This window comes from Arvicola amphibius, chromosome 4 (assembly GCF_903992535.2).
Source record: "Arvicola amphibius chromosome 4, mArvAmp1.2, whole genome shotgun sequence".
NCBI classification, from domain to species: domain Eukaryota; kingdom Metazoa; phylum Chordata; class Mammalia; order Rodentia; family Cricetidae; genus Arvicola; species Arvicola amphibius.
In genome coordinates this window covers 14,962,675-15,222,563 of record NC_052050.1, presented here as the reverse complement: position 1 = coordinate 15,222,563, position 259,889 = coordinate 14,962,675, and the positions used below count along the sequence as shown (strand labels likewise).

The 259,889-nt window shown below is 45.3% G+C and overlaps 4 protein-coding genes, 2 non-coding genes and 1 pseudogene across 8 annotated transcripts; 4 read left to right on the top strand and 3 right to left on the bottom strand.

The window, feature by feature from the left end:
* Positions 1 to 18,784: 18,784 nt before the first annotated feature.
* Prr29 (proline rich 29) lies at positions 18,785 to 21,007 on the top strand. Its single transcript, XM_038327606.1, has 6 exons — positions 18,785 to 18,844; positions 19,101 to 19,176; positions 19,331 to 19,437; positions 20,400 to 20,590; positions 20,732 to 20,802; positions 20,979 to 21,007. The coding sequence occupies exons 1-6, from the start codon at positions 18,785 to 18,787 to the stop codon at positions 21,005 to 21,007; spliced, it is 534 nt and encodes a 177-aa protein (XP_038183534.1).
* A 721-nt stretch (positions 21,008 to 21,728) lies between these two features.
* Icam2 (intercellular adhesion molecule 2) lies at positions 21,729 to 30,743 on the bottom strand. The gene is made up of 5 exons (XM_038327605.1): positions 30,616 to 30,743; positions 27,017 to 27,121; positions 25,035 to 25,307; positions 23,404 to 23,712; positions 21,729 to 22,069 (listed from the first exon to the last, which is right to left on the bottom strand). Exons 2-5 carry the CDS (start codon positions 27,075 to 27,077, stop codon positions 21,882 to 21,884), a joined length of 831 nt encoding a protein of 276 aa, XP_038183533.1. The 5' UTR covers positions 27,078 to 27,121; positions 30,616 to 30,743; the 3' UTR covers positions 21,729 to 21,881.
* An 8,826-nt stretch (positions 30,744 to 39,569) lies between these two features.
* On the bottom strand, positions 39,570 to 132,995 carry Ern1 (endoplasmic reticulum to nucleus signaling 1). Its single transcript, XM_038326332.1, has 22 exons — positions 132,787 to 132,995; positions 97,870 to 97,990; positions 79,641 to 79,674; positions 77,605 to 77,677; positions 72,266 to 72,338; positions 69,817 to 69,939; positions 66,244 to 66,345; positions 64,324 to 64,585; positions 62,631 to 62,709; positions 61,050 to 61,215; positions 58,016 to 58,134; positions 55,543 to 55,734; positions 53,359 to 53,605; positions 52,510 to 52,600; positions 51,617 to 51,806; positions 50,649 to 50,748; positions 50,200 to 50,399; positions 48,815 to 48,962; positions 46,364 to 46,491; positions 45,241 to 45,364; positions 44,848 to 44,915; positions 39,570 to 43,791 (listed from the first exon to the last, which is right to left on the bottom strand). Exons 1-22 carry the CDS (start codon positions 132,844 to 132,846, stop codon positions 43,579 to 43,581), a joined length of 2,913 nt encoding a protein of 970 aa, XP_038182260.1. The 5' UTR covers positions 132,847 to 132,995; the 3' UTR covers positions 39,570 to 43,578.
* Positions 132,996 to 144,316: 11,321 nt separating this feature from the next.
* Positions 144,317 to 144,386, top strand: LOC119813836. The gene has a single exon (XR_005285282.1). It is a non-coding gene; the product is annotated as a small nucleolar RNA SNORD104 (small nucleolar RNA).
* Positions 144,387 to 144,580: 194 nt separating this feature from the next.
* On the top strand, positions 144,581 to 144,711 carry LOC119813861. Its single transcript, XR_005285304.1, has one exon. It is a non-coding gene; the product is annotated as a small nucleolar RNA SNORA76 (small nucleolar RNA).
* Positions 144,712 to 145,807: 1,096 nt separating this feature from the next.
* Positions 145,808 to 256,394, bottom strand: Tex2 (testis expressed 2). 3 transcript variants are annotated; one of them, XM_038325558.1, is made up of 12 exons: positions 256,264 to 256,394; positions 210,392 to 212,060; positions 193,226 to 193,426; positions 191,681 to 192,020; positions 189,396 to 189,643; positions 178,058 to 178,204; positions 172,772 to 172,871; positions 163,572 to 163,704; positions 156,788 to 156,913; positions 155,053 to 155,262; positions 150,248 to 150,368; positions 145,808 to 147,458 (listed from the first exon to the last, which is right to left on the bottom strand). In XM_038325558.1, the coding sequence occupies exons 2-12, from the start codon at positions 212,033 to 212,035 to the stop codon at positions 147,336 to 147,338; spliced, it is 3,393 nt and encodes a 1,130-aa protein (XP_038181486.1). In that variant the 5' UTR covers positions 212,036 to 212,060; positions 256,264 to 256,394; the 3' UTR covers positions 145,808 to 147,335. The 3 variants fall into 3 exon arrangements, with proteins under 3 accessions (XP_038181486.1, XP_038181488.1, XP_038181487.1); XM_038325560.1 differs by having other exon boundaries at positions 156,788 to 156,907; XM_038325559.1 differs by lacking the exon at positions 256,264 to 256,394 and adding an exon at positions 256,108 to 256,126.
* On the top strand, positions 151,669 to 152,300 carry LOC119813495 (annotated as a pseudogene).
* Positions 256,395 to 259,889: the final 3,495 nt, after the last annotated feature.

Genomic DNA, 259,889 nt, shown 5'->3' with positions numbered 1-259,889 from the left:
AGAAATACAGCTGTCCTTGTTGACAGATGACATGGTCGTCTGTGTCCAAAGTCAGAACTGATCGAAAGACTCTTGAGACTGGAAACAATCGCAGAAGAGTTGCTGTGTACCAGCTGAGGTGTGGAACTTTATAAAGACCTTGCTCAGCTGCCCGCCCATGCCTCCTTCTCTGTATCTGGACATCTCCAGTCTTTTGAAAGAGTGCTGATTTCTTCTGAGACCAACACCATCTACCTGTAAGTACCTATGAATACCAATGTCCCAAACTATTGGCCAAACAAAGTTCAGGATAGTCTCCAAACCACAGATGTTTTTGTACACTTCCAGAATCTTCCCTTCTGGAAAAGTGAATTTTTTTTTGGTGGGGTGGAGGTCTTCAAATATCCAGAAATTCATTCCGCTGCACCATCCTGAAATCTCTCAAGTGGTCTCAGCTGTGCCCCTGCCACTCTGTGATATAAATGCTACCGTAAGGCACTGTCTTAGAAGGGTGACCATGGGTGGGTGCAACCTGTCCTGCACACCCTTCCCATTCCCTTTAGAGCACACCTCCCTGGGTACGAAGGTGCCAGGCAGCTAGCTGGCATTGTTCAGGGTCCAACTACCACTCCTCTTACCAACAAGCCAGTCCTTTATCTCTCACAAGACTACCCAAAGCTAGCTACCCAAAGCTGATAATCTGAGACCTGTCCCCAGAACACAGGGACAAGACGTAAGGAGAGAACTGACTCTGGCCCCTACATGCCTGATGTGGCTACATGATACCCTGTCTATACAAATCACATACACAATAATAATAAATATAATAGCTAGACATGGTGACAAATACCTTCAATCCCAGCAAATGGATCTCTGGGAGTTTGGAAGCCAGCCTGGTCTACATAGGGAATTCTAGGACAACCAGGACTACATAGTGAGACTTGGACTATGACATAAAATGAGCAAAATTATCTAAAGCAATCTGGGTGTGGCAGTTCATGTCTTTAATCTTAGTAATTGGAAGGCTGAGGCGGAAGGATTGCTATGAGTTTAGGCCACTCTGGGCTACATAGTGAATTCCAGGTTAGCCTGTGCTACGGAGTAAATCTGTCTCAGACACAAACCACAGACAGACAGACAGACAGACAAACAAACATTACCGAAAGCTATATGTGCTGGTGGAGAACTGTTTTAAGGGCCCCCTGCAGTGGAGGTACAAATACAAAACTTCTGGGAGACTCAACCACACCAAACTTCCGTTCTGGTCAATGACAACACTGGACATCCATATGGACAGTTCTCCAAATATCCCAGGTTCCCACTGTGGCCCAGCTCCAAGAGTGAGGGCATGGGAAGGGGGGTGGCTGTGTTTACTTTTCTGCCACACTTAGCTTGGAGAGGAGGGAGAAAAAATGGCCTTGTCCTTGGCAAGTCAGAGCACAAAGGAAGTCACCGTAGGTGGCCCTCCCCTCCCCGCCTAACACTGTCTGTTGAAGAAACTCTGTGGCAAGGGTTAGAGCTGGGAGCCTACAGCAGACCCCCTGGGCATTGATTGGCTAGCACCCAGAATTCAGGAAACCAACTGGAGTCATAGCGGAGGCTCACGAAGGCCACAGAGGATTAGGATAAACCTTCTCTCCTCGGAGTCCCCACTCAACCAGCCGACCAGTGGTCTCACCAAGGACAAATGACAATGATAGACACACTATTTTGCACTGTGTGCCATGGGTGTCTGTCCTCACCTGAAGGCTCTTTTTCTACAGTCGGTCCTGTGGCCTGCCAGGCTCTAAAGACCCTCCCCAAAATGAAGGGTCGTTCTCTACCAATCTTAGACCTCTTGGCTTGAGCTTTTTTTTTCTACCCGGAGTGCTTTCTGTTGGCTCAAAGCCAATAAAATAAGAGCCCAGTAAGAATGGGGTGACGGAGAGATGGTTCACAGGTTAAGAGCACTGATTGCTTCTTCCAGAGGTCCTGAGTTCAAATCCCAGCACCCACAACCATCTGTAATGAGATCTAGTGCCTCTTCTGGCCTGCAGGGGCACATGCAGACAGAACACTGTATACATACTAAATAAATAAATCTTAAAAAAAAAGACCCTATGAATATGCTCTGTTCAGCTTTTGTCTCAGACCCTTCCTCTCCAGTCTCCTCACAGCTCTCTTATCCCTAGGAACATGGCCCCAGGGAAGAGTTCCCAGGCCTAAACCTTTAAGACAGAAAATGTATATCAAGATACAACATTCCAGTATTCTCCAACATGAGAAAAACGCCCCAGGAGTTGAAGGACTGGTTCCTCTGGCCCTAAGTCTTGGGGCACTTGCCTGCACGGCTGACTTGCTTAGTGTCAGGAGGCAGCTAAAGAAGAGTCTTTTTTTTTTTCTTTTCTTCATAGGTCTCACAAAATTCAGCAACCCAGACTAGGCTAGAACTCCCTACCTAGTCCAGAATGACCTTTAACCTCTGATCCTTGTGCCTCCACCTCCCAAATGCTGAGATTACAGGCCTATGTTACCATGCCTAGCTCAGTGCATGCTGGGAATTGAACCCCCAGCTTTATGCATGTGCATACTAGGCAGGTATGCTACCAGTAGAGCTACACCCCCAGCCCTGAGCTATAAACCCTTCATTTCCCTTCCCTTCCTCCTCCATCCGCCTCCCCACTTTTGCCTCCCTCATTTCTTTCTGTCTTCTTTTTTTTTTTTTAAAAAAAAAAAAAAAGATTTATTTACTTATTAAGCATACAATGTACTGCTGGCAAGGAAGGCACCAGATCTCATTACAGATGGTTGTGAGCCACCATGTGGTTGCTGGGAATTGAACTCAGGACCTCTGGAAGAGCAGCCAGTGCTCTTACCCTCTGAGCCATCTCTCCAGTCCCCCACCCCCATTTCTTTCTTTTTCTTTATGTTTGAGGCTGGCCTTGAACTTGTTATGTAGCCGAGGATGGCCGTGAACTTCTGATCCTCTTGCCTCCACCTTAAAAGTACTAGGATTACAGATCTGCATTATGCCTGGTGTATGTGCTGCTGGGACTGAACAGGACCCAGTGCCTGCTAGGAGAGGCGTGGAACCAGCCGAGTCACGCCCCCAGACCCCCAGGTCCTTTGATGGACAGACAGCAGAGACTCACTCATCTGTACACCGTGAGCCAGGTCCGGTCTCACGTGCACCAGTTTTACTGTCCCAGCTAAGGATCTGAACACAACTTTCTTTTATGCCAACCCCATGCTCCCGTCCCTATAAAAATGGCCTCCCTCCAGCCCTTTGGGGCACTGGCCTGGGCATAGTTGCCCTGTACAGCACAGTGGCTCCCTACACTGGCCTGGCTCTTCCTCCAAGGGCAGGCTAGGGGTCTCGCTCGAAGCCCCTCATGGCTGTGGTGGACACCTGGCAGGCCTGGAAGGATTGCTGGCTTCTTGGGGCATTGTGTTTTGGGTGCGGTGGGCTGGGAGCATGCCGTCAACAGTCTGACAAAGAACCTCTTGCATACTTGCTTCTTTTCTTTCTTTTTTTTACAGACAGGGTCTCTATAAGTGACTTGGACTGACTTTGAACTCACTACAGGATTGTACCACAATCCCTAACTGAAGTTTATTTTTACTGGAACCAATTTATTATCATATATACACAATCTCCACTATAGCTTATTTGTATGATCCATTCTCCATTCTCCGTCTCTCTTATCAACTCTATGACTCATTTCCCAGTTCCCACTATGACCTATTTACACACACACACACACACACACACACACACACACACACACACACGCACACACATACACACTCAACTCGGACTCATTTTCCAGTTCCCACTATGACACACACACACACACACACGCACGCACGCACACACACGCACATACACACTCAACTTTGACTCATTTCCCAGTTCCCACTATGACCTATTCACACACACACACACACACACACACACACACACACACACACAAACACACACACCTCTGACTCATTTCCCAGCTGCTCAAAGGGTGGTAAGATTGATTCGTTCTATCCAAGCCCAGGGCTTCCTGCCTTCTGTTAGCTCAAATCACTCTGAGAAACAATGCCTAGCACACAGTGGTGGCCCCTCCCCAAACTGCCTTTTGCACACACTATAGTCATGTGCGAGCCCCTCACCTGCTCTGGACATGTCTGTGTGTGTGTGGTGCTGCCTCCACCAGCATGGCACCTCCTCCTGGGTAATTCCTTTCAGGAATTCTCCTGCCTCTGTTGCTCTCTCTTCAGCCTCTCTATACTGTACCTTGCTCCTTCTGTCCCTCCTAGAACCCAGAGAATTCCAGAGCCAACCTAGTGCTATAACTCCTGCTATCAGCCCCTGTCACATGGAAAGCACGAGCTGACAGGCCTTGCAGAAGCCCTGGGAGCAGACACTGTGGCCGGCCGGCAACACCTGAGATCAGCAAGGAAGGCTGACAGGCTCTGCTCTGGCAACTGCCCCTGTCCTCAGGCAGCTTGTGTTGCCTCTAGCTCCTGCTCTTCGGGACATTCCCAAGAAGTTATGTCGGGAAAGTCTTCTTTTCTCCCCTCTTTGGGGTCCTTTTTCCAAAGTTGGACCGACTGAACCCTGCCAATCTCAACAGCAGACCTTTCTACAAAGGACTCTGATGGATCACTCTCGGCCTTGTTTATTTAAGCCCTCACAGAAACCTAGGTGGAGGTCTACGCAGCCCATGCTATAGAGGCTCCCAACTCTCGGGAGACCAGATAGATGAAAAACATCCCTCCTTTTCCCCGCCCTCAGTGTGTGTGTGTGTGTGTAGTGTATGCGTGTGTAGTGTATGCATACATGCATGTGCATACGTATGCACATGTATGTGGATTAAGGTCAGAGGTCACTATTTGGTGTCCTGGTTTTGGGGGTCTGAAGTTCACTGATTTAGCCGGATTAGCTGACCAGAAAGCCCCAGGGATTCCCTAGTGCTGGAATAACAGGCACAGCTGACTTTCTACACGGGGCGTTGGGGATCCGAATTCAGGTCCTCATGCTTGCATAACAAACGCTTTAGGGGCCAGGCGGTGGTGGCACACGCCTTTAATCCCAGCACTTGGGAGGCAGAGGCAGGCAGATCTCTGTGAGTTCGAGGCCAGACTGGTCTTCAAGAGCTAGTTCTAGGACAGGCTACAAAGCTACAGAGAAACCCTGTCTCGAAAAAACAAAATAATAATAATAATAATAATAATAATAATAATAATAATAATAATAATAAATGCTTTATGGACTGAGCCATCTCCTCAGGCCCCAAATCTTGGTTTTGAAGGGTTCCCTGAGGCTGTAGTTTCTTTCCTTCTCCCACTCCTGTGGTGAGGAGACGTTGCTCTGGGCACAAAGTGCCCGTGAACTCGCTGAATCCTCTCTATGATTTTTTTCGGCATCACTTTGTTGATAGTTGAGGCATGGGAAGGGTAAGTGACCCACCAGGTGCTCATTATATAGTAACTGGGATTGACAACTGGGCCTTCAGCTTGTTCTAACCACCAGGCTAAACTGCTACCCACAGGCTATAACCTGCTAGTCCCCATCAGGGCTGAGTCCAGTGACTCCTGGACCTTACCCTTCCCTCCTAGGCCAGGACTCTAGGCAGAGGCCCTGAGACAAGGATGCTGCCCCATCTGCCTCCCACCTTGCCCACTCTATGGCCTTTAGGACTCCTGGAGCCCCCTCCCTCTGCCACCACCCTCCCCACCCTCAACACAGGGTGTTGACTCAAGACAGCAGGGAATAAAAATAGCCAGTGCTGATGCTGCAGAACGGGACGCAGACATGAAGGCCAGGAGTGAGGGTAAAGGTGAAAGAAACTCAGGTCCCCCAGCACCTTCAGAGGGAACCACAGCGAGACCTGCCCTGTCCCTGCCACAGTGGGAACCCTGAAAGAGCCACCGGATTGACCCAGAGCCCCAGAACCGGCCCGGACCACACTCATGGTATCCACAGTCCCAGGAAGCTCTGTGCAGACTCAGTCCCACCCAAGTTCCTCCCCAGAGAGCAGGGGCCTTGACCACTGTGCACTGAGCCCTGGCCATTCCCTTACAGTGTGCCCCAGGCAAGCGCTATGATCCGTGTGTCCAAGTGTCTGATGAAAAGGTGTTGGAAAAACCTACTGTACAACCCATGAAGTGCCAAGCTGTCACCGGCACATCTGCCTCTGTCCCCTCATGTCTCACCCCTGCTCTCCAGACATGTCTTTCAAGGGACAGTTGCTTCTGGGATCTCCAGCCCCTTCTCTCTTCTCCATTCTGCCTCTTCCCGGAGGCTTTTGTGAACGCTGCTGGCCTCAGCAGCTCTACCCCCTCACTTCCTTGCCGACCCATGTTTCCTTGCTATTCTGATGGCCAGAATTCTCTGGCCCCCAAGGCAGAGAGCTTGCATCAGGACCGACTGCTCGCAGCTCACCAGGAGACCCAGTGCCTCTAGTGCAAGCTGGGCTGCGTTTGAGTCAGGTCCTGGTCTGGGGTGTACAGACCCTCTCAAGAGAAGTTACTGGAGCAGACTTCTCATCTGCCCATCTTTGAACAAGGGAGGTGATCCCCAGTCCTGAGTTCCCAAGCGTATGTATTTCCAAACCAGAAATGACAAGCAGGGCTAGGCTGGGCCACCAAAGATCCCTCATCCACCTTCTCCTAACTCCCTAAATCCTTACATATAATCCTTTGGGGTGCCTGAACTATAGATGGAGGTGGGCTTCTGAGATCTGGAGGCAAGGCCTGTGGTTTCTGTTCCCTGTGACCTGGACACTGTGGGGACTCAGGCCTGGCTTCCTATCTCTGCCTGGATGCCCTGCCTGACGTGGCAGGTTCAAAGGTCCTGAGATATTTAGCTTTCACCTTGTCTGCATCTCTACCACAGAGGGCAGTGCCTCCTGCTATAGGCAGAGGACTTGGGGGTGATCCCAGAAGTATCTGGAAGGGTCCTTGAAGAAACAGCCTACCTACCGCTATCCCCAAGCCCACCACACGCAATGTCACACAGCCTCTGCCACTGTTAGGGTCCTCCTGACACAGCCATAGCTATGGTGGCAGATGATGGACGACATCCCCAAAGTTCAGCCCCTTCTCTCCCCAAAATTCCCAACCTTCTCACTGGCAGGACCTCATCAAAGGCTGCCCAGGCCTCCAGCCTCCCCGGGCTCTGCTGAGTGACTTGTGCTTGTGCAGACTTCAGCAGGAAAGGGTGAAGAGGGAGCAGGTGGAAGCCCCCCTCCTGGTGGGGGAGTGGGGCAGCCTCCCTGACAGTAGATGCTCTAAGCCTGGGACATAGCCTAGCCCCACACTGCTCTGACCTGGAGATCTCAGTCTCTACCTATGTGAAGTCATATGTGGCCCAAGCTGGCCTTGAATTCGTGGCAATCCTCCTGCCTCGGCCTTCCAAGTGCTGGGATTACAGGTGTATAATGCCCAGGTAAGATCAGGATCCCTTCATAACTTTCAGTAAATTGACCCTTCTGATAAACAACACCTGGACATCCAATTAGCTCTAGCCTCTCCAAGCGGTGTCAAACTTCTCCTCTACCAGCCGCTACTGCCCACCCTGTCCTGGGGTCTGTCCTGAGGGCAGAGAGGGCTGGGGTCTGCTGGACACTGCTTCCCTGGCCTACATTGGGAATCCATGTGTCCTCAAGTCTCCTCAGGACTCTCTCCGTTCCCCTGAGTTCCCTAAGTGCTGAGACCCCATCTTCCCTCTCAAGGCCCACCTTCTGGCTCCACATCCCACATCCCTCTTAATAACTATACAGGGCTGCTCCCCTTGGGCCCCCTCTGCTATGTGGGGCTACACCTCTTGCCTACCCCCACCTCCCCAATTTGCCAGGAAAAGAGGCCTGAGGCTGGCAGAGAGGGCTGGAGGAGGGCGGGACAGGGGGCAGAGCCTAGACTGGTGGCAGCCGGGATGTGTCCTCCGCTGGCATCTCAAGGATTCCTCTTTCAATAGAGCAAAGAGGCCGCCACCACCCCCACCAGGCCTCCAGCCGCTCTTCTCCGCCGGGTTCTCCAGCAAACAGGCCTGCCGACTCTCTGTTTAGGATCCCCCTCATGTCCCTTCCTGAAGAAACCCCAGCCTGGACCCTGTCCTTTGGGTCACCCTATTCCTGCCTGCAGCTAACCTTTAGTCACATGCTATTTGTGACCAGAATGAAGACCCTTGATCAGGGAAAGGACAGCTAGGCAGGGGCAGAGAGAACCCGACAGAGAAGGCAAGTCTGGGGACATACAGGGTTAGGGCACAAGGAGGGTTGACAGGGCAGATAGGCAGCGTGGGGTCCAGGCATAGACAGCAGAGCGGGTGTGGAGAGGTCAGCGGTGCCAGGGCAAAGTGGCGACTTCCTTGGAACCATGCTGGGGTTGAGACCAGGGTCACTGTCTCTTGGGGTGACCCACCCTTGGGGTACCATGCTGGGGTGGCACAGACAGGCATAGTACTCACCGTTGGTCAGAAGCAGAGCAGAGTGGTGGCAGACAAGCCCTGGGTGCCGTGCCCACCTCAGGCTGGGGCTGGAGCTCTGGGGGACTTGGCTGGGGGGCCGGGCCGGCGAGGACAGCTGCTGCCGCTGATGTCACAGGGTCATGAGTGAAACCTGAGGACTGGGCCAATCTTCAGGTGGGTGCCTCAGCCACACTTCCCTCTTGGCAAGCTCCAGGCACACCCTGACAGTGCCTGGGTTCTGGGACCACAGTGACCCAGGGTCCAGACCAAGACACACCCATGCACACATGGGGCACACACACACACACACACACACACACACACACACATACACCCCTCCCCCATGCAGGATCTCTCCCAACCTTAGTAAACATAACACAGGCTCATTTTTGTACCCGATCTCCCTTGGAGTCACTTCTGCAAGCACGCCCAGGGAATAGGCTACTTCACACACCCACACTTACACACTCAGCCTGGTGCACACTCACGTGTGAACTCTTCACACACTAATGCTTCATGTCCGTGCTCTCAGCAACACATACAAATCACTTTTCATTCACACACACACACACACACACACACACACACACACTCCCAGGCTCACCCCATAGGCTTCTGCAAATCTTCAGGTTACACCTCCCCCCCAAACCCTATATTTTCAGCCACATCCATGCCAGATAACACAAATGCCTCATGTACAGACACAGTTTTTTATGGAGGGTATGTTTGTGTTTCTGTCCGTGCGTTCTTGTGTTTTCACTGACGTGACTTGTCCGTGCCAACTCATTCCTGTGCCCAGGAACAGGGACTGCTAGTGCAACCAACAGATTTTTATCCAGTATTTGCCCACATCCCCCACATCACACACACACACACACACACACACACACACACACACACACACAGAGTGTGCACATTCACACCCAACTGTTTAAGAGGACCACACAGAGGTCTCAAGTGGCATTTGTCTGCCTCCTCCCCCACCCCCCAGCTGGCAAGACATCTGTCCTTTCAAGCCTAGGGAGGGGTTGTGGTTGGGAAAAATAAGATTGTCTTAGCTCCCCTGGTCACTCTGTAGCTGTGGTGCCCCCTAGAGGCGCTGTTATGAAGTGCTCCGTCTCACCATCTCCAGCCTACAGTTGTGGATTTCTGCTCCCTCCTCCCTTTCCAGACCCTTCCAAAGCAGCCTGTCTTGGCCATGTTGCGTCCATTCCTCCTGCCCCTGGCAGCTGTTTCTAGCCCTCAGCAGACTGAGCTCTGGAGTGGCGTGTGCTGTGGTAGGCTCAGGGAGGCCTGGCCAGTAGCCACCCTCATCTCCCTTCTAGTACCTCTGTGGAGAGAGCCTCGGATGTCACTGGGCCCCTCCTCGGGGACCAGGCCCGACTGTGGTTAGAGCATTTCTGGGACTCCTCACCTCTCAGCTCCCATGGTGTGGCTGCCACAGTGATCAGGGGAAGTCACTGACATTCTGAGCATCTTGTAAGCCAGGTGTGCGCATTGGTGCCCTCTACCAACATCGTCTCCTCTACAGATGCCTCCCTGGCTGGGGTGGGGTGCATTTCTGAGGAGCACTCTTGCCGGCATCTATCACTCATGAAACCTGGGCTTCCTCACAAGGGGCAGTTTGTAGGCGGATCACAAGAGTCCGCTCAAATGGGCATCAAGGATTTGTTAGAGAACACTCATGGAAATACAACAAAGTCGTCCATTCTGCCCAGGGGTGAATGGAACCAGCAGGCCGACCTCTGACCACCACATGAGAGAGTAAACGACCGCCCCCCTCTTTCCTTTATAGGGGTCGCATTTGTAGACAAGAAACACAACCTCTACCGGGTCAGGTAGCCCAAGGTCATGGGCGAAGCGAATACCCCACTAGAGCTGCTTCCAACATGTGGGGGCAAAGTACAGTTTTTTCTCAGACCCTTCACAGATGGTCTCCCCAAAGTCTCCCCTAAGGGTCCCTCTCATCACTCCCAGCCTGGCGGTGGCTTCAGTTCACTGGTCACCATCCCCTTGACAGGGCATGGCTCCTTGTCTGCAGATAATGGATGGGTGAATAAGAATGGTCTCCATATATAAGAATATATAAGCATATTCTAATGCTTAGTCACCAGTGAGTGGAACTCTTTGATAGGGTTAGAAGGATTAGGAGGTGTGGCCTTGTTGGAGGAAGTGTGTGACTGGGGTTGAGTTTTGATGCCAAGCCCAGAGTCTCTTCCTGTTGCCTGCAGGTCTGGATGTAGAACTCTCAGTTACTTCTCCAGCACCATGTCTGCCTGTATGACGCCATGCTCCCTACCATGATGACAATGGACTGAACCTCTGAAACTGTAAGCCAGCCCCAATTAAATCTTTTCCTTTATAGGGGTTGCCATGGTCATGGTGTCCCTTCACAGCAATGGGACACTGACTAAGACAGGGGATAATGGGCGCCATCTGTCCCTTCTACTGTCCAGCCCTACTCCTTTGGTCTCTGCCTTTTTCTGCTCAAAGCTCCATGGGGTTGAATGTTCTCTAACGAGGGACTGGACGGGGCAAGGCTGTGATAGTCAATTGTTTGAGCTGTGTAGGGCACAGCTCTGGGCGCCGGTCACATTTGCAGTATAAAGGCTGGTAGATTTAGCATGATTATTTTGCTGCGGATGGCAGTAAAATGTCGAGGTGATGAAGCTAAGGTTTTTATTTTGTATCCAGTATCATTTGGGTCACTTAGATCAGGAGGCAAAAGCCCAATTGGAACCACATCTCCTTCCCTTAGTAAGAGGATTGTTTCCTCCTTCAGGCAACTGCCCCTGCCCCAAACACATGATCTGAAGGGCTGGTGATGTCATGACAGCCACTCCACTCTACCACAGGGATGGCAATGACATTTCTGCTTGGCCAGTCCCTGTAGCTGCAGTTCCTTCTCTGAGACTATGCGTACCCGGAGGAGGCTCTAAGTCTGTGAGACATAACAAGGTAAACCTGAAGATACCCAGGGAGGAAACCTGTGTGTAGGAAGAGGAAACAAGAACCCCAAGTAGACGAGAGGTGCAGAAGAGGGAGTAGGAAGTGAAGGGTCACTACAGACCGCATTGGTTAGCCTTTGTCACTGTGCCCAAACACCTGACAAGGGCAGCTTACGACAGGACAGATTATACTGGCTCACTGTTGCAGGTACTTCAGGGTGAGGAGGGTGTGGTGAAACAGAACAGCTCACTTCGCAGTGGCTACAGAAAAAGGGGGCATACAGGAAGTGTACCCCAAGGATACACCCCCCCAATAACCTACTTCCTCCACTAGGCCCACCCTCCTGCTTTTTACCACCCCTACCCCCCAAATACCATCATATTGCAAATTCATCAAGGAATGAATCCATCTATGAGCTCGGATTCCTCATGATCAAATCCTCCCCAGAACAAATGCCCTCAGAACAAATGCAGAGCTGAGATGCATTGGTCTCCTAAGCATTTCTTATTTCTTTATTTATATTTTAATATTCTTTGGTGTTTTGCCTGCATATGTATCTTGTGTGATGGTGTCAGAATTTCTGGAACTGGAGTTACAGACAGTTGTAAACTGCCATGTAGGTGCTGGGAATAGAACCCAGGTCCTCTGGAAGAACGGTCGGTGCTCTTAACCTCTGAGCCATCCCTCCAGCCCCAACCCTGAGTGTTTCTTATTCCAATCAAGTTACAGTATAAAAGTCATCACAGACCCTGAACCAAGCAGAGTGTACACCTGTTTCAACCCCATCCTATCACAGGAGCAAACCAAAGACAAACAAAACCCCCTTTTCCCTTGTGCTAATTTACAACTTACAGTCACCCACACACAAGTGAATTCTAGAAAGTCCCACTCTGACCCACAGTGAGCAAGCATGCCATGGCCACTCTGAGTCTGGGCACTCGGTTTCTTCCCTGGGTCCTTGGTCAGGTTGATTTCCTAGAACCTTCATTAGATGCTCATCGTGGCTGGTGGCACCTCAATCCCAGAGGTCCTGGGTGGAGTGGGGAAGGCTCTGAAACTCCACTTTGTAGTTCCCATGGGTGGGACACTGGAAAGATGTCCCCATCCCACGGCATCCCCTCAGCACAATCCTTACATGCCCCCAAAGTACCACCAGCTATACGCTGAACAAAACCACACCCCCACAAACCATTCAAGGACAGTTGCAATTGGTGGAAATGTGCAATGAGACTGGGTATGCAGGACAAACTCCCAATGCTGGTATGGTTCCCAGACTCCTTCTTGCTCAGATACTGCCAGTCACAGAATTCTGCAGACCAACATTTAATTTCCTTTAATCCTCATATTCCAGCTCCTTGCTTCTTTGGGAATTGGACCCTCCAAAAGGGCCCATTGCCGTCAGTTGCTCTCTCCTTGGTTCTTCCTCACAGTTGCTAGTCATTGAGATGTCCCTGGAATTTTCACAAAGGGTCTTTTCTGGTCCGTTTTCCACACGAAAGCAAGAGGAAGAGGTTCATCCTTCCAGCTGCAGGCTTGTTTGTTTGTTTGTTTGTTTGTTTTGTTTTCTGAGACAGGGCCTCTTTTGTGTAGCCTGACTGTCCTGGAACTTGCTCTACAGACCAGGCTGGCCTCAAACTCAGAGCCCGCCTGCCTCTGCCTCCCAGCATACTAGGATTAAAGGCGTGCACCACCATTGCCTGGCCTTTTTATTATCTTTGGACATTGAGTAATGTTCAAATCTTTCAATAAAGCACTATGGGAACTAGAGAATTGGCTCATGGGTAAGGAGCACTGACTGTTCTTGCAGGGGACCCAGTTCTATTCCCAGAACCCACTTGGTGACTCACAACCATCTGTAACTGTAGTTCCAGGGGATCCAATGATCTCTTCTGGCCTCTTCAGGCGACAGGTCCACATTTGATGCACCGACACACATGCAGACTAAACACCCGCATGTATAAAAACCAAGTAAATAAGTAATTAAAAAATAACACTGTAGCATGGCAATGGTGGCGAATGCCTTTAATCCTAGAATTTTGGAGGCAAAGGCAGGTGGATCTCTGTGAGTCTGAGGCTAACCTGGTCTACAGAGTGAGTTCCAGGGCAGTCAGGCCTACACAGAGAAACCCTGTCTCGAAAGAACAACAACAACAACAACAAAAACAACAACAAAATAACATTGTGAAGGAAGGATATGTTTTAGTATGAATCTTTCCCTGTGTTTACTTATTTCTAGAAATGGGTTTATTAGGGCAACAGAGAGGACAAACTGTCTTGGAAATGCCCTGAGAGGACCCACAGATGTGAGTCCTGTTCCGCCTCAACTAAAGGCCAGAGAGCCTGAGCTTATTTTTGCTCTTTCAAAGTTGTTGACAACAGGTGTGGCTACAAACAGGAGATCCTGACCGAGGGTGTGGTTACTTGGTGTTTTGGACCTAGAGGTGGATTCGCTCAACCCTGACCAAAGGTCAGAGAATTCAAGCCTATCCCTGCCCCTTCATTTTAAAACAGGAGGTTTGAGCCAGCTAGTGGCTGCCTACAAGATACTTGGTCTAGGGTGTATTTGTCTAAACATTGTATCTAAACATGTATCTGCCTAAAACATCAGAATGCTTAACTCAGGAAATAGTGGCTTGATGTCTTTTTTTTTTTTTTTTTTTGGTTTTTCGAGACAGGGTTTCTCTGTGGCTTTGGAGCCTGTCCTGGAACTAGCTCTTGTAGACCAGGCTGGTCTCGAACTCACAGAGATCCGCCTGCCTCTGCCTCCCGAGTGCTGGGATTAAAGGCGTGCGCCACCACCGCCCGGCTTGTGGCTTGATGTCTTAAGTATTGAGGCAAATAACTCTTCTGGTTGTCTTTTGCCTTCTTCCTCCCCTCCTTCTTTTTGTATTGGGGTATGGAAAATAAACACAGAGAGATTCAGTATTTACTGAGCTGCCCTCCCGGTACTATCCTATGTCTCTGTTTTGTTTTGTTTTGTTTTGTTTTGTTTGTATCTCTGTCTCTTCTGCCTAACATTTCTCATCCACACGCCCCTACCCTGGAACATACGGATTCGTCGAGGCTGGACCCCGACAATGCCCCCATCCCCAGGGAACAAACAGGCTGGGGAAGTGGGCTGTGCAAACATGAGGACCTGAGTTCCGATCCCCAGCACCTGTGTGACAGCTTCGTAGGGAGGTGTGCTCAGTGGTGGGAGGTGGGAACAGATGGAGTCCCACCAGTCTAGCTGAAACAAGGAGCAACGAGTTTAGGGAGAGACCCTGTCTGAAAAAACAAGGTGGGACTAGAGAGATGGTTCAGAGGTTAGGTGCATCTGCTCTTGCCGAGGACCTGAGTTTGGGTCTCAGTACTCATACGGTGACTCACAACCGTCCATAAGTGCAGTTTAAGGGACTTGATGTCACACACACACACACACACACCTACATACATACATACATACATACATATATGCATGCAAGCAGGACACTCACATACATATATAATAAATTTAAGTCTTTTAAATTGTTTAAAAAAATAAGGTGAAGGCCAGGTGATTGCTGTGAACTAATCCTTTGGTACACTGTGAAAATGTGTGGATTTCATTGCTAATAAAAAGCTGATTGGCCTATAGCTAGGCAAGGTAATACTAGGTGAGAGAACCAGACTAACAGAAAGAAGGAGTCTGAGGAGACGCCATGAGACGCAGAGCGAGGATGATGGGAAGTACATACACGAGGTAAATGAGTCTCAGAGCAGTAGATTAATAGAAATGGGTTAGGTTATAAGAGCTAAAAATCAGCTGAAGCTAAGGCGGGCATTTATAAGAAAGAGTAAGTCTCCCTGAGGTTATCTGGGAACTTCCTGGTGGGACAGAAACTTCTGCCTACAGGTGATGGTGGCACATGCCTTTAATCCTAGCACTCAGGAGACAGAGGAAGGCAGATCTCTGAGTTTGAGGCCAGCCTGGTCAACAGAGTGAGTTCCAGGACAGCCAGGGCTACACAAAGAAATCCTATCTTGAAAAACAAAAATAAATAAGTGAAGAAGTGTTTGAGAAGACATGCCAATGTCAACCTCTGGCCTCCATATGAACACACAGTATGTTTGCCGCCACACAAATGTACACACACACACACACACACACACACACACACACAAACGTGCATGCATGCACACTCCACAAATAAACAAGCATATACCTATGACTGAATCCAGGGCCTCACTGATCCATGGAGCTACTTCCTAGCCCTGGACATGTGATTTAAAAAAATAAGTAAATAAAAGATCTTATCATTCATAGTTCTCTGTAGGAAGAACTGACCAGGGATGGAGTCTGTGGTGAGGAATCCAAGCACAAAAGGTCACCAAAGGAAATCATTAAAAACAAACACAAAGGGGCTAGAGAGATGGCTCAGTGGTTCAGAGCTGGCTTCAACTCCAAACACCCACAATGTGGCTCACAACCATCTGTAACTCTAATCCAGGGGGCACAATACCCTCTTCTGTCCTCCAGGGACACTAGGTACACATGTAGTATACAAACACACATGCAGGCAAAACACCAACTAAAAATTAAGAACAAACACAGTAGGATCTTACTGTTTTTTTTTCATCGACTCTGACATCTTTCCACATCAATACAGATAAGCTGTGGTTGAGCAGTAGTGTATTGAGAGGCTCGTGTGCACACAGAAGCTTTGCTATTTGGAATTAGGGTGGTTGGGATTGTGGTTCTGATTCAAGTGATTGATAGAATGTTTGCATTCCTGAAACCCTACCCAGCACCACATATGAGACATACCTGTGATACCAGCGTTTGAGAAACACAGGCAGAGGGTCAGGAGTTCAAGGGCAACCTGGGCTACCTGAGACCCCATCTCAAATGTGCATGTGTGTGTATAGGATTGGGGTTGACATAAAGATATGAGGAACAAAATGATTCCTAATCGTGGGTGTGCTCGTCACCCCTTCTCTCACCCCTGCTGGCACCTGCCCATCATCCCCCATCACTCACTAGGTGATACCTACATTCTCTACCTTGGAATTGCAGCCTTTATCAAGTGGTTCTAATCCCATGGGTCATGGACCCTTTGGAGGCTGGACAACCCCTTCACAGGGCTGAAATAGCAATGAAAACAGTTTTATAGTTGGGGGGGTCACCACAACATGAGGAACTATATTATAGGGTCACAGCATTAGGAAGGTTGAGAACCACTGCTTTTTCGGGTCTGACCTGTGCCTGCTGGTTTTGTATGGTCCCCGGGATGACCTACGATAGTCACACTTTCAGTTTTGGATGAGTTTGTGATGTATATAGCAAGTCAAAGGGGATGACATCAGCAAGCTGGGGGCTGACAAACACCCAGTAGAAACTGAGAAAGCCCCTTGAGGAACCCAGCTGGAGTCCCCAATAGAGTCACAGGCAGAGCAGAGTGTCCCCTCTGGTGAGGCTGCCAAGTCAAAGAACAACAGCTACTGAAGAGATGACATCATAAATTGGACACAACATCTAGCAGAAACCAACTGGGGAAGTTGAGGCAGGCAGCTGAGTTCCCGATCGAGTTTTCTCTCCATAGACAAACTTCCAGCTTCTTGCGCTGTCTAGTTTTATGTCAACTTGACATAGGCTAGAGTCATCAGAGGAGGGGACCTCAATTAAGAAAATGCCCCCAGAGCCGGGCGGTGGTGGCACACGCCTTTAATCCCAGCACTCAGGAGGCAAAGGCAGGCGGATCTCTGTGAGTTCGAGGCCAGCCTGGTCTCGAACAAGAGCTAGTTCCAGGACAGCTAGGGCTGTTACACAGAGAAACCCTGTCTCGAAAAACAAAACAAAACAAAATCAGGCTGTAGGCAAGCCTGCGGGGAATTTTTAAAATTAGTGATTGATGGGGAGGGCCCAACCCATTTTGGGCTGGGGCTGTCCGTGGGTTCTGTAAGGAAGAAGACTGAGCAAGCCATGGGGATCAAGCCAGTAAGCAGCACCCCTCCCTGGCTTCTGTATTAGCTCCTTCTCCAGGCTCCTGCCCTGACTTCCTCCAGGGATGGACACCGATGTGGAGGTGTAAGCCAAATAAAACCTCTCCTCACCAGGTTGCTTTGGTCATGGTGCTTCATCGCAGCAACATAAGCCTAAGGCCCCACTTCTCTTCCACTTGGGCACTTCCTTCTACAGCCTGGGGTGAACAGTAGCAGCCTCTGTGGGAATGGCTTCCTTCTAGCTGATTTCCGGGGCACAGTGCCGTCTCTCTTGGCCTATTTTTCTGTTCTCTCCCCTAACCCTCAAGCCAGGCCCCTGAGGACAGATGGGATGGTGCGGTTGTCACTGGATCCCTTTGTCCTCTCCTAATGTGGCCGCATTGAATGAATCTCCTTTTCCCACATTTTTACTATTAATTATTATTATTATTATTTATTTTTCTCTGTGTCGCCCTGGCTGTCCTGGAACTCACTCTGTAGACCGGCCTGCTCCTGCCTCTGGGAACGCTGGGATTAAAGGTGAGCTCTACCACCGCCTGGCTAATTTGTCTTTTTAATAGGTTTATTGAAGGTGACTTTCTAGGGCTGAGAGGGCAGAGGCTCTGACCCTGGAAAATCCAGTGAAAGGATCACCAGCAGACAGGGACAAAGGAGGAGCTGGGAGCGTTCCTTCTGGCTCTACACTCCAGGACTGCGGAAAGGGGAACAGAAGTGGGGAAAGGGTGAGTCTCTGGTGCTAATCCCAGCTTCCTGTCGGGATTGTCCTGACTGCTGCTGAGGCCCGTCTTCGGATGTCACAGCTGCGGAAATAGATCTCCCCTCCTCACCTGTTCTTAAGCATGGCCTCTTCTCTAGCTTCCTGTCAGAGGAATGCCATAGAGCTGGGGCCTCAAAGGACTGAACACCCGCCCACCTTCCCACCTCTGAGGGCACAGGGAGCGGTTTGAGGAATTGAGCCAAATTGCAGGGGAGACATATAGAGCCCCCGGCATCCTGGGCCAGAGCCACAGCCTGTTCTGTGAATTTGCCTAGTGTCTGCCTGGTCCCCCCTCCAGAAACCTCTGGGTCCTTAGGACTCCCCTCTCCTAAGAGTGATTGACAGAATGGTAGTGAGTGGCTCCTCTGCCCTCCTAACCCGCCTCACACACCTGTCCTATAAAATCTTCTATTCCTGTGGGACCAGGGAACCGGGTCACCCTAGCTTATCACTCAACAAACGTGGGTTCTCCCAGGGTTAGCATCAGCGTCAGGAGGAGCAGAACCTAACCCTGGGGAACCCGAAGGTGGATCTCCAGAAGAGAGGGACCCCACACTGTGGAAGAAGAGGAGGGCCGGGGAAGAGGCTTGGGCTGTTTCCCAGGCACCGGGCATCCTGGGCTGGGCGGGTCAGTGTACTCTTGGGAGGAGCCTTCCCAGGCGTCCCCAGAGCTACCAAGGTAACTGACCTGCTAAGCCATGTCCTCCCTCAGGAGCGGGAGCTGGAGTGGCGCCCCAACACAGAGTGCAGCCCCTACGGTGAGACCTGAGCCCAGGAGCACAGACTGTTTGGAATGGGCGCCGGGGTGGGGACTGCGGAGCTGGGATGGGGTAAACTCTAGGGGAGGTCCCAAACCAAGAGGAAGAGACTGGACTGGGAGGAAGAAGGCCATGAGGTGCAAAGACACTGAGCGGGGAGTGGGGAGGCTCCCGACTTGCCTCACCCCTCTTCTGCCTGGTTGGGCTGTCACCCCTCTTCTGCCTGGTTGGGCTGAATCCCCGCCCATGTCCCCAGCCCTGGGTGACCATCTTGCAGCCGATTCCTTGGACGGTCCCATCTCCTCTGCCTCAACCGAGCCGTGTTAAGGAAGGTAACTTCCCTGGGTCACTCCCTCGACACCCCGCTGCCACACATTCCTGGGGCCTCCTTTCTGTTGGTTCCTGTATAAATGCTGTACGGGCGAAGGGGATGGGTCTGTGTGGCTGGCGGCCGGCCGGGTGGGCCTGCTGAAACCTGTTCCGCAGATCTGCTGGAGCTCATGATGCTGCAGAATGCGCAGCTGCACCAGCTGCTGTTGAGTCAAATGGTGGCGGGAGCCCTGAACCCGGGGCCAGAGGGGCCCAGCCCACAGGTGTGTGAAAGTGGGGCCCAGGGTGGGCTCTATGTGGGGGACCCCCCCACCTGGAGTAAAAAGACCGAGCATAGAGTAGCAGCAGAAAGCTAGCCCACACCCTGCCTGGCTCAGTCCCTTTGGCATCTACTGTGTGCCAAGGCCTGGTGTCAGCTTCTAGTAGGAAGAGAGTTTCCAAATCTCCACTACCACCCTGACGTTGTTTCCAAGGTTTTCCTTCCATGTATTCCTCTGTGTACCTCAAGTCCCAGGAGCCTGTTACAGAACTCTTTTTAAGGGCTCAACTGCTATTTGTCGAACAAAAGAATGGATAAGGGACTGGCTTGGTAGGCTGTGACAGGCAGGTGCAGAGATGTGGTATTACTGCACACCTGGAGAGGGAGGGAGGGAGGGAAGAAGACAGATTCCTTGGAGGACTGCAGGAGGCCTTAGGGCAGGCTCTTGAGGACCAGGTAGGATTTGAACCCGGGATGGAGGGAGTAAGGGGTGTGGGGTCTGAGAAAGGAAGACCCAATGGAAAGGGGACTCTGGGAGACCTGGAGGGATTCAAGGAGGGGTTAGTTGGGGAGTTTAGGGAGGTGGAGATCCTGAATTAGGGCTGCTAACTCACACCCCTAGGTCCTCTAAGGCCCTGAGGTAAGCATCCCCCTTCCTTGAGGGAAGCACAGAGATGCAGGAACAAAGGCAGACTGTTCTCTTGGATGAGTTAGGCTCTTGAATGAGGAGTCGTTTCACCTCCTAGAGACTCAGCTCTCCCCTCTGCAGAGGAATGGGGTGAGCATTTCCAAAGTGCCTTGGCTGCACGCAAGCGCAGCTCACTAAACAGTGTAGCCTTTACGCCGGTGACGGTGATAGAGGTGCAGGAAATAATGTAGCAGGTGGAGGAGGCGGGGCAGTGGGAGCAGGGAGGGCGGAGCCTGCGCCCATCACCACCCCCTCCACTTTACACCCCGCCCCCCCAGGTCTATACAGATAGCCAACAGGAACAGGTGGAGGAAGAGATAGAGGCGCAGGAGCAAGAAGAGCCTGTGGTGTTCCACCATCACTATGTGCCTTGCCCCATGGCACTCTGGCCAGTCTCTTTCCTCCCTGTTCCCTGGCAGGGTGCACCCAGGATTCAGCACCAGCCGCCTGCCTCCCGGCAAGGGGAGGTGTAAGTGAGACTGGGGGGGGGGGGTGTTGGGTATGATCAGGTCCCTGATGTAGGCTGAAAGAGCAGACTGGGGGTGGGGTAAAGCCTCAAAAGCCACCCTGGGCCTCTGACAGGGTCTTTCTTCTCTCTCTCCCATCTCAGGAGAGATGTGCCCCCACCCCCACCCCCCAGTGCCACAGGGACTGTTGGTGCGGATGTACTCCCAGCTTCAGGTAGAGGATGGGTAGATGGGCCGTGGGACCTGACCTGGGGCAGACTGAGATGTCAGAAGGACCATGTACCCTTGTGGATGGGGGCTCCTGCCAACCGCTGCCTCGTCCTGTTCTATGTTCCTCCTTGGGGGTCCACCAAGGCAGGAAGGAGCAAGCTGAGGGTTCTGTCTCCCTAGAGTACTATGATGCTGAGAGCCTGCCATGAAGACGGATCATCATCAGGCCTTACCCGCTTCAGCACAGGGCTGCCAGTATGCTGGAGTGACTCTGCATCCATGCTGAAGCCCTTCCTACCCACCCTGTCCCAGTCAAGCCATCTACCCTGGGGCAGTAGGCTCTCTGCTCCACTGCTGTCTCGAGCTGCCTGTTGGGGAGTGAAAGCTCTGTAAAACTCCTCGCTGACCCGATTGATCCTGTTCCCTGTCTGGACCAGAGCAAGGCCCTAATACCAGAGCCCCAGCTGGGCTTTGCCCCTCTTTCCCCTCTGTGGAGTCTCCTTGGGCCTGAAATAGGGCATAAGAGAAGAGGATGTCTCCTGTCTCCAAATGCCTGAAAGCCCCTGGAAGGCAGCATGGTTGAGGAAGAAGGCCGGCTCAGGAGGCCTCTGCGGTGGACTCAGCTTCCTTGGGCCTCCTTTCCCTGGATTCTGTTGGCAGAAAGGAGAGCCAGGGCCGAGTCTTGATTCAACCAGGAACAGCCTGAGGTCCCCAGGGCCATGTGCATACAGAAATTCCTTCCCTTCATGGGACCTCAGTAGGAAATCAGTTGCTAATGGTGTGGGTAGATGTCTGGGGTCTGGGCTGCAGAGGAAAGAGCAGGGAGATGGGAAGGGCGGAGGAGACAACAGGGTGAGCAGGTCACAGTTAGTACCATCCTTGTCACAGGTGCTGTCTGTTATCCCAGGAGCAGACATGGAGAGCACAGGGTGAAATCCAGGTATTTGTATTGAGGTTTAAAAAAAAAAAGGAAATGTCCCCAGTGTCTTGTGCCACTGCTAGAGTCCTTCAGCCAGTGCTGGACCACACCCCGAAGGCACCATGTTGAGTTCCAGCAGCCACCAGAGGACTGGGAGCATTTGTTCACCCAGGACGTTGCCGAAAGGCTCGGGGCAGCCTCATCCAGGCAGCCAGCACCCCATAGGTGCCCGTCCGCCTCCTGTGCCAGTGCTGGCCGAGGATAAAGCAGAGTAGGACCGATGTCACAAATAAGAACAGCAGTATTGACACCATTATGATTATGATGTCTATCGGGGTGCCATTCGTATGCTCTGGGGAGGGAAGAGGCAATGCATTTAGAGATTTTCAGGTGCCAGGCACCCCAGGGAGTCCACCCATCACGCCTTGGCCACTTATGCATTCCACAGCCAGCCTGGCAGCAGAGAGATGTGGCATAAGGTGTCTGCCCCCCATGTGACATAGAAGAGGAAGGTGGTCTGCATTCCAGGCCAGTATCAGGCAGAGCAGTTACCCCTCCTCAGCAGCTCCCGAGACCAGTATGTAAAGCCTGGACACCAGGGCGTTGTGGAATATTAGTTGAAGATGTGTTACATTTGTTTACTCTATGGAACATTTGTTTAATGATGCAAAGGTGTGTTGCATTCTTTTCTGTTGCATTTGTTTAACTCTGTGAAGCTGTGTTACTTTGCCTGCCTAAAACACCTGATTGGTCTAATAAAGAACTGAATGGCTAATAGCTAAGCCGGAGAAAGGACAGGCAGGGTTAGCAGCATTTTGAGAATAAATAGGAGAAGGAAGAGGAGAGGAGGATGCAGGGGACCAGCCACCCAGTCACACAGCCAGACACAGAATAAGAAGGAAAGGAAAAGCCCGGTGGTGGTAGCACATGCCTTTAATCCCAGCATTCAGGAGGCAGAGGCAGGCGGATCTCTGAGCTTGACGCCAGTCTGGTCTACAGAATGAGTTCCAAGAAAAGCTCCAAAGCTACACAGAAAACCCTGTCTCGAAAAACAAAGCAAAACAACAACAACAAAAGGAAATAAAAGGTATATAGAAATAGAAAAAGGTAAACGCCCAGGGGCAGAAGGTAGACAAGATAATTTAAGAAAAGCTGGCTAGAAATAAGCCAAGCTAAGACCAGGCATTCAAAGAATGCTTTGTGGGAGCTGGGTGGCGGACCCCCAAAGACAAAAGAGAAAAAAAAAACCAACAAGAACGCCATGGCCTGGAGGATGTCGTGGTCAGGTTTATACCATGCCCCTCGTCAGGCAGAGCTGAGTGAGCTACAAGCAAGCTCATTTACAACAGGCCTTGGCCACCACGAGTCACAGACTAGCAGTGCTCCGGGGAAGCTGTGGGTCAGGCCAGCAAGCCTTCGCACTGTAGAAAGGGGCCATAGCTAGAGAGAGCTCACGACCACGGTCAAGGCGACACACGCAGCCACTAGTTGAGCTCTCCTGGCTTCTGGAAAAGTTCGGGTTCAGCTTGGAACTTGGAGAGAGACCCAGTAAATCAGGAAGTAAGAGGGAGCCCTCGGGATTCTACATACGCATCAAGCTACCTAGGAGTGGGGCTCATGGTTTTCTTTTCCCACGATGCCAAGAGGGATGCCATCTCTCCCCCTCTGGGCCCAGCATCTCCTTACCGAAGACTTCGAGGACCTGGGACTCTGAGGTGCTGCGGATGATGTACCCACCGTGGGGCCGTAGGTCCAGCTCAGCCTGGCAGGAGAAGTTGAGGTTATCCTTTGTTAGAGCTGTCCTGTTGAATATGGCTGTGACGTTACTTTCGGCTCCCCCAAAGGTCTGGTTCTGTAGGGTCTCTCTGTCATGGAGCAGGCTGAGGGTGAGGTTCTCAAGGGGCTTCACGGCTTCTGCCGTACACTCAATGGTGAAGGTTCCTCCCACAGACACCCGCGTGGGCTGCAGCTTTAGTGTGACCTTAGCCGGAGGCTCTGTAGGAGACAAAGGAGGAAGACCACTCAGGATGGAACTGTGGCGCTGCAGGCTCAACCTGGCCAGGGCCCATCTCCTGGTATCCCAGGTCCCTAGCTGGACTTGAGAGAGAGGGAGTGGGCTGGGTGTTGGCCTACTCACTGGAAGAAGAAAGAGGAGGAAGAAGGATATGGTGGAGGATGATCTCGGTGATAGTTCTGTGATCGTGATTCGGAAAACAGAGAAGGGGTCTACAGAGAGGAGATCCAGATTGCAGAGCCAGCTAGAAGGATATATAAAAATATCCGGGGGCTGGAGAGATGGCTCAGAGGTTAAGAGCGCCGACTGCTCTTCCAGAGGTCCTGAGTTCAATTCCCAGCAACCACATGGTGGCTCACAGCTACCTATAATGAGATCTGGAGCCCTCTTCTGGCATGCAAGCATACATGGAAGGAATGTTGTTGTATACATAATAAATAAATAAATCTTTAAAAAAAAAAAAAAAATATCCGGGCCTGTCTCCATCCCTTCCAGATACCAAACACAAATGTTTGAATTAAACAGCTGGGTGGTTATCCTGAGAGCACAGGAAGGGAGCTCCTCTATGTGTGGACCCTTGAGGAGCTGACTGTGAGCCTCCTCCTGAACCCCGGGCAGGAGTCGCGTTTGCCTCACTTCTCCAGCTGGTTTCGTGACCAGTGTCATTGCGGATCCACTGAGTAAGGACTACAGCGGTACCCTGGTTTCCGCTTAAACTACTCCACCCATCCTCACCCCACCTAGGACTCAGAACATCTTTCCAGCTTTTGATCCATCAATGTCGTTAACCGGTATCAGGGAAACACCTGGAGCTAAGATTGAGCAAATCCTGGCTCATGCTGGCAGGTGTGTACACAACGCGCACACGTTTGCCACGGGTCCTTGGGAGGGATGATGAAATGCTCCACTTTCTCCCACTTTCCTGGTATTCTCCAGTAGCTCCTCCATCTCACGATGCTTCCCTGATTCCCCCAGTGCTTGTGATGCTTATGGAGTGTTCTGGCGACAGAACCGGGGTGGGAACTGACTTCCAGATCCGTGCAAACCCTGGCTAGACTGACATTCTTGGAGAAAGATTCAAAACCTGTGCGGTCTGCTTCCGAGGTATAGGAGGACTTGTGGAGCCCAACCAAGGGTGTAAGCGGATCCTGAGCCCACAGACCTGACCAGCTTGTGGTTCAGGAGCCCGGAGGAGATGAGGACCATGATGGGAAGCCCGGGAGCAGTCACTGAGCAGATGTGGGAGTGTATAGTGGACGTGGGCCCTACCCTGAAGAGTGGAGACCCAAGCATAGACACTCACTGTATACTCTGACGTTGAGATGCTCTGAATGCTGCTTCTCCGCACAGGTGAAGTGGCAGAGGAGGCTCGTGTCTTGGGAGATATTTAAGACTAAGAACTGTTTCCACTTTCCTCGAGGGTGCTCCTCCAACACTCTCTTACTCAAGGTGGTCTCCAGACCACCCACTTGCGGATCCTCACAGCTTGTGCTGCAGTTGACTTTCAAAGAGCCTGTGGCTTCTACAATCTGCTTCTCGGACGATACGTGGACCTCGAACGCCTTCTCACCAGACCCTGGAAGAGCAAAAGCACCAGGCAGCAGATGTCTCCAATGCCTGCCCTCAGGGATCTCTATTACTTCACACCATTCCCCAATCAGACCTACAGCGGCTGCCACTCAGGGACTTCCTGCGTTCTTTCCTCCAGTCCCTCTGTCCATCAGCACTAGGTCTGTCTTCCTCGAGCCTCTCTCTCGCTGTGTTAAGCTCCAGTTTAAAGTCCTCTTTGTCATGAAGACACCTCTGAGAATGGAGGTAAGCTTTGAACTCACACAAACACAGAGAACTGCCAGGATGCCCTTCGGGTACTGGTGAGCTCCGGGGAAAGGCATGGGGCAGGTGGTGGAGGGACTCTTATTTTTTTCTCCCTGAGACAAGGTATCTCTGTGTAACAGTCCTGGCTGTCCGGAACTCACTTTGTAGACCAGGCTGGCCTCGAACTCTCAGAGATTAACCCACTTCTGTCTCCCGAGTGCTGGGATTAAAGGAGTGTGCCATCACTGTCCGGAGGGACTCCACTTTTAATAACATGGTTAAGAAAGGATCATGATAATGACATTGGGGCAAATATGGAAGGAGGCTGTGAACCTTGTGTGTGCTGCGGGAGCAAGTTCCAGATACTGGGAACTGCTGGCTCCCAGACCTGCCCACTGGGAACTGCTGGCTCCCAGACCTGCCCGTGGGAACTTGCTCTCCTGAAGCAATGGACAGCCAGAATGGCAGGAGCTTAGCTAGGAAGAGGAATGTTAGAGACAAGGCCAGAGAAGCAACAGGCTACCATGAGAAGGAGCTGCTGCTCTCACGGCTCATAACTTATGCTGATGCTCTGTAAACATTTTGAAGCTTCTAGAAGGCTGGGCATGAGTTTTGTCTGTTTCTCTTTACGCTGACCACACAGCCCAGTGCATGACAGATACTTGGGAAGTATCTGGTATACAAAGATGAGACCCTTGGTGCTCACTGCCACCCTGTGAGGACCATGAAGGTCCTAGGTCCCAGCCAGCAGGGCCCCTACACATGGCCTGTTTTCTCTACCTCCCACAGCCCACTCAGCCATCAGCTAGCGGTATGTAAATAACCGGCAAAAGGGGGGCTTTCCATGTAGACAGTACTGGGTTTGAACTCAGCATCTACCAATGTACTATCAGGGCAGCCTAGGGTTAGATGCATCCTCTCTCTGAGCCCCAGTTTCTTCGTCCGTTAAGAGGGCTAATGTGCCGTCCCCTGGGTCCTGAGTGCAAGCAAGCTTGAAAGCACTTGGCAGGTTGACTAAGGCACAAGGCACTCAGCACGTAAGTGGCAGTGTCCTTCCAGAGCTTCCTGTCCCACTGAAAAAAGTTTCATTTTCAGTTTGTTGTCCCAGTGAGCACAGCGTCCCCTGCTGCCCTCTGCTGTTCACTAGGCCCCTTTGGCACACTCTCATCTCTTTGCTTAGACCCTGGCACCCCTTCTTACCCACTCACTGCTCGCCACGCAACCTTGGCAGCCTATCGCATCAACATTCTCAGAGCCTTGGGCTTGCTCCATCCAGTAACCAAGAGGCCATGATCCTAGCCACTGCCTGAGGCCATGGGCAACCCAAGCCAAGCTGTCACCGTCTTCTGGATCCATGGTGGAGAGGCCCCTGTAGCCAGGATGCCCTCCTCCCCAACCTGAAGCTCAAGGAATAGTGCGGAACTCCCTACTCTAAGATGCCACGTGCTGGGAACCCTGGGGACCGCTTACCTGAGCAGCAAAGCAGGGTAAGAAGGGTTATAGGCAGGCTCCAGCAAACAAAAGAAGACATCTCAGGTGGGGTCTATCGGCTCCAGGGGCTCCGCTGCTGGCTGCCTGGAGGGAGACGGAGAGATGAACACCACAGATTGGGGAGTGAAGGCTGGAGCTTGGGATTGAAATCCGTAGTTTTCTCTGCATGAGTGATCTCATTTCCTCTCATTATCTGAGATCAGGAAGCCCATGCACAGGACAGCTCCCAAGCCTTCAGACCCTCAAGAATTCAGGCAGAGGAAGCTGGGAGGCAGTTGATAAGCAGGGGTGTAACATGGCCCTCCCACGTGGCTTGCTCCCTGTGTAGGGTTAGGAGAGCAAGGGGAGCTCATATTCAGGGAAGTGGGTGTGGTGCAAGAGCATGCGTGCACGCCCTTACATGTGTGTGTATGTGTGTGGAATTTCTGTCTGCGTGGGGCAGAATGGGGCCCCCAAGGCTCAGATCTGGGGACCTCTGAATCCCACCGGGCCTCTGTTTTAGTCCTCTCTGGTAAGAGAATATCCAAAGTTAGAAGAACACAGTCACACAGCTATCTCCGGCTAAGGCCCTGCATATGTCTGCACACATTAATGTCTCGTTTAGCTTCCAGGAGAAGCCTAGCCCTAACTCAGACAATGCAGGGCCCACATGGGGCTCAGAGATTGCAGAAGGGCAGCCCACAGTGGTCTGCAGTGGCCCAGGTCAGGAGGTCAGGGAACAGACTGGCTACAGCCTATTTCCAAATCCTAGGCCCTTTTCCAGGTTTGTTAGCCGGTGCCTTCTTGCCCATCTACCATCCAAGCAGGGCCTTGGTCTGGCAAAGCTAGAACCTAATGCTTTCCAGGTAGGTTCTTCCCACAGGCAGTGAGTTTTTATGGGAGAGAAGACCTTCCTGGGATGTTGTGTTCACCATATAACCAACCTTGCTCTCTCAGTCCTTAGATCCTCTGGGACAAGTGGGGCAATCTCAGAAAGGGCCTATCTGAAAGGAGTCCCAGGGTTTGGGGGGCTCATTATCTGAGGTCAAGTAGCCACACACAAGGCCAGTTCCCAGACCATTGCAGCCTCCAGATGTCAAGCAAAGGAAGCTTCGATGGCTCGACCAGTGACCTGGGTTCCTGGGCTGGAGAGTACTGTGGCATCCTACCATTCTCCCAACACTGTGCACAGCTGTCCCGTGCTGATGTTAACAGCTGGATCCAGGGAAGTCCCTGTGTGAGGCTGCTGAGCTTTGGAATCATGCCAGAAGGAAGGGGAAGACAGGGTAAGCAGAGAGAAGTGGGGAGAAGTGGAATGGGGGTCGGGGGTCGGGGGTCGGGGGTCTCTGATCTCACGAGGGTAACAGAGTGCTGAGGACAGGGGACAGGACAGCTGGAAGGGACTGACCTCCTGTGGGTAGTAATAGTAATAAAATAATAATAATAATAATAATAGTGGTGATAGTAATATAGCAACACAGACACTACATATAGGGGGGAACAAGTCCTTTTTCATTTTGGGGGTGCTGATGACTGAGATGCTGTGGCTTCCTACATGCTAGGCGAGTGCTCAGAGCTGCACCCCTAGGCTCTCTTTGTGATTTTCATTATGAGACAGGGCCTCACTAAAGGGTCCATCCTGGCCTCGAGCTCACTTTGTAGTTCAAGTTCAGAGAAGCTCGTCATCAGGCAATGTGTGGTTGCGTGAGCATCGTAGTGTGTCCACACACGCCTAGATGGTACAGGAGATTACATGCTTGGTGTACATAGCTGTGCATGCTATACTTGAATACAACTGCAGTACAGTAGGTTGGCACTAATGTCACCAGGGGCCTGGGAGCAATGCGCTGAGTTACCGCGTTAGAATGGCTATGGTGTCTCTAGGTGGTATGAATCTTTTCCAGCTTCAGTGTAATTTTCTGGGACCCCTGTTGTAGACGTGGCTTGTCACTGATTGAAATGTCTTGGGGCATGCAGCCGTGCCCACTTCCTGCTGGTCACTGTCAAAGCACTCTGTAATTATTAACTAATTACTCCTAAATGCTACAAGCTCAAGTACTTTTACTTCTCATCTCCTAGAAGGAGAAACTGAGGCACAGAGAGGCCAAGTGGCTTGATCAAGGTCACATACCTAGGAGAGAGTGAAGTCCCTATGAGTGACAGGCAGCCATGGGTAGCTGATGAAGCCCACCAGAGCAGGGGCAAAGGAAGTCATTGTGAGGGTCAGATTCCCTGGAGACCCTTGGGAGGGACACGCCAGGCAGCAGAAGGCCAGAGGAAACTTCCAGTCAAGGCTCAAAAAGAAAGCAAACAGCCATTACCAGAACAACCGTGGAAACACAGCAGGGCTATAAAAAGAGCTCACACAACAGAAGGGAGAAGGGAGGCTGCCAGGGGCTGGAAAGGGAAGCGGGAGTTTTCCTAGGAGTAGGTTTCATTTTGTAAGATTGGTTCTGAAGATTAATCTCGGAACAATGTGAACGCGCTTGGTTGAAAATAAATAAACAAATGGGTACACAGCACATTTTGTATGTATAGTACCACAATTAAAAAAAAAAAAAAAAACGAGCTGGGTGGTGGTGACCCATGCCTTTAATCCCAGCATTTGGGAGGCAGAGGTAGGTGGATCTCTGAGTTCGAGCCTGTGATCTACGGAGTGAGTTCCAGGACAGCCAGGGCCACACAGAGAAACCCTGTCTCGAAAAACAAGCAAACAAAAGCCAGGTGCGCTGGCATCACTTAGCTGCTGAGACAGCTGGATGGTGAATCTGAAGGCCATCTCAACCCTCTCACCCATCAATAAAAATAAAGGAGACTACAAAATAATGCATGCCATAAAATATGGAACAAATTAAACCAAATCTCAGAAAAATTAACTTTTCAGTCTTAATTTGAGAAGAAATAAAAAAATCTGAGTGGGGGCTGCTGAGGTGGCTGACTCAGAAGGTATAAGCTCTTGTCACCAAGCCTGATGACCTGAGTGTGCCCCCTGGGACCCATGTGGTGGAAAGAGAGAACTGACTCCCACAAGCTGTGCTCTGACTTCTGTATATGTGCTGTGGCACTGTGATAAAATAGGAAAAGAAAGATAATTTCTTTCCCAACTGATATGCAGAGTCAACGTAATCCCAGTTAATCCCAATAAGGATGGAACTTGAAAGTGTTTATGGGAAGAATAAGATGATCCAGTTACATGGGAAGGATAAGAGACAATCCAGACACATGGGAAGGATAAGACAATCCAGACACATGGGAAGGATAAGACAAGCAATTTCTTCTTGGAATATTGAGATTTAATACAAAAGATCAATATGGGGGTAGGGAGATTAGTTAGTGGGCCCCGGTTTTTAGAGCCTAGACACACACCCAACACCTGGCAGTAGCGACATTGCAGACGGCTGGGTAAAAGAAAGTTCTACTACGTGAGGCTGGATCCACTGATCAACCAGACGGGGAGGGGAGCGGTATCCCCACATCACATTAACCAGACAGGGAGGGGAGCGGTATCCCCACATCACATTAACCAGACGGGGAGGGGGAACGGTATCCTCACATCACATCAACTGGAAAACTCAATTCCATTCACAGTGAGTACTTACGTGTGAAGGGAAACTTTAGAAATACTGACAAAATATAGAAGAGTGTTGTCATTGGAGTGAGGTAAGACTTCAACTGTCAATCATAAACAGTAGAGGCTAGGGCTGTGGCTCAATGGGTAGAGCACTTCCCTGGCACATACAGGTCCTGGGTTCCATTCCCAGCACTGAAAAAATAGACAAATCATTGATAACTTGAGTGCACAAAGCAATGTCAAAGGAAAGAGGACATTACTTTTAGCTCAACAGTAAATCAAGATGAAAACCACATCTACCACGTTGGCAGAGGTTAAGAAGTCTAAAGGTCGATTTTTGGAGAAGTTCTAGGGTCAATAATAACCTTTACAGTTACCGATGGGAGAGTACATTGGTTCCCTGGGGAACAGCAAATATTATCTTGTAAAGCTGAGATAAAAACCAACTTGTTTTATTTTGTATTTTTATGTGTCTGTGACCAGAAGAGGGTGGTGGATGTCCTAGAGTTAAGGTGGTTGTGAGCCACCATCAGAGTGCTGGGAACAGAACTCCCATCTTCTGCAAAGCAACAAGCACTCTTAGCCCCTGAGCCATCGCTCCAGGCCCGAGCTAAGTAGCTTCCTCCCCAGTGCACAATTCTCCTCTTAGATATGTACAACCCTGGAAGACCTTTTGTGCCAAGACTGTTTTGTGTGGCTTTAGTCAAATCATCCAATCTCTTTATGCTTTCAGGTCTGAAAGACGAGATTCATGCTAATATCGCCTTCGTAGACTTTTTTTTTTTTTGGTTTTTGGAGACAGGGTTTCTCTGCGGCTTTGGAGCCTGTCCTGGAACTAGCTCTTATAGACTAGACTGGCATCAAACTCACAGAGATCTGCTTGCCTCTGCCTCCCGAGTGCTGAGATTAAAGGCTTGCACCACCACCGCCCAGCTTATTTTTTTTAATTTATTTACTTTTTTCAATTTTATGTGCATTAGTGTTTTGCCATGGGTGTCAGGTCTCCTGGAACTGGAGTTACAGACCAGTTGTGAGCTGTCATGTGTGCTTCGTAGACTTCTTTTTTTTTTAAAGATTTATTTTATTTATTATGTATACAACATTTCTTCCATGTATGCTTGCATGCCAGAGAGGGCACCAGATCTCATTACAGATGGCGGTGAGCCACCATGTGGTTGCTGGGAATTGAACTCAGGACCTCTGGAAGAGCAGTCAGTGCTCTTAACCTCTGAGCCATCTCTCCAGCCCTCATAGACTTCTTGTGTGAATTAAATGGATTAATTTTTTTCCCCTTGAGAAAGAGTCTTCGGTAGTCCAGGCTGACCTCAAATCCGATACAGAGCTGAGGCTAGCCTTGAACTCCTGATCCTTCTTCATCACCTACGCACTAGGATTTCAGGCAGCTGTTACTGCATCTGGCTTTTTAAGATATCTGGAATCCTAGGTGCCATGTAACCATCTCACAAAATAAAAATAAGCTTGTTTGTGTGACTGAATACTTCAGAGAAGAAACTAAGACAAAATTCTAGCAAGTGGGTGGAAAGAGTGATCTCTGAGGAGATAAGTTCATGAAAGCGCTAGTGACAGTCTCACCCACAGCCATGACACTGCTGTGCACTATGGTGACAGACGACACCTTCTTACACTGCTGTGCACTATGGTGACAGACAGACACCTTCTTACACTGCTATGCACTATGGTGACAGACAGACACCTTCTTACACTGCTGTGCACTATCGTGACAGACAGACAGACACCTTCTTACCTTGCTATGCACTATGGTAACAGACAGACACCTTCTTACACTGCTGTGCACTATGGTGACAGACAGACAGACAGACACCTTCTTACACTGCTGTGCACTATGGTGACAGACACCTTCTTACCTTGCTGTGCACTATGGTGACAGACACCTTCTTACCTTGCTGTGCACTATGGTGACAGACAGACAGACAGACACCTTCTTACACTGCTGTGCACTATGGTGACAGACACCTTCTCACACATTACATGTTCAGTTTTACAGAAAGAATACAAAGGGGAAAGGGAAATTCCTGAATGTCTACAAGGAAGAGGAGGCTTGGTGGGAATGTGGGCGGTAGCATTGATATCTCCTGTTACTGACTGACTTGGTTGGTTCTCAGGAACCAAACCACGTGCTCACCTGAGAGACAGGGACTGGATGGCGGTGGAGGCACCCAGGAGGCAGAGATAGGCAGATCTCTCTGATTTGGAGGCCAGCCTGGTATATATATAGAGAGTGTGAGTTCCAGGACAGCCAGGGCTACGCAGAGAAATCGTGTCTCAAAAAACAGGAGGGGGGAGAGAGAGAGAGAGAGAGAGAGAGAGAGAGAGAGAGAGAGAGAGAGAGAGAGAGAGAGAGAGAGAGAGAGAGAGAGAGAGAGAGAGGGAGAGAGGGAGGGAGGGAGGGAGGGAGGGAGGCTGTCCCTTTCCAGGTCTCAGCCCCTGCGGACCTGGGGTAAGAAAGCAGTGGCCCTGTTGGGTATGGTGGCCCATGACTTTAATCCCAACACTCGGGAAATAGAATTAGGTGGAGCTCTGGGAGATCCAGGCTAGCCAGGGCTATGTTTCTAAATCTGTCACCTACATGGATGTCACCCAGAGGGGGAAGGAGAGGAAGAAAGCAAAAAAACAGGAAACGGTCACTAAGGCGGGGCCAGGGTTGGGGTTTGGAGACAAAGAAAATGAGAGCTTCAGAAGCTTTGAAGGAGGTACTCCCTCTGGGGATCCCACTTACCAGAGAGGGGGGAGCTGAGGCCAGGAGAGAGGAAGAGATCAGAATTCAGGCCTGACACTTAAGAGGCCAAAGGTTCCATGCTGCCTGCTCGTTGGAGGGGAAGTGGGAGAAGCCAGAGGCTGTGACTTACCTTGCAGGGCTCAGATGCTGGTATGTGGTATGTGTGTTAAGTTTCTACCCGTTAAACGTTAGACTCTCTCAGGGGTCACGTGTTTCCTGTGCCCTGGTTTCTTCACCAAATTAACATGGTTTTAACACTACTACTGGCTTCCCCCCAACGTTGTCCTAAAATATACCTAATGAAATTTATTATTTTTTTTTGGCAGGGTCTCACTATATAGATCAGGCTAGCCTCAAATTCAAAGTCTTCCAGCCTCAGCCTCTTGAACAAGCCACCATGCCCTCAACAGTTGGTGAATGCAGTTGGGTGGTTCCTAGAACATTCACTGTGAGCCATCTCCAGAACTCTCCAGAACTTTCCACCTTTCCATCGCGGTGATTCTCCCTTCTTCCCCAACCCTGGCAACTCCCATTCTTTCTGTCTCTGTTTGACTTCTCTGGGTCCTTTTGTAATGGCTTCATGTCATTGGATGTGACTTCCCCGGGTTCATCTGTGTGACGGCACGTGGTAGAACCCCCCTCTCCTAAGGCTGCAGACTGTAACTCTGTAATATCACACACACATGTTCATCACTCACCCGCCCACAGCTGGACACTGTTCCTTCCATATTCTTGCAGTTTTAAATAAAGTTGTTATGAACGTGTGTGAAAATTCCCACTGTATTTAATTTATTTTGTCTTATTTTGTTTTTTGAGACAGGATTTCTCTGTGTAGTCCTGGCTGTCCTGGACCAGGCTGGTTTTAAGAGATTTGCTTGCCTCTGCCTCCTGAGTGCTGGGATTAAAGGTGTGCGCCGCCACCACCATCACCTGCCCTCACTGTCTTTTTAAAAAGCATTACTGCATTTATTTATTTAGTGTGTGCAAGTTCATGAATGCAGATGTGCATGCCACACAGTGGAGGTCAGAGAACAATTTGTGGGAGTCAGCTTTTTCCTACCACATGGGTCTTGGGGACCGGACTCAGGTATCAGGTACGGCATACACCTTTACCTGTTGAGCCACTTCATCGGCTCAAATTCCTATTTTGATTTTCTCTTTTTTCCCTGCTCCCTGGCCACCATAAAGTGAGCATATCAAATCTTCCTCATGCTCCCTATTACAATGTTCTGCCTCCCCATTGCCCGGGAAGGAACAACAGAGCCAAGTGTCCACTGACTCCGAAATCTTGACTTGAAACAGAATCTTTTCAAAGAGAGCAAGGACCTTGTGGGACATCCTTAGGTCACTTGGAGACCATCCTTGAAAGACATTGGGGACTATGTTCTTTCCTCTAAGCTTCTCAGCTAGAAATGTGGCTGCCCCATACATATGCCAGCTGCTGCAGAAAGGTATGAGTAGATAATGTTGCAGAACTCTACCCTTGAGAATGGTTAAAGGGCTGGGCAGTCTCGGCTCGCAGTTCTTTGGGAACATACCCAAAGTGGAACTGCTGTATCAGACGGCCACTCTGTGCAAGTTACAGAAGAACTGCAGTCTTATTTACTCCCCTTGCTGTGCAGGTTCTTGAGTCCCTCACTGTGCCTGTCCAGTCAGTAGCACAGAATGCCATCTTCTCTGGCCTCTCTCTGGATGCTCTCCACAAAAACCCGCTCGTGACTGGGAGCATCATCTCAGATCGCCTCCTGTCTGTAGCCTCAACTAGCAAGTATTACTCTAGCAGGTGGCTTTGTTTTAATGAGCAGGAAGTATGAAAGTTGGGCATGGGGGTGGGTACTGGACACACCAAGGATCTTCTTCCCACAGGCCAGTTTCACAATCCATAGTGGTTAGAGCTCTAGTTCGGCAAAGTCACAGAATAGATCTTATCAGGACTCCACAGAACCTTCCAGACCACGGACGAATGCCGACCGTGGACGCTGACTGATGGTCTGCTGGCTGTACAGTTTTTCTCAGTGCATTTGTGCCTCAGTTTCTTCAAAGCATTCCTCTCCTTACCCGCTGGAGACAGGATTTCTCTGTGTAGTCCTAGCTACCCTGGAACTTATTCTGTAGACCAGGTTAGCCTGAACTCAGAGATCTACCTGTCTCTTTCTCTTGGGTGCTGGGTTTAGAGGCGTGCACCATAAAACCTGGCTTCAAAGTAATTTTTTTTCTAAGACAGCAAGCATTTCTCTGTGGCTTCAGAGCCTGTCTTGAAACTAGCTCTTATAGACCAGGCTGGCCTTGAACTCACAGAGGTCTGCCTGCCTCTGCCTCCTGAGTGTTGAGATTAAAGGCATGTGCCACCACTGCCTGGCTCAAAGTAATTTTGAAATGTCCTGCCACACTGCTGACAAGCCAAGGCCTGCTGTGACCAGTGTTTTAGCAGTATCTGTTGTAGACACAAACTGGGGTAGACATCTGTACCAGTCAGCATCATACTGTGAACAACAAAACCTCTGAGGTAACAATTTATTTCTGTGTTATTTTATGTGTATAGATCTGTGTAGAGTATGCATGCCTGGTGCCCATGGAGGCCAGAAGGCGGCATCGGATCCCCTAGAATCAGAGTTTCAGGTAGTTGTGAGCCGCCACGTGGGTGGTAGGAATTGAGCCTTGGTCCTCTGGAAGAGCAGGCAATTGCTCTTAACCAGTGAGGTAGGTCTTTAGCCCTGGTAATCAGACTTAGAAAAAAAAAATATTTAGTTCGGTTTTAGAGGTCTAAGGTCCCGGATGGGGGCCACTGGTTTGGCGGTGTATAGCAATGGTGGTAACATATATTGGGTGAGGCAATCATAGCTCAAGCCAGTAAGCAAGGGGACGGAAGGACAGAGGGGACACTTTCACATATTCTATACTGCAAAACACACTTGTACTCCACACTGTAAAGAGCAATTGGGACCTGCATGTCACTGTTGGCTTAGCAAAGGCACATTGTTAATGGTCTGGTTATTCTGAGTTGACCCCTTTTCTCCCTTGGGTGTGGAAGGGTGTATACATTGTTTCAGCAGAATGAGGAAGGGCTGTCAATTTCAGTAACCGCCAACTAACCACCGGCAGAAAGAAGAGCAAAGTGTTGGCCAGGGCGAAGAAGGCCAGAGTCTCATGGTGGACTGAGAGCCCAAATAAGAGGCTGTGGGCCAGTCTGGAATCATGGGTTTGCACAGGTAATTTGTAAACATTGATCAAGGGCCTGTAAACAATAGGTACACAGGAAGTTTGTTTGTTACAGTTGGTATTTGTTCACGTGCTTATCTGTGTCTCTGTAGATTGTTTCCAAGGACACTGTGGTACCTGGATTATTGCAGGGGTGCAGAGAAAATGCCCAGCTCCACGATCACCCTCCCTCTACAAGGGACAGGGCAGCGTATATTCTGGTCCATGTTAACTCACAATGAGAAGAGCGTGTGGCTGTGAGCTACTTAGAGAACTACCAGCTAACGAAGGGGTTGGCTTTAGAAAGCCAGGTCCCTGGGAGAGACAGCTCAGCAGCTAAGATCACTGGCTATTCTTCCAAAGGACCCTGGTTCAATCCAGCACTCACTGGCTTACACAACGGTTAAAGCCAGTCCCAGGGGATCTGATGCTCTGTTCTGGTCTCCATGGCCACTGCATGTGTGTGGTATACAAACATACATGCAGGCAAAACGCCCATGCACACATGGTCTTTGGGCTAGACCCTAGCCTCATTTCAGGGGAGTCCCACACACAGAGTGTGGAGTCAGATCAGCACGCAGGCTGGTCATCCTAGTGGCCATACTGAACAGGCCACCGCAGCAGGAATTAGGGTGCACAGTCCACGAGCGCCCTCTAGTGGTGGAGAGAGTAAGCTTCCTGCCACCTATTCTAATGAGGCAAGAGAATTACATCTCTGGGCAGGGTGGCTGCACCAAACATTTCATGTTTGAAGGTAAATTTGGATGCAAATGGGTCCCTGAGAAACTCTGTTTTGAGACAGAATTTCACTCTGTAGCCCAGGCTGGCCTGAAATTTACTGAATAGCCTAGGTTGGTCTAGACCTTGTGACAATCCTGCCTCAGCCCCCCAAAGGCTTGGGTTACAGGTGAGTCACCAGGCAGTTTGATGAACTATTTTGTTTTTAATTGTACGTGTATTTGTTTTGTCTGCATGCAGGCATGTGCATATGAGTCCAGGTGCTCATAGAGGTCAGAAGAGAGCATTAGGTCCTCGGGAGCTGGAGTCATAAGTGATTGTGAGACAGCCCACATGGATACTGGGAACAGAACTGGGATCCTCTGCAAGAGCATCGAACACTCTTGATCAGTATGCTATCTCTCCAGTTCCCCGAGGGACTCTTTTTTAAGACACCCAGGACTGAAGGGCTGAGGGAAGGACATGCAGGAGGTGCCTAGGAGGACCAAGCTAGATCTGAAATCCTTGTAATCCTTCTGGGTTGTAGACCAGGCTGGCCTCAAACTCACAGAGATCCGCCTGCCTCTGCCTCCTGAGTGCTGGGATTAAAGGAGAGTACGACCACACCCAGTCCCTGTCCCTCTTAACTTCTATTTCATGGGTTAATAAAACCAGTGCGCTCAGCTGGGGACCAGAAGGGGGAACGTACTGTTTCTTAGGAAGAGGCCAGGGGTGGCTGTTCAAAAATGGAGAAATCCAACAAGCACTGGGTTTACAAAGTCTGTCTGCTTTTTTTTTAATTAGTGAGTAGTACCTGACTAAATAACTGCAAATAACACAGCCATTAGTATGTGGTTGTGCCTGGCAGTGACCCTCTTCTTGTGGTGGGAGAATCTCCCACCTTGGGAAGGTTATGAGAACTGTGATCTCCCACGGTGGAGGTGGACAGTGCTGGACACTGGCTTTCCCAGCCTCCTTTGCTCTTTCTGGAGAACTCATGCCCGACTCTTACTCTGGGATGCAGTGGAGACCAGGATGGTGTTTCTGGAGGTAGGAGCAGAGTGACTATAATGAGATCATAGAGTTCTGGAGGACAGACCTACCTATCTCACCCATCACACCAGTCAGCTGCTCTCTACCCACCCTGAGGCCAACAGAGAGAATGACTCACTTTGTGACCTGAAAGAGAGAAAGAGGAGGAACCCAGATCCCTTAAGGGCACACTCCCAATGACCTAATTGTACCCCCATGTACCTCCTAAGGCTTTACCTCTTGAGGCCCCTACTACCTCTCAGTAGTGTCATTGTGGGGACCAAATTTCAGTAGGCTTTTATGGACCATGGAAGAGGCTGGTCTCAGTCTCCTATAGCACAAATAATAAAAACCCAAAGACAGATAATTGGGATTCAAGCTGAAAGATCAATGAAGCAAAGCAGCCAGCCACTAGAGAGCACTTACCTTTACAAAACCTTCAGACTAAAGAGAAAGCAAGTTCCTGTCTCATCCCACCTTATATTCCTTCCCAGTGCTGGGGTTAAAGGTGTGCACCACCACTGTCCGGCAGTGAATAGCGTGGCTGGCTTTGCACTCTGATTTTCAGGCAAGCTTTATTTATTAAAACACAAATAAAATATCACTATAGTCTTCTGGAGATATGGCTGGGTCCTTCTGAAGTACCAAATGATCACAAGTCTCAGGACCCTCCTAGGCTCCTAAGGCATGATGTTGGAGGGGACGGTTGGTTAGCATCCACACAGTACTTGTGGGATCCTGGGGTCAGTACTGTGTGAACAGTCCTGCCTTGGGGCAGATAGGACGAGAAAGCACATGGTGAGACTAAACTGACCTTAGGCTGCGGGAGTACATCTCTGGGGCACAGCTGTCTGGTGAGGAGCTGCTAACATGTGCCAGGTCAGACTGTCCCAGTTCCCCAGTGCTGTTAGTGGAGTCAATCACAAGTTCCCTCTTCCCAGGTATCTTGGTCCAGAATCCTACTCACCACACACATAACCCCAGACTGACTGGGAGTCTAATTCCCAATACGTGGCAGGTCACTTCCAACGGGCCACCCTCCTGAAATTTAGGTAAATAACACTCCAGGAAATCTCCCGCAACATTCCGAGGCAGTCTTTTCATCAACAGCCCCGATGGATGTTCGAGCTCCGGAACCAAGCCATAGATACCAGGGATCCATTTTCTCACAGTTTAACTAGCTGCTCAGGCCACTTGGATGCTGCACCCCTGGAAGAAGATGGTGGGCCCGGCTCCCTGCTTCACGCAGGACTCTAGTCTTTAAGAAGCAAAGCAACTCCCAAATCTAAAACTACCTTTATTTGTGGTTGGCTCAGCATAAGTCACCTTCATCAATGAGCAGAATTATAAAACTGTACAGGAGGTACAAAAATAACCGTTTAACTTAGATAACGGCCCTCGTAATACGAGCTTTAAAAATACACAGAATAGATGTACAATCTGGCAGTTTATAAAATATAAAGCTAAAAAGAATATTTTAGTTTCCATAAAGAGGAGTGAATCATACAATCAGCACACACCAATTAAACAATTAACTGTCTACAGAAGACACATGGCACAAGATTTTTTAAAAAATCATCTAAAAATTAACATTTTACCCAGACCAAATTATTCACCCTTTAAAGACAAGGTTATCATAAGGTGGCAGGATACAGTGTAACTTTTCTTTTCCAGTTTTAAAATGGTCAGGGGTATTGTCCACAACAGATCTTATGTGCTTTAAGCAAGTGCAATTGTAACCGGATATACTTCAGAGTAAAAATTAAATAAATATAAATAGATTCAATAAATAGGTCATTGCAAAATGAACTACACAAGGTCTTTGTGTGGGGAAGCCACATAGCTGGCTGGTAATGCTTAGTGAGTGGGGACTCCACCGTCACAGTTTCAGGGACAACTGGGAAGGAATACTATACCCACCAAACATATGGGGAACAGAGAGCTGAGGCGACAGGACTCTGGCAAACAGTGTGGCTAAGGCTGCTCCAGAGGGAAGCTCAACATAGATGTGCCCCTGCGGCTTCCTAACAAGTACAGAAGAGACCTAAGTGCCCAAAGCAACCCAAATTACACATGGAAAATCACTAGTCCATAATGAAAACCAAGAATGGGGAGAGAGCAGGCACTTTGGCTTAAAAGAACTCAGACCTCAGTTGGAAGTCTGATAACCTTCAGGAGGAGAAGCTGATGAAAGGCCCCTGGTGGCCAACACAGTGGCTTCCAGGTGTGAGTGATGGGCAAGGATAGCACTGTTGGAAAACCAATCACAGAGAAGGGCAGCGGGGAATTTCAAGAGGCTCTTTCCAGGGCAGCTGCGCTGCTCTTCCAGCTTTTCCTGCACCTCTGGACTGTGGCAATGAAGACAATGAACCCAGAGCAGACCCAGGGGCAGTTGGAAAAATCCTGGCACAGCTGGAGAGTGGGACCTACAGGAAGCCATGCAGGACCAAAGCCCTGCAGATGACAAGCAGGTGGCCAGCACAGGAGAGTCTGCAGCCAGGGGTGACTCTGCAGGTCACAGCAGCAGCTAGTCAATTAGCCTTTCGTTTTGGGGGAAAGAGCTGCAGCAGCTAACTAAATCACATGTACACAAAACCTCCAGAAAGTAAAGGCTCTGAGGAGAGTCTCATGCCTATCTTCAAAGTCAGTGGAAAGCACTTGGCTTTATCTGCTGACCTCAGACCTCCACCTTCTCTGTAGTGCATCATGGGAAGGGCCTACAGCTACTGCTGTATTGAGAGCAGGAGACATCTCTGCTGGGGTTCACCTTCAGTCTCTAGATGGCCTTGTGATTTACCAAGTGACACCTATGTTCCCAAAAGTGCAAGTGCTTTGGTACTAATGACACAGTATAGTTTCTAAACTTAAAGTTCAACACAAGACAAAGTTTAAACAAAGGTAACATCCCAGACATAACTCAATTCCATCCTAAAGCTGAAGATGCTGTACCTGGAGACAACTGGGCGTCTTCCAGGGATCCTAGCAGCCTCTGAAGATGTGACAATGCTACAGAGCTGGCCTGGCCTGAAGGCAGGCAGTGTCTCTTGCTGAGCATCCCAGATGCCCACAGTGTTTTCATGACACACCTGGAGAACTAACAACTGCCTGGTTTCTAGAGGACACACAGAGGTGGGCTTACCACAGCTGATTGATTTTGAGATGGGACAGTTTTAAGGCACAAGTGGGGCAAACCCCAAATATACACCCTTCCTACCCACTTGAGTTTTCTTTCTGCACTGACACTGTGTGCTGATGACTCTCATGAGGCTTTAAAAGGCACAAGTCTTTCTGTACTCTCTTATCCGTGTCCCAAGTGTCTCATATCCTATCTAGCTCTACAGAAAGTTTCTACAAATAAGTACGATGAATAGAGGACTTTGGAACTTTGATTGGTTAGAAACTGATCTGATAAATGGCAAGAACATTTGAAAAGCTAACCCAAGGCAGACTGGGAGGTAACACCACGCTGGGCCTTTATAAAAGACTTCAGCACTTCCCAAAGGGAAACTCAGCCAGGAGGAACAAGGTAGGCAGCAGTCTCAGAGACAAGCCTGTTAGACCACACTGGTTGCACCTCCTGCCATTGGTCTTAGGCTGTCCCCTCTTGGGCCCACTGGCAAAGTGCTATGGTAAGAGATGAGCAGGAAGTCAACCACGGGGGCTGAAATTCCAAGGTCTAAACAGAGTTACCCATGAGGTTCAAAGATGCAGGAGATTAAGAAAGAGTTCACTTGGCCACCATGAAAGTAAGGAAATCAAATTCTACAGCAGCAGAGAAGCTTTGGGTAAGTGGCCCTTTACCAGCACACCAGAAGACCTCTCAGGGGATGCAGCAGCCATGACTACAGTCAGTGCAGTGCATAGAGTTGCCGAGGCTACTCTTAGCACAGAACAGAACAAGCCTCAGCTCACCAGGACTACATGTCAGAGGCCACACTGGCTCAAGGAGTCTACACAGAATCCAACCCCCTGGACCCTGACTACATACTAACCTCAAAGGCTCTTGGGAGGGAGAAGACAGTAAATTCTGACTAGACCTAAAGTTAAAAATTAATTTTAGAGGAAAAACGGTAATAATAGAATCACTTTGATATCAATACATTTACACAGTGTTGCAAGATGTCTTACTCTTCAGCATTAGAGAATGTTATACATTCTTGAGGGAATGGTGATTTTTGGTACTACACAAAACAGAAGATATTATATCTTACATTTCTTCTTCACAAGCATCAAGCTATATTTAACTTACTTATGCAAATGCAGCATTCTGCAATATGACCAAAACACACTCATTAATACCTGCCAGAAATGTAAAAGCTGGCCTAAAAAGCCTATGGTGGCTCTGGCCTTGGCTCTCTATCCCCAGGGCTTTGGCTTACAATCTGTGTGCTCATCTGCTGGGCTCTGGGGCAGAGGGTCCATATCACTCACCTCCTGGTTCTGAGCCTCTCCATGTGCTGGGAGGTTCCCTCTCGTTGCTCCCCTCTGGCCCTGACGACCTGTCTCTGTCCCTGTCTGGTCTTAGCTGCCTTCTTGATGGCCAGGGAATTCTTCGTCTCTGGCTCACATGGCCAGGATTCAATCTATCAGGAGCTACTGTTTAGTACACTTGTGCTGGGCCAGCACTGCAACTAGAACTGAATGTCCTCTTCATCTTCCATTCCCAGACACAGCTCAGCTGTCCACACGCACTGCTAACCAGTCTCTAACTCCATGCCCCACACTTACAACTTGGTGCACGAGGCAACACAGGCTACCAGTAACCTGGAGGTGCCTCCTATATCAAGAAGAATACCTCTGAACGTTCTCTTCCTTAGCACCCTGAATCTCTCAAACCATTTGCAGCAGAGGGTACACTTGCTGCACCCCAACCAGGCTGCTCCTAGCATGTAGGCAAAACAGGATTCCTCTACTCCCTCGCTAAAAGGCCCCAAACTGCCTTTCCCCACAGGAAATTCTAGAAAGAAGTATACGTGGAAGAGAGTTCATCCAGTGAGAGGCTGACGCTGCTCTTCTTGCAGCCTCTGGGACAGGCCCACCTTTGTAGATAGCCCTGACTACAAGACTTCAGGGCCACGTTGTTTCAGCTTTCTGTAGTCATGAGGGGCCACCTCTCCTGCTTCCTAGGATCAGCATTGTCTTCTTCTAGCTGCAGGGCAGCAGCTCAAGGCACTTGGTTTGAGAAGCTTAGTCTTCCTGCTAATCCCAGAGGCAGCAAGCTATGGACTGCAGAGATCAGGCCCACAGTCACCGTGGGGGCCACCACACTAGAGGGGCTGCCCTAGCTCAGAGGGCATCTGGAGTCACTGGGGGCTGGGGTTCTGTGGGCTCGTGCAAGTAGTAGGTCTGGAAGAGTCTCTCGTGACTGCACAGCTCCATGGCTCGGTAGGTGTGAGAGAGGAGGTAGGGAAAGCGTGATGTGAAATAGCGCACAAAGTCATCAGGGATGGAGCCCAGCGTCTCCTGAACCTCCACAGGGAGCTCTCGGTAGTGGTGTTTCTGTGAATAAGCAGAGAGACACAGCTTTAGCAGCTGGATGACAGTGCTAAGGGCTTCTCTGTAAGGAAAGATTCATGGACCAACAACACATCTCTGCTGTCTTGTAGGCTTTCCTCCTTCACAAGTAGAGCTCAAAGTGGGTGAGGCTCAGCCTCAGGAAAGCAGCTGTAGCTTCACTATGAGGCTGGCCACTTGGAAGGGAGCACAGGCCTCCCATGAAGGTCATGGAATTGTAGTATTTGTCCTAACAGGACTGAAGGCTGCTTCTGCACCTGGGGTCAGCCCTAAGTGAAGGTTGTTCAGTGGCTCACAGGTCAAGAGCATCCCCAGGACTCCAAGAGGACACAGAGAAACCCTTCCCCCAAATCGCTGAAGATTTGACCTTGTATAGGAAAGTGACCAGATGGTCCCTGTTAGACAGTGCTTATAAGGTGTCTGTTAAGCAGCCTGAGGATACCATAAATCAGCAGAGATCATGAAACACCTATGTCCCAAGAGACTGGTCCCTAGAGCTTAGCCCTGCATTCTAAAGTCTCTAGAAGTTCGAGCAGAGACATGGCATTGACTTGTTGTGGTTACTAGAATGAGAACGGTCCTTATAGGCTCATATATTTGAAAGTGTGGACTTTTTAGGATTAGGAGGTGTGGCTTTGTTGGAGAAGGTGTGTCACTGGGGTTTGAGGTTTCAAAAGCCCATGCCAGGTCCAGTTTTTCCTCTATCTCCAACTTGTGGATCAGGATGCAGCTCTCAGCCCCTGCTCCAGCACTATGCCTGCCTGCCTGCTGCCACGGTCCCAGCCATGACGGTCAGGGACTCACCCTCTTGAACTGTAAGCAAGCCCCCAGTTAATGTTTCCTTTTATCAGCTGCCTTGGTCATGGTGTCTCTTCACAGTGACAGAAAAGTAACTAAGACACTTGTCAAATCCAGCTGAAGCTTCCCAGCCTCTACAAGGTGAAATCCATTATGGAAAAAAAAAAAAAATACCTAGACATGAGTAGAGGAGGAGATTACCTGCTGTGGCCACCTCCCCCAAAGCACTCATAAGCCCTTTACCTTATTTCTCATGGCTCGGAGGAGATCTCTGACAGAGCCACCTTTGTAGGTTCTGAATTTTCGCAGATCTAGAAAAACATTAAGGGATGTAATGTAAATTTTAAAAGAAAATTCCTGGGGTCCTGAAGTTGGATTAGAGTGAATCTCAGTCACTGCAAAAAAAGGTGGTGTTCATCTGAAGTTCATCCTGATCAGAAATGGCACCTTAGAGCATGACACTATCATTAACCTGTCACTCTAAGGGACAAACATAAATGTGTATCCACGTAACCAAGTCCACAAGGACATGCTCAAATAAGTCTCAAACGTGAGAAGTGGGATTTGGAACTCCAACAGCTGGAACTGCCTTGTCTATATCAAGTTCTCGAAATGGAACAGAAATAGCACGGTCACCTGTCTGCAGGGGGACAGTGATGTTCTCCCGCCAGTCCATCTTCACCACTGCTCTCCCGCCTCTCTCCAACTGCCTTACTATCGGGCCATCCAAGGACTCCTTTTCTATTCGGTCACTCACATCCTGTGAGGGAGAACAGGCAACAGGTACTGGGTCAGAGTCAGGAACACTAGCACTGGGGTTGGTCCACACTAAATTAGAGGTCAGCCACTGCGTGTGGACTGTAAGCAAACTGGCATTCCTCTTAGGCTCAGGCCACAGCATCCTCAAAGCGAGGCTGCAGATATCTGCAGCTCACTACGCTGATCCACTGACTTTCCCTGTGAGCAGATACATCTGTCACTCATTGGGACAAACTTGCAAAGATCCCTCCCATAACAAAAGAAAGATGAAAAAACTCAAAATGTGCTGGTTAATTTTAGTTATCAACTTGATCATATTTAGAATCAACTAAAACATATGCTTAGGGGTGTCTGTGAGGGAAGCTCCAGAAAGGACCTTCTCCCAGCATGGACAGCACCCTTTGACAGGTGGGTAGATAAAGAGGTCTGAGGGAAAGCAGTCTAGCCTGCTGGCCTTTGCTTCTTGCTATAACAATACCTATCCCGTTCTGATGCTGCTGCCATCCTTCACTGACATCAGCACCCTCTTCTTCACCTTTCCACTGTGGACTAACACCAGGAGCTCTCTAGGAAATCTTTCATGTCTTCAGCACAGAATATAACTACTGACTTCTCAGTCTCTCCAGCATTCAGATGGCCACTGCTGGACTACCCATTCTGTATCATATGATTCTAACACATCCTCTTAATGATAGGTAAACTGAATTTACTAACACAAATGCCAAACACGTTTGTCTTGGTTGTACTCTGTATGTCATTTGTTTTGCTCTTTGTTCTTTCTACCTTTTCAGAATCTGGAAGGAATTAAGAATTTGATGGAAGGCTGGGCAGTGGTAATGCATGCCTTTAATCCCAGCACTTGGGACGCAGAGGCAAGTGGATCTTAGTGAATTCAAAGCCAGCCTGGTCTACAGAGTAGGTTCCAGGATAGTCATAACTGTTATACAGAGAAACCCTGTCTTGGGAAAAAAAAAATTGTTGGAGAAACAGACACAGGTACCTGAAAGAACTGGAGCTGCTTTTCCAGGCTCCAGAAGAATGGGTGTTTTAGCACATGCTTTGCAGAGGGTCGCTGCTGGGGATCCATTGCAATCATTTTCTCTATCAATTCACGAGCAATGACATCCTCTAAAGAAGAAGAAAACAAACAACCCATTATTTCCAACCTATAGCTAAATGAAGTATCAGAAACCTTGAAGATCTGCATGTCCCCCACATTTGTATGTATCTGTTGTACATATGTGTATATATGTGTACATGTTTGTATGTGTGTGCATGCTGGAGGTCAGAGGTTTATGTCAAATCTCTTCCTCAGTTGCTCTCCACCTAATGTTTTCTAAGAGTCTCTCACTGAACTTGGGGCATACCAATTTAGCTAAACTGGCTGCCTAAGAATCCTCCTGTTTCTGCCTGGGGTTACAGATGCATGACAGAAGGCTTTTTTTTTGTTGTTGTTGTTTTTAAATCTGGGTGCTGAGGATCCAAATGCAAGTTAAGTTCTTATGTTTTTGTGGTAAACATTATACCAACTGCCCTTGTATGCCTTTTGATACAAGATTCTGCTACAGGAATAAATTCTAATAAAATAATGAATTCACACCAAACAGTTGATAAGAGATTTTTCACTATGTGGTTTGTAAAAAGTAGTGACTAAAAATATTCCAAACTAGATGGTGAGCTGTTAAAATGATGCCAGGGCTGAATACAGATGGATTTATTTTTTTTTTTTTTTTTGGTTTTTCGAGACAGGGTTTCTCTGCGGCTTTGGAGCCTGTCCTGGAACTAGCTCTTGTAGAGCAGGCTGGTCTCGAACTCACAGAGATCCGCCTGCCTCTGCCTCCCGAGTGCTGGGATTAAAGGCGTGCGCCACCACCGCCCGGCTTACAGATGGATTTAGAATGACATTCAAGGTAAGGCATGATGGGCTTGTAATCCCAGCACTCAGGAAGCTGGGGCGGGAAGATGATGATTTGAGAGCGGTATGAGTTATGGAAGAAGACTGAAGCCTGGGCTATGCAAAGAGACCCAGACTCATTAAACAAACAAACAACGAACCAAAAAGATGAATTTGAAAAATGAGCTGGTTGCAAGTGAATGATTTAACCCCATCCGCATTCCCTCCAGGAGCCTATCAGCTCAAGCTCACCTGAACTCCCTGTGTATCCTAGGCTGGTGTCAAGTTTAGGGTTGTCCTAACTCAGTGTCCTAACTGCTAGGACTACAAGTATGTTCCATAACCTCTAGCCTTAAACTTCCCATTTTTTACATTTACTTTTTTGTGTATAGAGGAAGGGCATGTATGTGTGACACAGCACACGTATGGAGGTCAGAGGACAACTTGTAAGAAGTTGGTTCTCTCCTTTTACTACGGAGGTGGATTCCCAGGGATTGAACTTGGGTCATCAGGCTTACAGGCGAGTGCCTTTCCCTGCTGAGCCATCTTGCCAACCCATTAACACCATCTTTAGGTTGCTGTTTTGAGACAGGGTCTTACTATGTAGCCTTGGCTGTCCTGGAACTCACTCTGTATCCTCCTGCCTCTGCCTCCCATGTACTGGGATTAAAGGTGTATGCCACCACTCCTGGACCCATTTTTTAAAAAGTAAGTATACATATCTAGATAATCAATTATAATAATATATACAAAGGCACTGATAGCAGATATCCATCCCTGTATAATGAAAATATGGGGTTTTCAAGATCTCCTGAGTAAATTGGGAGTGTGGAAGTCATGGAAATAGGTGGAAGGAGAGAGGGGAGAGGACAAAAATGCATAGTTCAATAAAAACAATAAAAAAGTTAAAAAATATGGATCTTCATGCTAATGTGTTTTTTTCTACAAATAAGGGAAAAAACCTCATAAGTAAAACAAGTATTACTTTTTTGTTTGTTTGTTTATTTTTTGAGACAGGATTTCTCTGTTTAACAGTCCTGGCTGTCCTGGAACTTACTTTGTAGACAAGGTTGGCCTCAAACTCACAAAGATCTGCCTATCTATGGCTCCTGAGTGCTGGGATTAAAGGCATGTGTCACCATCGCCTGGTGCAAAAAATTACTTTGTTTTAATCTTTTCACATAGCAGTGCTGGGTTGCGATGATCTAATATAATCTAGTAAACTTCCCAGTCAGAAAGAAGCACATGTTGTGTGTCCAAGTCAGATCAAGAACAGAACCTGTTACCCTACAGGACATGGACTGTGTCTTGCAACCGTGGTCCTCACACAACAGAGTCCACTTTACAGAGCACAGATCCTCCCACATGCCAGTAAGGCTCTCTGTCACAAGTTAAGAAAGAACAGCCTCCAGAGGGCGCCATCCCCAGGTCAGCGTCTCAGTACTCCAAGGATGATCTTAGCCAGCCTCCAGCAACTCTTGTATGTTTCAGCATTTCTTAAGGTCCAATGCGAAGTACAGCCAGCAGAAGGTGTAACCACCCAGACCACCTGCTCACCATGCTTGTCTGAGTGGAAGCAGTCAAGGCTACAGGCGCCCAGGAGGATGTTGGCCTGCCGCTGTAAGGACTTGCCGAAAGGATGGCTGCCCTCAGAGATGACATAGTAAAAGACACAGCCTGCAGAGAAGATGTCCACTGTGTAGGTCTGAAAGAAAGAGTGGGAAGCCTCAGACAGCCATCACTTTGCTCACAGCCCTGATTTCATTCCAGCCCCTTCTGAAAGGAATCTGGTAAGCAGATGATGAACATGAACTGCTCAGAACAGCATGGGACACTGTAGTGCTGCCTCAGGGTCCTGACTAATGTCAAGGTCATGGGCTTGGGGCTAATAGCCTAGGACGCTGGCTCTGCCAGGTGCCCCGAGTTAGCATCACCGATCAGAGCACAATCCAACATCACATTCCTCCTCGACCCGTGATCTATTCACCTGAAACATTTCTCTTGAATCTAATCAAGCCTCTAGACTTAACTTCTAGCTTATAGGAAATATAAAGAACAATCAGAGAGAGTTGTGAAGCACAGTCATGATGAAACAAGCAAAGTAGCCTAAAATGGGGTATTCAAGAACTTCTTAAGAATAAGCACCAATGGGCTGGAGAGATGGCTCAGTGGTTAAGAACACTGGCTGCTCTTCCAGAGGACCCTGGTTCAATTCCCAGTACCCACATGGCAGCTCACAACTGTCTGTAGTTATAGACACCTTCATACCAATGAACATAAATAAGTTAAGTAAATTCTAAAAAAAAAATTAAAAAAAAGAATAAGAAACAAAGAACAAAACAGGTAGGGAGGCTGCATAGATACAGTCAAATTCAACGGAGTCCTGGAATACAAAACTAGCTGTGAAGGACTTGAGGGCTAGCTGGGGAGTGAGCATGGACTGTGTGAGGAGACAGGATGGGAAGAGTGATGATGCACAGCTGTAACAGATGTGGGAGAAGGCTCTGCTCTTAGAAACAAGCGCTGCAACATTCAGGGGCAAAGGCTCCCTATGTGCAAATGGCCCAGCCACAGGTAAATACAGGAAGAGAGAGCAAATCCACATTATGTAGTAACAATGACTCTGGATGAAAGCACATAGGTCCTAACTTTCTTTCAATTTTCTGCAGGACTACAAATTCTTAAAACAAAACTCTAGGGACACAAAACAAATGAAAACTGGAGGTCTCTCATCTGAGGCAAGTCTGGAGAGCTGGGTAAGACACAGCTGCTCACATCTGTCTTCTCACACATCTATCAGGACCTGAAACAACAGGGAAGCTCACAGAAAAGTCCTTTGTTAGAGGGGTGTCATTCTGTAGCCATGTGTGCCTGGGCCATCACAGCTTGAGAACTAATAAGCTAATACTGTGATTTTCTTAAAAATATTCCCATTTACTTACAGGGTTCTCCTTGCAGTCTTCACTCAACATCTCTGGGGCAATCCAGCCTTCAGTGCCAGGCACCCCTGAACGGCGGCTGAAACTGTGCCTGCCCACTGCCAGCTTCTTGCAGAGGCCAAAGTCAGAGATCATGGCCTTGATCCTGCCATGTGCATTGGGCATGGAGAGGAGAATGTTGTGGGGTTTCAGGTCTCTGTGAACTAGAAGAGAACTTCAGCGTCATTCAGAGCTTACCACGAGTAACCCCAGCTTCCTACAAGGGGTTGTGGGTCCTTGTCAGACTCCTAAGTATCTGCTGCAATCTTCAAAACGTTCGGTTTTCAGTTACCTAAGGTTCTCCCTCAAATTCCTACACAACCTGTCAAGAGACTTACACACTCCTTTCTCCTATGAAGGCCAGCTAGCTGCCCCCACCTGGGACTTTAATCTGGCAAAGAGAATTCTCTTACCTATGTTGAGAGAGTGCAGGTGTGCCAGGCCTGAGGCAGTCTGCTGAAGCAAGGTGATGGGCTCTAGGCCAAGGTGGGCAAAGTCCTTCTGCTCTACATACTGCAAGAGGCACAATGGCAAGGTCACAGCACCTTCAGGACTTCTAGGTCTATATAATTTCTTTCAATTTCATTTTACTGATAACATTCTCAATTCAACTCATATTGTTCAACAGACCCCCTAAAGTCATAGGCTGACTTAAACTCATAAACAAAGCTCCAGTTTATTAATTTACAATGAAGATAATAAGACAGGTTCATTTCCTGGCATAGGGAAGCCTACAGGAGAACCCAAATGATACTGGAATGTTCTGAATGAGTCTGATATGGAGCAAAAGGATTTTGTGGGATGCTCTGACAACTTGAAGTTATCAACCAGCAACCTCTAAACCTGTACCAGCAAATGACCACAGATGGGAAGAACCTACTAGGTTCCCTAGAGGAGAGGGAGCAAGAGACTTGCCAACTGCAACCAAACTGGCCAGGAATGCTGAGTGGGCTACTTCACAAAGACTGTATTTGTGTTGGTGTTAAGTGGACATAGATATACACCAACTATGCATTTAAGATGAGCAGAAGTTGCTGTACAGTAACTTCAATAAAGTTAATAAAGCAGGGGCTGGAGAGATAGCTTAGAGGTTAAGAGCATTGCCTGCTCTTCCAAAGGTCCTGAGTTCAATTCCCAGCAACGACATGGTGGCTCACAACCATCTGTAACGGGGTCTGGTGCCCTCTTCTGGCCTGCGGTCATATACACAGACAGAATATTGTATACATAATAAATAAATAAATATTTAAAAAAATAAAAGTCAATAAAGCAAAGTTTAAAAATAGTAAGTAGATACTTCCTGAACAAATCCCAGTTGGTGGAAGAGAGGCTGCAGTGGCTGTGGCAAAGCTGTCACTGACCCCAGGCCACCCAGACCCACCTCTTGCAAGGTGGCTGCACACAATTCAATGGCAATGTACTGGAACTGCCGGTCCTTCTCTGTGCAAAAGTAGCGGATCACATTCGGATGCTCATCTGATTCTCGAAGCAGCTGGACCTCACGGTCTGCAAAACTAAAGCACTCAGGGAGGATCCTCTTCACAGCCACATCGCGGTTGTCAAACATGCCTCTGTAGGACAAGAAGTAACTGAGTTTGGTTAGTGCACATTGGACTGTAGACATGAGATCAGCCCTGTAAGTCACCAATGCTGCTTCTTCTAGTGTCAGGCACCCCACCGTCAAGACCCAGAGGCCCTGGCCAACCACTAGCAACCATAGTGACTACGTACATCTCTTTTACCATCTGGCCTGAATAGCTTTAAGTCAACTTGACACAAACTAGAGTCATTAGGTGGAGGGATTCTCAACTGAGAAAATGCCTCCATAAGATTTGCCTATAGGCACTTCTGAAGTACATTTTCAGAACTGGTGACTGATGTGTGAAGGCCCAGCCCACTGTCAATGGTATCATCCCTGGGCAGGTGGTCCTGGGGTACATAAGAGGCAGGCTAAGCAAGCCATGAGGAACAAGCCAGTAAGCAGCACTCCTCCGTGGCTTCTACTTCAAATCCTGCCTTGAGTTCCTATCCTGACTTTCTTCAATGAACTGTGATGTGGAAGTGGAAGTAAAACAAGCCCCTTCCTCCCGAGGTGCTTTTGGTCTGGTGTTTACCACAGCAACAGAAATTCTAAGACTCTGTAGGAGCTCACTGGAGGCAAGGCTCACTTGCCTTGGTCACCACTTTGACCCTGCTATGTCCTAGGAGCCTGGCACTTAAAACTTCAATCCTATAAGCACTCACAAAGTTGGGGGACCGGATGACACCACTTACTTGTATACAATTGTGCCTTCAGCTCCATGGCCCAGGACATCCTTGGGACAGAATGAAATTTTCCCAACAACCACCATTCTAGTTTCCTCATCTGGAACAAAATGGGAAAAAGAAGCAGTCATTTTAAACAGACATCAACTAAAGAACTTTGAAGCTTCCTGATTTCTGAGTAAGACTTGGGATTTAAGAGGGCCTAAATACCCAGATTCCTGGTGGGCAAGAGCTAGTTAGACCCACTGTTCAATTATGCCCAGGGTCACTGCCTCCTCCCCAGCATTTTGCCCCCTATTCCTACATTCTGTTTCTGCCCTTATATAACTCAGGAGTCTTAAGCTTTCCCAAAGAAAAGGATTCTCCGTAGAGTCTAATATTTAGTTAATGGTGAGCAAAAATGATAAAAGGTCTACCTCAAAGATCCGTATCTAAAATGTCTCAGTATGGTGAGAGAGGTAAAAGAAAGAGACTGCTTAGAACTAGGGGTTCTGAGGCCCCTTCACAATCTCTGTGGCAATCTTCCCAGAATATGGGCCCTAACCATTGGCTAAGCCCATTCCCCAGAAGAAAGTAGGTCACTGCTTCACTTCTGAACTTGGCCAGTGGCTGGTCTCAGGAATTCACTTAAGCCAGATGGAAAACTTCCCTCTGGTTAACAGCAGTTCATAGCCCTGTAGAGGAAAGATGGAGGAAGAAGACCCTCAAACAGAAGATACCATGAATGGGACAGAAGCCCCCTATCACAGAGATCTATAGGTGGGAGGAAGCCAGGGAAGAACATGGAGAGCCCTCAGGAATGACCTGGTGTTCTGTGTTCCAGGTGATGTTCAAAGATACTATGGGAACTATCTTTACCCTCGTCATCCTGCTCCAGGGAGGGGTTGGCGCTGGAGTGGAGTGAGTGGTTGGAGGCTCTGGGGGATGGGCTGGAGCTGTTGGTGCCTGAGCTCTCTGAGAAGAGGCCAGATGAGTCCAGGAACTCAGGGTCCTGAGTAAGGTCTCCATGTGGGTGGAAGGGCAGCTGCTGCTGCTGCAGGAGCTGGATTTTCTCCAGCTCCTTCTGGAACTGCTGGTGCTGGAGTCGGCGCTGCTGATGCATGCTCTGTGAAGAGAAACCCACAGCCAGGCTAGTGTAGCTGGGAAACAAGTCACAGGGAGAGGTATTCCGTGTGGCCAAGGAGGCAGGCAGACTTTACTTGAACCCTAAGGCACAAGGCCAGATGATGTGGGATTCCCCTCTCTATGCTGTGAATATGTTTTATTACCATTGGTTAATAAAGAAGCTGCTTTGGCCCATGGCAGGGCAGAATATAGCAAGGCAGGAAATCCAAGCAGAGATAGAGGAGGAAAGAAGGTGGAATCAAGCAGATGCTATGTAACTGCCAAAGGAGAAAGATGCCAGAACCTTATCGGTAAGCCACAGCTTCATGGCAATACATAGATTAATAAAAATGCGTTAATATAAGATGTAAGAGCTAGCTACCAATACGCCTGAACCATTGGCCAAACAGTATTGTAATTAATATAGTTTTTGTGTGATTATTTGGGTCTGGGTGGCCGGAAAATAAAATAACAGTCTCCGCTTACAGTCAGAGAGAAGCCATAGTAAGACAGAATTGCTTCAGTAATTTTACTCTTCTGTAGTGCCCACAGTCTACCTCTGGAGGGTGATGGTGAGATTAAGTGGCCACTAGGAGGAGCACCTGAAGGGATCTTGCGCTAGAAAGAGGACTAGTGGAGAAATTTCTACTTAATCTTAGAAATTAGTGACTTTTAAGAAAACCTGGAGTTACAGTAGAAGTGAAGCCAAATGGGAAGAATGGTTAGAGGTGCACGGAGTATGGTGGGCAGGGGGCAAGTCCTGGTCCACAATCCTGTGCCTGAATAGAGGTTAAAGCAGGATGGCCCCAACTAGAAGGCAGGCTGGAAGCTGGGTCCAGAATGAGGTAGTGTGGGGCTGAATGATGGTACCTGGCTAAGGTCCTGCTCCTAAGGACTTGGTTTTATCATGCTGCCACACAGAACCCTCTTCTCCAATACTCTGGAAGCTTTGCTTCATCATGAGAAGCATCAGTGGCTGGCAATTATTCTTGCTTGTGCATGGGAAGTGGACTAGAGGGAAATTTTCTAGCTCTTTTTGAACCCAGGGTCCAAGTTCTAGGTGTGCCGCCTACTAGCTTAGTACCCAAGGAAGGCACATAGGCTCCCTGAGCTTAGTTTCTTCTTCTGTGGACAGAGAATAAATAATAATGACCTCATAGGACTGTATGAGGTTTTAAAAAAATAGGTAACTGTACTTTGCCATGGGAAACAGAGCTTACAAAGTCTCTGTCTTCCCTACTTGATAGAGATGTGAGCTGCCTGTGCACTGGTGTTTTCAGGAGACAGTACTGTACGCTTGAACAACTTGCTGCAGGGACTATGGTCTTACCTACTCAAATACACTCTCATTTTTGCTGACTTATCTGCAGCTAGGGAGGAAAGGACTCAACACACCACCCTTTACACTTCAGCTGATCTCACAGTGTAACTGCTATCCTTCCTTTTAAAAAACAAGATACAATTAACTGTTTAAATGACCTTAGGCAGGATTATACATTAGCTTTTATAGACCTTTCTTGAAAAACACTAAGATTTAGTTACAAAACTGTCCTTTTATGAGAAGCTAGTATGGCTAATGTTTTTGAAGATAAGCAAAGATATTTCTTTTTCCCTTTTTTTTTAAAGCAGGGTTTCACTATATAGCCTTGGTTGGTTTTGAACTTGCTATGTAGTTCCTCAAACTTCTAAGTGGTATAATTAAAGGAGTGCAACATGATTCTTAGCTCAAATATCAACTTTTTTTTTCTTTTTTCTTTGTTTGGTTTTTCAAGACAGGGTTTCTCTGCAGCTTTTTTAGAGCCTGTCCTGGAACTAGCTCTTGTAGTCAACTTTTAATTATGAAACATGTTGACTGATTTTTGTGTGGCCCCCACTGACACCTAGTGACTGACAGAGAGGTACCAGAATACAGAGGCATCGAGAAGGGTCAAGCCTTACCAGGGGGTAAGTGATGATGAAGGCCACCCATCCAACAAGCAGAAAGGTGCTCAGGATAATAGTAGCCATGTCCTTAAGCATGGAGTCCACAGGGGCCTCAGGCTTGGCGGGTGCATGGGCCAGCTTCTCTTCCACATCCTGAGACACAGTGGTTGGTGTATTTTCTGAAGTCTGGTCAACCAGGTTGATAACCTTGTATGAAAGAGATTTACTAAATGTCTAGCTTTATAGATGAAGTCAGCACTCAAGAGAAGCTATGTCTACTTAAAATGTAGGAGTATACTCAATGTTTTGTTCTAGTTCATCAAAAGTCTGATGGCCCAGATAACCGTTGCTTCTTTCTAAGCAGCTGCTCTGAGAAGCCATACAGTTCTGCAGTGGTGCTGCCATTGTTCACAGAGATTTAATAAAAATATATTTGGAAATACCTTTAGACCTTGACATTCTTTAAAAATTTTCAATGACAAATATCTTATTCCTTTGATAGTAGATTTGCTATTTAAGGAAAACTGTAAAATCACCTAAATCAACTATAGAAAAAAATCCTAGTGAAAATTTGGTCATCAATTTGATAGTTTTTCACATTGAAAAATGAAGCTAACTGGGACATCAAGAAAATCTTGGGTTTAATCCCAACACTACAAACAAACAAACCACAAATAAAGCAAGACTATACAAGTATGAAGATCTGAGTTCAAATCCCAAGAACACACACCAGAAGTCAAATACAGTGGTATGTGCACCAGTAACCCCATCAGTGGGTGAAGTGGAGACAGGAAGATCACCAGGGCCTGTTGGTCACCGTTTAGCTCCAGATTCAGTAAGAGACTGCCTCAAGGGAACATGGTGCTAAGTGACAGAGCAGGCACCCAATGTCTTCTGGTCTCCTTATACATAATGTACAACCCTATACTGAAACACACACACACCAAAATACCAAGAAAGCTGTATATATGTGTATATATATGTGTGTGTATGTATGTATATGTATATATACACACACATATATACATACACACACATGTAGCTAGTATAGCTAACAAGGCAATAAAGCCACTTCCTTAGGTTGCTTTAAATTTTAAGAAACTCCCAAAAAACTAAAATAATTTATTCAAGAATCTATTATTTTTCCAAAGTTAGGGAAAAGAATCAGATGCCTTTATTAAAGAAATGCTAGCTGGGCAGTGATGGCACATGCCCAACACTTGGAAGGCAGGAGGATCTCTGTGAGTTCAAGGCCAACCTGGTCTTCAGAGATAGTTCCAGGATAGCCAGAGCTACACAAAGAAACTCTGTCTCAAAACAACAACAACCAACAAAAACAAACAAACAAACAAACAAACAGACAAAAATAGGGAAAGAAATGCTTGTTTAGAAGTTCTAAATCAAATCAGATAAGCATGTAGCTTGTAGCTTCCCTCCAAGTTCCTCAGAATCTTAGAGATTTCCTGGAACAGTTTAGAAAAACCATTGATTTGTATTCAAAAAGCTAGTGTTCCTGTTTGCCCAACAAAGCTAACACACAGCTTCCTAGCCTTGCACATTGGTTCTCCACATGCTATGTCACTACACTCTCTCCTGCAAGACATCAGCCTTTGATGCCATTCTCTCCCCTTCCAGTCGCTACCTGAGTCCATTCAGATACATACCTCTTTTGTTCATGCCTCCCTTATAGTGTATCCCACAGTGCATGGGGAGTATGGCTTGTTTAGTATGTAGCAAGTGACTGAGAAATGTGTGCTGAGCATGTGACAGAGGACACTTATTTAGATAGTAACTGCTCAAGAGTGTTTAAAAAGACAGTTGTGGACTGGAGAGATGGTCAGTGGTTAAATTCATGCACTGCTGCTGCAGAGGATCTGGGTTTGGTTCCCAGCACCCACATCAGGCAGCTCACAACCACCTGTAACTCCAAGAGTATTATATAATAAGACCTTGTCTTGAAAACCACAGATAAATAAATAATAAATTACGTCTCTCAAGTGATTTGTTAAGACTACAGATGGCCCATGTCAATAGCTCTTGTTCTTCAAAGCCTCCCCTGGTCTGGGCCATTTCTCTATCACCCCTCTCCACCTAGTGGAGCTGCAAGAGGTCCAGGAATGAATAGCTAGCTCACCAACACCTTCACAAACTTCCAAATCCCCTTTGCTGGCCATAGAGGCCAGGAAAAAAGTCTTCCCAACCCTCTAATATCTGACCAGGAACAGCCAGTAGAAAGTACTAGCAGAGGGGATAGAGGAGAATTAACAAAGTTGAGTGCTTAGGGACTTCAACTGAAGCTCCCAGCTTCTGCTCAGAGGCCTTTTCCACCCTGCCCTCTCAGGCTGCAGGACAAGGTATGCTGTGAGAACATCTGTGTGGATAGTTCTACTGCAGCTCCTTCATGCTGGGATGGACCAGACGAGGCCCTAATCTAGCCCCCTTCCACCTGAGAGGAAAGCTAGAGCCATTAGTCCACTTCCTCACTCACTTCCTCAAAGCTCCTTTTTTCTGAATCAGCAGGAATCACATTTTCCCGATGTTTGGGCAGGTTGTTGGGGAATCTCTCCAGCATCTTGGTAGATGCAGACAGAGGAGTTTCATGGTGTCCTACAAGAGGAAAGAAATCTTTAATGAGAACAGTTCCCAGGCAGTGGTAGTTCTCAACACAAGATTTCTGTAATTGTCTCTATGTGCCGAGGGGGCATTTCCTGCAATGCAATCCCATATCTACACAGTGAGAAAAGGAGAAAGCCAGCTACTAGAGAATTGCACAGAAACAGAAATTGTACAGGGTGTGGTAGCACACACCTTTAATCCTAGCACTTGGGAGGCAGAGGTGGTGGATCTCTGTGCCTTTAAGACCAGCTTGGTTCACACAGTGAGTTCCAGGCTAGCCTGAACTTCACAATGAAACCCAAACAAACAAAAACCAAAACCACCACCCCCCATAGAAATTTTATGACTGGAAGGTCAGTTCAGTCAGTAAAGTTGCTTATGAAAGCATGAGGACCCAAGTTTGATCCCCAGAACTCATGTAAGTAAAGCTGGTGACACACTTGTAATCCAATGGAGAGATGGAGACAGGTTGACCCCTGGAGCTTGCTGGCTAGTTAGCCTAGCCTAGTCAGTGAATTTCAGGCCACTGGGAGACTCTGTCTCAAAGTTTTATCAGTTGACGGCAGGATATGGAAAACAATCTTCAGCTTTTTTGTTTGTCTGTTTTGTATTTTCGAGACCAGGTTTCTCTGTAGCCCTGGCTGTGCTGGAACTCATTCTGTAGACCAGGCTGGTCTCAAACACAGAGATAGGTCTGCCTCTGCCTCCCAAGTGTTGGGATTAAAGATATGCATCACCACATCTTCCTCAGTTGTTTCTATACCTTGCTATTATTTATTTATTTTTTTAAGACAGGGTATCTCACTGAAACTGGAGCTTTTATGTTTCAACTAGATTGGCAGGCCAGTGAATCCCAGGATTCACCTGTCTCTATTTTTTATATGTGTTTTTATATATACCTGGACTTTTAAATGTGTTCCTATCCTCACATTCACAAAGTAAGCACTTTACCCACTGACTCATTTCCTCAGCCCCCTTTCTGTGATCTCTCCAACACAGTCTGAAACCTATTAGAGACTGTCTGCCATGTGTACAAGGTAAAATGTGACAGGAACTAGACAGAGCTTGCATTTCTTGATCTGGGAAGTCCCTCTTTAATCTCTCATCTGACCTCAATCTTTTCAGGTCTCTCTAGCTACAGTATGACATGGTTTTTTAAGGGAAACATACTTTGGCTCTGAACCATCACAAAGTTTCTCTTGTCTACTGTCACATGCTGAGGCACGCTCTGTTCTACAGAAGGTTTCCCACATGTGACTGACTGCCTGTGTCACAACTCTGAGTCAGAGTTGGTGGTGGACACAGGAATCTGAATGTGGGTAATCACAGGTCACCAAGGTCAACCAACAAGAGATCACTGACCAAGAGAAATGAGGTTGTCCTTCCATAGACCATCCTGTATTTCAATAACCTATCTACCCATCCCCTGTTGGTAGGCCCAATCCTACTGTTCAGAGCCCTGTTTATCTGCAAAGCCCCCTACCAATAGACAGCTAGAGAAGTCACTGAAACTCTTATAACAGGCTCCTGATGAAGAAGGGTGTTTAGTAATACCCTGGTGTGCACTCAGAACCAACCATTTTGCAAACTTATCACAAGGTTCTTAAACATTTTTATATAAATAATACCCAGTCTTTGTGAACTATCTGTCTTTGAGCAAACAGGTTCAGACTCTGAAGCAAAAGGCACAGGACCAGCTTCCGTCTGGAATTCCTGCACTGGTCTGCAGGGGCAGCTCATGCCTCTTTCACAAAGCACTAGGTGATGCTGAACACCAGGTCAAAGTCACTGCTGCATTGGGAAACAAAGCAACCACAGACCACACCTTTTGGTTTAGTGAGGTCCATTTTATCTTCAAGATGAATGTGCAGGTGGGCTATCTTAGAACCAAAGGCCATATCTTGACATTAACAGATACAACTCGCAGCCCTGGTCTATGAGAAGATTGATACATATCCCTGTTGTCTTATTTTAAGATGATCAGCTATAGAGTTTCTCAAAGGGACCCTCAGAATTGTGAGATCCTTACTTAGCTAACTCTTGGAACTTTATCGGGCTTCCCAGTCAGCCTATTCTGATAATGTAAAGGGTTTCAAAGGGATCTCACTTTGTAACTCTGCCATGGAGAATTCTCTTGCAATGTTTAGTGCTTTCATACACATTTCCTTTGTGTCACTTCTTAACCACTGCCAGGCAGTTTATGGACCCTTAATTGGTACATAAAACTCAGTAGCCTTGTAACTTTAATGACCTCAGCTCAATTAGCTTTCCCCTCCCTTCAACATGGGTCCATTCATGCATGCTTTCCCAAACTACTTCTGTAAAGAAAGGAAAAGAATTCTTGTGCCATTTTCTTTTCCCTATTTGGTTACTAAAATAATTAAATTAACTAATAAATAAGAATAACAATATAAAATCAGCTATAAAGAATCAAAAGGAAAAAAACAGGTCTTCCAAAAGACCTGCAAGCACAACCAGCTTTCTCTCTGCAGCTCCTTACTCCTCATATTCTGGCTCTGACATCTTCGGTCTTCCAACTTGTCCTGTCCAGCCTCTTACCCACATTCATTCATATTCCATATGATCAATCTTGGCCTGGCCTTCTTACTTATAGAGTGGAAATAATAAGAGCAAATACCTTACATGGTCACTGTGAGGAACAGGCAGCAGACATTCTGGGCCTGAAAATTACACCAAGTATTTGAATCTTGGAACATTAGAGAAACTGCTTTTGAGACAATAATAAGGTAACCTGGAACTCTAATTCCTTGGAAGTAAAAATATTCCCAGATCTTGAAATGGACAGGGCGCACACAGCATTTAGAATGAAGGGTAGCAGTAAGCCAGCAGGGTTGACTTTTGCCCACCAGGAGGCAGCATGTTACTCAGCAAAGAACAACTCTTACCTATAAGAAGCCAGTAATTCCTCAAGTAGTTCAGCTTGCTTTTCCCTTTGATTCCAGGGTCAAACTTGAGGTCTGTGCTGGGGGTGATCACACACTCTCCTTTGTCTCCAATGGTGACACCATCTGTCTGGGGACCTTCCAGCAAAGGAAGAGTGCTGCCTCGAGGCTGAGGAGATGGGATATGGTAAGTTGGAGGGCTTGCAGGAGAGTTTCATTAGGTGCTGCAGTACATCCCGTCAGCCACTGTTCCCCTAAAGGGACTGTCATGGCTCTGGCTCAATAAGCAAAGCATGACTCAAAGGTCCTGGGACAAGGGAAGCTCCTCCCTCAGGTTACAACAGTGCTCCATTGACACCTTTTCAGCTTTTTGTTTGAGATAGCACTCAAGCAGCCCAGGCTGGACTTGAACTCTAGATCCTCCTTTCTCCATCTCATAAGAGTTGGGATTACAGGCATGTACTCTAATGTTTGGCCCTTTTCAGATTCCTTATTTTTGGGGAAGGGGAGTTTGAGATAGGATTTCACTGTAGTTTTGAAGCCTGTCCTGGAACTCACTCTGTAGACCGACCATGCTGGCCTCAAACTGACAGAGATCTGCCTACGTTTGCCTCCCGAGGGTTGGGATTAAAGGCATGCACCACCACTTCCTGGCCGTTTTCAGATTCTTATGCTTGGGTACTAAGGACAAGGAAGAATATGCATATAGAATGCCAAGAAGTTATTAACAGAAATTATATAAAACTATATGAGAATCTATATGGAAGAAAATGGGGGATATGTACCAGTCACAAATGATGTAATTGACAATGTGGAATAAACCAGCCACTGATGAGCTTACAGAGGCAGGAGTGACCCTAGTAGCCAACCAACTTCTGGGCAGACAATGTACAAACAACCAGCCCAGACACTTGTCCAGATCAGGACAAGCGGCCAGGAGTGTAATGTCCCAGACGCGCAGTGAAAGCTCAAAGTAGGCTGGTAGCCTGAAGAGGTATGGAGAGGACACAAAGAATGGAAGAAGGGAATGAGTAGAGAAAAGGAAGTGAGAGACCAGCAACACGCTCAGAAGAAAGAACAGGGAAGTTTGGGGATTGTGGAGAAGATGTGTTTGTCTGGACTATGTAACTCCCTAGAACCAACAGAGTGGTAGAAAGATATGGTAGGACTAGCTTGAATAAAGTCTAAGGAGTTTAGATCTGAACACAAAAGCCGCAGGGGTATAACAGCATTTCCTGGCTTTAGGAATCTGTTTCTGTCAACTATTTTGCTTTCAAAGTAGAATGTGGATGTACAGTTGTTCATGAGTCTTTCAGCTCTGTGCTTCCTCTCTCTCTCTGGTTTGTGTTTTGAGACAGTGTTTCTTTGTGGAGCTCTGGTTGTCTTGGAACTCTGTCTGTAGACCAAGCTGGCCTCAAACTCAGATCTGCCTGCCTCCTGAGTCTTGGCACTAAAGGCATGCGCCCCTACCACCCAGCTCATTTCTTCTTAACCAGGTGTTCACAGAAAACTCAAGCCACTTTTTGCCCAAAAGAATAAAAGCAGCTGAGAGATAGCATCTTTGGGGTCCCACAGTTTACTCACCACTACAGCAACCCCCTCGTGTACCATTGAGGGAGAGGCATAGAGGCTGGTGGAGTACTTCCCGACATACAGGGTAGGCCTGGGAAAAAAAGAGAAACACATTTTGAAATCATTTCACATCCAAAACCCACAAAATGTGGCTTCTAAGAGATGAGAATTATAGACTCAAGTATTACCCCACCTCCCACATAACCCATGCAACTCCCACAGAAACTAGCAAGGTGGCAGGGGTACTGCAGGGTGACAGGACAGCAGAACTTCAGGTCCCAGCTTCACCAGTCACCTTACAATGGCAAGTCTCACTTTCCTTAGCTGCAAAATGCCAGGGCTGGACTACACTGAGCCCAGTACAGCCTGAGGAAAGGGCAGTATCATGACCAGCAGAAGACTGAAGACTCAGCACCCACTGCCAGATTCTCAGGTGACCCTGAGCCAGCAGCCTTTCAGAACCACCACCTTCAGCATCACCATACTGCCGAGGGCTTCCTGAGGATACCCAGGGTGAGCAGAGGGATGGGCAACTGCTCCATTCCAGATGCTGAGAGCAATGGGAATGCAGAGATGCATAAAGCAGGAGGGTGGTGCACACCTGTAATCCTAGTATACATAGTATGTTTGGGGCCAGCTTAGGCTCATGAGACCCTGTCTCAAAGAAAACAAACAAAACAAAAAGAAAAAAGAATGAAAACTCCAATCCAAATTGAGTGATATTTCCTGGTAATCTGCTCAGGTAACCTACCTCAGACATCACAGGGGACTGTCTAGTAGCAGCATGAAAACAGTGGGAGCCGTACCTACAGATCCTTACGATTGCTACTGTCAGGAGCCTTGGTGGATCTGTCATCTAAGAAATTATCCAAACTTCTTTTAACAAATACCTTCCACCTAAATGGTGCTTCACTATAGTCAACACTTTCACATACATGATCCTATTTTAACTTCCCCACAAATCTATAAAGTATGAAGGTGAAGCCTAGTCTGCTAAGTGACTGCCAGGCTTTTCCCAGGTGGGGACAAAGAATACAAGCCTGCTGAGTGTAGGTCACATACATCCTAACACTTTTTTCTCCCTGATTTTTAAAATAAGTATGATGTACAATAAAAAATTTAAAATATACTACAGTCTCCCACACATATTTTATAGTTAATGTTAAAAAATTCCAGGTAGGTATACGCCTGTAATCCCATCATTCTGGAGGCTAAGGTAGAAAGATGGATAAATTTGAGGCCAGCCTGGGTTACATAATGGGACTTTCAAAATCCATAAACATAATGCAGACTCAGAGAAAGAGATAAAGAGACAGTGAAAGACAAAGTTTGAAGCATAAAGGAGTACCCCATGATTCGCATTCTGAGGTTCCCAAATGAGTCAGTGTTTTTTGTTTGTTTGTTTGTTTTTCAAGACAGGATTTTTTCTGTGTAGCCCTGAATGCCCTGAAACTCACTTTGTAGACCTGGTTGGCATCAAACTCAGAGATCCACCTGCCTCTGCCTCCCTGCTGGGATTAAAGGTGTGCACCACTGAGCCAGGATCAAAAGCAAGCCAGTGTTGACTCTTGATGATCTTATGTGACCTCAGAGATGTCTGCCCACCCCTGGACCTCCTCCAGTATAGGATACACTACACTGCAGCAGTTCCAGAAGGTAATGGCTGTCCTTTGCTGCCTGATCTGTCCCAACTCCTCCAACTCACGTCAGCTTGCTCTTGGCCTCTGTCTCCTTGGGGAACGGATACTTCCATTTAGTGATGCGTCCCACTTCCCCAGACATGAAGGTCAAGTAGCGTAGAGTCTCCACAGCGACGTTGATGTGCATCACCTTTCTCAGCCCCTCCCGCTGCCAGACGTAGAAGGCCACCACAGGAGAGGCATAGTTTTGGATCCATAAGACATCCCCAGATTCACTGTCCACAGTTACCACCAGCCCATCGCCATTGGACACAAAGTGGGACATCTCTGTAAAGATCAAACAAAGCATGTCAACCACATCCTCAACTGTATCTTCTACTCTCTTAGCAAGTTGCAGTCATTTCATTGAAGAGAAGAGTTCTGGAATATTCCCAGGTCACAAGAGTCCACTGATTTTCCAGTGAGCTCTTCAGTATCAAGACACTGAGAGATGCCTGGCTTTTAAAGTAAAATAGGCTTATTTTCCCACCTCCCTGCTATTTTCTTTTAAACTATTCTATCTAATAAGCAGGGGTAAATGTTGAGGGGAAAGGAGTCGATGCGGGTGCCTACAAAGCTGACATTTTATAGCAATCATTTAAAACCTGTGACTCCAACTGAAATTCAGACCTGTGTGCATCTGACCCCACAAAGAGCCACACAGAGACAAAGTGTGTGAGGTCCTGAGCCAGAAAGAATAGTCAAACTTTCAGATACCAATGTTAAGATAAAAAAACTTAGGTTGCACAGTTATCATCTTGAGTTGCAGAATGCTAAAACTAGAGAAGTAATTAAGAGTATGAACCATATTTAAAAATGGCCTTCTTTGGGCTGGAGAGATGGCTCAGCAGTTAAGAGCCCTGACTGTTCTTCCAGAGGTCCTGAGTTCAATTCCCAGCAACAACATGGTGGCTCACAACCATCTGTAATGAGATCTGGTGCCTTCTTCGGGCCTGCAGGCAGGATACTGTATATGTAAATAAATAAATCTTTTAAAAAATGGCCTTTTTTTTCTTACTGTGGTTACTAGGGATTGAATGCAGGTACTTATGATTGCTAGACAAAACTGGGGTTTTTTTTGTTTTGGTTTGATTTTTTTTTTTTTTTTTTTTGTGACAAGGTTTCTCTGTGTAGCCCTAGCCGTCCAGGAACTAGCTCTGTAGACCAGGCTGGCCTCAAACTCACAGAGATGCACCTGCCTCTGTCTCTCAAGTGCTGGGATTAAAAGTGTGTGCTACTACTGCCTGGCTTGTTTTGTTCCCAGCTTGTTTTGTTTTTGAGACAATCTCTCTATATATCGTTGGCTTCCCTGGAATTCACTATGTAGACTAGGGTGGCCTTGAACTCAGAGATCTGCCTGCCTCTGCCTCCCTGGTACTGAGACTAAGTATGTGTACCACCATGCCTAGTCTGGCAAGATTTTTAAGATTTATTTATTTTATGAGTACAAGTGAATACCTGCATGAATGTACCTATGTGTAAAACACACACACACAGACACACACAGACACACACACAGATATATAAAACATGTATGTCTGGTGTCCATGGAAGCTAGAAGAAGGCATTTGATCTCTTGGAACTGAAGTTACAGGCAGTTATGAGCCACCATATATTGGGAACTGAATTCAGGTCCTCTGGAAGAGCAACGAGTGCTCTTTTCAGTCTCCTAGAGTGGCCTTCTTGATGGGGTTATGGATAACACATGCTAATGTTTAATTCTATTGTCCATGGGCTGGTAGTAAATTCCTTCTGTGATATATAGGGACTCAAAATGTGTGCCTTCCCTTTTCTCTAGCTAAAGTTATCACCACTTTAAGCCTATAAAAAAAAATCCAGAACTTGATGATGATGAATTAAAAAAAAATCCTGCTTTCTGGAGATCATTCTATATGCGGAAGGTGCCAGCCCAACTTTGAGAGTGTCCTTTCATCGGGTACACTTACTGTAGTCCACGTCATCCTCGGGCAGTGAGGCTGCATAGTCAAAATAGGTGGCATTCCAACGGAGCTCTCGGGTCTTGGTGTCATACATGGTGATGGTGTATTCTGGAAAATACAGATCAATGGTACCATGAAGGGGCTGTACAACTTACTAAGATGTTATACAGTTACGACAAGAAAGTTTTCACTAAAATGCACCAAGATTATTCATGTGGAAGGGAAAGACCATGTGGAGGATTGAAGTACCAAACACAAGAGTGAACCTGGCTATGCTTTGAAACCCACAGTTCACAGACTCCTTAGCCGTGCAATGGCTGTTTTAGCCACTAAGTTTCAGGGTTCTTTATTGTGGAGTAATACATAGGTGAAATTAGAAATAGGTACCTAGAAGTGGGATGGCACCATAACAGAAACCTAAGACACCTGGCACCGACTTTGGGACCAGGTGATGGGAGGTGAAGGGTGACAAGAGGAGTGTTAGACACTCCAGAGAGCAATGAGAAAACCACTGCAAGAAGGTAAAAGGGGTAGCCTGGTCATGAGCTTACAGAGTAGACAAATTATAAGGCTACTGCTTGCAGTAACTTAGAAGACAGAGAAAGTCACCACCACCCAGAAGGGGAAAGACTCGTATTTTAAAAAAAAAAAAATGGTGGTGGTGGTGCACGCCTTTAATTCCAGCAATCAGGAGGAAGAGGCAGGTGGATCTCTGTGAGTTTGAGGCTAGCCTGGTCTATAGAGCTAGTTTCAGGACAGGCTCCAAAGCTACAGTAGAAGCCCTGTCTCAAAAAAATAAAGGCTGGAAAGGAAGTTCAGAGTCCCCAGCACTTAGGAAGCAGAGGCAGGTGGATCTCTGTGAGTTCAAGGCCAGGATGGTCTACAAAATTAGTTCTAGGACAGCCAGGGCTACACAGAGAAACCCTGTCTCCAAAAAACAAACACCAAAAGAAACAAATAAGTAAAATAAAAGGAAGTTCAGAGTTACCAGCAGGGGGGAAAAAGGTCCCAGGTCAAGGTTAAAATCAAACTCAGGTGAACCCATAAAACCCTTCTTAGAGACCTAAGAAAGATTTAAGATGATACCTTGGAAACCCTTCTACTAGCTAGTCATATGAATGCTGGCCAGGGCACTCCCACAATCTCAAGTGGACAGTTGTGACAGGGCCTTTAGCTAAGGGACTAACTACAATTTGACACATGGGAAACCCACCAAATTTTTAAAGGAGTAATATTAGTGCAATAATCAGATAATAGAAGGGGGTGGACTCCAGACTCCCCACTTTCAATAAAAAGCAGATTGAGAAAACTGTAAAAGGCATTTCTTTTTCTTTTAAAATTAAAAATATACATGTTTATTCATTTTTCTTCTAGGTGCATGTGTTCTTGACTATACATCTATAACTTATATCGTGCAGTACCAAGGAAGACAAAAAAAGACATTTGGTCTGCTAGGACTAATGCGACAGTTGTAAGCCACCATATGGATGCTGGGAACTGAAGCAAGGTCCTCTGGAGGAACATCCAGTGTTCCTAACTGCTGAGCCATCCTCTCCAGCCCCTAAACTAGCCATTTCTGATGAAAAATGAAGCACTTCTTTCAAAGGATAGAATCAAGAGCCACTGAGAACAATACAGTAAGGAACCAATGTCTGGGAGTAAAACTTGGCTCCACAAGGAATGTTTTCTGCACCTCAGGGTAGGAGAACCTGAAAACAAATGCCTGGTTGGATTTCAGAATTACTAAGGATCAGCACCCTTCCTTTTTTTTTTTTTTTTGGCTAGTTTTCCCCTCAGAGTTCAGGCTTAAACCCAGAACCCTACACATGCTAGGCAATCTCTCTGCCACTGAGTTGCATCCTCTACCTTTGTTCACCTCTTTTAGAATGGGAATGTTTATTACAGCCACCTTGTCTCATCACTGTACATCACGTAGATAGAGGGAAAGGCACAAGAGCGAGAACCCTTCCTCCCCGATGCCCTCATTAGTTTGTTAAGATAGGGTTTCATTCAGCTCAGGCTGACCTTACACTCACATGCAGCCAAGGCTAGCACTGCATTCCTGATCCTCCTGCCTTTACCTCCCACATGTTAGGATTACAGGTGTGAGTCACCATGCTCAGTCTTTTTAATTCATGGGTCTCCAGATCAGAGATCCTCATCTGCCATCATGCCTGATGCAGATCCCCAAACACTAGATTTTGAGACCAATGCTATAATAGGATTTTGGGGATCTTGGTAGGGGGTGAATGTATTTTGTATGTGGAAGAGTTCCACTACTGTAGCCAGAGGGAAGGCTATGTATGCTGAACAGAGGATAATCATCACGTCTTTCCTGTGATATGCAAGCCACTTTTTCTTCAAGAGGGTGAGTCTTTGTCTTCACCCTGGGCTCTGGACCTGCCTAATAACCTACTTTGACTGACGACTGAAGTAAGGCCGTGGGAGTTCCGAGTTTAGATCTTATGAGGCAATCTAACATTCACATTTGCCCAAGAAGCAACCATGTCAGGAAGTCCAGGCTTTCCATATGGATGTGTGGGGGAAGTTTACATGGAGCTGACCCAAGATTCCAGACATGAGTCATCCCAGAATGAAGAACAGAGATGGATTTCTGTGTGGAGCCCTTCCTAATTCCTTAGTCAAAGAATTAGGAACAATAAAATGGCCATACTTTAAGACACTAGGCGGCTTATTACATGGCAATAGATAATGGAAGCAGTGGCTTTATGGACTAAGAACACACATTCCGGGGCTGGAGAGATGGCTCAGAGGTTAAGAGCACTGCCTGCTCTTCCAAAGGTCCTGAGTTCAATTCCCAGCAACCACATGGTGGCTCACAACCATCTGTAGTGGGGTCTGGTGCCCTCTTCTGGCCTGCAGGTATACACACAGACAGAATATTGTATACATAATAAATAAATAAATATTAAAAAAAAAAAGAACACACATTCCATTTAAAGCCAAAGCATGTCCAAACTCTCTCCATTACCCCAATTCTACTGGAGACCCATAGTGTTTACACCTGCATGAAGCTAGGCTTTACTTGATAAAAAGTAGTCCCAACAGCTGGAAATGAGGACACTTGATTTTTCAGGGGAGGATGGCTGCTGTAACAGGCCTGTCGGCTGAGAATAGGAGAGTAAAATGGAATATTCCTGAACAAGGTGGGAGCTTGAAGGCTGGGAAAATAGCTTTGCAAAGGAGGGAACTTTTGAGCAGTGCTGTGGAAAAAGAAGGGACATTTATGTGCCATAAGGGCAAAACCAGGCGCACACCTGGTAGCGAAAGCCATTCCATTTTGAGTCCTTAAAAACAGCACTGCTATTCTGAGAGCAGTAGGTAGCATACCCAGTTGAAAACATTTCAAGTGGGGAAGCATAGCAGCTACATGACGGGGCTCAGGGTAGTCTAGACTACATTCCCTGGGGTCTGAAGAGTCTGAGAAATCTGGCTGCTTGGAGAGGGCAACTCTGGCCACTTTTTGGAGAACAAATCCAGTACCAGAGGTTGGTGGAAGAGTTTTGTCCTACTCACTCTAGAAACAGGCAGGTTGTTTAACAAAGACTCATTTCTTACCTGTCCGTCCAAGATACAGCAGGGAGGTTGATGGGCAGAGACTATCTGCAAAGGCAGATGACAAGGTCTGCTGCTTTTCTCCAGTCAGAAGATCGATGACATACCAAATATCCTGCTTTTTACCTGGAATGTTAGTGAACACACTGTTAATACCCTTCCCAAGCAGAAATAAACAGCATCAATAAGGTAGCAGTTTTAACTATTCAAGATCCTCTCTGTGCTGGGAAATAGGCCTGAAATCCCTAGGAAATTAGAGATGTTTCTATAGTGCTTTGTACGTGACAAAATAAATGGCAATGTAAACTTTTTTTAAATTAATTTAATTTACATATATTGGTGTGAAGGTATCAGATCCTCTAGAACTGGAGTTACAGACAGTTGTTAGCTGTCATGTGGGTGCTAGGAATTGAACCTGGGTCCTCTGGAAGTGCAGTTAGTGCTCTTAACCACTGAGCCATCTCTCCAGCCCGGCAATGTGAACTCAATAACTCTTTGGGCCACTGAGTTCTAGACTAATTTAATAACCTAAACCCAACATAAACATTTCTCTAAGATTTATAATCTAATTATAATATCAACAAGTTCTCTTAACTTTCAAGTTGGGTTTTATTGCTTTGACAACTATCTTAAATATAAAAAATCTTGGTGCATGCCTTTAGTCCCAGCACTTGGGAGGCAGAGGCAGGCAGATTTCTATGAGTTTGAAGCCAGCCTGGTTCTACAAGAACTAGTTCTACAAGAACAGTACAGGTCCCAAAGTTACAGAGAAACCCTGTTCTAAAAAACCCAAAATAAATAAATAAATAAATAAATAAATAAATAAATAAATAAATAAGCAAGCTTTAAAAAAAATTGAAAAATCTTGCTTGTCCTTTTCCCGCAAATGAAGATCTATATAAATATAAGCACACCTAGGGGTTCTTTTCCTGGTAACTATAATACATATTCCTCAACATCCCTACCAATTACCAATTGGCGCACATGTGAAGTAGCACATAACTATAATTAGCAAGTACCTGTGACTAGCCAGCAGAGTTACTGTAACCTGATGCTAAAGAGGCTAAAGTTATTTCAACCTTTGTTTCTACCAGTAAACTATTCCCAGGTCACAAGTTATACCCCTTGCCTTGGTCAGCTGATTATGAACACACAGACAGCACAGCCACATAAACACTTTTAAGAAAACATTTAGTATATGTATCTAAAATACAGATGGTATGGTGTATTTGAAGGCCAACACAGTCAACTATAATGTGTGCATTTCTATTCTGCAAGCCATGCCTCTGGACATTTATGTTTTCCTACTTTAACAGACGTTTCCTACATTAAAGTTCCCATGGAAGCAGAACACAGAGATGCCAGAGAAGGGCACAGGGTACGAGGATTTGTTAAGGCTATACTTAGCTGTAACAGATGTAACACACTAGATTCCACACAGGTACAACTTGTTTGTGGATTCTAACCATTCTCAACAATAAAGTCTTAAAATGAAAAAGATCTGAATATAGAGAATAAATTATATACAAATAACCATGACCATTAATACCTACCATCTATGTGACGTACATCTGGTTACTTCAAGGACCACTGCAGTCTGTATAATCTACCTATCGCTATGAGGGATGGATTGAGTAACTATCATGCTCATAAATATACTCAGTGAACTTACTTAAGACATGGCACAAAGATGGTGGAAACACAATATCCTAATTTACCACATATGATGAATTGCTGGAAGACCAACAGAGAACAATGACATAATCAGAAGATGGTCATATGGGCCCAGGGCACGGCCCAGCGGAAGGAAGGTTTGTTGGTCATTTCCTATGAATCTATTCCTCATTCTGAAAGGCTCATACAAGGATGAAGGAGTGTCCCTAGCAAAACTTAAAAACCTGGCCTGCATTTGAGACTTGAAAATGTACATAGATCTCCTGAGGCATGAATAGGCAATAAGCACTTTCAGTTCCTCAAAAAGAAAGCTGCTATATAAACACAGGCCATTATTGCTACTAGAATTGCAAGATAAATACAGTTCTCCTTTGTGCTACAAATGCATCTTTATTGACATTTTGGCAGCAATGTGCTAAAGAAAAGCAAGTGAGCTGATGATTTGAAAGCTGTGACCCCACAGGTATGAAGACAGCTTATCTAGTAAAGCTGCTAAGTGCTGCTTCTACCAAATATTCTGATAGCAGGAAATACTAGGAAAGCCCTATAATTAATAGGCAGGACCTGGCTTCCCTTCCTTAGCTCAGACTATTGTACTCAATTTAATTTTATTCATTTGCAGCTAGGTATGTTGCAATCATGAAATAACAGCAGTAGGCCAACCCAGCAGCTAAAAGCTTATTAAATGAGTAACCATATTAATGATGTCAATTCTCCCTCAGAAGGGGAGAGCTCTTTCTTAAAAAAAAAAAAGAAAATAGAAAATGGGAACTCTTACCCATGTAGAGGATTCCATCTGAACTTCGGCATGGAGATGCCTGAACCAATTCTGGGATGGTAAAGGGAAGTTTCTTTAAAAAAAAAAAATGTAAAAAAAATAAGTTAACCAAGTCTTGTGAAATTGCTGTAATTCTACCGAGCAAGCTGTTTCTGTTACCCAGTTCTTCTAAAAACAGAGAAGCACACTGCAGATGGAGCCTAAGGAGGAGGTCCTGGGCTCTCACATCTACGTCCAACAGCCTCTAGGCTGCCTGGTCTCTGAACTCTGTCTTGTGAAATTGCTGTAATTCTACCGAGCAAGCTGTTTCTGTTACCCAGTTCTTCTAAAAACAGAGAAGCACACTGCAGATGGAGCCTAAGGAGGAGGTCCTGGGCTCTCACATCTACGTCCAACAGCCTCTAGGCTGCCTGGTCTCTGAACTCTGTACACCAACTCATTGATTTGACACAGGATGCACAGGTCCCTCGGGTTTCCTGTCTAGGTATTCCCTGAGGGTTCCACAAACCTTTTCTAGAAGATTACAAAAATGTGGAGAGTAGCTGGGCGGTGGTGGCGCACGCCTTTAATCCCAGCACTCGGGAGGCAGAGGCAGGCGGATCTCTGAGTTCGAGGCCAGCCTGGTCTACAAGAGCTAGTTCCAGGACAGGCTTCAAAGCTACAGAGAAACCCTGTCTCAAACAAACAAACAAACAAACAAACAAAATCTGTCTTCAAAAACTGACCCAAAGATATCCAAGTTAGGTAGAATGACAGTGACTTTTATCATGACATTAATGCTGAAAAGAAGCAACTTAGAAGAAAGTCAAGGCTCAAGGAAAGGAGAATGGTTACATGGACAACACAAAGGGCTTGGTTTTAGTGTTTCATTTAGTAAGTAATTCTCTACTGAAAACAGAGCTTTTGGGTTATAAAAAGGAAGTTATGGTAGGTGCCAGGAAAAGAAACTCTAAGAACTCCCAACGTTTCAACACATTTCATCATAAAACTGCCTCTTCTGAGCCCACAGCTGACCTCTGAGCGGTCCTTTTGGCCACTGTTTGTTTCGGTGAACTTTATTTTTGGAACGGGCCCTGAAACTGCAGGTACCTGCTGTTAGGCTTCTACTACATTGTCACCTTTTCTCCAAGGAATAAAAAGATTTTTTAGTAGTGTTGATAAACAAAGCTGGCCCGGCATGGTGGCACAAGCCTTTAATTCCAGCACTCAGGAGGCAGAGGCATGTAGATCTTGAGTTCAAAGCCAGCCTAGTCTACAAAGCAAGCTCTAGGACAGCCAAGGCTACACAGAGAAACTCCGTCTTGAAAAACAAAAACAAAAAATAAACAGAGACATAGCTACTAATTAATTATTTGGATTTTCTCATCATTCAAAAATTCAAACTAAATCTTAGAAAAAGGAAAATGACAGCAAGAGGGAGTAATATCTACTAGAGTTTTGCCAGATGCTTTTGGAATCACTCTGGAGTCGTGTGCTCCAAGACAGATGCTATCACAGCTGAGAATGCAACCTTGAAAAAGCACAGCTCTTTAAGTACAAACACCAATCCTGGAGCTTTGGCCTTTGTACATTCTTTGTCTTGTCCAGGTTCAGTTTCTATACCTCTAACGTGGGGACAACAGTCATAGATAGGTTAACAAGAAGTTCAAATGAAATGATTTATCCCAATCACTCTACAATACATCTAGCAAACAAAATGCTTAAAACACAAGATAAGTTTTACGTGATGTGGAGAGTGAAGTGCATGCAGCTCCACCCTCTTGCCTTCTCTGTCTTTATCTGCCCCAGGTGCTCGAAATCTAATTTTAAAATATATGTTTGAGAGCCCACAAGAGTCCACTCAAGGGTCTAGACCAGGGGTTTTCATCCTTGGCTGCACCTTAGAATCACATGAAGGCTTTCAAAACTTCCTTGTAAAGTATAACATACAACCAGAATGGCACACATAAGCATAGCTCAGTAATGTGCATCAAGTAAACATATCTTCTAATAACATCCATATCATTCTAGCTCTCTAGAAGCCCCTCTGGGCCTTCTGTCATTATTAACTCTCTTGGGTAACTATTATGTTTACTCCAAAATCAACAGAATGTAGTTTTTCCTGGTTTTGAGATTTCTATAAATGAATCCTTCAGTACGTGGCCTGTTCTGTCATATTTTACTTAGTGTTATATTTGAGAGACAGATCCATGCTGAATGCACTTGTAGACTGTTGGCTCTTGCAGCTGAACATTCAACTGAACAACTATCTCATAATTTATTTATCCATTCTACTATTGATGTATTTAGCTAGATTCTATATTTTGCATATAATAAGCAGTATGATTGAATAAACAATTGTCCTGGTTGTTTTTTGTCAACCTGACATGGGCTGTAGTCATTTCAGAAGGGAAACTCAACTGAGAAAATACCCCCACCAGATTGTCCTATAGGCAAAGTCTGTGGGACATTTTCTTGGTTGATGATTAATATGAAAGGGTCCTGCCCACTGTGGGTGGTGCCATCCCTGAACATGTGGTCCTGAAGTGTACAGGAAAGCAAACAGCAAGCCAGGAGGTACAAACCAGTAAGCTACATTCCTGCATGATTTCTGCTTCAGTTCCCACACCTGGAACTCCTGCTGTGACTTTCCTTAGTTACAGAGTGTGACCTGAGAGTTGTTGAGATGAAACAAACACTGCCCTCCCCGAGTTGTTTTTGGTCCTGGTCTTTGCACAGAAGTAGAGACATGCTACACAACGTCTTTTGGCTTTTGGGAGAACATACTCATGCCCTTCTCTTGGGCCCATTCCTGGGAGGGATTACTGGGTTGTAGGTTCTGCCACATATGCTGCTAAGACAGTTATACTGCCTGCATCTCCCAGTGGACAGAGCTCTGGTTACTGGCATCTCCACAAACACAAGGTTTCTCTTTCTTTGGCTTGATAGTCCAGTCATCATATGTACACTGGGTAGGAGTGGTATTTGTGATTTCAATTGTATTTCCCTAATGACACCTTTCATGCATTTATTCACCATTTGAACACATTCTTCTATCTTTCTACTGGCTCATCTTTTTCTTCTTTTATTTATTTTTTTAAAACAATATTTTCTCATTTTACATACCAATCCCAGTTCCCTTTTTCTCCGGTCTTTTTCTTTTTTGGTGTTTTGAGAGTCTGGCTGGTCTGCAACCCACTATGTAGACCATATTGGCATCAAACTTACAGAGACCTGCCTGCCTCTGCCTCTGTGCTGGGATGAAAGGTATACACCACTATGCCTGTCTTTTTCTAATGACACACAGGAATTCTTCTGGTTGGTTATTTGAGACAGTCTCATGTAATTCAGACTGTTCTCAAACTCACTATGTAGCTGAGGATGACCTTCAACTTCTGATCCTCCAGTCTTCACCTCTTAAGTGCTGGGATTAGAGACATGTGTCCCCACACCCAGTTTTTGCTGGGGATTGAACTTGGCCCCTATAGGAGCTGTTTTTCTTTTCTAAATGTGGATTTTTTTTTTCTGTTTTCCAAATGTTGGGTGTGTGGACTACAAATATTTTGTGGCCTCCTTTCTTCAGGAAAAAAAGCTCTCAATTATATCATAACCACAATGTATCAACCTTTACCTAAATTTATAGCTGGTATATTTAAAAGTATCCTATTTAAGAAATCATTATGGGCTGGTGAAATGGCATCCTCCTCTGATCTTTACTTATACACTCACTGTGGAATGAGTGGGTATACACACACACACACACACACACACACACACACACACACACAAATAAGTGTAATAAAAATGTTTTAAAATTATGACATATTCTAAGACCATGAAGTTCTTCTACTACTTACTTCTAAAGCTTTATTATCTCGCATTTATTAATACATGATTTGTCTCAAACTGATTTTTATGTGAATGGATTTAATCAAGATCTCTTATTTCCCACTGATTTATTTGTATTTTCACTCCCTTGTCCTGAGGAGCAAACCCAGAGGCCTACTGTATCAGGCAAGTGTTTTACTACTGAATCACATTCCTACCCCAAGACTCACACTATTTATTAAGAAGAGGCTCAGAATGTCTTTTAAAACATTTTAAAGCCGGTTGTGGTGGCACACGCCGGTAGGATTTGCTGAAGGAGGCAGAGGCAGGCGGATCTCTGAGTTCGAGGCCAGCCTGGTCTACAAGAGCTAGTTCCAGGACAGGCTCTAGAAACTACAGGGAAACCCTGTCTCAAAAAACAAAAAACAAAACAAAGAAAAACATTTTAAAAATATATTTCATTTATTTTTATGTGTATAAGGATTTGCCTGAATTGTGTCTGTGTATCACATGTGTGCAGAACCCAAGGTGGGCAGAAAAAGGTGTCAGATGCCCTGGAACTGGAGTAACAGGTGGTTGTGAGCTGATGTGTAGGTGCTGGGAACTGAACCTAGGTCTCCTGGAAGAGACCTTATAGCTGAGTCATCTCTTTAGCCCCATAGGCTCAATATTTTTTTTTCAGCATGCCTCAGGTTATTACAATGTGTAGAAAAAGTTGAGAACTACTGATCTAGAATCCCAAGTGGAGATGGCAGTAAACTATCACATGCTTCTGCTAAAAAGAAAGCCTATCTCTCTGAAATGAGAGGGGTGGAGAAATCTTTTAATATTTTTATGAATTTATTCATCTATGTGTACTGTAAGGGGGACTGAATGCATGCCACAACACATATGTGGAGGCCAGAGAACTTATAAGAGTCAGTTCTCTCCTTCTACCGTGTGGGCCCTGGGGATCCACCCTGGACCATCAGGAGTGGCAGGAAGTGCCCTTACCCAGAGTCACCTCACTAGCCCAGTAAACAGCATTTCAAAGTACATTCCTTTTTTGTTGTTGTCTTTGAGACAAGCTTTCTCTGTGCAACAGTCCTGGCTGTCCTGAAACTCAATGAGATCTGCCTGCCTCTACCTCTCAAGTACTGGAATTAGAGACATGCGCCAACACCACCTGGCTCAATTTTGTTTTGTTTTTGTTTTTTTTGAGACAGGGTTTCTCTGTGTAACAGTCCTGGATGTCCTGGAACTAACTTTGTAGATCAGGCTGACCTTGAACTCACTGAGATCTTCCTGCCTCAGCCTCCCAAAGTGTTGGGATTAAAGGCATGTGCCACCACTGCCTGGCCTCAAAAAAAAAGTTTTTTTTAAAAGCTCATTTAGAAAGCTCTAAAAAGGCACTGATGCCCATGCCCCATACCAGATGATCTGAATCAGAATCCCCAGCAATTTGTATGAAGCTCCTAGGTGGTCTCACCTGCACGTGTACATAAGGACTTAGTTAAGAATCCAGAGTATACAAAGAAGCTAAATATTCTCACCGTAAGACCTTCGTTGTTCTTGCCTCCAAGTGTGTACAGACTGCCATCATTGGGATCTGGGAGGAAAGCAGGCCTAGAAATTAAATAATAACCATCAATGATAAACAATAGCCCAGGACATAGAACAAAAGACCATAATGATCAAATTCATGTAAAGTCATGACATGGGGAGAGAGAGGAGAGAGAGAGAGGAGAGAGAGAGAGAGAGAGAGAGAGAGAGAGAGAGAGAGAGAGAGAGAGAGAGAGAGAGAGAATAAGACAATTGTACCCACTCTTTTTTAAACTTCAGCCACATAAAAATAAAACAATCCATGGAGGCACGTATTCTACTTAAGTGGAGAAAAATAACCTGAGAAAGAAAAGTCACATGAAGCCACAGAAGTAAACTCTTTTGGTCAGAGCACTGTGGATGACAATGAAATAAATGAAAAGAGCTTAGCAAGTCTGTTTTCAACTTCTATGTCTACTGTATGTGAACATCAACAATTAATATTTAGCAGCAACAGTTTCGTGTATAAACAGGCCAAATCTGTAGTTTTATTTATTCTTTGAATTTCATAAATACATATGTAACGTTTTGATCATATCCATTTTCCACACTCCCTTCTAACTACCCCTACGCTTCCCCTGCTATGTATATGTACCACATATATGCCCTTTGGCTCTCCTGGAACCAGGGTTAGGGATGGTTGTGAGCTACCATGTGGGTGCTGGGAACTGAACCAAATTCTCTGTAGAAGCAACAAGTGCTCTTAAACTGCTGAACTCTCTCTCTAGCTCCTCTTTTTAATTTTTAAAAAACAGTCTACGAAATCTAATTAGTGTTGCTCATATCCACTTGTCATTTTCTTTTTTTTTCTTTTTTTGGTTTTTCAAGACAGTGTTTCCCTGTAGTTTCTAGAGCCTGTCCTGGAACTAGCTCTTGTAGACCAGGCTGGCCTCGAACTCAGAGATCCGCCTGCCTCTGCCTCCCGAGTGCTGGGATTAAAGGCGTCCACCACCACCGCCCGGCTCCACTTGTCATTTTCAACACACTTTTATTTCTTAAATTATAGCAATAAAAACAAACTCTGAAAGCCTAACATCAGAGAACCTGTCAGGGATACAGAGGAAGGTATGTCAGTAACATTCCACAAGAAGACTCAAGTTGATCCTCTGCCAGGTGAATGTGTTAAAGATGGAACTATGATTAGTGCCATGAAGAATTCTTTATCAAATCTCTTTTCAACTTAGGTTGTTCCATCATTTCAGGCTCTTACAGGCAACAATGTTCCCTTGAACACCACACACTCTAAGAGCAGGTTACATTCCCCTTTCCTCTCTGTGATGTGATACAGTGAACAGAAAGAGAGCCAGGGAGGAAATGGTTCAGCAGTTAAGAGCTGTCTACTCTTCTAGAGGACCCAGGCTCAATTCTCAGCACCCACATAGTGTCTCACAATTATCTGTAACTCAAGTCATAGGAGATCTGAGGCCCTTTTCTGGCCTCCATGGGCACCAGGCAACACACTTGATACCCAGACATGCATGCAAGCAAAACAACCATATATATAAATAAATAAATGAACAAATAAATAAATGTATGTATATTTAAGATAATGAATGAATAAATAAATAAATAAATAATTTTAAAAAGAGAAATTCTGACTTTGGAATTTAGTTCAAAACTCAATTTAAGTTCCATCTCAAGTTGCCAGGCATAGTGGTGCATGCCTTTAAACACAGCATTCAGGAGGCAGAGGCAGACAGATCTCAGTGAGTTTGAGGACAGCCTGGTCTACACAGCAAGATCTGGGGCAATCAGAAGAACTACATAGTGAGACCTTGTCCCAGAAAAAAAAAAAAATTCCACTTCAAACAACATTTTAATATTACTTGCCCGCCCAAGGACCAGACATTTCTAACAATCACCCATCTAGAAAATTTTTATGTCTCAAAAATTCTTGCTACACTTTAAACTTGTGCATGTATTTGTGCCTGGCAACTAGATAAGGTGATAAATTAAAAGGAAATACTAAAGAGATGAGGAAACTTACTCTTCCACGTGTGTTGGAACCTGCAGGACTGGATCTGTGCAAAAGAACAAGAAGCGTCATCAGCTGGGCTCTGAAATGTCAGGCCCTGGAGGCATCCCAGGACCAACTTTCAAGCTGTACCAACAACTAAGGCTAGCCTGCATTAGCTAAGTCATGAGAGGGCACTTCAGGAAACACACAGGGGCACAAAGGTTAAGTGCTTACAATTCTTACTAGGACTAGGTAGTGGGGGCTGGAGAGATGGCACAGAGGTTAAAAGCATTTGTTCTTGCAGAGGAGTCAAGTTGGACTCCTAGCACCCACATGGTGGTTCACAGCCATCCATAATTCCAATTCCAGGGGATCTGATGCTCTCTTCTGGCCTCTGAGGACACCAAGCATGCATGGTACATATACATACACAGGCAAAACATTCACATACAAAATAAAATAATAAATAAGTCTAATAAAATGTTTATTTTTTTATATGTATGAGTGGTTTGCCTTCATGTATGTCTCTGTGCCACATGCATAAAAAGTACCTGCAGAGGCCAGAAGAGGGCACTGGAGCCCTGGCAGTGGAGTTACAGATAGTTGTGGATCGCCATATGTATGTTGGGTATTGAAGCCAGGTCCTTGGGAAGAGTAGTCAATGCTCTTAACTCCTGAGCCATCTCTCCACCCACCAGAGCAACTTCTAAAATCTGAAATTAATAGTCTGTTGTCAGAGACCTAGATATTTCCAATAGGAAATGCCATATTTTGGATTCATAACTGATGCTAACTGGATAGTAAACACCCCATAGTAGCTTGTGGCAATCCTATAGACTTCAAGTGTTGATTCCCTTTGATCCACTAACTATTTCTGTAAAATCTAGCTTAAAATAGTATAAAATACAGGAAGAGCTATTTGCACAAAGATGTTCACAGTAGCGTTGTAAATGAAGAAACTATTTTTTGATATGGTTAAATTATCTGTTTTGCAGAAAATTAAGGCCTCTTAAAAAGTCCTAATAAAAAAAATTGTTAATTTTGTTCTGAGACAGGGTTTGACTGTGCAGCTCTGGCTGGCCTTGAACACGCAGAGATGCTGCTCAATGAGACAATACTGCGAGCAAATCCCCAAAGCTACCATCAAGTTGTACATTCCAGGGCAAAAAGGAGGGAATCGTTCAAACAAGATTTTGTATGCAGAGTTCTAGACTCTAGAGGCACACGATGACAGACAGCTGTCTGATCTTTCTGTCACTTGGGATTCTCCTGTGAAGTAAAGTTTTTTGAGCCTTATGGTATGTTGACTCTGCTTTAAGAGCAGCCGATGCTCACAACAGAGACATACACCAGATGTGGTCTGCAGGCAGCAAACAAACAACTCACTAAACCAAAGACACCACAGGAAACGGTGAACTTTCAGCCCATAAGCACGTGTTTATCTTTCCCATTAATCACCTCTCAGTACACTCTCACAAACAGACTGATGCAAGAGACAGGAAATAAAGGCACACGACACTCGCTCAACTGAAACAAACCAGGCAAGGTGCAATTAGGGTCCAGAAACTCCAACTCAGCCCCAAAGCTATGCAGCCAGCAAAAGCAAGAATGTCATATTCCAAAGAGAACACAGCAATATAAAAATCATTTGTCTTTTTTGCTTACTTCAGTCATTTAATGGTGTCACATATAAAACAGAAGGAGACACTGCTAAAAAATCTAGCAATAATAAAAATAAGACATGGATGTTAAAGCATTTGAATTCCTGTTCACAGCCTGATCTTTGCTGTATAGTTCACTCAGTCTCATGGACTCATCTCCAGAGGAAGGTTTTTCTAGCTTATTATGGCTTATCTACTGGCCCTCTGACTTTTTGAGGCCTCAAGTCTGAAGGTACACCCTGCATCATAAGATTCAGGGGGTCAAGGGCTAAAGAGATGGGTCAGCAGGTAAGAACGCTGGCTGCTCTTCCAGAGGACCCGGGTTCGATTCCCAGCACCCACATAGCAACTCAAAACTGTCTGTAACTCCAGTTCCAGGGGATCTGACATCTTCACACCAATGCACATAAAAAAGTTAAATAAAGTAAAATAAGTCACAGGATGTCAGTGGGAAACAGAAAGTTACCTGGGCCAATAATATCAGTATTAAAGAACCATCCTTACTTTCTAGACTTAGGAAGAGATAAACTCTAGGGCTATGGTCATATGGTTGCCTTCACACTACTCATCCACTCTATTGTGTAATGTTTTACTCTTTTTGGGGGGGGGCTGCCACCCAGCTCCTAAATAAATCACACACAGAGGCTTATTCTTAGTTATAAATTCCCAGCCTTAGCTTGGCTTGTTTCTTGTCTGCTTTTCTTAGCTTAAATTATCCTGACTACCTTTTGCCTCTGGGTTTTTTATCTTTCTCTAGTTCTGTATACCTTCCTTTCCTTCTTACTCCATGACTGGCTGGATGGCTGGCCTCTAATGCCCTCCTCTTTGTTCTCTTGCTCTTCTTTCTCTTTTTAATACTCTCTGCCTGCTAGACCTGCCTATCCTTGCTTTTGCCTCGCTATTAGCAGTCCACCTCTTTATTGGGACCTTTGGGTGTTTTAAACAGGCAAAGAATCACAGCTTTACAGTTAATCAAAGGCAGCATAAATAAAAGTAACACACCTGAAAATAATATTCTCCAACACCACTCAGTATAACAGGGTACGTGGACAAGCTTCTGCTAAGGTACAGACCAGGTTAAAAACTCAGAACCTGCTCAGCTTCTGAGGTATAACAATGGCCTTTTCTTTTCTTTTTTTAAAAAGTATTTATTTATTATGTATACAATATTCTGTCTGTATGCCTGCAGGCCAGAAGAGGGTACCAGACCTCATTGCAGATGGTTGTGAGCCACCATGTGGTTGCTGGGAATTGAACTCAGGACCTTAGGAAGAGCAGGCAGTGATCTTAACCACTGAGCCATCTCTCCAGCCCCAACAATGGCCTTTTCCACAATACTTTTCTTCTTGAAGAATCATTGGTAGCCAGGCATGGCGGTACACACACGCGTTATTCTAATACTTGGGAGCCTAAGGCAGGAGGATTCCAAGTTCAAGGTCAGCCTGGGCTAGTGAGATTTTGTTTGGTATGGGAAAAATCCAAGATTTGCTTGAAAATAGTACAGAGGGGCTGGAGAGATGGCTCAGCAATTAAGAACACTGCTCTTCCAGAGGTTCTGAGTTCAATTCCCAGCACCCAAGGAACTTCACAACCACCTGTAGTAAGATCAGGTGCCAACTTCTGGCCTGCAGGGACGCATGAAGGCAGAACATTGTATACATAATAAATAAATAAATCTAAAAAAAAAGAAAATAGTACAGAAAAGAGTTGAGTAAAGGGCAAATTAAGCAAAAAGTGGCAGACTGCTGACGACTTGCTAGAGATGGAATCAGGGACATGGAGTCTTTTCACTATCTTCTGTACATATTTTTGGAATTTTCTACACCCATAAAGATTAAAGATAAACAACAAAAATAAAATTAAACATCACTTGAAAATGTATGATGAAAGATCAACAGGGAAAACATTTTTTGACTTACTAATGAGAACTGTATCAGGCAAGACTCTAGCTTACAAGTTTTCAGGCAATGAAAAGAAACCCTGTGCAAACCACAGGGCTCTAAGCAAATACTTCTGCAAAATAGGCCAGCCTATCCATATGGAGCCAGATAAGGGTAAATGTCAACCTCACTGAGCTGTTTTACTTACAGAAAGGAAAAAAGGGGGGGGGTGTAAAATGGGTATAATTCAAGGCAAAAGTGAAGTTAGCAAGTAAAGCCATGGGGAAATACCACTGAAAACAATGTTTGGTCTCTCCCAGGAGTACCTTGGGAAGAAACCAAACTGCTAACTGTTGCCCTTCCAGGTGCAGCTGCTGGACTCAATCCCACCGGCTGGTGTCCAGCATCCCAGGCCAGATCAGGTGACAATTACTGCTACCATACTGTGCTAATCTAATCTTTGTTAACCAGAGACTGGCAAAGCAGATGCCCACACTTTCCTTTGTCCAAGCTTGTCAGGGTGGAAGTGCTCCTATCTCCAACAGAAGTGAGTGCTGCCTTGCTCCATGTGGAAGGGCATTTCCAGGTTCCTGCTCAAGCCTCTCCTCTCTCTCTATAACCAGCCCTAATCACAAGTCAGGGGAGAGTCTAAGTCCCTACCTGGAGCTATTCTCTCAGAGTCAACTGGACATTTCCTCTATGTGCTACAAGCACCTCAGCCTCCATTGTCCAAATTACTCCCTCCATCTTTCACCCAAGACTTGCATCTTGAGTATCCTATATGACTTTTTTGTTTGTTTTGAAAATAGATTTTTTCATACAATATATTCTGATTATGGCCCCCCCATCTCCTCCCAGATTCTCTCTACCTTCCCACCCATCTAAATCCATGCCTTCTTTCTCTATTTAAAAAACATTTTTTTAAAAAAAGAGAACAAAGCAAACAGAGAAAAAGCACAAAGAGCACATACACACACACACACACACACACACACACACACACACACATGAAAGTTCCAGTGCTGGGATTGAGTACCCTCTGTTGTTAACAAAGTCCAACTTCTTAAACCCACATGGGACTGCATAATTGAATATGGGGGTCAGTAAGAATTTGGTGAGAGTAGAAGTTTTTTGAAGGCCAAAGTATTTCTGGCAGCCCTCATCCATGCTATATTGTGCAACCTCACTGCAGTCTTGGCTCTGAATACAAAGCATCCTTTGCACCTTGAATGCCATCATGGCATACTATGTCATTACCACTACCTGAAACATTGTGACTCAAAGTAGAGATGCCTAGGCTTATGTTATGAACGACATTATTTTTATTGTACATACAAAGTTTTCTGCTCTTATAGGAAGACAATAATTTAAATTCAATTATGGTGGTGCATACCTACAATCTCCAAAGTTGGTAGGTGTACAGTGCAGAGAATTAGGATATCAAAGGTCATCCCCAGCTGCACAGTAAGTTCTAAGGCAGCCTGGGTTACTTGAGACTGTCTGAAACGAACAAACAAATCAACAACAAAAAAAAAAAACCCAAAATCCCACTAACAACAACAAAAAGAACCATAATTGTTCAATTATTAATTACAGCAACAAAAACTTTTAGCAAAACTTTTAATATTTTCCTACTCTCACTCCTCAGCATGTATCAAATTACTATTATCTTTAGATTGTATTGTGTTAAAATATTTGACTTTAAAAACTGTTGTTTGAATTAGGTTTGGTGGCCCATACCTTTAATCCTAGCTCTCAGGAGAGGCAGGCAGCTAGCTTTCTTGGGTTTGAGGCCAATGTGGTCTACACAGCAAGTTCCAGGCCAGTAAGGGCTACATAGTCTGATCTTATCTCAAAGTGTGTGTGTGTGTGTATGTATATATATGTGTGTGTGTATGTATATATGTATATATATACATATATTTTAAGTCCTGCTGTTTGAGTCACTGACATCAGTTTTATTTTTAAAAAGATCATTAACTTTGCCCTGTAATTAGGAGAAAATTTCCAACAATTTATGAAATGGTCATAAATATACTTCTGTCATTTTATACTATAGATTTGTGTGAAGTAGGTTTTCAATGATGATAGTTATCAAAGCAAAATATTGATCAACTCTGAAAAACTGAAGTTGAAGGTGCTCTATATCCTCCAGTGTCAAATGTTCAGCCAGGATTTAAGCCTTTTTTTTTCATTTTCTAGAAAGATATTTTCAGTTTTCAATTTTTTTTTTTTTTTTTTTTTTTTTTGGTTTTTCGAGACAGGGTTTCCCTGTAGTTTCTAGAGCCTGTCCTGGATCTAGCTCTTGTAGACCAGGCTGGTCTCGAACTCAGAGATCCGCCTGCCTCTGCCTCCCGAGTGCTGGGATTAAAGGCGTGCGCCAAGTTTTCAATTTTTTTGTATTTTCATTGTATATCTTCACTGTATGTGGTACTGTACAACATAAGGACATAATGTTCCTGGTTGGCCTCTGTCCCCACTTATCCCTGGTATGTCAAATCTCCACTCCTTGCCTCCAGTATCACAGGTAAAATGCAGGAGGCCGTAGGAGATCCCTGAGACCTTTCACCCATGACTGAGTTTGTCAGCTCCATCCTTTATATGCAGATATTGCACGCTCCTGTTTGGAGCCCTAGGCAGCATCCTACCTATCTCGAAGGATCTCCAGCTCTTTCTCTATCTCTAAAGTCTCTGACTCCTTCCCTCTCTTCTGCATATGATCTCCTTTCTTTCCTAAATGCAGTAAAGTACATAGTTTGAATAATCTTGAAAGCCATATAACTTGTGTCACCACCTTCACATATAGACTATTTCTGTTATCCCAAACACTTTTACACTCTTCCAGAATGAATATTCCCAAATCATCCCCACTCCCCAGACAACCACTGATAAATTCCTTTGTTTAAGTTTGACAAATAGAGATTATTTGTGAAGGGATTCTTTTTTATTGTACAGTGTTTTTGAAATTCATCCCTGTTTTGTATCATCAACTAAAATGAACGAATAGCATCTGCCTTAAGGATGTGCCTCTATTTGTTTCCCTATCTATCTGTTGGACATTTGGGATGCTTCCTGGTTTTGGTTATTGTGAATAAAACTACTAACACTAGAATCTGGATCTCTATTTGAACTATTTTTTCTTTCCCCTGGGAAGCTGTTTAAGGGGTGGAATGGCTGAGTCATATTATTTACATATGACAAGAAACTTCCAAACAATTTTTCCAAAGTCGATGCATTTTACAGCTGCAGACATCCAATAGTATGGTTTTAAAGGCTGATTTCTAGGCCCAACCCCTAGAAAATAAATGTCTGGAGAGGCAGGAATTTGCTCTAGTTACATATGCTAGGTGATTTGATGCTGAGCCATACAGGAAAGCATTGCTTCAAGTTCTCTACCCCCTTTCTCACCTACACTTTCCTGCCCTTTCCCCTGTCAAGATCACACCGCCACAATAACATTTCAGTGAGCAAACTTAACAGGTAGGTCCCCACCTGGCACTGACAATGTCCCCATTTCCAGCCTCTCAGGCCCTAGCCCCTACTCCCCACTCTATAACCTTAAAGGGACTGGTGCCCTGGCGCTACCCAGTCATATAATCTGCAAACATTCTTGTCCTTAGAATTAATTTCTCTTACTATTTCCATTCAATTAGATCCCAAGTTTTAGAAATGTTTATTTACTAAATATTGTTTTGGAACTTACCACCTCCTACTTTTCATTTTATCACTTTAAAACTGAGAGAATTGCCAAGCAGTGGTGGTACACACCTTTACTGCCAGCATGGGGAGGCAGAGGCAGGCAAATTTCTGAGTTCAAGGCCAGCTTGGTCTACAGACTGAGTTCCAGGAAAGACAGGGCTACACAGAGAAACCTTGTCTTAAAAAGGGAAAGAGAGAGAGAGAGAGAGAGAGAGAGAGAGAGAGAGAGAGAGAGAGAGAGAGAGAGAGAGAGAGAGAATATCATCATTTCCCACTGGTCTAAATGCCAGCTTCTCATCTCTGCCTCTAAGACCCACATTTCACTTGCTACCTAAGAGGGCTTGAGAAAGGCAATCCATGTCTCTTCTTACCTAAAATCCTCCAATGGCTCTTCTCCACATGCTAAATGCCTTCTACTGCTGTGGCTTAAGTTAGTTCCCCATCTTTCAGGTTTATAGCAGTCTTCATGTCAGCAATTTCCCTAAAGAAATTTCTAACAGTTCCACTTTTTGAGCAGATAAGGTCTGAGCAACTTAGTATTTAGGGTCTAGTAGCTAAGAAGCCATGGGGTTAAAAAAAATACACAAAAGCTAAAAAATGTTTCATTCCTCATCATAATTACTTACTAATAGAATGTGTGTACCTGTCAAGTACTATGGAATTCTCAAACCTTATAATAAACTGGAGGTGGCCACCCTCGTTACCATTTAACACAGACTTTCACATGGTAAATTTTGTTATAGCAACTACCACAAACTCAGCTTCACAAAAGATATAATACCATTGAAATGAATGTAGCATATTCTGAGATTAAAACTATCAACTCCTTCAAGCATGATGTTTGACACTTGTCAACCACAGGCCTACTTCTCCATGATTTCTTGCGCTGGTAATTCTCCCAGACTCCTCCTGGACTTTGGTGCTGGTGTCTGTGCTTGCCCTTATTTGCTCACCTCCATTATCTAAATTTGTTTGCCCTTCAGCCTCCATTCAAACAGCTCTTTCTCCAGGAAATAAACACACCATCAGCTGCATGCACTTGGTCCATGCGATATTTCTCCTGTGTTTCTCATGGGACAAGTACTTTGTTTCATATAGCTTCCTTGGTATCAACTACTTAAGGATGGTGCTGAATTCCAAGTACTTTGGGCCAGGGTCTACCTATTTTGCTTGCTGTGAAATATACACAGTAAAAAGAAAAAGTTCACATATATTTAGTGACTAACCAGAGAGCAAACCTCTGAGTGACTGCTGCATGAGCCTTTGCCCTCTTAATACACAGTGAGCAGTGTAGTTTGCAGAATGAACTGCTATCAATAATTTAGGACAGTCAACACTACAGGTAGAATGCAGCCAAATTTTCCTAATAAAAAAGATAATCCCACACAAACACCTACATAGTACAAGTTAAAAGCAGCTGTCCAGGCACAGTACTGTTTATTCAACCATGTTAAAAATTACTTAAATTTATGGATAAGATGATGTGGCTTTTGCTTTGAAATAAAAGTAAAAAAGGGACAGATTATCATGTGTTGATCATTATTGTAGCTGGCACTGGCTACATAAGGCTTTCTTGCTGTTGTTCTCTTTTTTTCTGTATATGTATATAACTTCTAAAATGAAGAGTCTAAAAACAACAAAATGAAAAAAAAGCTAAATAAGAAGCTACTTCAGAAAACTCTTTCCAACAAGCTGGAAACAAAGGCCTTCTATTCCCACTCTCACCCGTAAGACACCTCTGGAGGTCTGATCCTCTGGTTCACCAGGGCAACTGCATGCCAGAAACACTCCCACCCCAGACTTCCCTAGCACCGGCTGGTCAGACTGGTATGTTGTTAGGAGAGGATGGGGCAGAGGGGCACACAAGTTTGCTAAATAAAGAAGGGCTCTGATGAAGCCAACCAATGTAATTAACTGTTTCAAACTCTAACTCAGGATGGACAACTTTCTCTGGAGGTGAATCTAGGCAGACTTCTTCCATGTAGGAAGAACCCTTTGATTACAGAACCTTTGAGAACACAATGCTCACCTAACTACTGCTCAAAGAGCCTTGAGAGATCATTCTCTTCCCTACCCAAGATGAGCACCGGTATTTCTGGAACACTCCACTCCTACAGGGTATCTAGATACACATAGGGAAAGCACAGATTGTACTATCCTCCTACACCTTTTAACCTCTATGAGGTTCCACACAGAACCACTGGAACCAGCTTCCTCTCTTGAGTAGAGACTTCTCCAGGACAATCTAGATGCTATGACAATTTGATGCTTCCAAGTGCATCTCTCTAAGTGATCTGAAATGTTCTTGACTAGTCCTTTCAAAAGGCATTTAAGAAGAACAGTGACCAGATATGAAGTTCCAAATGTGTGTGTACCCACCATGCACACTTTTCCCTCCCTTCCTCCTTTCTTTGTCCCTCTTTCTTTTTCTTTCTCTGAGAAGAACAGAAATCCAATACTAGTAATTATCTGTTGAGATTTATCACATGCATCTCAAAAACAAATATTGGGCATCTACTATCAGCTTAGTTCTATTAACTGCTTTAGGGGAAGGACAGACACATACAGTGAGTATCTATGTTATGGTATATACAAAAACTTCTAGAACATGCATTACCACATGTCATAGGATCTCCTAGGTATGGGCTGAAATATTCAACACACGCGCACACACCATACCTTCATAGAGGAAGCAAGCTCAGAGCATGGAGGTGACAAGTAAACATGAGTAAGAAACCACTACTTACACAGGCCTGGTCAGGGTGGTGTGAAATAACACAAGGTGGACTGTGAGCAAGGCTACCATAAACAAAGGACAGAAAACTTCAAAATGGGGTAATGTAAGCACCAGGACCAAAATGGGAAGTTGAGATGAAGAGAAGTGTGATGCAGTCCTATGACAATGAGATGCGTGGGCAGGCAGACATCAGAGTACAAATGAAGGAGAAAGGAGAAGGAATCACAAAAGTAGGGAGAAGGATGCAACAGCTCAATTAAGACAGGCCTAGGCTATTGTGAGATGGACGAGAGACTAGCAAAATAAAGTCCTGACCAAATAAGGTATGAGAAAGAAATGAATGAAATGTGACATGGAGATCTTCATCCTACAGACAAGACAGCAATGATACAATAAGGGTGTGCTCTGAATGCAATAAACAACAGCCATTTCCTCAGGAATGAACTTAATGTTCTAATACTGTTTTCTGATATAAAATGTTGGAAGAAATAAAGTCATTCATGCTTCCAAGTCAAAACTAAATGTCTGACATTCAAGCAACCTAGTTAGGGAAATATTTCTCCCCAGAGGACTCTAAGCCTTATGCTCTTTAAAGTTGTCAGGTTACATTGTAAAATAGAAAGTCTTAGATGCCCCACAAAGTCTAGCTTTCATGGGGAAAGAATTTTAAAATAAACGTCTAATCAAAAGGTCCTTGTGTTCTAACTCTTACTACCACAGCTGGGAAAGGACAGGACAAGCTGTCTTCATGGGAAACTAGTGCATATCACAGTGTCATGTTGGACAGGGACGACAATCAGGAGGAAATATCCAAGCAATCAAGAAAATGGCCCAATCCTGTAGCAGCCAAATTCTGTACTCTTATTCAGCTTCTCCTCAGCAGAAGTAATTCAGGATAGGTGTCACCACCAATCATGAAGGAACTGAAAGACCACATACCTAAATGCCTTTCGGGATGCCACAACTTAACAGATGCAATGGGGGTGGGAGAGAGATGACCTCAAACCACAGACACCCAAAGACAACTAAGGACAAGTTAAACAGTGACAGCCAAAAAGAAGCATTTTATCCATATGCTTTTACAATTGTTAACTATGTTTTCTCAGATACCAACCAAATGGCTAAGAATATGCATTAGAGCCCAGATCTCTGTTATTATGGGTAAGGACTTAGTGGCAAGTGTCCAATTATGAGACACTGCATTTTGAAGTGTGTCCCACCAGGGAGGAAAGTCAGTTGCATACAAAATGAAAACGGCTGTACATGAGTTGGCATTTATTGACGCTGAAGGGTGAGTGTTGAGGTTTTGTTTGTGATCTAACAAATAAAGCTTGCCTAAGGATCAGAGTATGGAGCTAGCCACTAGTTAGCCATAGAGGCCAGGCAACGGTGGTACACACCTTTAATCCCAGCACTTGGGAGACAGAGGCAGGAGGATCTCTGTGAATTCAAGGCCACCCTGGGCTACACAGATTGATCTAGTCTAAAAGAGAAACAGAGCCAGTCGGTGGTAGCTCACACCTTTAATCCCAGTACTTGGGAGTCAAATGCCTTTAATCCTAGCACTAGGGAAGTAAAGACAAGAAGGGATATGACTGGGCAGAGAGAGGATTATGAAGTGGGAGGAGACAGGAGCTCACCACATTCATCTGAAGAATTCAGTCTCAGGACTTGTAGAGAGACAGGATACTCTATTTAGTCTGAGGATTTTGTATATGTAGAGGTAAGAACTAGGAGCTGACTGCTCTGCTTCTCTGATCTTTCAGTTTTCACCCACCCCAATATCTGCTTCAGGTTTTTATTATTAATACTGATTAGAAATCACACTACAGGTGAGCACATGAGTTATATTACAAAGTATCTCTGTGTTGGGAAATGTTTAAAAAACATTTCACATGGGGTTAGGGATTTAGCACAGTGGCAGGATACTTATCTAGCAAGCACAAGGTCCAGGATTTTGTACCCAGTATGTCTCTCTTCTCCCCAAATCCTTCATATTAAAAAGTAAAATCTAGGGAGATGATTGACTAGATAAAGCACTTGCCATGTGAGTGTGAGGACTAGACTTTAGATCATTAGTACCCATATAAAAATTCTCCTTCATGGAGTCTCAGTGCTTGTGAGGCAGAAACGAAGTTCACAGGGCAAGCTGGGTAGCTAAATTTGCAAGTACCGAGTTCATCAAGAGTTCCTGCCTGAGTAAATAAGGTGAAGACCCATTGAGGAAGACATCCAGTATCAATCTCTGGCCTTCACACACACACCCATACACACCTACACATGCACCTTCCCACACCCCAATCATACCACACACACACTTAAAAAAATTAAAATACAGGGTTGGGAAATGACTCTGAAGATAAAGGAGAGAGAGAGAGAGAGAGAGAGAGAGAGAGAGAGAGAGAGAGAGAGAGAGAGAGAGAGAGAGAGAGAGAGAGAGAGAGAGAGAGTGCGCTAGCTGGGCAATGGTGGCACATGCCTTTAATCCCAGCACTGGGGACGCAGAGGCAGGCAGATCTCTTGTGAGTTTGAGGCCAGCCTGGTCTATAAGAGCTAGTTCTAGGACAGGTTCCAAAGCTATAGAGAAACCCTGTCTCGAAAAAAAAAGGGGGGGGGGGGCTTGGCCTGATTTAACCTCGGATTCTAACTAATCCAGAGGCTGAGACAAAAAAATGAAAAGTTCAAGGCCTGCAGGACTACAGAATAAGATCAAGGCCAGTCTGGACAATTACTGAGAAACTATCTCAAAATAAAAAGTAAAAAGAAAGCTAGAGATACAGCTCAGTGGTAGAGTACTTGCCAAGTGTGCACAAGGGCCTAGAATCAATTCCTGGTACAACTAAAAAGATAGAGAACCCAAAGCATTTTCAAAATGAAAAGCTTTGTCGAAATTTCCCTCTTGTCAGACTTAATTTCAGTCCTCCACAGACAGAGAAGAAATAAACACATTTCTCATGCTTGAGTAGTGAGGTGGAAAGGAAGATGATGTGTATCACGCCCAAAGTCTGGGAATTCCTTGAGAAATGGAACTACTAAGAAAATGTCATCTTTACATTCCACAATTTCCCTATCTCATGTTTCCGTTGTTCTTTTGCAAATAGATCTCGGACTGTTCCTAAGAACACACACACAACCTAACAGGTAAGATCCAGACTCGTAAAATGGCAGAAAGAAGCTGTTGGCAATGGAAGGTTAATGTCAGAATTGACAATGATAGAGAACAGCTTAAGGCATTTTTGTAAGAGACTTAAAAGTACATACCAGTTTAAAAGTCACTCCTATACTTGGATTCTTCCATTTCTTCCACTGGCCACAGGCCCAACACTGGCACTCTTTATAGGGGGAGAGGGTACAATACTCAGAAATCTGCAAGCACATTTTCTGATGGCCACAGGGGTTGGGGGCCAGAGATGCTAGGTAGTTTTTTTTGTTTTTTGTTTTGTTTTGTTCTGTAGGCAGGGGTCTCTCTATAGCTCTGGCAGTTCTGAAACTCACTTTGTAGACCAGGCTAGCCTCATAGAGATCCACTTGCCTCTGACTCCAATGTTTGGGATTAAAGACATGTGCCACTACACCCAGCCATTTGGTAGTCCTAAATAACCAGACACACTACTCTGATTTGCCAGTCACCCACATGGGACAAAAACCTTTAGTAGCTATCCAAGCCCACAATATGCTTTACACATAGGCTCAAAAACATATTTTGTATAATATACTGAATTTTCTCAAACTATATCTGCTGTATGAGTCAAGTCAAGACTGCTTCTTTTACATGGAGCATTACCATGAAGTGCCCACCATCTTGGAAAGTGTCTCCATGGCTCTGTTGATATCCTCATCTCCATCAACAGACCCAGTATTTCCTCACAGGTGGAGTGTCCCTCATAGATGCATGGCCCAAGTATTTACAGGGTTAATTCTGTATATATGATTAAAAATTATTTTCCTGAGCAAGGTATGTTAATATGTGTCTATAATCTCGGTACTAAGTAGTCTAAGTGAGAAGAACCACAAATTTGAGGCCAACCTGAGCTCTACAGATCAGTCTGAGCTACACAGCTAGATCCTACCTCAATTCTTAACAATTCTTTTCCAATTATTCAGTTTTAGATTACCAGTTGAGCAATAGATTTCCTTGTAAAACTATGTATTTAAGTCGCTAACTATAAATTTTGTTTCAGGAAAGCAAAAGTGTACCTTTATAATAAATCATATAAAGGCAGGATAGGGTCGCTTATATATCCTAATTGGCCTCCATATCTCTCCAAGTTCAGTTTACCTCCACCTGCTCCACTCCTGTCACACCCATCCATCCCAATGCTCTTTGGTCACAGAAACTCCTGCCCTTACTCTGTATTTCAGTTACTTTTTTCATTGCTATGACAAAATATCAGACTTAATCAGTACTTAATGGGGAAAGAGATTTATTTTGGCTCACAGGGTTGGTTTTGTTTTGTTTCATTTTATTTTATATGCCATGTATATATCTGGCACTTGTGGAAGCCAGAAGAGGATGCTGGATAACTTGGGGCTAGAATTATAGATGATTGTGAGCTGCCACGTGGGTGCCGAAGATGAAAGAAACCCAGACCCCCTAGAAGAGCAGCCAGTGCTCTTAACCACTGAGCCCCTTAGCTCAGTTTAGAGAATACAGTTCACCATGGTAGGAAGGCCATGATGGAAGGAGCTTAGTCCATGTAAGTGGAAAGAGAAGGCTGCTGGTAACATCATGGTGACCAAGGGGAAAGCAAGACCCAGCTAGAACCCTCAGGGCTCGTCCCCAGTGGCTTACTTCCGACAGCCAGGTCTCGCTCTTTAGTTTCCATAACCTCCCAATAGAGCACCACCAGCTGTGGACATGAGCTTGTGGGAGATAATCCCAAACTCAGTAACATTCCATCATACCTTCACACTACTAGAAGCTCTTGTCTCCCTGAGGTCTTGATCAAATGACATGTTCTTTATGGGGCCTGTTGAAAACTTCAGTCCTTCAGCCATACTCCAGCCCAGCGCTGATCCACTTTCCTGCTCTGTTTTTCTCCACAGCTTTTCTCACCATGAATTTCTTTCCTGTCTGTGTCACTACTAGAATCAAAATTTTGAGCTCAAGCAAGGGAGGTTCCCCCCTTTTTTTCTTTTCTTTTTTTTTTTTTTTGTTTTTTGTTTTTTGTTTTTTCGAGACAGTATTTCTCTACGTAGCCCTGGCTGTCCTGGAACTTTCTTTGTAGCTCAGGCTGGCCTTGAACCCACAGAGACCCACCTGCTTCTGCCTCCTATTAAGGTGTCTGCCATCTCCTGGCAGAGAAAAAATTTTAAATAACACTTAAGAATAGGTTAGAGCCGGGCAGTGGTGGCGCACGCCTTTAATCCCAGCACTCGGGAGGCAGAGGCAGGCGGATCTCTGGAAGTTCGAGACCAGCCTGGTCTACAAGAGCTAGCTCCAGGACAGGCTCTAAAGCTGCAGAGAAACCCTGTCTCGAAAAACCAAAAAAAAAAAAAAAAAAAAAAAAAAAAAAAAGGGTTAGTGTGCTTCGTGGTGGTGGCAGATGCCAGGACAGCCAGAGCTCTGTTACACAGAGAAACCTTATTTTGGGGGTGGGGGTGGGTTTGGGGGACAGTGATATTTAAGATCTAATCATTTAAAGTAATATCTACTATATTGTAGCTCTTATTGTTAAAAAATGAACTGTGAGGGGCTGGAGAGATGGCTCAGTGGTTAAGAGCACTGACTATTCTTCCAGAGGACCCAGGTTCAATTCCCATTACCCACATAACAGCTAACAACTGTCTGTAACTCCAAAATCTAACACCCTCACAAAGACAAACATGCAGGCAAAACACCAATGCACATTAAAAAAAATAAATTATATATATAAAAGAATGAACTGTGGAGGGGTTGTTTTTTGTTATTGTTTTTTGTTGTTGTTGTTGTTTGTTTGTTTGAGATGGCCTCCTGTAGTCTAGAATGGCCTCAAACTCCACACGTAGCTAGGCATGACCTTGAACTCTTGATTTCCTGCCTAGACCTTCTAAGTGACAGGATTATAGATATATACCACCAAGCCCAACAGAACTACATTTTAAAATTAAAATAAGTCCTGGATAGCAGTAGCTTCAGTTTATATTTCTGTACAAAGATAGTAATATAACACATTGATACTATGAGTTGACAATAAAATTTTAATCTATGGTTATAACTAAATATTTCAAAATTAGCATATCTAAACTATTAATATAAAACTATATTATGAAGTAGTTAGACCCTGTTATAGACCCTGAAGACACAGCAAGGAAATAAAACAAGAGAAAAAGGCCAGGCGGTGGTGGCACACACCTTTAATCCCAGCACTTGGGAGGCAGAAGCAGGTGGATTTCTGTGAGTTCAAGACCAGCCTAATTTATAGAGGGAGTTCTAGGACATCCAGGACTACAGAAAAAAAAAAAAAAAAAAAAAAAAAAAAAAAAAAAAACAACAACAAAAAAAAAACCCGTCTCAAAAAAAAATATTAAAAAAAATTCACACACACATATAAAATTAAAAGCAAAAACAATTCCTCTCTGAGCTTCTTAGCAATCAGTAGCTGGGTTCTATTGACTCTATCTATCCATGGCTCTTCTCCATTCTGTTTTCAGGTTGCTTTTCTATCTCAAGTCTTCCCACACAGGCTACTGCTGATTAATCTGAAAGCTGAACGTTTGATGAGTCACTCATATTCAAACATGCTAATAGCTCCCGATTTCCTGTTGAATCAGTCAGGCTCAACATACTCAGTGGCTCTGGACCTCTCCACCTCCAGTGTATCCCCAGACTCCTTCTGAATGCGCCAGCCCTTTCCCCCAAATCCTACAACCCTCCTTTGTTCTGTCAGGCCTCCATCCCAAATGAAATCCCACCCCACTCCCCCAAGTCATGCCTACCTCTGAAACCATCAGTGACCGGCCTATCCTGTGCCCAGAACCTCCCTTGAGCAGTCACAGACCCTTGCTCTACACTGAAACTGTCATTGCTCCCTATCAAACTATGGTACCTTGAGGACAAGGTCTCCCTTTTCCTTTATGTTCCATACAGTATCTTTTCCAGGCTAAGATATTCTCCCTTTTTTTAAATTTATTTTTATTTCATGTGCACTGGTAGTTTGCCTGCATATATATCTGTGTGAGGGTGTCCCTGGAACTGGAGTTACAGGCAGTTGTAAGCTGTCATGTAGGTGCAGGGAATTGAACCGGGAGATTCTCTTAACACACATTAAATGGGATGAAGAAAATAGGAAAAAAATTCTTTCATCTCTCAGCTACAGAAGAGACTGTACACATGAGTTCTCAGAGCCTACAAAACAAGACGGCACAAAGAATCATCTTTTGGCAACTCACTTCTTATCATGCTAGTGGCTCTTTTGAAGTTCTTGCTGCTACATTCAGAGCCCAAACAGGTGGGGAAGGATGACTCTAGCATTCAAGCAGGTTTGCACAGTACTGACAAAATGATGTGGGACTTTCTGACATACGACAATATTTTTCCATCTGGAAGACTGCTTAATAAGGGGAAATTGATGCTGTGCTCATGAAAATAATAAGCCGTGGAGAAGTGATGAAAGGAAACACGCCGGTCAGACCTGAATTAGACCAAATAAGGCTTACTAATGGACAGATTAACAGAACATCCCTGAATCTGAGATGGGCACAGTTTGTCTGGGAAGATCGCTTTAGAAATCAAGTAGGATGAATTCTCCAGCTGTGGAGCTCCCCACCACTGATTACTGACTACCATAAGAAGGCAATGATAGTAAGATGAGGTTAAATGAGAAACAAGCCTCATTTCAACAACTCAGTAATGCGGTTAAGCTGAGTGAATGTCAAATCTTACAGGCCATGGTTATTTCAGGCTCTATAAAAAATAAGTGAGTAGTTTAAAAGGTTGTGAAGATATCTTCTTATAATTATGATTACAAGATTCTGATCATTAGAACTTAACACATTTAATGCAAAAGGTCTTCAGAAAACAGTCAGAGCTATTAATAGAAAAGCCTAGAGCAATTCAGCATCTGGACAAAAGCAATGAAGCATAAAAGAGAAGATATTTCTTCATCTGCTGCATTCAGTAGAGAATCATAAGAGTTTAGTCTGTAAAGTTACCCTCTAAGCAGAAAACCTTTTCCTCTTTTTAGCTCATTCTCCTTTCTTATTTTATTAAACAACTTATAACCATTTTCCTTTGGAATATGTTTACCTGGCAGCAGCTAAGCAAGTTTCTATGTCACTCAAGGATAGATAATCTGAATTACCTTCCTTTAAAGTCCACTTGATCGAGCCTGTCCTCTTGCTGACAGCATGCAAACTTCCATCCAGGGTTGAAACAAACAACAGGGTTTCAGGCAGTGTTACTGTGCTGGCACTTCCAAAACTCTGCAACGAGATGGACAGTAGCTTCATGTCAATCCACTCCTTCACCCTGGGCATGTATAACCACAATAACCACAAACACCCCAAAATCATTCTTCATGCCAGGCGGTGGCGGTGCACGCCTTTAATCCCAGCACTCAGGAGGCAGAGGCAGGCGGATCTCTGTGAGTTCAAGGCCAGCCTGGTCTACAAGGGCTAGTTCCAAGACAGCTAGGACTGTTATACATTGAAACCCTAGCTCAAAAAAAAATTCATCCTTCATATGATCATCTATCTTCCAGACACAACAGAAACTGAGATTGGAGGGCCTAAGTTCTCATCCAAGGGCACATGTCCAGACAAGAGCTGAGTCACTTTATCCAAGTGCTGATCCTTCCCACAAACCAACAGGTCTATAATCTAACATGACAAAAAAGTCTGAAACAATCTATGGACAACGTCCCCTGAAATGGGGGGCAGGGGGAGAGGACAGTTTGATCAGCTTTCTGGCTTCCTTCCCTTGGGTCTATTTTACTCTAGAAAAGCTTGGCATGTTATGAGTCCTTAGTAGAAAAGAATAACTGTTTCTCATCTGCCAGAAGATGTTTTAAGCAAAAAACTAAAGGAATACATTTAAAGTAAAATAGGAAATCAACCTATTTTACTTGTGCTAAAATATCAATATTCTTGGGCTGGAGAGATGGCTTTTAACAGAGAGTTAAAAGCACTCTCTGTTCTTCCAGAGAACCCTAGTTCAACTCCCAGCACCTATGTTGGGCATTCATAACTGCTTATGCTCCAGCTCTAGAGGATCTGATGTCTTCTTCTGGAATCCATGGGCATTCACACCCATGTGGCACATACATACATACACACATATATGTAAATAAAAATATTTTCAAATCTTTAAAAAGCAATGCACTCTGGTGGTGGTGGCATGTGCCTGCAATCCCAGAACTGGGGTGGGGGTAGAGGGGGCAGAGGCAGGCACATCTCTGAGTTTGAGGCCAGCCTGGTCTACAGAGTGAGTTCCAGGACAGACAACATATATAGAGAAATCCTATCTTGAAAAAAAAAGTATCAAGATTCCAGTGTAATTTATAATCATATTAAATTGAAGCTGTTATTGAGGAAATTGACAAAAAGGCTAACTCCAAACTTTTCCTCACAATCAAAATACAATTTCAACTCCATCTTTTTTGTTCAATAAATTGTGACAACAGGGAGCCAGACGTGGTGATTCATACCTGTGGTCCCAGCACTTTAGAGGAGAAGGCAAGAAGATTATGAGTAAAAGATCAGCTTGGGCAACACAGCAAGGCTCTGCCTAAATAAATAAATAAATAAATAAATAAATAATAAATGGATAGATAAATGAATGAATAAATAAAAATTGTTTTATTTTTAGATTTTTTAAATTGTGTTTTTTTTTTTTAACGTAGGAATGTTTTACCTACATATGTATATAAGTGTAACACATGGGTACCTGGTGTCTGTAGAGGCAGGAAAAAGGCAATGAATCCTGAATCCTGGAACTGAAATTACAGAGGGTTTTGAGTTGTCATTTGGGTGCTGAGATCCCAATTTGCAAGGGCAGACTGATGAGCCATTTCTCTAACCCCCAAGATAAAAATATTAAAACAGAGCATTTTAAAGCAGGGAATATAGCTTAATACACAGCAGTTACCTAGCATGTATGAAGCCCTGAGTTCAATTCCCTATGTTAAAATTGAGATTAAAAAAAAAATCTAAAGATGGCCTCAGCAGTTAAGACTGCCTACTGCTCTCACAAAGGATCTGAATTTGGTTCTCAGTACCCACAGTGGGCAGCTCACGACTGCCTATAACTCCAGCTACAAAGGAATTGTACCTCTGCGCTCCACAGGCACCTGTGTTCACATACCCACACACATACACACAATTTCAATTCTAAAGACTGGGAAAATTATCTTTATTATCCATTGCTAGTAGCAAAGAGAAATGTTAATATAATTTTTCTTAAAAATAATTCTTAAAGAGTACAAAATAACAGGGTTCTTCAATATTTTTACATGTGTGTCACTGTATTTATATTCATTCGTCTCATTCTCCCTTGTTCCACCTACGCTCACACACACACACACACACATGTTCCCTTCCTCCCCTCAAACGGTCCTATGAGAAAGCATACTTCAGATCCAATATTTCGTTTCAACTTCTACACCCTAAAGAAAACATTTCTGATATGAAAAAAATCTCTGGGCACAATGACATACTTTTTTTTAGGGGGGGGTGTTTCGAGACACAGTTTTTCTGTGTAGCTTTGGGGACTGTCCTGGAACTCACTCTGTAGGCCAGGCTGACCTTGAACTCACAGAGATCTTCCTGCCTCTGCCTCAGAGTGGTGGGATTAATGGCATGCACCACTGCCACCTGGCTACTTTTCTTAATAGACTCAAATTTCTAATATTTAAAAAAGCCGAGTGTTGGGATTAACACCCAACACTCAAGAGGCAGAGGCAAGTGGATCTCTCTGTAAATTCAAGGCCAGACTGGTCTACAGAGCAAGTTCCAGGACAGGCTCTAAAACTACACCGAGAAACAAAACAAAACAAACAAAAAAGCTGAAAGAAACTGAGACATGGCTCAACAACAAATTTTTCATATGTATTAACACAGACTTTAACTCTATGATACAGAAAATTGCTCATATATTATCCAGTGAAAAATACGGAACCCAAAACTTGGTGTGCACTATGGTTCTGATGGTATAGGATAGAGTCCTGTCTGTGTGTCCTCTGGCTTTGCTAAGACCTGTACCCTCACCACAGGATTCATAGGATCTGTCACATGCACCCACATATGTGTACGACAATTGGTAATTTCCTAGATAAATCTTCCCTGTTGAGACGGGGCCCATTTATCTGGGCCACACTTTTGTAATGAGTTTTTTGGTTTTTTAGGTTTTTTGTTTTTTTTTTTTTTGGTAACTATCCCACACATTACCTAGTTCTACAGTGTATGTTGGAAGGGAGTGTGTTGAATTTAAACAGACCAACAATGTTTGCTTAAACTGTAACATATGAATTTTGGTATAAGCACTCTTTTAGAATATGCGTATAGTTGTCTTTTTGTATTAAAAAAAAAAAAGGATGTGCAGCTACTTGTGAATGGGGCCTGGTTCAGAATGCATCCTCACTCTCTTAAGAACCTTAAGAGACAGGACCTAATGGTTCTCTTTGGGGCAGCCTGAGGTAACAGGACAAGTATTCCAGGCCCTGCATTCCTTTTTCTAGGGGGACCCATTGGAGGTACCTAGTGGGGGTGATGTTGGAGCAGCTGCCAGAACTTGGCTCATCCCCTGGGGTGTTGGCCTGGAGGGCAGAAGGCGCAGCCCTTGCTTGATATGCTGCGACCTTCTTTCTGGAAGGGGTAAAAGAGCCAACTTTCCTACTGCCTAAAGGATCTATTATCTGTGCAGGGCCTGGAGTTTGAGGAAGAATTAAAACCTGCTTTTAATTCTACCAGAACCCGGAAATTGGACTAAGGAGGAAACCACAGAAGCCTCAAGGGTGGTGGTACCTGTCCTATCTGAGGATCTAAAGGTCACTGTTTGGGAATGGCTGAAATCATTTTGGCTCACAGGGTCCAGAGGGTAACAAGCTACAAGTAGACCTGCTCTCCCGACATGAGAAAACTGCATGGCCCAGAACAAATAGTTACCACAGAAATAACCAGTCTTGGAACACATGTAGGAACCTAGAGTCCTTCTGAACGGCTAAAGTAAAAATAATAAACTCAGGAAGAATTTTATAATTTTTCGCCATATGGGAAAAAGCTGAATGAGAGAAAGACAAAAGGAAGACAGGAAAAAACTAGGCTCAAAGACAGTGAGAGAATGAATGTCTGCCTTCCATTGTTCCCTGGACCTCAGCAAAGGCTTTCCTTAAGCTGAAAGATACCCATCCTTAAAACAAATTCCCATTTGTGTAAGCCTGCTGGAAGTGCGTCTCTGTGACTCGTTCCAGAGAGTCCACAACCCCATACTTCTATTTTAGAAAGAGAATGATGAGGTTTAGAGATGGCTTACAGTTAAAAGCACTTGCTGATCTTGCAAGAGGACTATGATTCAGTTCCTAGAGCCCAGGTGGCAGCTAACAATCTCTGTCCTAACGGATACAGTGTCCTCTTCTGGCCTCTGTGGGCACCAGGTACCCATGCAGTGTACATATATATGTTCAGACAAACACTCATACACATAAACAAGAATAAATTAAAACAAAACAAAAATACAGAGGACTGAGGAGATGTCTCAGGAGGTAATGGTTTTTGCCACTGAGCCTGAAAAGCTGAGCTCAATTTCCAGTATTCCCATGTGGAAGGAGAGAGCTGCTCATCTGAGCTGTCCTCTGACCTCCACATATGTGCTATGTGTCTCCCAGAAAAATAAAAAACAAAACCCATCAAATGTGATTAAAAACAAACAAGTAACACAAAGAAGCTAGGAGGTGGTGGCGCACACCTTTAATCCCAACACTCGAGACAGAGGCAGGCAGATCTCTATGAATTCAAGTCCAGCACTGTCTACAGAGTGAGTTTCAGGACAGCCAAGGCTACACAGAAAAACCCTGCCTTGAAAAACCAAAGTAAATAAATTAAATAAACAAAAGCACAGAGAAAAGATAAAGAAAATAGGGCTGGAGAGATAGCTTAGTGATTAAGAGCATTGCCTGCTCTTCCAGAGGTCCTGAGTTCAATTCCCAGCAACCACATGGTGGCTCACCATCTGTAATGAGATCTGGCCTTCAGGTATACACACAAGCCGACAGAACACTGTGCACATAATAAATAAATAAATATAAAAAAGAAAAAAAAAGATAAAGAAAATATAAAATACAGCATTAACATTTTCTCCTCCATTTTCTTAAAACACGTCTGCAGATTAGAGAGAAGCTAACCTTCAACTGCACTTATGTGAGCACCTGAGTTCAGGGAGCACACTTTCAATTTCAGGATATCAGGCAACTCTGCCACCTTTGATTATTAGTAGTTACCAAAAGGAACAAAGGTTTAGAGAGGCAGAAGTCTCCTAGATTTTTTTTTCTTTTTTTATTAAAAATTTCCATCTCCTCCCCAGTCTCCTAGATTTTGAGCATCTAGAAGAATAAGAGAATTGGTACTATTACTGAAGCCTTCATTGCAGCATAGAAAAAGTCCCAAATATCTCATCACAGTAGTAGAATTGAAAACACTTGAACATTAGTGCTCCTTTACTACTAGCGGGGAGACAAAAGCCATCTACCTTGTTTAAATAGCTTAAAAACACAGAAAAGGCAATTGTCTGTGGTTGGCTGGCACTCATCATACAACTAGCATAGTCTTCTAAAGAGCTCAAAAACACGAGGTTTGGCTTCTTCTTGGGGTAGAGGGTGTGAACCAAATGGTAGATGATGCCGGTGCAGAGGGAGGGTCTGCAGGACCGGGGGCCAGAATTAGAAGGCCAAGGAGGCTTCCCCAGAGACAGTGGTCTTAGGAGCCAGGGCCAGTCATAGTCGAGGCTGTGGGAGATAAAGCCGAAGTCAAGGAGTGAATCCCTGTCCCCAAGCTGGGCGCCTGGTTAAGGACATGAAGATCAATCCCTGGAGGAGATCCACCTGGTCCCCTGCCCAGTAAGGAACCTGAGATATTGAGATTTCCTGGGTGCATCACTAAAAGATGAGGGTCTAAAGATCATGCCAGTGTAGAAGCAGACTAGGGTTGGCCAGTGGACCAGGTTCAAGGCTTTTGTCACTACTGGGGACTACAATGGTCATGTTGGTCTCGGTGTTAAGTGCTCCAAGGAGGTAGCCACTGCCTTCCGAGGGGTCCTCATCTTGGTAAAGGTTTCCACTGTCCAGGTGCAGAGAGGCTACTAAGGGAACAAGACTGGCAAGCCTCACATTGTTCCATGCAAAGTGACAAAGCATGTTGGTGTGTCTCAACCCTGCCTCCAGAGGCACTGGCATAGTCTCTGCTCCTGTATCAATAACTGCTACACATCAGTCAGGGGCTGCAATGCCACCCTGGGCAACTTTGCCAAGGCCACCTTTGATGCCACCTCTAAGACCTACAGCTACCTGACCCTGACCTCTGGAAAGAGACTGTGTTCACCAATTCTCCTTATCAGGAATTCACTGACCATCTTGTGAAAACCTGCACCATAGTTTCCGTTCAGAGGACCCAGGCTTCAGCTGTGGCCACCACATAAGGGTTTTAGACAAGAAAAATAAAGTGAATTAAGTCTGTTAAAACAAACAAGCAAACAAAAAAACATGAGGTTTGGAGAGAAGCTGATTTAGTCATTGAGCTCTAGCTGTCAGTTACATGTCCACAGTAACCTCATGACACTCACCCAAGCTTGGCAGGTTTTGCTCTTAAATGATTCAAATTGGGTGTCCCTGGAGAGCCATTATAATCCTCTCTTTCTCTCACCTCTCTCTTCCCCTCTTCCCTCCCCTTGAGATGGGGTTTCACTATGTAGCCTATCATATTCTCATAAGATAAATATGCACTATAAATTTCCTGACATTTCAAAACCTCAAGCATAATTTATCCCTCCCTTTGAAATAGGTCCTTACAAAGCCCAGGCTGGCCTTTGATTCTCTATATAGCCAGTGATAATCTTGCCTGGTTTAGGTAGTGCTGAAGATCATAAGGCTTCATTTGTACTCAGGAAACAATCTACCATTTGAGCTACCTTCCCAGACCTTCAGCATTTTTTTAAAACATGAAAATACCTACCTCTAAATATAGTTGCTATAACTAATATGAATAAATATGCTCCTAGATGCCTTCTGTGATATTGATCACAGCCGAGAACTATTTGTACCAGAACACTGAAAAATACTGCTTCATGATAATGAACATGTCCATTACCTTTGCTTAGCCATTCCAGCCTTTAATACGTAATATTTTTTTCTACAACAGATGAAAAGCAGGAACAGACCCTACAGCTATACATGATGGTTTCCAGAGGGCTTGAAAATGGAAAAAGGTCAAACCTACCTCCGCTTTATGTTATCTGGAAATTAACTGATGTTTAAAACTATACATATATACTCTTAGTTTGAAGATGGTTTCTAGGAAGTGAACAATCAGGAAACCCTTAATGGTTGAAAATAACATGGGCAGGTATTTAATTTACCCTCAAACTGAACATCCCAAAGACACTAGGCTCTGTCCTCATAGCCCCTCTCATTCAAGGTGACCAGAAATCACTTTGGAAATACCCAGCCTTTGAAGCACCTCAAATCAGATGACCTTTTCCAAAGTGATCTATGCTTGATGCAAACTGTACAACCTTGTTTATAAGACTGGAGCATAAAAGAAGACTGTGATTTCTGTTCTGTTTATAAACTCCCTCAAAACACACACACACACACACACACACACACACACACACACACGTGCACTCTCACTCATCAAGACCCACTTTTCTTAGACAGGGGTTGTAGCCCTGGCTGTCCTGGAACTCACTCTATAGACCAGACTGGCCTTGAACTAAGAGACCCTGCCTCTGCTTCCCCAGTGCTGAGATTAAAAGCATGTGCCACCACTGCCTGGGGAAAGCCACTATTTTGTAAGTAACTTAAGTGCATGTAAATTAATTAAATCCAAATTGTATATCTTTGTTTGTTTTTTTTTGTGGGTTTTTGTTGTTGTTGTTTGGTTTGGTTTGGTTTCTCAAGACAGAGTTTCTCTGTGCAGCTTTGGAGCCTATCCTGGAACTCTCTCTGTAGACCAGGCTGGCCTAAAACTCAGAGATCCATCTGCCTCTGCCTCCTGAGTGCTGTGATTAAAGGTGTGCACCACACTGCCTGGCTCAAACTGTACATCTTTTAAACCAGCATATTTTATTCCTGGCCTTCAATAGCAGAAGGAGCCTGTAACCCTGTTCACCATGCACTTCAACAAGCCACCTTATGATGTGAGATGTCCTTCTGTAACACGCTGCAAATATGTGTTGCTTTTATTGGTTGATGAATAAAGCTATTTTGGCCTATGGCAGGGCAGAATACAGCTAGATGGGAAATCTAAGCAGAGAGACAGGGAGAAAGGAGGCAGGATCAGGGGAGCCGCCAGCAGGCACCAGAAAATCAAGATGTGAGGTAACAAGTCACCAGCCAAGTGGTAAAATATAAACTAATAGAAATAGGTTAATTCAAATGTAAGAGCTAGCCCAGAAAAAGTTTGAGCCATTGGCCAAACAATTATAATTAATATTAAGCCTCCAAATGATTATTTCATAAGCATCTGTGGGAACTGGCGGGCAGGAGAGAAACCTCCAGTTTCAACCTTATCCTATGCAAGGCCCAGCTGAGTCCTGCTGTTCAACATCCTGATTACAAAGTTAAGCTTCACAACATCCAGCAGCTTCACGACTGCATGAAGCACCACTCTGCATTTACCAACCACCGACTACTAATGCAGTGGTGTAGGAGGTTCTTCTGTATTTGTGTTGATTTCATTGGTTGAATAAAGAAGCTGCCTTGGCCTTTTGATAGGGCAGCCCTTAGGTGGGTGGAGTAGACAGAACAGAATTCTGGGAAGAAGAAGGCAGAGTCAGAGAGAGCCGCCTGGCATGAAGCTGCCAGGTCAGACATGCTGAATCATTCCCAATAAGCCACGGCCTCGTGGTGACATACAGATTATTAGAAATGAGTTGAATCAAGATGTGAGAGTTAGCCAATAAGAGGCTAGAGCTAATGGGCCAGGCAGCAATTTAATTAATACAGCTCTCCGTGTGATTATTTCAGGTCTAAGATAGCTGGGCAGAGGAACACAGCCCGCGTGCCCCCATACTACAATGCAGAGTGGAGTAAAAGGCAGAGTGCCAACCATGAGATGATTCTGTGTTCTCAACTCATCAATCTTTAGTGCTTCTCACATTAAATTATTATTTTTATATGTTTTTCCTACTCCTCCTTTCTTCTCTTCCATGTTTTTTGAGACACAGCCTAGCTATGTATCAGAGGGTAGCTTTGAATTTACAATCTTCCTGCCTCAGCTTCTTGGGTTTTTTTTTTTTTTTTTTTTTTTTTTTTTTTTTTTTTTTTTTTTTTTTTTTTTTTTTTGGTTTTTCGAGACAGGGTTTCCCTGTAGTTTCTAGAGCCTGTCCTGAAATTAGCTCTTGTAGACCAGGCTGGCCTCGAACTCAGAGATCCGCCTGCCTCTGCCTCTGCCTCCTGCCTCAGCTTCTTGGAACTGGAATTATAGACATGTACTATCACATCAAGTTTAACACCTTATATTTAAGGTAAGAAATACCTTTTCTAAAAGGTTCTCTGAAATAACTTTATTTGAAAAGGTTGTCAGTGAGGAGAATCAGGGACTCAAGGAACAGATAGGTATTTAAATAGCATAAAAACTAATGGAAACCTCTAACAATAGCTTAGCAATTTGTGTGTGTGTGTGTATCTGTGTGCATGTGTGTGAACATACATGTGGAAACCAGTGGTTGATATAAGGTGTCTTCTTCAATTGCTTTCCACTTTTTTTTTTTAAAGACAAGTCACACTGTGCAGCCCTGGCTGGTCTGGAACTCACTAAACTGAACAAGCAGACCTCAAACTCAGAAATACACCTACCTCTGTCTCAAAGTACTGAGATTAGAGGTGTGCCACCACCTTATTTTTCTCTCTCTGAACCTGGAACTCACATATTTAGCTAGACTGGCTGGTCATCAAGTCCCATGGATCCTCCTGTCTCCTCATTCTCAGTGCTGGGATTACAGGCTTCCTCAAAACACAAACACACACCACACACTCATTCATTCATTCATTCATTCTCTCTCTGTCTCTCTTTCTCTCTCTCCTCCCTCCCTCTCTTTTCCTGGAATCTACAACTGGCCACAAACAATCAAGCTGCCTCTGCAGTTTAATTAACTCTTAACTAGGGCTTAAATCTACTATAGTCAACTTGTTCCAGAGATGAAGTGAAAGCAAAATTGTTAAGAGTTTATTGGGGGCCTGGAAAGATGGCTCAGTGGTTAAGAACACTGGCTGCTCTTCCAGGGCACAGGTTCAATCCCAGCACCCACATGGTGGCTACCAAACATCTGTAACTTCAGTTCCAGGGGATCTGACTACCTCCTCTGGCCTCTGAGGGCACTACGCACACAAATGGTATACAGATATACATGCAGACAAAACAGCCATACATATAAAATAATATTCTTTTTTTTTTAAAGATTTATTTATTTATTATATATACAACATTCTGTCTCCCTGTATGCCCGCACTCCAGAGGAGGGCGCCAGATCTCATTACAGATAGTTGTGAGCCACCATGTGATTGCTGGGAATTGAACTCAGGACATCTGGAAGAGCAGTCAGTGCTCTTAACCACTGAGCCATCTCTCCAGCCCCTAAAATAATATTCTTTAAAAAAGACTTCACTTTGATATGCTGAGGATATAGCCTAGTTGATAAAATGCTTGTCTAGAATACATGAAGCCTTCTGTTGGATCCGTATTACTATATAAATCAGACAGTGATGCATATCTATAATCCCAGCATCTGGGCAGTAGAGCCAAAGGAGCAGGAATTCAAGGTTATCTTTTGTTACTGAGGGAATTTGAGGCCAACCAAGGACATGAGACTCTACAGTATCTAAACAAATGCAAAAAAAAAAAAAAAAAAAGTCCATTTTGGTTCACTAATGAACGCATAGTACAGTGTTACAGGTAAGGTACATGAAACAGATAGGCCAGTGAGACATATAAGATTTCAAAAGTGTTTTGTTTTACTGCTCAGTTTAGAAATAAAGACTCTTGACAGCAATGAAAATAATTAATTTCAAGTGAATTAGAACGTGCTAAAGAATTAGAGTTTATAATATTAGCTCTAGCAATGATGCTTAGAAGTAAAAAGGATAATTTCCAAAGGGGAGGCGAGACAAGACATCGTATGTTAATGTGGTAGGGATGGACAGTGTGTGGTGGATGTCAAAGCAGAGGTCAATAACATGTAAGAAATAAACAGGCTGGATTGGTTATTCTTTCTTTCTTAGATGAAGTCTTGCTATGTAACCAAGACTGGTCTTTTTTTTTTTTAAAGTTTTTTAAGATTTATAGCTGGGCGGTGGTAGAGCACGTCATTAATCTAGCTTTTTTGGGAGAGAGGCAGGTGGATCTCTGAGTTCGAGGCCAGCCTGGTCTGCAAAGGGAGTTCCTGGACAGTCAGGACTACACAGAAAACCCCTGTCTCGAAAAACAAAAGCAAGCAAACAAATTTATATTTATATGTATGAGTATTTTGTCTGTGTGTATGTCTGCCCACCATGTGCATGCAGAGGCCAGAAGATGGTGTCAGATCCCCTGGAACTGACAAGACAGATAGCTCACAACTGAGCCATTTCACCAACTCAAGATTGTTCTTGAACTTGTAGAGTCAAGTAATTCTTCACCTCATTCTCTGAGTAGCTGGGCTGATATATGCATGCTACCATGTCCAACTTCAGACTGGATTATTCTTCTAGATCTAACCAGTGGAAAATTACAGAATGGGGGGGGGGGTGCTGAACAGATAACTCAGTAGCTAAGAGCATGTGCTGCTCTTGCAGAGGAGACTCAGGTTAAGCTCCCAGTATCCACATAGTGGCTAACAACCACCTGTAACTCCAGTTTTAGCGGATCCTACACCCTCTTCTGGCCTCTTCAAGCACCAGGCATACATGTGATACACATACATACATACAAGCATTCACACATACATATAAAAATAAATCTTAGCCCAGCAGTGGTAGCACACGCCTTTAATCCTAGCACTCGGGAGGCAGAGGCAGGCAGATTTTTGAGTTTGAGGCCAGTCTGGTCTACAGATCAAGTTCCAGGACAGCCAGGGCTACAAAGACAGACCCTGTCTCAAAAAAAATTTAAATTAAATAGAATAAATAAAATGAATAACCCCCCCCCAAAAAAAATTACAGCATGGATTTACTGATTTTTTTTTTCTTTAAAGACAGGATCTCTCTGTATAGCTCTGCCTGTCCTAGAAAATGCTCTGTAGACTAGGTTGGCCTTGAACTCAGAGATCTATCAGCCTCTGCCTCCCAAGTGCTGGGATTAAAGGTGTGTGTCACCTTTGCTGGCCCAGATTCACTGATTTTTAAAGAATATAAGAAAGACACTTTCTGATATGCCACCACAGAATCCAGTCCTATAGTATTTAAATAAACAAATAAACTAAATTAAATAAAACACCTGTGTAGCGTGTCAATCCAGCAGCAAATTCCTCAGAGTAGTATCCTATAACAGAGGACCTTAATAAATATTAAAAGATATTCAAAAAAGCATTTGTATCTACAATTCTACTTATATAATATTTCCTTCCATAAATGCAAGCAAAGTTTGGCTAGTGGAGATTCTGATTGTTTTATAAAAGTACTCAGCAGAATTCAATTATTGTGTCATTTGATCACATAGAAAGAGACTGTGCCCAACAAAGACCAAAAAGCCATCAAGAATTCCTAACAGCTGGACCAGTCAATGGTTCAGCAGATAAAGGCACCTGACACTACCCTGACAACCTGAGTTTGATCTCCAGGATCCAAGGGGTAGAAGAGAACCAACTCCTGCAAGTTGTCCTCTGACCGCCACACATGTACACACACACACACACACACACACACACACACACAAATAATGATAAACAAAATATTTTTTAGAAAAGAATTCACAGAGTCAGGCATGGTGGCTCAATGCCTCTAATCCCAGCATTCAGCTGACTGTGAGGCCAATCTGGTCTACAAAGTAAGTTCCAGGACAGCCAGAGCTATTACACAGAGAAACTTTGTCTCAAAAAACAAACAAACAAACAAACAAAATGCATGCTGGGCGGTGGTGGCACATGCCTTTAATCCTAGCACTTAGGAGGCAGAGGCAGGCGGATCTCTCTGAGTTTGAGGCTAGCCTGGTCTGCAAGCGCTAGTTCCAGAACAGGCTCCAAAGCTACAGAGAAACCCTGTCTCGAAAAAAACAAAAACAAACAACAACAACAAAAAAGAATTCACAACAGCACCATGAAACAGAAATCAGTGTCTGGTAAGAACACAAATTCATTACATAAATCCCTCTATACCAAAGAAAGCCCACAGGACCCTCAGAGAATCAAGCCTCTTACACAGCCTAGAGAAATGGCTAACTTCTCTAGTAAAAGGTCTGCCTTTGTAAAGGCCTGCTGACATCAGAACACTAATATGAGACTTTTCTAGCTTCCTCATGTCTAGTTTTAAGGATTTCAGAATAATCTTAAATCATTCAAAATTCTGTCAAGCAGAGTTTCCCTGTGATGTCAGCAATAATCCATCAACCATTCAGTTCCTTCTAGCTAGCCCCTTGACTGTTTTATTTCCTGATAGTGTGTCAGTAAAGGTAACAATGACATTTGCTTTGGATGGGAGTCAGGTGTCTTAGCTGGGGATGTAGTAAAGAGCAAGGCCTAACTGAACATACCATGTGGCTTCCAGTGAAACATGTAAGAAGAGTTAAACTAGCACTTGTGGCAACTTTAGGGTGTGGTGTAATTAACCACCACCCAAGACAGTTACAACTCTTCAGTTCAGGCTACTCCTCTGCTTTACCAGATCTGATAAAAGGTACTTCCTAAGTCCACTTTATTCCTGAGCACAAAGGTGGCTGCTTTCACAATAGGGGACTGTATTCCCATAACTACTTGTAGGGCTTGAGGTTCAGTCCAAGTTCAATCATTTGCAGTTCTAATTGTCTTCAGGGTCGTTCCACCACACTCTGTCAGAAAAACGCTTCAGGAAACCCTTTACCACACTATAGACCAGAAAACAAAGCCGTGTTGTTAGGGTGGTATCAAATCCCAGGAGTGGTATCAAATGTCTGAGGAGTACTGGGGAGCTAGACCAAATCACTCATTTTATAGATACAAAAGCCAAAACCCAAGGTGACATGATCTTTTAGCACCTGAGCCTTAGCATGCAGGTTTTTACCACTGTATTTTGTTGTCTTCACTAAAGAGAAGTAACTACAATTTAGATCTTGTGAAACCTGCCATGTTTACTTATCCTGAAAGAGAACCACCTCAAACTAGACTAACAAAGAGCTGATCAGACTACAGATTTGTAAGATGCACCAGCCTTACTTCTAAAGAGTCAAACTCCTCTTGAATATGGATACTCATGTACAGCTTAACCTATTATTAAGAAGCTCTCAGTGGAAACCCCAAAGGGAAAATAAGTCTCAATTACACAGCAAAATTTTCAGTCCAGATAATAATCTGAAACTGTCAATTTCGTTCTTTATACTTCCTTAGAGATTCCTTGGGGCAGAGGGAGTGGAAAGGGAAGAGGTCAAAGAGAAAGTGGGTAAGTGCTCTAGTTAAATTTAAATTATCTACAAACAACTGTATTTATGACATAATTGCCACCTACACTTGCCAGATGTTGCCAAGCATCATGATAAAAGTTAAATAGCATGAAATACTCTGGCTCTGACACCTGGCCAGACCCCAGAAGAATCCCCAGGTCTGAAATACACTGGCAAATTACCTCTACCAACTAAGTCTACAGCACCATTTTCCTTTTTCCAGTTAGCTGGATTAATTTAATCATGTGGCTCCACATAACACAGACCAAACAGCAGAGCTGCTTATGCTACTGAGACATATAATTTTTGAGATGAAAGGACCAACAGATCACCTCCCAACCCTCTCATTGCACAGGAAAAGAAATCAAGGCCCACAGAGGTGAAGTGACTTGCCCAAAGCACCACAGACAGTTAACCATAGACACAGGGCCGGCTCAAGGCTCCACCTCCCAATCTGGTCTTTCGCTCACTGCCCCTAAACTATAATTTTACTACTTTAAATCATAGTTCCCGGAGAGCCATAGGCCTAAATTATTTCAGGCCTGAAATTCCCAATCCTGCAGGGATAGATGAGATCAGCATTCTGCTTTGATATAAGGTTAGATCTTTCTAAGACTAAAATAGAATTTATAGAATCTCTAAAGATATGTACTATACCAAACAGCATAGCAAATTAGACAGGGTAGTTTTTTTTTAATGTGTATGTGAGTTTGCCTGCATGTATGTCTATACTTAGTACTTCAGAAGGCCAGAAGATGGCGCTGAATGAAACTGTAGTAACAGGTGATTGTCAGCCATCATGTAGATGCTGGGAATCAAACCTGGGTCCTCTGGAAGAGTAGTCAAGTGCTCTTACCCACTAAGCCATCTCTACAGCCCCCAGAGTGAGGTATTTAAAAAAAAAATTCTAGATGAAAATTCCTGCGATCCTGCTATCCATGTAAGTGGGTAGGAATAATATTACAAAAAGTCATAGCCTTAACTGTCATAAAAAAAAATTCTTGGGGCTGGAGAGATGGCTCAGAGGTTAAGAGCACTGGCTCCTCTTCCAGAGGTCCTGAGTTCAATTTCCAGCAACCACATGGTGGTTCACAACCATCTATAATGGAATCTGGTGTCTCTTCTGGCAGAACACTGTATACTTAATGAATAAAATCTTAAAAAAAAATTCTTACAGTACACACCAATCCAATCCAGACCTTTTCATAATTTTAAAAAAAATTATGTTTTAAAAGACATTAAAACGTATAGACTTAAAGTGTACAACATGTTTTGATAAACACTATAGAATGGATAGTCAAATTAATTGTAATTAACAAATCCATTACTTTACATTTCATCTTGTGTGTATGTGCTAAGAATATTTAACATCTAGTCTCTTCACAATTTTCAAGGACAGGCAAGATTGCTCAGCAGGTAAAGGCACTTTCTGCCAAGCCTGAAAACCTGAGATCAATCATAGGAACCCACATGCCGGTAGGAGAGAATCCACAATTGTCCTCTGACCTCCACATGCATGCATAAATAGGTACGTACACACACATAACTAGTTAATAAATAAATGTAATAAAGAACAGAAGGAGTTAAAAACAATCATAAACACAAAATACTGCTACTAGTTGTAGCCACCACGCTATAGAATAGGCCTCCTGACTGCCCAATTTTGGTTGTTTTCTTGTTTGTTTTTTTGTTTTGTTTTGTTTTTTGAGACAGGGTTTCCCAGTAGGTATGGTGCAAGTCCTGGAACTCGCTCTGTAGACCAGGCTGGCCTCAAACTCACAGAGATCCACCTGTCTCTGGCTCTCGAGTGCTGGGGTTAAAGGTGTGCATCACCACTGCCCAGCTGACCAGCCCAGTTCTAATGATCTAAAAAAAAAAAAAAGTCTCATAAAATGATTAGGATACAGCCATGCTCACTGCAGTTACTCTTTCAGTGTACATAAGGAAACACACATTACTGGCTAGTATAAGACAACTTACTTCAACAGCAGGAATCATTTTAACCAGCCATAAATTGAAGGGCCTCTCAAAGTAAGTTATGACTGTTTCACTAGAAGGAATAAGATGCTCACACAAAAGGAAGATATCAAACACTGACGTTTCTTGTGGTAAAATGTCTTACCAGCTGGCTGTGATGGCACATGTCTATAATCTCAGCACTTGGAAGCTAAAGGAGGGAGGACAAATTCAAATCCAGCTTTTGCAACATAGTGAGTTTGAGCCAGGATGGCTCAAACTTGTCTCTGGGTAGGGAGCACAGTGGAGGTGCTTCAGTGGGTAAAGTGCTTTCTGCACAAGCATTACAATCTGAGTTCAGATCCCTAGCACCTATGTAAAAATAAAAGCCAGGTATAGCAATCCACATCTGCAACACCAGTACTAGGGGGCAGAAGCAGGTTGATACTGAGGATTCACCATCCAACCAATCTAGTCAAAACAGTGAGTTCCAGGTTTTTTGTTTGTTTTTTGGTTTTTCGAGACAGTTTCTCTGTGTAACAGTCCTAGCTGCCCTGGAACCAGCTCTTGTAGACCAGGCTGGCCTCGAACTCACAAAGATCCACCTGCCTCTGCCTCCCAAGTGCTGGGATTAAAGGTGTGCGCCACCACCGCCCGGCCTGAGGGACCCTGTTTCAAACAGTATGCTGGAGAACAATAAAAGACACTCGATGTTGACATCTAGCTTCCACACAAACACGCACAAGCAAGTATGCATACACAGATGAGCACACACGTAACATCAGATTCCCTAATTTCAACATAGCTTTCTCACATATTCAGACAAAGACAGGTAAGCATAAAAACTGCTTGGAAGACTATGTTGGAACTAACAAATCTATAGACCTGTGACTTTTAAATGAAGAAATGAAAGAACAAAGCCAGAGGAGCCAGTTGGCGTGGAGCACCACTGTCTTCTCTAGCTTATCAAGTGGTGGGCAGGAAACAGAAGCAGGAAGGAGTACCCACAGGGAGACAGCAGTCTCTAGGTTCAAAAAGAAGCCTTTCCAGCAACCAAGCAACAGAATCTGCCCCTGAAAAAAAATGGCTGTTCAGGGCAGGGATGGAGGAGGTGGAGGAGGAACATACTTTTCACACTCTCTGTGCACAGACCCAATCCTCACCCCACCCCCCAGCATTTCTCTTCCTAAGGTCACCATCCCGGCCAGGCTCTGTGTACTCTGGAGGCCATCCAACCTTACTGCCAACTTCTTTGGGTCCTTGGGTATCTGCACAGTGAGGCAAGGACACAAGGTTTTTACATTTTGTTTTGCTTTTCTCCCTCTTAAAAACTGAGAAATATTAATATCTCTCTAAATGCTAAGAAGCAAAACAAATATTAAGAATTTCAAGGTAGATGAGGATGTGGCTCAGCTGGTACACTGCTTACCTAGCATGCATGAAGCTCCAGGCTGGAGCTCCAGTACCACTTTTTTATAATCCTAGCACTTGGGAAGCGGAGGTGGAAAGTTCAGGGGTTCAAAGTCATCCTTAACTATGTAAGGAGTTTAAGACCAGTCTGGAATACACCTGATTTCTGTCTCAAAAATTAATTTAATTAAATAGTAAAAAAATAAAGAATTTCAAAACAAGAGTTACATAAATATAATGAAGAACACTTAACAAAGAATATTGGTGGTGGCCAAGGATATCATCAGAAAGTAAATAAAACTCAAAAACCTGATTATCCACTCTGTCTTAAACACGTTTACTCCCATCTCTCATGGACAGACATCAACAGTACAATAGATGGTGCTGCCAGAGAGAAGCTGGAAAGAGGACGGGAAGAAGAAAATGTGTTTACTTTGTGATGTTTGAGGAAGAGTTTAAGCAGTGAAAAGATTCTCACCAGATGTCCCTCCCATTTTACATCCTGGGACTGTACTTCAACCATCTAGATACAATATATCATTTACTTTTTGCTTCTTCTTCTCTCTCTCTTTTCTCCGTGTAGCCCTGGCCCTGGCTGTCCTTAAACTCACAAAGATCTGCCTGTTTCTGCCTCTTCTGCCTGTTTCTGAGTGCTGAAATTAAAGGTGTGCACCACCATGCCCAGTCATACCATTTTCTGATGATGCCGAATAACTCAACAAATATCTATTAGTACAATGTAGTGCCTGGATGTGGAATGTCCTTCTGTATATGTGTTCCTTTTATTGGTTAGTGAATAAAGCTGCTTTTGCCTATGGCAGGGCAGAATATAGCCAGAATATAGACTTAATCTACATGAGACTCTGTCTCAAAAAAAAAAAAAAAAAAAAAAAAAAAAAAAAAAAAAAAAAAAGAAGGGTCTAGCAAAATGGCTCAGAGGGTAGAGAAGCTTACTACTAAGTCTGGTGACCTGAGTTCCATCCTGGAACCTATATAGTGTTAGGAGACAACTCACAAGTCATCCTCTGACACACACACAAAATTAAAAAAAAATAACAAAACACAATAATAATCATTACAAAAGAGATTCTGGGGGCTCGAGAGATGGCTCAGTGGTTAAGAGCATTGGCTGCTCTTCCAAAGGACTCGGGTTCAATTCCCAACACCCACATGGCAGCTCACAACTGTCTGTAGTTCCCATTTCAGGGGATCTGACATTTCTCATACAGAGTATATATAGGCAAAACGCAAGTGCACATTAAATAAATAAATCTTGAAAAAAAAAAAGAAAAAAAAGGAGATTCTGACTCCTGCCCTCACAGCATCTACTAACCATTAAAGAGTCAGAGCAGCCAATCTACAAACAGAAAGCAACAAGCTGCTATAAGTACTATGAAAGAGACAGAAAGCCGCAAAAGGATAACAGAAATCTGGTCTTTTGATGGGATGGGATGGGTTGGGCTTGAAGGGTAGAGATTTTGTGTCAAAAGTGTTTGAGTTAATAGCCACAGCAAGAAAAGGAAGAACCCAGGCAGTGGACAAAGCCTGTGCAGAGGCTATGAGATTGAAAATAATTTGCCACGTTTAAGGACCTCTAGGATCAGTGTGGCTAGAGAAAGAAACCGGACAGGGAACGGGAATAGATAGGGCTAGAGAAGATAGCAGAAACTGGAACATGCACTTCCAGAGTGAGCCACAAAGGCCAGAATCAACATGTCCCGTTCGCTATTTAACTATGGACACCCCCACAGAAGCAGCAGGACTATAGGCTGCTATACAGCAAAACAGACCTAGAAGGAAAACCCCACTCCTGAACAGTGAAGCAGTCTACACATCAAACACAGATAATCTGTGGGCATATAGTGGGGGTCTTTCCTCATGTTCTAACTTATACTATATTACATTACACTACATTAATGTTGCATAGATGGTTTGTAGCTGACTATTGGGGTTACACAGCAAAACCTCATGGGAAAGCTTAAAGAGGGCTTCCGGTGAACCCAAACTCAAGGTTTGCTTTCTACGACCCCAAGTCTAAGAGTATTCTCTAACCAGCCGCATCACATGTGATCAGAATGACCACTAAGCCTCTCTTTCGAGTCACCCCATCTGTCTCCACAGTACCTGTACCCATACTAGGGTGACTTTTACTACAATAGAGAGAAATCTAGAACCCTAGAGACCAAGATAAGTCACTGAATCAAGACCTTCATTACTCAAGGAGGCTGGCAAGGACTTGCAGGATTTATCAATCTCTTCCAGGCACTCCCTGCCTCACTCAACTTCCTGTTGGCTGACTCTTCAGTTTCTTTTACTTGCTAATTCACTTATTTCAACTCCACTCTCAGACTGGGTCTTTGTTTTTATCCTCCACAAGTACAGAAAGAGGCTTGTTATGTAAAACCCCCAAAGCTTACTCCTTCAAAAGCTCCAACCTTCAAGGAGCTAACCACCTAGCAGAGGAATTATGTAAGACAATGCACAAGCATGTTCCATAGTGGTGCCTCCTGAGTTGACTTGAAAACATCACCAATCCCTGCCCAGAGCAATTCCTATCTTCAAAGTCCCTCTACCTTCTTAGGTCAGGTCCTCACATTCCTGTGCCTAGCTTGTGTTCATTTGACTCCAAAACTTGTGAATAACCTTCTCAAAATCAAAATTCAAAAAATTCAAAGTTACTAGGTGTAGTGGCACACATATTTAATCCCAGCACTCATTAGACTGAGGCAGGCAGATCTCTGTGAGTTTGAGGACAGCTTGGTCTACACAGTAGTTTCAGGCCAGCCTTATAAACAGAGTCAGACCAGCCTTATAAACAAACAAACAAAAAAAAAAACCAAAACAAAACTCCAAGGTCTGGAGATAGCCCCACAAGTCTGGCATATGCTTAATGATTTTGGGGAGGGGGGGTGGAGGGTGGTGGTGATTCTGGGCAGGGCTCTTCCAATTATCCAGGAATCAGTTTTTGGTTCTTTTTTTGTTTTGTTTGGAGACAGGGTTTCTCTATGTTACAGCTCTGGCTGTCCTGGAACTTGCTCTGGAGATCAAACTGGCCTCAAACTCAGAGATTCACCTGCCTCTGCCTCATGAGTGCTAGGATTAAAGGCCTGTGCCACCACCACCTGGCTTCAGCGTTCAGGTCTATTGGAAAAGAGTGGACTGAATGGAGCCTTTTGGTTCTGCTGTGTGAGCACCCACAACTTACTAGGACTTTGCCTCTCCTCAGGCTTTGCTGTCATGCTTCTAACCCCAGCCCATCAAACCATGTCTAAAATCCACATAGAGGCTATAGAAATCTTGATGCCTTTAAACACAGTCATTCCTAATCCTTCTCTGCCACACCCTGGTGTCTCCACTTACCTCAAAATATTGCAACACTGGATATTAGTAATTATCTGATTCACTTTAAGATTTAGAGTAGGGAAAGAAATACCAAAGAATTTTTTTAAAAACTAAAACAAATAATAAAATGAAAATGTTGTAAGGACCAGAGGCTGATTTCTAGCTATAAGCACAAGGTATATACTCTTAAAGCATCCACATCTAAACCTAAGGGGAGAACCCTCCTTCTCTCCAACCACAGATCAGATAAGGGACTGAGCTTTATCACACACTAAGAACTCTAGAGATTTCCAAGTACTCAGCCCTCAGAGCAGGAATAGGGCTGGTCTTAGAAGAAACCATGGTTTGATTCTCTGTTAGTTAAGCAGCAAAACTATAGATAAACGTCTTAATGACTCTGTGCAAGGAAACTGTTTTCTTCTTTGTATAACCAGACCAGACCATGACAATTAGAAAATGACCCCAACAGAATTATGGGGAAATACTGCTGGATTAAGCAGAGTAAACAGTACCTTCGTGGTGAGAGACTCTTCAAATCTGGTTTTACAATAACTTTCTTATAGTATTGTAACTTCTTTGGTGATGTTACAGATGCTACTACAGTAGGAAGAAATTTTAATTTTGGTTAATGTAAAGCACACAGGCACACATCATGTACATTTAGAAACAGAGTCATCAAAAAAAAAATCAAGAAACTGTTGGGGAATTTCTCTAATTTTATTTTTTTCTCGTTACCATTAAAAAATCAACAATGGGAGCTCTTGGATTTGCTCAGGATTTTCAAACGTATCTGAAAACTGTTGCCACCACTCCTCCAGAAGATGAGACAGATGAGAAACAAACTGGAGTACAGACCTGCATGTTGACCCCTATACTATGTGATGTGATGTTAAACAGAGTGCTGTGCTAGGAGCAGTGCTCAGGAAAGATCCTGTGTTTTCTGGAGTCCTCCAAATAAGCTGAGCCTTATTTGATGGAAACATACCCACTGACTCCCCAGGTTCCCTACTCTCCTGCTCTACATGTTCCTCTTATTTAAAAACTACACAAAACCATTTTCAACATTTATTTAGTATGTATACGTGTATGTCTGTGCATGCATACGCAGAAGTCAGTTTCTGAGGAAAGGTCAGCTTTCAGGAGCCAGTTTTCTCCGTCTACCATGTTGGTTCCAGGGAGTCAACTCAGGTGGTCAGGATTGGTAGCAAGCTAATTTATTCACCAAGACAGCTCTTGATCCCTACACAATTTTTTTTTTTTTTTTTGGTTTTTCGAGACAGGGTTTCTCTGTGGCTTTGGAGCCTGTCCTGGAACTAGCTCTTGTAGACCAGGCTGGTCTCGAACTCACAGAGATCCGCCTGCCTCTGCCTCCCGAGTGCTGGGATTAAAGGCATGCGCCACCACCGCCCGGCCCTACACAATGTTTTAAATAAATAGAATAGGCTAGGCAGTGTAGTGCATGCCTTTAGTCCCAACACTCAGGAGGCAGAGGCAGGTGAATCTCTGTAAGTTCGAGGCCAGCCTGGTCTAGACAGTGAATTACAGAACAGTCAGGGCTACACAGAGAAACCCTGTCTCCAAAAACGAAAAAAAAAAAATATGTACTGATGTATATGCAGTATGTTAAGACCTATACAATATGCCACAATCAAGTCATAATAATTGGCATATCCATCATCTCATGTATCATTCTGAATGTTAGGAACATTCAAAATCTGGGGCTGGAGAGATGGCTAAGCAGTTAAGAGCACTGGCTGCTCTTGCAGAGAACCCAGGTTGGATTCCCTGTACCATGGCTCACAGCTGCCTGTAACTCATGTTTCAGGGACCTGATGCTCTCTTCTGACCTCCACAGGTACCAGGTATACACAAGGCAAACAGACATACATGCAGGCAAAATATTCATACAATAAAAATAAAGATAAAATTTTAAAAAGAAACATTCAAAATCTTTTCCAACTATTTCAAAATCTTTAATAAATTATCACTAACTATATTCTATTGTGCTAACAAATACTTTCTAATTCCCTAACTACATATTTTTTAAATATTTATTTGTTTGTTTGTTTGGGAGGAGGGGCATGTGCCAGGGCACATGTGTGGAAGTCAGAGGATAATGTGGAGTAGTCAGTTCTCTGCTTCCATCATGTGGGTTCTGGGGATAGAATTCGGGTCATTAGGTTTGGTAGTCAGTGCTTTTACCTAATGAATCATCTCACCAGTAACTAACTATATTTTAATTACCTGTCCTCTCTATCTTCTTCACTCTACCCCGTCAGCCTCTGGTATGTCTACTTTTTTCCCCCCGAGGTGAGGTCTTAACCTATGTAGCTCAGGTTGTCTTTGAACAGGTTTCCTGTTTTATCCTCCCAAGTTCTGGGATTACAGGCATGTGTTTGATAATCACTATTCTACTACCTGTTTCTATGAGATCAATTTCTTCAGCTTGAATATGTGAATAAGAACACATGGCATCTGTCTGTCTATGTCTGGCTTATTTCACTTAATATTATGTCCTCCATCCACATTATCACAAGTGACAGGATTTCATTTTTTTCATGACTGGATAATATTCATACTTATATCTTTTTATACATACATAAATATATATGTATGAATGTTTTGCCTGCATGCATATCGGTTTGACACAAGTGTGTCTGTGGAGGTCAGAAAAGGGCATCAGAGCTTTTAACCACTGAACAATCTCTCCAGCCCCGACTGGGTAGCATTCTATTGTGTATACATAACACATTTTCTTTATCTGTTCATCTACAAATAAACACCTAGGTTGATTCCCTACCATGGCTATTGTAAGTAGTAGCACAGTAAACATAGGACACAGCTATGTCCTTGGCACATGGACTTCTAGGAAAATACGTTGTTGTACTTTAAGGGCCCAACTTACTCCCTCCATAAATGCCTTTCACCTACTTTCCTTAGCTACATCATTATTGCTATGAAGTTCCTGCTTGCAATCTTTAATATCACAAGGATGTTTTACTTGTGAGGGTTTGGTGAGAGAACCTGGAAAGCTGGGTTGTTTTAATTTTCAAGTCTCTTAATAAACAAAGAAAGCAAAAATAAGTGTTAGGTACCTTCTAATGAACATTATAGGGGGCTGCAGAAATAGCTTAGTGGTTAGGAGCACTGGCTGTACTTCCAGAGGACCTGGGTTCAATTCCCAGTACCCACATGGCAATTCACAACTGTCTGTAACTCCTGTTCCAGAGGACCTGACACCATCATACAGACATACATAAATACAAAACACCAATGCACATGAAATAAAAATTATTAAAAAAAACTATTACTAAAAAAAAATCTGTATAGACTTCTTGCAGTTCAGTTATTTATTAAGTGTATTTGAATAGAAGGCCAGCTATCAGATAATGCTAATAATAGCAATTTTCAACAGTTTGTGCTCAAAAAATAAGTATTTATGGTTCTTAAGTTAACCTGTTTTTGAAAAGTAACAAAAGAAAATGTTGACTAGCTGTGGAGCTAGCTCTGTCATGTGCTTGCCATGCAAAGGCAAGGACCTGAGTTTGATCCTTAGCACCATGTAAAAGGCCCAGTATTGTAGCATGCACTTATCATCCCAATTCTGGGGCATCAGAGCAGGCAGATCCCTGGGGCTTACTGGACAGTCGGTCTAGCTTAATTAATAAGCCTCAAGTTTGAGTGAAAGACCATGTCTCAAAAAATTAAATTAGGGGCTGGAGAAATGGCTCAGTGAATAAGATACCTTATTGCTCTTGAAGAAGACCCTAGTTTGGTTCTCAGCACCCACATGATAGCTCACAACCATCTGAAACTCCAGTCCCAAGAGATCAAATGCCTCTTCTGTTCTTTGTTTTGTTTGTTTTTGTTTTGTTTTTTTTTTTTTTTGAGACAGGGTTTCTCTGTGTAGCTATGGCTGTCCTGGAACTTGCTCTGTAGACCAGGCTGGCCTTGAACTCACTGAGATCCACTTGCCTCTGCCTCCCAAGTGCTGGGATTAAAGGCATGTGCCACCACTGCCCAGTCTCTAGTCTGTAATCTTTAAGAGCATTTCAATGATAATGTGTATTTTTATTCAGTTAGAGGGGCTTTCAGAACATTTGCTTGGGTGGGTAGACACAACCTGAGTATGTGGCATCTTCATAAGCTCCTCATGTCAGCAGTGAGATCTAGTTTTTCCACTGCCAAACTCCATCAGGTTAATAATGGTGATCAGTCCATTTTACTCTTCACTTAGTGTGAGGTTTCACTATTTAAAAAAAAAAATGACCCTTGATCCAGGATTGTCTTCTTGTATTACACATGATTTCCGTAATTAGTGGGCTAATTAATAATTATAATTCAAAGCCACATTGTTCTTCAGTGGATCATCTCCCCTCCCCCATCTCAGATGAGAGGACAATTGTTTGACTATGTCTCAGGAGTGTTTGTCATGGAAACTGAATTTCATCCTACATTTCTGAACAAACAGTGCTGTCAGATCCCCAAAATTTGATGTTGCTATTGATCTCTGGCCAAGCCAGAGGAGCTTGTTGACTAAGGTAAACCATTTTTCTTAAAATTAATGGCCTGTGACTCCTGAGGGGCCTTGCAGGTGTGAGAGGAACATCTGCACAGAAGGCCACAGCTGCACCAAGGATGTGTTACTTGCCGCAGTGCTTCCTAGTCTGAACTCAAATTAGTCATCTGGAATCACCTAGGAAGCTTTTAAAGCTCCATGCCCAGCTACTATCCCAGATGAAGGAAATCAAAATCTCTGGGCATATTTTAAAAAGATGTCTTAAACCCCAGGTAGAGGCCTTTTAGGTAATCCCTGTGCAGAACTGTGAGCTTGATGCCAGTCTGGTCTACAAAGAGAGTTCCAGGACAGCCAGAGCTGTTACAGAGAAATCCTGTGTCAAAAAACCAAAAAGCAAAACTAAAAACAAACAAAAAACACACCAAAAAAAAAAAAGGATTATAGAATAGAGACAGCCAAAGTGGCATCTTTCTCTATCATTACCCTTGAAATCCACCAGCCATTTGCTTGAAGTTGAAATTGTCCCTTGTGCTCGGCAATGGGCAATGGTGGCACAGCCTGCAATGAGGGCACACACCTTTAATCCCATCACTCAGGAAGTGGAGGCGGACAGATCTCTGAGTTTGAGGACAGCTTTGTCTACGGAGAGAGTTCTAGGATAGCCAGGACTACACAGAGAACCCTGTCTCAAATAAAGGAGAAGAGGAAGGAAGGAAGGAAGGAAGGAAGGAAGGAAGGAAGGAAGGAAGGAAGGAAGGATAAATTTTAAAAAAAATAGCCCATTTTATTGTTCTTAATGAACCTGAAAGGGAAATTCAATCAGTATTTGCTGAGTGCCTACACTACGGTGGGTTTGGCTAACACAGCATGCTAAACTCCATAAAGGAGGGAAAAAAGAAAAGAGAACCAGGGTTATCTATAGCTCTAGCACAAATCAATCAGCACACACACAACAGGGTACCTTCCTGTTCCCCAATCCCCTATACTCTTCACCTAGGCTAATTGGAGTCTCTCTGGTACAAGGGCCCAAGGTTCACTGCCATGGTCAGGTCCTCACTCTTTCCTGTCATTGCAGGCCCACTTCCCTGGTGTTAGAACTGCTTGGGAGTTGGGATCTCTGCAGAGACAGTTCTATCTCTTCAGGGTTTCCTGGTGAAGGCTTTGGCAGAGTTGGTAATAAGAACTTAGTTAAGGACTTCTAAGACAAGTTTTCAGTTTTGCTATTTCAGACATATTACCAGGCGAGAAGTTACTGAAAAACATGCACCTGCTCAGATATTATTAGCCCTCAAAGAAATGAGCTTAAACTGCAAATCTGGTTTAGTTGGCCTCTTGATCTGGAGCTGGGTCAGGCCACTAAAAATGGCCTGTCTCTTGACAAGAGTTTCTAGATGAAGGCAGTATCCCTAGCTTAAGCTGAAGCTCCACACAACACAGGGTAGCAGGTCACAGGTCATGTGGGAAGAATATACACCATTTAAGTAAGCATTTTCCAGCTTACCAACAAGCCTACCAGATGGTCCTTCTCCAAACCCTCCTTAGTCCACTCCTCAGGTTAACACGGATAGCTATACTGATGAATTCTAACACAAGTCCCAGGACAGAGAACTGCAAAGGGTCAGGAGACAGCTCTCCAGAGAAAAGCAAGAGGAGCTGGTTCAAAATTTTTTCTGCCACTCACATACAACCTAAGACAGATTCCTAGACCTCTCTGGCCCCGGCTTCCTAATCTGTTTTTCTGGAGGGTAAAGGTTTCAACCTGAGAGGGAAGGGTTGTACCCGGGAGGGGGTTGGGAGGTGGCAGGTGCCTAAACTTCACTCTCCAAGTTTTCAGTGTTTCCCCGCTGTCATGGAAAGGACCAGCACTGTACTCTGGATGGACTGCATGAGATGGCTGAGACCGATCCTAGTGCCCCCAGGAGCCTACACATTTATTCATATATGCTACTACAGTTCAAAATATTTCTAGAACTTTAAACAAACTCACTTCAAAAACTATACTCCTGAATCCCCTAAGTGGTAGAAAGTGCTAATGATCTGAGGGTGGGTTGCATTTTAATAAACCAGTAAAGATCTAATCCAAGTGTTTGCAATAAACTGCGATCAAACTAAGCAGTAATAGTAGTGGTCAAAGCTGCAGAGTGACTCGCATAGACGCTATATTCAGTGTAGACCAGAAGGAAACGGGAACTGTTTTAAGTTATGTAAGGATTACTGGCTTAAGAATAAATACATGTAATTTTTAAAAGATTCCTTTTTGTTTCAGGGTTATTGAAAAGTTATTTGGGCAGGACATGGTGGCTAGAAAGGCAGAGGCAAAGGATCACACAAGTTAGATTAGGCCAGCCTAATCTACACTTTGAGTCCCAGGCCAGCCAAGGCTACATAGGGAAATCATGGCTCAAAAACAAAACAAAACAAAAATTTTTACAAGTTATTTTGGTGCTGGGCATGGTAGCACATGTCTTTAGCCCCAGCACCCAGAAGGCAGAGGCAGGGGAATCTCTGTGAGTTCAAGGGCAGCCTGGTTTACTTAGTGAGTTATAGGGTACCCAGGGTTATACAAATACCCTGTCTCAATTTAAAAAAAAAAAAAGTTGATGGGCGGTAGCAGCGCATGCCTTTAATCTGGAGACAGAGGCAGGTGGATCTCTGAGTTTGAGGTCAACCTGGTCTACAAGAGCTAGTTCCAGAATAGCTAGGGCTATTATACAGAGAAACCCTGTCCCAGAAAAAAATGTTATTTTGCTTAAAGTTACTACATGATTACAAAGTTATAAATAACAAAAATGTTAGAAAGAAAGAAAGAAAGAAAGAAAAGTGGGGGGGGGAGATTTTTGTATAACATATAAATTGACCCTGATGGAGTAATTATTCTGAAAGTGATACATTCTTATGGATAAATAGGTTCAGGTATTTTTGTAGGGAAAGAAAATAAAGCAAAATAAAATAAAAAAACAACAACAACGAAAAAACTCAAAGTAATAACTTTAATATTAATTGGCACTTTAATCTTCCTAAGAAAAATAGCTGCACCAACAAGCCATGAAAAGAACAAAAGTCTTCAAAAGGATAACTAATACATTACCTCTTGATTCATGAACAGTCTTCAGGCAACACTGTAAAAGGCCTCATAACCAAATACAAAGAATCTTATCTGCAGGAGACAGGCTACCATCAAAACTAAAGTCACAGGATTACCCTGAGGAACTGCAGAGTGCTCGTGGGGACTGCATCTGCTAGAAAGCTGATCTGAAACCATTGCAGAGCAAAGGAAGCTAAGAATGAGCTATTTAAAAAGCTAGCATAAGGCATCATCGTTCTCAGCAATGCTTAATTACATAGGAGTCAGTGAGACTGACAAGGTTATTTTCATCCTGAAAACATAAGCCAAACATTTTTCACTCAACTTAAAGAAATCAGCTTACTCTAAAATGGCTATCTTATCAATTTAAAGTTGATTCTATGCTTTAAAATACCTCCAACTGTTGGAGAGATTGCTCAGTGGTTAAGACCTGGGTTTGATTCCCAGCACTCACATGGCAGCTCACAACTGTCTGTAAAGTTAGTTCCAGGAAGATCTGATATAGCCTCTGCAGGCACAAGGTAAATATGTGGTACAAAGACACACAAGCAGATAAAATACCTGTACATATAAAAATAATAAAATTAAAACAAATATCCAACAGTACTTGAGGTTCAGAAAAGAACTGTAAATCTATACATACAATCACAATTTTCAGTGCTAGAAGCTATTTCCAGCAAATAATTGAGCAATTAAGATACATACAAGAGTTTAGCAATGAGGTGGTTCATCATATTATTAATTATTATCAATACCAAAATTAAAAACATCCTTATTATGCCAAGTGGTGGTAGAGCACACCTTTAATTTCAGCACTCGGGAGGAAGAGGCAGGCAGATCTCTGTGAGTTTGAGGACATAGAGTTCTAGGACTGGTTTCATTGGCTCCATAGGTATTGAGAAACTCTGTCTCAAAAAACAAAAATAAATAAATAAATCCTTGTTATCTAAATGATCAAACTATGGTACATATATTCAGAAGTACTATGTAGACAGTAAGATATTACAGAATTAAATTTACAGAGAGAGAGAGAGAGAGAAAGAAAGAGAGATCTGTGTTTCAGTCTGGGAAAGAAAAACATTATCTATGTAAATTTGCACACAGAAAAAATGTCTAAAAGAATGTACACAGAAAAAATGTCTAAAAGAATATCAAAATATTAGTAGATTAACCACCAGGGAAATGCATATCAGAACCACAATGAATTACCACTCATACCACTAGAGAACGATAAGAAAAGACAGTGAGTGCCCCCAGGTACACTGCAGGTGAGAATATAAGCTAGTGATGATGCTGGCCATACATCAAACGGTTAAGTATGTAGTTATCACATGCTCCAGCAGTTCTACACCAGGAAAAACTAGCACCTAAGTGTTCTTAGCAACCTCCATAGCAGCCCAAATGTTAAAATAAGCCACATGGCCATCAACTGTTAGGTGTGGTGTGTCCACAGACAGAAATATTATTCTGCAACTAAAAGGAAAGAAGTACTGTTCTATATAAACATAAAAACACAAAATATGGTTCAAAAAAGCTAATTATAAACACAAGTATTACATGATTCCATTCGTACGGAATATGCAAAACGAGTAAATGTACTAAGATAATAGAAAGTAGGTTAGTATTGTCAGAGGACAGGAGGTTGAGGTGGGGAAAGGGAGTAAAAACTAATGAGTAAAATTATTTGTGGAAAACGTACAATTCTATCAATACACTAAAAACTATAGGATTAAACTTTTTAATGAGTGAACTATCATTCCACAAAGTTATTGAAAACGTTAATGGAGTGATGTTTGATTTGTAGTGATTATACAGGGGGGTTAATTTCATCTTGTTCTGTTTAATGCAGGCTTACCTACCCTTCTAACTTTTATTCAGCAAAGATTATTTTGAGTTTTTTAAAATTTGCCATGTTATCATACACGGCTGAATAAAAGGCAATACAACACCTGTCCTGTAAGACTGGGAAAATGGAAACAACCCCACCACTCCAGCAAGGCAACTGCTAGGCAAACCATGGCTCAATGCTCTTCCAACCCAATCAATCAGGACACCATCCCCCAACCTTTGGGTGAATACAAAAGCTCAAAAGCTCTTTACATGGATGATGGTTAAAATTTTAAGAAGAAATGTAAGTAATAGCCTTATGATTATTTGTTTTTAATTTCTACTTTTCCCCATAGGGTAGTGTGTACTCATCCACATATCTCTGCAGTATGTCACTCTAAGGCAGGCGAGCCTGTGGAATATGGTAAAGTTAAAGCCACAACACAATCTTCAGCATCCAGGAGACACAGCCAACCAACTCCCTTATTCACAGAGTGTGAGTCGCCATCCTTACTTTAAGTCAGCACCACTCTAACCATCTTGGCTAGGTGACAGGCTCCAAATTATCTGAAAATAATGTGAACTAAATTCATTAAAATGACATCAGGTGTTTCTCCTCTGTATCATTTCTGTGGGGAAAATATTTGATCATTATAACACACAAAAGAGAGCTGGGCGGTGGTGGCGCATGCCTTGAATCCCAGCACTCGGAAGGCAGAGGCAGGCGGATCTCTGTGAGTTCTGTGAGTTCGAGGCCAGCCTGGTCTACAAGAGCTAGCTCCAGGACAGGCTCTAAAAAAGCTGCAGAGAAACCCTGTCTCGAAAAAACTAAAAACACACACAAAATATTAAAATTACAGATGACTTTAGATCTCAAACACAAGGAGAATTTCATTGAAAATTAATAGACATTCAATGATTCTTCAACCTGAAAATGGCATGGAAAACCTGAAGCAACCACTTCCCCTAGATCCATGAAGGTGAAAAGTGTGCCACCAGACAGTGTGAAGTCACCTTTACGTGGCTCACTGATTCCTATTCAGGATCATACTCTTAAATTTAAAATTTTTATTTTTATTATTGATATATATATATATACACACACACACATATATGCCAACATGTATGTATATGTTTACCACATACATGCCTGTTGCCGCAGAGGTTAGAAGAGGATGTTGAATCCCATGAAACTGGAATTACACCTGTCCTTAGTCTCCATATGGGTGCTGGGAATCAAACCCAGGTCCTCTATAAGACCAGTAAATACTCTTTTTTAAAAAAATTATTTTTATTTTATGTGCATTGGTGTTTTTCCTACATGCATGTCTGTGTGAGGGTGTTGGATCCTCCGGAACTAGAGTTGCAGATGGTTGTGAGCCACCATGTTGGTGCTGGAAATTGAACCTGGGTCCTCTGCAAGAACAGACAGTGCTCTTAACTGCTGAGCCATATCTCCAGACCATAAATGCTCTTTTTTTTAGAGAAAGTCTCATATACAGTTTCTTGCTGTTCTGAAACACTATCTTGCTGAAGAAAGCTGTGGGCAGCTGAATTAATAAAACATGCAGGTGTGCACAACTACAGTTTAAATTCATATCAACAATCCTGATATTATCAGCAATGAAGCAACTACTCCTAGCCACATAATAACTCCATGTCTCCTACTAGGATAATTCATGCAGGTAATGACTATCAAAAAAAATGATAAACAAGGCCATTCATTTCTGGCTGAGATTTATCTCTCAGAGGCACAACATGTTTCTTACACATATGGCCCTTGGTTCTCAGTGGCTTTTTCTTGACCCCCATCAAGCCAAATACTGACTAAATAAAAAATTAGCTGAGCTAATTTTTTTGTTTTGTTTTTTTTTAGAGACAAGGTTTCTCTGTGTAGCTTTGGAGCCTGCCCTGGAACTCTCTCTGTAGATCAGGCTGGTCTCAAACTCACAGAAATCCACCTGCCTCTGCCTCCCAAGTGCTGGGATTAAAGGTGGCGCTACCACGTCCAAGCGCTAATTTTTTTAAGCATTAATTTTTTTGGGGGGGCTACATGCTTTTGAGTATAATTGAGTGAAGTAGCATCCATGTAAAATTAACTAATATCAGAAATAAGATAGGAAAAAAGGGAAAACATATTCTGGATTGGCAAGAGCTTACTAATAAGGATGTTACTGCATTTTGGATCCTGTAGCCTAGTGTCTCAACCAATAATGAGTCAGTGTCTGGCTCAGTGAAAAACACACTCTGAAAGAAAATCACAGCATTGCTTCCAACGTACTAGCTACTTCATCAATCAAAACAAAGTACCAAAAAAAAAAAAAAAATCCCTGTGAAGGCATAGCACAGCCCTTAGATGATGTAGAGTAAAAGGCACTTTGGCAGGGAGATAAAGAGAACACACATTCACTATCTATTATGAGCACGGTATCTGCCTTCCCAAGCACTAGCTGTCCCCATTTCACACATCAGGAAACGGAGTCCCTAAAAAGAAAAATAGCTTGCCTGAGGACACAGCTAGCAAGTTATCAGTTAGAACTCAGGTCTGTCTAACAGCTGTTGCATTCTGCCCAAAGTCATTGCTGCCTACTCTAAGTACGAATTCTGCTCTAACTTCAAATTTTAAAATACCAATTCTTACCATGTTTGGAGTTGAAATCTTTTATTAGAAGAAAAAGTAAAATTCTGACCTTTCATCTAAAAAAGTTACAGTAAAACCTCCTTTGATAAGGGTCTGGAATCTTTCCCGTGAACTCTGTCTGACATGTTTGGGTTTCCAAGCATACTCGAAAATACTGACATAAACTAAAACCAAAGCTAAATAAAGTTATTTTTTGGCTCCTTACTCTACGTTGCTGGATGACAAAAACACTAGAATCTAGTGAAAGAAGAGTAAACGCAAAGTTGTGGGGAAGGAAACCATATACACCAGCTCTGAAACTATGAAATGATCAATTTCCACATCAAACATTCAGCCATTCTATTTATATTCTTATTTGTGAGCAAATACCAGGCAGCAATCAACCAACCCAAGGTGAAGTGTTCAAGTTCAAAAACTGGTGGTCCTAGTAATGAAAAGTAGATTTTTTTTCTTTTTAATTAGGAAAGAAAAAAAACAAAACAACCCTCCCAAAACACCTACGGTCTGCCATTACGAAAATGCATATATATAAATTTTCCTTTGAGAAAAAAAAGCACCTTGAATTTGAAAAAGTAGACCTTCTTTAATACTTCAGTAGTTTCTAAATTCTAATTTCTTGCTACTCCGAGAGCACAATTATTTACCTACAAGGCATAAGAGTTCAAAGAGTTCGCCAGAGTTAACAACGCGGCTGGCCCGCAGGTCGCCACACATGTCAGCCCTCCACCAGGACACCTGGTACACGATATGCCGTATTAAAGGGAACACGGTACCTTCAAAGAGGTCATTAAACAGAACCAGTACAAATGCGCCATGCCTACATCCTGAACAGTGTGTTTTTCTTAAAAAAAAAAAAAAAATTAAGCCCTTAGTTCTTCCAACTAGAAGATGAAAATGGCCATGTCCGCCCACAAAATGTCCTCTTTAGCCAAAGTGTCCAAACCCTAAGTAGATAAAGAATCAAATAAATATAAACCGGGCCCAAAAAGATGAGACGTTTCTGACGGCCCCACACGTGACACTGCTTTAAGTTTTGAAGTGACTTCAACTCTGGCCCACACATCGGGTCTTTAAAAGGGTCCAATGCCCACAGCTTACTAGCAAACCAAAAAACTGGCAGAAAGCCCCCTGCCTCCGAATACAAAGAAACCTTCGGGGCAGGTAAGCAGAACCCAGCAGCTGGGGGGAAAAAAACAACAAACAAACCAAAAACCCGCCGTACCCAATTCCCAGCTGCATTCGCTTCGCAAAGTCGCATTTTTAAAAACTTTCGAGCAAAGATTCAAAACTCCAGCCACTACCCGCTTCGCCCGGCTTTGGGTGTCCCTTCGAGGCCCCGGCGGCAGAGCGGGCGCCCACCTGTGGAGACGGCGGGGCAGGTGGGCAGCGTGCCCGGAGCTCGGGCCTTCGGGAGACAGTCCCGAGTCGTCGCGCGCGCGCGTCCGAGCCCCGGAGCCGCTGGCCGCCTCAGCCGCGCTGGCCCCGGAGGCGCCTGGGGAGGAGGACGCCTGTGTGCGGCCGGCCGCCTCACCCCGCCGCCGAGCCTCCCGCTGTCGCCTCAAGTGAGGCGCCCGGCCTCCCGGCGCTGCCGCTGCCGCCGCGGCCCGGACGCCAGCCACCGCGGCCGCGCGACTCACCTCCGGCCACAAGCCCGCCCGTCCCCGAGCCGCACTCCCCCGGTCACTCACCCCGGGGCTGGGCGGCGGTAGCAGCAGCGCCAGCAGGAGTAATAGCCACTGGGCCGGCATGGCGGGGACGCGGCCCTGGCTCCGGGCTCCGCCGGCCGGTTCTGGGGACGTAGTGGACAGAGGGCTGGGCGGGGGTGCCGCGACGACAGCGCGGCACCAGCGGAGGAACGGAGGACACGGAGCTGACTGGGCGACGGCGACACCCCCATTCCCGGCCCTATAAGTGCCTTATGCTGCGGCTTCTTCCGGTCGGGGCGGGCTAAAGGGCGGTTCGGGGGGCGGAGCCTTTAGAAGGCGGAGTCACTGTCTGGATGGGGAGGAGCCTTCGTTGGTTTGGGGGCGTGGTGGTCGCGAGAGGGTGGGGTTAGAACGAAACCGAGGCGGGGCTAGCTTCGGGCTGCCTTCTGTCCTTGGGCATTAGAGGCCAGAGAACCTTGGCTTTCGGTTTTTGTGGTCGCTGTGCTTTCGAATAGATAAACCTGTCCGCAGAAAAACTGACATCTGTCACCCCACCGGAGGCTCTACTCTCCCGAGGAAGGACCCGCGCGACACCAGGCTTGGTCTGGAAGAAGGGGCTGCCCAACAGCTCTCCATTTCCCTGCTGCCAGCAACCACTTACTAGGGTTGCCTAGGCGACCTCTGAAGCAAGGGTTTCCGCGGCTGGCGGGAATTCTGCCCCGAGCCGCGGCCTCACTGCAGAGGCCTCCACTGCAGAGGGCCTAATCCAGCCCGAAGGTCCTGTTCTTCCCTTGCCTTGCCCTCAGGAATTCCCCCCATTCATGTCCCGCAGCCATCCGTTCCCCTGGTATGAACCACAGCCAAGTCATTCACCAAAAATTGTAAGAAGGAAATCATGTGGCTCCTTGTGCATATGTGTTTACGTGACCTTTGTAGATGTGGCCTGGTGAAGCTTGAGATGACATATGTCACAATTCTTTGGAGAGGGTGTGGGTGGGCTGAGGACTCCAAGGTCTATGTAAGGGTTGTGGGTTATTAATCAGAATTAACGAGTCCAACAAGTTGTTTGGTCACTGGGTCCCAAGCTGCCCTCCACTGAGCTGGAAGAGGGAAGGCAGAACTTGTTTATAATAGGAAACACTCACATTCAGAGCACGAGGAAAAAGTGGCTTAGGTTTTATTCCAGTAGAAAAAGGGAGTCGCTGAGAGTGTACCTCAGTTGATAATGCTGGGCTACCTCTCCAGCACTGGAAAAACTGGGTGTGCTGGCCACGCCTGCAATCCCAGCACTCTGGAGGTGGACTGGAAAGTCAAAGTAATCCCTTGGCTAGATAGTGAGTTTGAGACTAGCCTGGGCTACATGGGACCAGGGAGGGAGGGAAGCAGGGACAAATTCTCTAAGTTTTCCCCCTGTCTTGGTCCTTTGACAGCCTGCGGTAATTTTCAGGTTTTTGAGGAAAAAAAATATAATACTAGAGAAAACAGCAAAGAAATAGTATATGTGTGTTGTGTGTGTGGGGACACACTAAGTGTCCAGTCTGTGTGTGCTTTGGGTCAACTCTGTCCAACTATAACACACATAACTGTCCCCAGGAAAACCAAATTCCTGTAGTGAAAGTTACTACTCACACCCACCCCCCCATACACACACCCAGGCAATTCCCATCACACTGCAGAATACAGCTTGAAAGGGGAGAATCTTGGCAGTTTTGAAAGCAGCAGACACAATTTGAAGTGTTATCCACATGTCTCGATGCAAATAAGTCTGGGATTGACAGAGGGGGTGGGGGACTTGAGGCTCCAGCCCTTCTGGGCATGGTAGCCCAGGTAGCCGTGGAACACTGGAGCCCTGAACTGGGGAGGACCACTTCAATGACTGATTATAGGTCCAGACTGCAAGCTGACAGCAGAATATTTAAGACCCATATGCTTGGGTTTCCAAATAAAGGAGCTTGGAGCCAGTGAGATGGCTCACACTCAGCAGATAAAAATGCTTCATGTACGAGTCTGATGACCTGACTTTGATCCCCACAACTGCTGGTGAAGTGAGAGATGAACTTCTCGGAAGTTGCCGCCTGACCTCTATGCGCCACACTCATACTCACACATCACACAGTAAGAAACTTCTTTAAGTTTTTTTTTTTTTTTCTTAAGCTCGATTGAAAAAACTGCTTTGGGGCTGGAAATGGTTTAGCACTTCAACCTCTGCTTTCCCAGAGGATTCGAGGCCAGTTCCCATCACCCATATCAGGGCATCTGACACCCCCGGCTTCTGTGGGCATCTGTACTCATGTACACACAGACACATATAAAAACCGCTTTCATATTCCTTCTCCTGTGCATTTCCTCCAACATAATAAATCTAGGGGTGGAGCTGGGGTGATGGGACAGAACTGTCACGCCAGCGTTTAGGAGGGAGGCCTGATGGCTAGAAGTTCAAGGCCACCTTCGACTGGAGAGTCAGGGTGAAGCCAGTCTGGCCTACATGCACCTCTACCTTAGAATACAGAGGGCGGGGAGGTCTGTACTGGAGCTCTTTGACCATTCAGAAATGTCACTGTGACCCTATAAAGGTAGCAGATGGAGCACAAAGGAAAGGGTGACCTCAATCTGACTCATAAATCAGTTTTAAAGATTCCGAAACAAACAGGAACCGTCCACGGAACATGAGCCAGGTAGGAATATTTATCTTGTACTGAGGCTTTGATTGCCCTGCTACACGTTCTCTTGAAATCTCTGCGCCACCAAATTGTCTTTAGGCTTAACCAGCCTACACGCTTGTGCACTTCTCCACTTGGCTGGCAATTCAGACTGCCAAGCGCTGGTGTTCGATTTATGGCCAAGTTGCCATAATCTTTCTCCACAGTCACGTGCAGCCTGACGAAAAACTTTTTATTTATGTTCAATCAAAAGCTGGCATCACTGAAATATGAAAACTGAAATATATTATGGCTTCTTTAAAATAGACCTGTCCATATAAAGTCCAGAAAATAGACAGCAAACAATCCTTCTGGAGTCTTTTTAAATAATTCCCATTTAAAAGGTCAAGATGAGATAGGTCAATAGGTATAGGCACTTGGCTGTCAAGCCTGACCTCCAGAGTTCAATTCCCAGAATCTACATGGTGGGAAAAAAAATCTGACTCCCAAAAGTTGTCCTCTCGCCTCCAGATGCACACTGCAGCATGCATGCCCACACAAGTATCACAAGTATGTACACACACACACACACATACAAATACAATTTTAGAATATTTAAAAGTCAAGATTAGAGTCTTAATGCAAAAATAGGCCACCATGAACAAGTGTACAACACACACACACACACACACTCATACACGCACACAGTAGATTCTACAAGATTGGCAGAAGACTTAGGTATATCTGGGGAAGTGAGAGGAAGTGAATTAACCAAATATTTTTATTGGAGGGCTTCTAAAAATTACCTATTTCCAACACCTTTCGTGCTTTCTTCCTTACTGAGTCAGCATATGTAGGGCGGAGTCTAGAAATCTGTGTATTTTACGCTTTCCACAGTGACTGGAGCAGCAGAGAGCTCCAGCCAGCTCGCTACAGATAGCCAGTATTAAAGCTCACTGGCAGAGAATCCTTGCTGCTTATTTTAGCAAATGCCGCCCTCTAGAGGAAGGAGTTATGACGCAGATTTGGGGGAGTGTTTTGGTTTTGTTTTTATGTGTGTGGTTCTGATTTTTTTTTTTTTCTTTTTTTTGAGACATGGCTACTCGCTCTTTAGACCAGGCTGGCCTCAAACTCACAGAGATCCATCTGCCTCTGCCTCCTGAGTGCTGGGATTAAAGGTGTGCGCTACCTCTGCCCTACCCAAATCAGTTTTTTTAAATCGACATCCAAGCTCTTGTCTGGACAGACTTAAATTGACAGTACTTGTAGGGTAGCAATGGGTTAAATAAAATGATGTAGCAAGCAAAAGATGTGTCTCCTTCCTCTTGTAAGGTTTAAAGAAAATTAAAAGCTGCTGTTGGGTGTGGCTTGCTCTGGTGGCTCCTCTTGAGGGTAACAGAACTGAAAAGGGTGATGACTCTCGTTCTAAGCACTGTTATTTACCACAAGAGATATCCAGTGTCTAGTACTGTCACTACGCTTTGTACTTTCTCAGACTGCAAAAGCTTGCGCTCTCTCCTGGTCATTCCGTCCCACTTTCTCAGCCAGCTGCCTCTTTCTTCTGTGTTGGGGGGGGGGCGTGGGTGGGTCAGTCCTTAAGAGTATGCCAGGCAAATACTCTACCACCGAGCTACCTCAGCATCTCATCAATGCTGCCAGTACTTACTGTTTGCTGTTATTTGGAAATGTGCAAACACCTGCCTTTAGGGTCACCTTGTGCAATAGTTCTACCAGTTAGGTATTAATTAGACACGTTTTATTGAGGATACATTAAGCCTGGGCATGGTGGCACATGCTTGTAATCCCATCATTTGTGTGGCCGAGGCAGGACAGCTGAGAGTTTGAGGCCAACCTAGATAAATTTAAGGTCCGCCTGGGCCACAGAGCAAATACAGAAGACACACTAAAATCTGGAAAGGCCAACAGCCCAGTAAGTAATACAGCTGAAAGAGGGTGTGGTGGCTCATCCCTATCCCCAACACTCGGGGAGGGCGAGACAGGAGGATCAGGAGTCCAGTTTGGGCCATATGAAACTCTACTTCAAAAACAACCAACAAACTGGGAAATAGTGATCCAGGTTTTTAATACCAGTACTCAAGAGACAGAGGCAAGAGGACCTCTGTGTGGCTAGTGTGGTTTACAGAGTATGTTCCAGAACAGTCAGAATTACATCATGAGACCTGCCTAAAAAAACAAAACAAAACAGAAAACAAAGCAAAAATTAAACAAACAAACCAAACCAACCCTAACATCAAACAAGAACCCAGTTACTTACTTAATTTCAATTTCAGAGCTTTGTTATGATGGAAGCTATGCCTAGTTCTATTTCAGCTGGTTTTTTTTTTTTTTTTTTTTTTTTTTTTTTTTTACAAGGTTTCTGTGGTGTAACAGCCCCTAGCTGTCTTGGAACTGGAACTCATTCTGTAGAGCAGACTGGCCTCATATTCACAGAGATCCTCCTGCCTCTACCTCCCAAGTTCTGGGATTAAAGGCATGTACCACCACTGCCTCGTATTTTTTAATTGTATTTAGTTATAGGGATGTTTGCATGCCTCTTTTGGATGGCAGAGGGTAACTGGAAGAAGTCAGTTTCTCCCTTCTACCTTGTGAGTTCTGGGGATTGAACTCAGGTCATCAATCTTGGCAGCAAGCACCTTTGCCTGATGACCCATCTCACTGCTTGCTGTTCTTGTCCCATGCCCACAGTATTATGACAATGTCCTGTTATATGTACTGTAACTGTAGCTACAAGCCAGTGGCTCAAGCTGGCAATTTCTGGAATATCAACAATATTCCCTCTATATTTGGGAGGTTTGGCTTCAAGAGACCCTAGATCTACAGACACTAAAATCCCATTCAAATCCCTTATATATTCATAAAAGGGGACCACGTTTGCATGTGTCTGTGCATAGCCTCCTGATATCCTCCTATATACTTTTTAAAATTTATTATGCATACAGTTTTCTACCTCCAGGCATGCCTACAATTCAGGCTAGAAGAAGGCATTATAGATGGTTGTGAAGGAATTGAACTCATGACCTCTGAAAGAACATCCAGTGCTCTTAACCTCTGAGCTATCTCTCCAGCCCCCTCCCCCAATGTACTCTAAGACCTAAGTTATCCCTGTGTAACCTGTGATACCTAATGGGCAGCATGGGGCATTGCTTGGGAAACCAAATAGCTTGTATATGTTCAACACAGCTGCATTTTTAAAAACCCCAAATAATTCTGACCTGTGGTTGGCTGAGTCCACAGATGTGGAACCCACTGAGACTGAAAGCAACCTACACTAAAAGCAGATACAGGTTTGCACAAACATGTCGTGACGATGAGCTTTGTTTGAAACTGTAGTTGAAGTCTGCCCATCTCCTCTTGGGGTTATGCAAAAGAATGTAAAAAGATAGCAGCCAGCTGGCTGAGGATGCCAGCTGAGCCCGGCTTCCTCGAGGGGTAGCTTAGATTAATCCTAACTGGCTATTTGCTCACTTGCTTCTGAGTTGTGTACCACACCCGTCTGTGCCAAGGCTATGATGCCATAGCGGAGTATTATAATATACAGCGACCTCAGGTCCAACGCAGCCCCAGTACAAAAATGACCGTGCTCTCAATACACCTCCATCTCCTCACTGCCCAGTCCTCCCAGCCCCTGGAGAGCTGGCCTAATTCCATAGAACTTTTTGGAAAACTTCTCTTGGATGGCTCATAAACATCCTTCCTCTAGTAAAGTCTCTGCTGAGGTCTGTTTTCGTACCGTTTTCCTGTGGGCCGCTGTTTCATTCCAGACTGCTTGAGTTTGTGAACATTTCCTTCTCAGATATGGTCATTTCCTGGCTTTCCTCCAGGCTCCCTGCTGTCTTCCTTCCTTTGAGACTGCGGGCACCTACACACAGGGCACCCCAGACACCCACACACAGCACGCCCCATATATCACATAGAAAAAATAATAAATCTTATCAAAAAAATTAAAATCTCAGCTGATTGTTATTTAGACAGTTTCTAGCTGGGGCTGGCCCAGATTCCATGTGGAGCAAAGGATGCTCTTGAGCTTCTGTTCCTCCTGTCCCGCCTCCTTGCCTGCACTACCTCAGCAGGTTTCCTCAGTGTTGAGGATGGAACCCAGGACTCTGTGTCATTCATAATTTCCAAATGTTCACCACCTGTGATAAACAAAAGCTGGCTGGCACAGGGCTGAGGAGAGCGCTCAGTGGGCAAAGCACCTGATGCTCACATTTGAGGACCCAAATTCAGAGTCCCAGAGGCCGTGTAAAGCTGGCCATATGTTACACGTCTGTAATCGCTGCGCCTGTGTTGAGATGGGAGGCTGAGGAAAGACAATCCTCACAAGCTGTTAGCCAGCTTGCCTGTCACACAAAGCAGCAGACGAGAGACAGTGTCTCAAACAGGATGGAAGACGAGGAATGACAGCTGAAGTTGCTCTCTCATCTGTGTGCCGCCGCATAAGCTTTTACATATGTGGTCTCTCTCCCTTCCTGTACCACCCCCTCACACACAGAAATAAAAACAAACAAAACAAAATGGTATATCCACTTAGTGAAATTCTATTTGGCAATCAAAATGGATGAAATACTGACATGTAGAACAAGATCATAATCTTGAAAATGTTAAGCAAAAAAAGCCAGTCGTAAAGGTCCACATTGTTACCATTGAGTTCACATAAACGGCTCAAGTGGATTGAGACAGTAAGTGGTTGCTTAGGGCTGGAGAAGAGGGCAAGGAAACTGGGACACAATGACCAGGGCACAGGGGTTTTTTTTTGTTTTTTTTTTTTTGTTTTTTTTTTTTTTTTTGTTTTTCGAGACAGGGTTTCTCTGCAGCTTTTTTAGAGCCTGTCCTGGAACTAGCTCTTGTAGACCAGGCTGGCCTCGAACTCACAGAGATCCGCCTGCCTCTGCCTCCCGAGTGCTGGGATTAAAGGCGTGCGCCACCACCGCCCGGCTGGCACAGGGTTTCTTTCTGGGCTAATGAAGATATTCAAAAGTTAATAGTGGTAATGATGCCAACTTCGCTAATATAGCAAAGTCGCTGGATTACTCTAAATGGATAGGCTGTATGTGGTATGCAAGTTACTTTTCAGTAAAGTTAATATGTAAATGGTCTACATATACCAGCTAAAAAAGCAGACCTGGGGGCTAGAAAAATGGCTCAATGGTTAAGAGAAGCTACTGGGTTCAATGGCTAATTGAGGACCTGTGTTCAATTCCCAGCGACCACATAGAAACTAACAACAGTCTATAACTCCAGTCAGGGGTTCCAACACCTTCTTCTGGCTTCTGTGCACAGCTTCTGAGTACAGCACACAGGTGGTCCACAGACGTACATGTAGACAAAACCATACACAAAAAATAAAATATATCTTTTTTTAAAGGTAGACATGTCAAACTAAAACAAAAAAACACCTCTCAAAACTTCAAGACTCAATTATAAGATGTTTATGGTTATTAAATACAAATGTAAATATGAAGGGCTAAAAGCTAAAAAATCAGATAAAGACAGGACCTTACAAAAATTATCCTAAGGACACAATTCAGGTAATGGCAGCACACACCTGCAAACCCCGGTGCTAGAGAGGCTGGTGTAGGAGGTCAACATGGGCTACACGGAGAATTCAAGTCTGGCCTGGGCTATAAAACAAGGGCTTGTCTGAGGGTGTGTGCGTGCGTGCGTGTGTGTGTGTGTGTGTGTGCACGTGTGTGCGTGTGTCCTCTGTGTGTGTGTGTGTGTCTAGGAAGGTTATGCTGATAACAGACAAGTTAGCTTTGGAGTAACACGGATATTTCACAATGATGAAAGAATCTATTTAGGAATAAAATCCTAACAATCCTAAGTGTGTGAATACCTTAAAGTTGAACTTGAAAACAAAGCCAGGCCCAACACTACTGATCGGTAACAACAAAACAAAACACACATTAGATTTCAATATCCTCTAGTTTGCTGACAGAAGAGAGACCAGAATTAGAAAACAGGATTGTTCAGTCTCTATACTATCGACATTTTGGGGCCAGGCTTATTTTAAAATAATATTTTGTCTTTAATTGGCTAGATAATCCCGGGCCACAGAGGCAGTCTAGTGCATTGTGGATGTTCAGTGGCCACTCTGGTGTCTACTCGAATTCATCCCTAGGGATGCTACAAGAAGTGCTCAAAACCAGACACCTTACAACAATCTCAAAATGCTTCAGTAGGTAGAGCTGCATGCCACACAAGCCTGGTGACTTCAGCATGACCCCGGAACCGTATGTTTTAGTTTCTGTTCTGCTGCTGTGAAGAGACACCAGGACCAAGGCAATTCTTATAAAACATTTAACTGGGGCTTGTTGGCAGTTTTAGAGGGTTATTAGTCCATGCCCATCATGGCAGGAAGCAGATAGGCATGGCCCCGGAGCAGAGAGCTTTAAAGCCTGATCCACGGGTGGCAGGGAGAGGGAGAGGGGAAGAGGGAGAGAGAGAGAGTGGCCAAATTGCCCCACTGCTGGAGATTCACTCCTGTTGGAGATGTGGGGAACACCAGTAATGCCTTGGTCTACAAGCTAGTTGTGGAACATTGCCCTTGTGTGGGCCCCTTCTACCCTGTACCAGGGTTGTCTAAGTGATCAGTGAACTGTGAAAAGTGATGGTGTGCCCCTTCCAAGACTGGACATTTTACAGTTCTAGTCTTCCTTCCCTCTGTCCATCCCTCAGTCCTCTTACTCTAAGGGAAGCAGCAGGCCAGCTTCATGCTATGAGCAGTGCTAGAGAGACCTATGCAGTAAGGAACTGAGGCTGTCTGCCCATCGCAGAGTGAGGCTGGAGTAGATCATCCAGTCCCAACAAGCCTGTAGGCAAGGGTGGCTATCTGATGGAAACTTCACAATGCTCCAGATCCAGGACTACCTAACCAAGGCTCCCCAGGTTTCTTACCCTGGCCACCAGTGTGGAGGCTAGAGGGCGTCAGATCCTCTGGAAGTGGAGGCACAGGCAGTTGCCAGCTGCTTGACAAGGGTGCTAAGAACTCAGCAGAACCCATGTGTAAGCACTGGGCTCTCTCTCCAGCCCCTACGTTTTTACGAGGTAGGTTCTCAGGTAGCCCAGCCTGGCCTTGAACTCTAGGAGTAACTGAAGCTGATCTTGGATTTCTGATCCTCCCACCTCCATAGTCCAAGGGTTGGTTTTGTGAATGTGTACAACTGCACCCAGATAATATCACTCTTCTCAATAGCCCATGGGTGAAAGAGAAAAATCACAAGGAAACTTGGAAAACATTTTGAGCCAAATATTAATGAAAACAAAATATAATCTGTGGGAAAGTGTAGTTTTTAAGGTGTTATTAGAAAAGAACAAAGGTCTCCATTAGTAATCTAAGACTCTATTTTAAGAAACAAGTCAGGCTGGGCTGGAGAAATGGCTCAGAGGTTAAGAGCACTGGCTGCTCTTCCAGAGATACCAAATTTGAGTCCCAGTAACCACCTGGTGACTGACAACCATTTATAATGGAATCTGGTGCCCTCTTTTGGCATGCAGGCAGAACATTGTATGCTTAATAAATAAATAATAAATCTAAAAAAGGAAGAAAAGGCAGGCATGATGGCACACACCTTTAATCCCAGCACTTGGGAGGCAGAGGCAGGTAGTGGATCTTTTAAGTTTGAGGCCAGTCTGGTCTACAAAGTGAGTTCTGGGACAGCCAGGACTACATAGAGAAATCCTATCTTGAAAAAACCAAAAGAAAAGAAAAAGAAACTAGAAGAGACAGGAGGTTGGTACATAGCTGTAGTTATAACTTCCGAGAGTTCAAAAGACAAAGACAATAAAAAGCAGAGAATATCAATAAAGCCCAAAATGATAAATCTCCTAGATGGGGTGGAGCATACTCCTGATTCCCAGCTATTGAGAGGTTGAGGCAAGATTATGAATTCAAGACCAGTTTGGGTTGTCCAAGCAAGATCCTTTCTGTGCTTTAAGTATCTTTTGATTGTATAGAAAACATAATTAGCTTATATTTACCCATTAAGGAACCTTTGCGTGTTCCCAGTTAGGGGTAGAGCTTTTGAATAATGTTATTTACAATTATGTATGAGCTCTTATGTACGCACAAGTTTTGTGTTGAGTACATTCCCAGGGATTAATGGATCACATGGCAAGTGGATATTTATAAGAAATTATTCAATTCCTTTTCCAAAATGGCTATCCCATTCTGTACTGTCAAATATAAGCAAAGGCAGCAGAGCTCTGTCGCTCTGTATCCTCACCAGCTTTGGTGTCAACGACAATACACACGTTTCCAACCAAACACACAGTATACAACATTTTAAACTGGGCGTTTAAACCTCTCAAGTGCTGGGATTACGGATGAGTCATCATGCCGGCCTGTGGGAGGACAGTCAGGAACTGAGGACCAGAAAGATTAAATGACCCAATTCATCACAAAATTAGGATTCGTTCACAGATACAGTCTAAGCTCCTTGTACCGTCCGGGTCCTTTGAACCCAGAGGCATTTAGGCTCATTCTCCCACCGTCAGCCTGGCTGCTGAGACAGAATACCTTACACACATTACGTTTTTACTTGTCTCGATCTGCTTACTGCTAAAGTATGCGCTAATTCCAGACCCCGAACTGAGCCGTAGAATAAAAATCCGGAAGCGACAAACTGGCTTGCAAACTGCCAGTTTCTTCCCAGCTCTATGGTTCGAGTGTGACCTTTCTACACTCTGGCGGACTCAGAAAGCGTGACCAATGAGCCGATCGCTCTTGCGAACGTGACAAGAGAACTGGCTTTCTATTGGTCGGTATCGAAAAAGCCCGCCTAGCAGCTTCCGGAAGCCTTCTTTAAGTTAAGGTCTCGCGTCCATTTCTGCCTTTTAGCGACGGCAGACCTGCGAGGTAAGGTGTTCTTTCCGTGGGCAGCAAGGCAGCACAGTTCGTGGGTGGGCGGCCGGCGATGATTACACTCCATACAAATCACGCGTTAGACTGCTGATCCGGGTGATGCGAATCCGAATCTGAGCCGACTGCGGCGGCAGCGGGACTTGGCGGGCCGGCCAACTTCCACTTTCTAATCCTTCGCTTCTCTTTCAGCTCTGCCCAGTGGAGGACAGCAGACAGCGTGGAACTCTCCAGCCTTTCCTCTCCAATCCTCTGAATAAAGTGCTTTGACCCGACGCTGGTGTCCGCGTGTCACTGTCTCCTTCCCCCCCCCCTCGCGCTGCCTTTGAGCCCCCGGCGTTCCTCCACGTGGCGCCGGGGGTTAAGCTGCAGCGCCAAATCATTGCTAGCGCATAACTGGGGCCGCCTGCCCATCGCGGGCGGTCCTTTTAACTGCTAGCTACAGATCGAATCTAGCCTACCACAGGCCTTTTTGGAGTCGTGATAAGGCAGTTTGCGGGCGGTATGCACAGCGTGGCCAAGGCTTTGGCCCAAGTAGGGACTCAGTGATAGAGATAGCCCGGGCTAGGGTAAAGTGGAATGGCAAGAGAGGGAAAATCAGGTTAGACCTGGAGGCGTACAGTCATTGTACATAGGTCTTGAGGTGACTGAAATTGGAGGATGGGGGGGGGGGACGCAAAGTAATTAGGCGAGGCCTCCTGGGGAAGACGAGGCCACTAGAGATCAGTGTTTGACTGGCAAACATACCAAACACTGCGGGCACTCCAGTACCGGGGCTGGTAAAACCAACATTAGTATGCACTAATCGGAGAAAACTGGCGCTTGAATAACTGAGGACACGCAACTTGGGGTGGTACCGAGAATTTATGGTCCCGACATTAATAAGGATGTAACATTTTATCAAAGCTGATTAGTTGGGTATTTTGGCAAGCAAAGCCCTGAACCTTTAGGTAAATTGTCATTGTAGTTTACTAGTATAGTCAGGGAGATGTGTTGGTGTCGATGACTAAATGAGAAGCACATGTCAGTCAAAGAACCTTACAACTAAAAAGAATGACCAAGAACTGATTAACAGCCCCAGTTAGGGATCACCAAAGTCCCCGGTCAGTCGGCACGGTGCTAATGGGAACTGGGAGAGTAAGGCTGCATTGCATCTTGCAGGTGGTAGAAAGCTCCCAAGGTCAGTTATCCTAGAAAACCAGATTAGTCGCTTGTTTGTACCCCCTTAATCCACAAGTATAAACTGGTAATTGAGTTGCATTCCCACTTCAACAGAACTGGGGGCTAGGAAGTGTGTATAAGACTAGCCTGGGAGGGGGGTGCTGGAGAGATAGCTCAAAAGTTAAGAGCATTGCCTGCTCTTCCAAAGGTCCTGAGTTCAGTTCCCAGTCAACCACATGGTGGCTCACAACCACCTGTAACGGTCTGGTCGGTCATACAGATAGAATATTGTATATATAATAAATACTAAAAAAAACTAGCCTGAGGGTTCACGTGCTCACTTTCCCTTTACGGGCTTCTCCAGAAATAACAGATACTTATCTGGTGTTTGACATGAGATATTTATTTGGTGAAACTGCAATTGTAAGTCCCCATATAATAGTAAGTATGACGGTACAGTCGTGTAGTGCTTCTATCTAGTCTCACCTTCAGTAACCACTGCACAGGAAAAACTGAACAAGACATTCGGACTCCACAGGTGAATTGGCCTACACAATGAGAATAATTAGGGCAGTACAGACTGGAATGGTCAAATTTGTCATGTTTTAATGGGATGATTAAAATAATCAAAGGTTCAAATATATTTTTAATATATTAATTTCTTTTTAAAGTCATCTTCAGGCAAGGTGCTGTTTAAATAAAAAAACACTATTAGCTTTGTCCACAGATACTAAATTATCAAAAGTTACCCAAGGTAATTTTGACATTGGATGTAGCTTTAAACAAACAAAATTGTATTAGGTTTTCTTAAAGCAAATTATACAATTAGAGCCCCCAAATTTGTAAACTAAACATTCAGACACAAATGCACAAACTTAAGTTGGCAACATTAAAAAAAAAAAATCACAGTGCACGTGGAGATGTAGTTAGTGCTTGCCGCTGACTAGAAAGGAAAGAACAGTCCTCCTTTGGCCTTCGGAGAAGGGGACTGCCTGCAAACCTCCCAAACCAGTTAGATGAATAAGGCCCTCCCATCCTTCATGAGGCTTTTAGGAGCACAGAAAAACCAGAAAAGGACAGCTTGGCTCTGGCTTTCTGGCCCATCCTATCAGTACCAGGGAGGAACGATCAGTCACTGTGCAGTGTTTGACATTGTCACATATGCTCATGTTTCTAGAAAATAAATCAGGATTGGTTAGAAGCAAGGTGATTGTACCTCATTTGGGATGGTTTGATGTCATGGCTTTGCCTGATGTTCACATGGAACCCACTGTCCCCACCCCAGCTGAAAGTGTTTGTGGGTGTGTATGTCCTATGGCTACTTGCTTCCAAAATGAACAATTTAATATTGAAAAAAAGTTGCTATGCCAAACTTTACCACCGATGAAATGGCTCACAAAACCACACTCCACACAGGTTACCACAATGACATTCTCCAAGTGAGGAGGGCTGCAATCATGCGTACAAAGTGTAGAGTGGAAAAATGTTCCATTGTGCACCAGCTGCCCAAGGAAAAGCTCTGGAGGAGACAAGAGGCAAGGGGAAGCCTTCCAGTTGTCAGCTTTGCTCCAAATGTGCTCATTTGCTGCCACAAAACCTGGTAGGCTTTAAAAAAAAAAAAAGCAAGCCACGGTGTTAGTCAACTGTAACATCTGGCTCCACCATGACGGTTCTTCCAGTCTCCTTTGCCAGTTACAGCTTTGCAACAGACAAACCAGACACTGGTCACTGGATGCAGGGAACGGCACCTCACAGTGGAATGGGCACCGCAGGCAGAGGGGCAGAAGCAGTCCTTTAAGAGACAGTGGCTGTGGACCAGCAAAGGCCAGCCCCACAGCATAGATGGCAGCCACAAATCTCACTCCTTGAGCTAGGTCTCATAATACTGGGAATGTCCCATTTCTCACTCATCACAGCTGGTCAGAGGCCTCCACAGGGGGGTCTTTCATGAAGCAGGAAGTGGAGCGAGGGTCCATGGCCGAGTGCATTATAGGGATATAAACATCATCCATGTTTGGCATGACAAAAACTTTCTGTAGGGAGACAGTAAAGAACAGTCACATGTCAGGAGATCACCTTCCTTTCATATAGGAAATACTTTCCTATACATTCCAAACAAGTTCTACCATGCTATCTACTATGTATGTGTCTTCAATTTCATCCAACCTTATTTTTTGAGATTAAAGTCTTTCACTGAACTTAGAGCTGATCAATGTGACCAGACTGGCTGGAGAGTCTACCAGCCCTGGGATTTATATGGATGCTGGAGATTTTAACTCAGACCCTCAGGCTTGAGCAGCAAGTTTACTAAATGGTTGGCTCCTCCATACTTGAACTCAGAAGGAGTCAAAGAGTAAAGCACTAAACATTAACTATGCAAGAAACATTCAACAATGTTAATGCAGTATTTCAAAATCATTATGTCGAAGACGTATTCCAAGTGAATTCATTCTTTTAAACCTCTGCACAAACATAGATAGGCTGAGCTTTCCACATCAAAACCATATAGAGCTACATATGAAACGAGATCCTAATATGATTGTTCTTTGCACATTGTTTATAACTGTGTGTGTGGATTCTGATGATGTATTTGATCTTCAGCAATACTCTTAGAGAAACAAGAAAGCACACAACACCACAGCAGGGGCAGCTATTAGCCTTCAGTTTTCTAATCTGTCTCCAGTACGAGGCACCAATCTCTTTCCTCTCTTTCCTTCCTTTGCTCCGTGGAGCCCAACCCCCAAAAGGGTGATCCATTCAAATGATAATGGGGTCCAGGGATGTAAGAAAAATGAAAAACCTGAAGGCATGAGGTTTAACCCCTAACTAGTTTTAAAGCGTTTTTCTATCTGGTGAAAATAGTAGGCTTTTAAACTAGAAACTGGTCATTAGTAGCTTTTAAACAGTAATAATTTGTTTTTTGTTTGTCTGTTTGTTTTTTTGAGACAAGCTTTTTCTGTGTAACAGTTCTGACTGTCCTGGAACTCGCTCTGAGGAACAGGCTGGCCTTGAACTCACAGAGATCTGCCTGCCTGTGCCTCCTGCATGCTGAGATTAAAGGCGTGCGCCATCACCACATGACAGCAGTAATAGTTTTTAAAAAGACAAGAACTTAAGGGTGAGTAGGATGGTTAAGGAGGTACAGGGGCTTGCTGTCCAAGTCTGATGACCTGAATTTAACTACTGACACACATGTGGTGGAAAGAGAGCTGAGTGCAGGCTGTGCTCTGACCTCCACACAGAAAACTTTGAGTGGGACTTGGGGAGACACCTCCCTCACTCAGTGAAGTACTTTCCCTGCAGCATGAGGACCCAAGTCCGGTCACCAGAACCTAAGCAGAAGCTGGGCAACCCCAGCACTGGGAAACAGAGAGATCCCTGGGTCTCCTTAGCCAGCTAGCCCACCTGTCCAGTTCCAGGCCAGTGCAAGACCCTGTTTCAAAATACAAGGTGGGCAGTGCTTGAGGAATGACAGCCAAGGCTGACCTCTGGCCTCCACAGGCACAAACGTCCACCTGCACACATGCAGACACACACACACACACACCAATGGAGAATCATGGAAGTATTCTTCAAAGGGGGAATCATGACTCAGTAAATAAACCATTTGCTAAACCCATAAACTTTGGGGTACTTTGTTTTTCTTAAATATTTGAGATGGTCTCTTGAGGCTGTCCTGGAACTTACTCTGTAGACCAATCTAGCCTCGAGCTCACAGACATCCACCTGCCTTTGCCTCCGAGTGTTGGACTAAAAGCATGTCCCAGCATGCCTGGTTTCTGTAAAACTTTATGACAGTCATGCTTCAAATATTTGATCAAATTGAGTGGAATGGTTCAGTGGTAGACTGCTTGCTTAGCATGTGCAAGGCCCTAGGTTTGATCCCCAGCACCACAACAAAGCAAAACAAAACAAAAATCTAATAAAAATCAGATAGAAATAGCTCATTCTCAGGTCCTCAGCTATGCTGTTCCTTCCTTTGGTGGCAGAATGAGGAAGCAGGTTTGGAGGGTGAGCTTAGGAGTTACTTAGGAGAGGCCTTGATTTTTGGACTCCCAAGACAATTGTCTCTGGCATACAAGTTCTCTTGAGAGCTACCCGAACAAAGTAAGGCAAATACAACAGAGAGGCAGAGAGCATCTTTCCTGGCCCCCAGATGGATGTCTGCTAACCAGCCTGCTCCTGACTTCACATGGGGCAAAGACAAAGTCTGGAGAGTCTGCGCAGGCTCACTGGTACAGGACCCCACCATCTTGCCTCTGACTACATCTGCTGGGTTTCTTCTGAGTCTATTTCGTGGAAAAGCTTCAGGGCCTTTGAAACCATTGCTGAAACTATCAGCCCAAGTTTGAACATAGGTATTTTCAACATAAGGATGATGGTCATGGTTTCCATCCAATTCTCGAAGAAAACCTGGTCCCAGATGAAGTCCAGATCCTCCATTCCACTCAAATTTTTTTTTGGAGGCAGGATTTCTCTGTGTAGCCTACCTGTTCTGGAACTAGCTCTGTAGACCAGGCTGGCCTCAAACTGCCTCTGCCTCTCAAATGCTGGGATTAAAGGCATGTGCCACCACTGCCTGGTCACCCAGTGTTCTTTTTTTTTGTTTTGTTTTGTTTTTTGGTTTTTCGAGACAGGGTTTCCCTGTAGTTTCTAGAGCCTGTCCTGGAACTAGCTCTTGTAGACCAGGCTGGCCTCAAACTCAGAGATCCGCCTGCCTCTGCCTCCCGAGTGCTGGGATTAAAGGCGTGCGCCACCACTGCCCGGCTCACCCAGTGTTCTTATACTTGGTGGGAAACGTGAGAAAAGAGCAGCTTTTTACCTGGAACTCTTGCTCCAGTTTCTTCTCTATCCACTCCGTCACATGAACTAAAGTCACTTCTCTCTCTCCAAGTTTTGGCCGAGCTTTCAGCTCCACATATGGTGGCTTCCGGAAACCATACCTTTTTGAAGAAGACAGTAACCACATTTGAGAAGCAGAGAAAGGAAGTGGCAAGCCGTGGCACCACAGACTTCTCACTGAACGCTCTCCAGTTCTGACCCACCCCATACCTAATTTAGCACAGCAAGTAGGAGCTCTGAACGATGTCTGCCGAACAGTGACGGGGCTCTGATGGATTCTGACCAGTGCTGACAATGGAGGAAAGTCTTGAGATACCGTGGAAGTCCAGGAACTGGACATTGTCTTTCAGGGTTTTTTGTTTAATTTTTAATTTTTTTATTTTGATTTTTTAATTTTATTTTATTTGCCTTTTAGATTTTGATTTCCCTAAAATGGCGATAACTTTTTTCTTTGACTTTTTTTTTTAAAGACAGGATTTCTCTGTGTAACAGTTCTAGCTGTCCTGGAACACACAAAGAACAGCCTGCCTCTGGCCCCCAAGTGCTGGGATTAAAGGTGTGTGCCACCACAGCCTGGCTCTTTCTTTGTATTTTTAATAGATGTGTTCATTAAAAAACCAATATATACACCAAACCTTTGAAAGAACAGTCTCCTGACTGCCATCCCACATGGCACTCTCCTAAGTATACTCAGACATAAAATGTTTTAAAGGCCGGGCGGTGGTGGCGCACACCTTTAATCCCAGCACTCGGGAGGCAGAGGCAGGCGGATCTCTGTGAGTTCGAGGCCAGCCTGGTCTACAAAAGCTAGCTCCAGGACAGGCTCTAAAGCTGCAGAGAAACCCTATCTCGAAAAGAAAAAAAGAGAGAAAGAGAAAAGAAAAAGACTGCTTTTTTATCACAGAGTCTTGTTATGAAGGTCAGGCTGGCTTAGAACTCTGAAAATCCTCTTGTCCTTGCCTCTTGAGTGCTACAATTACAGGTGTGCTACCTCACGCTGTCACGCCGTCTCAGCAGAGCAGACCGACGACGCTAAGAGATGTTGGTAAAGTGTCCAGACGAGCAGAGTGCGGCAGCACACACTGTAATCCCAGCACTTACGAGGCTGAAGCAGGAGGATCACAGACCCTGACTACAAACGGGACAGAGAAGTATAGTCCCTAACACGACTCTATCCTGTGTATCTGTCCTAAGCAATAAAGGCAGTTATCTCTGTCCAGTTTCCCTCACAATGGAGCATGTGCCTCCACTTTAGGAGGATCAATGGATGTGAACATGGGCCACAGCTATCCCTTCAATTGTGAAAGAGGACCACTTTAAGGAGGATAATGATGAAAGTGAGTGTCAGTCATCATTACAACCATCAACTTAGGGGCTAGGTGCAGCTCACGGAAGCAATGATTTAAGGGCAGCCCACTCAAAGGCACACTGGCAACTGAGAAAATGTCTGTACAACCAAGTACCCCTTGGGGGCTTTGAAATGATTAACAGCTGTGATCTTAAGGTTGAACTGTGGTTCAGGGCCTGTGCATATCAGTGGACAGCACCAAGTAATTGTAGAGGAAGATGTAGAATCGGAAGAGGAGGAGGATTTAAAGTTCTTAAGGATGTCGACAAAGTCATCTGCTCCTGGGAGTGGGAACAAGGCTCCAGAGAAGAAAGTAAAACTTGATGAAGATGTGGACATGACGGAGATGAGGAGGAGGAGAAAGAGGTAACTGAAGAAAAAGCTCCAGGGGAGAATCTGTGTGAGATACTCCAGTCAAAAATGCACAAAAATCAAACCAGAATGGAAAAAAGACAAAACCGTTAATCAACACCAAGATCAAAAGGCTATGAATCCTTCAAAAAACAGGAAAAAAATTCCCTAAAACGCCAAGGGAACTAGTTCTGTAGAAGACACTAAGGCAAAAATGCAAGTAAGTACAGAAAAAGGTGATTCTCTTCCTAAAGTGGAAGGTACATCCATCGATCCTGTGAAGAATGGCTTCCAGATGACTGACCAGGAGCCTGTTTGAGACCTCTGGCAGTGAAGAGTCACGTGAAGAATCACTTTAAGAAAATGGTGTAAGGGGGCTGGAGAGATGGCTCAGTGGTAAGAGCACTGACTGCTCTTCTAGAGTTCCTGAGTTCAACAACCACATGGTGCTCCCTGCTGGCATGCAGGTATATATGGAAGGAATGCTGTATACATAATAAACAAACAAACAAACAAACAAATAAATAAATCTTTAAAAAACAGAAAGAAAGAAAGAAAGAAAGAAAGAAAGAAAGAAAGAAAGAAAGAAAGAAAGAAGAAAGAAAATGGTGTAAAGGGCTGGAGAGATAGTTTAGCAGTTAAGAGCTCTTCCAGAGGACCTGGGTTCAATTCCCAGCACCTACAATCAGCTCATAATTGTCTATGACTTCAGTTCCAGAGGTTCTGAAATCCTCACACAGACATACATATAGGTAAACACTAATGCACTCAGGAGCCAGAGGCAGGTGGATCTCTGTGAGTTCAAGGCCAGCCTGGTCTACAGAGTGAGTTCCAGGACAGGTAGGGATACATGGTGAAACCTTGTCTCAAACACCCCCGCCCCCCCCAAAAAAAAAAGATTTCAACAGCTTGAAATATTCCATCTTACTTCATTTCTGTAGCAGTTGATATCTTTTATAATGTCCTTTTATAATGCAGAGAGAATTCCCTACTGTGTATGACATATGCTGCCCAGGTCCCATTGCCAAGAATGTGTTATTTAAAATTCCTGTTCAGTTTTCAAGAATGGAGATCCAGTCTTTTTTTTTTTTTTTTTTTTAATCAAGACAGGGTTTCTCAATTGTTATATATGGAGCCAGTCTGGAACTCACTCTGTAGACCAGGCTGACCTCAACATCACAGAGATCCACCTGCCTCTGCCTGGCAGAGGCTGGGATTAAAGATGTGTGCTACCACTGCCTGGCTCTTCTTCCTTCCTTCCTTCCTTCCTTCCTTCCTTCCTTCCTTCCTTCCTCCTTCCTTCCCTCCCTCCCTCCCTCCTTCCTCCCTTCCTTCTTTCTTTCTTTCTTTCTTTCTTTCTTTCTTTCTTTCTTTCTTTTTTGACTTTTCTTTTTTTTTTTAATATTTATTTATTTATTTATTATGGATACAATATTCTGTCTGTGTGTATGCCTGCTGGCCAGAAGAGGGCAGCAGACCTCATTACAGATGGTTGTGAGCCACCATGTGGTTGCTGGGAATTGAACTCAGGACCTTTGGAAGAGCAGGCAATGCTCTTAACCCTCTGAGCCATCTCTCCAGCCCCCTTTTTAGTTTTTTGTTTTTTTTTTTTTCTTTTTTGACTTTTCAAGACAGGGTTTCTCTGAAGCTTTGAAGCCTGTCCTGGAGCTAGCTCTTGTAGACCAGGCTGGCCTCGAACTCACAGAACTCACAGAGATCTGCCTGCCTCTGCCTTCTGAGTGCTGGGATTAAAGGTGTGCCACCACCACCCGGCATCCTTTTTTAGAAAAGCTAACACTATGTGTGTGTGTGCGCGCGCGCGTGCTCTGACACCTGTGGGTCCCAGTTCACCTTGTCATCTTGTCGTTCCTCCTCTTACTGTCATTCACTTAAAACAAGCAACAATAGCAACAAGAAACAGGATAGAAACTGGAAAGCACTGACTGTTCTTCCAGAGGACTTGGGTTTAATTCCCAAAACCCACATGGTGGCTCACAACTGTCTGTAACTTCAATTCCAGGGGATCCAACACCCTCTTCTGGCCTCTTTGAGCAACATACATACATTCAGGTACTTGCATATACACATAACACAAAACAAACAAGTCTTTGAAAAAAAAAAGTGTTAGGTGGTGGTGGCGCATGCTGTGGGTTTGAGGCCAGCCTGGTGTACAGTGTTAGTACAAGGATAGCCAGGGCTACACAGAGAAACCCTGTCTTGTACACCAAAATAAACAAACAACAACACAAAACCACCTACAAGTTATTTTTGAGTTTTGCTGAGAAAGACTAACATTGCCACTGAATAATCAGCCGACTGGGAAAAACACCTTCCAAACATTTCTGCAACGCCTGCTGCACACCAAGGAGATATGGAGCGTGCTGGTCCATTCTATGATGGACTGCAGGGCTGCATTTTCATCATGAGTGCTATTTACAATGTGGTAAGAGCTCTGAGCTCTTATTCCTCACCATGTGCACTATGACTATTTTACAGGACTCAGCACACTAATTTTAAAGGGAGAGACACAGAGACACTGGGCTATGAATAATTAATCCATCAGTTCTAATATGTGGCTTAGGCACTGTATGTAATCCTCACCCCAAATCCAACTGCTGAAACCCTGGGGAGTGTGCCAGTCGTGTCTGTATCTTCAGCATTCCCAGGTGACAGGAGCACTCAACCTCCTCCTCAGCCTCCTGTCACTGACACCCAGTGCACACACCAGCCTCCCAATCCTACACCAAGGCCTCACTCGCTCAGGGACCATCTCCTAACTGCCCAGATGATCTGTCAAGAAAGAGGCTGTGAGAGGACTAAGCCAGTGGTGTGGGTCCAGCCCAAGCTAGGCAGAGATAAGGGCTGGCTACAAAGTGCAGCAGTTAGGATGAGTCTGCTTTAGAGAAAGGAGGACCAACGATAGAAACAGCCCCTTTTATGCACCTCACATTCACCTCGACTTTCCTGACATATGAAGATCATCCTTACCCAAGGATTAATGACTGACACTTGAGTCTAATGAAAGCAATGTGGAAGTGCTCTTGTCCTAAAGTTAAGTAGGCTGGGACTTTTAGAGTCCTACGTACCATATCCGGTCCGTCGGGGGTGGTGGAATGTTGACCGCCAAGGTCCCTCGACACTCTTGCACTTCCACGGTTAGCAGCAGGGGTGTATTAGAGACCTCCTCGATCTTCTTTTTAATGAACTCTGTCTCCGTTGCTTTTTGGAAATATTTTGACTTCGTAATTTTATCAACAAACCTCATAATCTTACTTGTTCGATGACCTCCAACATACCTTCAAAGAATGCAAAGGTATGTTAGCATGTATGTGTGCACACGTGTGCGTGCATACCAAGGCACATGTTGACAAATCAGAGACTAGCCCGTGGAGTAGGGTGCCAAGGGATCAAATTCAGGTTGTCAGGTTTGGTGGCAAATGTCTGTATACGAGCATCATTGACTAACACAGCCTTGTGACTGCGTTCACTCTCCAATGGCTTTTCCACCACAACACTAGGTACACTTTCGACAGGTCACTCTGAAATCTGTCCTGTGTACACAGGATGTTTAGCAGCCTCTTTGGCCTCTGAGGATCATGTGGCAAGAACATTCTCTGACAACATAATTATGCATTAGCCCCCGTGGGAGTTAAATTACCCTTGGTTGACAACTACTACTTTAGAGAAGGTATAAAGGTCGGACAGAACATTCTGGCCACACAGTGGACATCCGGACAGAGTCATCCTTCAGAGGAGGAGGCTTCTTCATACCACTCTGAGACTCAGCAGGAGTCCTTGTCCTACTGGGAACCTCCCAGTCTCTACACAGCACACAGAGAGCCACACTGCACCGACAGACAATAGACTATCTTTATTAACTAACAGTGACTAACAGACTATCTTTATTAACTTTAGGTGAAGTCACACCCATTGAGGGCCAGGTGCTTATCAAAGGGCTTGGAACTGGAACTTAAGGAAAAAGCTGCATCGAATAGCTATGCCGGCAAGCTAAAAAAAGCAGTATTTGCCTAGGGTCCTGCCTGATTGGCTTCTTCCTATCCTGTGCAGTTTCAGACATCAGGGACAATGTGTGTATAGAGATACGTGTGTCTTTTGGGGGTGGAGGGGTGCTGAATCCAGGGCCTTGCACATGCTAGACAAACACTCAACAACCAAGTTCCACCTCTAGCCCTAAACAATAGTTCTAGGTGGTACCAACTGTGCTGTGCAAGCCTGCATCAGTGTGCTCTTCTTACCTTCTGAACAATTTCAAAACGAGCAGGCTGCTATTTGCTTACACATTTCTGACTCACCTGGTGCTGTATCCACTGTTTCTTTATCTCCTTTTAAATAATTTAAAGGTCCTTACAGAAAGGCACTTGACGCACTCTGATCATTACACTGCCCAAGGGACAGGCACAGAGCACCCAGATGAAGTTCACGATCCAGAAGAGCAGCTACGCCATCCAGTCTCAAAATTCACCCAGGAAATAACCCAACCATCTCAGCTCTGCAGAACTGCAGCACCAAGTACATCTGGCTGTGCTGTGCCCAGGTCCCTTCTCTCTGTGGCCACCAGGGGGAGGTGGTGTGCAGCCTGTGTCCTCTGAAGACTCAGTGCAATTCTGTCAACAAGCCTGTCCTTCAAAGTCTAATTTTTACTCACACTGCAAGACAAAGCCCAAGTCTCTCCTCTTAAAATGCTGATGCTGAAACCTTTCATTCATTGTGCAGGAAGAAGCTTGGAAGGGAAAGAAAAGACTGGCAGCCTCCTGGTGGCTCCTTTAACCTACTGAACCTCCAGAAGCCCCATCCACTCACCCTTCAGCCCCAGGGAGCAGCTGTTTGTCCCCAGTACTGGGCTCTGGAGCATCATCTTCTTCAGAGGAGCCGGCACTGGAGGATTCTTCGTCACTGTCGGCCAGACAGTATACCCTGGGCCTGCAACTGAACAGGGACAAAGTCAGCAGCGGTGCATGCGCACGTGCATTACACACACTCACACATACACAAACAGCTCAAGGAAAAACTCCTGCCATATGCTGCCAATGTCACTAAGAAAGAATCCAAGAGTTCTTGGATTGGCGGCTTACTCAGGAAACTCCAGCACCAAGTCCCCCAACAGGACTGCAGAGGACTTGAGCCCAGTTACTTTTGAGCATGCACCAAATAGACAGGTGGAGAGTGTGATGAAGTCACATAAAATGTAGGAGCCAAGGAGGAAGTGTGTGAATGAAAGAATATAGACAGTTAGCAGGGGTTACGATGGCAGTTTAATGCTGGTGACATGACTCCCTTAGCACGAATGAGGTGTACAGGCAAGTCCTTAATCTCTGGATTAATTACCCCTCAAATTAGTTTTGACTGGACTCCTCCCTAGTGAGAGTAGATATATTATCCCACACCTGCTCCATATCCTGGGGGTGGGGTCAAAGAGAAAGTTCAAAGTCACAAAGTACCAAGTCTCAGGGGACTCAAGAAAGCAACTGAGAATTCAGGGACTTTTCTAGAACAACACAAATTTAAAGGACAGGCTTTGCAGCTCCCTTATAGAGTGCTGCCCTTCACTATGTTCTTTAGGGTTCCAGAGGGGTGGGGATTGTGGAATCACCAGCAGAGGTATGGGATCAAGGTTTCTTTCTGAAGTGCAGTGGAGACTTCCTGATCTACCAAAGGTTGCTGCTTCCTCATGAGACTATTAGTGGGCCCCATCTCTAGAGCTCAGGGCCTTAGCTAGGCATGAAATGAACATAGGACAGACAGTCTCATTTTTTTCTTTTTAGTTTTTTGAGACAGGGTTTCTCTGTAGCTTTGGAGCCTGTCTTGGAACTAGCTCTTGTAGACCAGGCTGGCCTTGAACTCACAGAGTGCTGGGATTAAAGGCCTGTGCCACCACCTCCCAGCAGAGCAGACAGTCTCTAAACACTATTAAGCCACCAAATGGTCACTAAACACAGCCTTATATTGCCAGGCAGAGAAAGGCAATGCTGTCCACATAGATCCAGTCTCCCTGTTGCTGCTGTCCTCTTCGACACCTCCTTGAGCCGCTGAAAGTCCACCAGGGTAACTGTCTCCTGATTAATGGGGGTCAAGGGTAGAGCACACAGCTGCATGCATGAGAGGGCCAGGCTAAACCTCTCACCCTGAAACAGGAGCTGGCTGTAAGAGGATCTCACCAGCGTCCTCCCAGGCAGGACACACGGATCCTGCTCACCCTGGCTCTGAAATGGAGCCAGAGCTGTGCAAACACACTGAACTTCCATATTGAAGGAGATGACCCTCTGAGAAGCCACTCCTCAGCTGAAGCACCTGTTCCCCGTTTCCCGTAACAGAAGTAACACTATGTCCTCATTGCTCACAGAATTGTTTTCTCAAAGAGCATGCTCTTGGGTTTCAAATCTACATAGCAAATGCGATTCTCAAGCAACCCTGAATTGAGTTTGGGTAAGGAGAGTCAGAAACGTAAATTGCCAGAAATTACACGACTCCTATTTCTCCATCAAACAGCTGTGCTCTCAGTTCTTGAGCCTTGTGCTGTCAGGTATGGAAGCTGGCCCAACGGCACAGGGCAGGTCCTCATCCACACAGCACAAACGGCTGCCTGCAGCATACGGGATTATAGTGAGAACTGCTGAGCCATGGCCCCTGTGTCCCCACCAATGTGTACCACCTGGCACCTCCATTCCTTGGGTAGAAGATGGCAAAGGCTGAGTGCTACATTGAGCTCTCGGGTTCCAGAACCAATCCTCTGAGGCTTCATGTGAGTAGTTCAGATAATGTTGTATGGGCTCCAGTGTATCAGAGGCTGTGGATTCTGATTTTGACCAAGTGGTACCTCTATTATCCAAAATGGAGGCTGTATCATGTAGAACTCAGGACCAATTAAGCCTATGACTGGCTCATATGCAGCTTCTACATCTAAATGTGTATTTTATGCTTTCAACCTTATGATGTAAGCAAGCATTTTAGAGAAAGACACTAAACATCTCATAAAAGACGTGTAAGATGTGAGAAACTACTGGCTTTAAACACACCTCAGAATTCCGCAAGTGTTCCACCCTCTCAGAGAGCCACTGAACAAGCTGATTCTGTTATGATGTCTTTTGCTTGGAGTCAGGCATGAGAGAAAGTAAATTATTTTATCATGGATTCTATCTCGGACCAAATTTTTTCTTTCTTTTGAAATGGGGTTTCACTTTGTGGAACACATTATGTAGCCCAGGTTGGCTTCAAACTCAGGGTAAGTCTCCTGCCTCAGTCTCTCAAGTGTTGGGATTGCTAGCATGAACCACCGCAACTGGCTCAAATGTTTTATTTCTTGTCTAAGAAGCTCTATCACTTCTGGCAACTTCTGGCAGTCTCTCTGTAATCTGTGGACTATGCACAGGCAGTGCTTGCAGAGGCCAGAAGAGGGCAACAGATGGCCTTGAAATTGGAGCTACAGGCCAGGTGGTGGTGGCAGGCACTTTAATTCCAGGGGAGGCAGAGGCTGGAGAATTTCTGTGAGTTCAAGGCCAGTCTAGTCTACAAGAGCTAGTTCCAGGGCAGGCTTCAAAGTTACAGAGAAACCCTGTCTCGAAAACAAAACAAAAGAGAGAGAGAGAGAGAGAGAGAGAGAGAGAGAGAGAGAGAGAGAGAGAGAGAGAGAGAGAGGAGAAAGAAAGAGAGAGAGAGAGAGAGAGAGAGAGAGAGAGAAAGAAAGAAAGAAAGAAAGAAAGAAAGAAAGAAAGAAAGAAAAGAAAAAAATCAGTTCCATCACTCTGGTGGCGCAAGCCTTAATCCAGGCACTCAGGAAGAAGAGACAGGTAGATCTCTGAGTCTGAGGCCAGCCTGGTCTACAGAGTGAGTTCCAGGACAGCCAAGGATACACAGAGAAACCCTGTTTCGAAAAACAACAGTGGAAGGAAGAGGGAAGGAGGGAGGGAGGGAGGATGGATCAGTCTCATGCATTAGCTGTGTGCACTTATGTGTGCAGATACACATCCAGGACAAGGCTGAATCATGGTATACTAGGCTCCCAGGAACATCAGGGGTCTAGAGGTGGGAAGACACTATAGTGGGCCAAGGAGGGGCTGCCAGGTGCAGCTACACACTGGCCTAATCTGCACCAAGTGCACTGCAAAAACACCCCATTACCCACTTAAAGGATCTGTCATGTAGGATGCATCCCTTTCCAACTCACTTAAAGGCTCCTTTTAGGCTCTTTCCTATGGCTTAGACTGCTCAGGCCCTACCACCTCTTCCACCTCCATAGTGCTGGGGATTGTGTCTAGGATTTCACACATGCTAAGCAAGAGCTCTTTTTTTTTTAAACATTTATTTACTTATTATGTATACAATATGCTGTCTGTGTATATGCCTGCAGGCCAGAAGAGGACACCAGACCCCATTACAGATGGTTGTGAGCCACCATGTGGTTGCTGGGAATTGAACTCAGGACCTTTTGAAGAGCAGACAATGCTCTTAACCTCTGAGCCATCTCTCCAGCCCCTAAGCAAGAGCTCTTCCACTGAGTTACACTCCCAGACCCTGAACACCATTTTGGCTGCCTTACTGCTCCAAAGTGACTACAGTGTGTGACAAGAAGACAGCCTGCTTGTGGAAGTAAAAGCTTAAAGGATAAATGCCCACAAATAAGCAGTGGACATGCTTTTCAACGAAGAGGAACAACTTTAGACTTTAGATTTCAACTTCTCCATCTTGCCCTCTGGGTACCACTATAAACAAACTTCCCATCAGAAGAGGGAACTTCTCACAGGTTAACCAGCATCACTGGAGAAGCTCTCCAAGAGCACGATCACTTGAGTAGGGACTGAACAAAGCAGTGAGATGCAGCCAAGGCCCTGCCAAAGCTAGGCATTCGGAGCAAACCCATGTACGGCATGAGGCGTGGACTGGCAGAGGTGGCTAAAGGGAAGGACTAGAGGAAGAGACTGCGGGGGCCACTACACAGTCCACCCTAGGGTGTTCGGTATTAAGGAAGACTTGGGCTGACTTCTGTCTCTCTTCTCCTCAGCCACACCTGGCTGCACATGTTCACAGCTGAGGAACCAAGGAAGCAGAACTGAGAACTGCTTCTGGAGCTAGGCTCTGGAATCACGCCGGGGCTTCTAGAAACTCTGAGCCAACCAATGCCTGTGGAAACATTTTCTGAAATAAAGATGGGGGTCTAGAGTCCTCAGCTTCCCCAAGGGCCCATTTCTCAGGACTTTTTCCTCTAAAAGCATGGCTTTGAGACTGTATTTTTCTTTGCATTGAAAAGTAAATGATAGCCAATTACATATAAATATATAATTTAATATCTTCACAAGAAAAAGACAAGCCGGGCGGTGGTGGCGCACGCCTTTAATCCCAGCGCTCGGGAGGCAGAGGCAGGTGGATCTCTGTGAGTTCGAGACCAGCCTGGTCTACAAGAGCTAGTTCCAGGACAGGCTCCAAAGCCACATAGAAACCCTGTCTCGAAAAACAAAACAAAACAAAACAAAAAAAAAGAAACAACATATTTAGCCGGGCGGTGGTGGCGCACGCCTTTAATCCCAGCACTCAGGAGGCAGAGGCAGACGGATCTCTGTGAGTTCGAGGCCAGCCTGGTCTACAAGAGCTAGTTCCAGGACAGGCTCCAAAGCCACAGAGAAACTCTGTCTCGAAAAAAAAAAAAAAAAAAAAAAAAGCCGGGCAGTGGTGGCGCACTCCTTTAATCCCAGCACTCGGGAGGCAGAGGCAGGCGGATCTCTGTGAGTTCGAGACCAGCCTGGTCTACAAGAGCTAGCTCCAGGTCAGGCTCTAAAGCTGCAGAGAAACCCTGTCTCGAAAAAAAAAAAAAAAAAAAAAAAAAAAAAAAAAAAAAAAAAAAAAAAAAAAGAAAAAGACAGACATTTCATACAGGATTCTTCTATGAAAAGATGGCTTTAGAAATACATTCCACCATGAAAGCCACGTTCCCAAAGAAAGGGTGTCTCTTCCGTCAGTCTAAAGAAGCACGGCATCCTATGACCAGTCAGATGGACGGCAGTCACTGTGGAGTGTCTGAATGACAAGACTGACCAAAAGTGACCTGCTGCCACCTGTTACATACGACTCACCTCCCGACAGAGCCCCGGAGCCCTACCTGGAGTACAGCTGTACAGAAAGGCTCCTTACTCAAATGCTCTGTCCCAGTCCCATTTAGTAGATACAATTAAAAACAAGTAGTGCTAAGGATCAAACCCATGGCCTGGCAACTGATCTCCCGCTGAGCCACAGTCCTAGCCCAGGAGACCTCGTTTTCAGACTGCTTCTGCCTTATGGGGTCTTTGCAACTCTACTGTCCCAAGGTCAGACTGGCACTGCCCAGCTAGAGGGTCAGAGTGGGGTGAGACAGCAGGACAAGAAGCTGGGTCTGACTAAGGCTAGACGAGAGAGACTCTGTCAGCAGAGCCTTGCCCCTCCTCTGCTCTCAGCCTTCTCGAGCCCTTGGACTGTGCCTTCATGTCTGGGAACATGATGAAAAGACATTTTCTTGTGGTTTCAAATGGGACCACAGCAGGTTCAGCACTCACAGGGTATGGAATGCCACACAGGGAGTTGATGAATGCCACTCACCAGAAAATACAAATCCACAGATTGCCGAATCCAAATACATTTTAACAAATAGCAGAAAAATAAAAGGAAAATAGCAGAATCAAGTTAGATTGCAATACAGCAAGTGCAGTTCTCCAACCATTAAAACAGGTACATTTCAACGCATAACCTGGATAAGTCAAGATAATCTAAGCAGAAGAATGTTCTTGAAGACACAACTGAACTTTGATCTACCAGTACTACAGACCTAGAGGGTCAATCAGCTGTAACCAAGCAAAAAATCCAAGAGCTAGTGCCTTGCATACAGTCTGCAGAGTAATTCACTGTGGCAGCCCCTGGCCACTGTAGTTTAGTCCCTGAAGAGAGATTAGGAACTTCAGATGGGAGAGGCCACACCTTTTAACTCAGCTAAAACAATATTACCATTTAGATGTGTTGCCAGAACAGTGACCTTTAAGGTGTTTGAGAATCTGGCATCAAAGGGGGCAATAAAAATCAGGCTCCATTAATTACCTCACGATCCTGGAATATTTCTAAATCAGATTAACTCTGGGTAACAGACATACTATCTACAAAGAACAGAATTTACTAAGCAAATCAATATTGTATTATTTCGGGAAAATGCTTCTCACAACTCTCAGAGTATCCTCTTAGCTGCAAAATCAACCATCTTGTTATAAATAATTCTGACCTGGTGATTAAAGTGGTAGATCCCCAGGGGACCTTAATCTGCCCCACATATTGCTGTCTGTGGCTGGAAGCTGAAGCAAGTTTCAGCATAAAGATTCGATTCACAGAACAGTTTATGCTTAGAGGCATCTGTCCTGCTTGTCTGCAGCAGGGATACTTTCTGGGTAATTGAGACAGTGTTACCCCTGCCAGTACTGACACCATCAGGCTGGGTGGAAAGCTACTCTGATCACAAGTGCTGATACTGAGCCTGCTGTCCACACCGGGGCTCCCACACCCCGATCTGCTTCTCACAGGTTGCAGGGAGAAGTCAGTCCCCCAAGGTTGGTTAATAAATTCATATATGGCCCCTTACCCTTCTTTGCCAATTTCTCCAACCTTCAGGGCTTCAACAAGAGGCTCTTTACCTAGTTTGGTCAAGTTCATTTTGGTCTCGAGAGTCATCAGAAAGGACCCGTTGTAAGACATTTCCAAATCAATCCAGAGTCCTAGAGAGAGAGAGTTAAAAAAAAAAAAACAAAAAACTTCACTTCACTTTGTTTTGTTTGGTTTTGTTGTCTCCCAAAAAATATGAGTCTAAACTACAGTATCAAAACTTGTACTTTTGGGGCTGAAGAGATGGTTCAACAGTTAAGAGCAATGGCTGCTCTTCCAGAGGTCCTAAGTTTAATTCCCAGCAACCACACAGTGGCTCACAACCATCTATAATGGGATCTGATGCCCTCTTCTGTCATGCAGGCATAGCACTCATACACATAAAATTAATAAATATTTTTAAAAGTGTGTATTTTCAGGACTAGAAAGACAGTTCAATGATGAAGAACATTTACTGCTCTTGCAGAGGAACTGAGTTCAGTTCCCAGCATCCAAATGATGGCTTACAGTCATTATGTAACTCCAATTTCAGGGAATCTGACACCTTCTTCTGATGTCTGAGGACACCAGGCATTCATACGGCACACACACACACACACACACACACACACACACACACACAAGACACAAAGGCAAAACACTCATAAATCTTTCAAACTCTTAAGTTGTTATTAAACTAAATCTACATGTGACTTGTCCGACAACAGACGTGTGAAAGGATGAGGATGCTCTGCTCTCAGCTATATGAGGAAAAGACTGCCATGGTTTGCTTGCTGGGCAGTGGTGAGCATGGCAAAACACTCTGGGGAATCACAGTGAATTCAGTGTCCGTGCAACTCACAGCAAGGACCCCATCACCCCCTTCCCGTTTTTCCTCCTCACAGTAAGAAAACAGGTCCACAAGGAAACGGCTTGATTACAGCACTGCCAGGATGGGTAGCCAATGTGCAGCTCTTTGTGCTGTGCGGAGCTTCACTGTGAGCTGAATGACTCCATAAGGCAGCTTCCATGATTTGCTCATCAGCGGGTTGGGGCTTTACAGTAATGGAGCTGTTTGGGGGCCACTCAGATTCTTGTAAGCTCCCTATGCCAACAAGCTGAGATGGCTCAACAGGTAAGTCCCCTGCCACCAAGCCCAATGTCTTGAGTTTGATTCCCTGGACTGACATGGTAAAGGGAGAGAACGGACTTCTACAAGTGTCCCCCAGCCTCCTTATGCACAAGCCCCACCCCATCCTACTATCCTCTCTGCAAACAAAATGTTTTTAAAAATCATTTAAAAAGAGCAAAAAGAAAGTCCAATAAATTAGCTCTCTCTCCTCTCTCTCTCTCTCTCTCTCTCTCTCTCTCACACACACACACACACACACACACACTCCAACAAATCTTTTAGATATTTTTTGTAAGATTTATATCATTAGTGTAAGTGTTTTGCACACATATATGTATGTAGTGAGGGGCTGTGGGCTGCATTCCTGCCGCCCAGCTTCCCAGCCACTGGCTAGCTTATGCCCCAAAATAACAACACACAAATACTGCCTGGCTCATTAGTTCCAGCCCCTTACTCACATCTTGACTAACCCATATCGAATAATCTGTGTAACACCACAAAGTGGTGTCTTACCAGGAAAGATTCAGCATGTCTGTCCTGGTGGCTGGCTTTATCGCATCTGGTTCAGAGAGCAGAGGCAGGGCAGTCTGACTAACTTAGGAGAGGTGTGGCATCTGACTGAGCCATCTACCTCACTTCCTTCTTCCTGTTCTGTCTACTCCACCCACCTAAGGGCTGGCCAAGGCAGTTTGTTTATTAGCCAATGAGAATCCTCCATCATACGTATGTGTACCATGTGCATGCCTGGTGCCAGAGGTCAGAAGAGGATGTTGGAGTCCCTGGAACTGGCATTATGAAGGTTGTGAGCTACTATATAAATGCTGGGAATTGAATCCAGGTCCTCTGTAAGAGCAACAAGTGCTCTTGACCACTGAGTCATGCCTCTAGCCCCTAAATTCTTATGGTTTTCGTATTTTTTTGTTTTTGAAAATTACCTAGTAATAGAAACAAGGAGATTTCAGGAGTAGCTAGGTAAACCTGGGGAACTACTTGGCATGAGTTTAAGAACTTGTCAGAGGACACAACTGCCAATGAGCTCACATGGATTTCACCAGCATGGCCCTGGACCACGTCTACAGTAGTCACCACAGGAGGGATGGCCTGGCAGCTAAAGCTACAAGAGATCTTTTTCACTCTTAGAGCTCCATAAGGCCTCATGAATTTTAAATCAAAATGTGATCCTTCAAGTGGCTATTTAAATGTTAGTACACTTTTATAGATCCTCCTAAGACAAGTGACAATATGTACACGGAAGCAGGAAATTAATCTCCAACCGTTCTTTACACTGGCAGCATTTCCAGTCGGTTGCAGTAAACAGCCCCTCCCCCGTGAGGCCAGCCCCCAGATAAAAGCATTGTCCGAGCCTACAAAGTACTAATGGTGCGATTTTTCATGAAAGGCGGAATAATTCCCACTTCACTTTCAACAAATTCTTCCTGTTACTGAACACAATTGTTTTCCACAGATGACTTGATTTAATTACCTGGCACACAGGTCAAGTGTGATTAGCTTCTTTGCGGGGGTAGGGAGAAACTGCTTCCTTTCTAGCTTATATTAAGCAGTTAAAAATCATTAGTTAGCTTACTCTTCAAAATACTGTAGCTGTGGGAAGTAAGTGCACATCTGCTTCAGTAAAGAAGCTAGTCCTTAATCACTACCAGGAGGTGGGGATTAGTGCAAAGGGCTACATATGAATTTTTAACTCAATATAAAAAGGTCACAATAATTTCTTTTGAAAATTCTAACCAGGTTTCCAAACAATACTAATGGCATGCATTGCCTTTGACAACTGTCATATTAAGGCACCAAAACTTTAATTTTTCGAAAATGGGAGTTTTGTTGTCTCCTCCCCCAAATTTATTGCCTTTTTAAAAGATTTATTTATTTATTATACATACAGTATTCTGCCTGTATGTATGTTGAGCCATCTCTCTAGACCCCAAATTTATTGATTTGTGTGTGTGTGTGTGTAGGGATGGAACCCCTGTGCATCTGGATCACCCTAGAGCTGAGTTTTAAGTCATTGTGAGTCACCTAACACAGGTACTGGAATTCAAACTCAAGTCCTCCGGAACAGACCAGTAGAACATAGGGCATCAGATTTCCAGGAACTGCAGCAATAAGGTATCTGTAAGGCACCAAAGTCGGTACTGGAAACTGAAGTGCTCTTAGCCAAAAGTCATTTCTTGAGTCGCTTGCTATCTGGTTGTTTTTGGTTTTGTTTAACAACAAAACACACAAACAAACAAACAAACAATAACCAAACCAGGTGGTGGTAGCACATGCCTTTAATCCCAGCACTTGGGAGGCAGAAGCAGGTGGATCTCTGTGAGTTTGAGGGTAGCCTGGTCTATAGAGAGAGTTCCAGGATAGGCTCCAAAGCTACAAAGAAACCCTGTCTCAAATAAATAAATATAAATAAATAAATAAAAAGAAACAAAACAAAAATAAAACCCCAACCAAGTACTATGGGTACAGGCTGGTTCAGGCCCAATCACACATGGGATCTGGCTCGCCCCCCACTGCTAGGAAGGCCAAGGGAAAAGCTTGGATGCCAATCACATGGACTAGGGCTTGAGTTTCACTATAAATTTCTTGATCTACACAAATGAGAATATACTATCTTTTTAGAGAGGGCTGTATGCAGTCAGAAGCTATCTTTTTTCCTGTTCTGGCTGCAGCTGCTACAGGAAAAGGCTGAACAGATACCCAGAAACCTACTTCAGGATGAGGCCTAGATAGGATCAGATATTCCTGGTGGCTTTGTTGTGTTTTTTTTCTGTTTTTTTGTTGTTGTTGTTGTTTGAGACAGAATGCCATGTATTACAGGATGGACTCAAACTTGCTTTGTAGTTAAGGATGAACTCGAACTTCGGATTCCCCTGCCTCCATTCCCAAGTGCTGGAATTGTAAGCACACACCTTCACTAAGAGAGTGTTGGGGATTGAATCCAGGGCTTCTGGCACACGAGGGAAGCATTCTCCCTCCTGAACTATATCCCTGGTCCAGTCTGGTTTTATACAACTTACTATTTTCCATGAAGCCCACCTACAACCTAAGATGGAATCAAGAATGGGTTGAGAACTTAAAAACTTATATGAACTAATCAAATACTTCAAATTGAAAAGGAGATTATTTGCCTTTATATTAAACAGAAAGTTTCTATGACAATGACTAGGCAGGCAAGGAGCACCCTGAAAAGCTGAGCGCATGTGCAGCCCAGAGCTGAGACCTAACCCATTGTTATGCACCAGGACTTAGCCTGGAAGACCAACAGATGAAGAGCAACTAGAAGCCTGACTCTGCCTTGGGAGAATGTATGGATAAGGTGACAACGCCCAGACGGAGACAGATGTTCCACAAGTGGCACCTTAGCCTGAACACAGACAGCTACGTGCTGTTAAACCCTAGCAGTACTCAAGGACAAAACAACAAAATGACAATGAACATGACAAACTTTAGAGAGTCTTTGTACAAGACCCTGCCAGGAGCTCAGGGGGGCTGATTTCCCAATCTCCAGCTTTGTTTGGGAAAGGCATCTACCACCACCACTATTGCTCAGAGGGGTGTCAAAAGAAAAGATAGCTCACTCCCCAAAAGTTCCACTGAAGAAGAAAGGGGAGAGGAGGAGAGGAGGAGGAAGAGGAAGAGGAGGAAGAAGCAAAGGAAGAAAAGGAAGAAGAGGAAGAGAAGGAGAAGGAGGAAGAGGAAGAAGAGGAGGAAGAGGAAGATGAAGAGAAGGAAGAGGAGGAGGAAGAAGAGGAAGAAGAGGAGGAGGAAGAGAAAGAAAAAGAAGAGGAGGAGGAGAAGAAGAAAATGGCCTCAATCGGTTGGCAGAGTTCAGCCCAGATCACAATGTAAAGTGGTAGTAAATCCCCATGACTGCATGTCCCCAGAGGAAAGGGGGGACAGCAACCAGAATGGAGGGCTATGAGTGTGTTTCTGTCAGCCATTTCTCCTTAATAAAGCCCAGGGCCTTGGTAACTGCCCCATCACAGTCACAGAGAACATGTGGTTTCACACAGCGGCTCCCTCTTCTTACTATCTGAGGTACTGGTCTTGACTCAGGGGCTGTGTGAACAGGGCGCCTGATGAAGGTGTTCTAGCTTCATTTCTGTTGCTGTGACAATCCCCTGACATAAAGCAGGGAAGAGGAGGTTTATATGGCTTGTAATTTCAGGCTGCAGTTCACCACAGCGAGAAAGCCAGGTGGGAACACAGAGCAGCATAGTCAGGGACAGAGAGTCCATGCATGTTCCTTGCTTGTTCAGTTACTACTGAGCTGGTTTTCTCTATTCTGTTTGTTTGTTTGTTTTTCGAGACAGGGTTTCTCTGTTGCTTTGGGTCCTGTCCTGGAACTAGCTCTTTTATTTTTTTTCCCCGAGACAGGGTTTCCCTGTAGTTTTAGAGCCTGTCCCGGAACTAGCTCTTGTAGAGCAGGCTGGCCTCAAACTCACAGAGATCCGCCTGCCTCTGCTTCCCAAGTGCTGAGATTAAAGGTGTGTGCCACCACGGCCCAGCCTAGTTTTCTCTATTTTTACACAGCCTAGGGCCCAGCCTAGAAGACAGTGCTTCCCACATTCAGGATGGGTTTTTCTACCTCAATCAACAATTAAGACAACCTCCACAGATGTGCCACAGGCAAACCCGATCGAGATAATTCTTCATTAAGACTCTTCCTAGTTGAGTGTCACAACAGCCTAGAAGGTATTAGAGTCGTAAGACCCTAGCTTAGGAGTTGGTCTCAAGGTCCCTGCTCTGAAACTTTCCCGTCCTTTAACCATGGCGGGGCTGGCTCTCCCTCTGAAAGTGAGCATCGACATCCAGGTACAAAACTTGAAAACCATGCTCCACCACTGCCTAACCTCTTTATTTTCTTAAGGTTTTCTTTTTTAAGTTATTTTATGTGTATGGGTATCTTGCCAGCATGTATGTCTGTGTACCTACATGCATGCAGGGCCCACTGAGGTCAGAAGAGGGCACTGGTCCCCAGAACTGGAGGTAGAGAGCAGCAAGTGCCCTCACGAGCCATCTCTCCAGCCCTCAGGAGGGATTTTTCAAAAGGGCACAGCAGTCCCACAGGAGGAGCTTCTATTAAAGCTTCGGCTTGGTTCTATTTCCCAGGTAAGCAAGCTCTTATTTTCACCTGTAGCCAGCTTTAACAAAGTCACCCCAGCTTTTAATTTCCCTAAAAGGGAAGGTTCTCTTGAGCGCAATGGAATCCAAAACCCCATACTCACAGTCACATGCTGTATAATGACCTCTGATCAAGAGTGGACCACATATAGGACAGCAGTCCCATGGGATTCTATCACTTAGTAACAGGACTGCCACCTAAGGTTTGGGTGAAGCATACTCTATTGTTTGCACAATGTGGAAAGTAATCAACCACAGTTGCACAAACATGCCACTGTTTTTGAAAAACACCTAAGTGCATTCCTTTATGTTTATTTCTGTTTACCATCCTACAGGCACCTTTCAAAAGTTTGGAAATTCAAATTCAAATAACCCCATAGGCTTTATGTTTGGTGTTTTGGTTTTTGTTCCATTCTTTGGTAATGTTTTCTCCCTGTTACACAAGCAGGCAGAGCTCTACACTTTGCCCTGAAAGGAGTTAAGTAAGCTTCAAATGGATTAAAACCAGCAAGGCTTTATTTAATCTGCAGAGCTGAAATGTCTCACCCCCCAGCTTCAAAAAAAAAACAGGAAAGAAGCCCAAGACTTGGGTCTCCTATTAACCCACAGCTAACCAAAGCAGTCCTGTGTATGCTGTGCAGTTCAAAGTCACAGGGACACTCTTGGGTGCTGCAGCCTGCTGTGCCCTGCCCAGTGCCCTTTTCTTAGACATTTCTATTAACCCAGGTCAGGGCAGTGCTGAAATTTGAGAAGCTGCGAGCATGTGAGAAACCTCAACAGACAGATACAGATCTACAGTATTTACCTTTAAAAGCCCAGCTCTCAGAAAGTTTGTGCTAGCGGATAACTTAGACTTGGTACTAATCAGTTCCTGAAGAGACAGAGAGCAAAGGGCAGCAGAGTCCATGGGTCAGAGTGCATTTGTACGCTAATGGAGTGAAGATCTCTCAGCTACACAGCTAACAGAGCAGTGGCACGTCTTTTAATGCGTGTACCATACAGTATCAAAAGGGGGCGGGATAGAATAAACAACCTTGTACCAGGTTAGAACAAATACACTACTTTCAGAGTCTAAATCTCTTTAGCTTGTTCTGTGTACCTCACCAATCCCAGCGGGACTCAGACTGATCAAGGTGCAGACAAAACTCAGGGGTTACAAGTGATCTCCTCATGCAGCGACCAGGTGGATTTGTGTCTTTCTCGGAGAGCAGTATGTGTACCCTGTCGGCTCAACCCTGCTAGTGGATGCCCAGAGCTGCTGAGTGTAATCACAAAACATTCTCTTCATAGTAACGGCTATGAGTCACTGAAGATTCAAAAATAGTGACTTCATTAATGCGGTGAAAGTGGTCGATAGCCATAAAGAGAGCTGTTCTATATCTTATAAATTCTACAAAATATTGACTTCAAACACATGTCATTCGCCCAGAAAACTGTGTTTACTCCCCACTACCCTGCTCCCGTGCCACCTTGGGAATAATATTAAACATGGTTTAAGGGAAGGGTTCCTTGACAAGGGACACTAAAACTGTGAGCTGAGTGGGCACAGTGGCACAAGCCTGGGAACTCAGCATTTGGAAGGCTGAGGAAGGAGGACAGACAGTTTGTTTGGCCAGGCTACCTATCAAGATCCTGTCTCAAAAATAAAGGGAAAAAGGAAAGAAGGAAGGAAGGAAGGAAGGAAGGAAGGAAGGAAGGAAGGAAGGAAGGAAGGAAGGGGAAACTGGTGAGGTTTTCCCTGTGTGCCAACAGCTCTTCCTGTCCACCTGGTTCTCTCATCTTTTGTGCTTTACTAAATTCTTGCACACTAACTCTTCCCTGTGGGCATCCTTTGAAGCCATGTGTTATAAAAGACATAGAAAGCTATGATCATCCTCATTATTCTACTTATATTCCTTCTACATTATGATCAATCTTCTTTCTCTCTATCACAAGAGTAGGAACAAATATTGTGTCCATGGCATGCCTAAACAAACCCTCAGACCCTAGAGCTGTGCTCCGGTAGACGGACTTGCTCCTGAATACTGCCTTCAAATGTGTGTCCTCATCTTCCAAATCCTCAAGACCCACAAGAGTGTAAGGAAGTTAAAGATGCAAGACATGTAGGTCAAAGATCTTACAACTTAGAAGGTGTGGCAAGTGAGGCTGGGGTTGAAGACAGCAGCTTCTCTTGGAGTCAGGGCCAGGACAGATGGACACATGGGGCCCATGAGAGCAGAGTGCAGCTAAAACCTAGCTCACTGCTTCACACCCAGGCAAGGGCTACAACTCACACAGGCCCTATCAACTGGCTTGAGGGTGTCTTGGGGCTGGAAAAGAACCTGTAACAATTTGGTAGACTAGAGTTAGGAGAAGGAACCTAGATCTACTGTCAATCAGTTTCCTACTGTGTCTGTAAAAACACAAGTCACCTGGCACATATGTTTGTGTCTGTTAGGGAGGCCGAGGCACGAAAATCATGGGTCTACAGACAAACTAGACTACAGAGAGGCCTGAGAGCAGCCTGAGCTACACAGCAAGACTATCTCAACAATAATGAAACAGCAACAAAATTAAAACAAGAGAAAAATGGTTGGTGAGATGGCTCAGTGGACAAATGCTCTTGTCATGCAAGATTAAAGATCTAAGTTCAAGCCCTAGAACTCATGTAAAGGTAATGGAGAGAACCAATCCCATAGAGCTGCCCACTGACCTCACTCATCATGAACATCCCTCACCTGCCCTCCAATTTCTCCCTCTGTGCCCCACCCCCACAGAGGCACACACATAAGTTTTTAAAAACTAGACAAATAATAAGAACGAAACCCACACTCCACATGAAATAGGGTGGTTAGGACTCAGCTTCTTCTAGGCAAAAGACCTGGTGTCAAAACTACAGCGAGAGGACACCCTCATATAAATGGTCAGCTCCTCTCTAGTCAACTAAGAGTTACCTTGGTGATCAACATAAGGCTTGAAGGCCTGAAGGATTTTTGGCACAGCCACACCCATGTCAAGTTCTGTCAGCGTTAGCTCATTCATAAAGTAGGGGAGCTAGAGAAAAAAAAAAAAAAAAACAAGTGAATGAGACAATTAGTAAGCTGGTAACCACGCTAAGGTCAACCAGAGTTCCACATACTGTCTGAGGGGATAGAAGGTAAGGGGTGGGGTCGAAACTTCATGTACAGACCACAGAGGCAGAAACAAGTGAGCAGACAAACGTTATACTCTTGTAAAGCAGGAGGGGACAGAAGAGTGTGGAACTGGTGAGGAATGGCCATCTTGGTTAAAGAGGTGAGGAGGCACCAATAAGGATCTGCATTTGACTTGAGACCTTCCAGGTAGAAGACACACGTTACACGGGAGGAATGGAGAGGAAGAAATTGTTACATTTCTGGCAGGCAAATTTACCACAAGATTAAAAATAAATGGGAAAACCAAAACTAAAGCCCAAAACCCAACTCTACATCCCTTTACACTGGTCTGCCTATTTCCATCATCCTCCCATGCACCCATGGCTCCCTCCACCCGCTCACAAGTGCAGGACCGTGCAGACTGCCCATGAGTCTGTGTCCACGGTCTCTCTAGCTTCAGGTTGTATATGGTCATCAGGGCACACCAGTGGCCAGAGGAGGGGCAGCGCAGATAATGTTAGCATCTGTCCTCACCCTCCAGTGAAGTCTGACCTCCTTCAAGACAGGCAGCTCTCCTGCCAGAGGACTGGTAAACTGCTCTCCACCTTTGCTCCTTCAGGGAGGGCCACAGCCCCACCTCTGCTGGCCCAGGCAATCTGCAGTCTCCTTTTGGGTATCTGTGTCTTCTATGGCTGATCATCTGTTTCCTGGGCCTGACTAATCCCCCCAACTCTATCAGCAGGAATTCATCAAGAGGAAATGACGTGAGCGCTGCTGTCCTCAGAAATCCCTAAGCCACCCCAAGATCACACTATGAACTTATCTATACTTCCTCTGGCTGGGTTTGTATTTTCTTTCCTTTTCTTTCTTTCTTTCTTTCTTTCTTTCTTTCTTCTTCCTGCGTAGTCGTGGGTGAGCGATAGATCAAAACCACGGGAGAGGGAGGAGGAGGCGGCAGAAACGACAACCGCACGACCTCCCGACCCCCCATTCCTTCCTTCTTCTTGTCTTCTGTCTTATCTTTCTTTCTTTCTTTCTTTCTTTCTTTCTTTCTTTCTTTCTTTCCTAGGTTTCTCTGTAGCTTTGGTGCCTGTCCTAGAACTAGCTTTTGTAGACCAGGCTGGCCTTGAACTCACAGAGATACACCTGCCTCTGCCTCCCAAGTGCTGGAATTAAAGGTGTGCCGGTAGATTTGTATTTTCTTAATCTTCAAGACATTTGTTATTTTAGTGTAAGGGTTCTTTCTCTCTGGATCTCAATGTAACCCTGGTTGGCCTGAACTCATAAAGATCTTGCCTGTCTCTACCACCCAGTGTTAGATTCAAAGGCATGTGCCACCTCATCCGGCTTAGCCGAAGATTTAAATTGATGGCTAGTTATCAATATCTACCTATTCATTGAGTAACCAACCAATACTTAATCTGTACTGCCACCTTTAAATACGAGATTCCCACCACATTGGAGTCTACATTGTAATGTTTTCTGCCAGTATTAAACTTTTAATATTCTTTTTTCTTTCTCTGTTTTTTGTGGGCTTTGTTTTGTTGTTTTTGAGGCAGGGTCTCACCATGTAGTCCAGGCTGGCTTTGAGCTTGCCTCGTGCTTCAGCCTGCTGGGAGCTGAGGCTGTCATGCACCACCACGCTTGGCTACAACACGGCTTTATAGTTCACAAGTCCTTCCTTGTTTTCGCCTAGCACAAGCTTTTTTTTTTTTTTTTTTTAAAGAATTTTCAAGACAGGGCTACTCTGTGTAGCTCTGGCTGTCCTGGAACTCATTCTCTAGACCAAGCTAGCCTTGAAACGGGAGATCCACCTGCTTCTCCCCAAGTGCTGGGATTAAAAGTATGCACTACCACCACCAAGCTCCCTAGCACAAGTTTAATTATGAGTATATTTTTCTAGTTGCATTGTTAGATAATATTTATGAAAATTAAGGTTTTTTTAATGAGACACAAATCAAGATTTCTCACACAGAGGTTGCAGCTGGCCAGATGTGGATCTGCTGCTTCCACGGTGATCTCTACAGCAGGCTCTCTGTAGAAAATGTGTTTTCAGGACTCAGCTCAGCTGCAGAACTTCACTCTTGGTTTTTGGGTTTTCTGTTTTGTTTTTTGTTTTAAATGGGTAAGGGTCACAGACAGGAGGTCATTTTTTGGTGATGAATACAGTACCCAATCAATGTTTGAGACAGGGTTTCATGTAGTCCAGCTGGCCTCAAACTCACACTATAGCTGAGGATGACCTTGAGTTTCTGAGTTTCCTGCCTCTACCTCTCAAATGCCTGGGGGCCACCATGACAGAACCTGGAGTTTCTTGAGTAGTAGGCAAACACTGTATCACCTGAGCTAAATATGTCTGGCCCTCGGTCACACTTTTCTGAATTGGTCTAATCCCTGTCTCAAACATACCCCCTGAAAAGCATCAATGTGAACGTGGTTGACTTCCCTATCAACTTACAAAACGTTACTTGGCCAAGCAAGTATGCCACACCTTACACACTTGCCACAGTGCTTTCTCTCAGAGTCCAGCATTTCAGCATGCCAGGTTAGAGAGGCCATGGGGTTAGCCAAGACACAGCCACCTCCAATGGTCTTTCTGTGGGATCAAGTTTCTGACACCATGGCACAGCAGGAACCTAACTGTTTCTTTTCTTCCTTGTCACGCCTATACCACCCTGCATCCTTTGGCTGCTGGAAAGGCAAAGGAAGACCTAAGACAGGCCTTGAGACAAAAGCAGGGCCGGAAGGCACCAGGCCCTAAGGAGGCAGCTCTGTGGGTGTCAGGTGGGCTGGCCAGCAGAGCCTTCTGGGTCTGCATAACCCCAGGCTGACACATCTCTACACCCAGTTCTCTCCTCAGTCAGTCTCTTCCCAAAGCTGAAGAAAGCAAGAGTGCCACTCAACCAGAAACCTACAGGTCCCTCATGAGACAGGAACAGGCTTGTGTTCCTTACCCTCCCACATAAACTCAATTGGGGACAGAGCAGTCAGGTGCATGGGGTATGCTCTGGTTTGCGGGTGATCATCAGGCTGTTGACGGGCACGGGCATTCCCAAGGCGTATTTGAGCAGTAGTGGCCAAGACAAAGAGTTTACTTGCTGTTGGGGCAGAAACTCTGCTCAAGCCCACATCTGGGTACCAGATACCATCTCCGACTGACATGAGTCACCACTGTGTGCAACAGTGGCAATCCGGGATCACCTTCTGCCCATTTGTTCTCTGTCTGGGTCTCCTCTGGTCTTCAGGGCACACCACAGAGCAGCAGATCAGAAGAGGGTGGGGATGAGGGGATGGACGGTAAGAGAAGCCCTTCCAAGCCTGACCTGTGGTTCTTGCTCCCATCTTAATGCTTCAGTCCTTCTGCCCAGAGAAAGCAGGAGATTAAACTGGTGAACCACGGGGGCTTACGTGGCCAATGGAAGCAGAAGACGTCCCTAAACTTTCTCTGGAATGAGGGAGCCTTCATTACTCCCCTGGGGAAGAGGCACCATGTCCTCCCACTCCTGGCTGGGAGAAGGCTGCTGCGTGCTTCTGGAACTGGTGAGCACCCATCTGGAACTCAGGCATGCCCTGTCCTCTTCCTGCTCCAGGGAAGCACAGCCCTCCAGTCTTCAAGAAAGGGGCAGGACTGCTCCTCTATGTGACTTGACCTGAGACTCCAGCTTCTATTGTTTTCAAGGTAACAAAGAGTCAAGTGTACTTTAGGTGGCTGTTGACATCTTCCTCCAACAAAAAGGGACCCTGATGATTGCTGTTTCCCATACAGCTGGCAGGGGTCAGGTCAACCCACCTTGAAGATGCCAGTGGGATGACACTTGTTGAAGGCCCTTCCAAAGCCCTGCTCTAAAATCTCTTCGGGTCAGAAGCCAGCCTCTTCTCTCCTCTCTCTCCTCTCTCCCCTCTCTCTCTCCTCTCTCACTCTCTCCGTTCTCTCTCCCTCTCCCCCCCCCTCTCTCCCTTTCTCCCCCCCCCCCCCCCCCTCTTCTCTCTGAGACAGGGTTTCTCTGTGTAACAGCCCTAGCTATCCTGGAACTAGCTCTTGTAGACTAGGGTGGCCTTAAACTCACAGAGATCCACCTGCCTCTGCTAGGATTAAAGGCGTCGTGCATCATCACCATTCAACCAGCCTTTTTCTTTACTGGAAAGCTGGGAAGGGCAGAGACTGGTCTGCAGAAAACAACCAAGCCAAAAAAAAAAAAAAAAAAATTCTGTTCCTTGTCCAGAGGAAGAATCAAAACCAAACTGAAGCTGCTTTGTGTCCACATCTTTCTTTAAATCTAAGTTTATCTTATTCAGAAGTTTTCTTGACTGGGAGGTCTTGAACTCCCTGATCACGTTAGTGATCATCACATCAGTGTATGCTCTTCTATGATGATCCACAGGTTTCTGCTTCTCAAAGGAATTTATGGCCCAAAATGCTGCAGAGCCGCTGACGTAGGCTCCTGATCATGGGACTCTCAGTGAAGACTCAGGGACCAAAGTGCTCTCTCTTGGGCCTTCAGCAGGCCAAAGACTTGCTTTCTGGGACCTCCCCAGTCTCTGGTTGGCAAACATGTCCTTTAATGACAGTCATGAGGAATCCTTCAGTAGCTTAAACTCACTTCCAAGAAGACCTGGCCCACACTAGGAGTGTTCCTTCAGCAAAGAGAGAGTCCAGTACAAAGAGACATCTGGCCAGAAGCAACAGTCAGTGGCAAACTCATTTAGAGTGAGCACTCACTGTCCTAACTGAGGGAAGGAGGGCAGTGAGAAAGAGTCCTATGGAGTTCAGAATTTCCATGTGGCTTGGCCCACTGCAAAACTAGGTGGACAGTTTAAGTTGTCTCTAACTCAGATCTGCTACAGGAGTTCCTATTTTCCTAAACAAGCTCCGGAGGACCACCTAGGGAGGATAATGATATAGCAACCCTAGAAAAAGCAATCAGGAGAGCTGACTCAGCCCCCAGATACTTAGTCACAGATCAAGGTCAGTTTGTGATCCAGGTCAAATGTGCTGTGCTCATGTGGTATGCTTAAACCAAGGTGTGTTTGCATGTAGGATCTAAGGGGGCAGAACAACCAGAAACAAAGTGGGGAATCAGAGGCCTCTCGTATGAAAAGCGATACCTTAATTTTGCTAAGTTTCATCTGGATTTTCTTCGACACTAGATCAGACCAGTATTTCTCGCCTAAGAAGTCCCAAAATATTCTTCCAAGCAAGGCATTCACCCAGGCTTCTTGTTCTTCCTCCTCAGAGGGTGGGGCTTCTGGCAACTGGCAAAAGAAAAGACCAAAATTAGCTGTCAGACAACTGGAAACCCAGACAGGTGCTTATTTTCATAAAGCCTCTGAAGGCCCCTCCTGTAGAAATGGAACACGTGACCTGTGCATCTTCCCTATAAATCACAAGTCCCACACCGTGCTGAGAAAAGGAGAAACAAAATTGGCTGTCGCAGCTGCAACCTTCTTTGTCTACTTTCTGCTTCTCCAGCCTCCTATGATCGAGCTAACACTCCATAGCTTAGACAGTTTGTCCTGCCTGTGCTTCCCCTCCCCACTAACCTGATGTAACGAGCTATCAATCAAAGCCTGCCTATACTTCTCTCAGCTAGGCTGGGGCATGCAACTAATTGTCAAGCCCATCCTTGACCGGGAGGAAATGAGTTTCCCAATGGCCAGGACGCAAGCTCAGCCAGATCCGGGCAAGGTCAAGACATTCTTACGGTGCTTAAAAATGCTGACATTCACATGACTGTACCTCTGAGATAGAAACTTAGAAGAGAGTCCGGTGACCCTGAAATCTCTCAGCATGTGACAAAGAGAGTAAGGACCACAGGGATGGATGAGAGCACGGCTCTCAGGACAGATGTTCACCCCAGCCCAGCAAACACCCTCATGTCCACCCCCTACCCACACACAATCTGTCAGAAACATCTGCTGTGACCAGTGGGTAATTTTCCGGGCTAGTCGCTAGACTATGGAATCCGGCCTAGGGTGGGTCAGTGGTGGGGGTGGAGGAGGAAGGCAAGCAGTGGCAGCTATGAGGGGACCCTGAGGTTTGCTGGCGAGCACGTGCTGGTGGGCTCAGCACTTTAACCATGGTCACACACAGGCCAATAGCAGGCACCTTAGATCACCACACTCGAGCATCACAATACCCAAGAAAGACAGGAACCCTGCTTCCATTTGAGGACTGGGAGGTCCCTAGTCCACGACTGCAGCCTGACTCTGTCATGAGGAGGGAGGGGTCAATGTCCCGCTAATGAGACAGAAAAGCAAACACTTGAAAGGAAAGATCAAAAGACCTCCAAGTGCAGAAGCCTGAGGACTGCTCGCATTTTCCCTTTGTGGTTTATATAAACACACTGGGCTCCACATGCTATGCTCTTCTCTTTCACGCTTTGTGCCTATGTGCATGTGCCACCATGACCTGTTCTGTGCAATGACTGTCCCACCTGGCTATGTGCCTAGGCCAGTGGCATGGCACACAGGTCATTAGGTGCCAAGGATCTGACCTCGCAGGTCTGACTGGTTGGGAGAACCCCCACGGTCTTTGTCATGTGACAATTCTGAAGCCAGGACTTAGGGTCTGACCCACATGAGCCACACAGACTGCTCTGCCCCCATGCCATATCCCAGCTGTGCCACTTCTCTTTGGGAACGTGGGAGTGGGGAGCTCACTTCCATTTCCCAGTAACACATCAGCGTCTAGGACATGTTCTAAACGCCTCAAATCTCGGTGTTCAAGGGCTTCCTTATGGATGTCAGTGACTCATTAAAAACAAGCGGGCTGGAGGACAGCTCGGCTAAGAGAACTTGCTGCTCTCCAGAGGACACACTCTAGGCCTCCACACCCACTGGAGGCTCACAACAACCTTCAACACCATCTGACACCCTCTTCTGACCTCCACGGGCACTAATAAAAATGTTTAAAAACACCCTTGTTCAAAATTGATACATGTTAGCTGGGTGGTAGTGGCGCACGCCTTTAAATCCCAGCACTCAGGAGACAGAGGCAGGTGGATAGAGGAGGCAGAGCGAGTTCTAGAACAGCCTGCTACACAGAAAAAGCCTGTCTTGAAAAAAATGAAAGATACATTGACCCTTACATTTTAGAGATGACTCTACCTCACTCTAGAGAATTCTATGTGTAGTTCCCTAGCGCCTATATGACCTTAGATATTAACCAAGACATTTTCCACCACCAAGATCTGGATGGAAGGATAGAAGCTGGAATAGGCAACTTCTATTTTTTTTGTTTTTTGAGACAGGGTTTCTCTGGGTTGCCCTGGAACTCGCTCTATAGACCAGGCTGGCCTCAAACTCACAGAGATCTGCCTGCCTCTGCCTCCTAAATGCTGGGATTAAAGACATGTACCACCACCGTCTGGTGGTACCAGAAACTTTTTTTAAATATTTACTTATTTATTATGTATACAATATTCTGTGTCTGTGTGTATGCCTGCAGGCCAGAAGAGGGCACCAGACCTCATTACAGATGGTTGTGAGCCACCATGTGGTTGCTGGGAATTGAACTCAGGACCTTTGGAAGAGCAGGCAATGCTCTTAACCACTGAGCCATCTCTCCAGCCCCTGAAAACTTCTTAACTATATCACAAGTGTGCGTGCATGTGTGTGCTCACTACACACACACACACACACACACACACACACACACACCTACCTTGAGCTATCATCTTCAGGCCAAGAGTAACAGGTGCAACATGTCTAAGGTTTACCCTATCAGATTATCTGTGCAAGCTCTTGAAGAAACATCACATGTCTGTGGAAAATGGCCCCCAGGCTACTCAGGCAGAGTCAAACTACTACCCACGTCAGACCCACATCATTTTTAGTCTTGTGGGCTACATAGAAGAGGAGGTTACCTTGTCCATTCTCAGGAGGGAGCACGTGCCCTCTTTCAGCCATTCTTTATAATGCTCCTTTTCACAGGAAACAAATTCCACCAAAAAAGCAGCAAAAAAACAAAGACTATTTCACAATGACGTCCAAGCCAGTGGCATATGATGTGACAAACGTCTGAAGGGAATTGGCAAGCAGGTTGTCTCTCCTTCCTCAGCCCCTGTGGCTAAGGCAGCCCCGCAGGAGCCCCGCAGGAGCTGCAGGGCACTGACAACAAGGGGCTTCACCGGTACAACCTGGACTCCACAGCCTGAGAGCGCATTGCCAGCGACTGTCATAAGACCTGAAAGCTGAAAGAATAAATGTGCATACACTTCCTAATACTGCTGTGGCTGCAGGGAGAAACGTGAGGAGAATGCCCATTGTGCTGCCTGCCTCCTCCCTCCACATGGTTAGGAAGGGTACTCTCCCAAGCATGGCTTCCAAAGATAATGTTTGGAGAGGCCGACATTCCGAAGATGAAGCAAGGACACCAAGCTCTTATGGAGTACTGTATTTAAAATGAACTTCTATGCTCAGTGTAGCACAGATGTACTCCATTTTAAGGGAGGCTAGGGGTACCTTTCTGCTCAGAGAGAAAGCAAGCCTCTGCCCCTGAGTTTGGTCATGCAGGGCTGCTGTCTCAATGTGGCACATGTGACATGTGGCAGCCTGGCCCAGACACAGCAGGACACTTTCTTCATGCTTATGTACTTGTTTCTCCTGATTTTAAAACAATGCATATTCATTATAAACCACACATGATCTCTCTTCCCAGACAGAACAGAAGCATTTTCACTATGCTGTATTTAATCACACACCCCAACCCCGCCACTGCCCTTATTCACCTTAAAGGCCCAGGATGACTTCACACTGGCAATCCCCTACTTCAGCCTCCTGAGGACTAAGATGACAGACACGCATTACTGAGCCCAGTTTTAGTCTTTTTCCAGCGGATCAGTAATTTAAAAAGCTAAGTAGTAAGCATGCTCCTTTAATCTCAGCCTTGGAGGCAGAGGCAGGCACATCTCTGAGAGTCAAAGACTAGCCTGATCTATATTGTAAGTCCCAGGCCAGTCTGGGCCACACAGTGAAACCATGCAGTCTGGCTCCCGTCTACCTACCTCCCAAAAATGTTTGATAAGACAAAGTCTTGTGTAGCCCAGGCTGGCCTTGAACTCATCCTGTAGCTGAGGCTGGACCTTGACTTCTGATTCTCTCGCCTCCATCTTCTAAGTGCTAGAAATTACAGGGCTGTGACACCAGGCCTGACCGATGTATCAATACCACACTTTCGCCGGGCGGTGGTGGCGCACGCCCTTAATCCCAGCACTCGGGAGGCAGAGGCAGGCGGATCTCTGTGAGTTCGAGACCAGCCTGGTCTACAAGAGCTAGTTCCAGGACAGGCTCCAAAGCCACAGAGAAACCCTGTCTCCAAAAACAAAAACAAAAACAAACAAAAAAGAAAACCAAAAAAAAACAATACCACACTTTCACTTTAAGGACAGCCCCTCCCTAGAGACAGGGTCTCTTTGTGTAACAGTCTTGGCTGTCCTGAAACAAGATTTTCATTATTTTTAAAAATTTGTGTGTTTAGGTATGGATACGCAGGTGCCCAAATAGGCCAGAGCCCTGGAAGGCCAAAGGCATTAGATTCCCCTGGAGCTGGAGTTACAAGCAGTTACAGTCAGGGATTGAATTTGGGTCCTCTGCAAGAGCAGTATGCACTCTGAACTGCTGAGCCATCTCCCCAGACCCCATATGCTTTTTTAAAAAATTTCTATCCAGATCCTTGGCCTATTTTAAAAATTAATTTTATGTATTTGAATGTTTTGCCTACATGCATGTCTGTGTACCATATTCGTGTCTGGTACCTGTAGAGGACAGAAGAGGCTTAAGATCCTCTGGAATTGGAGTTACAGACAGCTCTGAGCTGCCATGTGGATGCTGTGACTTGAATCAGGGTCCTCTGGAAGAGGAGCCATTGTTTTTAACTCTAGAGCCATCTCTCCAGCCACCTGATTCATTTGTTTTGTGTGTTCATGTTCATGTGTATACAAACACATGTTTATGAAGGCCAGAGGCGTTCTCTGGATGCTGTCCCTTAGGCTTCCCACTTTATTTTTTGAGACAGGGTCTCTCCTTGGGGCCTGAGACACACTGGGTAGGCCAGACTGGCTGGTCAGTGAGCTGAGAATCCACCCGTCTTTGTCTCCTCGGGGCTGGGATTACAAGCACATACCACCACATCTGGCTTTTTTATGTGGGTTCTGGGAGTCAAATTTATGTCCTCATGATAGCAAGCAAGCACTTACCATCCAAGCTTTCATTCTAATCCTCTTTACACATGTATGTGGTGCATACATACATGCATGCGTGTATGTAGAGCCCAGAGGTCAATAATGGGAATCTTGGCCTCTTCTCTACCTTATTCGTTTATAAAGACTTATTTCTTAATGGGTTGTGTATGTGTGTGTCTATGGGGGGCACACTGAGCACGCATGAGTTACCAACTGAGGCCAAAGGAACATCAGATTCCCTGGAGCTGGAATTACAGACTGTTGTCAACCACCTGATGTGGGTGCTGGGAAGCAAGTCCAGGTCCTCTGGGAGAGCAGTATGTGCTATTAATCACTGAGCCATTTCTCTAGCCCCGGTTTTTTTGTTTTTTTAAACTTGAAAAACTGCTTTTAACCGGGTGGTGATGGTGCACGCCTTTAATCCCAGCACTCGGGAGGCAGAGGCAGGCGGATCTCTGTGAGTTCGAGGCCAGCCAGGTCTATAAGAGCTAGTTCCAGGACAGGCTCCAAAGCTACAGAGAAACCTGTCTCGAAAAACAAAAACAAAAAAACAAAAACAAAAACAAAAAAAACCCAACCTGCTTTAATTACATTTTGTTTTATTTTTGTTTAGTGTGTTGGACTGGGTCTCTCTACCATGTGGGTTCTGGGATTAAACTCAGATCATCAGGCTTGGTAGCAGGCACTTGTACCCACAGAGCACCTAGCTAACCCTCTTTCAACATTCTTGATGGTACCAAAGGCTTGATTTGGATGGAGCCCACGAAGGGCCTTTAGCCAGCTAGAGCATGGCAAATATGGCTCTGGCAGGCCTTGCCTTTCTCCCCCATTCCCTCTGCCTTGCTAACAGCCATTAGATTCCTAAAGCTAGCCGCCAAGGTCCATTCCCTTATTTGGCCACTTTCTCCTCCTGAGGCTGACCACCAAGGTCCAGCTATCAAAGTATTGAAATCCAGCAATCAAAAGCCCCCTTTGGCTCACCTAATTAGCATGCCTAATTAAAATTAAACACCTCATCCTAACAAGGGGTTCCCCTTGTACCTTTATAAACTGCCACTTGCCTATGGGCCACATCTGTCCCCTCTCGTCCCAGAGGCAGTCCTTGGTCCTCCTCCCCACTGCTGGACAAATACCCCTTCCCCGACTCCCTCAGCCTTATCTCCTGTCTGTCTCCTATTCCCTGCCCTCTGTCCCTCTCCTTTGTGCTTGGTCTGGGGGGTCCTGGGCCGATTTCTTACAGCCTAATTTACTTTCCTTTGCTTGTCTACTTATGTAAGACCTTCATTTTTCTCTTTTTGCTTCGTTAAGTTCTTTGAAGCAGGCTTGAACCCATGTTCTCTCAGTCCCCGTGTGCACCCTCACGCCCTGCTAAGGAGGTGTCGTCTAACTCAAAGATTTACTTCTGCTATGTGTTGCAGAGTTTATTATTCACCTTCAGGTCATGACCACTGTGAGGCAAATCTGCAGGAGTGTGAGGCAGGAGGTCAAATTCACTCTTTCGTCTGAGGCCATTTCATTGTTCCCACATCATTCTTGGGCCAATAAGATAGCTCAGCAGGTAAAAGTTGCTTGCCACCAAGTCTGATAACCTGAGTTTTTGCTTTGTTTTGTTTGCTTATTTATTTATTTATTTACTTACTTACTTACTTACTTACTTATTTATTTAGGTGGCCAGATCTCACTATGTAACCTTGGCTGTCCTGGAACTCACTACATAGACCAGGCTAGCCTTGAATTCAGAGATTCATCTGCCTCTGCTTCCCGAGTACTGGGATCAAAGGCGTGCCGGAGTTTAATCCCTGGGACCCACATGGTACAAACAGAACTGACTCCCAAAAGTCATCCTCCTACTTCCATAGCATGGGCACAAGACACGCACATTTGTACATTTAACATGTGTACACATACATATGAAATACATGTAAAAATGCTTAAAAATCTACTTTTTTCCTTGAGACTTTTCTTGGCATTTTTGTCTCCTTTAAATTTTTATTTTTAAACTGGACATAATTGCTTTACATCTTTTTGTTTGTTTTTTTGTTTTGTTTTTTGAGACATGGTTTTTCTGTAGTTTTGAAGCCTGTCCTGGAACTAGTTCTTGTAGACCATGCTAGCCTTGAACTCGGAGATTCACCTGTCTCTGTCTCTCGAGTGCTGGAATTAAAAGGTGTGTGCTATCATCTTTAATTTATAATAGGCATTTTCCTGTTTCTAGTTTTACATGTTTCAAAAACCCACTTTGAGAGGAAAAGGGCAGTCTTGGAAATCTCTGCCAGGTTCAGGGCCCCTGGCCTCTAGCTGATTCTTGTCCACATAATTCTTACCCCCTGAAACACAGTTGGTACCCATCTATAACCTAGTACTTGGGAGGCAAAGGCAGGCAGATCTCTGTGAGTTCAAGGCCAGCCTGGTCTACAGGGTGAGTTCCAGGACAGCCAGGACTGCTACACAGAGAAATCCTCTCTCAAAAAATAAGAACAAAACAACAACAAATACAGAACTCACAAACCCAAGTGACAGTGACAACGGCATTCTCACCCTGGAGCACCTGCAGTGTCTCTGACATTTCTCCAGCCCTCCCATGAGAGCTGCACGCTCTCAGCACTGCAGCCTCACTCCTGGGGGACGGGCACACTGCTGCCTGGGCAGTCTTCTCTCCTGGCAGCCACTTCCAAGGCACAGAACCTGTAACTACCTGGCATCAAATCTGGGGCATGTGTGCAGCCAACCTGCAGGGTATCACCCCCACCCCACTTCCTGACACACCCATAAACCAGAAGTAATATTATCTTACCTGGAGACATTTGAAAAGAATTTTTTTTTGAATTTTGACTTATGTCACCTAAAACCAGACATTAAACATCTAGAAACCAGTGATGTTTTATAACTCAAACGCACTTTAATAGCTTTCTGGTTGTTTCTATACCAAATTTTCTGATCTTGTTTTTATTTTGGGTAAGAGTTAACTGCCAATAATGTTAAGAACTTTTCAGATATAAGGCTAGCCTGTGGTCTGTTGTGAAATATTTCTTTACACTGTGTGAAGATGTGTCACTGTGATTGGTTTAATAAAGAGCTGAATGGCCATTAATTAGGGAGGCAGAGATTAGGCAGGTCTTCTGGGAACAGAGAGGACTCAGAGAGGAAGAAAGGTAGAGACGCCAGTGAGTCGCCAGCCAAAGATGGAGGAAGCAGCATGAGCAGTAAGGAGAGACGAGGTAACGAACCACATGCCAGAACGTAGATTTTAAAATATGGGTAAATTTAAATTATAAGAACTAGTTAGGAACCAGTCTAAGCTAAGGCCAAGCACTCATAATTAATAATAAGTCTCCATGTCATTATTTGTGAGCTGAAAGTCCTGATGATAAAATTCTACGGTGGTTACTAATTAGATTTTTGGGTATTGTTACCTAAGGTTCATCTCCTAAGCTCTGGAGACCTAACACTGGTCTATCACCCCCTTATCAGCAAACTAAGTCATAAGCATGAGGCAACACAACTTAAAGGGAGACGAATGTGTGGCTGTGCTCATGACACTCTGGAGCCCTACCCTCAGGGACAGAAATGTTTTGATCATGGTCTATAAGAGGGAGCAGGACGGCAAGATAGCAGGAAGTGGAGGTAAATAGAACAAAGTGTTTCAAGTTCCCTTCTATGAAAGAGGGGACATGTGAACCTAGGTGAACATCTGGGTAGTGGCCAAGTCTGAAAAAATAATGGAGTCACTTGAGGAAATGTCAAAGGTTCTTTGTGTCTCTGACCCCTTTAAGGCCCTCCTTTCAGACTTAAGATGTTGGAGGAATATGGACTTTAGGAAATGTCCTATCTTCGGCAGGAAGAACAACATTGACAATACCCAAATGATCCATCTTTGGTGAGGCCAGAGAAATGGGCACTGCCAAACCTTCCTGGTAGGAATTTAACACCAGTGTAACCATTAAGATGGAATTTGGCAATCTCAGGGGCTGTTTCACAATGACGGATGACTTGACTAACACCTGACACCCACACCAGACCCTGCAAGAGCCATGACAGAGCCCCTACATGCTTCAAGAAGGCCAAGCAGATCTGGGGAGTCCTGCAGTACAGCTCACTACTTTTCTCAGATACCTGCTGAAGACAGTGCTCCCCCCACATTCCTCTGCAGGTCCAGCTCCTGGTTTCCTGGGGCACGGCAGTTAGGACTAAACTAACAAGGGGGCAGGAGTCCGCTCGTGAGCTGGAGCTTTGGAAATGGGCTCAGGTCATCGGGGTCGTACAGCAACTGTTGTATCCACTGAGCCATCTCCAGTTGGCTCACTATGTTGTTTTTTTATTTTGTTTTGTTTTTTAAGATAGGATCTTGAATGGGCAGTGGTGGCACACACCTTTAATCTTGGATCTCTGTGAGTTCGAGGCCAGCCTGGTTGACAGAGCAAGTTCCATGACAACTAGGGCAACACACAGAACAAAACAAACAAACAAACAACAAAAAAGGATAGGATCTCACTGTATTACCCAAGATGGCAATCCTCCTGCCTCAGCCTCTCAAATATTAGGAATACAATAGTGTGGCACCGTGCTCACCTGTTTTATTTATTTATTTATTTATTTATTTATATTTATTTATTTATTTTTGAGAGGGTTTCATTGTATAGCCCTTGGCTGTCCTAGAACTAGCTCTATAGAACAGGCTGGCCTTGAACTCACAGAGATGATCTACCTACCTTTGTCTCCAGAATGCTGGGATTAAAGGCGTGTGCCACCACTGCCTGGCTTTGTTTTGATTTCCAATGTGAGAAAACCATTCAGAAAGATTTTATCAACTTTGTCATAGAGTGCACAGTTCTGTTCTTTTTGGGTTTGATGAGATCAAAACAACTGATGTCCTGGGATAAAGAGAATGTGGGAAGGAGGGAGCAGTCACAGGTAAATAGGGCACTACTAGAAGAGATGACATCACCTGCTCTAGCCTAGAGGAAGTCTTCCACCAGAGCTGCTAATTCAGAGCACGTGTGGAGGCAGTGAGCTTGAGGCCAGCAGAGGCACATGGTCTCGAGTTGACAAGTTCACATGGGTCAGATCTGTGGTCACCTCCACACAGAACAGAAGTAAAACAAGGAGCAGCCAAAGGCCCAGGAGGAAGGCACCACAAGTTCCTCAGTAAAGACAGAAGTCTGGCCATGACAGGGAGTCAAGCACGACCGACTACCCATGAGAAGAGGCTGGGTGTGCAGGCAGGGCTATGCCTCCAAACAGTGAAGCACAGCAGAGGCAGGAGGCCTCAAGCACAGGCTGACTTCGGAGCGATCCATCAACACGACAGTCACAGCCGTCACAGGACATCAGGGTCACAGGCGAAATTATGCTAAGTACACTCCCAAGCAACCTATCTTCTCTCAGCTCAGTTTCTCCATCAACATAAGGAGAGATCTAGTTTGTGGGATTTTCTTGGGACTAGAGTAATCTACTGATGTGCCCAGACCAGTCTGTGTACGGCAGCGTGTATTAACCATCATGTCCTGAGTGACTGTCAAACCATTGTCCAGCTTGTTACACTCTGAAGTTGTTCTCATGATAAATCTTCAAAAGCGGTGATGGCCTGCAGTTGTTAAGGCATCGGACTCTGTTACTAGTGACTGTGGCCTTCCTACATAGAGCCTGTGCTCAGGTGCAAACATCAGGCATCATTCCAGCTTCCTTTTCTCTCACATCCTACATCTGTTCATCAGCAAAACCAACCACCCGCTGGCACCCCAGTCCACCCTTCACAGCCTCCCACCTACTCCTTCCCTCCAGCAGCCTTTCTCCATGGAGTCAATTAAGCTTAGAACACAATGGCATTCCCTGTTCAAACCCTCCCAGCACCTCCTATGTCCCTCAGAACAGACCTGAAGAGGCCAACCCATCCTTGACATCTGCTACCCCTCTCTCTCGTCTTTGCTTGCTGCCCAGTCACACTGACCTCAATGCTATCCGCTGAGTATCCCAAATGCATTCCTGCTGTGGAACCTTTGCAAGACAGTGGGGCCCCTTCTGGCACTCCCCAAAGAGACCCAGATAACACAAACAGTCCATTGCCTGTAACCCAGCTTCAATTCTTCCTGCCACTTACTGTTGGTGCCATCTCCCTGAACCTGAGCTCCGAGAGAATACGTGCCTTTCCACGTCTAGCTCATCACCACGTCTTGGATCCTGGAACAGGGAGGGCTTGGCATGAAACCCTCGCATGTAAAGTTGAGTTTGAGGAGAGCAGAAAGGACCCGGCCTGGTAGCTTTACCTTCTTCCCAGCTGTGGGACTGCTCTCCGCACTCTGCACAGGGCTCCTGTGGGGGCTTCGGTCGTCCTGGGGCACACACCTGCCCATGTACACACTGTAGTCCAGAAGCACCTTCTGCCGTACGCTGCCCACCAGCTCCTTCTGTTTTGGCTGGGACATCATCTCCTCCACACTGCCTTTGCTGCTGCTTCGGCTATGGGTCAGATGTCCCGAGGGACTGCTGTGTCTGCTGTGGGTGGGCAAAAGCCCTGGGGTAAGAAGTGACAGTTATTAATACAGATGGAAAAATGGCCAGGAATAAACTAAACGCTCATGGGTTAAATGGAAAAGCAGCTAAAATGCCAAAGATTTTTTAAAAAAATCTTTACCCTGAAAAACACCTTGTACTTTAACGACAGATGATTTTTAGAATAGTTTTTATTCTTCAAACTAACTTTGGAATAAGGGCAGCACAGTAGGCCAGGCGGCTACCTTTTTCTTTGCTCCCAGTGATCCTTTACGAAAACAGAAAACACAGGACCAATGTACCCTTCAGTCAGGGGGGACCATGAATGCTAACAGAGCACAGATTTGGGGGAGGGCATGCGTGGCGGTGGGGGGGTTAGGCAGGAAGCTAAAGAATTGTTCATCAACAGCTCAGGGCATTTAAAAAATGCCATCTTTCATTCAACAGATCACTTATCACGCATCTCTCTGGACCTATTCCATGCTAACCAGGAGAACAAGGCAGAATCCTTGCCCTTGAAGTAGGACATGTGGGAAGGCAGGTCACAACTGCCTGTAACAGGCATGGCCCAGAGCTGCTGATTTGGCACTGACATCCCACCGGGGACACCTGCACTGTCTTCTGAGGAAAGAGCTGCCACTGTACTTGCCCTGGCAGAACGCTCTAGAAAGAGAATAGCGTGTGAAGAGCAAAATTCAGGGAGGTCCCATGAAGAAGAGAAGGACTTTAGAAGAAAGCACAGTACAATCCAAATAAACTTTAGAGTTTAGTTAACAAATAAAAAAAATTGAAAAAGACAGCCTAGAACACTCTCCCCCATTCAAGAACAGGGAAGAAGAGAACCCAACTATGGCATGGTTATTGTGCCCTGCCATGGGACAGCTTCTTTGCTTGGGGTGGGACTCTAGATTTCATGGATAGCTCTTGGTAACACCACACTGGAACTGTGCGGGGAACTCATGGCGTCCCACTGTCTCCGGGATCACTTCTCCTGCAACCACTTCTAACTAAACTCGACCTGAGTGCTAGAAACTTGGGATCTCCGTCCTTGCTTGGGTCTCCTGAGCCAGAACCTGCACTGTGAGTAGCCAGTAAAATCTATGTCTCCAAGTGATAGCATCTCTGAGAGAGAGAGGACAGGCCTGAGTCAGCCAGCAGCAGTTCTTCAGTCATGTGGTATTTACAGAGGTTCCTGGCCATGGAGATTTAGCACCAGTGTCACCTTCACAGCCGATGACAAGCCAGCTGGGCAATGGCAGTGCATACATTAACTTCCAGCATTTTAGTCAAAGGCTCAGGGCGGGTAACCTTTCTGATAAGTGTGATACTCATGCACAAGGCAGACAGTCTGTAAATCATCCAGCAGGTGGGCAGTGGCTATGAACTACAGTACAGTCTTCACCCGTTGCCTTAAGTTCCATCTCAACTCACAGTGTTTTATGGTTACTCAGGCTAATCAAGGTACTGACAGTCTGATAGTGAAGGCTTGCTTGATTTCAGTGTGAGGCGGGTACCAAGGCCTTCCACACTCCTGGCTCTTATGTTGACTTTGTTGTGCTGTAAGTACAAGTCATTAAAAATAACCAAATGCAGCTGGGCGTGATGGCACACGCCTAAAGGTGGCAGAGGCGGGACTCTCATTATGGAGCTCTGGCTGGCCTGGGACTCACTATGTAGACTAGGTTAGCTTCAAACTCACAGAGATCCACCTGCCAGACTCCCTAGTCCTGAGATTAAAGGTGTGTACCACCAGGCTCTGCTCTTACCACTTTCTTCAGACAAGAGTCTCCTGTAGCTGCTTTTATGAGAGTACCAAGAAAAGACACTCCCAGGGTGCTGCCACGGGCTAACCACATATGCCCGCAAATGGACACCACGGGAAAGATGACAGCACATAGGGCGGCAGTGGCTACCGTAAAGGTACACTTGTCATGACGACACACTTGAGGCGGCAGAGAGTAATGAACTGAATAACTGAAGTGCCTTCCTGCCTGGCACATCCTCTTACACTTCCCACAAGCCCTTTAAACACATACACACTTTGCACAAACACTATTACCTGATTTACTTCCAGAAACACCAGGCTGCTTCTTGAGGTCTGACTTCAGCTTAGATGCCAGGATGAACCTCCTAAACCACTCTTCTTTTTCCCGGCCAGTTCTCCCAAAGAGATACAGTATCGGGTCTCTCTGGCTAGACTTCGTCCCCTCTTGAGGCTGGGGTGGCTTCTTAAGGTCTTCACTTGCCAGCTCTTTCTCAGCAGGTGGCTTCTCCTCATAAGTGTCCCTGTCCGTCTGAGCCTTGGACATAAAGTCATCTTGCCGACCAAGTTCAATGCAAATGGGGTACTTTTTATTCCAAATTCGTTTGCGAGCCAGACTTTTAGGTACAAGATAAATCTACGGAGAAAGACAAAGGATGATTTACATATGAAAGACTGTCTGCCTTGTGCATCAATATCACACATATCAGAAATGTTAGCCTTTCTGAGCCTTTGACTAAAATGATAGAAGTTAAATATCTCTTACCACTGTAACCCAACTGCTGAACGCAGAATAAATTTTTAGAAATGACTTATTATTCCTCAAAATTCTGAAGTGTACATATTTAAGAACTACACATGAACTATAAATATCTTTCATCGTTAGGCAGCAGTAACGGAGTGTGACATTTAAATGATTATTATCATATGGTCTTGGATACCAACTCAGTTAATGGCCCTAGATGAATATTAAGGTGAGGGAAAAAGTATCTCTCAGCCTAGACAGGAAGTGTAGGTCAATGCTGGGAATCAACTCAAGGATGAATCTACATAGCAACTACTTTCCATACTTCCATTACTGTGGAGGAACTTAAAGACCACTTACACTCGCTGCAAGAACAGAGAACCCATGTCTGTGTGTAATAAATGTATATTTTCCACAAGCATAGAGACAATACCTTATCCAAATGTGCTGGTGTGTGCACTATGTTTATATTTCACAGAGCCTTTTATCAACACCTGGCACCACAGCACATTTTAGACTAAAAAATCTAGTGGTGTTGGTGTTTCTCTCTCTCTCTCTCTCTCTCTCTCTCTCTCTCTCTCTCTCTCTCTCTCTCTCTCTTTCTCTCTCTCTCTTTCTCTCTCTCTCTCTCTCTCTCTCTCTCTCTCTCTCTCGTTTTTTAGGGTATATGTAGAGGTGGCAGGTTGAGACAGGATTCTAAAGATGTAATCCAACTCAGTCTGATCTCAAACTATATAGCCCAGGTGACATCATGGGGATCCTCCCGCTTTGGCCTCATGGGATTACAGGTTTGGGTCAGCATCCCTGGCCCCATAACTGGAATTCAATGTAAAAATTCTGAGTGTGGTGAGTTCTTGCTCCTGGAGGCGTGGTCCATGGAGCTGCAGCAGCAGAAGCTCACAGAAATCAGTGCTGCTGGCCCACACAGAGTGGCTGCATTTCAAGGGATGCCCAGTGATTCCCAGTTGCTGTCTGGGATGCTGTCCTATAGTATACTGCTCCTTAAACAACATCACAGGGTGGGTGAAGTACAGCAACCAAGATTCCAAATGCTTTTCATTCATTCAAGCTCTGCTTCGAGAATTACCCAGACTTACCTTGCTGTCTGTGAGGTCGTAGATTTTCTGGCTGATGTAGGTGACCTCTGGCTTTGTCTCATTGTAGCTCGCCCTCCTGGATATGTTTTTGTTGGGTTTTGAAAGCCTTAAGGTGCCACCCTCAAGCCGGACATAGACTGAGTGCGTCAACGTGGCGTGGTACGTTTCTGGATCATAGTTGTAAATCTCATTCATCCACCCCTGATGGAAAAACACCTTTATGAGTAAGAGTGAACAGTGTGCAGACAGCGAGTGTCCTGGATACCATGACTGAAACTCACAGTGCACAGTGCTAACTTCCCAATGCTCAGGGCTAAGGAGTACTCTGGTATGGTTTTGATAACAAAAAATTTGGGGAGGTAAAATGGTACTACCCACTATCCTAAATATATGATTCTTTTCTTAAAGTTGCCAAGCAAGGAGAAATTCAAGTCTTAATGTCATGGAGCAAGGCTCTTTGCCTAATCTCCTTGGGAATGAGCACTGGTCCTGCCTGGCTTTTTTCTATTTGTGACAATGTAGCCCAGGCTAGCCTAGAACTTGTGATCCAGTTTGAGTGCTATGATTACCGGTATGGGCCACTATGCCTGGCTCCCAGACGGGCACTGTCTTTAGATTACATTTATTCATTTGTTTATCATATGTGTGCCACAGTGCACCCATGGAGGTCAAAGACAACCTGCAGGCAAAGACAGGTCTTTCCTTCCACCATGTGGAACTTCGAATGAACTCTATCAAGCTTGGCAACAAGTACCCTTACCCACTAAGCCATTTTACCAGCACCTAGCATAGTTTTCTAAATGAGCCAAGCTTCTGCTGTGCTCAGCCCACTTGCCAACAATCTTGACATTCTGTAGACCGCCATTAACTCCTGAACCATTCCGAGACTCAGAAAACTTACTAGCCTATTTCAATGACATTTTACAGGTACCTCGTGGAGGCATACAGTGAAGATGAGTGAGGATCAGACAGCAAAGAAACAACCGGTGCAACCAGCGTGTCAGTTACCACAGTGGTGCTCCAGAGCTGGACCCAGTCTCGAATTGGTACAAATATAGTCATATGGTAGCTTGCTTTCATTTTTTCAAAGTTTTAAAGACGTATTTTAAGAATGTGTGATTTGCCTGCATGTATCTATCTATGTGCATGCTTGGTGCCTGAGGAGGTTGGAAAAAAGGGTCAAAGCCCCTGGAACTGGAGTCATGGGTGGTTGTGCACTACCATGTAGGTGCTGAGAACCAAACCTGAGTCCTCTGCAAGAACAATAAAAGTGCTTAGCTGCTGAACCATCACTCCAGCCTAGACTTTTTTGACTTTTATGTGTGTACATGTGTATGTCTGTACACACAAGTATGTGGGTATTCACAGAGGCCAGAAAAGTACAGTGGATCCTTCAGCTGGAGTTACAGGAAGCTGTGAAACGCTAGTGTGCTGGAGGAGCAGTAACTTAGCTCCTCCCCACCTCTCCAGGCCTCCACTCCCTTTCTTTGAGACAGGGTCTCATTAGGTTGCTCAGAGAACCTTGAACTTTTGATCCTCTAGCCTTGGCCTGAGTAGTGGGGGTTGCAGACCTGTGCCTCCAGACCTAGTTTTACATATGGATCTCAAAACTAACTTTACACATATTGCAGTGCACAGAACACAAAAAGCATAAAATGTAAGCAAGGTGCATCATATATACACATGAAAACAAGGAAACCCATCATTCTGTATGACAGCGTATGCTAACGAAACAGCACAGCAGTAGACAGCCTACACTAATCAGGACCATCGCTTAACACTCTGCCTGCCATAAAGTGTTCTCTGAGGTTTTGTGGATCACTGCAACCTCTTGAAAGGAAGGATCTCTATAAGGAAAGTTATATGTTGTCTTCTGGCTCACTTTGTAATGTGCAGATGAGTACTTAAAACACCTAGAACTGGGAATGCCATTTCCACAGTAAATATGTGAGTCTCTCAGCGGTGTTGACCCTAAAGCCTCAGAGAATGAGGACTCCTCAGAACCCCCTTCATATGTCCATCCATTATCACAACGTGTACCAATCTATACAGCAAGTAAAATGTTAGGGTTGATTACAAATATTTTTTAAAGTTTCTTTTTTTTTCTTTTTTCTTTTTTTGGTTTTTCGAGACAGGGTTTCTCTGCAGCTTTTTTAGAGCCTGTCCTGGAACTAGCTCTTGTAGACCAGGCTGGCCTCGAACTCACAGAGATCCGCTTGCCTCTGCCTCCCGAGTGCTAGGATTAAAGGCGTGCGCCACCACCGCCCGGCTCTTAAAGTTTATTTTTAAGATTTATTTATTTATTTATTTATTTATTTTTTTATGTGTATGAGCATTTTGGCTACATGCATGCCTGGTGCCCAAAGGGGGCACAAAACAGATGTGAACTTCCTTATGGGTACTAAGAACCAAACCAGGTCCTTTTGTGGTGATATTTTGTTTGTGCTTAAACAAATAAAGCTTGCATGGAAATCAGAGTGTAGAGATAGCCACTAGTTAGCCCTAGAGGCCAGGCAGTGGTGGCTTACACCTTTAATCCCAGCACTCGGGAGACAGAGGCAGGTAGATCTCTGTGAGTTCAAGAACACCCTGGGCTAAGTGAGACTGAATCAGTCTAAAAGGCAAACAGAGCCAAGTGGCAGTGGCTCACACCTTTATTCTCAGCACTAGGGAGGTGGAGATGGGAAGTGAAATGGCTGGGCAGAGAGAGAAATATAAGGCAGGACACAGGAGCTCAGGGTTCAGTCTGAGGAGTCACAGAGACAGGATCTTACCCATTTGGAGAGGTAAGAACTCCAGTGGCTGGTTGCTCTGCTTCTCCGATCTTTCGGCTCTTAGCCCCTAATATATGACTCTGGGTTTTTATTTATTAAGACTAACTAGGATTGCGTTACATCCTTTACAAAAACAATGCTCTTAACCACTGAGCTGGGCCATCTGTCCAGCCCCAGCAGTTGATACAAAGATTTTAAAAGTGTCCAGTGGCTGGGACATATCTATCTCAGTAGTAGAACACCAAAGAGTGAAGAATTGGGCCCTTATCATATTAGCCTATTAGAATATGAGTAAGAGGCATCATCATGAAAGGGCAGCCCCAGTACAAGGCAACAAACACCCTTAACTGTGTGAGAGGTGAAGCTTATGAACCAGTCACAAAGATTCACACAACTCAAGAGACTTGCTCTGCAAGAGCTGGAGTATTCATTCTCCTCTCTGAGTTACTGGCCACGAGCAGCACTTACTCCCAAGCACTGTATGAGCAAGCAGTGCTTACGGGAAGCAGTGCTCATGGGAACAGGATAGTCTAGCATCTGCAATGAACCAGCAATGATCCAAGAGGCACAAAGCAATCCCCAACACAGAAGGACCGAGAAGACTGACTGTCAGAGCATCAGCTGGGGTAGAAGTAACTGTACGAGGTGTAAAGTGTTCTTATATTCCATTGTTTGAAAAGTATGATGAAAGTATGGTTCAGCAGACTTAACCTCTGATAAACAAAGATTAGAAGTCGTTCACTCCCATCTGATGTATCTGGCTGCAATGGTTTACCATAAACCCCTGAAAAGAACGGTCTTCCACTAAGATCAGTATTAGGAGTCCTAGATGAAATCTGGTGCTTGTGACTGAGGCCAAGGTTTAATGTCAAGTTCCATGTGCTCTGCCACTGATTTACTCCTCCCAGAAGAACAATTTTTACTGTTTTCAACATTCAGGAGTATAGTTTCCTAGGAATGGTGCCTACAACTATCTAAATCTCAGCACCTCAGTACTAGCTAACGCCACTTGACTGACCATATGAATGAAGCCTGATTCAGAAAGTAGCTATGAGGATTAAATGAAGTCCTTAGAAGTCACAAGCAGAAGGGTTGGAGTTCCCCCTCCCCACACCAGCCCTTAAGTACAGTGTCCACTGCACTCCTGGGGACATCAAAGGAACAGCTGAGCAACTACTTGGTCACTGTCCTCAGGGGAGGAATAGAAGTGGAGGTGCATAACATTTCATGGAGTAAGAAAATAAGGAGCCCAGAGGGACAGGAACTGCTGCCGGATCACAGCAGATAGGCAACCCGGGAATGAAGTGGCCTCGCTCAGATCAAGATGCTGACCACACTCAACTCTGATCTGCTGCCCCCAGAGTCTACCCCGAGATACCCCAACACATTAAACCAGATCTCCCTTGCAAAACGCAATTTCCCAACACAAATCTAATCACCTTTTCCTACAATCAGTTCGCCAACATTCTCCCGGGACTTGACTAACTCCCTCGATAAGCTGCATGTGAAATTTCCAGACTTGAACAGTCAGATATGCAACCTTGAGAGCAGAACAAGAACCTAAGGCCCCACTCTGTCCCCCATGCAAACTGCTGGCCCCTACTCATTGGTCCTCACATTCTTCACCCTAAACTTACCAAGTAAGGTATTTCTCCAGCTCCATTTTGTTATGCAGCACGGGAGTGGACATAAAGACCTGTGACACACAGTTAGTGCCTCACTCCAAGAGCTGCCCTCTCTCCACTCACACTACTGAGATGTCAGACAAGCCTCGTTTCTTTCTGAACCTGGAACCGTTCTAATGGAGACAGTGTATGCCACTGGGACAATGACCTAGTCAGCAGGCTGCAGCTATCTGGCCTGCAGTCTGGTCCTGTGAGGGCATTTAGAAAAGGTTAGAGGTTTCTCTTCAATTCTCTGCTAGACTCAGAAGCCACGTTTGGCTGGCAGTGCAAACCATAACCCAGAGAGGGGCCCATTTAATTCTGGGAAAGATTAAAAGCTACAATTAACCTTTTGCAAAATAATGAAGTCTGGAGGAACTGTTGTGCTCACTCTCAATCACAGTGCCAGGGAGGTGTTCGAGGCCAGTGCTCCCCTGCATCCCCTGATGTTGAGCTGAGCAGAGGAAAGTGTTGATCCTCTGGCCCCAGGAAGCAATGAGAGTACTCTGCATGGTGCCTGGGCTGACACCAGAAACACCACAGCATGTTATTATCCTGCGGCTGCACTGGCACAGGGACTTGCTTGTCACTCAGATCCCTGCTCATCCCTTCATCTATCAAAAAAGAAGCCTTAGAGAGAAAAGGCTGACGCCAGGACCTGAGGCCACCACTGCTGACATCCACCTCTGAAATGAACTTCCTTTACCCACAAATGAAACAGACAGAACTCTGAACTAACTGGGTTAGCCCTCTTTTGATATATTGAAGCTTTAGAACCAGAGTCACCTATTAAAACAGCATCAAAGATCCTAGGGTTGGAGACTAGGGAAGAAAGAGTCTAATACACACTTTAGAACTTTGGTACAATTTTAATTTTACCCAACAAAGATAAAGCAAATCTACAGACACACAAAACTCATATGAGTGATAGCCTCAAGCAGTCAGCCAATATCTAAAATACATAATACTGAAAGACACGATAGAGAAAGAGAAGGGGGAATCCATTAGCAGAGGGAAATGCCAGCATCAATACTGTCCACATCCTTCAACCGACTGCTTCAAGGTCACCTTCACAGCCCACCACTGGAATCACTGGCGTCATGGCTAAGCCACAAACTGTGGGACACAGCCTTTATCCGAGCCTTTCTATCCTCCACAGGAACATCTCCCAAGCTCAGGTGAGTTTTTAATTATAATGCATTTTAAATTATAGCGCCCTGGCGGGATGTAATAGAGCAGGAGATAAGAAGCACTCAGATTAGGCAGACAAATTAAATGATCTCAGATGAACCACTGAGATAACTACGGTCCTATTTATGTTCATACGTAATAAACATCAGCTCTGGCTTGTTAATAATAGATCAGCAAACAAATAAGATGGTAGCCTCCAGCTTTCCAGATCGCCTGTCCTATCAGTCAAGCAATTTCTGAATATGCACCAACAATATTTACCTTCATTCATAATTCATATATAATAAATAAGAGAAGTAGAACAAAAGAGGACAAAATTCGCCCTTTTGCCAATTTTTGACTATAGTCATGCTACTGTCATACTAACTTTTTAAACTTTTAGTTTCATTTCTCTCGCTCTCCCTCCCCCTCGTGTGTGTGTGTGTGTGTGTGTGTGTGTGTGTTTGTGTGCGCGTGTATGGTATGTTTCAGAGGACCACTCTGGAACAGATTCTCTCCTTGTACTTTTTCTGTTCTTTGGATCTGAGGTCATCAGGCTTGTGTGGTTAGTGCTTTATGGATTGAGCTATTTCCTCAGCCCCTCCTCACACCATCTTTAGCTGACAACCTAAGGCACCACATATATTCTTAGACTGAAGCTTAGTGTTAGTACTAATAGATATAAACCTGTATTTCATGATCAAATAGATAATTTCTGATGTTTATAGCCAAAGGTCATATGATCATCTATGTGTCAACTATCACAAAGTTTTGCCACTTTTTTTAACCTAGAAAGAGGCAAAAATACAGATAAAAACAAAAAACTAACATTTTCTTTTTAATAACTGTATACCACTGAGAGAAGGTGAGGAACAACGCAGTGAGTTAAGAAGACTGGCCTGGGCTCCAACACCACACACACACACCTGCACCTGTGCACACACACTCAACACCTAATAGTCACACACTGAACACAAAACACTCACACACATACACTAAATGCACAACACATATACATACAACACACACACTGAACACACATGCAACACAACACACACATATCCTCAATACATACAACACACTCACATAATACAACACTCATACACAACATATACACATACTCAACACACATATAACACACATTCAACACACAACACACATACATTCAACACAGACACCACTCACACACACATGCCCTGGAACCACTTTGGGTAACAGCAAACTTGTCCTGGAAGGCTAACGACTGTACAGTAAGAACAGTCTTCAGAGGATTTTGTACTTTTCTTCTGAAGGGAAGAGGACAGGATTCACTTTAGACAGGGTCACTCTTAGCCCAGGCTGGCCTGCAACTATGTATTATTGGTGCTGTGGAATAATGCTCTTGTGCATAAATATTTGTCACCCACATTGGTTTAATAAAACCAGTAGCCAGGCAGGAAGTAGAGGTGAGACAAACAAACTAGGAGAATTCTGGGATGAGGAAAGGCAGAGATGAAGTTGCAAACCATCTCAGAGGAAGAAAGATGAGAATGCCTTACTGAGAAAAGGTATCAAGCAATTTGACAAAACATAGATAAGAATTACAGGTTAATTTAAATTTTAAGAGCTAGTTAATAATAAGCCTGAGCTAATAGGCCCAACAGTTTATAATTAATATAAGCCTCTGTGAATTTCTTTGGGACTGAACAGCTGCAGGACCAGGCAGGACAGAAACTGCTGTTAATATCTTGGCTTGGTTTGAACTTGTGGTCCTCCTGCCTCAGCTTCCCACATGCTAAAATTTCAAGCTATAATGCCCAACTTGTACTTTTCTAAATATAAATATCAAATATAAACTTGGAGGTGAAAACATAGGTAGCATTTTTCAGTTAATGCCTTACTATTAAAAAAAAACAAAAAAAGAAAACAACCTACAATCTGAGAAGTCTAGCCCATCGCACTCACAGCCTTTCTTTACTCCATGGCTGATACCCAGGACAGAAGCAAAGAGGATGCTCCTAGGATAACTATCCAGAACCCAATCATTTCTAGGATCTATGTGTTCATGCACAGTTGGACCAGAATATTAGCTAGTCATATAGTAAATTAGTGAGCTGAAAATTGGCAAAAGACTTGGGTGTGGTGGTGGGCACCTCTAATCCAGAACTCTAGAAATAGAAGTAGATAGATCTATGTGAATTCAAGGTTAGGCTAGCCTGGTCTACATAGTGAGTTCAAGAACAATCATGATGGACTTTGTTGGAAGGAAGAAAGGGAGGTCTTGAGAGAAGGAGTGAGGAAGGAACTTGGCTAAGTGTTATTGTAAGTGGTACTGGGTACATGGGAAGAACCATTATATTAATGTCTCCTTACTTATGTATATGCTTAAAATTTTTTTATAGTAAAAGTCCAAAAAACAAGTTCTGGGATCACCTATCATCATTAACTACACTGTGCCTGTGGAATTCAGGAATACTCCATACAATTACCTTTAACCGACCTTAAAACACAAGGTACAGTCAGGTGGTGGTCTTTAATCCCACGTCTTTAATCCCAGCACTTGAGAGGCAAAGGCAGGTGAATCTTTGAGTTGGAGGCCAGCCTGGTCTACAGAGTGAGTTCCAGGATAGCCAGGGCTACACAGAGAAACCCTGTCTCAAAAAACAAACAAACATTTGAAAAAAACAAGGTGCATGCCTGCATGTGAGGCATCTGCACAGAAGCACCTCACCTGAATTCTTTTCAAACCATGTGTGTGTTGGAGGGTGTTTGCACTGGAGGGCAGGTGCTTGTGGGGGTCAGAATAAGGCATCAGATTCCCTGGAGTTGGAGTTACAGGCTGCTGTGAGTCAACCAATAGAGATGCTAGGAGTGGAACTCAGGTCCTCCACAAGAGTGGGTAGGGCTTTTTAACCCCTTAGCCATCTCTCCAGAGCCTGAACAAGGTGCACTAGGAATTAGCTATGTTTATAAAAGCCACACATAAAAAGTCAAGTGATCCATTACAGAAGCAGAAGAGAAAATGCTTCTATAGTTCTTACACCTACTTACCACCAGAAAGCAAAATTAATTTGGGAGGGGAGGCAGGTTAGGAACTGAACGATGCTAGGCAAGTGTTCTACCAACCAGCTGTACTCTGGTTCCTCCCCACCTCCACCCCTGGAGCTGAGGATTGACCCTACGGCCAGCAAGCATTCTACCATTGGGCTAAGTCCCAACCCCTTGTTGATTTGTTAAGATTTCTTTTCTTCCCTCAGGAAGCAGAGGCAAGCAGATCTCTACAAGTTTAAGCTAGTCTACACAGCAGGTTCCAGGTCTGCCAGGGTTACATAGTAAGACCCTGTCTAAAATAAACAATGTGTTTATTTTTTATGTAAAAAGATAGGTGTGTGTGTGTATGTGTGTGTGTGTGTGTGTACACGTACACATGCATGCTTATCTATGCTATGTGCATGTCCAGGTGCCAACAGAGGTCAGAATAGGATTATCAGATCTCTTGGCACTGGAGTTACAGGTGATTGTTGGATATCCAAAGTAGGTGCTGGGAACTGAACTCAGGTACTCTGGAAGAACATAAAGAGCTCTTAACCACTGAGCTATCTCTCCAGTCTCAGCTTTCAGTTTTTGAGACCACCTTGGTTTCGGACTCAAGATCTTCTTTCCTCAGTCTCCCATGTGCCAAAATCACTGTTCTGGCTCCAAAATTACTCCTGATGTTCCTGTTGTGAGTTTTGCCTTTGAGACAGGATCTAATGTCGCCCAAGCTGTCTTTGGACTTGCTACGTATCTAAAGTTGGCCCTGAACTCCTGATTCTCCTGCCTCTCACCGTGTTGGGATTACAGGCAAGATGCATGGTTCAAAATTACTCCTTTACATATCAAAACCAAATTCTGTATTTTATTAAAAACAACCCGTCCCTCTTATTATATCTAATGCTGCCAAACAAAGGCTTCCCAAAATTCATTTTTATTAGTCTCTGAAAAGGCAAAAATAATTTTAGTCAACCCTCTAGACAGTCCTTACTCTGGGAACCGACATCCTACTGCTCTGGAGTGGGGAACTTGCTCATGAATATAATTCAAAACTGCATCTGAGTCACGCTCCAGCATAAATCCAAGAACCTTATGGAATCTTGGGAAGTTTTTCATTATAAACAAGTGGGAAAGTTGGCGTGTATGATAGGCACTGGATAAAATACACCCCTGGCCAAGGGACAGTACATGCTCACAGGAGGCCCACCCAACTTGGTTGGGAATGCTCAATAGCAATCCTAAGGGCAATGGCTAACACACACCCCAGCCTTCCAGGTCCTGACACACTCCTTTCAAGGGATTCCAGCCCAGGACATCTAGCTGAGCACCCAAAATATCAACTACAGAAGCATATGATAAAGAGGGATTTGTACTGTGACATTCTTAGAGCCCATGGCACACAAGAGCTGCCTTGAGCTACCTTACCCAGCCCATCAGATTTCAAGTCTGGTAGCTGCTGTCTTCATGCTTCTGTGTCCCTGGGCTAGGTGCCCGAGACAGTCCTGCTCCTACCAGCTGTTTCTCATTTGCCTCAACTCCCACACCTTAAAATAAGCATGCTCTGGTCCAGGAGTTCTATAGCCTTTGTGACAGTTCATGGGTTACACAGAGGCCCTTTCTCTCTGTGCTTCAATGGGTATGACTGACGATCAGTTGGGCTGGGAGTAAATGGTGGCGTACTGTGCCCCAGACAGGCACAGTCTTTGAAAATAGCTACTACTTGGCTGCAGGGTGGCCTTTTGGATTAGAGACCCCATACTGACCACTGGTACAGCACCATGTTTTGTATGTGCTTAAATGTTTGTTTATTGTGTGCACATGTGTTTGTGTATGTGGGGAACTACGTGTACACATAGAAGTTGGAAGACAACTTGCAGGGGCTGGTTCTCCCCCTCCACCATGTGGATTCTAGGTTGTCAGGCTTGGTAGCACTTGCTAAGCCACCTTGCTTAAATACAAATGTCTACAGTATAGATGCAATTGCACTGGAACATCTATCCTTTCCTGTCTCATCATCTGAACTCACATCTTAACATTGTTCACAGGGCCAATAATGGAGCCAGACTGCCCTACGAAGGCTGGAAGTACTTCCTATCAATGAAAACTGATATGACCCAGAAGCTTAAAAACATGTGTTCTCCTCCAATAGTCTCTTAAGTTTGATTTCGTTGAGAAAGGGCATCCCTAGGTAGCCCACAATAGCTTTACACTTGTGATCCTCAAGCCTCAGGCTCTCAAGTGCTAAAAAATAGCACACGAACAATCCAGTTCCAATTCAACTGGTTCACAGATGAAGGTGTCTTATAGGTGTGTACAAGCTATGGCCCAACGGCCATTACACCTAGGATAGCTATGAGTGTGGCGCAACACATTTGCAGATGACAAAGTCATTGCAATATCAAGAAGTTTGACACTCCTGGAATCTTAGGCCACTGTGGAGTTTCGGGAGTGTTCTAAGTTAACATACTTGCCCTCAAGATTGCATCACTTTATTCGTTACAAAAACTAACAGTGACAGATCCATGGAAAATGACTCAAGCCAGATAACTAATAGCTCAAACTAAACAATTCAACAAGGAGATATTTCTTTTTTTAAAGAATAATTTTTTTATGATTTATTTAACTTTATTTTATGTGAATTGGTGTGAAGGTGTCAGATCTTCTGGAACTGGATTTTCAGACAGTTGTAAGCTGCTATGTGGCTGCTGGGAATTGAACCTGGGTCCTCTGGAAGAACAGTCAGAGTTCTTAACCGCTGAGCCATATCTCCAGCCATAAGGAGATATTTCTACTCACCACAGACACAGGTCTACAGATCAGAATATTCAATCTGCATTATGTATTCATTTTATTGTCTCCATTCCTTTGGTGGTGTTGAGGGTTGAACCTAGGACTTGCAGGTATGCGGGTACCATTGAGCTACATCCCCAGGTCTTTTTTTCACTAAGTTATCCAGGGTGACCTCAAACTTACTTTGCAGCCCAGGTAAGCCTTGAACTTGGATCCTCTAACCTCAACCTCCTATGTAGCTGGGATCACAGGGCTGTGCCACGAGGCCCAGTTCCATCAATGCACTTTTTAAAGTATACTTTTCATTTAGAGCAGAAGTTCAAGATGGTGCCACATCTATTCAGCTTCTGGGGTGGGGAAGAGTAGGCTGCGCCACCCAGGAGTAAGGTAGAAAGGGAAGATGGGCTCATGAAGAAGATACCTGTTCGAGAGACGAAAAGGGAAAGTATCTGGCTGGCTGCAGAGCAACTTGCTCTGGTGATAACTAACCCACTCTTATAGAAGCTACATTCATCCTACCATGAGGACGGAACTCTCACGATCCAATTACTTTTTTTCTCCTTTTGAGACAAGGTCCTGCTATTTGCCTACGCTGGTCTAGAACTTACGTAGTCCAAGTTGGCTTTGAACTTGTGATGCTCCTACCTCTCTGCCTCCCAAGTGATGGAGTTACAGGTATGGACCACAACAAGGGCTCCTGAAATCTAAACTGGTCTCAATTTCTACATATCTCGGGTGACCTTGAACTTGCAAACATCCAGCCTACACCTCCATAGTGCTACTGGGTGGTGGTGGCACACATCTTTAATCCCAGCACTTGGGAGGCAGAAGCAGGCAGATCTCTGAGTTCGAGGCCAGCTGGTCTACAAGAGCTAGTTCCAGGACAGGCTCTAAAACTACAGAGAAACCCTGTCTCACAAAATAAAATAAAACAAAACAAAATGTTACAAGTGCTGGGATTATAGGCATGTGCCACCATGCCCAACTTCTAATTATCTCTCAACACAGTTACACTGGAAATTAAATTTCAACCTGCATTTCACTGGGAGTAAACCACAACCAAACCACAGGCTCCTGCATTACCTCTACCTGGAAGTAGAAGAGGAGCTGGGCTTGGCTGGCTGATGTAGGCCTTTGGGGTCATGGGGTCAGCCTTGGTGGTTCTAACCTAGCCCCACTTTCACTGGCAAAATTCTTACTCATTCATGGACCCAAGACTCACCTGGGCATTACACCTAACACACAGCGGGTGCTGAGCACACACATGGCTGATGAACATACCCTATGCCATTGTGAAGCACACAGCTCCATGGAAGCCAGACAATAAGCATATGACATGTGACTACAGCTAGCCGCAAGTGAGCCAGAAGCTGCCTGCCCAGTGTATTTCCCTTGTAGAGGTCTGGGTAACTAAGTTCACCCAGTGCAGTACAAACAGATGAGAGATGTCACTTCTAGGTCTAGACATATAAGTAGGTATGTTTTTCCTTTAAGCCAAAACACCGCATGAAAAAACTCTTTACCCCCATGACAGGGCTTGGTCAACTGTAAAGACAGCCACATGAATCTATTGCTCTGCTATCTACAGCTGCTTCTCTGCTGCAGTGAGACTATACTGCTCATACTCGAAGATACTTACTACCTTTGAAGGAACAGGATAGCTAAAGTCCAGGGCCCCTGAATGGACAAGTATAGGGCCACCTACCCACCTACAACACTCATGTTTGACTCAAGCTGGCATTTGGAGAGTAGAGCACACAAGTCTAGTGAGAAACATAAGATGGAAGGCCAAAGCTGGACTCAGGACACCTCCCTTTTCTCAGCACATCTGGGTCCAAATCTCCAAGGGAGAAAAATGGCCTCACAAAAAAAAAAAAAAAAAAATCAAGCTTAAGCTCCTGAATCACTTGCATTGACAATTCGCAGCCCAAATAATACCCTTCTAACACACAGCAATATTCCTTCTCTACACTTGATTTTTTAATTATTTAATTTTTATTTTATGTGCAGTGGTGTTTTGCCTGAATGTATGTTTGTGTGAGGGTGTTAGAAGCCCTGGAATTAGAGTTACAGTTGTGAGCTGCCAAGTGGGTGCTAGGAATTGAACCCAGGTCCTCTGGAAGAATAGTCAGTGTTCTTAATCACTGAGCCATCTCTCCAGCCCCTCTACACTAGATTTTTAAGGGATTAAATTATTGTGTTTGTGTATATAGGCATTTTGCCTAGATGTATGTCTGTGCACCACATACATGCTTAGTGCCCTCAGAGATCAGAACGGGGCACTGGATCCCCTGGGGCTGGAGTTACAGATGACTGTGAGTTACCTTTCAGGTTGGGGAACTGAACCTGGGTCCTCTGCAAGACTAGCCAGTGGTGAGTCACCACTCCAGCCCAGTGTCCCCTTTTTTCTCTTTCTCTTTCTCTCTTTCTCTCTTTCTCTCTTTCTTTCTTTCTTTCTTTCTTTCTTTTTTTGGGGGGGTTTCAAGACAGAGTTTCTTTGTGTAGCACTGGAGCCTGTCCTGGAACTCACTCTGTAGACCAGGCGGGCCTCGAACTCACAGAGATCCACCTGCCTCTGACTCCTGAGTACTGGGATTAAAGTTGTGTGACACCACCACACGGCTAGGCTAGTGTCCCATTTTCTAAACAGCATATTTAGCCAGTCTCTAAAAGCAGCAGTACACACCAAGAGCCCAGGCTAAAATACAGTTATACATATTAGTAAGGAAACCATTTCAAGCGAGTTACGGGCCAATGTAAAGAAGAATTAATACAATCCATTGTGAAGTATTGGCAGGGTGGGAACTGGGTCTGACCTTGAGTTTGGGTGGCAGGGCCTTTGAAAAGTGACAGATTAGATAAAGCCACCAGTGGAAGCCCAGGACTGAAATCTGATGGCTCTGAAAGACAGGGAAGAATACATGTTCAGTGTCCCCTGTTACCCAGCAAGGATGGCCCATGTGCCTCAGCACTCTGTCAGGAAGAAGGCCTTTCCCAGATAAGTCCTTCAACTCTGGGCTACAACCATAAGCCAAAATAACAACCTTTCTTCCCTCAAATTTAAAAGCATCCTGCCTTTGCTTCCCAAATGCTGAAATTACAGGTGGGTACCACCAAACATGGCACCCTTTTCTGACTTACCTAGCCTGGGTGATATATAATTAGCAACAGAAACCAGATCGAAACACACACCTAGACTGCATGGCAGTGTACAACAACCCTTTCTGTGCCTCTGCTCAAACACCCATGCCTAGCATTCTACCTTTACCGTCTCACTCACTAGATTAAAGCGAGCTGACTGCAGGAACACTTAAATACCACCACAGTGTCCCCCCGGGTAGCTGGTAAACTGTCCACCCACAACAGTGACTGAATCAATACTAGAGACTGACTGTATTAAAATTATAAATTTCCTAGGACGAATGAATGTTCAAAGGCTTGAAATCAAATGTTCCACTCAGTCAGTAGCTCTGGGACTAACATAAACACCATTTTTCTTTGCTAAAATTAGTACTAAGTCACTTAGAGCGCGTGTAAATCAGGTAGTCACAGCAGCACCCTTCCAAAAGAGTGGAGCCACCTTGCATGAGTCATTTTGCTCTACTCCACATATTCATGCCAAGCTAAGGGTGTCACATCCTCAGAGCCAACACCAGTTTCCCATAAAAAAAGAAACTGTCTCATAACAAACTGCCACGTGGAAGAAAGGAAAGAGGTCAGGCTGCAAGATATACGATCGCATGAAATCAAACAGAAGAGAGGAGCAGTCTGCCCATGTGTGGTACAGACACAAGCTTCAGAACTTATAAAAAGCTAGGGTAATACATCAAATCAACACAGGTTTGATGAAGAATAATCTTTTTTTTTTTTTTTTTTTTGCGTTCCCTGTGTCTTCCTTTGGGTAAGAAAGATAGGTAAAGAAGCCAGAAAACAACAAATAGAATCTTGGAAAGAGCTCCTCCCCATCCTACCCCAGGTGTTCTACTTTGGTTTTTGTTTTACAATAAAGAGAGATCATGTTGTCATTTCTAGAGTGTTATTTAGATAGAAGGAAAAAATATAGAAATTTAACACAGACCAAACAAGCTTATAACTTGAAGAGCTAAAGGTTATGATTAATAAGGTTCAAAACTGCTCCAAGAAAATAGATTCATCTTGAATACTTGTAAGGACATCGAGGGATTCTCAGGAAAAGTTTGGGAATGAACTTTCTGCAGAGCCATGCCATGGGAAGGGGATCACACTGGGCTCCAAAAACTTGGGACGAGAGTTGCTGTCTCCTCGTGCGTAAAACTGGAAGCAAATAATGGCAACAGGGAACCGGTGTGGTTGATCTTGACAACTTTTATATAGCAGTGACCTTTAAACGTTCCCGATTCCACACCTTATATAACTCAAACTATATAAATGACAACTATATTTTGTTTTAGATTTTAATTTTTACATATTATATGTATGTGGATAGCTATGTGCACACGCCTTTGTGACACAGGTGCTTTCCAAGCCCACACGCCTTGGATCTCCTGGAGCTGAAGTTAACAGCAGCTGTGAGCTGGTCTGACATGGGTGCTGGGACCCAAACACGACTCTGCAGAAGCAGTGCCTGCTCTCAACCACATCTCCAGCCCCAGCTGCTTTTTGTTGTTCTGTTGTTTTGCTTTGAGACAGGGTCTCACTATATAGTCACAGCCTGGAACTCACTATGTAGAACAGTCTGGCCTCACACTCACAGAGATCCTCCTGCTTCTGCCTTCCAAATGCTGAGATTATAGATGTGTGCCACCGCCTTGCCCGGTGACAACCATAGTTATATGCTACAAATCTTATGATGTATATATAACAACCAGAAAAATGCAAATATGCAGAAATAAATAAAAATCTTGAACCCCAAAAGATCATCCCATAAAATCCATTCCCTGGAGGCCCAGGCCTGACACAGAGCATACACAGGAAGTTGACATTTTTTCTCAGCCCACACCTCACTGTGTGTAGAGACAAGCTAGCAGCAAGTGTCACCAACTGACATTAACTAGTCTCTTTCCTCTTGACCCTCTCCTACAATTCTATGAGCATTGAATCTGAAGTCAGAATTTTAAAAACATATAATCCTACCAGGCATGGTGGTGCACGCCTCTAATTCCAGCACTCAGGAGGCAGAGGCAGATAGATCTCTGCGAGTTCAAGGCCAGACTGGTCTGCAGAGTAAATTCCAGAACAGCCAGGACTACAGGGTGAGACTGTCTGAAAAATATGAATATAGAATCCTAACATTCAGTCAGGACAGATCTTCACAATGTAGACCTGGCTAACTGAAGGAGAGACCTAAGTAGGAACTAGATAACAGTGTAGCTTTCTGGGGCCATGGAGAACTTCAAAAAGCTATGGGGGGGCTGGAGAGATAGCTCAGAGGTTAAGAGCATTGCCTGTTCTTTCAAAGGTCTTGAGTTCAATTCCCAGTCAACCACATGGTGGCTCACAACCATCTGTAATGGGGTCTGGTGCCCTCTTCTGGCCTGCGGTCATACACACAGACAGAATACTGTATGCATAATAAATAAATATTTAAAAAAAAAGCTATGGGTACACAGATAAACATGATCTATAAGGTTTCCAGGGGAGTAGTGTGGCTTCCTGGAGAAGAGAGAGACTCCAAAGTCTTAAACACACCCCTGATGCGAACACCCTGAGCCATTAGCTTAAACATGTAAGTTCACTCATCACTCGCTATGCTTGCCAGAGGCTGGAGGGAGGCTTACCTTCAGTATTTCAGGCTCTTTGATGTCCAAGGATCTTGTGTTCCAGTGTTGCAGAGTTTTATGTGATTTGTGATATTTATGAGCACTTGGTGGTGTAAAAAACCAGATCACGCAAACAGCAGTCATGAACCCAAGGCCAATGCCCAGGAAGAGCCCGCTCATGTAGTAGGGGAGGGGGAGGATGAGGTACGCATAGACACACATTATAAAGAAGCCCAACGTCTTCACTGGTAACTCCTGGTGCTGGGTGGCTGAGTCAGCTTCGTCCTCGCTGTCCAGAACCATGCCATCATCGGCAAGCACCTCTGGCTTGAGGGGGACATCTCGGGGCTTATCAAGTCTCCCCTCGCCCTCATGCTCCAGCTCAAAGTCCTCAGCGTACAGTTCACAGAACTCTTCATCCTCTTTGCTCACTAAGGCAGACAGAGAACATTTCTCAAGAACGAGAGAACTTGTCTTCAGGCCTAAATCCTTCAGACTGCTCCCCTGGGATCCCTTGGGCTCTTCTTCCTTCCCAGCTTCCTCGGTGGGCTTCGGGTGTTCGCTCCTGGAGGTGTTGGAGTCACTGCCGTAGCCGTCCCCCTCGGAGTCACACTCTTCCTCCTTGATGCTGTAGTTGGTATTGCTTTCCAAGTGCCCATTCAAACTGGACAGGTTGGAGAGTTCTGAAGCACTTGAAGATAAGGCTTTGGGCCTGTGACTGCCACTTTCCTCCCCGATGATTTTGCTGAGGAGCTGGAAGGGCTCATAGATGACTTCGGAAAGGCGTCGTTTAGTGTCTTCGATTTTCGCCTCCATTTCGGGCACTTTAAAAAAGGAGCGGGTGTCAGAGGGCGAAGTCAGTGGGGAAGAAGGTGCAGTCTTGGAGTCTCCACCTGTGTTCCGTGGCTGCGTGAACTGTTTGAACAGGTGCAGATTGAGTTTGGAGTCAGGGGGCTTATAGGACACGGTATCCGACTCCTGACGGGAGGTGTCTGTGGACAGGGATTTGACCAGGGTCTTCATCAGGTGCCTGTGCCGTGGGGGGTGGGGGGACTCTTTTGGCTCCACCTCGGTTGACAGGGACTTCACCAGGCTCATGAAGGGCTTAGCACTGGAAAGCGCAGAGGACGAGGCACTGGATGAAAGGACAGGGGACTTGGAAGGAGAAGACAATGGGGACGAAGAACTGGTTTTCTGCTCAGAGAGGGACGACACACTGGGAGAGCTAGCTAAGGGCCCAGATGAAGACGACCCTGGGGACAGAGCCAGTGGCACTGTACTTAATACTTGCACTGCCGGAGCAGGGGGCTCCAGCAGCTTTACAGTGTTCTCAGAGACAGGCAAAATGGCAGGGCTCTCAGATACAGACAGTCCATCTGCCAGGATGGTCGCGGCAGCGGGTCCCACAGGGTCATGGCCACCCTGGGATTCAAAATACAGGTCCTCTTTGGCTTCAAGCCCCGTTACAATGCTTTGGTCATCTAGCCCCTCCTCCAGGTACCCCCTGAACTCCTCCTCCTCTTCCTCCTCTTCCTCCCCGGATGCGGAGAAGTGAATGGCGATGGTATCTCGGGACACGGACCTCTGTACATGCACTTTGGGGGCTGATGGTTTTGGCATGTCAATGGTTTTCTCAGCATGGCGACCATTCAGACTTGTCATTGCCAGCTTCACAAGGGCTCAGGCTCTGAAAACAGCAAGAAAAGCAGAAGTCAGAGGTGGCTTCTCCACAGGCGACAGGGCCGCATGCAGATCCACACGGGATGAAGCTCGGCTTAGAGGTGATTATGCTTTTACATGGCAGATGGCCATAGTTTCTTGCTTTGGAAGGTTTAATGGTTTAATTTTCACTAGATAAATTCCAGCTAGGCATTCCCTTTTATGAGCAAACCACACACCAGTGTTATAAATGCCAAACAATCTGTCTCACTCACAACTGCCAAATAACCATTCCCTCCCTCTTAACCAGCTCCTTTCTATCAGTGGCTCTCTCCTGCCAAGCTAAAATGAAGCATCCTGCTGGGCTGAAGGCTCTTGGAATAAGAATCTCCCCAGTGGTGTTCCACCTGTGAAAAGCTAACCCAGAGAGTTACTGCTTCCACTGTATTTCACAGCAGCCTCAATAATGGGGTCTCGAATCTCCCACAGCACCCACACTGCCTTGCTGTTGTACTAAGTGGCAGAACATCCAAGTGGGAAAATTAGAAACTAACTGCTATGACCTGCTGTTCTCACATGCCAAGTGCCACACGGTCAGGGCATTTAGGCAGCTATGACAAGGCCTGAGGTAAAGCAAGCATCTACTCAAATGGAAGAAAGTTGAGTGTCACTGTGGTAGCCTACCAGCAAGCACGAATGCCACTGGGGACTATGGGGAGACATGGGAGGCAGGCTCTTTGCCCTTCTGGAGCTTAATAGCTAGATGGAAGGGAGACGGCCTCTGAAGAGCTGTTCAACAGAACAGATAATGCCAAGTGCCCCTGTGACATCTAGTTCATGACATCTTACATCACTGGGCTTTTAAGGGGCAGCTGACTATGTAGCTCAGGCTGGCCTCAAATGCATGGTCCAGCGCCTTGAGTCTTAAAAGCAGGAGACAGTGGTGAGGCCCCACACCTGGTTAATTACAGGACACAAGGCACCACGACAGACCTCTACAGCTGGACACAGATACCACCAGAAGAGCTAGGATATGGGACAGACATCAGGAATTCTGAGGACACAAGGCCAGGGTGAAACACTGGATACCCATTCTGTCCTCTGAACTGATGAGCAGCGGTGACAGGATGACCAGTGTGAACACGCTATGACCCGAGGTCTGTTCTCTGTCTGCAGGACAAGAGGAAGTAGTGGGGGAGGGGGAGGTGACCCCAGCTACAAGAGAGGCATCATGGCCAAGTGGAAAGGGCATCTATCTGCCTTGCACAGGGCACCAGGCTGCTCATACTTACGCCTTTCCCAGGAGACGCTGAAGTTGTATCAAGCTACAGCCTCTCAGTCTCAGTGTTATCTGTAAAATGGGGACCTAGGGCATTTTCCAAATGTGAAATCCTATTTGTCTATGCTCACAGGTGACCATACACACAAATAAACAGCCTAGCACAGGCCATCAATACTGCATTGCTTGCTTATTCCTATATTCAAGTTTTCTGCCAAACCCTGCTGTTCAAAGTGCCTGGAGCTGATACTACCCCAGAAGAACAGATGGATCCTGGTGTAGAAATGGTACTCCTAGATCATCAGAGGGAGGGGATTTGCTAATGATGGCAAGAGCACCAGACACAGGGTCCAGATACCATATGAACACAGTATTTTCACCATCAAATCCCTGGGAGAAATTACTTCCATTAAGTCTTTGCAACAGAGTTTTGTTCACGTTCTTCTGTGACCTGCAGGCTCTCCTATGAGGCTGACTACACAGAGAGAGAATGCACTCCATCAACCACACACAGCGATCTACATCCAGCAATGGGCAACAGCTTGGAAATTCAGCCTCCAGGACAATTCTTCTCTGGTTTGTTTTGTTTTGTATTGTTTGTAGACAGGGTCTGGCTATTGTAGCCTTGGCTAGCCTGGAACTCACAATGTAGACCACACTGGCCTTGAGTTCATAGAAATACGTCTATATCTGCCTCCTGAGCACTAGGATTCAAGGCAGGCCTAGCTCTTCCCTGCTCTCTTTATGTCAATAGGTCTGTCGGATTATAAAGAAAACAAGACCAAGAAGCAACAGAAACAATGAGAGGGGCTAGGGATTTAGCTCAGTGTTAGAGTGCTTGTTTAGCAAGTGCAAGGCCCCGGGTTTGGTCCTCAGCTCTGAGAGAGAGAGAGAGAGAGAGAGAGAGAGAGAGAGAGAGAGAGAGAGAGAGAGAGAGAGAGAGAGAGAGAGAGAGAGCTCAGTTTTATTCAATTTCTACCTAGCTTTATCAGAATAATTCTTTCTAGATTTCTTTTAATTATACACATGTGTATGGTTATGTACACACATGGTATGTGTATGCTCATGTGGGTGCCCAAGAAAGCCAGAGGCCTCAGAGCCCCTGAAGTTACAGACACTTGTGAGTTACCTGATGATGTGGACGCTAAGAACTGAGCCGGGGTCCCCTGCAAGAGCAGTCTGTGCTCTAAACCACTGAGCCATCTCTCCTGCCCCTCAGGGGTAATTTTAAAGGAAAATTATAGTGGTGATCTTAAAAGAAAGTTTGGTCCTGGCTAATTCTCAGAAAGTTGTTTTGATAACACCAACATAAACAGGGTTATGCTGTTCTGAGGAGGTTTCATAAGGAATAGTGGCTGCCATGTGACGGAGACTATGGGCACAAGTTGAGGACAAAGCATGCAACTTTGAGGCTGAATAGTGTAAGTTGGTCTCCTAGGAAGCAGGACAGAAGTGAAGAGGTCTGGCTGAAGCAGAAGGCCAGACTAGACAAAGTCCAAGTTTTAGTTAAAACATCAGTGGAATCTGCTACCTCCGCAACTAGGCCAGACCTTAGGAATAAGGCAGGCACCTGCTCCGTTCTGTACAGAGGCTACCAAGAGACAACTTCCAGACAGTCAGGGGCCCATGACCTGCCAGTTGAAAAAGATTTTTGATAATCTCTGCCCAACCTGTCCCCACAGGTTCCTATCAGTCAAGGCCTAAGTTAGGCCCCACATAGAACTAGATGCCAGACCACCAGATGGAGCAGGCCAGTCTGGCCAAGCCTCAGACTTTTAGAGGCTCACTGTAAACAGTGTCCAGGCCACATTGACTGAACCTGGCTCCAATTCTTAGTCTCACTAATGCAAGCCAGTGGAGGCTGGGACACATGGACACTCTCCAAACCCGGTTTGTTGTGATGAGTAGATGCACTTGGGCTTCTGCTCAGGGGCAAGAAGAACCAAAGTGCCAGTTTGCCAGGATCAGCCTATGTTTCATTAGAGCCCAGGTCTAGGTTTCCCACTTCCTTAGGCTCACTAGGCGAGCAAGGTGGCTTCTAAGGAGCCAAGTCATTGGTAAATCCATGGTTTGGGTTCTAGACATTTAATCAGGTCTCTTCCAAGCCACCTCTTCTTGTCCTCCTTAGAGTGGCTCTAGGGCTAACAGAGCTGGCTTCCTACCACCAGTCAGTCTTTCAGGACAGCAAGGTTAAGAGGAAAGTGCACCCAACTGATGCTGGGAATATAGTGTGGTCGCCCGAGCACCCATCAATCATGAGAGGGTTAGGTGTGGCCTTTCCAACACTTGGGTCTGGACACCCTTCGCACAGCAGCAAACAGCAGCAAACAGCTCTTTTGTCTTGCTTTGTTCTGGCCACAGTAGCTATCCTCTGTGCTCTATCACGATGCTTCCCCATCAGCCAAGATCTCAGTTCTGAACCAGCAACATGTGACCAGTTGTACTGGGAAATGAAAGGCTTCCTTATCCATCCCACAATCTAGCATCATAAAAAATGCCAAGCCTCGTGCCCTCTACTGCTAAAACTCAATTATATCCAGGCTGGGGGAAAAAAACAAAACAAAACAGAAAATCTTCAGCCTCCGGAGCTGAAATGCCAATTTGGATTGCCTTCTCTGCTCATCTCCTTCCAAAGCCACCAGCAGAATTTAAAGTGTTGGAGTCTTGCACTGACCTCTGCATGTGGTGTGAAGTGGGTCTTTAGATTTGAAAACTAACTTTGTCACCAGGCTCCCTTAGGGGCAATATCCTGCCAGTGATGTGTTTAACCAAGTCTGCCGTGATCACAGTGTGCTGGAGACTGTGTCCGGCCGGCCCCTAAGGGCCCTGGAGGCAAGGTAGAGGGATGGGCAGCTCCTGGTGTCTATGAGGACTGCTGCATTCTCAACCCAGAACCCTGCTGGCAACAATGAATACTGTTTAGATACTGTGAGAAGCTACCACTTCTGCAACTGACCAAGAAATAAGCAGGAAAAAAACCTAGGGAAAAGAAACCCTAGAAATGGGCTCTTGAGGAGCTGGAGGGATACTAGGTTAAGAGAACTGATTGCTTTTCCAGAGGATTGGGTTTAATTCCCAGCACCCACATGACAGCTCACAACTGTCTGTAATTCCAGTTCCAGGAGGCTCAACACCCATAGCAAAACACCAATGCATGTTAAATAAAAATAAATTTTAAAAAAGGAGGGACCTAGAGAAGTACTCCCCCTTGCCCTCCAAGGCATGGGCTACCCCCTGGCAAATTGGCACTTTCTTCTCTTCTCTTTTTACATTTTATTTATCTGAGTGTGTGTGTGTGTGTGTGTGTGTGTGTGTGTGCGTGTGTGCACATGTGCCACTGTGCACACATGAAGGTCAGAGACAACTTGTCCTTTCTCCTGTCACATTTGTCCTGGGGCAGGAACTCAGGTTGTCTGTCAGGCCCAGCAGTTGTAAAGTAGGATGTGTGCTACCATTTGAAGCCTTCAAGCTGGTGGTGATTGGCTGCAGGGAGGTATGCAAGGCTGTTGAAATTAGGAGTTCATCGTTCTTCCTTAAGAAATGAAGACACATTATTAAGGAGAGAACTCAGTGCTGGGGCAGACTCCAAAGGCTCCCGCACGGAGGATCTGAAAACACGCTAGCCTTCTCCATTACTCAGGTGCTTTAGCACTCCATTTGGCATCATCAGAAGATCTACTCAAGAAAATGAAATACAGGGAAAGCACAGGTCAAAAGGAAAATTCCAGGGAAGAGAGAAAAACAAGCAGAAGAAACAAACATCCAGGTCACTTTGCAGAACCAAAATTTTCTTCTCAAGGGCAAGCAGATGGCTCAGAGAGCAAAGGCGTTTGCCACCAAGCCTGATGACCTGAGTTCAATCCCAGGAGTCCACAGGGTGAGAAGGGAGAACCAATCCCTAAAGCCTTCCTCTGGTCTCCATATGTGCATCACTACATGGGTACTAAGAAACCTCACAGAGCCAGGCAGGGTGACTGTGCCTGTGACCCTGGCACAGTGGAGACTGAAGCAGGAGAAGCACGGGCACCAGGCCAATAGGGGCAGCACAGTGAGACAGAGACTCAGTAGGCAAACAAGAAACGCGCAGCTACACTGGTTCTCCAGCACTTAATCACTGTGGCTGCCTTCTAAGGTAAGGGATGCAGAAGAGTTTAGGCTCTCAAACATTTAAGGGAAAACAAAAAGCTTGCTGCAGCCAAATGCTCTCTGTGAGCCTGGGCTTGGCAGCCACATTCCTGGAAAGCAGGATGTTGTCTGCTCTGCTGATGGCCTTTCCCAGGTCCTGGCTATGCTTGTCCATTAGAGTGACTATCCCTGAAAAGAAGTTCATCTCTCTTAGTAAGACGGATAAGCTGAGCTGGATGTAGTGGCCCATGCTTTTACACCCAGCACTCAGGAGGCAGAGACAGGCAGATCTCTAAGTTCGAGGCCAGCATGGTCTACATAGTGAGTTCCAGGACAGCCAGGTATACACAGACAGACCCTGTCTCCAGAAAGAAAAAGAAACAGAAAGCGAAAAAGAAAAGACGGAGGAAGCTTCAAATATGGATTTGTGGCTCCAGAATTTAAAAAGCCTTCTTTATCCATGCCACCTACAGATAAGAACAAGTCAATGGCTTTGATCAAACCTGAACAATACAATCACCAAAGGCTCCACAAGCTGTCCAGTGGACTGAGAGTGGGATACCAGATATCAATGACACTTAGCTTGTTTCTAGACACTCCAAAAGGGTTAGCCTCATTAATTAAGCCATAAAAAAACAATTGGCAGTAAATCAGACTGAACAATGAAGAGCTATTTCAAGACTCAATGGGGTGTTTATTAACATATAATAACCTCTGTGTAATGGGGTTTTGTTTTTGCATCTTTTTTTGTTTTTTTTTGTTGTTTTTGCATCTTTATAATCTAATAGTAACATCCCTTCCTACCTTCAGCTGTATTTTAACCAATCCTGGCTTCCAGCAACCAAAGCTATACAGAATGCATTCCTGGGTGCTGCCTTCCCAGGATCATCTGCCTGGTCCTCTCTCACTAGGCCAGACAGACAGATAGACAGACAGTAGTGGGGGTGTTAGTACTGTTCCCTCCTACTCCAATGCTAGATTACAGCAGAAGGGAAGAAAGACATTTAGATGAGAAGAACTGGCCTCCAGACACAGCACAGTCAGGTTTGGAACAGTCTCCTTTCTCAAGGGCAATCCTAATTTGTCAAGGTCATTGTTAAATTACCCACATCCTACCTGGTAGCCTGGCTCTATTAGTCAACAGTTTTAATTCAAAAACTTCTTTTGGCAGAGGGAAAAAGCAAGCTGCATCCTACTGCAGAGGGCATTTTTCTTTTTTTGGTTTATTTGAGACAGGATCTTACTATGTAGTCTCAGCTGGCCTCTGCCACTGTTGGGACTAAAGGCGTGTGCCACCACACCCACCCCGGAAGGACATCTTCATCTGCACTTCTCTAAACAAGAGCTGCTTTCATAAAATAGTGGGGAAGGGGGAAAGGAGGGTAAGGCTGTTTTCTGCCTGATGTGACACGGTATACAATGAATCTGGTCCACACCAGCCAAGTAGAAAGGCCTGATTACCTGGGTGGTGGTGGCACACACCTTAATCCCAGCACTTGGGAGACAGAAGCAGGTAGATCTTTGTGAGTTCGAGGCCAGCCTGATCTACAAGAGCTAGTTCCAGGACAGTTAAGGGTAGATAGAAGATCCCTGCCTTTGAAAAGAAAGGAAGGAAGGGAGAGAAGGAGGGAGGGAAGGACGGAGGGAGGGACAGAGGGAAAGAAAAGCAAAGGCCCAATTTAGCCTAAAAATCTCAAGTGTATCTTAACAGCCATCCCTAAATTCATTTAAGTCAGTGAAGTAGCTGATAACTGGCAGCAGCCATCCTAACTTGGTAATACTCCACCTTGTAAACAATCATCAAAACCAACACAGTAGGTAATGAACTAGCCTAGTCTCAGTTCCACTTCAAGATGGACTCTGCGTGCTGGCAATCGTCTGAGACAATAAGACCATGACTGTTAGACTGGACTCTTTCCCATGAGCTATCAGGTTCCCAGACTCACAGCCAGCACTTCCTGGAATCCAACAGGATCCTACACCACCACCACCACCCTGAGTTTTTACCTTGAGTAAACCAGTAAGCCATGTCTTGCACCACTGCTGGGCCTACAGTGCCACATCCCAGAGGGAGTATGTTCAAAACACTAATGTGATTAGATAGTCTCCTTACAAGTCACTAGATGGCTCTAACAATGAACCAAACCCAACTCATAGCAGTCCACTCAAAGCCAGGCCCTTCCTCCAGCACCACCACGCAAGACCCGTAGAGGTTTATAAGACAAGGCCAGGGCTGAGGGGACGGCTCAGCCTATAATAAAGTGCCTGCTGCACAAATGTGAGGACCTAAATTCAATCCCCTGAACCCATAAAAAACAAACAAAACAGCTAGTCTAGACAAACAATTTTTCGGGGAGCTCAAAGAGATACCTGGTCATCATCACAGATGGCCTCTACATGAGGGTAAGAATTCAAGTAAGGTGTGGGTGAGGGCAGTAACCCAGCAGTGGGGAGGCAGAAGCAGGAAGATCACCAGCCTGGACTATACAACAAGTCCCAGGCTGGCCTGAGTTACATGGTGAGAACAACAACACCAAACATGGCAAGTGCAGTGCTCGGTACCACTGCTGGTCACAGTTCCCCTGTCCCTGATGGCTCTCCCATATCAGATGACCAGGCAGGGTTGTTCCTTGAACTTACAAACTTTACTTAGAAATAATTACACTCTCAGAAACCTAAGCCACATCTTATTGCTCCTCCTGGAAGTCATAATCATCTTTCAAATTTTAAAGGTAAAATAAAAAACTTAATGCCAAATTCCAAGTGGGGGGGGGCCTAGAGAGATGGCTCAGTGGTTAAGAGTACTTACTGCTCTTGCAGAGGACCCAGGTTCAGTTCCCAGAATCCACATTAGGTGACTCACAACTACATTTAATTCCAGCTCTAGGGGATCCAACACCCTCTTCTGACCTCTGGGGACACTTTCACTGAAGTCTACATGCCCACATTACTCATACAAATATTCAAAAATGAATCAAAGAAAATCTAAGTGGTTAAAAGGAAATCAAATTTTAGACACAAACCATTATTAGTTAATCTCTCAGGAAAAATGCACGTGAACAAGGCATGTGAAACTTCCTTCCCTTCTGAAGACCTTCTTAAGGTCCGTAGTTTCAAATTTAGCAGGACATACTCAATATTTCCCAGTCCATGAGCAAGCACGTCAGTCAGTCCCATCCAAGTTTCTCAAGTCAATCTTGAGGAAATGCTTACCAAGAGAGGTAGGCAGGAGTGTGTGTGTGTGTGTGTGTGTGTGTGTGTGTGTGTGTGTGTGTGTGTGTCATCTCTCACTAAAGGGGAGGAGGTTCCCCCTTTTGGCTAGGTTGGCTGGTCTCAGGATCTACCTGATTCTGGGGCTGAGGCATGCACAGTCATCCTAGGCTGTTTAACATGGGTGCTGGGGGTTTGAACTCAGGTTCTCATGCTTACACAGCACCACTCTTACTCACTGAGCCACCACCTTACCTTACCCAAGAGCAGTTAACATCTTAGGAGGGCTTGCTCTGTACCAGGGTCCATGCAAATTCTTCCTTTGTTTTGTTCTTGTGTGTGATGCTGAGCACTGAACCCAGGGCCTTTAGTGTGTGAGGCAGGCACCCTTCCAAAAGGTATAACCAGCCTTTTGAAAACCCATCTATATAGGTCCAGTGGGATGGGGAAAAACAATCTCAATTCTCCCGTAGTCGCCTTATATTTCAATGTCCCCCACATAGTTTTCTGTCTGTGAACTGGCCACTCAGTTTTCTGTCTTAAGGTACCCGAGACTCTCACTGTTGCTCTGTAGCTTCCCGAGAAAGCCTTTCTCGACCCACCTTCATAAAGCATCCATCTTAAAGAGCATAGAGAGCACTGACAGCAATTTAACATACATTTTCAGTTTTCTATGCAAAAATCAAAATTTTAAATTTGTGGACTGTCCTGACAGCTCAACATGCAGAGGACCCAGATTCAGCAGTCAGCACCCACACTGCGAGCTCACAGCTTCCTGTGGTTCCAGTTCCAGGGGATGGAAACCCTTTTCTAGCCTCCTCGGGCATCTGCATATGTGGCAAACACTCACACAAATACACAACATGCATCTATCTTTTAAAAAATTCCTTTAGATTTTTTTAAATGTTATATAAACTGCTATAGACAATTCCATCTCTGTATGCTCTAGCTACTGTAGTGTGTTTGGTGTTAGTTAACTAGGAAGTCTAGTTTACATATCTGAATTCCATTACTATCTACTAGTCATTCACCTTCTCCAAAAACAAAAGTTCAGATTAATTCTTCCAAAATTGAGAAAACTTTTTGAGAGCTCAAAGGAAGAAATATTAGCCTCTTTTTTTCCAGTGAGAAACACTTTTTTATACAGACATCAGCAGACTTAACTTTGATATAGGGCAGTAAAATCTGCTAAGTATAATCTTACATCAGGATTCTATTTATAGTAGGAATCTCAGACCCAAGAAAGACAGGTTTGGTTTTTTTTTTTTTTTTTGGCTCATTCTTGTTTTTTTTAAACTAGGTTTGAAGAAGGCGTGGTGGCACTTGTATGCTTCCTTCCTATTCAAGGCCAGACTGGTTAGTGAGCGAGCCACGCCTGTAATCAGTAAGTAAAAGCCAGGTTTGAGCTTCAGTGTGTATGGATAAGGAAGGGAGTAGAAGAAAATGGTGGCGAGCTGCTAAGAGACAGCATGGTGGAAAGTTTCCCTACAGCCACTTTGGGGGAGGTCTTCATGCCCTTAACAAGCTGACTGGCACAGTGGAGAGCACGTTCCACGTGGCAGATGAAGCATGAGGCAAGGGACAGAGGCAAGAAACCCAAGACCGTGTTCAGGGTCTGTAGTGCTGCTGTGCTCCGGACAGAGCCACCATTCGACCCTATCACATAGCCACCCTATGGTTTCCTTTGAGGATCACTTGCCTATAAAACCAGAGTGGGAACATTCCTCAGCCAACATCTTCCTCCACTGCTGTAGTTGTCCCAAGAAGGACCTGAGCTAAGTTCCTAGATAGGAACTGATGGGGCCAGGAGCACCACAAGAGTAAGATCCCAACAACTGGTCAGTTAGCATCAGTCACTGACAGACATACCAAACGCAGCCATGAGGCAGGTGCTTCAAGGAGGGCCAAGACCCTGAATGGGCAGTGCTGGGCTCTTCACTCATTCACTTTCCTGAGCTGTAAGATGAGGGACTCTTGTCCATTGTCTTCAGGGAACTTTCTAGAAAGCTCTAAATTCTACTAGAATAGAACATACTTAGGAGTTCCACTTTTCCACTTTGCACCAGACACACTCTTGGCAAATATCAAAAGTGAGGCAAAGGAAACCAGGGTGCAGTTCAGATGACCAATGCACGGAAGACAATCCAATCAACAGTTTCCAAACAGTTTGAGCTGGCTTAACTCACACCAGCAAATACTGGGAAACCTTCCAGACTTATCTGGACCCAACTATAGAAACATTTCTTACATCTGGTCCCAGTCAGAGAGGTGCCGAGAAGGCAGTGGAGGACAGGCACTTGGCCTGGCCAGGCATCCCACAACCTTCCTCCTCTGGTGCCCAGCTGGACACAGACAATGGCCACAGCCACCCTTGCTTTGGCTGTGAGAGAGACAGAGCGCACTGGGCTCCCAAGCTCAGTGTTTCAGTCACCTTATTCTACAAACACCTCTTCAAGACAAACTCCAGCTCTACCCTCCTATTGGTGGAGCTCCACATTCTTTGCCCTCAGAACTCTGCTGAGCCCTTCATGAGGCCCCTGGCCTTCCAGAGACAAAACTCAGTGAGAAATGAACCTCCTTCTCTCTATGGCCCTTTGGAGAAGTGGGGGTGTGTGGAAAGACCAACAAGATGACACTCAGCAGGTTAAAATGCTTGTCCTCAATCCTAGCAACCTGAGTTCCACACACTAGACCTACATTACTTTCTCTCTCTCTCTCTCTCTCTCTCTCTCTCTCTCTCTCTCTCACACACACACACACACACACATACACACATCTCATACAAAGACACACACACAAAATCAATCAACATTTTAAAATGTTTAAAAACAGAAGAGTTGGGCTCTTTTTCAAGAGTTACTTACAGACCAGCCACTTGTGTCATTAACGACAATATCTACTCCTGCTCCCAGGCCCTAAGTCACTCAGCGATAGCACTCAGCAGGAGAAGGCTAAGGAGAGGTGGCTGGTGACAGTTGCAGCGACCCCAACCAGGAATCTGGTCCTGGGAAAACAACCACACCCTTGCTGTTTTCAGGAATTTCCTAGCTCGCCTTACTGATTACCCAGTTAGACTCTGCTGCTGTCATTCTGGACTGTCCCTCTCCTTGAGGTCTCCAATTCTTCCTCACCACGTGATCAGACGCCCTTGATCCTAACTGGTCAGGTAGGCAGTGCTATCGGGGTCACATACCCAATTGTATACACCTACCACTTCCCATCTCTCTAGGAAACTCTTCCATCCACTCCTCTCTGCTCCTCACCCACATAGACCACGCCCAGTTTCCAAACGCTAAAATCAACAGATCTGTCAACTCCCTAATTCTGCCCATCCAACCGTCCATCCCAACATCACACAAAACTTATTTACTCTTGTCCATCAGGGGATTACCCATAATGTTCCCTTCCTTAATTCATATGATATCAGAAAAAGAAAATTGTAGTTAAGAAGCCAAAGGCCCTGTGAGTTAAGCCCAGATACTACTCCCTCTCCATCTGGTTAATAGACTGCTGGAGTCCAAACTCCACTTCCAGGCCAACCCAAGGATGTAAGTCAGCTCTGATTCCTTTTTTTTTTTTTTTTTTTTTTTTTGGTTTTTCGAGACAGGGTTTCTCTGTTGCTTTGGAGCCTGTCCTGGAACTAGCTCTTGTAGACCAGGCTGGCCTTGAACTCACAGAGATCTGCCTGCCTCTGCCTCCCAAGTGCTAGGATTAAGGTGTGTGCCACCAGTGCCTGACAAAACATCATTTCTCAAGTGAGGATCCTGGATGAGGTCTGTAGTTATACTAGCCTCTTGTTACTGTTTTTTTAAGATCTCACTCTGTAGTCCAGGCTAGGCTAGAACTCACTATGAAGCCCAGGCTAGCCTTGACCTGTGAGAGGCCTCAGCCTCTTAAATGCTGGAGTGAACCTTCTCTGGCCCAGAACTCACTAATATAGACCAGACTGGTTTCAGACTCACAAATATACACCTGCCTCTATGTAGTACAAATTCAAATTGTTCTTTTTCTCTTTTAAGATTTATTTATTGTTTGTGTATACAATAATCCTCCTGCATGTATTCCTCCATGCCAGAAGAGGATACCAGACCTCATTATAGATAGTTGTGAGTCACATGTGGTTGCTGGGAATTAAACTCAGGACCTCTGGAAGAGCTGCCTCTTAGCCTCTGAGTCATCTCTCCAACCCCCTCTAATTGTTCTTAATAATAAAAGCCCAGTCAGATATAGGAAGTAATACTAAAAGATCAGAGAAGCAGAGCAGCCAACCACTGGAAAGTTCTTACCTCTACCAATGCTCAGACCAAAGGATGATCCTATCTCTATGGATCCTCAGACTGCTGTTGTTTCTACAAAACCTCAGACTTTATATCTGTTTCTAAGAATCCTCAGACTGCCCCAAGCTCCTGTCTCCTGCCGGCCTTATAATCCTCTGTCCACCCAGTCATATCACTCCTGTCTCCACCTCCCTAGTTCTGGAATTAAAGGCATGTGATCCCAGGTGTTGGGATCACCTGTATGTGAGCTCTGTTTGTCTTTTAGACAGATTCAACATTGTGCAGCCCATGGTGGCCTTGAACTCACAGAGGTCCATCTGCCCCTGTCTCCAGAGTGCTGGGATTAAAGGTGTGTGCCATCACTACCTGGCCTCTATGGCTAACTAGTGGCTTAACTCTGCACTCTGATCTTCAGGCAAGCTTTGTTAGATCATAAGCAAAATATCACTAAACCTCTGTCTGAAGAATACGAGGATTGTGCACCAACACAGCCATCAACTGTTTCTTACTAGTTGTTTTCAATATATGCACATCTTCCCAAATTCTGCTTTTTCATTGTATATTTCAACAAGTAGGACCAGGTACGGTGGAACATGGCTTACATCAACCTCTTTCTCTATCCTCTCCCTCTGCTGACCTAAAATTTTGCAAGAGTCTAACAATGTTTAACAGTAATTGACTAAGTCAGTTTATTACTTTTCCATTTCAATGCAAATTTTAATCAACAATACAATTTATAAAGGGGTTGGTGTTATGAAATTAAGTCACTGTTACAGGTGTGGTGATTAAGCACAGCTAAATAAGCAAGAATCAATCAGTTACTTGATTTTGCCCATTCAAGGTCAACCTCATTCTAAAGGCAGTGAGCACTCATATTCAGTGGAGGGAGGCCTGCTACAGTTAAACTGGACCAGTCCTGCCTCAGAAGTTCCCACTATGTCATCCACAGCCAATAAGAACTTGGAGCCAGCAGGAAACCTCATGTAGCTGTACTTACAAACAAAAGCAAGGAAAGCTAAGGCTATGACTCACTTGACGGAGTGCTTGCCTAGCAAGCCCTGACTCAATCTCCAGCCCTGCTAGGACTATTTGAAAGATAGAGGCAGAAGAATTAGAAATTCAAGGCCTGCCTGAGATTGTCTCCAAAAAACAAACAAACAAACAAGAAAAATTAACAGGCAAGGATCTTGATTTGGGTAACTTTTGTGCATTTATTCTGAATGAATAAATGTATAGTTTTCACTAAGCCCTTAAAATTTTTAAGTATATTTTATGTGTATGGGTGTTTTGCCTGCATGTATATGCACCATGTATGTGCCTGATGCCCAAGAAGATCAGAAGAGGCCATCAGATCCCCTGGAGCAGGAGTTACACATAATCATAAGCTATCATGTGGGTGCTGGGAACCAAACCATGGTCCTCTGCAAGAGCAATGCATGTTCTGAACCATCAAGCCACTTCTCCAGTCTCTCTAGTAAGCCTCTTCGAGTCTGAAAATTGATTTCCTGGCTCTCATGGGTTCCTGTAGATGGGAGGTTAGAGGCACGATCCCAGGTCATCTCCACATAGTAGATGACTGATCATTTCTCTTGAAAAATTTCTATTACATTTATTTATTCAAAGTTGGAAAGGTACAGCTGCCATGGCACACCGTTATGTGGCCTCAGAGGACAGCTTGCAGGAGTTAGCTCTCCCCTTGTGGTGGGCTCTGGAGAGTGAGGCGCGACGGCAAGCCCTGGCACAGTGAGCCGTCCTGACACTCTGCCATTACTCTTTAACATTCTATTTCATGTATGTGTGGGTGCTCTGCTGTATGTACGTCAGTGCGCCATGTGTGGTGCCTGTGGAGGCATCACATAAGACAGCATCGGATCTCTTGGAACTGGAGTTACATGTGGATGCTGGGAACTGAACCTGGATCTCTGGAAAAGCATCTAGTGTTCTTAGTGCTGAGCCAACTCTCTGTCCCTATTACTTTATTAACCATAGTTTTCAAAGGAAAACTAGGCAACTGATTTAACAAAAAATCCCAGAAAGCATTTCTAACACACGGATGGCCTAGCCATCCTTTTCCATCTCAGGGATTATTATAATTGATTAGTGGAGACTAACACATGATGTGAAAACACAGTTTCCAGTAATCACAAATCTCTGGACCAGGAACTCAGCAAGAGGTATAGTACCAGCTGCTCTTGGGCAGCAATAACTGGTTAATCCAGTCCACAGCTACCACTTCAAAAGCAATTACTCTTTATCAGGCTCTTCTTTTTCGAGCCACATCCCCTCAAGGTCAGTCAATCAACTCCTTTAGATACTTCAAATGAAGAATCAGAAGTGAGCTGTTGCAGCCATGGCCACATGGCATAAAGCTTCAGTGCCCTGCTCCTAATCTCTATTGTATTGGTCTCACACTGTCTGCCTTTTAGGTTGTGGCCTGAGCCAGCTCCACAAACGCTGGGTGCAGAGTGGGCCTCTACATGGTTCCACCTTGTCCACTCCTGAAGGTCTATCCTAGTGCTGTCTCAAAGGCTGGACACAAGACAGAAGGCAGGAGTGAGGGACAGTGAAGAAAAAGCAGGTGAATTGAAAAAGAAACCTGGATGCGTACAGGGAGAAGAGGTGGTTCTTAGCAGATCAGAGGAAATTAAGCACAAGGAGCATTTCATAACCAGAAATATGAGTACACAGCATGGAACCAGACGGTCTGATCTAATTCTGGAAGTGCTGGAAGCCTTATGCCTGCACTGGGCTCCACTGAATGTTTCAAAGAAATGGGCGCTGTGAAACTGATCTCGAGGTCTCTCTGGTCACAGTTCCGAGTGCTAACAGTAATAGGCTGCCTTCCCAGACAACTGGTGCTGAGCGTGTTGTTGGGTTACCCCTGGCTTCTGGGAGTCCTTGAAGAGGGCTGTCCGCCAAAGCACAACACCAAACAGACTCAGAGCTTCCTGCACATCCACATTCAATCAGGACCATTAAACAGCACTCAGAGAACTCAACACACCACATCATCCTCCATGGTATGGCTGACAGCCAAGGCTAACAGGAAAGAGCATGTACTCAGAAGCAACCTGGCTGGATTTACACTGAGGACTCCAGTGGTAGAAGCTGCCCCTCAAACTGTGGAAAGAATGGACAGAATTCCATAAACTGTAAAGTGCAAGAGTGCTACAGTTAACTTCTCTCTCTCTCTCTCTCTCTCTCTCTCTCTCTCTCTCTCTCTCTCTCTCTCTCTGTGTGTGTGTGTGTGTGTGTGTGTAGCGTGTGTGTGTGTGTAGATAGGGTCTTACTGTATAGTCCTGGCTAACTTGGAACTCACTATGTAGACCAGGATGGCCTAAACCTATAGAACTCTACCTGTCTGTTTTCTGAGAACTGGCATTTAAAGGCATATAGGGCACCAACCACATCTAGCTTTCCCTTGTATCTTAATGACAGAGAAAAACACAATCTCAAATAAATAGCTCTTATCCTCAAAGACCCTATCATTTGGACAGTTGTTATATTTAAAGAAAATTTAGATTTTTTCCCCCTGAGAAACTATACAGTATACAGTTTTGTTTTGCTTCAAAAGCCTGGGGAGATAGTTCAGACATTAACAGCACTGGCTGCTCTTACAGAGGACCAGAGTTCAGTTCCCCACACAGCGGGCAGCTCACAACCTTCTGTAACTCTAACTCCAGGGAGAGCCAATGGCCTCTTCTGGCTTCTGCAGGCATTCACACACACACACACACACACACACACACACACACACACACGTACACACGTACACACGTACACACGTACACATCTACATACACACATACAGACACATACATGTACATATCAACACATACACAAAATAATAGTGATAATGATAATAATAATAAATCCTTTAAAAAACACCTTGGGGTGGAGAGATGATTCAGAAGACTTGAGGTTGATTCCCAGCACCCATGCTGGACAATTTACAATCTCACATAACTCTAGCTCCAGGGATCTTATGCATCTAGTCTGTTCAGGCACCTGAAATCATAAGCACACACACACACACACACACACACACACGGAGACACACAATTAAAAATATATCTTAAGCTGGGTATGGTTCATGCTTTTAATCCTAGTACCTGGGAGGAAGAGGCAGGTAGATCTCTGAGTTCAAGACCAGCCTGGTCTATAGGGCGAGTTCCAGGTCAGTCAGGGCCACACAGAGAAACCCTGTCTCAAAAAAACAAAAATAAACAAAAACCTTTCAAAAAATTAGCTGAGAGGTGATGGCGCAGGTCTTTAATCCCATGGAAGACAATGTTAACAGAGAACTAGAAAGTGTTTGTGACTTATTTAATGGGAACCAATGTGACTGAATACTATGTTGTTATTGAAAAGGAGATATAGAGCCATGCAGTAGTGGCAAACCTCTTTAATCGCAGCACTCGGCAGGCAAAGGTAGGAGAATCTCTGAGTTCAAGACCAGCCTGGTCTACAGAACAAGTTCTAGGACAGCCAGGGCTACACACACACACACACACACACACACACACACACACACACACACACACAAAGAGAGAAAGGGAGAGGGAGAGTAAGAGAGGAAGAGAGGGGGAGAGGGAGGGAGGGAGGGAGGGAGGAAGGGAAGAAGAAAGGCAAGGGGAGGGGAGGGGAGAGGAGGGGAGGGGAGAGGAGGGGAGGGGAGAGGAGGGGAGGGGAGAGGAGGGGAGGGGAGAGGGGAGAAGAGAAGAGGAGGGGAGGGGAGGGGAGGGGAGGGAGAGGAGAGGAGAGGAGAGGAGAGGAGAACCCCTTTATGGGAGCCTCTTTAACATCTCTGGTGAAGACTACTCCATATTGGAACATGTAACCTTATCAATTCAAGCAGAGAGCAGCGGGGCACACACCTGTAATCCCGATACTTGGGAGGCTAGACAGGAGGACAATCACAAGCTGGAGATAATCCTGACTGCACAATAAATTTAAGGCTGGTCTGGGGTACTCTAGCAAGACCCTGACTCGAAACACAAAAAGGACACAAAAGGGTGAGGTAAGGGCTGCCTCAATGTGTCCAAGTCATAGTCATGACGTGTGAAGATGCACCAGAGAGCTTTAAACCATAACAACCTCTTAGGAGGGCCAGCCCTAAATTCTGCAGCCACCACCGGCTCACTTAAGCCCTGTAACTACACTATCTACCTGGGTGGAGCATCTGTTCCAAAACATCTTCAAGAGACTGGAGGGATGGTTCAGTGGTTAAGAGGACTCATTGCTCTCGCAGAGGACCTGGGTTTCATTTGCCATTATTTCCACATTTTAGATAACAGACATTTAGATAAAGACAAACTGGTTCTGGCAACTAAGCAAGGTAGCAAAGCTATTAACTAGAAGAGCCAGGACTCATACTGCAAGATCACACTCTTAATAACTGTAGATGCTGCCTCTTTCAATTGGTCCATCCACAAAGCAATCTGGAGCCAGTAGGAGCTTTATACGGTACTCTGCATTTTAAAAGATTCAGCTATTCAAAAACTAGCGAGCACACTGCTGGGGAAACAGAGACTTCATCCTATCTACCTGGCTGGGAGCATCGATTCCGGGAGAATGTGAGTCTAAAAAACACCTCAGGAGATTGGAGAGATGACTCAGTGGTTAAGAGCTTTGTTGTTCTTGCAGAGAACCTGAGTTTGGTTCCTAACACCTACACGGTGGCTCACAACCATCTGTTACTCCAGCTCCAGGAGAGATCCGATGCCCTCCCTCTTCAGACTTCTGTAAGCATCAAGCACAAAACACGGTGCACATACATACATACATTCATGATAACACTCATATATATAAATATAAATCTTTAAAAAGAAAACCCAAAAGGAAGGAAGAAAAGACAGACGGGAGGAGGGAAGAGGAGGTGGAAGAGGGCAGAAGCTGCAGTGAGTCAGAGAGCAGGCTCTCAGGACCACTGTCTCTATTACCACAGTTCCAGAAAACCTGTCTGGGGTAAAGAGCAGCCTGCTAAAGATATATGCACCACATCATGAATGTTTTCTTACCATTTAATAAACCAGGTTACAGCATGAAGAAACCCAGTTCTTCTCCCGAGCACTATTCACTATCCTGCCCTCTCTACTCATCGCTATCTAAGTAACTAAATGTTTGTATATGTTTCTTCCTTGTGACAGTCCTACCAGGTAGCCTAAGCCGACCTCAATTCAAAAATCCTCCTGCCTCAGCCTCCCTTAAATAACTGTTCTGTTGCATGTACTAACCATATAGTGACCACAACATCGCACACCCTCCTCATATGCATGAAGATACATTCCATCCTCGGGGGAGTGGGTGACCATAATAATTAGCTGAGTGCAGTAGTGTGAATATACTTAGCCCCCATAACCTCATAGGGAGTGGCACTAGTAGGCAATGTGGCTTTGTTGGAGTAGGTGTGGCTTTGCTGGAGTAACTGTGTCACTGGGGGGGGAGTGGGCTTTGAGATTTCCTATGATCAGGATACTGCTGAGGTCTCAGTTGACTTCCTGTGGCCTGCATATCAAGATATAGCTAGCACATCTGCCTGCACGCCACCATGCTCCCCACCATGATGATAATGGACTGAACTTCTGAAACTGTAAGTGAACCACCCCAATTAAATGTTTTCCTTGTAAGCACTGCTGTGGTCATGGTGTCTCTTCACAGCAATAGAAACCTAAGACACTGAGGTTTCTGAGAAGGTCCATGTTACCTGGTGGCTTTGCTCATGACTCAGTCTTTCTTTTCACACTGTTCAAAGCAATATAAGATTTACCCCTATGAATCAGTCTAAATGGCTCAAGGCACTACCAAACAGGAACTGAGTTTAAAAATAACACCTAGCTAAAACCAAATCCTTACTTCTTCCTCTCAAATATTCCATAAACAAGCATTTGGAATCAATTGTGGATCTAAGGCTTTCTTGGTTTTACAATTTACTTATTGCTACAAGTCTGTTTGCAAAAACATTTTGATGTCAGTCAACTCCTCTTAGCCCTGAGAACAGAGGCAAGACATTAAGTACCGGGCTGTATCCTTCCTCACAGTCCACAAAGCAGAGCAGTGCCAAGCCAGGCCTGGATAGGCTAGAAGGGAATGATCCAGTAACCAGTGACAAAGCCAGCAAGGGCCCTGGCAGGCTAAGGGAACACAGACAGCAGGGAGTCAAATCAGTTTGTAGATTAATCATAGAAGGGTCTCCTAAGCAACAGAGCCCTGGGCTGACGTCCCTAGTTGAGGAATGGCTCACCGATGGTAGGATGGTGGTGTGGGAGAAGAGGAAATGAGCAAAACCTTAGGGTGGGACCACAGCCACGGGAGAATCCAAAGAAGCCCCTAGGACCAAGTACAATGACACAGCAGGAGCTGAGAGAAGACAAGAGGCAAGGCCACAGTGAAGGAACCAAGGAGTGGCTGAATGACTGTGAACAGCTTGCACATGTGGAGGTGACCAAATACCAACATCAAACTCCTTATTCAGGCTCAGACCAGCCAGCTTCTTACACACTTCAGTGTGAGGATCTGACAACCCAGACCAGGCATATAAATGGGGACAAAAGAAGGGATTTGAGTCAGTAGACACTGGTTGCTACTCTGGAGGACTGGATGCAAAAGAATGAAGAAACTGTTCTTCCAGATGGAGCAAGGGCACTGGGATCAAAAGCTGGAAGGATGGGGACCCAGAATAAGAGGACAGTCCATGAGGTTTAAGAAGAATGTGGCAGGTTCAGTTCGAGACTGTTGTTGACCTCATCATGTGGGTATCAGAAGATGAAGGTTCTGATTCAGTAGCTGATATTACCAGGGGAGGACGTGGCTACTGGAGCCTGAACTAACAGCAAGAGCCTACACCTCATGCTGAACGATGAAGTGTTTCTTGAAGACATGAACCTGAATAACATAGTGAAAGCGGTACGCGCATGTGTGTGCACGCGTGCGCACACACACACATCAGTCGAGATGTCTGCCAGAGTTTGATTTCATAAAATTTATCTCTCCAGAGAAAGATAATTCTATCTACTTCTGATAATAAAATTCTTTAAATTCTGGCACCCTAATTGAATCTCACCAAACAAGAAACTTGGAAATGGAGGAGGGAAAGAACTGTCCTCTGAAATGAGCAGCACTGGGTCTCTGGCATCACTGAACAACACTAACTCATTCAACCTTTCAGTTCAGGCTAAAGCAGGGAGCTTCCAGTGAAGATCTGTATCCCCAACACTCACTCATTCATCTTCATGGTTCAATGAGAAAAACTCTGCCTTTCAACTCCTAAATAAGGAAAACAAGGCAAAACAAAACAAAACAAAACTGCATGACTTGTGAAAGGCTTCACAACCAGTACAAGAGGACAGGGAAGTCACCCAGGTCTGAGCATCCTTCTCCTAGTGCCAGGGACCAGGAAAGGTGAGCACCTATGTTTGGCATGCCCTTCCAGAAAGGCCAAATGCTGGTCTGCTTATTTGAAAAGTCTTTCTTACTCCTGGCATTAAGCAGTTACTCTCCTAGCCTCAAGATAACTTTTGAGAGTTGTTGGGTTTTTGTTTTTTCCTCCTTTGGAAACAGGGTCTCTCTCTATAGCCCAGGTTGACCTCAAACTTGAAGCAATGCTCTTACCTTCAGCTTCCCCAATGGCTGAGATTACAGGTGTGTGTCACTATGACCAGATAACTATGATTTTTTAAAGAGCATTATTTTTGTTAACTCAATCCTTTCTGCTATAGTTTCTTTTGAGATTTTATTTTTAATTGTGCATATATACATGAGTGCAGTGTCCAGCGGCCAGGAGACATTGGATTCCTGGAGTTGGAGGTACAGACCAATGTGTGTCATCCAATGTGGGTGCTGGGACCCAAACTCAGATGCTTACCAAGAGCAGTTTGTGCTCTTCTTTTTGTTTGTTTTTTTTTTGGTTTTTGTTTTTGTTTGTTTTTTGAGACAGGGCTTCTCTGTGTAGCTCTGGAGCCTATCCTAGAACTCGCTCTGTAGACCAGGCTGGCTTTAAACTTCAAACTCACAGAGATCCACCTGCCTCTGCCTCCCAAGTACTGGGGTTAATGGCGTGTACCACCACGACCCGTTATGCCTGTAACTCTAAGCCACCTGGCCAGCCTACACTCTAGCCTCTGAAGAGATTCACCTACTCAGTTCAAGGTATGATCATTACCCCAAAGCTTTGTAAGTTTTACTTATAACTACTTATAGAATTTGAATCAAAACGTAAACTCAAGTTGGGAAATAAACCAAATGTTTGTTTTCTACCAAACGCCTACAGCCTGTTTCCAACTCAAACCCACTAAAACAATGGTAAACAAGCTCCCTTTAATTTGCAAAACAATTTTCCAAATGCAGCTTATCTCTAAAGTCAGACTCACAATGTATTCTCCTCAAGAAATAATGCTGCAAGGTGAAGTCTTTATCAGGCCAGAGAAGGTTAACAGCTCAAACTGTCAATGAAGGATTCTATATGAGCTTGTGGGAAACACTATGCAGTTCTTACAGATGGCACATTTCCGTGCCCTACACAGAAATGGAGGACGCGATGAGATCACAACCAAGGAGGGAGGAACAGTAACGAGTCAGTACATGGAAGACAGTGTTTAAAGCCTGATACACCACAGCAACAGAGGCACACAGATCTTCTATGGTTGTGTTTTGAGACAGTCTTAACGAATCCAATATTCATTATTATAGCCTAGGAAGGCTTCAAACTGGTGGCAATCCTCTTGCCTCTGCCTCTTGGGTGCTAGGATTAAGACATGCACCTTCGCCAGGCAGAGGTGGCGCATGCCTTTAATCCCAGCACTTGGGAGGCAGAGGCAAGCAGATCTCTGTGAATTCAAGGCCATCCTGGTCTATAGAGTGAGTTCCAGGACAGGCTCCAAAGCTACAGAGAAACCCTGTCTCGAAAAACAAAAAAAACAAAACCAACAACAACAAAAAGACATGCACTATCATATCCAACTCCAACTAGTACTCAGTTATCTTTTCTAAGGACATATGTATATGTATAAATGTATGCATGCATATGGAGCTCTGTGTCAATAAAAGCTTCAAAGCCTTTTCATTATTAACTTTATGGGTACCTGAAATAATTAATGGCACTTGCCCACCCATGACCAAGCATCCTTTTCCAGCTCAAAATTGGCGAAGGTGACAGAGGTGTTGCTAAAGTGCAAGAGGGTGACCTGGGAGTCACAGAGCAAGGGTCATGTGGCTTGAGGCTGGTGAAATGAGTGTCTGACGCTGTGGGAAGATGCATGCTCCACTTCAACACTGTGCCAACCCTAGCTCTGCCCCTCACCAGCTGTGTCCTCGGGCAAGTTACAAAACCTTCCTGAGCTCCTGTGTTTCATCTGCAAAGTGGACGTCAGCCTCCAAGCGTGTGAGGGGCCTGGTGTGGGCTTCTCCACGCATGGCTAGTCCCTATTTTGGTTTAGTCTCAGGTTCCTCATCTGTGAAGGACTGGTGTGGGAGCAGAGCAAGCAGAGAGACAACGAGAGGATGCTGTGGGGGGTTACAGGAAGACAGATGCCCACCAACCTGCCAGTTCCAGCTCTAAACAGATTCTGTCTGTCAATGGGCCCCAAGACCTGTGGGCGTGATCAAAAGGTCACACGCATGGGAAAATGCTCCAGACACAGTTAACACTACCGGTAGAGAGAACTGCTTCATGAAAGGTGGGCTGTCGTGTCTGTGGTTCATGCCGTAAAGCAATATTCAGAAGATGTTAGACCAGCAGCCACATCCTGGTCTTGTGCCGTCCCTGTGGTTCAGGTCACCTGGTGTCTGGACACTAGGCTCACTCAGGGAAAGCATGATTTGTGGAGTGACTACTGAGGGGCTGGTGTGCTAACATCAACTGATCATAGAATATTAGACTGTGTGGCTTAGCATCCTAGCTCAAAAGTCCACCAAAGAGCAAAGGGCTGCTTGCTTCTGCCTAGAACCATGACCAGGCAGCCAGCAAGGTGGCCAGTAACTCCATCTATCCCCCATTGTTGCCACAAGAAACTAACAATGAGGGAGAAAAAGATAGGATTCTTTCAAATGAATCTGCCACAAGCTCCAGGAGCCCCGTGGAGTTCTAAGACCCAGAGAAGGTTAATGCCAAGTCTGCTGTAGTAAATAGCTGGTCCCTGCTCAGGTGTTGTCTCCTTACAAAGACCTCCCAGACTGCCTTTCTCTGAAAGAGTAGCTTCCCTTTCGCTGCGCTATTTTCTGAGAAAACTGTACTATCTGGCATCATGTCATATGCCTATCACCTGTTGTTACCTGTAACCCCACAAGAATATATCACTGAGAAAGCAGGAGGGGGCCACTGAGATGGGTCAGCAAGTCAAGGTGTTGCTGCCAAGCAAGGTAACCAGAGTCCGATCCCTGGGATCCACATGGTGGTAGCAGAGAACCAACTCATACAAGTTGCTCTCACCAACACACACACACACACACACACACACAGTGGCATGCCCCCTACACCAACACACATACTATAAATAAAAAAACAAAAATGTAATTTCAAAAACTTTCAATACTATATCCTCTGTGGGCAGAAACCTATTTACCGGGTGCTGTGTCCCAATGCCAACACACAGCAGGTGCTTTAAGTACTGGATAAATGACTAAATGAACACTGCACACAAAACCTAAATAAGTGATTTATGACCTCTTTAGAAAATTCCAAAATCGGGCCTGGGGGCACACGCCTGAGAGACATGGACAGGAGGAACCTCAACTACACGGCAAGTATGAACCCACTCTGAGCTACATGAGAATGTTCCAGTACAAAACAAGAAAGGGAGGGAGGGAGGAAGGGGAAGACATGGGAGGGAGGGAAGAGGAGGGAGGAAAAGAAGACCCTAAATAAACATTTCAGCACATCTCAGAAAATGAATACTGTTCAGAAGGTGACACCAAGGCCTCTACGGGAAAGGGTAGGGGAACTTAAGCCCACCCAATTCTGAAGGACAAGGAGAGGCAGAGAAACACCTTGAAATCGTTCCAGTGAAAATGCACCCCTCCACACAGAGAAACCCTGTCTCAAAAAACAAGAAGAAAAAGAAGAAGAAGAAGAGGAGGAGGAGGAGGAAGAGGAGGAGGAGGAGGAAGAGGAGGAGAAGTCTTTAAAGTAAAAAGTTTAACATCATCAAAAAATATGTAAACTTTTATTTTCCCTCCAAGTTTTTAATTTTACTTTTTATTTTTGTCTTGGCAAGCAATTTACTCTCTGCTTTTCAAACACGACAATTTAAACATCTCAGCACTCAGGAGGCAGAGGCAGGAGAATCACTGTAAGTTCAAGGCCAGCCAGGACTACATAGCAAGCTCCTGTCTTAAAAGAAAAAAGTAATTATCATATAAATTACATGACTTTTCTACTTCCCCCAACACCGGCTGGGGCCTGCTGTCATCACCCCATTCTCTACAAACCCAGCAGAACATGGCTGGCGGCTCTAAGGCTCTCACTTTCGTCACAGTCGGCGCAGCTACAATCCTTTCACACAGGTGGCAATTTGGAGACTTCTTCCCAAAGTGGCTAAAAATACAATAACTGGGAGCTGAAAATTGAGGGCTTGCTGGCTTCTCCTGGCGGACGGCCTTCTGCCACTTTTTCTAACCCAAAAAGTACCATTCTATCTGGAAAACAGTCCCATTTAGAAAAAGATACTTTTGCACTATTATTTCCAGGAAGACTAGATATACAAAAGGAGACTTACAATCTGCTGAGAAAATTGCAAAATAATTTCTAACTCTATTTGCTGTAATTTGACAATTCCCTTAAAAGTCTAGAAAATGAATGATTGTGAACTGTCTCAAACTCAATATCCTAATTGAAATCCCTTTCCAGTCACACCAAAGCACATATAGGTTAGACACCCTTCCAAGTAAAGCAGGGAACTATATGCCTATAAAGTCTAAGTCACCAAGTAAATAAACAGTTTAGTCTCAAAATGCCTTTGGTATCTACTCCAGCACACATGCATAAGAGCTGGAGATTTGCACGTGCTGACACACCTACAAAATGACGTGATGGTTTACACACCCTCAACAGCCAAAGTCACAGAGGTACTGGTCATCTAGTTGGTTTTCACTGCCATGGTTACTGTTTTCTTACAAATCCCCTGGGCAGGATGGCATGGGCCCAGTCTCAGTGTCTCGGAAGGCTGAGGTGACAGAATCTCTTGGCTCCAGAAGTTCAAGGCTGCTCACAACGGTCCAAAAACTTTCATTCTAGAGGAACTGGCCTCTGTGGGCCAGACGGGGATCTAGTACATATACATACAGGCAAAACATTTATACAGATAAAATATAAAATGAGGAAGAGGGAAGGGAATGGGAGAGGAGACCCTGCCAAGGAAGGAAGGGAGGGAGGAAAGGAGGAAAGGAAAAGAGAAACTCACAAACAGAAAACATGAGACCATTCACTACTCTGTAGCCACGGGACACAACCTAAACATTTGACCTGCATATTTTGGTAGCCTCTCATCAAAAGAAGTTTGCGTAGTAGGGATGCAAGCCAACTGGATGAGAGGGAAGGCGGCAAACCAAGGAAAGCCAGCTGAAGGCTTACCGAACACAGCAGGAAGTTACCTGCACCTGGGCAATTAAGGGCCAAGCCCCGACTCCCTCTGTATTTAAAATCCACAGTGCTGACTCTTCATTAATTTTAGATGAGTCTCACGGCAGGTTTTCTGTAATTACCAACAGCTTGCATTACCAGCCCATGAGCTGGCTCTATCAGTGAAGAGACTCAGTGTCTTAAATGGTGCCTCCCAGATATTATGCCCACCCTTGTGTGTGCCACCAACAGGCTAAGGACTCCTCAGACGCAGTTTAAAAAAAGAGGGAGGTTCCCAGGTGTCCAGGAAGACGCCCCCAGCTAGGTCCTTGGGCAGCTGAGGAGAGGGTGCCAGAAATGTCCAGATCCTACTGCCATACTCATGAATATCTTGCATATCACCACAGAACCTTCACCTGGCATTGGATGGAGAAAATGACAGAGCCCCACATAGGAGCACCGGACTGAGCTCCCAAGGTCCTGATGAGGAGCAAAAGGAGGGAGATCATGAGCAAGGAAGTCAGGACTGTGAGGACTGCGTTTACCCATTGAGACGGTGGGACAGATCTAATGGGAGACCACCAAGTCCAGTTGGAATGAGACTGATGGAACAGGGGACCAAACCGGACTCTCTGAATGTGGCTGACGGTGGAGGAGGACTGAGAAACCAAGGACAACGGCAATGAACATGAACTCTACAGCATGGACGGGCTCACTGTGAGCCTTGTCAGTTTGGTTGCTCACCTTCCTGGACTTAGGGGGAGCTGGGAGGACCTTGGACTTAACATAGTGAAGGGAACCCTGATGGCTCTTTGTCTTAGAGAGGGGAGGAGAGGGGGTATGGGTGGAAGGGAGGGGAGGGAAGGGGGAGGAGGAGGGGAGAAGATGGAAATTTTTAATAAAAAAAAAATGAGAAAAAAGAGTATGTATAAATATCCAAGCTATTAAAAAAAAAAGAAGGAGGGGAGCACTTTCTCCTTTAAGAGCCAGGTTTCTGACTCCCAGACCTCTGGGGAGAAAACGTAAACTACAAAAGCAGCCAATCTGACTTAAATTTCTGATGCTGGAGATGTAACTCAGTGGTAGAGCTCTTGCCTCGCTTGCCCAGCACAAGCCCTGCCCTGGATTTACTCCTCAGCATTGCAATGGTTAAGGGGATGAAGAAGGTTTTAGCTCTGGTGACAGTTCTGCTGCAATGATGTCACCTACTTTCGGCTTTAGCACATCTATCATGATATATCTAGAAGAATGTCTTTTTGTAAGCAACAATTTCTGTCTGGGAAAGGGGAGAATAAGATCCAAGCATACACTCATGAGTTCTAGGCCAGCTGGAGGCTGCCACAGCAGAGGATGGACTCAGCCGCAGGAACGGGCAGCTGAAGTCCCAAGACTTTGAGGGAGGAGCAGCCGCCACTGGCCAGAGCCACACTACTGGGAGCATCGGGCTTCCTGGTGCTCTCTGACCCAGGAGTCATGTCTGACTCATGTAAGAATTAGTACACCCAACAGAAAAGCCAAGAGCTGAGTGACTTAGAAGGAAGAAAAAAGATAAACAGTGAGACAGGAAGAGGAGAAGGAATAAGAGAACCCAAGAAAGATGAAGAGAAGCCACACAAGAAGTCAGAGGGACAATCTTCTCTAAAGAAACAAAAGAAACCAGGAAAGAGAAAATACCCTGGGGTTCTGAGGACCTGGCCAGGAGCCAAGTTCACATGACACTTTATCCACAAGGCTCTAAGGAAGAGAAAGTTTGGTATGTAAGGACAGCCCGGGATGCAGCTCCAGTGACAGATGCACCTAGCCTTCCCCTGCTGGGAACTGGTCACTCCATTCTCACTTCAGAGCTGAGAACATGAGATCTCACAGCTGCTGCTGCTCAGTGGGAGCTGCATGAAGACTTGATAAACATTAAAGACACCCCCCACTCACACACAATCATCTACTCTAGAAAGACACACTTCCCTTCTCCTTTTCTGAGGATTAAAATATCTGATGTGCCTGGCATAGTTGTGTACACCTTTAATCTCAACACTCTGGAGGCAGAAGCAGGTGAATCTCTGCTAGTTCAAGGTCAGACTGGTCTACAGAGTGAATTCTAGGATAGTCAGAGCTACATAGCTACCATCCCACCCCTACTCCGACATGAAAGAAAGAAAGAAAGAAAGAAAGAAAGAAAGAAGGAAAGAAGGAAGGAAAGAACGAACGAACGAACGAACGAACGAAAGAAAGAAAGAAAGAAAGAAAGAAAGAAAGAAAGAAAGAAAAGAAAGGAAGACAAAAAAGACACATGTTTTTTGTTGCTGTTGTTTGTTTGAGACAGGGTCTCACTGTGTAGTCCTGGTTGGCCTGGAACTCAATATGTAGAAGCCAACCATTATGGCTGACCTTGAAAAGTGCTTATGCCTCCCAAGTCATTAAATGTTTTGGTTAAAATAGGTAAGTAAAGTTTTGATGGCATTCCTTTAGGTAATGGATATGTGGTCCTAGGAGTTTGGCCAAGACACAAGGACACTGTGTGAACCCCCCCTTCCCCCCAGGAAGAGAACATCTTTTCCGGCCTCTGACTGTTTCACCAGTGTTTCTACTCCTGAAACCAATCCCAGAAGGGAAAACAGCTGGTTATTTACTAGACATAAAAGTAACAAAAATAGGCTGGGCGGTGGTGGCGCACGCCTTTAATCCCAGCACTCGGGAGGCAGAGGCAGATGGATCTCTGTGAGTTCGAGGCCAGCCTGGGCTACAAGACCTAGTTCCAGGACAGGCTCCAAAGCCACAGAGAAACTCTGTCTCGAAAAACCAAAAAAAAAAAAAAAAAAAAAAATAACAAAAATATTGAAAAACAAACTGAAAATCTGAAACATACATAAGTATTTTCTTAAGTTTAAAAAGAAGGGGAAGGAGAAAATGGAGAAAAGAACTGATATAATAATTTATAAGTTATTAGTTTGGGAGAAAAAATCTAATTAACCATTTTGTAATTAAGAACTTATCATGCTTAATGCTATCCTAGGTATTCAAACACTTGTTCTAAGATCCTTCAAAGGCACCTGTACCTCAGCACTTGGAAGGTAGAGACAGATCTGGAGTTCAAGGTCATCCTCAGTTAGGAGTTCAAGATCTTTCCAGGGTACCTGACTGCAGAATTCCCAGAAGACTAGAGCTGCTGGGGTGGTGGTCTAGTGGTCAAGGCGCTGCATTGAGGCGGCTGGAGGTTGAATCCTACGAGGATCTGGGCCTGCACAGTCATCCCCTCAGCATTATCTCACGTGAGGTGTCATCTGTCAGTCCTTGTAGGACTGCTGGATTACCGGCCCACCTAACCCAAGGCAGAAATAATCTGTGATCGCCCTTTAACAAGCCTCAAAGAACTGGCTAGAAAACATCCCAAGAGTTAGATATTAAATGACATTTTTCTTTTTTTTTTTTTTGGATACAGGGTCTCACTGTATAGTCTTGACTGGTCTCAAACACACAGTAATCCTTCTGCCTCAATCTCTCTAGTGCTAAGATTACAGTTGGAAACCATCATGTCTAAAGATAGTTACCAGTTCTTTGCACGTCTATCAGGGCGATTCTATCCTCAGCACAGCGTTCATTTTGGAAGAAGCTGACGCTGCCCTGAGAGATGAGAGTAAAACCTAAAGGCCTGAACTCAGGTACCTGGCCCTCGGTACACTGCAGACAACATTAAGACTGGGAAATGGATTGTGGGGGCGCACCTTTAATCCCAGCACTCAGGAGGCAGAGGCAAGCAGATCTCTGTGAGTTCGAATCCAGCCTGGTCTACAGAGCAAGTTCCAGGCCAGCCATGACTGTTATACACAGAGAAACCCTATCTCAAAAAAATAAATAAATAAAACCCTAGGAAATGGAACCTTCTGGTTCCTACTTTAAATATCAACTTAAGCATTTGTATAAATGAGCTCCTAAAACAGAAATACAAGGCTAAAAATACACCAGCTCTCCTCAGCTTGCCACAAAACACCCATCACAGCCAGCACTAACCGATCTATAGCATGTCTGCTATAGCAGGGGGGGGGGGGGGGCTCAGGGTAAGCAGGCGGACGTCCCAGAAGAGGAAGCCGGAGCCAGTGTCAACTGCCGATACCACAGGCTTCCAGGCCACAGCAGTTAGGTTAACAAATAGTCAAAGCTGCAGATTCTCCAGTATTCCTTCAAAGCTGTGGATCAAAACAGGAAAAGTTCAGAAACGTCCATTCCATTTTACTTGGTTTTTTTTTTTTTTCTTTTTTGGTTTTTCGAGACAGAGTTTCTCTGTGGCTTTGGAGCCTGTCCTGGAACTAGCTCTTGTAGACCAGGCTGGCCTCGAACTCACAGAGATCCGTCTGCCTCTGCCTCCCGAGTGCTGGGATTAAAGGTGTGCGCCACCACCGCCCGGCTCCATTTTATTTGTTAAATTCACACTAGCATCCTAAACTCAGGCAATCCTTTGGAGCGACCTCTTGACCACTGCTCCAGGAAATGCTCAGCCCTGAGCTTACTGTGCTGGCCGCCAACACACCTCAGCCGCCTGATGCAGAAGCTATGTGATGGGTCTTTTTCTTTTTCTAAGATCTTTGGGACCACAAATCAGATCTCTCGAAATAAAATTCACTCCAGGCTATTAAGCTTCCTAGGAACACACTCTCAGTCACAGTCAAACCTTAAGACAAAGCCAAGTCGAACAAATGAGTTTGGTCTCGGGCTCAGAGCATGATCAATAGTCATTTCTGCTGGGAGTTTTAGCCTTAAAAAAATTAATGTTCCTGCTTTACTATTAACCTCCCTGCCAGGATCGAACAGCACTCACCCTATTCCTGCAGGCTTTGGTCTACCCTGTGAAATTAAAACAAAAGCAGCTCCCTTCCCCTGGGCTTCCTACTACCCTGACTTATTTTCCACTTCAAGCTCACGTCTGAACTTCACTGGGGCAGCAGCTTGCACTCCCTGAGGACAGCTCCTCCAGGCTCCAAAGGGCAGGTGCTGGAGTTTCTGAACTCTAAAGAGGGTGTGAGGTAGACGGAAGCTCAGAGGTACACCAAATTAGTCAGTGACTGGGTGGGTTCCTACTAATGTTTCTCCTGTCTGCCTGACCCATAATGCTCTCCAGTTGACCTGGAAGTAGATGCAAGGCACAGGCATGTTCAGCATGTGCTAGGTCAGGTTCACTCTTTGTGCACGCCCCCACCCCTAGTGAGTCAGTGAGTCGCTCTTGTGAAATGACATCCATAAAGTCATTTTTCTGGGGGGGGGGGTTTCGAGACAGGGTTTCTCTGTGTAACAGCCTTGCTGTCCTGGAACTCGCTCTGTAGGCCAGGGTAGCTGTGAACTCAGAGATCCACCTGTCTCTGCCTCCCCTGTGCTGGGATTAACGGTGTGCGTGAGGACACTAAGGTGGCTCCTGGGTCCAGGTGGGCAGCATTCCCACCATTTTAACTCTAAGAAACAGTAACTCACACTTGAAGGAAATATTCAGCTGATGACTTTAGAGGAAGGAAGAGCCAGCCTGTGGTAAACGTTTGCTCCTTCCTGCTGAGAGCTCAGCTGCAGTCACAGCTGACCCTCTGCACAGCTTTTACCCCAGCGACAATGACAAGCGGCCTTTTCCTATTTAGTACCATTAAGTGCAATACAAACACACGCAGGAGGACACTTCTGGCTTTTAATTACTTGGTACCATCAAGCACATGCATCTCTCCTCTCCTCTCTCCTTACTGCTCCTCCTCCTTCTTCTCACCCTTCTTCCCCCTCCTCTTTCTCCTCTCCTCCCCCTACTCTCCTCCTCTCTTCTCTCTATACCCCTCTCTCCTTCTCATCTCCTCCTCCGCCCCTCTTCCCCCCACCTGCTCTCCACAAGGCGTTCCTACATGGTCTACGTTACACAAATGTCTACAAGCTTGACCAAGCCTGCCAGAGGGTCCGTTTTAAAACCTGCCTATTGCTGCCTAGGTCTAGCGGACAGTGTCTCACTAGCACATCACTTGCTCTCCTATTGAGCTTTCCATCATAATTAAAATGTTTCTACAGGTTTCCATGATCAGGTCCCGTAAATCCCAGAAGGGTTTCCCTTGGGGGCCATAGGACCCTCCTTCTTGGTTCTGCCTCCAATGCTAACTACCCACCCCCATTACCTATGCTGCAAGTCTCTAGAGCAAGGCAGCCCGAGCTGCTCAATCTCACACGTAAGCTGTAGGCGCTCAAACTCTTCTCTCAGTGCCAGTTGCCCTTAAAAGCTCCTTCCTGGTCACCATCGTCACGCCAAGCCCCTTGTTATCTGTGTCTACACTTTTCCTCTATGATCTCTTCTGTGTCACTGAAATACATACTTTGAGGGTTTTTTGTTTTTTCTTGTTTCTATTTTCTTCCTTTTTTGTTTTTTGAGACAGTGTTCTCTGTGTAACAGCCCTGGCTGTCCTGCAACTATTTTGTAGACCAGAAAGGGCTCACCTGCCTCTGCCTCCCAAGTGCTAGGATTAAAGGCCCTTAAAGTCTTCTTAACAAGACTTGCAAGTCTCCCATTAAACGCAGGTCCTGATCTTCACAAGATCCCTCCTCTCCTCTCGGGCTAGGTACTGTACTGCTCAGCATCCACAAGAGCCCTGGGTCAATCCCACTGCCCTAGTCTTATTTCTGTTGCTATGACAAAATACCCTGCCCAAAAGCAGCATAGCTGAAGGGTTTCCTTGGCCTGCAATTCTACATCATGGGCTGTCAATTAAGGTCAAGGCAAAAACTTGAGGTCAGGCCTGCCTCCTATTCCACACACCAGTTCCTCCAGCTAACCCACGTCACAATCAAAGAAGCACAGCAGAAACCATGGAGGATGCTGCTTGCTGGCTAGCAGACGTACACTCAGCTGTGTTTCCTAGACAGCCGAGATCACCTACCTGGGTAACGCAACTACCCACAGTGAGCTGGGCTCTCCTATCAATTAGCAATCAAGATAACACTCCACAGGCATGCCTACGCCTAGACAATTCAACTGAGACTCTCTTCAAAAACATTTCTACCTTGCCGGGCCGTGGTGGCACACGCCTTTAATCCCAGCACTCGGGAGGCAGAGGCAGGCGGAGCTCTGTGAATTCGAGACCAGCCTGGTCTACAAGAGCTAGTTCCAAAGCCACAGAGAAACCCTGTCTAGAAAAACAAAAAAAAAAAAAAAATTTCTACCTTATCTCAAGTTGAAAAGGTTAACTAAAACATTCAGTTGCCCTCCCAGCCCCAAGGGGGAGACCTCTTCTCTGGTATCTGAAGCCTGGGCCAGTCTCTTTCTTCCTTACAGATAGTATATATCATACCAATTTTCTCTTGTAAATCATAAGGCTGTGGATGAAATTTACCCACCATCTTGACCCCAAAACCTACTCAAAACTTCAAAGTCCGGGGAAGTATCCAAGTGTCTCCTGTTTCCCTGGGGCATAGACACAGAGCTGCGGGTGTGAAAGCAAACGCAGAGCTGCGGGGGCTGGCAGTCGGCACTCCCCAGCTCATCTGAAGTGGGTCTGAGGAAGGCAAGTGGGCCTCGGTGCACTGCCAGTCTGCATACAGCTGCAGTCTCAACAGGGAGGCTCCCAAGAGCAGAAAGCCTCTCACCTCCAGGAAGCAACCACAGTTCCTTCCCACAACTTCCTGGAGCCCTCTTTAGTGCCCACCTGGCACAATGATTTAGCAGTACCAGTGGCTACCAGCATATACGTGCCAAAAAGATTATCCCCGCCCCCACTGGCAAAGCACTGGCTCCAGTGAGTGAGAGGGAAGAGAGATAACACGTGCAGCCAATCCTCTGTGAAGGACCACAGGCCACACACTCAAGTCACCAACCTAGAAGTCAACTGCAGTCCCTGCTGATGACACACACAGCACAATGCAAGAGAAAGATGCTGCTGAGGCTCAGTGCAGGGACCCTGTTCAGACCAGGGCCCACCCATAACCCAGTCCTTGTAACGGGGCAGGCCAATGTCTCTCAAATCTGGAACAAAGGAATAAAAAGTGTGTCCTCAGAACCAGCTGCTTCCTCCAAACCTACCCGGTAGCTGCCAAGATGGACTGCTGCAGACTCTCCGCTGTCTCTTTCCTCCTGTTCAGTTATTCTGCCTTAAAAATTACTCAACCTCTTCAATAAGCCCAAACTTTTATCTTTATTTCTTTTTAAAATTATTTTATTTATTTATGTATTTATGTATTTATGTATTTATTTATTTATTTATTTATTTATTTATTTATTTATCTTTGGCTTTTCAAGACAAGATTTCTCTGTAGCTTTGGAGCCTGTCCTTGAACTAATTCTTGTAGACCAGGCTGACCTCGAATTCACAGAGATCCACCTGCTTCTACCTCCCAAGTGCTGGGATTGAAGGTGTAGCCACCACCGCCTGGCTTAAACCCGAACTTTGAAGAACATTCCTCATGCTCAGTTTTCCCATCCTTCTTGGTATACCTGGACTCAGTCATTCGCTCACTCAGCAAGTGCTTCAGAAGCCCGGCAATGACAGATACTGGGCTAGGTCCTCAGCACATAAGAAAGTACATCAGCAAGTGTTGTGGAATATTATTTTAACTGTGTAAACACGTTACATTTGTTTATGCTGCAGAGTATTACGTTAACTGTGTAAAAGTGTCTGGCATTTGATTTGCTGCATTTGTTTAATTATGAACAGAGTGTTGCATTTGTTCTTTGCCTGCCTAAGGCACCTGACTGGTCTAGTAAAGCGCTGAATGGCCAATCTAGGCAGGAGAGGGATAGGCAAGGCTGGCAGGTAGAGAGTGCAAGTAGGAGGAGAAATCTAGAAGAGGAGAAGAGAGTCAGAGGGAGACGCTTGGGGCCAGCCAGGCAGTCACCAGTCAGCAGACAGAGTAGGACTTAACAGAAAGAAAAGCTAAAAAGCTCTGAGACAAAACAAAGATGAAGAGAAACAGGCTAACAAGAGCTAGCAAGAAACAAGCATGAGAGAAGGCTGAGCATTCATAACTAATAAGAAGTCTCCATGCCATTTAGGAACTGGTTGGTGACCCCACCCTCACCAAAAAAAAAAAAAAAAAAAAAAAAAAAGCCTGGTACACACAAGGTCTCTGCCCTCCTGAGAAGAAGGGAAAGCAGCTGTTTATTAGAGAATATGGACTAACAACCTGCGACGATCACTATAAAAAGGGTAAGAGAAAAGGCAAGTGAGAGGTGTGTTACACCCTGAAGACAATTCAGTTCCCAAATGCCTAGCTCCCTTCTAGCCAGGGCTGGAAAAGTGGCCAGCACACCTAAGTAATAGACCAGGAGAAAGAGGCCTGGGCTGAAGGCAGCAAGAAGATTAAATCACATGCTCAGGATGTAATCTTAGCTTGTCTTTCACATTTACACAGAGACATCACTTGGTTGTGCCAGGATTTTTTAAAATTTATTACATTTTTATCTATTTATTGTGTGGAGGTCAGAGGACAACTGATGAGAACTGGCTCTTTCCTTCCACCACGTCAGGCTTAGGGATCGAACTCAGGTCACAGACTTGACCTGCTTAGCCATCCCAGCAGCCCATGTGGGTTTTTAAAAAGACTACTCTGCTGTGTGCAGTGAACAGACTGGAAAAGAGGATTAGGAACCGTGGCAGTCAGTGCAGAATCGTTGCAGTCTTTCAAGCAGAAGGAGCCATCTGACAGTGACAGCAGTGAAGACAGAGAAGAGGATCGCCAAGAGCTGCAAACGTTAACAGCACACAGCAAGGGAGTGGCCAAGAGCAGAGAGCAAAGAGCCCAGCCATGAGGAGAAACGCCAATGGCCCTCAGCAGAATGCCGGCTGCGCAGGCCCCGCAGCTCACCAGTTCACCTCCTTGGCACCTGTTTTTCAGAACGTCTACATAAATTTGAGGCCAGTCTCTGAGTAACTGAGACTGCCGTCCATGTTAAATGTTTATCAACCAACCATCTTACTGTGCCCTGAGGATAAAGAAGTGCCCAGACACCCTGTGCCCTCTGTGGCTGTCATTTTCCAGCCCTGGGTGTCGCCTTGGAATAGCCTCTAAATCTCACAACAGTGTACAGAACTCCCATGGTGGGTTGGGGTTACCCTGCTTTCTGAAGCCTTCAGATAGCCTTTCCTGGTCTCTCTACCTCTCAGTGCACAGTGAACAAGCAGCTCAACCTCTCTGGTCTCTCTACCTCTCAGGACATAGAGAACCAGCAGCTCAGGGATTCAGGGCTCATTTCCTAAGACCTAGGTTCAGGAGACACCACAATATCAAATCCAACTTTTCTGAGTCTCTGAGACCAGCACTAAAGACCCTAAGCCCCACTCCGTGGTTCTCCCTTCCACCACATACATAGTCACTGCACTGAGCTGGGGAATAACATGTAATGCACATGCTTACATTTGCTGTTCTCATCAGTTATGCTGGGGGCTAGGGAGACAGTTCAGCCATTAAAGGCTAGACTCCCTAACAAAAATAGTCGTGCGGGGCTCTAGCTTAACACCATGGCTGGCGTTCCTGGTTTCAACGTTTCTGTGGAGTTGAGGACTAAACTCTTCTCCTTACACGTAGGAAACACAGTCCCAGCCAAGACTGGGGCTTGTACTGTCTAATATAACCACATACAACTATTTAAACTAAAAGTACTTAAAATTTACTAAATCAAAGCTTCAGTTTCTCCGTGGCCAATTACCACCTTCCAAATGGTCATTACATATGATAAGTGGCACCATTAGAGATCCCAGTCCTAGTATATGTCTAACTTAAGAACCAAAGCAGTGGGCCCATGATCCTATGGTACATCTGTCCTTATGAATGCCAAAATATGACACCAAATCTTACTAGAGATGGGGCCCAGACAGATACCACATATAGCAACAACTGATCACCTAATAATAAAGCCACTGGTTTCTGATGCCTCTTAAGGGGAAAAAAAAAAAAGACAGCAAAACAAACTACTTCCCACATCCAAATACTAAAGCAGACACTAAGCCAGAAGACTCGGAGGCAGGGTTCAACGTCCAAGATCCACATGATGGGAAGGGAAAACCAACTCCCAAAAGTTGTCTTCTGACCTCCACACATCAGCTCTGGCACACACACACACATACAAGGCATGCTGCACACACACACACACATTAATAAATGTAATTTTTTTAAATCAAAGACACTAGCACACTAGCACCACCATCCAGTTCAGCTGGCTCCTTACGAAGCACTGGGCTGATTGATGCAGGGCCTCCTGCAGGCAGGGCAGGATCCCCAGAAGCAGGCGCACTGCAGAAATCCACCCAAGCTGCCTGAGCAAACCTCAGAAGACCTGCGCAGCAGCCGTCCTACACCTTTTACCTGTACCTTGTCTGGGTCAAGTTTCCTACTGCTGAGTCAGCAAATTCACTGCTCTTAGTGCTCCTGCCAGAAATGGCCCTCAGGGTTCACTCAATCCTCCCAAACCCAGGAGGCTCAAAAGGCTAAGCAACTTCCCAAGGCCTCTCAAGAGCTGCCTGACTCCTGAGGGCCCTCTGCTCTGTCCCAAGCTAGGCACACTCAGGCTACACTGGCCGCCATGTGTCTGCCCCTGGTCCGCACAGTCACATTGCCCACCCACCACTCCCTCTCCTGCAGTACCCCTCTCTTTCCCAGCACCCCGCTCGTCCCCTTCGGAGAGATCTTATGCTTCCTACTGTTTTGTGTGTCTGATATGCCCAGGGCATCTGTCTGCTATCTATTGTCTAGACCACAGAAGGTGCCACGGGCAGGTGGGGCCCACATCTGTTTTGCTCCTCATCAGATTCCCAAGGCCAAGCACAGAGCTTGGGAAAAGGAAAAACTCAAACGCTTGGTGACTGACAACCACTGCTCAGTCGGTCTTTTCAGTAGGACATTTTTAAAATTCTCTACTTTAAACCCAAATAATAAATATTAACATTTTTAGGAATACTGCTTAAAAGACAGCATTGGGAGTTAAGAAAGGAACAAGAACTGGGCAAAAGTAGGAAGGTGATGGGACACACCTTTAATCCCAGGACTCAGGAGGCAGAGGAAGGTGAGTTCAAGGCCATCCTGGTCTGCAGAACAAGTTGCAGAACAGAAAGGGCCACACAGAAAGGGTCTGTCTGGGGGGGGGGGGGGGGAGGAAGAACTGGCTAAGAAAGTAAACCAGCTTATGCAAGCTTTGAATAGCAAAGGAGAAACAACACTCTTTTAAAATGGATATTGTGATTCTAACGGACCACTTGCAGATACCAACAGAGGTGTTTGGCCCTGTTAATAAGCTTAGGACTGAAGCCAGCCCCTCACCTTATGCCATCCTCAACTGTGCGGGTAAGCTAGGGAGGTGCCTGGTGTCTCAGTGTAATAATTTCATAGGGAAAAGCTCTCAGAACCAACATTCAGGCATATCCAGCAGACAGAGGTTACTTCGTTGCTTCAAAGCCCACCTGGGTCTCCCATCCTGTGAGATTCCACAGGAGAGGCCGTGCTCTTCTCTGTGACCACCGGCTTTGCTGACCAAAGAAAACCCTTCAAGGACTTAACTCTCCTCTAACCCCGCAGGAGTGAGTTATCATTAGGCTTAGCCAAGTTGCCCAAGTCACTCAGATTTGAACAGATATAGGCCAGAAAGCTCTGACCTCAAAGGGAAGGCGCTCCCAGGGGTGCATGGCTTGAAAGGGTTTCAGAACAGGGTGAGCCATACATGACCAAAGCCACAGAACTCACGCTAGAAGCAGCACGAGCCTGAGCTCTGACCTCTGCTATAAGCTTTGACCTTGTCCTGTGATCTTGGCATCATTATTTAACCTCTTTGAACCTCGGTTTTCTCATTGCCAGGCTTGGTGACCCACATCTTTAATCCCAGTATTCAGGAAGCAAAGGCAGGAAGAGCTCTCTGAGTTCAAAGACAGCCTGATCTATGTAACTAAATCCAGGACAGCCAGGACTACATTGAGAGGCCCTGTCTCACAACCCCTCCCAAACAACAAAAAACAAAAATAAACAAACAAACCCAGAATGTTCTGAAGTTTGAACCAGGTACAAGTTTAGACCTTGGCCACTGCAATTCTCCATAAATAATAACCGGTCCCATTATTATTGATTGTTCATTGCTTCCTACTTTTCTTTCTGAGACCGGGCTCACTATGTAGCCTTGGCTATACTGGAACTGGCTATGTAGACCAGGCTGGCCTCAAACTCATCTGCCTGCTTCTGCCTCCCAACTCCTGTTTTCTACTTTTCAAAACACTGTCATGAATATCCAAGTGAGACTCTGAAAGTCTTGACTGAGACTCTCAAATGACAGGACAGGCCTGTCATCTCAGCTACTCTAGAAACAAAAGCAAAATCAAGGCCAGCCTGGGCTATGACGTAAACCCTTATCTCCAAAACAAAAAGTTCTGAATGAAGTAATTCCTATCAACCACTGAATACCTCAGCTTCTTTGGTTCATAAGCTCCTGTACTCTGAGACTGTGTTGGGGCTAGAGTCAAGGGGACAAGTAATTAAGAAAGGAAGTCCTCAATTTGTGAGAGACTTTGCCACTTAGTGAGTTGGTAAAGATGTCCCTAGGAATACAGGAATAACAGGTGATATTGCCAGGCCTCTAGGTGCCAAGTGCAGGGTTCTGTTCAGGTCACCTAGTGCCACTCAAGAGCTTCTAGCACCCTCAGGAGCAGTCTCATTTCACAGCACACCATCAGCACCATAAGGAACAGCACACAATCTCAAATAGAACCTTGAGTCCTCGGGAAGAATACATCAATATGGGGTTCCAGTCTTTTTACATCGATCTTTATTTTTAACTGGGGGATTTAAAGTGACAAAGAACTTAATGAATAGACAGGACAAAGGGAGCTGACTGACCATGGCTCATTAGTTCCTGAAATTAATGTTTCTCATGGGGACAACAGTTAGCTAAAGGACAACACACCAGACAAACTGGAAGTCATTCCGCCAGCCCATGAGCCCAGTTCATTAATTATCTACTACCAGGGCTCCGACTGGATGCTCCAAAGCTTTACCCCAGAGCCACCTACCTTAACTGTCCACCCTGCCATTTGAGAGCATCAACTATTATGAGGGCTCACTATGTATGCCACGCACAAGTGACCTCATTTAACCCTCCTCATAAGTTCCTGTAAATACTATACCATCATCCATTGACTGCAAGACACGCCAGTACTTCATACAGCAAAACACATTTCATGTGCCACTGTAAGACTCCACAAGTCTTTAGACAGATGTTATTAGGAATGAGAAGACAATACAGATTGCACTGTCTTGGTATTGCTACACGGTGAATACTGTTGTCTATGCGGAAGAGACTGGGTACACAAAGACAGCAATTCCCAAGGTCGCAGAACTGGCAGGGCGATGCACTGAGATGGGTTCCCACAAAGCCTAACCACCTTTCCCCAGAGTCCTTAGGGTCCCCCCAAAACTGCACCCAGCAGAGAGGCAGGACCCAGCTGCTGGCTGTTCACTACCACAGCACAGAGCTCATTAGTTGGAGCCGAGCCTGGCCTATCACAAGGACGCCGCTCCAGATCAGGTCCCAGAAACTCCAACTTGGCTCCCAGGAAAAGAGCTGTGGTACAATGGGAAAGCACATCTGGGGATCAGACAGTCCCATGTAGAAGGTCCTGCTCTGTGTCCAGTTGAGCTTGTCTTCATGGCTAAGTCATGGAACAATCCTAAGCCCCTTTCCTCCTCCATAAAAACAGGTGATCATCTCGCCCCCAGAGGCTGCTGCAGGCCAAGACTGGGCTGCCCTAGGTGGCAGAGCTAGGACTGGGAAAACCATCTTTTCAGTGACAGTCAGCTTCTGCTTTGGGATTGAATCAAAGACCCCAACATCCCCCGGGACCTCAACAACTCCTAAGTGGGATCCTTAGAAGATATTAAGGGTAAAACAGGAGAATTTTTAAATTTATTTATTTGTTTATGTACATTATTGTTTTGTCATGGTTTTCAGGTCCCCTGGAACTGGACAGTTGTGAGCTGCCATGTAGGTGCTGGGAATTGAATCTGGGTCCTCTGGAAGAGCACTCAGTGCTCTTAATCACTGAGCCATCTAGCTCTCCAGTCCAAGAAAAAATTTCTTGAGGAGGAAGAAAACAAGAAAGGAAAAAAAACTAGAGACACTTAGAAGATAAGGAGTATTCTTTAATGATCTTCCAAACTTATGAATAAATGAACTGACAGGAGAAAGGGAAAGAGACTCTTGACATCAAAAGACACTAGTCAACAAACACAAGGGTGAGTATAATTTTATACTGCACCTGACACAGAAACTGGTCTTTGGCCGGGTGGTGGTGGCACAAGCATTTAATCCCAGCACTTGGGAGGCAGAGGCAGGCAGATCTCTGTGAGTTCCAGGCCAGCCTGGTCTACAAGAGCTAGTTCTGGGACAGGCCCCAAAGCTACAGAGAAACCCTATCTCGAAAAGCAAAAAACAAACAAACAATTATCAAGTAGACGTTTTGGACTCTAGGCAATGTCTCTGTTAATAACATTCTACAGTTATTCTATCTCAAAGTATAATCAAGCTGGGATGTGGCTTGGTTGGTAGCGGGCTTCATGCACGAAGCCCTGGCTTTGATTCCCAGCACCATATAAATAAACCTGGTGTGGTAGTGCAGGCTTGTGACGGCAGAGGGATCAGAAGTTCAATGTCATCCTCAGCTAGGTAACAAGTTTGAGGCTAGCCAGCCTAGGATACAGGAGATCGTCTCTCAAAACACACACATACAAACACAAACACGCACCTCACAGCCTAACCTTTGCTGCTTTTCCTGGAAGCATCCTAAGAACATAATCTCTAATAACATACAAGAGTATGTCTAGCATATTCTATATCTTTCAGCTCCCAAACCACTCTTTTGTTTTGTTTTGTTTTGTTTGTTTGTTTGTAGTCTTTCAAGACAGGGCTTCCCTAAGTAGCTCTGGTTTCCTGGAACTCACTCTGTAGACCAGGTTGGCCTCAAACTCACTGAAACCTGCCTGCCTCTGGCTACTGCCTACTCAGTGGGATTAAAGGGGTGTGTGTGCGTGTGTGCGTGTGTGTGTGCATATGCGTGCGCACGTGCCACCACAACCTGGCTCTAAACCATACTTTTTTGTTGGTTTGTTTTTCGAGACAGGGTTTTCTGTAGCTTTGGAGCCTGTCCTGGAAAACTAGCTCCTGTAGACCAGGCTGGCCTCGAACTCACAGAGATCCGCGCCGTTGCCACCACCTGGCCTCCAAACCATTCTTTAACTTGTCCTTCCCCCTCATCTGTCCTTGGACTGTCAGTGAACTTCATTACAGCCGATGCTCTGGTCTGAATAGCCTGGCTCATCCCCTCTCCTGAAGACCAATGTGAGGGAGAGCAGTACCTCAGAGCCCTCCACTACCCCTCTCCAAGTCTTCCTGTCCACTTCCGGAGCTCAGGGAGCAAAAACACCAGCAAAACTCTGCCTCCATCCTCTCTCTCAGTCTCAAGAGGGTTACCTGTTTTGAAGACTCTAAAAAGGTACTGAAATCCTTTAAAGGTTGGGGAAAGCTAACAAAAACGGCGGTTTCACCCGACCAGTTCAAGATAAGCTTTCCCTGCATGTCACCCCAATACGGAAACTCAGAAACTCAAACCCAGACCCTTCTAACTCCCTTCCCCAAGGGTTAAAGAGCACCTGTCCCTCCGTTCTTCCTTATAATTCGCCACATATAAGTCACTGTTTCTCTTCGAGTTTAGTCTGGCTCTTGAGACATCTGCTCTATAGCCTTTGGGGAGAATAATCAAAACATTAGAAAGACTATTCCTCTCATTTGAGCTGTGGGCAATGGGGTCAAGGCATTTAGACCGCACACGTGAACAAGGCACAACCTGCGTCCTCAAGGATCCCACCCTTTTCCTTCAACTCCAAAAGCACGTCCTCCCTACACAGTATCTATGAAACCTAATGACAAAGTGCTCCTTAGTTCTGGGGAGAAAAAAAAAAGCGAGGGTGTTTAACAGACTTTGCCCTTAAATTTGATGCCGTGTAACCATAACAACTGATGGTTTAGGTAACCATCAACCCACTGAGGGGCTAAGTTTTCCAAAAAATCGTTCTCAGTGGGGGAAAAACTCCCCTGCACTAACTCCCGCGCGGAGTCGGCGCTCCGGAGAGGCGTGTGGTGCAATGGAGCCGGCGGTTCCCGTCCCCGCTAGGGTCCCCGTCCCCGCTACGGTCCCCCGGTCTCCGCCACCATCATCCCCGCGCTCCCAGCGGGGCAGTTGGCGTTAGGCCTCAGCCCAATGTCACTTGTTAACCTTCCGATCTCCCCGGGTTTCAGTGCGCCGCCGCCTCCCTTCTAAAGCACACAAATCACCCATCGGTCCCCAGCGTCCACCAGGAGTTGCAGAAAAACAAGCGAGGCGCAGACACAGCCGCTGACATTCACGCAAAAGTAACCGCGCTTCTCCACTCCCAAGCTTCTTCCACGGTGGCCGAGGGGGCGGTGAGAAGCCGAGGCCCCACGCACAGAAGTGACAAGTGTTTTCCTTTAGCGAGCGTGTGGACGCTGCTTCCCTGGACCTACACCGAGCCGAGGGACGCCGGACTGGAACCCGCAGGCTGCACCTCCGGCCAAGGGGCCACCCCGCCTCGCCCCGCCCGGCCACTAAGCAAAGAAGGGATCTCCGAGGGCCACCCGTACCGGCGTCCCGAGCCCCGGCAGCGTGGAAAGGGGCTGAGCCGAGCCCCGCTGCGCCAACGGCTGCGGGTGCCCCGACTCCGGGCCACCTCAGCCCGAGGCCTGCTCCGCCCGCCCGACGCTCCCTGCGCCGCCCCATCTGGCCCCGGGCACGCTCACCCTGGATCCGCTGGCTGCCTCATCCTACTGCGCCGGCGCCCGTGCTCTGCGGCCACCTCGGCTCCGGCTCCCGCTCGGGCTCTGGCAGGGGCCGCCGAGCTGCCGCCCGCCCGCCCCCGGGCACCGGCCGCCCCGCCCCGCCGGCGGACCCGCCCCGCGGCCGCGGCCCCCACCGCCAACCACAGGGAGCAGGGGGCGGAGCCAGCCGCGCACCAGACACGACCAATCCAGCCCGTGCCTTGCGCCTGCGAGAGGCCACTGGGATCGGCCGGCGATTGGTCAGGGCTGTTAAAGGAGCTGCGGTGCGGCGAACTGGAAGAGAAGGGGCAGCCCCCAGGTACAGCGAATTACCTGGCGGAGTCCCAGTGGGAGGAGCAAGAGTTTCTCTCTCCCTATGAGGCTGAGGCGCTTACCCCAGTTTTTTACATTTCTTAATTTCCTCTTCCTGCAATTTAGCAACAAGTGCCTCCAACAAGGAGGGAAACGGAGGTTTCAAAAATCTGGGGATTTCTGGCTTGTCAGATTCTTACGAATTGGGGTTTTAGGAGGTAATCGGACACAAATCCCTCAAACCAATTCCAGAAACTTAATTAAAAAGGCAATTTCCGAGCTCCTTCTCCTCCACACCTGACCGAAACAATCCCCAACTGAGTAGTAGAATTACCGCCTCAAACCCGTGTGACATAAATGTATCATATCATAGTATGACCTTGGGTTTTTTGATACAGGGTCGCCTGTAGACTAGGCTGGTTTCAGACTTGATGTAACCCAAGAAAGCTTTGAACTCTCAGTCTTCTGCCTCTGACTCCCAGGGCTAGGACTATAGGCATACACCACCACACCTGGATAACATAAATTTACCTTAGACGATGTCTGGGGGGCGGAAGACGGGACATGACTTTTAAAGATGTGTTGTTACTTAAAATGGCTTTTTTGGGGATGGTGAAGGCCATTTTACACTCATCGAGTACTTAGAGGGTGGAGGGAAGAGGTAGAGGACAGGCAGGACCCTTGTAGCATACTGGCAGGTTGTAACAGTACTCTCTGCTTCTCCACTTTGCCTTCTAAATGAGTGGGTCCCACACTTCAGCATCAGAAGATTTTAGCAGATTCCTAAATCCCACCCAAAGTCTCTAATTCGCTATGACTGAATGGGTCTGTGACATTTAATTTTCAACACTGTTTCCCCTGGAGATTCTGATAGGGCAGACTCCGAGGGCCATACTCTTTTGAGTCTGTCATAGCTGTGAAATTGAAACTCAACTGCCAAAAATAAAGCTAGACTCTTCCTTATAATCCAAATCCATAATATGTTTGGAAGACGTGCTAGTTGGTAAATCTAGAGATCACAAACTCAAACCACTGCATGGGACAACACCAGAGCTGAATTTAGAAAGGATGACAGCTTGAACTTCTCTGGAGGAAAGAGCAAGGTTATGGCCCAGCACATTAGGAAGTCAGTCTTGTTCTGTGACCAGTGAGGCAATGCATAAACATTTTAGTGGCAAGCATACATTAGCCTATACTCATCACTAGGACCAGTCATAACTCCAGAAGGAAACCCTGCCCCCTTTGTGACACATTCCATTGTCATTATCAAGCCCTGCTGCCTGCCGTCCTGGCCAAATTCCTTTCCGGGCCCTAATGTCCTAGACACCTGTGTGACCCAGAAGTCACTGCCCTGGTTTTGGAAGTCAGCCCTTGTGTTATGTAGGTGGAGACTGCTCGTTCGTTGTCAAGTTTCACTGAGGAATAGAATGGATATAGCACGATTCCATGAAACAAAGGGGATTTATTTGATTGACTTACACGATACAGTCTGTCTTCACACAAGAGAGACTGAGAATAGAGAGCTGCTCAGGCCCTGAGGGTGGATGAATCAATAGCCCTGTCTTTCACCAAAGGACTGGAGGATTGTTGGGGAGACACTAGTCTTCAGTCCATGTTGAAAGTCCAAAGAAGCAGGGTTCTGACGTCAGGGAAGCATCCTGGCGGCAGCGGTAGCTTTCACCACCAAGAAGCAAAGACTAGCAGGCAAAAGGCACAGACTCTTTCTTCCCAGACCTCCTCAGACCCGAGCCTCTGCAGAAAGTTCCACACAATTATCCTAAGCAAGAAAATAGAAGTACTCCTAGTCAGTTATAGATCCCATCACCTTGACAACCAAGGTTAACCATTGTACCTCTTCTTTTGCTGATGAGCTCTGCGTTAAATGTGCATGTCAGTATGGACAAGCTTCAATCGGGTTGAGTTCAAAGTTGCAGACATGTTTGTCTGGAATTATTGTTTACCTCCCTTAGACAGGATTTCTCTGTAGCTTTGGTGCCTTTACTGGAACTATCTCCTGTAGACCAGGCTGGTCTCAAACTCACAGAGATCTGCCTGTCTCTGCCTCCTGAGTGCTGGGATGCCTCCCTTAGTCTTTTCTTTTATAAGATTTATATATTCAATATGTATACAATGCCAGAAGAGGGCACCAGACCTCATTACAGATGGTTGTGAGCCACCACATGGTTGCTGGGAATTGAACTCAGGACCTTTGGAAGAGCAGGCAGTGCTCTTAACCACTGAGCCATCTCTCCAGCCCCATCCTCCCTTAGTCTTAACAAAAGCAAATGAATTATTGCTGGATGTAGTAATCACACATGTAGCTTGGAATTCCAGCACTGAGGAGGCTGAAGCTGAATGCTTGCCCGGAGTTTGAGGCCAGTTGGAAGAAGAGAGAAGAAGGGAGAAAAGAGAAAATAAAGAGAGGGAAAAAATATTATTGTCTTGATAGGTGAGAGTTCTGTATAATGGGAGCCAAGGTTTCACCATCTTGTCCCTGCTGCAGCCTTCTGGGGTCTGACTCAGAGCTGCCAACTCCCACCCCCAACACCTCGCTTATACCCCCCTCATGGGAAAATCTCTTAGAAAGTTACCAAACTCTGCCCCAGGGAACTTGAGGTCAAGATGCCCCAACTAACTGCCACTTTTTGCTTCTGCTTGCTTGCTTTGTTTCCTCCTGCAACTGCCAACCAGGATATGTTTTCTTGTTTTTTCTTTTTTTTCTTCTGTTAAAAGCTCCCTGTAGAAACCACTCAGGGCTGCTTTGTGAGTCCTGTTCTCTCCAGATAGCTGCCAGCCAACTTAATAATGATTCTCAAATTCAGTCTCTGGTTTTGTTGAGAGTGGGGTCTTTGCCCCATGATGCCCGGAACCACAAGGCAAGCATGGATATCAATGGTGACACAGCTTGAAGCTCTTCCTAGCTACATATCCAAACTGTCACCTTGGGGGGAAAAAAGAAAAAGCAGAGAAAGGGTGACTCCCACCCTCCTTGCCCATACCTAGTTTTCACACATATTATACTTCTCAGTTCATCAGCAGGACTTCCAACTAAGGACAATAAGGTCTAGCTTGAAGACTTGGAAGAGGCCCTTTTTTTTAAAAGTGAAGATTCTGAGACATCAAGATGACTCACCTGATGTAGCTGCCCACTACCAAGCCCAGCAACCTAAGTGTTGTCCCTGGGATGCCCCTGGTGGAAGAAGAGAACTCACTCTCAAAGAGGGGTCCTCCGACACCAAAGCACAGACATACCCACACATACACACATAAAATAAATAAATGTAATTTAAAAAGAG

Bases quoted from the DNA above. Each gene is read 5' to 3' on its own strand.
- Prr29 (XM_038327606.1), top strand. From the start codon at position 18,785: ATGTCCTCCCTCAGGAGCGGGAGCTGGAGTGGCGCCCCAACACAGAGT. The intron at 19,177-19,330 runs GTAACTTCCCTG...CCTGTTCCGCAG, and splicing joins ACCGAGCCGTGTTAAGGAAG to ATCTGCTGGAGCTCATGATG. The intron at 19,438-20,399 runs GTGTGTGAAAGT...CCGCCCCCCCAG, and splicing joins CAGAGGGGCCCAGCCCACAG to GTCTATACAGATAGCCAACA.
- Tex2 (XM_038325558.1), bottom strand. From the start codon at position 212,035: ATGACAAGTCTGAATGGTCGCCATGCTGAGAAAACCATTGACATGCCA. The intron at 156,914-163,571 runs GTAAGGGGCCAT...GTCCCTGTTCAG, and splicing joins GGAGAAATTGGCAAAGAAGG to TTGCAGGCCCAGGGTATACT. The intron at 155,263-156,787 runs GTGAGTGGATGG...CATTCTTTGAAG, and splicing joins CTGCTCCCTGGGGCTGAAGG to GTATGTTGGAGGTCATCGAA.
- Icam2 (XM_038327605.1), bottom strand. From the start codon at position 27,077: ATGTCTTCTTTTGTTTGCTGGAGCCTGCCTATAACCCTTCTTACCCTG. The intron at 25,308-27,016 runs GTAAGCGGTCCC...TTGCTCTTCCAG, and splicing joins TACCCTGCTTTGCTGCTCAG to GGTCTGGTGAGAAGGCGTTC. The intron at 22,070-23,403 runs GTAAGGAGATGC...TTCCCTCCCCAG, and splicing joins CCAGGTCCTCGAAGTCTTCG to AGCATACGAATGGCACCCCG.
- Ern1 (XM_038326332.1), bottom strand. From the start codon at position 132,846: ATGCCGGCCCAGTGGCTATTACTCCTGCTGGCGCTGCTGCTACCGCCG. The intron at 45,365-46,363 runs GTACCTGTGTCT...TCTCCCTCACAG, and splicing joins AGCAGCTCCAGTTCTTTCAG to GATGTGAGTGACCGAATAGA. The intron at 43,792-44,847 runs GTAAAGGGCTTA...GCTTATTCACAG, and splicing joins TCCGAGCCATGAGAAATAAG to AAACACCACTACCGAGAGCT.